General features: G+C 38.9%; 12 protein-coding genes, 1 long non-coding RNA gene and 1 other non-coding gene across 18 annotated transcripts in view; 4 read left to right on the top strand and 10 right to left on the bottom strand.

Moving 5' to 3' along the window:
- Positions 1-5,017, bottom strand: part of Nadk2 (NAD kinase 2, mitochondrial) — a 30,454-nt gene extending 25,437 nt beyond the window's left edge. Inside the window, exon 1 of the mRNA XM_034982741.2 lies at positions 4,698-5,017. Coding sequence (XP_034838632.1) covers positions 4,698-4,746 — 49 coding nt within the window. The 5' untranslated portion in view covers positions 4,747-5,017. The remainder of the gene's footprint in view (positions 1-4,697) is intronic.
- A 1,004-nt stretch (positions 5,018-6,021) lies between these two features.
- On the bottom strand, positions 6,022-13,343 carry LOC138404349 (uncharacterized). The gene is made up of 2 exons (XR_011238336.1): positions 12,492-13,343; positions 6,022-6,264 (listed from the first exon to the last, which is right to left on the bottom strand). It is a non-coding gene; the product is annotated as an uncharacterized lncRNA (long non-coding RNA).
- A 4,862-nt stretch (positions 13,344-18,205) lies between these two features.
- Positions 18,206-33,671, bottom strand: Lnpk (zinc-ribbon metal-binding protein lunapark). 4 transcript variants are annotated; one of them, XM_034982744.2, is made up of 9 exons: positions 33,331-33,671; positions 28,276-28,511; positions 25,957-26,089; positions 24,187-24,292; positions 23,579-23,700; positions 22,747-22,876; positions 21,455-21,601; positions 20,988-21,068; positions 18,206-18,995 (listed from the first exon to the last, which is right to left on the bottom strand). In XM_034982744.2, the coding sequence occupies exons 1-9, from the start codon at positions 33,355-33,357 to the stop codon at positions 18,925-18,927; spliced, it is 1,053 nt and encodes a 350-aa protein (XP_034838635.1). In that variant the 5' UTR covers positions 33,358-33,671; the 3' UTR covers positions 18,206-18,924. The 4 variants fall into 4 exon arrangements, with proteins under 4 accessions (XP_034838635.1, XP_069364093.1, XP_069364092.1 ...); XM_069507992.1 differs by lacking the exons at positions 28,276-28,511; positions 33,331-33,671 and adding an exon at positions 26,821-27,144; XM_069507991.1 differs by lacking the exons at positions 28,276-28,511; positions 33,331-33,671 and adding an exon at positions 26,487-26,662.
- Positions 33,672-34,216: 545 nt separating this feature from the next.
- On the bottom strand, positions 34,217-42,867 carry LOC117994542 (thyroglobulin-like). Its single transcript, XM_034982473.2, has 9 exons — positions 42,683-42,867; positions 41,695-41,824; positions 40,486-40,590; positions 39,061-39,196; positions 38,138-38,217; positions 37,459-37,668; positions 36,230-36,443; positions 35,579-35,664; positions 34,217-34,863 (listed from the first exon to the last, which is right to left on the bottom strand). The coding sequence occupies exons 1-9, from the start codon at positions 42,782-42,784 to the stop codon at positions 34,670-34,672; spliced, it is 1,257 nt and encodes a 418-aa protein (XP_034838364.1). The 5' UTR covers positions 42,785-42,867; the 3' UTR covers positions 34,217-34,669.
- A 35,582-nt stretch (positions 42,868-78,449) lies between these two features.
- Positions 78,450-90,903, bottom strand: LOC117994590 (uncharacterized). The gene is made up of 10 exons (XM_069508036.1): positions 90,756-90,903; positions 88,890-88,996; positions 88,059-88,289; positions 87,340-87,516; positions 85,755-85,816; positions 84,230-84,380; positions 82,860-83,007; positions 81,852-82,278; positions 80,931-81,049; positions 78,450-80,049 (listed from the first exon to the last, which is right to left on the bottom strand). Exons 1-10 carry the CDS (start codon positions 90,799-90,801, stop codon positions 79,931-79,933), a joined length of 1,587 nt encoding a protein of 528 aa, XP_069364137.1. The 5' UTR covers positions 90,802-90,903; the 3' UTR covers positions 78,450-79,930.
- Positions 90,904-94,240: 3,337 nt separating this feature from the next.
- Positions 94,241-99,102, top strand: tsu (40S ribosomal protein S12 homolog tsunagi). 2 transcript variants are annotated; one of them, XM_069508003.1, is made up of 6 exons: positions 94,241-94,463; positions 94,818-94,917; positions 95,400-95,517; positions 96,412-96,525; positions 97,878-97,978; positions 98,834-99,102. In XM_069508003.1, exons 1-6 carry the CDS (start codon positions 94,403-94,405, stop codon positions 99,000-99,002), a joined length of 663 nt encoding a protein of 220 aa, XP_069364104.1. In that variant the 5' UTR covers positions 94,241-94,402; the 3' UTR covers positions 99,003-99,102. The 2 variants fall into 2 exon arrangements, with proteins under 2 accessions (XP_069364104.1, XP_034838461.1); XM_034982570.2 differs by having other exon boundaries at positions 94,247-94,463; positions 97,878-98,977.
- Positions 99,103-100,513: 1,411 nt separating this feature from the next.
- On the bottom strand, positions 100,514-106,173 carry RpL23 (ribosomal protein L23). The gene is made up of 4 exons (XM_034982619.2): positions 106,063-106,173; positions 105,788-105,871; positions 105,077-105,204; positions 100,514-100,737 (listed from the first exon to the last, which is right to left on the bottom strand). Exons 1-4 carry the CDS (start codon positions 106,073-106,075, stop codon positions 100,540-100,542), a joined length of 423 nt encoding a protein of 140 aa, XP_034838510.1. The 5' UTR covers positions 106,076-106,173; the 3' UTR covers positions 100,514-100,539.
- A 2,936-nt stretch (positions 106,174-109,109) lies between these two features.
- On the top strand, positions 109,110-112,871 carry Prosbeta7 (proteasome subunit beta type-4). Its single transcript, XM_034982841.2, has 6 exons — positions 109,110-109,125; positions 109,189-109,399; positions 110,234-110,446; positions 110,893-111,028; positions 111,624-111,769; positions 112,662-112,871. Exons 2-6 carry the CDS (start codon positions 109,263-109,265, stop codon positions 112,819-112,821), a joined length of 792 nt encoding a protein of 263 aa, XP_034838732.1. The 5' UTR covers positions 109,110-109,125; positions 109,189-109,262; the 3' UTR covers positions 112,822-112,871.
- A 1,994-nt stretch (positions 112,872-114,865) lies between these two features.
- Positions 114,866-114,972, top strand: LOC117994855 (U6 spliceosomal RNA). Its single transcript, XR_004675423.1, has one exon. It is a non-coding gene; the product is annotated as a U6 spliceosomal RNA (small nuclear RNA).
- A 1,227-nt stretch (positions 114,973-116,199) lies between these two features.
- Np (serine protease notopleural) lies at positions 116,200-154,184 on the bottom strand. Its single transcript, XM_069507881.1, has 10 exons — positions 153,603-154,184; positions 143,460-143,715; positions 134,121-135,818; positions 128,787-129,197; positions 127,176-127,289; positions 121,201-121,378; positions 119,318-119,470; positions 118,537-118,652; positions 118,012-118,167; positions 116,200-117,513 (listed from the first exon to the last, which is right to left on the bottom strand). The coding sequence occupies exons 2-10, from the start codon at positions 143,659-143,661 to the stop codon at positions 117,350-117,352; spliced, it is 3,192 nt and encodes a 1,063-aa protein (XP_069363982.1). The 5' UTR covers positions 143,662-143,715; positions 153,603-154,184; the 3' UTR covers positions 116,200-117,349.
- Positions 154,185-154,633: 449 nt separating this feature from the next.
- LOC117994588 (spermine oxidase-like) lies at positions 154,634-162,635 on the bottom strand. The gene is made up of 8 exons (XM_034982521.2): positions 162,511-162,635; positions 161,082-161,264; positions 160,642-160,851; positions 159,431-159,647; positions 158,486-158,664; positions 157,666-157,930; positions 156,363-156,466; positions 154,634-154,923 (listed from the first exon to the last, which is right to left on the bottom strand). Exons 1-8 carry the CDS (start codon positions 162,579-162,581, stop codon positions 154,686-154,688), a joined length of 1,467 nt encoding a protein of 488 aa, XP_034838412.1. The 5' UTR covers positions 162,582-162,635; the 3' UTR covers positions 154,634-154,685.
- Positions 162,636-163,836: 1,201 nt separating this feature from the next.
- LOC117994772 (uncharacterized protein PF3D7_1120000-like) lies at positions 163,837-168,337 on the top strand. The gene is made up of 7 exons (XM_069507979.1): positions 163,837-163,980; positions 164,181-164,373; positions 165,628-165,736; positions 166,271-166,797; positions 167,093-167,212; positions 167,481-167,579; positions 168,110-168,337. The coding sequence occupies exons 1-7, from the start codon at positions 163,967-163,969 to the stop codon at positions 168,239-168,241; spliced, it is 1,194 nt and encodes a 397-aa protein (XP_069364080.1). The 5' UTR covers positions 163,837-163,966; the 3' UTR covers positions 168,242-168,337.
- A 1,781-nt stretch (positions 168,338-170,118) lies between these two features.
- LOC117994771 (bromodomain adjacent to zinc finger domain protein 2B-like) lies at positions 170,119-281,777 on the bottom strand. The gene is made up of 53 exons (XM_069508028.1): positions 281,563-281,777; positions 260,191-260,366; positions 254,916-255,004; positions 250,224-250,382; positions 249,460-249,637; positions 248,346-248,437; positions 247,377-247,517; positions 246,381-246,493; positions 245,827-245,924; positions 245,018-245,102; positions 244,020-244,121; positions 242,293-242,407; positions 240,274-240,369; positions 235,866-235,979; positions 235,227-235,304; positions 234,411-234,515; positions 233,006-233,163; positions 231,697-232,003; positions 230,834-230,958; positions 229,549-229,688; positions 228,818-228,956; positions 228,045-228,131; positions 225,209-225,895; positions 223,537-223,602; positions 222,820-222,864; positions 221,714-221,731; positions 220,130-220,299; positions 218,781-218,929; positions 217,594-217,710; positions 216,037-216,183; positions 214,974-215,114; positions 214,221-214,398; positions 212,290-212,405; positions 211,234-211,508; positions 210,875-211,008; positions 208,850-208,989; positions 207,999-208,178; positions 206,247-207,004; positions 204,575-204,816; positions 203,846-203,975; positions 202,496-202,648; positions 201,904-202,085; positions 188,672-188,716; positions 185,728-185,822; positions 184,062-184,198; positions 183,693-183,814; positions 183,024-183,174; positions 181,356-181,495; positions 180,393-180,550; positions 180,069-180,185; positions 179,437-179,536; positions 177,775-177,918; positions 170,119-177,332 (listed from the first exon to the last, which is right to left on the bottom strand). The coding sequence occupies exons 3-53, from the start codon at positions 254,995-254,997 to the stop codon at positions 177,191-177,193; spliced, it is 7,893 nt and encodes a 2,630-aa protein (XP_069364129.1). The 5' UTR covers positions 254,998-255,004; positions 260,191-260,366; positions 281,563-281,777; the 3' UTR covers positions 170,119-177,190.
- LOC138404334 (uncharacterized) lies at positions 193,715-199,067 on the bottom strand. Its single transcript, XM_069508040.1, has 3 exons — positions 196,675-199,067; positions 195,885-196,314; positions 193,715-194,312 (listed from the first exon to the last, which is right to left on the bottom strand). Exons 1-3 carry the CDS (start codon positions 198,224-198,226, stop codon positions 193,775-193,777), a joined length of 2,520 nt encoding a protein of 839 aa, XP_069364141.1. The 5' UTR covers positions 198,227-199,067; the 3' UTR covers positions 193,715-193,774.
- Positions 281,778-288,358: the final 6,581 nt, after the last annotated feature.

Below are 288,358 nucleotides of genomic sequence, written 5' to 3'. Positions count from 1 at the left end.
CCCTGTAAAATCTTGTTTCTGTAGATAGCCGTTTTATCTTTGCGACCGTCGATATAGACCCCCAATGGAAAATTACAGCTGGGCGATAACTGACGAGTTATTAGGTCGTTTGTAATCTTATTGTCGTGAAATGCGTCGAAAACAATAATTTTGCTATCGTAATTTTTTTGCGCATATTAGTAACTAGCTTATGCTCGCGACTTCGTCCGCGTGGACTATACAAATTTCAAACCTATTTCACCTCCTTAGAGGTTGAATTCTAAAAAATCCTTTCTTAGCGGATTGCTACGTCATAACAGTTATCTGCATCATGCATGCCACATTTCAGCCCGATCTGTTCAGTAGTTTGAGCTGTGCGTTGATAGATCAGTCAGTCAGTCAGTCACCTTTTCCTTTTATTTAGTTTATTTTATCAATTATGTGTCATTGCTATATCTATCTTTTAAATTCAGTTTTTCAGTGACAGCAACACATTCAACGATTAATTTTTTTTATATATAGAGATTAGCCTAGTTAAATGACTAATATTCCCCTTACCTCTCCAACTAAGCGTCAGGCTTGTGCTAGGAGTAGGTACGACAATAGTGCAACGGGCGGGGTTTGAACCGTCCACCTTTTGGTTTTCAGTCCACTCCTTTACCGGTTGAGCTATTGAGGCTCAACCTAACCCAACCCTCACCCTGTGTGTGCTGTGCCACACATTATCAGTTATACCTAGGGTTAGGTTCTCCCGGCGGCGCCTCTTATACTTGAGCAATAAAGTCAAAAGGACTCGAGCAGAAGAAGCGCCTGTATATTATCTGATATCTAGTTTAAATTATGATTGAAAAGCATCTTTCATATTATACATACGCTTTCAACTGAATCCAGAACAAGTTTCAATTTATCCAATCAACCGCTCGGCCTTGATCTTATTTTTACGAAGTTACTTACGCATGAGCTTTTTAGGGTTCTATAGTAATAAGAAGGAACCCTTGTAATTTCGTCCAATCCGTCTGTCCGTCTGCCTGTATGTCACAGCCAGTTTAAAACTCTGAATATATAAAAGGAAAAGGTGACTGGCTGACTGACTGACTGATCTATCAACGCACAGCTCAAACTACTGAACGGATCGGGCTGGGCATGCTGATAGCTATGATGACGTAGACATCCGCTTAGAACGGTTTTCATATGTATTCCTTTATTTGTGCTATAAGACCTACCTACCTACCTAATTTAATGATTCTAACTCAACGGGAAGTACCCTGTAGGTTTTCTTGACAGACACCATGGACAGACGGACAGACAGACAACGAAGTGATCCTATAAGGGTTTCTTTTTTCCTTTTGAGGTACGGAACCCTAAAAATGTGGTTATAATATGGCCTAAACTGGCCTAAACCAGTCTCATTCTGAAAGGAGAGCCATCCTGAGTAGTGGGCTGGCAATGGGTTGATCATGCTGATGGTGAGTTTTTTAGACAGTTTTTGGGAAAAGCTTTCGTCTACGAAATAATGACCGTCAATATTTTAAGCAACTAGACGGGTTACGGAACCCTCCTTTATGCGTGTGACACACTTGACCAGTTTTTCTTAACGTAACTGCAAAATTATTTACTGCAATGTACTTACCTACTTACTCAATTACTATTTTGTATAAATGTGAAAGTGTGCTTATTTAATGGTTTATTGGTTTGTTGGTTTCACGTCGCAACAGAGCAACGGATAGACGTGATTTTTTGCATGGGTATAGTTTAAGATCTGGAGAGTGACATAGGCCTAGGGACATAGGACTATCCCAGAAAGTCAGAGTTCCCACGGGATTTCAAAAACCTAAATCAACGCGGGCGAAGTCGCGGGCATCAGCTAGTTAGGTATAAGCATCTAAAATTATAGTATAAGCTGTGATAGCCTAGTGGTTAGGACGTCCGCCTCCTAATCGGAGGTCAGGATTTCGATCCCGAGTACGCACCTCTAACTTTTCGGAGTTATGTGCGTTTTTAAGTAATTAAAATATCACTTGCTTTGACGGCGAAGGAAAACATCGTTGGTCGAAAACCTAGTTTGTCCTTGAATTATCAGTTTATCCAAATGTAGAACGTCACAGCTATTAGGGGATAATCAATAACTAATGATTAGATTAGATACCAATGTCCCCTGGTGTTTTCGATGATCGATGTAATGCGTACTCGCTTTGACAAAGTGCGTGGGAAAATTACCTATATATTCTATCTGCGGAAAGCAGGTAATATAGCGCTACTATAGCGCTATCTGTAACGTTTTTTTTTTAATATTATAGACCAAGTTGTGATAGCCTAATGGTTAGGACGTCCGCCTTCTAATCGGAGGTCGGGGGTTCGATCTCGGACACGCACTTTTCGGAGTTATGTGCGTTTTAAGTAATTAAATATCACTTACTTAGCGGTGAAGGAAAACATCGTGAGGAAACCTGCATGCTGAGATTTTTCCATAATGGTGGTGTGAAGTCTACGAATCCACACATGGCCAGTGTGGTAGACTATGGCCAAAACCCTTCTCACTCTGAGAGGAGACCCGTGCTCTGTAGTGAACCGGCGATGGGTTGATCATGATGATGACTACAATTAGGCACCTATCAGGGTTGTTGCAGATGCCAATATTTTGACATCGGATGCGAATTATTAGAAGTTCACATCCGCGGATGCGGATGTCTGAATTGATGCGAATGTTCCGCATTTACGTATACGGATGCGAGTATCCGTAACCCAGTTGGGTACCATTGTACACTGATTGGTCAGTTAGCGAACGAAGATATCAACTAACAAAAACGAGCGAGGCACGCGCCACTCTGGCCCCGCCTACTTTCTTTACAGGTTTTGTTTCTTGTTGCAAATATGAATCCGCATCCGTAATAGCTCCGCATTAATTGATGCGGATGCGAATATCCGTAACACCCCTGGCAATAGGGCATAGGTATGAAAAATAAACAGAACAAGTCAAGTACATAGTGATCTGTGAGAATAATAGAGTGTTTTTGTTTGTTGAACTTCAATTGATGTTAATAGAATACATCCACAATTTCTATTTATAACAATATGTTATTGAACAAAACTGTAATGTTTATCTAGATCATAACAAAGTAATTACCTACCTATCCTTTATCTTCTCTTATTTGTTTTTACTTTAAATAAATAAACTACGTACCTACTTGTACAAATTTATAAAAGGAAAAGGTGACTGACTGACTGACTGATCTATCAAGGCACAGCTCAAACTACTGCATGGATCGGACTGAAATTTGTGATGCAGATAGCTATTATGACGTAGATATCCGCTAAGAAGGGATTTTTGAAAATTACACCCCCTAAGGGAGTAAATGAGGAGTTCAAAATCTGTATAGTCCACGCGGACGAAGTCGTAGGCATTAGCTATTTTATAATAAAACAAAAAAAAGGACCTACAGTCATGTGATTATGATTAGATAGCTTAAAGATTGCTCTAATCTCTACTGAGATATGAACATTCGTAAAAACATCTTTAATCTAACAGAGATATTTTTGTTATTTAAATTCTTTATCCATTTTTCTGTTCCGTGCATATACCTAATTCTTAACTAAGTTTCAACTTTTTAGGTGATGAAAAATCTCCTTCTAAAGATTGATGTAGGTACATTATTTTCTGCGGCATACTGTACTAGTTTAGCATTCACTATGTGAATAGCAGCTATGAAGGATTTTATAAACCTTCCATCTACAAATGCAGATCTAATCAGTATTAGTCAGTATCATAATATTGTTATTGTTAATTATTATTGCCATTCAGGAGTTGTCTATTTGCAATATGATAACATAGATTCAATCATAAACAGGAAGAAATAACTCTTAAGTACTTACATGAAAGTACTTATTTATGCTGACACTAGCTTATGCCCGCAACTTCGTCCACATAGACTACACTAATTTCAAGCCCTTGTTTTACCCCTTTAGGGATCAAATTTTCAAAAAAAAATCATAGCAGATGTTTTCATAATAGCTATCTACATTCTACATGCCAAATTTCAGCATGATCTGTCCAGTAATTTGAGCTGTGTGTTGATATCAGTCAGTCAGTCACCTTTCCCTTTTATATATTTAGATGACAGTCCTATCATATGTTATTAAGTAGATTAGCCTAGTGCCTAATTCACAATTTATGAAATCTAATCTCATATAACACTTGTCCTTTGCAATTACATTACATATTGAAACAAATACTTAAAAGATTTCCTTCCATTTTATTTCATGTTTAAGTAAATGCAAAAGTACCTAGGTAAATGCAATGCATAGGTACATTGTAAGAAGTCACTTAACTACCTAGGTACCTATAAATCTAACATTCACTTGATACAAAACTCAACTTTATCAGACTTATGTACTTACTCAAAAACCTGTCTAGATATTCTCGAAAACCTGTTTTGCACCTATGTAATATGTTGCACATATTACTAAATTGCCTGCTTCATATTCGTACATTTTGAAGATAATAAGTATCCTACCTAAGGTGGTTAGGGTTAATGTTACAAAATAATTATAACGATAAAAATTTACAATCAGACCATATCACGTCAACTGAGTGTGCTAAAATTTAATTGCAAAAGTTTATCTAACGGCAATAAACAGTTATTTCGTGCTGAAAAACTGTTCTGTGACGCCAAACTACTTGATAAGTTTCTAGTGATAAAATGATAAAAAAATATACTTACGTCTTATTCCCTTGGCTATTGACACTGTGAAGTTGTTTAGCACTGACATTTTAAACACTTATCCTTATAGAAATCGTAAATAAATATAAATTCCTTATCAGTTATCACTGTTAACAAAGTAGGTATCGAACGTGCATTCAGTTCAAAGTATATGAATGAACTGAAATTACAGAGGCGTGGCAGTGAAGATAAGTTCGTTTCGAATGTTTATTTATCAATAATCTACTGATAATTTCTTATTTTTAATAGAAATGATTAAATTCGCTTAAATCTTTTAGATATAACCTCGCGTTTTTAAGATATCGATTGTCGAAATTCAAGCAATTGTGCCAATTGTGGTAGGACATGTGACATTCGATTTGTCGCATCCACAGATCACTATACATATACTAATACTCTTTGTGTGAAACTCTTTTGAACTCAGAAAAACCGGCCAAGTGCGAGTTAGGCTCGCGCAACGAGGGTTCCGTAATTCAGTCATTTTTTCGACATTTTGCATGATAACTCAAAAACTATGATGCATAAAAATAAATAAAAATCAGTTTTAGAATGCACAGGTGAAGAACTTTCATAATGATACCCCACTTGATATAGTTATCTTACTTCGAAAATTGAAAATAAGTACTAATTATTAGTTTATGACCACATATTTTTTTTTGTGTGATGTAACCACAAATTCACGGTTTTCAGATTTTTCCCATAATGCTAATAGCTATAAGACCCCACCTTCCTGCCAAATTTCATGATTCTAGGTCAACGGGAAGTACCCTGTAGGTTTCTGGACAGACAGACAACAAAGTGATCCTATAAGGGTTCCGTTTTTCCTTTTGAGGTACGAAACCCTTTTTGAAGCTCTTTTGGCACTTGACATTGACAGGTCGGGCGTAGTTGCAGAACAAAGGCTGCCAGCGAATAAAATCTCCTCAATTTTACGGAATATATTGACGGTGTAGAATATCGAGTAAGTTTTATCTAATTTTAACTCAATGAAAAATTGGGAAAACTCCCTTCCGTACTCCCGTCCCTTTTTAACTCTCTCTCATCTCTGCTCATATTATTTGAAAATTTCAATATTACTAGGAACTTGTAAACTTCAAAGAAGCATCACGATAGAGTTTAAAGTTTCACTGGGCCCCTTTAGATTGGGGGCCTGGCTCGAGGATATCTATGAGAAATCTTAGATGAAGGTTTTTTGACATAAGTAACTATCATTTTTAAATGTAGGTAGGTACTATTGATAAGTATTGTTGGTACCAAGATGAATGAACTATGAATCTACTTTAACTGTTTTGAGATTGGGAAAACTGTAAATAAAACACACATCAACTAGGTTCTTATATATTATAGTTCCATTATAAAACAGCTAATCAACGATACAAGCAATAAATAACTTTAACAACACTTTCCACTTGACTCATTAGTCGTTACTTATAGCTGAGAGAATTCTTGAAAAAAAAGTTTTTTTTTACTCTGTGACAATATTTCGTCCAAATTAAGCTTCACCGCTTTCAAGAATACATTACAAAATCATCACATCACTCATTGTATATTGCAAGTATAGGTATACCTATGTTTACGCCATTTATTATATTTGCAAATAATCTATTATATACACACATACGCACATTCAAACTCACACATAAACATGTACGCAATGACATTTCCTTTCAAATTCCCCTTCAGTCCGATTCCGCATTCTGGCGCTTACGCACGCTGAAAACCGCTCCTGTTTTGCACAACGAATGTGCCACGCAATTAAAAACACCCGCTCCGCTCCAAAAAGTGTGTAAACTCGCGAAATCAAGTGAAAACCGCAACTAATAAATAAACGCTAATTAATCCGCTAAAATAAGTGATCTGAACAAACCGTCAAGCAAAATAGGTACCTATAAAAAGTGCAAAATTAACCTATGACGTGTACATATTATCGCTAAACAATCTTGCTATCGAAACCCCTTAATTAAAATCAGTGCAGCTAAGTGTATCGGAAGGTCATCCCAAAGGTCATCATCAGCAAGGAGCAGATCCCACTCACCAGCGACCGCCTGAAGCTCAGGTAACCCACAATCCTTGTGGTTCCATCGACCGGATTTAATCCTTGTGGTTCCATCGACCGGATTTAATCCTTTTGTTCCATCGACCGGGATCCGATCCTTTTGTTCCCATCGTCCTGGATCCAATCTGTTCCCTAACTATCCCGTTTGACCTTTAAACCTTCCATATTCCCTCAAAAAACACTTACAACAAAACACTGAATACGCTATTTATATATTCCAATACTTATTTCATAGGTAAGAATCGAATCACGCTTCATACATCGAGTACCGAATTTATTAAAAAATATACAATTTTTTTGTATATTTACGCATATTTGTGTTCAGATCATCGCATTATATTATATTAACGCATTATATATAATTATTTACATGTATTTCTCAGTATCTTAGGTTTTAAGTTGTTTTTTTAATTCTACCTGCATTCCGTTCGATAAATTATTCTTTGATCCATAATTATAATCGACCTTATTCGCTTGAAATAACGCTTACTATCGTATATCAAAAGTCAAAATGGCTAAGACAAAGGAATCAACTAATCTAGAAATCGTTAAATTGGAAGCAAAAAGGGAATTTTTATTTCAATCAGTTCAGCAAATTTATGATTTGTCACTTAAGGTGAGTGACCACGCACACAGAACGACTTTCATGTCCCGCATTCAATCTTTGGAGAAATTACGTCTAGATTTTACTACGAATTTAGATGAATTAATTTCAGCCTATTTAAACTCTGACCCTAAGTATGTTCCAAACTACTCCGCTCTTGGTGCGTTTGATACATTATACTGTCAAATACAATATACGTTTAATGAGATTAAGACCGAGTCCACCACTTTGTCTCAGTGTGATAATCAATACAGTTTGTTAAACAAAAAGTTACCTCCGATAGATTTGAAGAGTTTTGATGGCAACCCTTCAAAATGGACTATTTTTTATGAAAATTTTGTGAATCTTATTCATAATAACAACAGACTCTCTGACATACAGAAGGTTCAATACTTGATTAGTTGTTTAACTGATAAGGCGCTCTTAGTCTGTTCAGGAATCCCGCCTACATCTGAAAACTATCTTATTATATGGAACGCATTATTAGAAAAGTATCAAGACACGAGGGTACAGGCAGCTCAATATATTGATACAATATTAAATTGTAAACAAAATCAACCGCTCGAATCTTTTGTTGATCAATTCTGCTCTGCGCAAGCAGCTTTGACACGTTTACCTATTAAGAATTTGTCAGATTTTATGATAACGCATATCGCACTCTCGAAATTAAGTAAGGAAACTGTTTCATTGTTCGAACAGACGCATAAACACGTTGAAATTCCTACTTTTTCTGATTTAAATACATTTTTAAAAGAACAACTAAAGATTCAAACTTTGCGAAGCACTCAAGTTCATCAAACTCCCAATAAAAAACCTATTTCTTACAAACCTAAATTGCAAACTCAAACGTATACAAGTACAGTCGGCAACAACAATTATAATTTAAATTCGCAAAATATTCAACGCACTTGCATTATATGCAAAAATCAAAACGCTCATCCGCTCTATAAGTGTGAGGTTTTTAAAAGCCAAGACGCAAAAACTAGACTAGATATAGTGAGGAAAAATAGATTTTGTGAATTCTGCCTAGGTTTTCACTTAAAATTCCGCTGTAAAAGCCAGGGAAGGTGTGGAAATTGTGCATCTAGCTCACATCACAGCCTTTTATGTAGCTCTTTTTCTAGATCTAGGTACGAACCTGGGACCTCACAGTCGCAAGCCCCCTCTTACTCACAGAACCGCTATGGTGCGAATAATAGCAGCGCTCCGATGCCGCCGCTACCGCAGAACGAGAGATCTAGTGATTTAACAAAAATTACAGCACCGCCCCCCGCGTCTCACACTCAAACAACTAGTCCTACCGAATTAGCACTGTCGGTGACCACGTCTTCGGGCAATTATTTAAAAAATACGACCGTACTTTTACCTACCGCCACAGTGCATGTATATAGTAACAATACGCAATACCCTATCCGCTTATTTTTAGATACAGGTTCAATGACTAATTTCATATCGAAAGAATGTTGCCAACGTTTAAATTTAAAAATTAAATTCGCTCCGTCAGTTGTAAAAGGCATTGGTCAAACAGAAAGTACATCACTGGGATTTGTAACTTTTAAAATTTATTCTCGCTTTGATCCACGCTGTTTTTATACTATTAGCGCTAGGGTAATAGACACAATTACCGACCACTTACCTAACGCTCACATCGATGTCTCCCAGTTGAAATTTTTGCACTCATTACCAATGGCTGACGATAGTTATCACACTCCTGGACCAATCGATTGCCTGATAGGCAACGAATTGTTTCCATTTTTAATTGGATGTGACAAAGTAGTCTCACCTAATTCTTCTGTTGTTGCAATTCAAAGCACGCTAGGTTACATTCTCATGGGGAAAGCGGATTGTGAACCTCGCCACTCAACTCACCACTCTAACGCTGATAAAACATTTTTATGTAATGTAGACGCACCTTCACTCGAAGAAATTACTGAACGCTTTTGGTCATTAGAAAACGTACCTAATAAAATTCACATAAGCCCAGACGATGAGGCATGTGAACGCATCTTTAAAGATACTTACTCACGCGATGAAACAGGTCGATATACTGTTCATTTACCCTTTAAAGATGACCCCGCTAAACTCGGCGACTCGTACTCGATTGCCAAACACCGCCTTCTTCAATTAGAGAAGAAATTAAACGCTAATCCCGCTCTTCGAAAAGATTATAACGCAACTATTCAGTCATACATTGACAAAGGTTATCTCACTAAAGTAGATAATCCTTCACGCGATATAAATTGTTATTATATTCCGCACAGAGCTGTTTATCGCCCTGATAAGCAGACTTCTAAGACTCGCATTGTTCTTAACGCTTCCAGTCGGACTACATCCGGAAAATCGCTTAATGATTTATTATATGTAGGTCCTAACTTACAGAATAATATATTTGAACTCTTAATAAATCTACGATTATTCTCAATTGCACTAACCGCAGATATTGAAAAACATTATTTCCAATTGAATTTAACGCCCGAGCAGCACTCTTTTCAAAGGATTCTTTTTAGATTTGACACTGATCAATCTATTGACACTTATAATTTCACTGTCGTCTCATTTGGAGTATCTAGCTCACCCTATCTCGCCATGAGAGTAGTGCGTCAGCTAGCTGAAGATAGCATTGACAGGTACCCGCTAGCAGCTAATGAAGCCACTAATCACATGTATATGGACGATTACATAAACTCAATCGATGGTTTTGAGAAAGCCAAAGAAACCTATCATGAAATGGTTAATATGTTCAACGCAGGTGGTTTCAATTTAACTAAATGGATCTCCAATGACACCAAACTTCTCAGTGAAATTCCTAGCTCTCATAAAAATCCGCAAGCAATTAATTTTGATTCAGATGCTCAAGATGTTACGAAAATAGTAGGTATGCAGTGGCATCCTAAACTCGATACTTTCACTTTTAAAATCAACGCAAATGAGAGTCCTCGCGATTATACAAAACGCTTAATTCTTTCCATTACCGCTCGCCTATACGATCCTGTTGGTCTAATAGGTCCAGTTACCGCTTTTATGAAACTTCTCGTCCAAGAATGTCGGAAATTAAATCTCGCCTGGGATACACCAGTACCCAGCTCGATCGCTCAACGATTTGAACAATTCTGTAAAGAACTACCGCATTTAGAAAAAATTAAAATTCCTCGCCATGTTGGTATGAACTCTGAATCCCATGTAACGCTTATAGGTTTTTCTGACGCTAGTGAAAAATGCTATGGAGCCACCGTATACATACGTGTGAGCCCAGATGAACATTCGCCTGGAACTGTTCATTTACTCGCTTCAAAATCTAGTGTCGCACCGCTTAAGAAGACATCACTCGCTCGCCTCGAGCTTTGCGCATCTCTTCTATTAGCAAATTTAATCAATTTGGTACGCGAAACTCTTAGTAAACGCTGCATAATAAATAATATTTACGCTTTTTCGGACTCAACAGTAACTCTTACATGGATTCATTCTCCCGCATATAAATTCCACACATTCGTCGCTAATAGAATTACAGAAATAAATTCAAAATTACCTTCTGAACATTGGTTTCACGTCAACGGGTGCGAAAATCCCGCTGACATAATATCTCGTCCAATCACGCCTAAAGAATTATTAGAACGCAAACTCTGGTTTAACTCTCCTCAATAGACGGCGCATCCTATATCAAAATGGCCCGTTACGCCTTTTCAAGTAAACGCTCACAATGAAGATCTTGAAGAATCAAAAACTACTGTTTTAGCAGTTGAAACCTCTGTTTCTAACGCTCAACATCCAATTGAAAATTTAGCCGAACGCTCTTCTAGCTGGTCTAAATTACTGCGCACCATGGTTTACATATTAAGATTCTCTAAACGCAAATTAAATGAAATTTACACTCTCATACAGTCCAATGCTCATAAAAATTTCATAGAGAATCGTCTCGCAGAACATCGTATTCAGTTTAAGCATAGTCCACCTTATGGCCCTCATTTCAATGGCCTCAGCGAAATTAACGTTCGCTGTGTGAAAACTCATTTGTATAAAGTTATAGGGACACAAATCCTTACTTATGAAGAATTGAATACAGTTCTAGTTCAAATTGAAAACTTATTAAATAGTAGACCATTATGTACTCTAAGTTCTGATCCGTCAGATCTTTCCGCGCTAACGCCTAACCATTTTCTCAATCTCACTCCCGCAAAGTATTTACCTGTCGAGGATTTATCAGATATTCCCGACAGCCGCTTATCGCGCTATCAATTACTAACTAAAATCACTTGTTCTTTCTGGAAACGTTGGAGCCAAGAATATTTAACTTCTCTACAACACAGACAGAAATGGAATACTCCCTCCAATCCTGTAGGTCTTGGAGCTGTTGTTGTTATCAAAGATTCTAACGTTCATCCCCTTTGCTGGCCTTTAGGAGTTATAGAAGAACTCTATCCAGGGAAAGACAGTGTAATTCGAGCAGTCAAAGTTAGAACGCGTTCCGGAAACTACATCAGACCAGTAGTACGGATATGCCCTCTACCTTCTCAATAGGCTGCTATTAATTCTACTAACTCTATTAATTAATTTTAATTTTTTAATTTTGTTTTTTTAACGCTTTAATTTTATCACGCTTTTCGTTCTGTTTAGAGGCTTGCCTCTAGGCCGGGGGAGTTGTTTACGCCATTTATTATATTTGCAAATAATCTATTATATACACACATACGCACATTCAAACTCACACATAAACATGTACGCAATGACATTTCCTTTCAAATTCCCCTTCAGTCCGATTCCGCATTCTGGCGCTTACGCACGCTGAAAACCGCTCCTGTTTTGCACAACGAATGTGCCACGCAATTAAAAACACCCGCTCCGCTCCAAAAAGTGTGTAAACTCGCGAAATCAAGTGAAAACCGCAACTAATAAATAAACGCTAATTAATCCGCTAAAATAAGTGATCTGAACAAACCGTCAAGCAAAATAGGTACCTATAAAAAGTGCAAAATTAACCTATGACGTGTACATATTATCGCTAAACAATCTTGCTATCGAAACCCCTTAATTAAAATCAGTGCAGCTAAGTGTATCGGAAGGTCATCCCAAAGGTCATCATCAGCAAGGAGCAGATCCCACTCACCAGCGACCGCCTGAAGCTCAGGTAACCCACAACCTAGCTATAAAATTCTAAGCCATTTCGGAATACTCATCAGGCTACAATTAGGACTTTTCTTATATGTATAGTAGGGGAGCCCAAGAGGCTAAATAGGGATTTACTCGAGCTTCGTAGGGACCTATTGGATTGTGAAGATTAGATGCTCCAGGTCCACTTGCCACCAGGTCTAATTGCAGCCAAGCGCGAATGTATATTTATTGAGCGCGTCAGATATTGAGAAGGGATGTTAAGTGAGCCCTCATGTAGCTCCTATTCAATAGACTGACGATTTGGACGCAACCAAAGTCAGAGCCGATATTTAAAACTTTGTAACTCTCCCATTTCCTCATATCACGCTCAAATTGTCAAATTATTGAAATGTACACTTTTCTGCATCTAATTAACTTACCTTACCTTAATCTGACGCGCTCGAGTAAATCCCAAAATCCCCGTTTGGGCTTTAATTAAACTTTGATAAAATGCGATTCAAATTAATTTCTGCCCGTTATATTTTACGACAAATGGAAGTACATACTTGAAAGTAACGAAATGTACTACGGTTATATATTACTTATGCAGAATTTTAGAACATATAGGCGCAAAAAGGCCGCCAAATATTCTTGTCTAGCCTTTTTTGGGGCCTTAAGTCCCAATTTCTAAGAATGTGCAGTTTTGTCATGAAATACAATTAATGTCAAGACGAAAATAATGAAAATAATATTATTTGGGAATATAAATGTCATTTCATTTATGAAAAATTCTTAACTAGGTACATGATCGTTGCACTAATTTGGAATTTTTGCTGTAAACAATTCATTTTGTAATTGAATACGAGTAAAAGGAATGTAGAAGGAAAAGTTAAAGGGACAATGTGGCTGATTCCGTTGAACACAATCTCTAAACTAAACTAAAATGGCACGTCTAAATCTATTGCTATTCCTTTCATAATGTTGCTTGCGGAAAAGGATAGCACTACATTTAGACCTGCTAATTTAGTTTAGTTTAGAGATTGTGTATAAGAGAATCGGCCCCAATATCTATTGGGTATAAAAAATCACTAGATTAAAATATTTTACTAAAAATTGCGGATTGTCCCTAATTATATTTTTTGCACGATTATTATGTGTACATTAAAGAAATTGACTAGAGGTTTTTTTTTTTGAGTATATCATAAATGGTGATTTTGCAAAAAAATTGGTGTTCAAAAAATACCAAGAATTTGTTACATTGAAATGTAATAACACTTTTTTAATCTAGCAAATAATGTAATATAATATTTTGTTAGATAAAAAAACTATAAAAAGGATGATAACAAAAGACAAAAAAAAAAAAAAAAAAAAAAAAAAATTCCGACGAATTGAGAACCTCCTCCTTTTTTTGAAGTCGGTTAAAAATGTTGTTAATGACATTTTTAATGACTAAAGAGAAACGAAATTCATATAATATAGCTGTTTTGTATCAATATTGCAGAAACTCCATAATGAGTAAATATTAAATTATAAAATGTTGCTAAGTTATTTTTTTAATGTGCAATGTTCAGGGTAACGCTTGAGGACATTTTTGAGCAATTTTGTTACTTGTTTTTATTCACTTTTTGTTTTTAATACCAAAAGTGACCAAACCATGAGTTTGTTTAGGTTATTATAGAAAACAAAATCCTTTTCTGCGATTGTCAAATGATTTGTAGCCGATTTTTCAGAAAAATAAATAATTTGACAGTTATATATTCAAAATATATTTTCCAGATATCGAAAATCGGGACCTTAATAAAGTTTTAGTTTAAACTACCGTGAGTGATTTCTTCACAAACGGGTTCTACGGGCAGCGGCACGCGCGGCCCGCAGTCACAACGGCGGCGCGTGCGCGAACTGACTCCCTTGAAAACGGATGAGTTCAAAACTAGTCGGGCTAACGTCGACTAAACACGTGAGTACAGCCGGGACAGATATTACTTAATAAAGTTACTAAATATAAAATCGCACCAAGAAAGTTATAACTGGGCAGTAATCGACTTCATTGTTTCATTTTTTGAGGTACAGTGTGGCGAGCGAAACAAGCGCATAGTATCGATTTCAGGTTGGTTGTAAAAGCCAACTTGGATGACGCGTTTGCACAATATCAAAAATCGGAAAGCCCTCAAGCGTCTTTTTAGTGTGATTGTAAATAAATAAAAAAAATTAAATTAAGTCGCCGGCCGTGAAACATTGTAAGTAAAATAATTTTCTTTAAATCTAAACTAGACCTAGGGAAGATTCGAAACAACTTATAATAACTTGAATAAATTAGTTTATAGGCTATATTATTATATTATTGAATTAATAAAAAAAATGCAGCGAAGATGCACCGCCCGTTTCGGAGCAATCTTAAGAAACTAAATAATGCCAGAATAAAATTTGTTGAAATTGACAAAGTATGCTTAAAATCCTTATAAAATATTATATTAAGTTCTTATAAAGAGCGAATGATGGTGCAAGTTTCTGCATTTTTTTGTTAATTCTAGTTAAATTATGCATAAATAGTCAGTGCACGATTAAACAAATTAGGTATGTTAAGCTAGTTCCATCAAAACCTTAAACAAACCTCCTCCTTCCCAAAAACAACCATTATTAATACGAGTATCAAAATTGGGTTAGACATTTGTTTCAATAATCCAGTTCCATTGTACAAATACGCCATTAGAGCTTGTCCAGAAGGAGCGTATTCGCCGCGATTCTCTCGTGCGTATCACGCGCGACCGTTTTGCCCAGAAAGAGCGTACCTACGCGCGAGCATTTGGGCGAAATTTTGGCGCTCCATTTTCCTGGATACGTGCATTCGCTCTGGAGTTTGCGCGTTAACTGGGCGCAACAAGGCGTCCCTAGTGTTAAGCGCGCGAGTCGAGTCTGGCGTAGTGCACGCGATTTACGCGCGTATTTTGAATTCGCGCGATGCTTGTGGGCGCGATGTAATGGCGCCTAGTATCTCGCGAAACGTTTCGCGGCGAATTCGCTCCTTCTAGACAAGGTCTTATAGAAATATCCGACCTAGGCTTAAAAGGCCCCCAAGTTATAGGTGCCTTTAATAATGATATGGTTGGAGTTTCACATTATTTTCCATTGTAAAGGGCCTTAAGTTAAGAAACCTTAAGGTCCTCACAAACAATTAGTACTCATTAGGAAGTGACGACTAATTAATGATGTGATTTTCTAAATAGTACTGGCTTTATCTCGCAGCTTCTTCCGCGTATATTTAGGTTTTTTTAATTCTGTGGGAATTCTTTATTTCCCAAATAGGATTTGAGGTTACCCGCCAGATAAGTTTTTAGGGGTAAGCAAGTAACAAACTAAGATTTAAAAATATCATTTTTAAGCTTTAGTACGTCATTAATTTGGGGATTACATCCACAAGATATAGTATCCTAAATTCCTATGGAGGCGATATTTATGTAATCATGCATAAAATTACGTTTCCTATTTAATTAAGTTTGATTATAATTTATTTAACAATCCGAAGTAGTAGGTACTAGGTATGAATAGGAACAAAACACTTTACTAGTAAAATTAAGGCCCCTTTCGTTCGGGGGCCTTGTAAGCCCAGGCCCTGATATTTGCAATGAAAAAAAATAAAGAGTCACTTTATAATATAAAGCAGAAACTCTTATAAAACAATATTAACTAAATTTTAACACCCAATTAAAATTCGTAATAAATGTTTTATTATACAAAAAATCCTATGACCGTCAACCCTAATTACAGTTCTTGCAATTCACGAAGGCGAGTGAACTTTACTTGTGGTAACGTCGTTTACATGGTCATTGCGTAAGAGTGCGTGCATATCGGACCAATCAGTCGCGAGCAAGCGCTCGCAAACGCACACATTTAGTGTACCTTACGTATACCGATACGAGTTAAACACAAGCATGAGTCAGTGGCCTTCGTGAAATGCAAGAACTATACCAATAAACATGTTTCCGTTCGCCATTTTTCTTATAATATGAACACTTTATATTAAAGCGAATGTTTTTAAGCATGGTATCATTGTTCATTTCATTTATCATGCTCCGGCTACATTAACGGGTAATGCCGTTGATAAACGCGTTAATGGCCGTTGACCGTAGGTATAGCCACGATCTAACGCGATAATTTGACAACAGCATTCACATTGTCGTTTGGCGTTAGAGCGGTTACGCACTCATCCGATTCCAGTCCGTGAAAATACGGATACGGTTGTGGGGCATTGTAACGTCAATGTGGCCCGAGCATTAGTTTAAATATTTTTTTTCTTTCCCGCTCCACTGCCGCAGGAGCCTACTCAATTATGCGCTATACATTTCATTATCATCATTATCATGATCAACCCTTCGTCGGCTCACTACAGAGCACGGGTCTACTTTCAGAGTGAGAAGAGTTTTAGCCATAGTTTTAGCTGAGATCTATAGAGTGCACTTTGACTTTGCTAAAACTTAAGATTGAATTAAAACGAGATAGATTTATGTGAGAGATATACTTGTAGCTTAGGTCTAAACAAAGACAGAGTGCGCTTTATAGATCTCACCCTGAGCACCACGCTGGCTAAGTGCGGATTGGCAGGCTTCACACACCTTTGAGAACATTATGGAGAACTCTCAGACATGCATTAATAGTTCATTGTAATGCAAATCCATAATTTTATAGTCATGATTTTTTTTTCATATTCAACCCTGAAATGTTATTGCTCTAATAAATTGGAAAATTACATTATGAAAACAAAATACATCCAAATTGTAATTAAATCTTTTTTTATGTATTTATACATAATTATCTATCCCATATTAAGATGTTCGTCGTAACGTTTTTTTTTTTTAAATAATTTAATTATTATTATTATTTAACTATAGTCTATCCATTGAGAGAAATTGGGTATTTGACTACATCAAAAATAAATTATTTCTCAGTGATTATTAAATAGAGGGTCTTCCAGAATACGTAAAATCCACGTCCTTTGTTAGTTTTAAGTGTAATAACAATTTTAAATTATTATCGACTAGATGATGCCCGCGACTTCGTCCGCGTGGGAACTCTTTCCCTCTAACAAATAAACCTGGAATAGCGGTGGAATAGTTATACTCTGTTTTGTCTTTCTCTGTCATCAGTAATTTGACATTTGAAGGCAAAAGACAAAACAGAGTATAACTATTCCACCGCTATTCCAGGTTTATTTGTTAGAGGGTTTTATTTTCCGCGATAAAAAGCAGCCTATGTCCTTTCCCGGGATGCAAACTATCTCTGTACCAAATTTCGTCAAAATCGGTTGAACGGACGGGCCGTGAAAAGCTAGCAGACAGACAGACGGACACACTTTCGCATTTATAATATTAGCATGGATTAAACTAAAAAGGTACGTTATTATGATGTAACGTCACATTCCAGTATTTCATAGAATATCGCATACTACAGTGCGACAAGGCTATCTTCGCGCGTGGCGAAAATCGGAACTAACGTTGCCGCCAAGTGTCCCCTTTGTTATTGTTTGAACATTCTAAGCCTTTGTTCTCCAACAGCGTCCTCCTGTCAATGTCATTCAAGTGCCAAGAGAGTCTTGTAGCACTGTAAGCGCGCGTTTTGACGTTTGATAAAAAGTTACTGATTTGACTAGTTGTCAAATACCGTATTATTTTCCTGTTACGTAACGCCATAATTAATGACATAGACAAAAATTCGGTTGGCGTTAACCAAATGGTTAACGCCAACCGAATTTTTGTAATTGTTTGTGATTGGTTGCCCACTCGAAATCGAGTGGGCAACCAATCACAAACATGTTTTCAAAAAACATTCGAAATTCAATTCGAAAACAGTTTCGTTTATGATTGGTGCCTCAAAATGTTTAACGCCCAATATGACATTTGTATGGAATTACGTAACAGAGAGCCCTATACTAACTTCTCTCAGTGGATAGAGTATAACTGGTAGGCTCTATAGAGCATTTGTGCACTCATCCGTATTCGGTTCCTATTCGTGTTTTTATGTAAGCAAAAACATGGCCATCCGTTTTTTGCCTACATAAAGAACACAAATTACGAACCGAATACGGATATATTCGTATTCGAATTCAGTTCGTATCCGTGATTCATCGAAGTGGCCGTCATACAAATATGTACATTCGATTCGTATTTTTTTCACAGATCCGTAAAATCATGGATAAGTGCACAAACGCCCTTACGCACTGCATCCGATCCGAATCCGAGAATTGTTTATTCGAACAAACTATGTTTTTGAAGTGAATTACGAATGTTTTTTGCAAACATGTTTGTGATTGGTTGGTGCCTCAAAATAGTTAACGCCTAAGATTTTTGTCTCTATCATTTGTTTGGAATTACGTGACAAAGATAGCGCTATACTAACTTCAAAGCCATTTTCTCTATCCGTATTTTCTAGGATTCGGACGGGACCAGTACACAAGCGCAGTTCTATTGTAATAAATAACAAGTTTCAGGTCAGTCTTCTTTTTTCTCTTCGTCGGTCTTGGGTTCTCCCTCCGGAGGAGTGGGGGGACGATTGGGCTGGACTGAAAAATTAAATTGATTTTGGTAACATACACAAAATTATCAAAATAATAATCATTTTCTCAAAGGAGTCAAATCTCTCTAACGAACAAAATGCGTGTTCTATCGTCTCTATAATGGGGAGTGTTCTGAAATTGAAACCTCCTTTTTCTATAACCGCACCACACGCCACGGCAAACAATTCCACCCTCGCCCCCTGAGTGGCCCTTCGACCGCCCGTTGTGCCAGATCCTTTTTTCCACGCACATGCAAACTATGGAACCAACTCCCATCGGCGGTGTTCCCACTAGATTACAACATGGGGTTATTCAAGGGGTGGACCAACAAATTCCTGAAAGGCCCGCAGCGCATTGGTACTGCAAATTTTCATGGGCGGCGGTTGTCACTTAACATCAGGTGACCCGGCTGCTCGTTTGCTCGCCAGTTTTATTAAAAAACCAAGATGGCGAAATTCAAAATGGCCACCATGCAAATTAAAAAATTTCAACTTGCACTTGATTGGTTTTTAACAACATCCCTGGCACAGTGGAGATAGCTGTGGTCTTATTAGTGGGAAGTCCCGGGTTCGATTCCCGCAGGGATTTGGAATTTTATCATTTCTAAATTTCCGGTCTAGTCTTTTTTTTTTTTTTTTTTTTTTTATTTATTTATTCATAATAATTTTACAAAGTTTCCTACATATCTATCTCGCCAAACTGGTGGGCCAGTTTGTTGGCGAGGTGGCGCTCTTAATACTAAGTACATAACTTACTACTATATTTCCTTAACGCTATTCATACACCTATATCTATTCTTATAATAAAAACTGTACTACATACTAATTTAAACCTACCTACTTCACTAAAAGATAAACTAACACAATTGAGTATTCTAACAACTTACTAATAAATAACCAAAGAAAACACAAAAACACAAATAAATAATTAAGAAGCATGATAGTCAGTTAGAGAGTCCCTAAGTAAGTGTTTCTTTAACCTCTTCTTAAGGACCCCCTCACTGAGCCTATCGATATCCTCCCCAGCCCAACCGATTGCATTAAATATTTTAGGAACTAAATATGCGCTTATTCTTCTACCGTAGTAGTTATACATTTTTGGCTCTACAAATCTCACCTTCCTATTTTTCCTAACATTATCCCTCATTTTAACCTTTTTTTTTAAATTTGTTGAGAAAAAATTATTTTTTACTATTAAGTATTCTACTGGTCTGGTGGGAGGCTTCCCCCGTGGCTACCGGCAAAACCATGCCGCCATGCGATTTAGCGTTCCGGTACGATGCCATGTAGAACCAAAGGGGTGGGTTTAGTAAAAACCTGGTTAGCCCGCTTCCATCTTAGATTGCATCATCATTTACCACCAGGTGAGATTGCAATCAAGGGCTAACGTGTACCTCAATAAAAAAACCGGCCAAGTGCGAATCAGACTCGCGCACTGAGGGTTCCGTAGTACAATCGTATTTTATCGACATTTTGCACGATAAATCAAAAACTACTAACTAGATCTCGTTCAAACCAATTTTCGGTGGAAGTTTTCATGGTAATGTACATCATATATTTTTTTTAGTTTTATCATTCTCTTATTTTAGAAGTTAGGTACCTACAGGGGGGGACACACATTTTACCACTTTGAAAGTGTCTCTCGCGCCAACTATTCAGTTTAGAAAAAAATGAAATAAGAAACCTCAATATCATTTTTGAAGACCTATCCATAGATAACCCCACACATATGGGTTTGATGAGAAGTATGGGGAACCCCAAAATGTATTGTATTTTTTTTCAATTTTATGTAAAAATCTTAACGCGGTTCACAGAATACATCTACTTACCAAGTTTCAACAGTATAGCTCTTATAGTTTCGGAAAAAAGTGGCTGTGACATACATCCAGACAGACAGACAGACAGACATGACGAATCTATAAGGGTTCCGTTTTTTGCCATTCGGCTACGGAACCCTAAAAAGGGCATTAAGGAAAGGTCCTAGGCTGAGCACACTTACCGCCATTTTCAATGATGTCATCATTTTTCTCTCCTTCACTATCACTACCAGAGCTGGGTGATAGAGAGTCGTCACCGGCACCTATAACAAAATAAGACGAGTTTTTAGGGTTCCGTACCTCACAAGGCTCTTTTGGTGCGTGACGAAAATCGGAACTAACGCCGCCATCTTGTGAAGTGTCATACTGTCCTTTGTGGTGTTGCTAAGTAAATTAAAAAATAAAACAAAAAAACGAAAAACCGACTTCAATAACCACAAACACTAAAAAGTAAAAAATAATTTAATTCATTACCCAATATATTATGTATACAAGACTTATTGTAGTTCTATAGTAATATTTTTTGAAGCAGGTGCCAATTAGCCGCACGAACCGTCTATCTACTCTTCATATTGTTTTGTGACTCCATATTGGCACCTCATTGGCACCGACTCCAAAAAATACGATATCATGTTATTCAGATAGTTACCTGCTAGAGGCCGACGTGGCGCGGGCGGCAACGCGCGTACGGGCGTGAGTGGCGGCGCGGTGGGTCTTTGTTTCCTGGCCGCGTTCATATGGCCACAGTATGCGCATATGTATGATACGAAGTCGAATTCTTCCGCCATTGCCATACCTGGAAAATAAAATTGATATAACAGCTGTTGCCTTCACAAACTTACATAACTATAATAAAATCTGATGATGGTAAGTTATTACCAGTGTTTCCATATGTAAATCGAGAATTACCGTGTTCAAGGGTTAAAATTACGGTGTTTCTAGATTAAATTACGGTGGATTAGCTAAAAGAATACCGTGTAAATTACCGTGTCATTATTAAAAGAAAAAACGTCACGAATTTGCTTTTTAATCAACTATTAATATTATTCTAAATCTGACTCTCCTAGCATAGCAATATCTTTTTCATATACGGATTTATTCATATTATAATATTTTGTTAAATCTCATTAGTTTTACATTTTACTCCTTCCTAATAGCTTGAATAAGGACGAAAATAGATTGCTGAGATTTGATGCTTAAACCGAGAGCAAGAGAAATGTTGCCATTACGAAATATGCTTAGATGACTGAGATTCGTCCTCGTATTACGCAGTATATTATGAATTTTTAACGTGATTTTGTATAACGGTGACACGGTCAAGGTAATGGCATATTACCTTGACGGTAGATAAGGGCTGAATTACGGTGCATCTACGGTAATTACCGTGTACATGGAAACACTGGTTATTACATACCAAAGACCACCACCTACAGACGCCTGTACGCTTAGTATAAGATTTTACGTCTTACCAACGTTGCTAGAATTCGAGAGTCGAAACACAATAACGTCAAAGTAAAATTGATCTAAAGAGCCTTGAATTGAAGTCAAAAATTCAATGCCACTGATATTAATTTCGCAACGTTTCCGCTTGGAGCGCTGGCTGTAGATGTGTAGACAAACTTGAGCTTTAAAACAAGGCAGCTAACGTACTCTTGAGGTTAGAGGCGGATTAAATGTCGAGAGCGCCCCTAGCCCGCCCCCCCCCCCCCCCAAGGGCGCTAGGTTACGAAGGGGCGCGCGCGATCATGTAGAATTCCGTTATAAGTCCCGCAAATTGGTAATTCGCATGGCCGCCATTTTAGTGACGTCAGCACTAGACTGAAGTTTCGAGCTAATGGTATAATTTTATTCCGGCTGACGTCAAAATGACGTCATTTCGATGTTAATGAGACATGGTTCCAGCGCAATAGCAATTTGCGGGTCTCACATTAGGTAACTCACCATTATGCGCATGGCATGCGGAACAAATAAGCGCCATGCGATGGTTGGGGCCGTCTTTGAGTAAGTAGTCCACTACTTTGTCTAAAGCCGACCGGTTCCTGTCGGGCAAAGGCCGGGGGAGGTGCGCCGACTGAAAATAGTCAAAGTCAAAGTCAAGTCAAAGTCAAATGATTTATTCAAAATCACTACATAGTATCAAATAAAGTCGCCTCCCGCTGTCTGTATGTATGTATGTATGTATGTACGTATGAACGCGTAGATCTTTTAAACTACGCAACGAATTTAAATGCGGTTTTCACCAATAGATAGAGTGATTCAAGAGGAAGGTTTATAGATATAGTTTAATTCTCAAAAAATTAGAGATCCCTAGAGAAATTTAAATAATGTGGAGGTCGCAAAAAAACCTCTCATTTGAGAGTTTCCAAAGCGTGCGCTGCATAAATGGTCAAAGTTACACAAAAACAATGTATGGTGAAATTGTTTCTCTTAAAAAGTTCTACAAAAAACTCCGCGATAGACTACTAGTGGCAAATGGACAAGGGGGCATGTATCTTTTAAGGTTGGCTCACAATAATCGATTTTATGGTTTTCAAATGTGATCTGAAACAAAGCCTTACTTTCCTTAGCCTCCTATGCTTGTATGCTCCCCTGGTACTTTAATCATGTAAGCAACAGTACGTCAAAGGGTCTTTGACCTTGAACTTGCGCAGTGGCTGGTATATCGGTCAACATAATTGGCGTCTCGTTAAAAGGCCTCTGACCTTATACCTGCGCAATGGGTGATTTATCAATGTACGGTTTGAAGTCTGTTAAAAAAGAGAAACGTTCTTACAGTTAACCTAGGCCCTTTGTAAACGGTGACAGCTGAGTTGACAGGCACTATCATGTTGTTGCTGGACAACGGAGTGGAAGAGTTCTGGATGGCCAGCCTTTGTCGGAGTTGCGGAGGTGGCCCTGGGGACAAGAGAGAACTGTTTCAATACCGGCCAGGTTCCGTACCATCGGACAAGATTTACCACTAACAGATGCCCTTAACTTCGTCCGCGTGGATTAAGGTTTTCAAAATCCCGTGGGAACTCTTTGATTTCTGGTATAAAAAGTAGCCTATGTCACTCTCCAGGTCTTTAACTATACCCATTACCCATGCAAAAAATCACGCCAATCCGTTGCTCCGATGCAACGTGATTGAAGGACAAACCAGCAAACAAACACACTATGACATTTCATAATAAAAAAACAGTGATTTAATTTTTTTAAATTGACATGGCAGTCATTTTAAAATGGATATTCACAAACTTGTGGAATTAATTTTCTAAAATCCTTTCTTATGTACATAATAGCTATCTGCATGCCAAATTTCAGCTTGATCCGTCCAGCATGCAGTTTGAGCTGTGTTGATAGATCAGTCAGTCAGCTTTCAGTATGGATTAGTATGGATACCTGTAGAGCTAGATGAGTTTCCCTGGACGGTGCGTGGTGCCAATGGTTTGATTGCCATAGATTGCTCATCGGGGCTGCCATATTTGTCCAAAATTTCTTTCGCCACCTGAAATGAAAAGCAAAACAAATAAACTTTAGATACCTAAAATCTTCACAAGAACTATAATATTACTAGCTGATGCCCGCGACTACGTCCGCGTGGATTAGGGTTTCCAAAATCCCGTGAGAACTCTATGACTTTTCAGGATAAAAAGCAGCCAAGTGCGAGTCAGGCTCGCGCAATTAGGGTTCCGTACTACAGTCGTATTTTTTCGACAATTTGCAGGATAATTCAAAAACTATGATACATAAAAATAAATAAAAATCTGTTTTAGAATTCACAGGTGAAGACCTTTCATATGATACCCCACTTGATATAGTCATCTTACTTAGAAAATTGAAAATACTAATTATTAGTTCATGACAATTTAATTTTTTTTCAGATTTTCGGTTTTCAGATTTTTCCCCAAATGTCTGCTATAAGATCTAGCTACCTGCCAAATTTCATGATTCTAGGTCAACGGGAAGTACCCTGTAGGTTTCTTGACAGAACGACAGACAGACAGACAGACAACAAAGGTTCCGTTTTTCCTTTTGAGGTACGGAACCCTAAAAAGTAGCCTGTGTTAATCCAGGGTATAATCTATCTCCATTCCAAATTTCATCCAAATCCCGTTCAGCCGTTTTTGCATGATTGAGTAACAAACATCCAAACATCCACACTTTCACATTTAAAATATTAGTAGGCTTTGTTGTTATAGCGGCAACAGAAATACACGCTCCGTGAAAATTTCAACTCGCTACCTATTATGGTTCATTAGATACAGCCCACCGACTGACGGACAGACAGACAGACAGACAGACAGACAGCAGAGGTTTAGAGGAAAGGTCCCGTTGGCATCCTTCGGGTACGGAACCATAAAAAGGAGAATCGTTAAATATGAATCCTTGTGTTGTTTCGGATTGACTATGCTGCGTAGGCCCTACTGGCCGCTACAGCGTCACCGGGAGGGGTGGCGAGCGCGAGGCTCCGGCGGCGGTGAGCCCTAGGGCTCTGAGAGGTCAGGGGGCAACATCCTCCTAAGGGCGCCTCCTGTGAGGCTCGGACCACGGTTATGAATCCTTACAGCCCGGAGGTCCAATTCCCCGAATTTCCAGTATGTCTGTTACAACCAATTCCCGGAATGTCTAGTCTACTTGCTTGGTTTAATTCCCCTAGTATCTATTTAATTCCTCCAATGTCCAATTCCCGGAATGTCTAGTCTACTTGCTTGGTTTAATTCCCCTAGTATCTATTTAATTCCTCCAATGTCCAATTCCCGGAATGTCTAGTCTACTTGCTTGGTTTAATTCCCCTAGTATCTATTTAATTCCTCCAATGTCCAATTCCCGGAATGTCTAGTCTACTTTCTTGGTGCAATCTAATTCGTCAAAGTTCCAATTCCCGGGATTTGGAACTCTGTCTAGTCTGCTAGCTAGGTCCGGTTCAATATTTTGTTTTAGGATTGGACCCACTAAGTCTAGGCTAGGTGGACAGATGACATCACGGCCGTGCAAGGTCATGGCTTGCGGAAATCCTTACAAGAGACCCATGTCCAGCAGTGGATGTCTATTGGTTGACGATTGGTTGATGATGCTTCGAGTGGTTGACGATGATGTCATCATCATCGTCAACCACTCGAAGCATCATCGAAGAATCATGGCGAAGTCGGCCAGGGCAACTTGTCTCACCTTGTAAGTCTCAGTGTTCATGACATCTTCTAGAATCTTCTTCTTCTCTTCTCTCATCTTCCTAAGTTTCGCTCTGTTCTTGTTCAGTGACCAGTTGTAGTACCACGATATTGCAGACCGGAGGAATATGACACTGGAACAAATCCATACTAATATTATAAATGCGAAAGTGTAAGTCAATGATCTGTGTCTGATAGCTTTTCACGGCCCATCCGTTTAAGCGATTTTGACGTTTGAAAGAGATAGCTTACATCCTGGAGAAGGATGTAGGCTACTTTTTATCCCGGAAACTCAAAGATTTCCCGCGGGATTTTTATATATAATAAATCCATGCGGACGAAGCAGCAGGCATCATGAGATGTTAGAGACATACTCACAGCACTGGCAGGATGAGCAGCGGCGAGGCGTTCAGCACCGAATGCAGCCAGTTCTGACTCCTGCCTGCGTACAATACAGCGAACAGCAGGTACAGGACCACACTGTACGCCATGACGTAGCCGATGACGCGTCTAGATGTTAGACATACTCACAGCACTGGCAGGATGAGCAGCGGCGAGGCGTGCAGCACCGAATGCAGCCAGTTCTGACTCCTGCCTGCGTACATGAAGTAGTACAATACAGCGAACAGCAGGTACAGGGCCACACTGTACGCCATGACGTAGCCGATGACGCGTCTAGATGTTAGAGACATACTCACAGCACTGGCAGGATGAGCAGCGGCGAGGCGTGCAGCACCGAATGCAGCCAGTTCTGACTCCTGCCTGCGTACATGAAGTAGTACAATACAGCGAACAGCAGGTACAGGGCCACACTGTACGCCATGACGTAGCCGATGACGCGTCTAGATGTTAGAGACATACTCACAGCACTGGCAGGATGAGCAGCGGCGAGGCGTGCAGCACCGAATGCAGCCAGTTCTGACTCCTGCCCGCGTACATGAAGTAGTACAATACAGCGAACAGCAGGTACAGGGCCACACTGTACGCCATGACGTAGCCGATGACGCGTCTAGATGTTAGAGACATACTCACAGCACTGGCAGGATGAGCAGCGGCGAGGCGTGCAGCACCGAATGCAGCCAGTTCTGACTCCTGCCCGCGTACATGAAGTAGTACAATACAGCGAACAGCAGGTACAGGGCCACACTGTACGCCATGACGTAGCCGATGACGCGTCTAGATGTTAGAGACATACTCACAGCACTGGCAGGATGAGCAGCGGCGAGGCGTGCAGCACCGAATGCAGCCAGTTCTGACTCCTGCCTGCGTACAATACAGCGAACAGCAGGTACAGGGCCACACTGTACGCCATGACGTAGCCAATGACGCGTCTAGATGTTAGAGACATACTCACAGCACTGGCAGGATGAGCAGCGGCGAGGCGTGCAGCACCGAATGCAGCCAATTCTGACTCCTGCCCGCGTACATGAAGTAGTACAATACAGCGAACAGCAGGTACAGGGCCACACTGTACGCCATGACGTAGCCGATGACGCGTCTAGATGTTAGAGACATACTCACAGCACTGGCAGGATGAGCAGCGGCGAGGCGTGCAGCACCGAATGCAGCCAGTTCTGACTCCTGCCTGCGTACAATACAGCGAACAGCAGGTACAGGGCCACACTGTACGCCATGACGTAGCCAATGACGCGTCTAGATGTTAGAGACATACTCACAGCACTGGCAGGATGAGCAGCGGCGAGGCGTGCAGCACCGAATGCAGCCAGTTCTGACTCCTGCCTGCGTACAATACAGCGAACAGCAGGTACAGGGCCACACTGTACGCCATGACGTAGCCAATGACGCGTCTAGATGTTAGAGACATACTCACAGCACTGGCAGGATGAGCAGCGGCGAGGCGTGCAGCACCGAATGCAGCCAGTTCTGACTCCTGCCTGCGTACAATACAGCGAACAGCAGGTACAGGGCCACACTGTACGCCATGACGTAGCCGATGACGCGTCTAGATGTTAGAGACATACTCACAGCACTGGCAGGATGAGCAGCGGCGAGGCGTGCAGCACCGAATGCAGCCAGTTCTGACTCCTGCCCGCGTACATGAAGTAGTACAATACAGCGAACAGCAGGTACAGGGCCACACTGTACGCCATGACGTAGCCGATGACGCGTCTAGATGTTAGAGACATACTCACAGCACTGGCAGGATGAGCAGCGGCGAGGCGTGCAGCACCGAATGCAGCCAGTTCTGACTCCTGCCCGCGTACATGAAGTAGTACAATACAGCGAACAGCAGGTACAGGGCCACACTGTACGCCATGACGTAGCTGATGACGCGTCTAGATGTTAGAGACATACTCACAGCACTGGCAGGATGAGCAGCGGCGAGGCGTGCAGCACCGAATGCAGCCAGTTCTGACTCCTGCCCGCGTACATGAAGTAGTACAATACAGCGAACAGCAGGTACAGGGCCACACTGTACGCCATGACGTAGCCAATGACGCGTTTATGTGTCGCCTCCTTGTACTGGCCATCCTGCTCGATGCTCTTTATCTGAGTTTCAAGGTTTTCGAGTATGTCTGTAGTTGATTTCTTGCGCTGAAATTAAACATTTGTACTGGTTAGATGTCGCTCACTATGGGCATACGGCATATACGGTCTCTTCTCGAAATAAGAAGAGTTTTCAGACCCTCGATAGCTCAACTGTTAAAGGAGCGGACTGAAAACCAAAAGGTCGCCGGTTCAAATCCCGCCCGTTGCACTACTCCTATCACAAGTTTTACGCTTAGTTGGAGAGGAAAAGGGGAATATTAGTCACCAATTAACTTGGCTAATATTATTTTTTTTTAAAATACACCATCAAGCTGACCAAGTTCGAATTGGCAGACTTCACGCACCTTTTAGAAAATTATAGAGAACTTTCAGGCGTGCAGGTTTCCTCACGATATTTTCCTTCACCGTTAAAGCAAGATTGCTTAAAACGCCATTAACTCCTAAAAGTTAGAGGTGCGTGTTCGGGATCGAACCCCCCGACCCCCGAATAGGAGGTAGACATCTTAATCACTCAGCTATCATCGCTTGGAATAGGTATATTAAATCTATATCTATGTAAAAGGAAATGCTGACTGACTGATCTATCAACGCACAGCTCTTACCACTGGACGGACCGACTTAAAATTTGGCATGCAGATAGCTATTATGACGTAGGCATCCGCTAAGAAAGGATTATTGAAAATTCAACCCCTAAGGGTGTGAAATAGGGGTTTGAAATTTGTGCAGTCCACGTGGACAAACTCGCGAGCATAAGCTAGTTATGTAATATAATAATCTCTTTAAAATCATTAAACCAAAAAAGTATCTCAAAATGTACACGTAGATATTATTGTTTTCTTGATATGAAAGTGAAGGCATTAGACTGTGACTTTGTATATAACTTGCGGTTATCTCTTATTACGTGGCGATAGAGTTCAAATTACCGCGGTCATGTAGACTTTCATGCGCTATAGTAGGTCGCGTCTCAATTTGGAGTTGAAAGTAAGCTGTCTGTAAGTTGTAAGCTATATTACAGTACGCGGCAGAAAGTAATGTACATCGACCTTTAGAATGATATTTCGGCTTTGTAGAGCGTTGTCTCTGTCACTCATACCTATAATGACGTTTTGTCGGTGTCAATGACAGGGACAACGCTCTACAAATCCGCTATCTCCTTCTAAAGGTCGATGTACATTACTTTCTGCCGCGTACTGTACATACTGGCCCGCCCGCGACTTCGTCCGCATGGACTACACAATTTTCACTGTTTTACTCCTTTAGGGATTTAATTTTCAAAAATCCTTTCTTAGCGGATGTCTACGTCGTAATAGCTATCTGCATGCCAAATTTCAGCCCGATCCGTCCAGTAGTTTGAGCTGTGCGTTGATAGATCAGTCAGTCAGTCAGTCAGCTTTTACTTTTATGAGGGGATGAAATAGGGGTTTGAAATTCGGACGAAGTCGCGAGCATAAGCTAGTTATAAATAATAATGTTTGATAAGTATAAAATATCAATCTCATGTTTCCTAAATCCACGCTACTGTATGGCTTAGTGTCTATTCAGACGGACCACACCACAGTGCCACAACCACAGATTACTCATTAAGTACCTACCTACTAGAACAAAAGAAAGAAAGAAAAATCTTTATTCGAGGATTATATTATAGTACTGTACTACTTACATTAATCAATTTATACACGTCGTCGTTGAACGGATGGGCCGTGAAAGGCTAGCAGACAGACAGACACACTTTCGCATTTATTATATTAGTATGGACTAGGAATTAGAACTAGGAAAAGGTGGCTAGCTGACTGACTGACTGATCTATCAACGCACAGCTCAAACTACTGGACGGATCGGGCTGTAATTTGGCATGCAGTTAGCTATTATGACGTAGACATCCGCTGAGAAAGGGGTTTTGAAAATAGTCCACGCGGACGAAGTCGCGAACATAAGCTAGTTTTCATACAAAATTTCATGTAGTCCCGTTGAACGTATCCCCGTTAACGGGGCATCAGGATTTGATTAAAATTATTAAAAACTTATCCCGTTGTCCCCGTTGTCGTTTCCGTTTAACGGGGACATCGGGTTCACCCGGCGTTAATTTTATTATACCCGCTGTCTGTGGTGTGATTGTCCGTCGTGGTACGTCTGCAAGAACCCTTAGTATATTATATGATATCACCCACAATTCGATAGGCTATTTCCGATATATCTAACGTCACAAATGAGCTCATATCGACTTGAATTAAAAATAACTATATCAATGACCTTCCCCACCGCGCTGTAGTGATTGGTCACCGCTGTGTAAGGTATTTCTTAGTCTCTTTCAAAGTCTTATAGGTATACGGGTTTTTTTTTTTTTAATGTGTTCCTCCCTTTTTTTCCTCCGACATGGCGGTCGGAGACTGTTTTAGGTCGGTACTAAGATTGGCTTTTTTTTCCGTTTGCCTTTCTTATTGCTTTGTTGAAATTGGTGCTACTACACACTAAGTGCAGTGCGTTAGGGATACTACGTTACACTAGGCTTTACTTAGACTATGCTTGTTTTTTTTTTTAATAATAATATTCTTATTTTTCTTTTTTTTGTCTTTTTTTGCATCTTTCATAGCATTTTTTTTTTTTAACGTACATTTTTTCCTCTTGTTTTTTTGCCTTTGTATTTATCTTTTTTTTTTTTTTTTTTTTTTTTTTTTTTCTTTTTCTTTTCCATACATACACATCTTATATATATAGGTATACGGGTGGTTCAGAGTTTGATGCCCGCGACTTCGTACCAGTGGACTTAGGTTTCCAAAAATCCCGTGGGAACTCTTTGATTTTCCGGGATAAAAAGTAGCCTATGTCTATGTAGCAAAAAATCACGTCAATGCTTTGCTTCCACTCCGTTGCGACGTGATTGAAGGACAAACCAACAAACAAACACACTTTCGCATTTATAATAAGGGTACTGATTTCGATTCATCTAATAAACTACAATGCGTCAACTATAGTCTGCTACAGGTTGAGATGGCAATCGGGGTATGAGGCGGGGCATGCCCCGCACACTCATGCACCGGGTTAGTGCGGGGGCTGTGCTGGTGTGCGGGACGTTCCCTCCCCGATTGTCACGTACCTACTACAGGTATGATGCATTGTTGATATTCAGTGTATATTGAATTGTGTATTTATGTACATTCCATTGATCGTTCATGAAAAGTGGCATGCCTGGCTGGAACAATGGCCTTACTTAGTAGTCTAGAATAAACATTAATGTATTATTTTAAAGATGTAGGGTGACAATCAAATAAGTAATATTATTCTAGCGCAACGCAAGAGTACAGTGTCACCTATTTGCACAAGAATTTGTGGTTATATTATCGAAATAACTAGCGTAGCGTAAGTTTCCTCACGATGTTTTCCTTCATCGTTAAAGCAAGTGACATTTAATTACTTAAACCGCACATAACTCCGAAAAGTTAGAGGTGCGTGGATCGACCCCCGACCTCTAACTAGAAGGCGGACGTCCTAACCACTAGGCTATCATAACTTACTGTGCTAATGCAATAAACATAGATAGTGCAACTGGAGGCAAATATGCCGGTCAAGAAGCTGTTGCTGTACCTGGTGGCAATTATAGTCGACGCATTTTAAACTGAGTTGTCAAGTTACCTGTCTGTTTCGCTCGCACTTACCTACGACCTGTAAGTGAGAGCAAAATAGACAGATAACTCGACGACCCAGTTTAAAATGCGTCGACTATAGTATTGGACGGGAGCTGTAGATGGTAGCGATTACAATAGATCGCCAACGGGCAATGTGATACAGTCTACAAGAGACCAGCTCAGCCGCTTGAAAAGAAAGTATACAATAACTAGCTACAGTATGCGGCAGAAAGTAATGTACATCGACCTTTAGGAGGAGATAGCGCTGATTTGTAGAGCGTTGTCCCTGTCGTTGAGACCGACAAAACGTCATATAGGTATGAGTGACAGAGACAACGCTCTACAAAACCAAAGCCGAAATGTTATTCTGTAGACCGATGTACATTACTTTCTGCCGCGTATTGTAACTAGCTATATGACATTGTAGCATGATAGAAGATAACATAAGATGGGATTGTATCTATGACATTTTAAACACTTTTCGCAATATTTTTATCTATTCGTTCGCGTGGACTACACAAATTTCAAACCCCTATTTCACCCCCTTAGGGGTTGAATTTTCCTTTCTTAGTGGATGCCTACGTCATAATAGCTATCTGCATGCTAAATTTCAGCACGATCCGTCCGATTAGTTTGAGCTGTGTGTTGATAGATTAGTCAGTCAGTCAGTCAGTCAGTCAGTCACCTTTTCCTTTTATATATTTAGATTAATGAATGCTTGAAATATGGTGACCCTACTTTAAATTATTTTATATGCAAATTGAATCCAGGCACATTGCAATATCAATGGAATAAATACTTTTACTTAATATGTAATTTAGTAATTTCAAAATTAATTAATTTTAGAATTAGGTTTTTTTAAAAATTCCGTGGGAACTCTTGATTTTCCGGGATAGACGTGATTGAAAGACAAACCAACAAACAAACACATTTTCGCATTTATAATAGGGGTAGTGATCATCAATAATTATTCTGTTGGTAGTTCAGTAAAGTTCTAACAAATATGTAAGCAAAAAACAAAAGTTCCTACAGGCTCAAGTCTCAGGCTGTTATAAAACATTTTATAATTAATGTGAATAATAACAGATGTACCACAAATAAGATGGTTACTTAATTAAACAATGCTCCAGGTCATGGGCAACGATTTGAATTCGCGCCAGCACGATTTATACATCTGCTATTGAAATAGTTTTGGCTACGTTACAAAAGAAGATTAATCGAATATATCAAAATATACTCACTCGAAATCTAGATATGATCAGACCCATTTTACTTTCCAGACGAGTATTGTTGTATTACGTGCTAAATTAACACTTTGAACACTTAAAAAACAGTCTTATTTTCAATACAACTGTCCATACGTTTGGTTTAACAAACTATTCTTTTAACCTAACACGCCGACTTATGGAAGCATTTGTTCACTATGCCTATGCTAGTAAACGTAATTTAATCCAATAAATTGTTCTAAATCAGATCACATGTCCGTAAAAATTATTGGAGTGCTAAGTTAATCGAGAGAAATAAATATTATGAGAAAAACAATTTGACTCAATCCGACCAAATCCGACGGGCGACATTTGCGTTGACGAAATTTGAAGTGCCAAACTCAAATCAAACGTCAAAATTGAATGTCATTTGACATTTCGTCATTTCATTTTATGATCTGTTACAGTGTTTCCACTTTAGGGATTTCTCCCTATTTATGTGTGAAAACTTAAAAAGTGAAACAGTAACATACGACTTTGCCTTAAATACTTGTAATTTCGTATTTCTCGGGTCCACCATTCGACCCACGGCATCTATATCTAAATCTAAGCAAATTTCGTAGACCTCTAGCGTCAGTCAGATGTTTTATTTGCACGTCGCGAACTTTTGAAATAAATAGGAACTTGCTTTAACGGTGAACATCGTGAGGAAACCTGCATGCCTCTCCAATCCAATCCAGAGTTCTCCAATCCCTCCTTAGACTATGGCCAAAACCCTTCTCACTCTGAGAGGAAACCCGTGCTCTGATAACACTATAGTGTATAATAGCACTAAATTTTTGTAGGTATAGAATATAGATAGCCTAGGTAGATAGCCCTCTTAGTGACACGTGACACTGGAGAAAAATTTAATAAAAATCGGTTAGATTGTCAATTTATATATTTACATATAACAGTATGGACTAAGAGCCAGCGCGTGGCAGACCTTCGTTATTTTATAAAAGCTGAAAGTTTCTCTGCGTATTGTCCCCAACACTGCAACTGGGAGACGAACGTTTGTTTGGATGTTTGTTTGGATCATGGTGGCATTGGGAGATAATAGGTAATAAAGGTGTAAAAAACCTTACGTCAAAGTATATAAAGTCTATTTTTTTTCATTTTCTTCAGAATTACGTCTTGCATTGTCAGATACTTAGTATCATGGCTACTCCCTGTTAGACACCCTTAAAATTTAAAAGTTCAAGGATGTCTAACAGGGGCCACGACACTAAGTTCCACAAACGTCCCTCCCAGTGTTGGGGACAATACGCAGAGAAACTTTCAGCTTTTATAAAATAACGAAGGTCTGGCACGTGCTGGCTCTCTCTCTAATATATCAGCAGTTCCTCCAATCATCAGTATAGCAATGTAATGTCGTGACGTCTCTGGACTCGGCGCCGACTTGCCGTCCGTCGGAATCAACGCAACGGCACAACCCGCGACGGCACTGCACAGCCCTGAAGTTGCCGTTGCTGCAGCAACGCGGCCGTTCCGTTGACGCAGACATGAGACTCGCTGTTTTTGCACATTCTGAAACCAGACAGATTTTGGCTTCAATATACAACTCCCGATCCGAGACATGGTCGCTAACTATGAGCCTCATAAGAAAGCTCAGAGTCACTCACACACAGCGGGCGAAAGAGAGAGATATGTGCGGAGTTTCTCTACGTGATCAAATCAGAAATGAGGCGATCCGTAGGAGAACCAGAATAACCGACATAGCTCAACGGGTTGCGAAGCTGAAGTGGCAATGGGCAGGGCACTTCGTTCAACCGATAGACGTGGGGTTAAAAGGTGCTAGAATGGCGACCTCGCACCGGAAGACGCAGTGTTGGCAGACCCCCCCACTAGGTGGACGGACAACATCAGACGAGTCGCACGGAGCCGCTGGATTCAGGCGGCGCAAGACCGTGGCGTGTGGAAGTCCCTACAAGAGACCTATGTCCAGTAGTGGACGTCTATCGGTTGATGATGATACAAATCCCAATGCAATCGCAAAAACCAAAAATAGGTGGTCCCGGTCGATTTTTACCACGATGATTACCAGTATTTATGTTTGTACAAAAACACACAAAAGTCATGCAGCAATGCCTTTAGTTAGTTACTCAAAACTAAAGCTACGAGGGTTCCAAACGCGCCCAGGTCTGAGAAGAGTCCCCAAACAAACTCAGCCGGGTATTCTTTTTATTATCACTATTACTTAACAAAATCACTTAAACTTATTAGAAGAAGTTTGTCAACTTACTACAGTCCATGGTATTAAATTCAGGAGTATTAGGTCTTGCCTCGAAATCCCCTATTTGATCGCCACGCTTGTCTATGCATATTTTCCTGAAATAAAATAAAAAAACTATTTTTAATGCCCAACGGCTAAAGGGCAGCATTTTCGACTGCGGGTGACGAGGTGTGTGTGTGTTAACCCCGTGCGGACCAGTGAGACCATAAATACCTATTCTCACACCTGAGAGGCACTCAGGATTCATTCAAGTCCAACCGAAAGTGTAGAAAAAAACATTGAAAATATCTTTAATGTTCTGCTGTATTAGGTCCTCCTTTCTTGTTCAAGTAGATAAGTGTGAGGTAAATATGAGGTAATTATGAGGTACTCACGATCCATAAGAGCTGTTGATAGTCGTCCTGCCGAAAGTGAAGAGAACCACATTGAAACCGTCTTTAAAGTTCTGCTCTATTAGCTCCACCTTTCTTCTTCCAGTAGATAAGCGTGAGGTAGGTTTAAAATAGAAAAGTATGAGGTACTCACGATCCGTTAGAGTTAATTGTCGTCCTCCCGAAAGTGACATATGAAATGTAACTGACCACATTAAACTAGTGCTCTTCCTTCTTTCTTCAAGTAGATAAGTGTGAGGTAAATATGAGGTAAATATGAGGTACTCACGATCCGTTAGAATTGATAGTCGTCCGCCCGAAAGTGCCATCCGGCATACAAGTGATAGCGTTGAAAGTGGTAAAGAAGTCTACATTGAAGCCATCTTTAATACTCTGCTGTATCAGTTGTTCCTTCTCTTTGATGCTGTCGTAGCAGGGACTCGTGTAGTTGTAGGGGGGTTCCGTGTCGTTTCTTATCGGGAATAGGTCCAGTTCTTCTACGTCTGAAAAATATTCAAAAATCGAATAATGCCGACAAAAAGTAGGAGTAGTAGAATAGGTCCAGTGCGAGTCGGACTCGCACACCGAGGGTTCCGTACCTTGGTACCACGTGTCCAAGATGTATCTAATAATTATTTTATATGTGGTATTTTTTATAAATGGAACCCTTATATATAGGATCACTTTGTTGTCTGTCTGTCTGTCTGTCTGTCTGTCAAGAAACCTACAGGGTACTTCCCGTTGACCTAGAATCATGAAATTTGTCAGGAAGGTGGGTCTTATAGCTGGTATTAGGGGAAAAATCTGAAAACCGTGAATTTGTGGTCACATCACATAAAAAAAATTAAATTGTGGGTTCGCGAGCCTGACTCGCACTTGGCCGGTTTTTTTTAAAAAGAATATTAGCCAAGTTTATTACTTATACTGACTAATATTCCCCTTTCCCCTCCAACTAAGCGTAAAGCTTGTGCTAGGAGTAGCTAGGTACGACAATAGTGCAACGGGTGGGATTTGAACCGGCGACCTTTCGGACTTCAGTCCGCTCCTTTAACCGTTGAGCTGTCGAGGCTCTAAGTATACTTCTACAAGAGCACCGTTGATCAAAAAGATCAGCGAATAGGTACTAGGGTCTCAGCACAACAAAAGGTCTCACTGCCGTACTCAGAGTCGCTAATCGTTACTTAAGATTGAGTTAAAACGAGACAGATTTATGTGAGAGATGATAGCTCTGTCTCGTTTTAACTAAACTTAAGTAACGATTAAACGACTGAGTACGGTCAATAGCTCAACGGATAAAGGAGTGGACTGAAAACCGAAAAGTTGACGGTTCAAACCCCGCCCGTTGCACTATATTGTCGTACCTACTCCTAGCACAAGCTTGACGCTTAGTTGGAGAGGAAAGGGGAATATATTTTATACTTAGTCACTATGGCTAATATTCTTTTAAAAAAAATAGGTACTAGGGTCTCAGAACAAGAATGGAGGTCTCAGACAAGACTTAGAAAAAGAAATACGTACAGCATGGCAGTTCAGAAGGGCGTTGCTCATCCAAGTCGATGGTATCAGTTCCCACCACCTCTCCAGTGATGGTGTCGACGCAATAACAGACCCTATCTATACACTGCACAGGGTTGAAATTGCCGTCTGATGTGCATCGCAACCCCGCCACTGGGTAGGCTAACCCTGATGCTATGTACCTCTCCACTTTTTGTATCATGCGAGAACACCCTGAAAAATACAAATACCATCGCTAAGATAAATTAAAATATCTAGTAGGTAAGTATATTTTTATGATAGTTTTTTTATCTTTAAAACTAGCTGATCCCCGCGACTAAGTTAGGTTTTCTAAAAATCCCGTGGGAACTCTTTGATTTTCCGAGGTAAAAAGTAGCCTATGTCACTCTCCAGGTCCTTATCTATACCCATGCAAAAAATCACGTCAATCCGTTGCGCCCGCCGCCGCCGCGCCGTTACGACGTGATAGAAGGACAAACCAACAAACGCACGCATTTATAATATTAGTATGGACTATGGATGTGCCTCAGCCGAAGCCACCTATTCAGACTAAAGGCAAATTGAAACTAAAAGTTCCCAAACAGGCCAGTAATCGAACTAGGGGCCGATGAGCCAGGGAGGTTGAAATAGAATAGAATAGAATAGAAAGATTGAAATAAATTTAGGATTTAGATTTGCTTACCGCAGGGCATTTCCTGATTTTTGCCCGTAAACAAAACCTCTCCGAACAGTCTTTCGCCTTCTTCTGATTGGCAGAAGCAACTGAAAGGCAGTCAGATTGTAGTTAGAAGGTATTCAAGTTATACTTGAAAGACACCTTAGCGGTTCGTATCAGAAACGTTGAACAAAAACGCTTAGTACTGTGGCGGTTGCCACAATTACAACTAGATGGCGCTATTCCATCGCTAACATTCCATGACGTATTCCCGAACAAATGTACCGCCGGCAGTACTCGCACTAACGGAGTTTTCTGCAATCTGGACTATATTAAGACCACATAAGGATGCCAGCGCGCACGCACTGCGCACGAAGGTTGCCTGGTAGAGATCGCTAATTAGCGATAAGGCCGCCTTTTGTATCTTCCTTCTGTCAGTGTTTTTTCGTTCTTTTATTGTAATCCTTCTTTTGGTGGTACAAATAAAGTGTATACCTAATAATCTAAAATCTAAATATCTAAAACGAAAAGGTGACTGACTCACTGACTGATCTATCAACGGACAGCTCAAACTACTGGACGGATCGGGCTGAAATTTGACATGCAGCTATTATGACATAAACATCCGCTAAGAAAGGATTTTTGAAAATTCAACCCCTTAGGGGGTAAAATAGGGGTTCAAAATTTGTGTAGTCCACGCGGATGAAGTCGCGGGCATAAGCTATAGTAATAATAACCCTCGGTGTGCGAGCCCGACTCGCACTTGGCCGGTTTTTTTGACTCGGGGGTTAAAAGAGATGTTATAAGCCCCGCAAATTGCTGTTGCGCATCGTCTACATTTTGACGTCAGCCGAAATAAAAATATGCCATCAGCTCGAAACTTCAGTCTAGTGCTGACGTCACTAAAATGGCGGCCACGCGTATTAGCAATTTGCGGGACTTATACTCACGTTTGGGACGGCACACAGTCGTAGGTGGCGAAGTCCCCTCTGACGTCACACTCTGGTCGTCTCTCCAACACCCCGGTTTCGCCTAGAGCATGCCGTGCGTCGAAGTCGTCTTGGGCGTCATGACACTTTGTGCTCACTGAAAATGTTAAGCAATCCATCCATACTATCTATAGCTGATGCCCGCGGCTTCACCCGCGTGGATTTAGGTTTTTTAAAAACCCGTGGCAACTTTTGACTTTCCAGGACAAAAAGCAGCCTATCCTCTATTGATTAAAACAAAAAATACTCAAATCGGTTCAGAAATCTCGGAGATTTCGGTGTTTAAAGGTAGAAAAACACAACTCCTTTTTTGAAAGTTGGTTAAAAAGTAGCCTATGTAAACTGCTTGGTTAATCCTCTACTTGTCTGTAAAAGTCCCGACAAACAGACAAAAATTTTAAAAACGTTTGTATCAGTTATGGTAGGTACAGGTCAAATAATGGTGAGCTTAAATGGCGTAGTTATTTCGAAATTACAGACAGACACTTCAATTTTATTTATTAGTATAGATTTATATTTGTACTAGCTTATACTACACAAACAAACTCCTAATTCACCCTCTTAGGGGTTGAATTTTCAAAAATCCTTTCTTAGCGGATGCCTACGTCATAATAGCTATCTACATGCCAAATTTCAAGCCAACCCGTCCAGTAGTTTGACTGTGGGTTGATAGATCAGTCAGTCAGTCAGTCAGTCACCTGTTCCTTTTTAACCGACTTCAAAAAAAGGAGGAGGTTCTCAATTCGTCGGAATCTTTTTTTTTTTATATGTATGTTCCCCGATTACTCGAAGACGCCTGGACCGATTTTGAAAATTCTTTTTTTGTTTGAAGGGTATACTTCAAAGTTGGTCCCATTTAAATTTGGTGAAGATCTGATGAACATCTTCGAAGATAGATACTGGAACTCCTCAACGGATAAGAGTAAATTGCTCGCGATCAGTGTAATAGCTTAGTAAACAGTAGATTTTTAACCAGTCATAGCATAATTCCATGGGGCCACTAAAAATTGTGAAATAATTTTTTTTTACAAAAAAAAAAAAACCGACTTCGATACACAAACACTAAAAATTGAAAAATAATTTAATTTATTACCGAATATATTATGTATACAAGAGTTAATATAGTTCCATAATAATATTTTTTGGGGTCGGTGCCAATGAGGTGCCATTGTGGAGTCTCATAAAAATATGAAGTCTAGACGATTCGCGCAGCTAAAGCTAATTGGCACCGGCAACAAAAAGTATTATTATGGAACTATATTAACTCTTGTATACATAATATATTCGGTAATAAATTAAATTATTTTTCAATTTTTAGTGTTTGTGTATCGAAGTCGGTTTTTATTTTTTTTGTAAAAAATTTATAGATTTAGAATAATTACTTACTCCTAACACACGTCCTCGTCTCATTGTGACAAGTCAGTCCGTGGCCGCATCTGCCTACCGTGATCCCATCTCCGGGCCCACCAAGACTACAGGGCATGCCTGCGTCTGAAAAATACAATATGAAGTATATTTTAATGTATAAACGGGTACATACCACGATTTAATTTTGTTTTTATTTGTCGATATTTCAACCCAATTGCACGGGTCGTAGTCACGACGGGACTGCGGTGCTGCGAGAGAAAGTTAATAGTGACGTTGCAAGTGTATTTTGCGGGACAACTCGTCAAGTTCCAGCGAAAAGAACAAGAAAGAGGGTAGTTCGCTACTGCCCTTGACAGCTCGAACTTCATCTCTCGCAGCACCGCAGTCCCGTCGTGACAACGACCCGTGCAATTGGGTTGAAATATCGACAAATTAAAACAAAAATAAATCGTGGTATGTACCCGTTTATACATTAAAATATTTATTTTTATTTATTAATTTTGACACTTTATTGCACACAACACAAAGTAAACATTGAAAAAGCAATACAGGATCTTAATCTAATAGCTGTAGCATGCAAAGGCAGCCTTATCGCTAAAGCGATGCGAAAATATGTCGTTAAACCACGAAATAAGCTTAAAATCATTAATAGTATTTTGAACTATTTACTACTCCTCACTGAGGGTGCGCCCTGCCTTCATCAGTTTTTCCCTCCACTTTTATTATGGGTACCTTCAAGTCAAGAGTGAATAATAATTTCAAGGTTTCAAGAAGGCGCCCCGGGCAAACGCCAAGAGCAAGTACCGAATGGGCGCCCTCCTGCGATTTGGCCCATATAACCGAGAGGTTGATGGTGGGGCCATGGGAGGCCAACCTTCTGAACCTTCTGAGCAACCTTCTAGGATAAAGCAGAAGTATGGGTCTTACCTTACCTTATAAGCTGTGATAGCCTAGCGGTTAGGACGTCCGCCTTCTAATCGGAAGTTGGGGGTTCGATCCCGGGCACGCACCTCTTACTTTTCGGCGTTATGCTATAACGGTGAAGGAAAACATCGTGAGGAATCCTGCATGCCTGAAAGTTCTCCATAATGTTCTCAAAGGTGAAGTCTACCAATTCGCAAATGGTCAGCGTGGTAGACTATGACCAAAACCCTTCTCACTCTGAGAGGAGACCCGTGCTCTGTGAACCGGCGATGGGTTGATGATGATGATGATGATAGTTCTTACTAAACAGAGGCAGGCAATACTCGCAGCAGTTGCAGATGGTAGCTGATGGTAGTAACATTCCGGAGTGGGTGGCATTGTTGATTGAGCACTCCACCGCTGGCGTCGCGCATCTGGTGTCTTGTCTGAATTTCTGCCAACATAAATACAGCGTTTGATAAATCAGAATATAACATGACAAAATGAGGTATATTTAGTACCAACTAGCTTATGCTCGCGGCTTTGTTCGCGTGGACTACACAAATTTCAAACCCCTATTTCACCCCCTTAGGGGTTGAATTTTCAAAAATCCTTTCTTAGCGCATGCCTACGTCATAATAGCTATCTGCATGCCAAATTTCAGCCCGATCCGTGCAGTAGTTTGAGCTGTGCGTTGATAGATCAGTCAGTCAGTCACCTTTTCCTTTTATATTTATTAAGATAATTATTAGTGCCATAGAATTCTTTCGTTGTTTGTCTACTTACACCTATTTGAGTAACGTTCAAACCACCGAGTAGTAAACTATCTGTGGTTCAAACGGATCTTTTAGGGTTTCGTACCTCAAAAGACAAAAGAAACCCTTATAGGATCACTTTGTTGTCTGTCTGTCTGTATGGCATGTCTATCAAGAAACCTATAGGATAGGGTAAGTACTTCCCGTTGCTCTAGAATCATGAAATTTAGCAGGTAGGTAGCAGTGGCGTGCATAGGGTTTAAAGCCAGGGTAAGCAGTAGTTAGGTAAGCAAGTCAAAGAATAATGAGCATTGAGCAATTTCAACCGAGTTAACTATTTCTTGGGTAAGCAGCGCTTTTATGCCTCTATAAGTTGCACGCCACTGGTAGGTAGGTCTTATAGCACACGTAAGGGGAATGTGTATGTAGTCTCCCAATCCGCACTTGGCCAGCGTGGCACACTATGGCAAACCCTTAAATCTGAGAGGAGGCTCGTGCTCACTAATGGACAAGTGATAGGTTGATCATGACGATGATGATGATGATGAAATATTTACCGTACAAAACCCCTCCTCACACAACACAGTCCCTTCCACAGTTAACTGTAAAGTCTGTAAAACACAAACAAACACCAATAATAACAATATCCTAGCAGCCATTTTGTTTCACTGATACTGACTGACTCAATAACTAATCATTCGTGCTTTAGGTATCTAATCATTTGCAATTAAGTAGGTATTATCGAATGATGATATTATTGTTTTATTATCGATGGTAGTTCCTAGATTTTTTTTATTGTCCGATTTGATTTTTTTGTAGAGAAACTTAAATTCTAGTGATTGGATCAAGAAACCATCCATGGTCTATTCTCATCATCATCATCATCATCTATCATGGATGGATGGATCATGGTGGATCATGGAAGTCTATTCTCGGCATTTACAATATTATTTCACCAGGAACAATTCCTGAATCTCTATAGTTTAGGAGTGCTGTACCATGCATCATCAGGTTTGAGGAGTTCGGACTTGGAGTGTAATCATAAAACCGTTGCTTGATACCTAAAATATCAATTCACTACCAGAAATTCCCGAATCCCCACGGCTTAGGAGTTCAGTACCTTGCAGCATCAGCATTGAGGAGTTGGGATCCCAAGTTCTAGGTGTAGTCTATGCTTGGCACCAAAAATAATATTGCGTCATCCGCAGTTCCTGAATCACTATAGTTTAGGAGTACTGTACCCTACATCATCAGGGTTGAGGAGTTGGGACTTGGAATTCAAGCATAAAGTCGTTGCTTGGTACCTACAACATAAATTCACTATGAACACTTTCTGAATCTTGATAGATTAGGTGGGCAGTAACCCTGCAGCATCAGGATTGAGGAGTTGGATCCAGAAATTTTTATGGGACCACCATCGAAACGTCCTCTGTTGATTAAAAACAAATCGGTCCAGAAACCTGGAAAAAATCGATGAACCTACATACCTACATTTAAAAAATCTTAAAAAAACGGGCCGAATTGAGAACCACCTCCTTTTTGGAAGTCGGTTAAAAAGCAGGTCAGTTAAGTACAGTACGCGGCCGAAAGTAATGTACATCGGCCTTTAGAATTACATTTCGCCTTTGTAGAGCGTTGTCTCTGTCACTCATACCTATATTATGACGTTTTGTCGGTCTCAACGACAGGGACAACGCTCTACAAATCTGCTATCTCCTTCTAAAGTTCGATGTACATTACTTTTGGCCGCGTACTGTGCAGAGGTTGATCAAAAGTCATGCCGTACAAATATGATGACTTGGATACGAAATCATGAAATCGAGTCAATATGAATACTGATAACAGGTGACTGATATCAAATACCAATGTGCTTTGATGACCTAACGTGATAAATTTTTGTGATCTTTTTAGGAGGTTCCGTAGTAATTATTTATTCGATTGCTAGCTCTTCATAGCGATCTCACGTGGGGAAATGAAATTACTTAAACGAAAATGTACTTTAATAAAACATGCTTAAAAATAATTTTATAGAACAATTAAGAATTACAATTATTGACATGTGTGGCGGTTGCCACGGTAGAAACTAGATGGCGCTGTTCAATCGATAACATTACATGACGTAGTCCTGTACAAATGTACCGCCGACAGTACTCGCACTAACGGAGTTTTCTGCAATCTGGACTATATAGGTATAGAAGTATCAAGATACAACCGTCGGCCCAGCTGGCGCTACCGAGCACAACCAACCGCTCGGTGGGAGATCTCCCTTTGGTACGGTCGAGCCTGCACATCGCTTCCGTACAAATGTAAAAAAATTAACATTAAACGCCTTATCATTAAGGAAATAATTATCTTTGAAGTTCCAGGAAACCCAGGAAATTATTGGTCAGCGGGTTCGGGATTTGATGATAGGCCTGCATGCACCTCTAATTTTTCGGTTTTGTATATCACTTCTTGCTTTAACGGTAAAAGAAAACAACGTGAGGAAACCTGCATGGGCTACTCCATAATGTTCTCAAAGGTGTGTGAAGTCTGCCAATCCGTACTTGGCCATCGTGGTAGACTATGGCCAAACCCATTTAATTCTGATAGGAGGCCAGGTCTTATAGCAGACATTAGGAGAAAAAAATGAGAACCGTGAATTTGTGGTTACGTCACAAGAAAAAAATTAAAACGTGTTCATGAACAAATATTGCTATTTTCAACTTACCATACCAAGTGGGGTATCATATGAAAGGGCTTTACTTGTACATTCTAAAACAGATTTTTATTTATTTTTAGGCATAATACTTTTTGATTTATCGTGCAAAATGTCGATAAAATACGATTGTAGTACGAAACCCTCAATGCGCGAGTCTGACTAATACTTGGCCGGTTTTTTAAAAATTAACTGCATGACCTATTTTCGGCAGTTTACTTAATTTACAGTTATTTACCTGGTGGCTGGTTATCTCCGTGCACACCGTTATCAACATTATCAACTAGCTCTCAGTGTTTCTTATCAGTTACTTATCACGCTATCACTGATAACTGATAAGACGTGTAAACTGTTAATCTATTTCCACGCAGTTAAGTAACTATGTCTACAGAACTGAGATAGTGGTAAGATTGTTGAGATGGAAATTTTACTTTGGGAAAATATTTTGTTTAATTTGAGGCCAGCTAGCCCTTGATTAATTCACGTATTGTGCTGAAAACTCAAATCCACGCAGACGACGTCACGGGCATCATCTAGTATATTATATTATAGTTTTGGTATACAGGAATATATAACTACTGCGGCAAAAGCCGACATCATTATAATCTCTACATAGTATAGAATAAAGTCGCTTCCCGCGTCTGTATGTATGTATGAACGCGTAGATCTTTTAAACTACGCAACGGATTTTAATGCGCTTTTCACCAATACACAGAGTGATTCAAGAGGAAGGTTTATAGGTATAGTTACATTCTCAAAAATTAGAGATCCCTAGAGAAATTGAAATAATGTGAATTATAATGTAAAAATCCTCTCATTTGAGATTTTCCGAGGCAATGACACCTCAATGACACGGGACACCACATTATAGTATCTACATTGCACCCATGCGAAGCCGGGGCGGGTCGCTTGTCATATAGATAAGAATAAGAGCATACAAAATCTGATAGACATTATCAGTTATGCACAAGTGTACAAATAAATCTTTATAATTATTTAAACAGTTATATGATATGAAAAGCTCAGCATACTATGTTAATCAACTGTAAAAATTTAAACGCATACAATTGCGTAATCAAAATTCTACTTTATAATCTTAAAAAATATATGAATTAAATATATATAAATACTAAAGGTAATAAATGTTATTACATACATTGTAAAAAAAATGTTTGTACCTACCTATATTTTGGTACACTGTAAGCAAAAATACGGTACGAATACGATCCCAATAATAATTTAGCAAAATAAAGATTTTATTTGTTTTTTAGGGTTCCGTACCTCAAAAGGAAAAACGGAACCGTTATAGGATCACTTTGTTGTCTGTCTGTCTGTCTGTTTGTCTGTCTGTCAGTTGGTCTGTCAAGAAACCTACAGGGTACTTCCCTAGAATCATGAAATTTGGCAGGTAGGTAGATCTTATAGCTGACATTTGGGGAAAAATCTGAAAATCGTGAATTTGTGGTTACATCACACAAAAAAAATTGTGGTCATGAACTAATAATTAGTATTTTTAATTTTCTAAGTAAGATAACTATATCAAGTGGGGTATCATATAAAAGGTCTTCACCTGTGCATTCTAAAACAGATTTTTATTTTATTTTTATGTATCATAGTTAGTTTTTGAATTATTCTGCAAAACGTCGAAAAAATCCGACTGTAGTACGGAACCCTCATTGCGCGAGCCTGACTCGCACTTGGCCGGTTTTTTTAACAGTAAGTATGTAAAAAATACATAAATTTTGATATTATCTAACAAAACTAACGTACCTAATATCAATGTGTGTAGGTACTTAATATATATTTTTTTAAAGAATATTAGCCATGTTAAATGACAAATATTCCCCTTTCCTCTCCAACTAAGCGTCAAGTTTGTGCTAGGAGTAGGTACGACAATAGTGTAACGGGCGGGGTTTGAACCGTCGACCTTTCGGTTTTCAGTCCACTCCTTTACCTGTTGAGCTATTGAGGCTCTCAATTTAGAAAACAAATAGGTACAATATGAAATATCATGTAGGTACTTAACTATCTATCTTTTAAGCTTATCTTTTCTATCTTTTAATAGCTGAATTTAGGTATATATCAACGCCAGAGTGTCTCTAGAAATCTAATGGTTTCTGAAATATTTGAATGGTCGGAGAATCTAACATACTTTTTAATTTTTTGAATTTTCAAAAATATATTGATTATGGACCGTCATAATTTTAACTTCTCTAAATTTAGTTCTCAGAGTTTTCTGTTTAAATTTTCTCTTCTGTTATCTTGTTGTCTTTCTTCTTCATGGTCTTTTTAGTCCGCCATATTGGTTTTCGGTTGGTTCCCCGTTGAACCACATCCGTTCATAAAGAGAGCAACTCCATGACAGTGTTTAATGTCAATACTGTCGACGGATAGCTCTCTTCATTAACAGATTATAGGCTTTTCTTTATTCTCTATTCGATCCATCTTCGATCCCTGAAATATAATAATATTCATCAGACAGGTATCTCAACGTTATCTACGTGATCAAATCAGAAATGAGGAGATCCGTAGGAGAACTAGAGTAACCGACATAGCTCAACGGGTTGCGAAGCTGAAGTGGCAATAGGCAGTGAACATAGTTCGTACAACCGATAGACGTTGGGGTCCCATGGTGCTGGAATGGCGACCTCGCACCGGAAGACGCAGCGTTGGAAGACCCCCCACTAGGTGGACGGATGACACCAGACGAGTCGCAGGGAGCCGCTGGATCCAGGCGGCGCAAGACCGTGGCATCTGGAAGTCCCTACAAGAGACCTAGGTCCAGCAGTGGACGTCTATTGGTTGATGATGATGATGATGAGGTATCTTAACCTGTCGCGTACTAAGATAAACTGTTGTTACATGCCCTGTGTGGGCTGTGAGTACATGTGCAGTACACGGTCAAATGTGATGAACATCGACCTTTAGAAGCAGATAGCAGATTTGTAGAGCACTGTCTCGGTCGTTGAGACCGACAAAACGTCATATGGGTATGACTGACTGAACGCTCTACAAACCTGAAATGTCATCCTAAAGGCCGATGTTTACCTTTGGACTTTCGGCCACGTGAGCTGAGAAGCTGTGGTAACCTAGTGAAGCTGTGGTAGCCTAGTGGTTAGGACGTCCGCCTTCCAATCGGAGGTCGGGGGTTCGATCCCGGGCACGCACCTCTAACTTTTCGGTGTTATGTGCGTTTTTAAGTAATTAAAATATCACTTGCTTTAACGGTGAAGGAAAACATCGTGAGGAAACCTGCATGCCTGAGGTCTCCATAATGTTCTCAATGGTGTGTGAAGTCTACCAATCCGCACTTGGCCAGCGTGGTAGACTATGGCCAAAACCCTTCTCACTCTGAGAGGAGACCCGTGCTCTGTAGTGAGCCGGCGATGGGTTGATCATGATGACTGTACCTTAGTGAGCTGGCAACAAATGTACCTGATGTAGGTACCTATAGTCCGCGATAGGTTGAGATGTCAATCGGGGTATGAGGCGGGGGGACGCCCCGCACATCCGCACGTCACCCGCATATGCCCGCACCGGCTTAGCGCGGGGAATGTGCGGTGTGCGCCGTGCGGGGCGTTCCTCCCTCGACTGCCATCTCGACCTGTCTATAAAATGAAAAGGTGACTGACTGACTGACTGAAATTTGGCATGCAGATAGCTATTATGACGTAGGCATCCGCTAAGAAAGGATTTTTGAAAATTCAACCCCTAAGGGAGTGAAATATGGGTTTGACATTTGTGTAGTCCACGCGGACGAAGTCGCGAGCATAAACTTATCTTAAATGTATAAAAGGAAAAGGTGACTGACTGCCTGACTGACTGACTGACTGATCTATCAACGCACAGCTCAAACTATTGGACGGATCGGGCTGAAATTTGGAATGCAGATAGCTATTATGACGTAGGCATCCGCTAAGAAAGGGTTTTTGAAAATTCAACCCCAACGGAGTGAAATATGTGTTTGAAATTTGTGTAGTCCACGCGGACGAAGTCGCGAGCATAAGCTAGTACACTATAAGTACTTACAGTACACGGCCAAAAGTGATGAACATCGATCTAGAAGGAGACAGCAGATTAATTGTAGAGCACTGTCTCGGTCGTTGAGACCGACAAAGCGTCATATGAGAGACAGAGACAACGCTCTACAAAGATGAAATGTCATTCTTGAGTCCGATGTTCATCACTTTCGGCCGCGTACTGTAGTTCTTCTACTTTAGGTATTCGTTCCGTAAAATGTAAAGTGCGACGTGCAATATTTAAAAATGTAGGTACTAGCTCGGTTAGCGCCATACATTAAAACTGTTCAAACAAATATACGTGTTCTACCAATTTACACATTACAACTAGGACATACCTATTCGATATGCACCTGTAGTCTTTATGTCGCGAGCTAAAAGGGTCATTATTCATTTTGAAATTTTGTCGCTTACGCTGTTTTTACTTGTAACAGCGTGTGGGTTACAATGTATTCTTTTCAAATCTGTACTCAATATTACAAAGATGTAAGTATTAGGCCAGTCTGTTTGAATTCATAAGCCTTATTTCTTGAAGACAGTAAAACTTTTATTTGGTTTTTTCTTTAATTTTTTTTTTGTATTGGGGTTATGTCGTTAGGATTAAGATTTTGTTAATTTGATTTTATGTATTAGATTATAATGGGGCTGACATGTATTTAAATATAAAAGCCCCTAAATAAATAAAGAAAAAAAAAAAAAAGTATTAGGCCTCGTTTACAGAGACGCGGGGCGTCGCGCGTTGCGATGGGCGGCGCGGCCCGCACTGAATTTAATTAAACATATGGCGTTGTATGAGTGCGTTTACGGAGAAGCAATTTTACACGCGTTTGTTTGAATTGGAGCGTTTTTTGCGGCCGAGCCCGCGGATGGCATCGACGCGTCTCACGCGGCGGCAATTCTCAATGAAGCGATGCCCGCAGTGGAACCTTCTGCCAGTCTTTATTTGGAAATCGCACATGCCCGCCGCTATCGGGCACAGTGGCGGGCTCCGCCACTCTTCCCACCTCGCATCTCTATGAACAACATCGTATATTGCCATATGTTTGTGATTACGCGTGCGATGATAAGTGCCGCTTCACGCGCTGCCGCACCGTAAACATAAAAAACGTACGACGCGCCGCGAGACGCCACGACACACGCGACGCGCGACGCCCCGCGTCTCCGTAAATGAGGCCTCAGTTTGTATGTATAGGAGTAATCCACAAAACTAATGATCTAATAGGTCTTGTTGATCTAGTTCCCCTTCACCTTTCTACCACCTAGGTATCCTAAGGCATCGTCAAAGTCTGCGCCCGTACATACAACACCTACGAAGCGATTTGCTTCCTCGTTTCTGATTCGAGCTTGATAATATTGAACGCCCGACCTAGATTCGCATGACTCGTTTTGTGTAGTCCACGCGGACGAAGTCGCGAAGAGTCGAATAATAAATTCGTAAAAAATTACTTCCTTCGCGCCATTTTACCTAACTTATGTGCCAAATTTCATGTCAAAAGTAAGATTTTATAATTCGTCTTTACTTTATACTAGTAGCTGAACGATACGTCATGTCAGTTGACATATAGTTAAAATGGCGCGTGATAAGTCATTTTGTTGTTTTTTTTTTTTTTTTTTATTCAGATACAAGTTAGCCCTTGACAGCAATCTCACCTGATGGTAAGTGATGATGCAGTCTAAGATGATAGCGGGCTAACCTGGAAGGGGTATGGCAGTTTTTATTAAACCCATACCCCTTTGGTTTCTACACGGCATCGTACTGGAACGCTAAATCGCTTGGCGGCACGGCTTTGCCGGTAGGGTGGTAACTAGCCACGGCCGAAGCCTCCCACCAGACAGTACGGACTATACTCAGATAATATAAGTAAATGCCGTAAATATTGCATAGCCAATATTATGAATTATTGTGAAAGGACAATCGCGTATAAATTGTTCAAGTTAGTGCCCATTTGTTTAAAACGTCTTTTGTTTCTACAAGTACATACTTTGCTTACTTTGAGTATTAAAGAAAATATACGTACACTAGGTACGCGGCAGAAAGTAATGTACATCGACCTTTAGAATGACATTTCGGCTTTGTGGAGCGTTGTCTCTGTCACTCATACATATATGACGTTTTGTCGGTCTCAACGACAGAGACAATGCTCTACATATCCGGTATCTCTTTCTAAAGGTCGATGTACATTACTTTCTGCCGCGTACTGTAGTTATAAGGGTTCCGTACCCGAAATGATCCTATTACCAAGCTATTAATGTAAATACTTTATTAATTTAATACGTTATAGACTTTAAAATAAACAAATTTGTCTTCCTATTTTTCATTTTTTTTTCCGCAAAATTTCTGCAAAATAAATGGTGCTCACCTCTGTAAATAAAAGTATTCCAAAAATTCCACAAAATTAAATTAAATTAAATTAATTTTTTTTTAATTAAATTAAATTTATTGGATATACTTGTAGAAATAAAACTATACTAAGCATATTGACGTCAAGAGATATCGGCACTTGTCACACATAGCATCATTGTCACCCGTGCTTAACAAATTGCGCACACACCAAACGTATACACGCTGTAAAGTAACGGGCCGAAGTGGGAGCCTTGTGTAACACCGACAATCAAATTAGTGGGCGCTCGTGAGAGCACAGTTTACACTGTTAGATCTGTACCGATAATTGGTGTGCGCTAACCTCGGTGTGTATTGACATTGGCCGATTTTATTTTTGATGCTAGAGCGTGTAAAACGCTTGTGCTAAATCTGTTACAGCAGTGTTAAGATGTTAGCTTCCTATTGTAGGGTTTGGGGTTCGATATCTCTATCTTTTCGGTGTTCAATGTAGAAATCCGTCAAGAAATAAACAAAACTAAACTATTGTATAGAAGCAGGCGTTACTTTGCGGAAGTCCATGATATACAATGAACCAAAAGCTTAATTTGCTGTAATCCGCTAAAACAACGAACGGAAAGGCTGTTTCAGCGGATTACAGCAAATTAAGCTTTTGGTTCATTGTATAACTAAACTAAATAACACCACAATTCAACATAAAAACGGCATGCATACTAACATAACTAAAACAACAAAATTATAAAATGGGTCAAAAGTTGCATCACGACATGTAATGTCCAAGACAAGACAAATAGTTCGAAGAACAATGGTGACAAAGCAGATGCTAATTGGCGTCTAGAACAATCTGCGAGACGGTACGGATTTCTATGGCATTTGCGTTTGAATGCCGCTAAAAAGTCGCCTACTGTTGTGAGATGAAACCTAGTTACAACGGTATTTTGTCATGTCTCTGTATAGTTTATCAAACAGCCTTGGAGGCGTCACGATTTTGTTAAGAACTAGTTTATGCTCGCGACTTTATCCGCGTGGTCAACACCAAACCCTTACGCCTTTAAAGGTTGAATTTTCAAAAAGTTTATTTCACACTATGGGATATAAATCAGTACCATTAGTTATTAAAAATGCGAAAGTGTGTTTGTTTGTTGGTTTGTCCTTCAATCACGTCGCAACGGTGCAACGGATCGCCGTGATTTGCACGGGTATAGTTAAAGACCTCGAGAGTGACATAGGCTACTTTTTATCCCGGAAAATCAAAAACTCCCACGGGATTTTATTATAATATAGTCCAGTCAATATTAGCGTTCCCAACATTCAAACCAATTTTTAGATTAACAGTCAGGCAGTCAGACAGGCAACGAAGTGAGGTACGAAACCCTAAAAATTAAGTAAAAATAAGCTAAAATGTCTACGTCACAGTAGTAATCTGCATGCCAAATTTCAGCCCGATCCGTCCAGTAGTTTGAGCTGTGCGTTGATATATCAGTCAGTCAGCTTTTCCCTTTATTTATAAGTTTTACCCATTTTAAATCAGAATTTCTGGAAAAAAAAGCTTTTAGAATGAAAGCTGTTAAAACTTTGCTGTTATTATACCGTTTTGATCGAAATCACGAACTTTGAACTCGATTTTGGCACAGGAAAAAAAAACCGGCCAAGTGCGAGTCAGGCTCGCGCACCGAGGGTTCCGTAGTACAATCGTATTTTTTCGACATTTTGCACGATAAATCAAAAACTATGATTCATAAAAATAAATAAAAATCTGTTTTAGTGTCCACAGGTGAAGCCCTTTCATATGATACCCCATTTGATATAGTTATCTTACTTTGATAATTGAAAATACTAATTATTAGTTCATGACCACAATTTTTTTTTGTGTGATGTGACCACAAATTCACGGTTTTCAGATTTTTCCCCTAAAGCCAGCTATAAGACCTACCTACCTGCCAAATTTCATGATTCTAGGTTAACGGGAAGTACCCTGTAGGTTTCTTGACAGACAGACAGACAGACAACAAAGTGATCCTATAAGGGTTCCGTTTTTCCTTTTGAGGTACAGAACCCTAAAAATGTGTTACTCAAAACGAGGTACTTAGTGTTTTACTTGTAAATTGTTTATCATCCTATATACATTGTATTGTACATAAAAGACCACTATAACTACCTTACCTAGTATTTCAGATTGTGACATTGTCATTCAGTCTCCCATATCTATGTAGTTCTAGATACCTTGGCCTATTTACACCTATCCATAAAACTAAAGGTCCCAAGGTGCTGGAATGGCGACCTAACACCGCCACTGGCAAGCGCAGTGTTAGATTACTCCTACACTAGGTGAAGAGACGACATCAACAGCTCAGTCCCAGGGAGCCACTAGGTGAAGGCGTGTGGAAGTGCCTACAATACAAGAGACCTAAGTCCAGCAGTGGATGTCTATCGGTTAGCGATGATGATGATGATGAATAAACTAAGGGTCTCATAAGTAAGCTTAAAAGTCACTCCAAATTCAACCCCTAAGAGGATAAAATAATGGGGTTGAAATTTGTGTAGTTGCGGGGATAAGCTATTTTTTAGGGTTCCGTACCTCAAAAGGTAAAACGGAACCCTTATAGGATCACTTTGTTGTCTGTCTGTCCGTCTGTCTGTCAAGAAACCTACAGGGTACTTCCCGTTGACCTAGAATCATGAAATTTGGCAGGTAGGTAGATCTTATAGCTGACATTTGGGGGAAAATCTGAAAACCGTGAATTTACGGTTAGATCACAAAAAAAAATTAAATTGTGGTCATGAACTAATAATTAGTATTTTCAACTTTCGAAGTGAGTGACTATATCAAGTGGGGTATCCTATGAAAGGTCTTCACCTGTACATTCTAAAACAGATTTTTATTTATTTATATGCATCATAGTTTTTGAATTATCGTGCAAAATGTCGAAAAAATACGGAACCCTCATTGCGCGAGCCTGACTCGCACTTGGCCGGTTTTTAATTTTTTTAAACGGAAATAATTTGATCAGGGATGTTCGCCGAGGCTGTTTTTATACTACTATGCGAAAGTGGTGCACATCCCTGTTGCGTAGAGTCCGGTCCAGCCCCAACGGCCTCCTGAAGGTATTTTCTGACAGGATCGACTGCCAGTACTTGAATCACTGTTGTATGATTCACGTGCTGGCAAATCGATCCTGACTTAATTTAAATAGTTATAAATATTATAGTTATAGATTTTTTACTAACAATTAATAGGTTTAAGTTTCGTGTAATTACTAACACCAATATGATCCTTGTTGGTCGAAATAAAAACATATTTTTTTTCCCTTTGTTAGTGCGGAGTTTCGTATGCATATTATTACAGGAATAGGCAGCGGCGTGCAGGTCATAGAGGCATAAATGCACTGCTTACCCCAGTTGTAATGGCTCAATGCATATTTTTCATTATGACCTGCCAGTAAATAGGTTCCTACCTAACTAATGCTTACCCTGGCTTCAAACACTGTGCACGCCACTGGGAATAGGTTGGTTGACCCGGAACAAATACAAATGACACAATATGAGCGCAAATGTGACAGTAGTAGTCAGAATTCCTTACTGATTCATAGCTACTTCAAAATCACCTGTACCCGTAGTATAACATTTTACGTCTCACCAAACGTTGCTAGAATTCGAGAATCGAAACACAATAACATCAAAGTAAAATGGACCTAAAGAGCCTTGTATTGAAGTCAAAAGTTCAATGCCACTGATTTTAATTTCGCAATGTTTCCGCTTGGAGCGCTGGCTGTAGATGTGTAGACAAACTTGAGCTTTAAAACAAGGCGTTTAAGATCCAGTTTACTATAACGCAGAAGTGTTTCGACTCTCGAATTCTAGCAACGTTTGGTGTGACGTAAAATCTTATACTACGGGTACTGTACGCACACAGGCTGCCTTCAACTAATACTACAATACTCAGTAGGTGCACTTAATTTTGGACCTTATTTTAGAAAAAATAGGACAGAGTTTTTAATGACTACTAAAATCAGCTGTGTAAATAAAAATTGTGGTAGCTAGGACAAAATGATAAAGCATAATACTTTTGTATGATGAATCCTTTCTAGGATTACTCTTATGTATCTCTGAATTACCAAGTAATTAATAACAGTGCTGAAACGTGGACACTACGGCTAGTCCAGGGGCCAGAGTACAGACGAGGGTTCCGTACTACAGTCGTATTTTTTCGACATTTTGCACGATATATATATATATTTTTTTAAAGAATATTAGCCATGTTAAATGACTAATATTCCCCTTTCCTCTCCAACTAAGCGTAAAACTTGTGCTAGGAGTAGGTACGACAATAGTGCAACGGGCGGGGTTTGAACCGTCGACCTTTCGGTTTTCAGTCCACTCCTTTACCGGCTGAGCTACTGAGGCTCTAAACCACTCTAAGCACTCTAAATTCAAAAACTATGATGCATACAAATAAATAAAAATTTGTTTTTGAAAGCACAGGTGAAGCCCTTTCATATGATACCCCATTTGGTATAGTAATCTTACTTTGAAAGTTGAAAATACTCATTTTTACTTCATGACCACAACAAATTTTTTTTGTGTGATGTAACCACAAATTCACGGTTTTCAGATGTTTCCCCTAATGTCTGCTATGAGACCTATCTATCTGCCAATTTTCGTGATTCTATTTCAACGGGAAGTACCCTGTTGGTGGTGGACAGACAGACAGACAACGAAGTGATCCTGGGTTTCGTTTGTTGTGGGCTCTTCTCAGACCTGGGCGCGTTTGGAACCCTCGTAGCTTTAGTTTTAAGTTTGCGTTATAATTATCACCACTATATCTTACAAATCTAACACCATACCAGACCATCAATAAGCGTAATTTATTACCTATTTTGAATAAATCATTTGACTTTGACTTTGACTTTGTTTTTCCTTTTGAGGTACGGAACCCTAAAAACTAAAATTCACGCCGATGAAATCGCAAGAAAAAGCTAGTCAAGCCCCATAAAAATTAGTCGAGAGTCGAGACCAAGTAAACAGGTGGGTAAGCCCCAGTTCTGTTATCAGTGCAGCCCATAATCTCTCATATCGTGACTGTATTTGCTCAAGCCCCGCTATAAGATATTCCTTGTACAAATATTTGTTCATTACACGTACGGGTAATTAGATTTTTGAGGTTGAGATAAAAATGGTTGCCTCCTGACACAACGAAAAATTTACTTCAGTGTAAACTCAAAATCTGAAATTGAAGCTGTGGTACCCTAGTGGTGGTCCGCCTTCCAATCGGAGGTCGGGGGTTCGATCCCGGGCACGCACCTCTAACTTTTCGGAGTTATATGCGTTTTTAAATAATTAAAATATCACTTGCTTTAACGGTGAAGGAAAACATCGTGAGGAAACCTGCATGCCTGAGAGTTCTCCATAATGTTCTCAAAGGTGTGTGAAGTCTGCCAATCCGCACTTGGCCAGCGTGGTAGACTATGGCCAAAACCCTTCTCACTCTGAGAGGAGACCCGTGCTCTGTAGTGAGCCGGCGATGGGTTGAACATGATGATGATGATGATGAAATTCAAAATCTTTTTCGGGTTCCGTACCCTAACGGTGCTAACGCGACCATACCTCCGCTGTCAGTCACGTCCGTTCGTACTTCTATCCGTCCATCGTTTAACCGTCTCTTCGTCTAGCGGACTGTATTTCATGAACCGTAACAGCTAGAGTTGAAGTTTTTACAGAACGTCTATTTCTATTGCCGCTTAACACCAAATATTGAAAATTTCGAAATGGTCACCATAAATATTTTTTTTTAGGGTTCCGTACCTCAAAAGGAAAAACGGAACCCTTATAGGATCACTTTGTTGTCTGTCTGTCAAGAAACCTACAGGGTACTTCCCGTTGACCTAGAATCATGAAATTTGGCAGGTAGGTGGGCCTTATAGCTGGCTTTAGGGGAAAAATCTGAAAACCGTGAATTTAGGGTTAGATCACACAAAAAAAATTAAATTGTGGTCATGAACTAATAATTAGTATTTTCAATTTTCGAAGTAAGTAACTATATCAAGTGGGGTATCATATGAAAGGTCTTCACCTGTACATTCTAAAACAGATTTTTGTTTATTTTTATGCATCATAGTTTTTGAATTATCCTGCAAAATGTCGAAAAAATACGACTGTAGTACGGAACCCTCATTGCGCGAGCCTGACTCGCACTTGGCCGGTTTTCCTACTGGCTATAATTACCTAACAGTTAAATTCGATAAATAGGTAATAAAATAAGTAGTAACCTATTTAAACAGTAGATTAAAATGTATAATCTATATCCATACTAATATTACTAATATACTTATACTAATTACTAATTACTAATATACTAATATATATATTATAAATGCGAAAGTGTGTATGTCTGTCTGTCCGTCTCTGTCTGTCTGCAAGCCTTTCACGGCCCATCCGTTCAACCGATTTTGACGAAATTTGGTACAGCGATAGCTTGCATCCCGGGGAAGGACATAGACTTTTTATCCCGGAAAATCAAAGAGATTTTTAAAAACCTAAATCCACGCGGACGAAGCCGCGGGGATCAGCTAGTAAATAAATATAAAAAACTAAGTTAAAAAAAATGTCTCTATCTACATTTTCAAAATTAGCAGTAAGATTTTCCGTAAGGAAAAATATAAATTCTACTTAGTCGATGGAAAACTATCGAACTGTATTTTTTAAAAGTTCGAATTTATTTTTTCGTGTTAAAAACATCGTTACAATCTTATGACTAACGCAAAAATTAGAAACTCAAAACAACGATTTTAAATAAATTAAAAAGCACAAGGCAAAAATTTCAAATTTAGAACTAGTTAACATAAATAAAATAGATACCTACTGTACTTACCTACTAACTGTCAATCAACTATTTAGGTAGGTACAAGTGGTACAAGTTATTCAAGTCAAGGTACAATAAGTAATTAAAACGAAAGAATACCTACTTAACTAAAAGATAAGACGATTAAAAAAAATAGTTTAAAAAAAACTAATTTTATTCTCACCGATAAGACATCTTCCACTCAGAATTTTCCTATGAAACTGCGCTGCCATCTTGGAAACTTGAATCACATGTTTATCTCATTATTTCATTAGGACGACCTGCTGTGTCATGTGACCAATCAGAGAGACGGATGACTAAAGCCGTCTATAGCCATAGATAGTATACCGTCCAATCAGATTCATCTAAATGTCAGCTAATTTTCCGATAAAAAAGTCATTTTCTGCTAAAATTTTATTAGCACTAGTCAATATACTAAACTTATTACTATGCCAGGACGAATACTTAAGTATACAATTTTTATCACCCCTAGCACCATATATTATTATTTATAATCCTTCCGATTGTCGGATGCTTTTGGCTAAAATACGCTCTAAAAATATTAGCGACCAGCGAGAACAACTTTTCATTAATTTTTCCTCCCTCTAATAGAGGGAGTGAGGGAGAGGGGAGGGGTGTAGAGGTTTTGTTAGGATGGTTATGTGATAATCTAATAGATCCTTCCGCATATACACAGGATTTCAACTCGAGTTTTAACGATTAACATAGGTACCTAATGAATCTGAAAATTGGTGATGAAAACTGGATATTTCAGCCAATAATAATCTAATAAGTCACAGATTTGGTGTTAAGGGAGTACGATTAACTAATTTTCCGACAAGACAAAGAAATTCCCGGTTCCCGCCTTAAATCTGACATTTGCACTAGTCAATTGGGTCACTAAACTAAAATCGACTGTCAACTAAACCATGCATTTTCTAATTTAGTTTGAAAATGGTCATATTTAATTTGAAAAGGAACTTTCTTTCAAACACTAACTTTTTCGATAAAAACTAGGTATTAATTACCCGTATAAACACAAATTTTCCGATAGAACAAACATTTCCCGCCTAACTCCGACATTATTCACTAGGCAATCGAGATTCGAGACACGAAACTTTGAAAATGAACAATTTAAACCACGTTTAAAGCATGACTAAAATACGTATTGTGTTCGAAAGGAATTTTCGTTCAAACGAATGCACTAATGAGTGATAATTATGTAAAAAAATTCGAAAACAGACACGTTTTGGTGTGAGGTTAACTTGGAAATGGCGCCACTGCATACAGGTGAACTGTTTTATAGTATGCCTGTTACGTCAGGTGTATGGGACGCATTTTTATATACAGGGTGTTCTGTGCTTTTATAATAAACAAGTTTAAAAAATCTGTCAAAACCTAATTTCTAAAAAAGATATTTGGAGCAAGATTGTACCTAAATAATAAAAGACCGTGGATTTGACTCGCAGCCAGCAATGTGCTGTCGGGCGATTGTCTAAAACCTGCATCAATCATTATTACAATCTCAATTGTTCTGATTGGCTGAGTTTGTGCGATTCTTGTTGCAACAATGCATTTTAGCCAATAGTAAGCGAGCGTTAACCAATCAGAGATGATTGCGATCGCGACATTGTAGCTGTCATTCTCCCGCAATCGCGCTGCAGGACTGCTACTTATTACTTTTATACCTACTAGCGCATAGCGAAACCTTATGTGATAGCCTAGTGGTTAGGACGTCCGCCTCATATACGTGAGGTCGGGGATTCGATCCCGGGCACGCACCTCTACCTTTTCGAAGTCATGTGCGTTTTAATAAATTAAATATGACTTGCTTTAACGGTGGAAAACATCCTGAGTAAAACTTGCATCTCCTGAGAGTTCTCTTCATTTTCTCAAAGGTGTGTTAATCATGATGATGATGATGAACCTTATGTACCTATATCCTGTCCTGATGAACCTTATGTATCCATGCCTGTCATGGGTAAAAGCTTTAATACCCCTTCAAAGTTCACACGCTTATCCATACTTCCATACTAATATTATAAATGCGAAAGTGTTTCTGTCTGTCTGTCTGCTAGCTTTTCACGGCCAAACAGATCAACCGATTTTGATGGAATTTGGTACAGAGTTAGCTCACATCCCGGGGAAGGACATAGGCTACTTTTTATCCCGGAAAATTAAAGAGTTCCAACGGGATTTTTAATAAACCTAAATCCACGCGGACGAAGTAGCGGGCATCATCTAGTAATATCTAAATGCATCGTATTACTGACCTGTAACAAAACGAAATACCATCCTGTTCGTAAGTACCTACTATTTAGCGTAATTTAACAAACATCCTGTATAAATTTTCTTATCGTTTTCAAGCTAGTATGCGGGAAAATCGATCTTGTAGGCAGGAAGGCTGACGCTTTCGATTTTCGACTATTGTTTAAGTTTTACTCGGAGCTTACCTGAATCGTATGTGGTTACGATAACTTAAGTAGGTACCTACCTAAACGTTTTATTGTTTTAGAAACTTTGAATAATTTTGTTAAGTTATTGCTGACTAGGTTTTAAGTACCAAATCCTACCAAAGTACCAATGGCTAAAAGCTATGTGGTAGCCGGCAAGAAATATTGTACATCGACCTTTAGAAAGAGGTTTCGGCTTCGTAGAGCGTTGTCTCTGTCACTCATACCTACGTGACGTTTTGTCGGCCTCTACGACAGAGACGACGCTCTACGAAACCGCTGTCTCTTTCTATATTTCCAGCTGGGTACTGTACGCCTGATGTAATTACATAATGGTTCCGAGACATGGTCGCTAACTTATGAGGCCCACCTCATAAAAAAGCTCAGAGTCACTCAGCGGGCGATGGAGAGAGCTATGCTTGGAGTTTCTCTACGATATCGAATCGACACACGACAGCGGGTGGCGAAGCTGAAGTGGCAATGGGCAGGGCACATAGTTCGAAAAACCGATAGACGTTGGGGTCCCAAGGTGCTGGAATGGTGACCTCGCACCTAAAAACTGCAGCGTTGGAAGACCCCCACTAGGTGGACGGACGACATCAGGCGAGACGCAGGGAGCCGCTGAATTCAGGCGGTGCAAAACCGTGTATGGAAGTCCCTACAAGAGACCTTCGTCCAGCAGTGGACGTCTATCGGTTATTGATGATAATGGTGATTATGATGGCTGTTTAGGTACGTAGTACTATTATATATTCTGTGGTTTAGGCTTTAGTACCAACTAGCTAGTACCCATGACTTGGTTCGCGTGGATTTAAGTGTTTAAAACCCCGTGGGAACTCGTTGAGTTTTCCGAGGGGTATGAAAAGTACCCAATTTCACTCTCCAGGTCTTTAACTACATCCATACAAAAAATCAGGCTGATCCGTTACTTCGTGATTGAAGGAAAACCAATAAACCAACAAGCACACTTTCACATTTATATTAGTGTGTATGAATAGTGAATAGTGATTATGCCAGAGAGCTATATGTGGCTAAGCTATGGAAATTTCATCATCATCATCATCAACCGATATACCTACATCCACTGCTTTGTAGGGTCTAAATCTCTTGTAGGGACTTCAACACTTCACGGTCTTCTGCCACCTGAATCCAGCCCGCGCCCTGCTCTATTTTGATAATATTTTTGTCTGTCGAAAAATACCCGGGTACGGAACCCTTAGTTTTTTTTTTTATTAAACTCAAAAATTTAATTAAGCTTAACTCCTTATTGGTTTCGTATCGTACCAGAACGCTAAATCGCTTTGCAGCACGGCTTTGCTGGTAGGATTGTAAGTAACTAGCCAAGGCCGTAGCCTCGCACCAGACAAAAAAATAAAAAAATACCAGCTATTGTATCTAGATTCTAGTTGAATATGATAAAGTGATTATAAGTCACAGCTGTGATAGCCTAGTGGTTAGACGTCCGCCTTCTAATCAGAGGTCGGTGGGTCGATCCCCGGCACGCACCTCTAACTTTCCGGAGTTATGTGCGTTTTAACTAATAAAATATCACTTGCTTTAACGGTGAAGGAAAACATCGTGAGGAAACCTGCATACCTGAGAGTTCTTCATGTTTTCAAAGGTGTGTGAAGTCTACCAATCCGCATATGGCCAGCGTGGTAGACTATGGCCAAAACCCTTCTCACTCTGAGAGGAGACCCGTGCTTTGTAGTGAGCCCGTGATGGGTTGATCATGATGGTATCTAGATTCTAGTTGAATATGATAAAGTGATTACAACTCCCGCAAATTGCTAATGCGCGTGGCAGCCATTTTAGTGACGTCAGCACTAGACTGAAGTTTCGAGCTGATGGTACCTATATTTTTATTTCGGCTGACGTTGTTGACTTCATTTCGATGTTGATGAGACATGGTTCCGGTGCAATAGCAATTTGCGGGACTTATACAATGTATCATTTTGAGTTTCATCTCACCTAAGTACGTATCTTTCTGTCCTCGTTTAGAGATACGGCAGAGATAGCCTGAGCAAACTGCGAGAACATACAAGCCGTGTTTGATATCGGATGACGAAATTTATTATATTACGGGTTATTTATATAATACTTAACTTAATAAACATCACTGTTTTACCTACTTCATCATGATCAACCCATCACCGACTCACTACAGAGCACAGGTCTCCTCTCAGAGTGAGAGGGGTTTTGGCCATAGTCTACCACGCTGGCCAAGTGCGGATTGGCAGACTTCACACACCTTTGAGAACATTATGGAGAACTCTCAGGCACGCAGGTTTCCTCACGATGTTTTCCTTCACCGTTAAAGCAAGTGATATTTTAATTACTTAAAAACGCACATAACTCCGAAAAGTTAGAGGTGCGTGCCCGGGATCGAACCCCCGACCTCCGATTGGAAGGCGGACGTCCTAACCACTAGGCTACCACAGCTTCAAGCTTACCTACTTACAAGAATTTAAATACAGAGTAGGTTTTCCCTTCTCATGCTCGTAAAGGTCTTATATATGGCCCGTGTAAACGGACTAAAACTGCTACAGTTCTTGCAATTCAGGAAGGCGAGTGGACTTTACTTGTAGTTACGTCGGACACGCGGGCATTGCTTAAGTGTGCGTGCATGTCGGACCAATCAGTCGCGAGCTATAAAGCTAAGCCAAGCCTCCTATGCGCCTATGCTCACCTGGTACTTTATTCATATCATAAGCTATAGTTTAGTAGTGTTAGTACGCGACAGGTTCATATGGCAATCGGCACAGTAATCTGGGGAAGGGAACGCCCTGCACACCCGCACAGCCCCTGCGCTAACTCGATACGGGCGAGCACAGGTGACGTGCGGGTGTGCGGGGCGTGCCCCTTGCCTCATACTCCGATTGCCATCTCAACCTGTCGCGGACTTATAGATTGTTCAAAAAGGCACTAAATTACTACTAAACTAAGGGAGTTCCCTCCCCGACTGCCATCTTGACCTGTCACGTAAGTTTATACTATTTATTCATCATCATTATCAACTATAGCGGATAGTAATTTCGGTCGCAAATCGCAATGCAAATAATCGTTGCTCAAATATTTCACGTTCCAAAAGTTAATTTATAATCTCAAAATGCTGGAACCTGGAACCCAAAGTCACAAAGCCAGTTAAAATAAAAAATCTATGAATTATCTGTGGTACATAGAAATCCATAAATCTGCTTACAGCGCCATCTACAATACTTTGTAGCTAGGTAGGTACCTACCTAGAGAAAACCCAAGGTACATTGCTAGGGTTGCTAGCATGTTGCTAATCCTGTCCCGTAACTGTCATAAAATAAAGTTGCTGGAACATCTACGACTACTAAACTTGGAATAAACTTACAGTGCGACAAGGCTCTCTTGGCACTGGAATGACATTGACAGGGGGGCGCTGTTGGAGAGCAAAGGTTTAGAATATTCAAACAAAAGAAAGGGGACACTTGTCGGCAACGTTAGTTCCGATTTTCGCCACACGCGATAGCCTTGTCGCACTGTAGGTAGGTATTTCATATAATACTTTAATTATAGCAAGGAATAACAAGACACTATAAAGCAAAATATTCTATCAAAGTTTATTTCTTGTTAATCCAGGTATACATGACCAGTGACCTAGTTAGTTAGTTAGCTAATTTAATTGGACTACATTAAAAGTTTAGGTGGAAGGACCTGGGATTCCAAGAAAACCTCTACTTATAGTATTAATAAATAGGGATCACGACCGTCAGCAATGAAAAAAAAAAGCAGTAAAATCAAACACCCGAAAATCTAAATTCCCATATAAGGAATATGGGGAGATCATATTACCATATTATGCGAGCAACATAATATTCAGGTTGTCCAACATTACCAATGTGAAGAGAAGGCAAACCATAGGCAAACTCGGCAAACTCTTAAAATAGACAAAAGACAGCGACATCCTATATGTTATTGGTCTGTGGCGACAGCGCCGACAGCAGCGGTCAGCGAGTGATTTTTCTTTCATTCGCAAATAACAGCGAGTGTAATGTACGTAAAATTTTAAATATTTTATTTTTAATTAATTAGCCAAAAGATTAGTTTGTTTAAAAGATATTCCTTTATATTTAAATGTTCCTCTGTTTTATAAAAAGAATTTGAATTAGTGTCAGTCAAAAATCAAAATTCGCGAGTGACTTGATTTTGATAAGTTGTCATAGGTTATGTAAAAGTAAAAAAAGTGACTTTGACCGTGAATTTTGTAAGAATTTAGTGCATTTTAGATTGTTTTACGTGTTTTTGAGTCTATTATTTCTTTTGCAGCGCATATAGCTTCTAGCATAATGCGATCGACGCAAATTCTCCATTACGCTCTGAGACTCACATATTCGCAGGTGAGAAAGTTTTCTCTTTTTTTTTATAAGTGTTAGCGGCTTTGCCTTTGCCTAGAGTTGATTTTTTTTTTAAAGAAAAGATAATTAGGGCCGATGTAAATTGTAAAATAGCGGCAAGAAAAGCAGGGGTTATTGATTCGAAGCAAAAAAGATTGGAATTTATAATTGTGTTTTAAAGACGTAGGTGATCTAAAGGTGAAGTTTATTTAAGTATTGTATAGACAGATGGAATAAAACCAGTTCTTGTAAGTTGAGGCTATTTTTAGGGTTCCGTAGCCAAATGGCAAAAAACGGAACCCTTATAAATTCGTCATGTCTGTCTGTCTGTCAGTCTGTATGTCACAGCCACTTTTTTCCGAAACTATAAGAGCTATACTGTTGAAACTTGGTAAGTAGATTTATTCTGTGAACCGCATTAAGATTTTCACACAAAAATAGAAAAACAAAACAATAAATTTTACCCATACCCTCAAAGAACTGAAACTCAAAAAAATTTTTTTCATCAAACCCATACGTGTGGGGGGTATCTATGGATAGGTCTTCAAAAATGATATAGTTTGCGCGAGAGACACTTCCAAAGTGGTAAAATGTGTCCCCCTGCCCTGTTACTTCTAAAATAAGAGAATGATACAACTAAATATATGATTTAAATTACCATGCAAACTTCCACCGAAAATTGGTTTGGACGAGATCTAGTAAGTAGTTTTTAGTAAGTATTATTAAGTGATATTTGCTTAAAACACATAACTCAAAAATAGCCTGAGCCTCAATAGCTCAACCGGTATAGGAGCGGACTGAAAACCGAAAGGTCGACGGTTTAAACCGCGCCCATTGCACTATTGTCGTACCTACTCCTAGCACAAGCCTGACGCTTAATTGGAGAGGAAACGGGAATTTAGTCATGTAACATGGCTAATATTCTTTTAAGAAAAAAAAAAAAAGTTAGAGTTTGTAAATTGTCTACCTACTTACTCCAGAACGCTGGCAAAGAAAAAGACAGTATGAATGATTACTGATATGATACCACAAAAACAATGTAAAAAAATCCTATAATTTTTTGTAAAAGTTTACGATACATTGCAAATAAAACATCTTGCTGACGCTAGAGTTCACCAAACGTTGTGTAAGTAGGCGAGGCATTGACACGAGTTTTGCATGCTATACATTGCAGGTTTTAAAAATACTAAATCACTAAAACTAACAAAATGAGGCAAATGGTTATATTGGTATTGGATTGTGTTTAGGTAGTATAACAATAACGCTAAGTTTCTGCCACATACTGTACTGTATATTTCAAACCATTTATTCAGTGAATCGGTGAATTGGTGAATTCTCTTCAGTTAATACCAGTTCAGGCCAGTTCAATATATTCACAATAACCTGATAGTATAGAAATCGTGCATAACTTCGGACAGACAGTAGGCTATCGTATTAGTTTGTATCGGCGTGATAATTTCGTGACTAAACAATGTTATTCGAATTATATGCATAAGTAAATCTATACTATCTACACTAATATTATTCAGAGGTAAAGTTTGTAAGTATGTTTGTAGGGGGTAATCTCTGGAACTACTGAACCGATTTTGAAAATTCTTTCACCAGTAGAAAGCTACATTATTCCTGACTGACATACACTGTATTTTATTTTCAAAAAATTAGAGATCCCTACGGAAATTGTAACAAGCTACCCGTGCGAAGCCGGGGCGGGTCGCTTTCCATACTAATATTATAAATGCGAAAGTGTGTGTCTGTCTGTCTGTCTGTCTGCTAGCTTTTCACGCCTCAACCGTTCAACCGATTTTGATGAAATTTAGTGTAGAGATAGTCTGCATCCCGGGGAAGGACATAGGCTACTTTTTATCCCGGAAAATTGAAGAGTTCCCACAGGACTTTTAAAAATCTAAATCCACGCGGACGAAGTCGCGGGCGTAATCTAGTACTGTATAAACTAATATAATACCTACTCAGTAAAATTATTACATTATGCTGTAGTAATTGCCTTATAGTACGCGACAAGTCGAAGTGGCAATCGGGGAGGGAAGGCCGGTGCGTGATAGCGTGGGTGACGTGCGTGTGTACGGGACGTCCCCCCGCCTCATACCCCGATTGCCATTTCGACCTTTCGCAGACTAAGATGGTTAGGGTAAATAATAATAATAAATAAATAAATTCTTTATTAAGGCAACAGAGACCCATATTTTGTTAGTATAGATTATGCTTAAACAAGTGCGAGTCAGGCTCATGTAATGAGGGTTCCGTACTACAGTCGTATTTTTTCGACATTTTGCACGATAATTCAAAAACTATGATGCATAAAAATAAATAAAAATCTGTTTTAGAATGTACAGGTGAAGACCTTTCATATGATACCCCACTTGATATAGTCACTCACTTCGAAAGTTGAAAATACTAATTATTAGTTCATGACCACAATTTAATTGTGGTCACAATTTTGTGTGATCTAACCCTAAATTCGGGGTTTTCAGATTTTTCCCCAAATGTCAGCTTTAAGATCTACCTCCCTGCCAAAATTCATGATTCTAGGTCAACGGGAAGTACCCTGTAGGTTTCTTGACATACGGACGGACAGACAGAGACACGGACAGACAACAAAGTGATCCTATAAGGGTTCCGTTTTTCCTTTTGAGGTACGGAACCCTAAAAATCCTGCAGAACCATCCAGAACTCTTTTTTTCCGGGACAAAAGTAGTCTATGTCATCTCGGTCTTTAACTATATCCATGCAAAAAAATCACGTCTATGCGTTGACCCATTTCGACGTGATTGAAGGACAAACCAACATACCAAGAACAACCAACAAATAAACACACTTCCGCATTTATATATAACTAGCTTATTCCCGCGACTTCTTCCGCGTGGACTACACTATTTCAAACCCCTACATTACCCCCTTAGGGGTTGTTTCCGGTTTTATCAGTAATTGGTCTACTTCGAAGGCGATTACGAATGAAACCTACAATACTTCAGGCTGAAATTTTAACTGAGCCGTTATCTTGTTGTGTGTTTATTAATAGTAATTACCTACTTAATTTATCTGTCAAGGCTGAACTTTCTCACATACGTAGGTATTATGAATTGTTCCGATTAATATAAATCCGAAATCCGAAAATAAAAAATCTGTTGTTTTTTTGAGGTACGGAACCCTAAAAATAAAAATGGCGGAGTACTAGGTAGGCCAAAATCTTCAAAGCCCTTTCAGGAAACACTGAAATAAAGATTTTGATAACATCGCCTGGCAGTGAATGAACCGTTAAAAGTTAGTGCTAATTTTGTTTTAGCAAATACGCTAAAGGTCGCCTAAGATGGCGGGGTGCCAAAGTACGGAGATTATATTTTACGCATAAATAATCATATAAGTACTTATTCATGTAGTAAATATAATTATAATCTTGTAATAACGTATAATTAACTAAGTAGCTATTATTTATAACTAGCTGATGCCCACGAATTCGTACGCGTGGCTTTAGGGTTTTAAAATCCCTTGGGAGCTCTTTGATATTTCGGGATAAAAAGTAGCCTATGTCACTCTCCAGGTCTTAAACTATGTCTATGAAAAAAATCACGTCAATCCGTTGCTCCACTGCGACGTAATTGAAGGACAAACTAACAAACAAACACACTTTCGCATTTATAATAAGGGTACTGATTAGCACGCCAATGATCCTGAAACTTGGCGCCCAACAAAGGCCTCTATATAAAACCGCGCAAAATAAACACGCTACCGCGGCGTAGAACAAGTAAACTATTCTAGACAAGCTATTTATATCCCGACACGCAATGCAAACTGCGATATGCGTTGTCACATTACAGATTACACCAAGTTCTGCCTCGTTCTTTGACTGATTGCAATGTAATCAATTTTATTCAGATTGTCTTGTCGTTACGTAATAGGCGAGGAATTTGTTATTACGTTTTTAGGGTGGCAACGGGACTCTATTACTATGACTCGGCTGGCTGTCTGTCAGCGGGCTATATTTCGTGAACCGCAATAGATATAGAGCTGAAATTTTCACATAATGTGTATTTCTATTGCCGCTATAACAGCAATTAGCTGGTTGAATATCTAAACAAATGACATATTATTCGTAAGTCGTAATTACTTTTAAAAACTGGCCAAGTGCGAGTCAGGCTCGCGCAATGAGGGTTCCGTACTACAGTCGTATTTTTTCGACATTTTGCACGATAATTCAAAAACTATGATGCATAAAAATAAATAAAAATCTGTTTTAGAATGTACAGGTAGACCTTTCATATGATACCCCACTTGATATAGTCACTCACTTCGAAAGTTGAAAATACTAATTATTAGTTCATGACCACAATTTAATTTTTTTTGTGTGATCTAACCCTAAATTCACGGTTTTCAGATTTTTCCCCAAATGTCAGCTATAAGATCTACCTACCTGCCAAATTTCATGATTCTAGGTCAACGGGAAGTACCCTGTAGGTTTCTTGACAGACAGACAGACAACAAAGTGATCCTATAAGGGTTCCGTTTTTCCTTTTGAGGTACGGAACCCTAAAAATTAAAAAAATATGACTGCTCATCAAAAAACATCAAAAAAGAAAAAAAAAATCACATTTAAAAACGGCTCCATACAGCCAAAATATTGGATTGTTGTAAACTATGCTATTTATTACTTAACATCGGCCAATTATTAGTCTGCAGAATATTTTCGGACAGTTGCCAATATTTACTTTTCATCTAGTTTTAATGAACCCGCCCCGGATTCTCTCATTTATAAATCACTAGATGATGCCCGCGACTTCGTCCGCGTGGATTTAGGTTTTTAAAAATCCCGTGGGAACCCTTTTATTTTCCGGGATAAAAAGTAGCCTATGTCCTTCCCCGGGATGTAAGCTAACTCTACCAAATTTCATCAAAATCTTATTTGATGAAAATTATTTGGTTAAACTGTTGGGCCGTGAAAAGCTAGCAGACAGAAAGACATACACATTTATAATATTAGTATGCTTATTAACCGACTTCCAAAAAGAGGTGGTTCTCAATTCGTCCCGTTTTTTTTTTACAGAAAAGTAAAGATATAACCTTGTCACAATAATAAATTAATTAGAACAATATCTGTCCCGGCTTTACTCACGTGTTTAGTCGACGTTAGCCATCCGGGGTCCTTTTTCAAGGGAGTCAGTTCGCGCACGCGTCACGATTGTGACTGCTAACGTCGACTAAACACGTGAGTAAAGCCGGGATAGATATTATATACATATAAGGGAAATCACTCACGATAGTTTAAACGCTAAAATAATTAGAACAAGCAAGCGATTTTTTGCTTGTTTACTGCAAAGTCGGGTTAGGTATTAACATACTTGATAGCCAGCCAGAGTGGCGTTAGGAATCGTAGACTATAAATAGTCACTAACTAACAACAAATGACACATCACATGACTACTGTACACTAACTGACGTACTCAGAGTCGCTTAATCGTTACTTAAATTGAGTTTAAACGAGACAGAGCTATATCTCTCACATAAATCTGTCTCGTTTTAACTCAATCTTAAGTAACGATTAGCGACTCCTGAGTGCGGCTGTTAGTATAGTTGCTAGAATTTGAGAGTCGAAACACAATAACGTCAAAGTAAAATGGACCTAAAGCGCCTTGAATTGAAGTCAAAAATTCAATGCTACTGATTTTAATTTTGACACGTTTCCGCTTGGAGCGCTGGCTGTGGATGTGTAGACAAACTTGAACTTTAAAACCAGGTAGTTAAGATCTAGTTCACTATAACGCGGAAGTGTTTTCGACACTCTGAATACTATCAACGTTGGTGAGACATTAACAGCCGTACTCAGAGTCGCTAATCGTTACTTAATATTGAGTTAAAACGTGACAGATTTAGGTATGTGAGAGATATAGCTGTCTCGTTTTAACTTAAGTAACGATTAAGCGACTCTGAGTACGGCTGTAAATCTCGTACTGCGTACTGAGTAGGTACTGAGCCACGTGAACGCTAAACTATTTATATGTCAAGATATTTTTGGGTAAATCGGCGCCAGAATTTTGCGTCACTTCGAAAGTTTATGCGAATTTTGTTGTCAAGGCTATCCTTTTCGAAGACAAACAAAATTGGGTATTTAACTACATCAGTACCCTTATTATAAATGCGAAAGTGTGTTTGTTTGTCGGTTTATTGGTTTGTCCTTCAATCACGTCGCAACGGTGCAATGGATTGACGTGATTTTTTGCATGAGAATAGATAAAGACCTGGAGAGTGACATGGGCTACTTTTTATCCCGGAAAATCACAGAGTTTGAATAATAATCCGTTTTCTATTGTAAACTATAAATCTTGTTCTCTCTTGTCCACAGCCTGCGAATCGTGAAAAGATGATGACCAGATCTGCGTTCGCGCTCGCGGCCATCGGCCTAGGTCTGTCCACCTTCAGCGTCCGTCAAATGATCCTCAGCCATACCAGAAGAATCTAAACTTCATAAAATACCATTTAGTAGGTTCTAGAAGCCCACCTACTACATAGAACCATGCAAGACGCCATGTTTGTTTAACTGTCAAAAACGTCAAAATGGCGGCAATTTTGAATGCACATAAATTAAAAAATAAGCTAAACCTAATAAATGCGTGTTCATTTTTGTGCAATATTTTGTGTCGTGTGACGATAAAAAAAGTTGTAAAAGAGAATTAAGTATGTAAAAAGGTAGTTAATTTTTTTTTATCAGTGTATAGGATTGTGTGGATTTTAAATTTTTAGTGATTTAAGGTTTTTTCTTTGAGTAACTGATTAATATTATTGTTAATAATGGGTGGTATAGACTGTGTACGAATGATTGGCTACTGCCTTGCGGTGTATTGTGTTGCAAACCAAATAAATATAGACACTAAGTAGTTGTGGTTTTTGTTGATCCCAACCGTTGAACCTAAATTAGGAACTAGATGAAACGAAGCATCTAGGTAGTATTCTAGTCCGTTTGAATTTTTAGGGTTCCGTACCTCAAAAGGAAAAACGGAACCCTTATAGGATCACTTTGTTGTCTGTCTGTCTGTCAAGAAACCTACAGGGTACTTCCCGTTGACCTAGAATCATGAAATTTGGCAGGTAGGTAGATCTTATAGCTGACATTTGGGGAAAAATCTGAAAACCGTGAATTTAGGGTTAGATCACACAAAAAAAATTAAATTGTGGTCATGAACTAATAATTAGTATTTTCAACTTTCGAAGTGAGTGACTATATCAAGTGGGGTATCATATGAAAGGTCTTCACCTGTACATTCTAAAACAGATTTTTATTTATTTTTAGTTTTTGAATTATCGTGCAAAATGTCGAAAAAATACGACTGTAGTACGGAACCCTCATTGCGCGAGCCTGACTCGCACTTGGCCGGTTTATTTTTCGCTCTCCATCTTAGGCAGCATCATCACTTGCCACCAGGTCTGATTGCAGCCAAGCGCTAGGCTATAAATTTAAAAAAAATATCTCCCCAACCAAATTTCGTCTAAATCTGTTGTTAAGTAGGTAGTTAACAAGTAAATTCTAAATTTTATAATCTAACGATTAATTAAACACCCGGCTGATATCTGTTTTTCTACAATGCGCAGTCATACGCCTTGTTTTAGACTACTTGTTTTACGCGCACTAGATAATAGGTAGGACAGTACGCGGCCGAAAGTTATGAACATCGACCTTAGCAGATTTGTAGAGCACCGTCTGTCGTTGAAACCGCCAAAAAGTCTTATAGGTATGAGTGATAGAGACAAAGCCGAAATGTCATTCTAAATGCCGATGTCAAAGGTGTATGCCTATGTCGATGGCCGATGTACATTACTTTCGGCCGCGTACTAGGGTGTATCTCAAATCAAACTACATGTATTCCAATTTGTTTTTTATTAAAATTATTATGCTAAGAAGTATGTAGGCTAAGAACATAAAAATTAGACGTCTTCACAACAAAATGCTAACAAATACACCAGCTTGTACAAGTAAATGCTTAACAAGGTAAATTCAAAATACAACCAACAATATTTTAACTAGACATATTTATAACCACGGACCTGGAATAGCTAGACAACGCAAACTGTCCCCACCCAGGCGTGCCCGAAATAGCATCTATTTTAAGGGTCGATATATACTAGCAGCGAATCAAAGCGAATAGGGTATTTTACCCTTTTTTGAAAAGTGTCTTAATTTGATCCTAAAGTGATAATAAACTACCAACATTTACAAAAAATTTATTCGATAAATGCAATAAAAATGCATTTTAAATTTCGCCGCGAAACGCTGCCCGTCATTTCTAGGTTCATGAGCTGTCATGACGTCACACAGATTAGTAAGCAATAGACATGTGTCCGCTATAGCTTAACTTAACTGAAAACCGCTGCCGTGCCTATAGCGTACCGTAGCGTTATTGTCGTAGCTAGCAACGGTTATCAGCTAACATCTATGACGAACCACCTGACAACGCAACGCTGCCAACTGGCAACTGACAATGCATTGTTTGGTTTTTTGGTAACTAGAAACGCAATAATTATGCCTTCTCTTTCTTTTTTTCACTGAAAGCTGAGAAGGAGCGGTTATTGGCTACCGGCTTAGTAACTAAGAACTTGATAAACCAAAGCCGACCTTATCTCTATTAAGCTAAGGCTTAACTGTACAAGTACTTGTCCATTACACTTTGATCTATCAATTTTAAAACAGTTAGCCTTAGAGTAATAGAGATAAGGTCCTCTTTGGTTTATCAATCTTCGTGAAATGTTTTTGGTTAACTGGATTGTGTCAAACTATTCGTGCAGGCGTCCACTATAGTTTGACCTATGTCAATGATCATTATAATTAAACTTTGCTGCTATGAACTTAAGGTTGTGATTACTTCACGATATTCATGAAAGTAAAATTGGTTTTATTTTAGTGAATATGCGCGCGCTAGCTATACAGACGGTATTGATACGGCAGCTAGCTTAGTTACTACTACGGAAACCGCTGCGCGTTGCGCATATTAAATTAGTTGAAACACAACTCTGATACCGATATTCGGCAACGGTTACCAATATTGGTATTGAAACTAAATAACTGTTGATTAACCGTTGCCAGAAATAGCCAATAACGCCCATCTTTAGTAAGCAACGGTGTCTTTTACAATTTCAATCCATGTGACGTCACAGACGGAATCAACATGGCGGCTACTACGGTATCATGCGTTTTGGAAATTTGTAAAACAGATAAAAAGTGAAATTTTTCAAATGAATAATAAAATTCATTATATAAACTTAAATTAACATTTTCGATTCATCATCATCATGATCAACCCATCACCGGCTCACTACAGAGCGCAGGTCTCCTCTCAGAGTGAGAAGGGTTTTGGCCATAGTCTACCACGCTGGCCATGTGCGGATTGGTAGACTTCACACACCTTTGAGAACATTATGGAGAACTGTCAGGCATGCAGGTTTCCTCACAATGTTTTCCTTCACCGTTAAAGCAAGTGATATTTAATTAATTAAAACGCACATAATTCCGAAAAGTTAGAGGTGCGTGCCCGGGATCGAACCCGATTAGAAGGCGGACGTCCTAACCACTAGACTATCACTGCTTACCATTTTCGATTGCTTATTACTAATACTATCTTGTTTATACATTTTTAGATTTTTCTCGCTTAGTGTGAAATACCGTATTGACCTCTATTCTATATCCACATGTAAAGCACCAATTTCAAACGAGAAATAAATTGAAATAAAACTCGCAGGTATTCCTGCGAATTTTTCATCTGTTAAGGGGTTTGTTTTACGTGGTGGAGATAGAAGAATTATGCTGTGTTAAATTTCAGGAATTCGCTTGGATTCGCTACCTACTAGTTTATACTAGTTAAAAAATAAGGATCGATTTATATCGATCCTTATTTTCATTGCTCTGTCAATACCTACTATCATAACATCTTTATTGCTAGCCATCAGTACCCTTATTATAAATGCGAAAGTGTGTTTGTCTGTTGGTTTGTCCTTCAATCACGTCGCAACGGTGCAACGGATTGACGTGATTTTTTGCATGGGCATAGATAAAGACCTGGGGAGTAACATAGGGGGTTATTCCCGTTGAGTCAAACCCCCGTGTTTAACACTGTGTCACAAGGTGCCAACAATTTCAAAACATTCCCGTTGAGTAACACTGTTACACAACGGGAATTTTTTGAACTTGTTGGCACCTTGTGTCATACCTACATAAATACATATTATTGCGCGTGTATCAAGTATTAACTGATTGTGCACTTTTCCGGGCTACTTTTATCCCGGAAAATCAAAGAGTGCCCACGGGATTTTTAAAAACCTAAATCCACGCGGACGAAGTCGCGGGCATCAGCTAGTAAAGATTAAAAATACAGGAGACAACGACACAGTGCGACTCTCTTCAGTGATCTCCTCCATTCCAGGCAACGCATACAAGAACTTCATCTAGCTATTAAAAGTCCGTGCGTATAACTCTATATAGAGGTAGGTATATCAAATATTAAGTAACAAGGCGCTTTAGTTAAAAAATAGGCAGATACATAAAGTATCTCTATGCACCAAAGCCGACAGCTTTAATATTGTTACTAATTCTTATACTTATTATGCTGCGTCCCGCAAATTGCTATTGCGCTGGTACCATGTCTCATTAACATCGAAATGACGTCATTTGACATATATTTAAGTAAAATATACCATAAGTTCGAAACTTCAGTCTAGTGCTGACGTCACTAAAATGGCGGCCACGCTTATTAACAATTTGTGGGACTTATATCAACAACAATTTTATAATTTGTATTTCTTCTTATCTTCATACACCTCTAAATTTCCCTCTAGAGTACTGTTTTTACGATAACGCGTGCTGATGTTTCACTAGACACCAGCGCGGCAACAAGTTCACGATCGTTTACCACTTCTCTATCTATTCCGAATTTTGTGGTCCTACTCAAAAAAATTAAACACATACCCTATGACCCTGTTCACACGGCATTAACAACGCACGTTTTTTTTGCAGGATAAATCTTATCAAATACGTAGTGGCGCATACAGTGCGACAAGGCTATCTTGGCGCGTGGCGAAAATCGGAACTAACGTTGCCGTCAAGTGTCCTCTTTGTTCTTGTTTGAATATTCTAAGCCTAACAGCGCCCCGCTGTCAATGTCATTTAAGTGCCAAGAGAGCCTTGTCGCACTGTACGAACCATTCACACGGCTAAAACCGTGTGCTTTTTGACAAAACTTATGAATGCACCATTCTGAAAATATGCGACTACGCATTTGGTAAGATTAATTAGTATCCTACAAAAAAGTGCGGTGTTGATGACGTGTGAACGGGGTTTAACTACTGAAAACTTACTTTATAGCTCTAAGTTTCTTATAAGAATGCGGCTTTAAATGTCTTCTTCAAAAATCTAACATTAATAATGGGACTAATTCTGTTGTATACAATCACTAAACTAATTTGACATGTAACAATCTATTTCTAACTTGGTATCCTTATCCGCAGGGAGCATTATGAAAGGGATTTTAATTTTATTTATTTACTTATAGACTTAATCAAAAGTGAACATTTTACACCACACTTGGCAGACCAAAGCACTAGTGAAAAACCAGTCGAGAGCGAGTATGACTCGCACACTAAGGGTTCCGTGCCATTGTAAAAAATAATGTTAATATTTTTTTTTAAATTTTGGCACAAATTTACAGTTTTCGGATTTATTTTAGTTGTGCTATAAGACCTACGTAACTACCTGCCAAATTTCATGATTCTAGGTCAATGGGAACTATAAGGCTGGTTGATTTATGCTTGCTTGCTTGTTTGGTGTTTGTTTGAAAGTGATAGCAACACAGATCGTTTAGTTTAGAGATTTAATTAATTTAATTGTGTACAACTGTATTAGCCCCAATGTCTTCTAAAATATAAATGCTCAATGATCATTCTAACGTTTCACTATCTAAATATATAAGAGGAAAAGGTGACTGACTGATCTATCAACACACAGTTCAAACTGCTGGACGGATCAGGCTGTTTGGCATGCAGATAGCTATTATGACATAGGCATCCGCTAAGAAAGGATTTTTGAAAATTCAACCCCTAAGGGGGTGAAATAGGGGTTTGAAATTTGTGTAGTCCACGCGGACGAAGTCGCGAGCATAAGCTAGTACCATATATACAGCCGATACATAAAGCAAATAACGGATATGTGCCTCATTCTGATAATAACACGTCGAATCAAAACTACCATTATGCTGTAAAGCCTCCGCATTACGGCAGCGCGATACAAAGCGTCAAAATATTATTTCAAACATTTCGTATGGTAATGATTTTAAGCTTATTTCGTGGTTTAACGACATGTTTTAATGTATAAACGGGTACATACCACGATTAATTTTTGTTTTTATTTGTCGATATTTTAACCCAATTGCACGGGTCGTGGTCACGACGGGATTGCGGTGCTGCGAGAGATGAAGTTCGAGCTGTCAAGGGCAGTAGCGAACTACCCTCTTTCTTGTTCTTTTCGCTGGAACTTCACAGCTTCAAGCTGTCCGGCAAAATACACTCACAACGTCACTATTAACTTTCGATGTCGTACGATGCTGTCCTGGTTTGCATAATTCTACCACTGAATTTCACATACTTGCCAGTTTAAAATATGGTATGTACCCGTTTTATACATTAAAATATTTCGTATGGTGATTGTCGTACTAGAGCGGCGCTGCACAGCGCGACAGTGCACGTCGCGGGATACAGACCGTTTCACTATAACTTGTCACCTGCCGTCATGTTGGCACCATTTATTTTTTTGCTTTATTCCTTAGAAGTTAGGGTGTATTATTGTGTGATTTGCAATGGTGCCAACATAAAGTCAGGGGGTCAAGTTATAGTGAACGTTTGTAGAGAATATTTTGACGCGAAGTGTAATGCGGTCCGGCTTTAAGGGTCACTAGTATTCAAAATGGCTTTTAAAGGGGAAAAATTCAAGGACTCTGAAACACAGTGGAGATGTCCTTGAAAACCTCACGCTATGGCCGCTTGAAGTATTGCTCGTCGATCCGTTTGGCCAACGCGACTAATGTGTCGTACCGCCGGACCGTCTCGGCCAGCTTGCGACAGGGCAGTCGCGTCGTGATGATTGTGAACACGTGCCCGAAAACCAGGGCATCCAGTTCTGTTGGGCTGTGAATGGGAATAAGCAATTTTGAAAAAAAAATGAAAAAACAAATCTAGTTTCACACAGTCATAATACTCAATACTGCACGTTTTTTTGGCAAAATAAATGTTATCAAATACCTTGGATGAATGATCTCTATGTCAAATACACAGTAGCGAATAGAGTACCTTAAGAACCATTCACACGTTGACATCCCAAAAATTGAACACAGTTTTCACTGTGTAAACGGTTCTATACTCACTATATTTGCCACTACGTGTCTGGTAAGATTTAGTCTGAGTTTCATACGGTGTTAACACAGTAGTTTTTTGCAGGATAAACCTTACCGAATACGCAATGGCGCATACAAACTATAGAACCGTTCACACGTTGACATGCAAAAAATACGTACAGTTTTAATCGTGTGAACTGTTCTATACTCAATGTTTGTGCCACTACGTGTGACTGACTACGTATTTGGTAAGATTTATCGTGCAAAAAAACCTGCCGTGTTAATGCCGTGTGAAACCAAACTAAGACCCCGTTCACACGGTATTAACTACGCGCGTTTTTTTTTCAGAATGTATCTTACCGGACACGTAGTGTGATTATAGTGAAAGTTACACTATATTTCTTGTCAAATAAAATATTTTATAAAAGTAAACTACCATTCTGCATAAATAAAACTTACAACGACAAAAATTAACCATTAATTTATTATTTTTCAATACATACCTAATAAGTATTGTAATTTTTACCAACATTTTTTTAACTTTAGGTACGATTATAACATAGGTACACAATCTATGAAACTAAAATTAGGTACGGATCTAAATCTAATACTGTCCTTCTCCGCAAGAAGCGTTGTAAAAGGGATACCAATGCATTACAACCTGTCAGTTTATAGTCTGATTTTTAATTCCGTGGAATTCTGACGTTTCTTAATGTTAACAGAGATAAAACAGTTCCCACAAAGAAGAAAACTTTAAATAGGTAAATTTAAGTGCATAAATCGCATGTATGTAAGATCATCACTTGAGAACAAATCAACCGATTTGGCCGATTTTTTGTTGTTTTCGTAAAGAACAAAGTTTTTGTGAAAGAATTTCTTTAAAAAATCCTGAATCATAATCAAAGCGTGTACTTTTAGGCACATCAAGATCATTAAAATTAAAAGGAACTAAAAATAAACTTCGAAATGTTCAACATATAAGTCAAGATTACATCCTCAAATCAACCGGTCCCATTGCTGTCAGTTTTCACTTTCCACTGTTAAAGATTGCACCCTATTTTAGTGCGAAGTTTTATATTGATAGGGATTTAATGTAATTTGGGGTAAAATCGAACTTCAGGTGGTGGTCACACTGTTTTTCATACAAATAACTCCCCTGATGTATAAAAATGACAACGTCAGAATTCCACCGAATTAAAAATCAGTTTAATTTAATGTATAACGCGTAAGATTTGACTTTTCATGCACCGTTTTAATTTTTTGTTTCTTGCAGGTCATAATGAAAAATATGCATTGAGCTATTACAACTGGGGTAAGCAGTGCATTTATTCCTCTATGACCTGCACGCCACTCGTATTTGGCAAACAACGTGAAGTGTAGAAGGAATGACATTTCACAAGTAAGAAAATCTGACTGAGGGGGCCACGCTAGTTACAAACCTGTGGGTCAACCGTACTATTGACATGACAGTTGACCCATAGAGTTAAAATGGCGCGTGAGATGTCATTTTGTACGGACTAAACAACTGATTTGGCCACATTAAGTGTAACCCAATTAGTACGGATTTACTGTAAGATACTATTTAAAAAGATTTTTAACATTCCTTATGAAAGAATTCAAGATCTGTTAAGGTAAATCGCGCTCAATTTTTATGTTGGTAAGATAGTAAGTTAAAAAAATTAAACAGTGTTGCCATATGTTCAAAATCTCCTGTATTTAATCCACATCAGCCACTTGTATGTTATAAACGGCGTTATAACGACGTAATTGTTTCAAAAGATTTTCAACGCTTATTTCTTCGTTTTCGAATTGCATTTTTACCGTCGAATTCGAACCTGTAACCGTTATTTAATGTAAACTATAGAACGACTCTGGCTGAAATCTATAGAGCGCACTTTGACTTTGCTCAGACTTAAGATTGAGTTAAAACGAGACAGACTTATGTGAGAAATCTCGTATCGTCTCTGTCTCGTTTTAACTCTGTCTTAAGTCTAAGCAAAGTCAGAGTGCTCTCTATTATAGATCTCACCCTCTGAGTCTGACGACCTCCCTGACGCAGTGGTGAGCGCTATGGTCTTATAAGTCGGAGGTTTCGGGTTCGATTCCCCGCAAGAGCAATTTGGGAATTTATAATTTCTTAATTGTCTCTGGTCTGATCTGGTGGGAGGCTACATCCGTGACTAGTTACCACCAAACCGGCAACACTGTGCCGCCAAGCGATTCAGCGTTCCGGTACGATGGCGTATAAAAACCGAAAAGGGGTATGGGTTTAATAAAAATCGGTCAAGTGCAAATACAGCCTGTCGGAAATATCTGCAAACCTGGGTTAATGACGTCATGCAACGAGCTTGCGTTGGCAACGGTATTGGCACTGGTACTGGCAACGGTACTGGTAGAACGTAGTGTTTATATACTCTTTGGGTACTCATCATCATCATCATCAACCGATACACGTCCACTGCTGGACATAGGTCTCTTGTAGGGACTTCCACACGCCACGGTCTTGCGCCGCTTGAATCCAGCGGTACTTTGGGTACTGGTTAGGCGAAAATGGGCGAGCTGCGGGGAAGCGCATTCCAGCGAGGTGCGCAGATATTTTCGACGGGTTGTAATTACTTTACATCGAAAAATACGCACCTAGGTACGAATGAAACTTGAATCCATCTTCATCGGATTAAAAACAAGTTAAAAAATTAAATAAAAAAAAGAATAAAACCTGAAGGCAACCCAAGGAAGGGTTTCGATTGAGACTTTCCCTGTGAAGATCCTTTACCATCGTAGATAACTATGGAGTTTTTCTCGGATAGATCATGGTATTTATCTTCATTAACTTCACTAAAAATTAAATTAAATCTAAATATATAAAAGGAAAAGGTGACTGACTGACTGACTGACTGATCTATCAACGCACAGCTCAAACTACTCGACGGATAGGGCTGAAATTTGGCATGCAGATAGCTATTATGATGTAGGTATGCGCTAAGAAAGGATTTTTGAAAACTTAACCCCTAAGGGGGTGAAATAGGGGTTTGAAATTTGTGTAGTCCACGCGGACAAAGTCGCGAGCATAAGCTAGTACTACCTAAACACAATTCAATACCAATAACCATTTGCCTTATACTTGTAGTTTAACACTGGACCTTAGGCTGAGGTCTATAGAGCGCACTTTGACTTTGCTCAGACTTAAGATTGAGTTAAAACGAGACAGGTTTATGTGAGAGATATAGCTTTGTCTCGTTTTAACTCTGTCTTAAGTCTAAGCTAAGTCAGAGTGCACTCTATAGATATCACCCTCAAAGTCAAGATAGGGGCTTCTTTAGAGGACAATTCAAACGACATATTATGTCCTATTCAACATAATGTGCAATGTATTAAGATTGTGTTTGACACATGTCGTCTGAATCGTTCTCTAAAGAAGCCCCTATATCGTGCAAAACTCGGGGCCAATGCTCCACCTACGACGCAGCATTGACTCCGCGGCACCTATCTACGCAACGTTTGTTGACCTTTAGCGTCAGTCAGATATTCTTTCATCATCAGATGGCTCTTTTAACAGTTCTGGATTCTCTCTTTTTTTGATCCTACATTCCTACAGAAATCTCCTAAGTTGCCAGTACATAAGTAGTTTTAAAATTACCTAGTTTCAACGAAAATGTCCTTCTCGCATTCCGTATCTGTAGCACCCGATTCCATAAAATCATCTGTCATTGTCGCATCACTATCGAGATCCCCATCGATCATAGTATCGATTAAACCATCGATAACTTGTATCTCTTCTTCACCAATATCCAAACCAGTCACATCTGTTCTCTCATCGATTGTATCCAAATAATCGTTTATTTTCTTCTCGAAATTGTCATTCGGATACGCGATGACCTCAAAATCGTGTTTGTAACAATGCTCGATTATTTCATCAACTTTATCGATTATTTCAATGACTATATCGATTATGAAATTGTTCTCTTCGTTGATGACGCATTTCTTTGGACCGTCATATTGACATGTGATGTTGCCCTTTTCAGAAGTCATTATTATTATTTTCTTGGATGCAAACGGTTTGAAACCTGTGTTTTTATTACATCTGTGTTATTAACCGACTTCAAAAAAGGAGGAGGTTCTCAATTCGTCTTTCTTCTTCGAATCTTTTTTTTAACTACAGTATTGCAAAGCTGTGATAGCCTAGCGGTTAGGGTGTCCGCCTTCTAATGGGAGGTCGTGGGTTCGATCCCGGGCACGCACCTCTAAATTTTTCAGGTTTATGTGCGTTTTAAGTATTTAATTAACTTACCATTATATATTATTATCATTATATATTTTATATCACTTGCTTTAACGGTGAAGGAAAACATCGTAAGGAAAATACGGCATATATAATACGACCTACAGGATCAAACCGAGAGTTCCCTCACTCTAGTTCACCCTGCCCGTGATCGTGTGTTGATGATGATGTATAGATTAGAAATATTAACCGAAAACCTCCTTGTTAAACGCAACGGTCTCCCGACTGATACTCGTAACAACCCTGCGACACTAGGTACTCTTCTTGAGGCTAGCAAAAGGGTCCCTTAACTCTAGTTCACCCTGCCCGTGATGGTGGGATGATGATGATGATGATGATGATGATGTACAGATAAGAAATATTAACCAAAAACCTCCTTGTTAAACGCAACGGTCTCCCGACTGATACTTGTGACGCACAGCTTAGACCGCTTCTGTCGCGAGACGCTGCGGTCCGGGGACACTCGGCGACAGCATATTTGACAACCCTGCGATACTAGGTACTCTTCTTGGGGCTAGCAAATGCGATAAACATTATGATAGAACAGTACCCGTAGTATAAGATTTTACGTCTCACCAAACGTTGTTAGAATTCGAGAATCGAAACACAATAACATTAAAGTAAAATGGACCTAAAGAGCCTTGAATTGAAGTCAAAAATTCAATGCCACTGATTTTAATTTCGCAATGTTTCCGCTTGGAGCACTGGCTGTAGATGTGTAGACAAACTTGAGCTTTAAAACAAGGCACTTAAGATCCAGTTTACTATAACGCAGAAGTGTTTCGACTCGAATTCTAGCAACGTTTGGTGTGACGTAAAATCTTATACTACGGGTACTGTTTGAACTGAGCGAAGTGCGAGTCACCGAAGTTCTAACACGTCATTCAACCGCTTCAAAAACAACAAGACAACTTGCAACTAGACCTTAGTGTATGTGGCGGTTGCCACAGATGCAACTAGATGGCGCTATTCAATAGATAACATTTCATGACGTATCCCCGAACAAATGTACCGCAGACAGTACTCGCACTAACGGATTTTTCTGCTATCTGGACTATATTAAGAAATTTCAAGATACAACCGTCCGCGTCGGCCCAGCTGGCGCTACCGAGCACACCAACAGCTTGGTGGGAGATCTCCCTTTGTGTACAATCGAGCCTACACACCGCTCCCATACATGTATTAATGAATGAGCTAAATACCACCAAATAAATCACAACTACAGTCCTATTTCTAAATGTTGGTTAACTACTAAAAGTAGTTTTTGGGTTATCGCCATAAACGTGGGAATTTTCAATAACTAATGTTCCTATAAAATAATGCTACTTAGGATAAAGGTTACAGTGGCACCGATTCCGTTGGCTTTCTCTAAATCTAAAAGTCTAAATTTAGAGTATCTGCATCCTTTTCTTTTTAACAATGCTAAAAAGGGACAGAACATGAACTTTACATTTAAAGACTCTAAATTTTAGTGCACGCTACAAATTTAAACAGTAGGCTCGCGACTGTGCGCTAAAATCACGGGTTTTACCATTTAAAAATTAAATTTGAAACTGTCAAACTGCGTCTGTCCTTTTCATATTACATTAGTAAGAAGAGGATGCGAATACTCTAAAATTAGGTTGTGCTCAGAATCAGTACCAGTAAGGTTTTAGTTTACAATACTTTAACTAGCATTAACCTATAACTATATTACGTGATACCGTGATATTATATTTGAGATAGAATAAACGTACAGTCAGCTTCATTTGCGTCAAATTAGAGATCCGTAGCAAGTGTCGCAGAAGCGAACTAGTGAGCGGTTTGATCATCAGAGCCGCCTTGGGTCCCGTAGCTGATAGCAACGCTCTGACGTGGCCATAGATTAACGCATCCAACGGGGTTGGCCTAGATAAAGTGAGGTTATTAAGCAACAGCACTTATACCTTGGTCAGGGAGTCGAGCTAGCATCATATCTCTCCGTCTCTCTTACACAATTGCATAGAAGTGAAAAGGACGCATTGTGATCGTGATGAGTCAGTGGGAGTGGTTACTGGGTGGTCGCAGTGGCGCTAGTGACGGGTTTAATCATCAGTGGGGTGATTGGCTAATTTAGTGTCTATCAGCGGGGTGATTGACTAACTTTCCTTGGTCAGGGAGTCGAGGTAACATCACATCTCTCTGTCTCTCTTACACAATTGCATAGAAGTGAAAAGGACGCATTATGATCGTGATTGGTCAGTGTGAGTGGTTAGTGGGTGATCGCAGTGGCGCTAGTGAGGGGTTTAATCATCAGTGGGCCGCTAACTTAGTGTCTAACTGAATGATAGCCACCGAACTCTTTTGACATTGGTTGGTTCGACATTGCTGTTTTATTGAGTGATATGAAAATAAAAATAAATGTCAAATGAGCTCAGTGGCTTTCATTCAGTGTCTGACAGTATTTAGAGCCGCATTGGGTCCTGTAGCTGATAGCAACGCTCTGACATGGCCATAGATTAACGCATCCATTGGGGTTGGCCTAGATAAAGTGAGGTTATAAAGCAACTGGACTTAGGCCTTGTTCAGGAAGTCGAGCTAACATAGTACGCTCTCTCTCACACAATTAAGAAGAGAAAAGGACGCACTACGATCGTGATTTTTGGTTGTGATTTTTTAAGCAGAATGGTAGTTAAATTTATTGTAATGTGTGACATTTTGGTTTTTGACGAAGTATCATTTTCATCATACCTATTCGAAAAACGAAAATTGGCACTAATTGGGATCAAAGAATCCCAAAAGAACAAAATTCTATTTTGTTAAACGCAGTATAGTAACATGGGAGTTTGAACTTTCTCTCTTCTGATTGGTCCGCGTTCGTGCTTTAGTGTATGTTTTGTTTTTTCTCATAGGTATGAAAAATGTTGTGTGTATCACTCGGTGTCAAAATATTTTGTTCCCGGGCGGCATAAATTGAACTCCTCGCTGCGCTCAGGATTCTACTTTAGAATTTTCGCTCTGAATTCAATATAACGCCCTCGAGGAACAAAAAATCAATCACTTTATCCTAAAGTGACGTGAATGAAGTGAGTTTTTTTTTATAACTATTTCTTAACAATGTTTTTTGAATTAGTAGATAATCCATGAAAGTATATGTTAGAGAGTGCCAGCGCGTGCTTGCATGCATAGTCGCTGATCATTCTTCCCTGTGTTGGGCAATACGCAGAGAAACTTTCAGCTTTTATAAAATAACGAAGGTCCGGCACGCGCTGGCTCTTAGTCCATGTGTTCAAAGTAACTTACGTGCCAAAGAAGTAGTCCCTATCGCCAAGCCTTTGACTCAACGAGTTACAGCACTGCTCCACCTGTAAATATAAATAACCTGCAAACTGCTACAATCAATTTAAATTGATGGAAAATGAAAAAGACATGTAAGTATAATTCCCGCAAATTGCTATTGCGCTGGAACCATGTCTCATTAGCATCGAAATGACGTCATTATGACGTCAGCCGAAATAAGAATATACCATCAGCTCGAAACTTCAGTCTAGTGCTGACGTCACTAAATTGGCGGCCACGCGATTAGCAATTTGCGGGACTTACCTATACATTATTGAAGAATTCATACTAATAATATAAATGCGAAAGTGTGTGTGTCTGTCTGTCTGCTTTTAAAGGCCCAAAAGTTTAACCAATTTTGATGAAATTTGGTACAGAGTTAGCTTACATCCCGGAAAATCAGAGTGCCCACGGGATTTTTAAAAACCTAAATCCACGCTGACGAAGTCGCATTCATCATCTAGTCTAATATATATGTCCGTCTTAGACTTTGAAACCATCCAACTTCCAAGCCATGTGTCCCAAACCAGTTTCATTAGAAAGGCAGTAATACGAAGATGATTAAAGACCACTAAAACAATGTGTTAGGCACATGAAATTTTCACAAAATGTTTATTTCTATTGCATTTATAACAATAAAAAATTGGCCAAGTTCGAGTCAGGCTCGCGCAATGAGGGTTCCGTACTACAGTCGTATTTTTTCGACATTTTGCACGATAATTCAAAAAATAAAAATCTGTTTTAGAATGTACAGGTGAAGACCTTTCATATGATACCCCACTTGATATAGTCACTCACTTCGAAAGTTGAAAATACTAATTATTAGTTCATGACCACAATTTAAATTTTTTTGTGTGATCTAACCCTAAGTTCACGGTTTTCAGATTTTTCTCCAAATGTCAGCTATAAGATCTACCTACCTGCCAAATTTCATGATTCTAGGTCAACGGGAAGTACCCTGTAGGTTTCTTGACAGACAGACAGACAACAAAATGATCCTATAAGGGTTCCGTTTTTCCTTTTGAGGTACGGAACCCTAAAAATAATGAAAATGGCCATTAAAATTAAAAAAAAGTGGTATTTTCTCATACGATGGTACGGTACCCTTCGTGTGCGAGTCCAACTCGCACTTGTTCTTACACGATCGGGGGGGGGGCTGTTCCGAAACCATCCTTTTTTTTTTTTTTTTTTTTTGATCACGTAAATTTCACTAATACATTTTAAAATAAACAGTTCGCCATCCTCTGGAAACTGTTAAAGTTTATGTGAGGATGGCGAGTTCGCGTTATACAAATTTAACAAAATCTAGGTAAAAAACTGTTGTAAAAATTAAAAGCTGTTAATTAGTGCATATTTGTACATATAAAATATCGTTACATGAAACACTTCCTAGACCTAGACTAGGCATCCATAGAGGCACCTAGATCCAGGAAGTGCCTCTTACAATTTCTTATAAAAATCGCTCTTTTACTGTAGGTATTTTGCAAAGTTAAAGCTACTTATTCATTATATTTGCTAAGATATAAAAGTAGGAATGAAGAATACTTACATCAGCCAATACCTGGTCCAGTGTCTTGTCGTGCCAATGCAGCGCTTTCAGCCGCTTGATAACGCTGGAGCGCTTAGACCTGGTCTGCAGCCATCCTAGGGGCCAAGGGTACACTGAGGAGTTGCGGACCCGGGTGACCGCGTTGAACGTGTCTTGATCTACCCATGATATGTACAGCTGGAAAAGAATGCACGATTTTTTAAACTGCTATATTATTTTTCACTCAGCGGGCGATGGAGAGAGCTATGCTTGGAGTTTCTCTACGTGATCAAATCAGAAATGAGGAGATCTGTAGGAGAACTAGAGTAAACGACATAGCTCAACGGGTTGCGAAGCTGAAGTGACAATGGGCAGGGCACATAGTTCGTACAACCAATAGACATTGAGGTCCCAAGGTGCTGGAATGGCGACCTCGCACCGGAAGACACAGCGTTGGAAAACCGCCACTAGGTGGATGGACGAGATCAGACGAGTCGCAGGGAGCCGCTGGATCCAAGCGGCGCAAGACCGTGGCGTGTGGAAGTCCCTACAAGAGACCTATGTCCAGCAGTTGATATTATTTTTATTCCAGCGCTTCTTCTGCTTCAGGCATGAATAGAATAGAATAAAATAAAATTACAATTACATAATACGAAACATATGTAATAGTTTGGTACTTAATAGCGTACGCGACTGACGTACGCGACCGATATCAGCCTCATTACTAAAGGAAGACATACCTCAGCATTAACCAAAACGTTGGTGATCAAGCTCATATAAGCTCTCATCTCGGCTCGTTCCTCTGTGCTCAGTCTGGCACATAGAGACACATTCTTGTTGGCTGCGAACTGTACTATCGGCTCTAGCTCTGACACTACGAAGGCTCCACACTTGATGAAGGGAACTCTGCCAGAGGGGGACATGAATTCTGCATTCCAACGCATCTCTACTTCGAAGGGTAGGTTGCACATCTGTGGACAATACTGAACTATAGTTATACCATTTGACTGAGATGGCTAGTGGGGTAGTGTGTGCGTTGCGGGAGGGTGACAGTGGCGTTAAATTCTTTTTTTTTTTTATTAGGAACACACAATACATTAATTTAACACAAACTACGACACTTATAGATACTTTTTTTTTTCAACTGACATATAAGCTACTTTTTCTCCTGGTAAATCACAGGATTATAAAAGTCGTAGCCAATACCGCAGCAGTTCGATCCTGGGCGCGCAGTGCTCACAACTTACTTTTCGGAGTTGTTTATTTATTTTTTATTTGTACCAAAAATATTTAGAATAAAGAGAAAAAAATACTAAAAAAACCGACTTCCAAAACCATAACGTTTGTTCCTACACGTGGTTTCGACTTTTTTTATGTATGTACATCGATTTTTTTCAGGTTTCTGGACCTATTTGCAAAATATTGTTTTTTAATCAACAGAGGATGTTTCGGTGGTGGCCCCGTAAAAATTTCTGGATCCAAATCCTCAATCCTGACGCTGCCAGGTTACTGCAGGTTACTGACAAGCGATGAACAAATATTAATAATAGTATAGATTTAAGATTATCAACCTTCAAGAAAGCCTGTACAGCCAAACAGCTGGCGTTATCCGGCAGCAGGATCTGCTCCACTTCGTACGGCTGGAACAGCTTGACATTCTCCGGCCATGGCTCTTGTGCTGTATATAAACATTTCTTTTTAAAAGCTTTTCTTTACTTTGACTTCTTCATATCGTCATTTAAGTTCTAACCACAAAATTAGTGCATAAAGAAGAAGGGTTTAGAGCCTCAATAGCTCAACCGGTATAGGAGTGGACTGAAAACCGAAAGGTCGACGGTTCAAACCCCGCCCGTTGCACTATTGTCGTACCTACTCCTAGCACAAGCCTGACGCTTAATTGGAGAGGAAAGGGGAATATTAGTCATTTAACATCATTTAACATATTAGTCATTTTAAAAAAAAATGAGATATGTCTTGTTTCTGTCGGGTCTGGGTTTTTTTCCTATGGGGCGTGACCCTTCTCCTTTTAAGAAAGGACTCACCGTATCTGCTCTATGGCTGAAATCTATAGAGCGCACTTTGACTTTGCTCAGACTTAAGATTGAGTTAAAACGAGACAGACTTATGTGAGAGACATGGCTCTGTCTCGTTTTAACTCTGTCTTAAGTTTGAGCAAAGTCAGATTGCGCTCTATAGATCTCACCCTATGTGTCAACTGTCATGTCAAAAGTATGGATTAAGAACTAAAATCTAACTATTGACATGACAGTTGACACATAGAGCTAAAATGGCGAGTGAGATCTCAAAATGTATGCACCATACTGCTATTTTGCATTTAGCTTGCAAGTTGCAGGCAATTAAGTAGTGAGTATTTTTTTAAATATACAAATAAGTCACATAAAATTACAGGTATATTTTATAATCAAACACATGCGATAAATCATTTTAAAATTCTATTCTATGTAGTATAAATTAAATAATAACACTAATTTTGCTGTACACAAATGTCTAAATTAAAGTTACAGGTCCAAAAGGAATATTGTGAAAATTATTTAAGTAAAAAGAAGTACAAGTACCCTGCAGAAAATATTGTACATCAACCTTTAGAAAGAGATAGCGGTTTTGTAGAGCTTTGACTCTGTTGTTGAGACCGACAAAACGTCTCATAGGTATGTGTGACAGAGACAACGCTCTACATAACTTCTTTCTAATAGTTGATGTACAATATTTCCTGCCAGTAGATATTATGTTACACAAAAATATCTAAAGTGAAGACTTAAACATAGGACACTTAGTTCACATTTGTAGAGCACTATCTCATCTACTCTTATGAGTTTTTATCTTCTGTCTTACTCATCACTGCGCATGAATTATACTTAAAACACCAAGTAATATGAACGTAACATGTCTATGGTATAAAATATATCATTACTTCCAAGTCAGATCAGACCATAAATTTATTTACTTTAGAAACTTGTGTACAACATATTTCAAAGTTAAAACCATTGTATTAATTACAAATATCAAAAAAAAGGCAAACCTAACCTCCATTCCATCATTTACAGATTTTCAAACATCTAAAAACTGCTTTGTATTTTAGCGAGTGTTGTAAGTAATATAATGTTAGACACATTGTTATTATTACATTGTTACACAAATAAAAACTTTAAAGTTCTAAACCTATGCACGCCAAAACTAAAAAAAAAACTTTATACCAAATATGAAATCATCTTCCTTCATTTTAAAAATATTAAAAAGACTACAAAGTGATGTAAGTTGTAACTATGGACAGTCACTTCGAAGATTTAGGGCACCCGGTATCTATAATTAAATAATCGTGTCAACCATTTAAATATAACTAAAAACAAAAATTATGTAATGTGTGACATCATGTAAATAAAGATTGATTTTAGATTTTAACGATATAACGCACTCACCATTAAGCGATGTGATTATAGTGTCTTTAAGGGATATCTCCGGCATGATTTTGTTACGGGCAAGTTTCAGGTTTTATGAAATATCGGGTATTTTCATGAATTCAAAAAAATGGAAAGACACAAATCGAAAACACGACCATTTTTTGTTGACAACCACAGAGTACATTATATATACAGGTAACAACCCAACCACAGACCTATAGGCTTAGAAAGTACTCTGTGGGCAACATATAGGCTTAACCGACAAGACACAGACAAAATCATATGTAATAAACCTTGTTTCACATACAAAGTACCTACTCTGTGGGCAACATATAGGCTTAACCGACAAGACACAGACAAAATCATATGTAATAAACCTTGTTTCACTTGGTTGTTTCACATACATAGAGTAAAGGAAAGTTGCCCTAATCCATACTAACATTATAAATGCGAAAGTGTGTCTGTCTGTCTGTCTGTTTTCAAGCTTTTCACGGCTCAACCATTCAACCGATTTTGACGAAATTTAGTACAGAGATAGCTTGCATCCCGGGGAAGGACATAGGCTACTTTTTATCCCGGAAAATTGAAGAGTTCCCACAGGATTTTTAAAAACCTAAATCCACGTGGACAAAGTCGCGGACAAATAAAATAGTCGATTGTATCATACTCGCGTAGCCGTAATCCACCTGCATGCCACACTCGGTGGCATGCAGACAGATTACGCTCCTCATTTGCCGGCTTTCATCGAGTGACCTATATCACTAACTGCATGACACATGAGCGACAGTTGACACAGTCATGGTACAGATGTCCGCCAGAACTTTAGAAGATCCGCCAGGTTGGGCTCGCCGTCGGGCCGCTTTGTTCATAGGCATTTTTGCAAAGCCCATCTTATGTAGTTACATCATTCAAGTTACACTTCATACCTTGGGTGGCTCCACAGAGTAGGTACATTGGTAAGGTGGCTCTATTTAAAATTTAAAAAAATATACATAGCCCAATCATAACCACTTAGAAGAAATATTGAAAACAGAAAAAGAGGCGGTAGGTAGCAAAGTTTAGGTCAAGCGAGGTACTGTTGAGTGTTGAGTGAGTAGTACTGATGGGCGATTGTTACTAGTTCCAACAATCGAATGGTTTGATACTACTAATAATAACAATCGAATGAAGAAACAATCGACCGCTAGTTCGCAAATTCGAATTAAACCGCTAGTTTCATTTATTTACTTTGTCATACTAAATTGAGCTGTATTCTCGTACAATAAAGTCGACCTTTATTTGATTCGCAAATTCGATTAAAACCGCCAGTTTCATTCATAAAACTTGTCATACAAAATTGGGCTATTTTTTCTCAGAACATAGAGTTCAGTTTTGAATTAGATGAGGTTATATACGAATACAAAATAGTAAGTCCCTAAGTTCGATGGTTGAATGATACAATTTGCCACACAAAATTGGGTATTTTTTCTTAGCACATAGAGTTTACTTTTAGATGAGGTTATGTATATTCGAATTTGTAAACTAGTAGTAATCAAATTCGAATCGGAGGGAATGAGACGGCGCAGTACATTCTTATATATTTTTCTTTTTTCTTCAAACTCGAATGGTTTGGTAGGTTATTCGAATAATTTGAATGACTTCTACAATCGAGTTATTCGAATAATATCATTCACAATAGCCCATCAGAAGTGAGTAGTTAGTCACAACAAGATGTAGCTTAGCTTGTTAAAAAACGTGCGAGTCAGATTCGCGCACCTAGGATTCCGAACTCGGATATTTTTTTTGTCATTTTGCACGATAAATCAAAAACTGTTATAACTACATAGGTACAAATAAATAAAAATCTGTTTTAGAATATACAGATAAAGCCCTTTCATAAATGATACCCCACTTGGTATAGTTATCTTACTTCGAAAATTTTAATTTTTTTGTGGGATGTAACCACAAATCCACGATTTTCGGATTTATTCCTTTACTTGTGCTATAAGACCTACCTACCTGCCAAATTTCATGTTTCTAGGTCAACGGGAAATACCCTATAGGTTTTTTTGACAAACACGACAGACAGGCAGACAACAAAGTGATCCTATAAAGGTGGGTCTACGCTAGGCGAACCAAGCACGAGCCGAACACAATTATTCGTTTAGCGTGGACCGACTTACAAGCCTCGAACGAGCGCGCTGCGAGCATTTCATTCGTGCTCGGCTGCGTTCCATCTGTTGTCGGATTTTTGACGAACACAAAGGGATTTGCTAGCAGTGCGCTCGTGGACGTGAGTGACAGACGTCGGTCGCTCGAGCCGAGCATCATGGAACGTGAAATTTAATTGCGGAAAACTACGTTCGAGGACAGTGATCGTTGTACGTCCACACTTGACGCCGCGACCGACGAAGCCGAGAACGGCTCCGCTTGTGCTTCGCTCGTGCTCGGTTCGTCTAGCGTAGACCCACCTTTAGGGGTCCTTTTTTCTTTTTGAGGTACGGAACCCTAAAAAATACGATATATATCGTCATCGGCAGTGAAGGGGTCGTGACATACACGGACTAAAGGCACTCCAAGGCCGCGATAGCCAGAGGTATTGCACCATGCAGGTTCATTATCTGCTGGTTTCGCAATTTTTGTTAAAAAATATTTTAGTAAGAGGTTTACTCACACATTTGTATGAGCTTCGTTATATTATCGCCCACACAAGCTACATTATTCTTTAAAAGATTAATTCCAAACGCAAATTCTTCATCATCAAAGAAGTCAAAAGGCTTTTCCAACGGCTCTATTAATTCCTTAGCATCCTTCATGTTTGTTCTGGAATTTATAAGTTCATTATATTTATGGAATATGGCTTCACCAGCTCTACTTGAGGGAGGGGGTGATGATGATTTGGGACTCGATCGCGGGGATTTGAAGGGCCATTCGGAGGATAATGAGGTTTTAATATTTGGATTTTTTAAGTTATCTTTATTCCACATATTATCGTAAACACTCATGTTGAATTTTGAAGAATATCCTGAAAAATTGAAAAATTAAGGTTAAGATTTTTTGACAGGAATTTTTAAAATGATTGGCAGTTTATTTTGATTGACACTAAACGAGACTAAACCAGAATGAAGACTGCAGAACACAGAATAGAAGAGAACCACAAGAGAACCAAGAGTATGAACAGTGTAACTGGGTCTAGAAGAATTATTACTTTCTAAATCCTTACTAATATTATGCGAAAGTGTGTCTGTCTGTTTCTCTATCTGTCTGCTAGCCATTCACGGCCCATCCGTTCAACTGATTTCAACGAAATTTGATACAGAGATAGCTTGCATCCCGGGAAAGGAAATAGGCTACTTTTGATCCCAGAAAATCAAAGAGTTTCCACGGGATTTTTAAAAACCTAAATCCACGCGGACGAAGTCGCGGGCATCATCTAGTCCATGAATATTCATTCATCAAAGTTATCCACAGAGTAAACACTTTTTACATATCATGCTATTATCTGTTTTTCGACTGTTGGCTGTCACGGCTCTGTCAAGTCAATAAAAATCATAAAAATTAAAAAAATAAGATTTCTCATACAAGCGTTGCTTCTTGAAAATTGAAAAAACATTATTTTCTTAATATTTAATCAAGCTTTTGTAACATTTTTAAGACCTAGTTAATAATTTAAAAGCACAACAACAATGGCGGATGTTCTAGATATTGAGAATTCAGAGGAATTCGAGGTCGACGAAGACGGGGAACGTAAGTTCATTAAATTCCTATTTGCATTTGATTTAACTGATTAAAAATTCTCTAATGATATGGAATGTTTATCATTTTCGTTGAAAAATAAGGTTAGCTGTCGATAAATGCGTGAATTAACTTTATTTTTAATAATGAAAGTAAAGTAGGTTATGTTGTCAGTTTTACATACAAAAATACCGTTTCGCTTTCGAATTTCTTTCCTTTTGAGACTGATCATGGTATTTAAAATGTATTAAATTGTGTTTCCAATATTTGTACTAGCTCTGATACCTATTTTAATGCTAAGTTTTCTTTTATCTTCCTCAACTTTTATGTAAGATTTTTTTTAAAATTTATGGTTATGTTCTTCAGAGGGCATTGCACGGTTGAAGGAGAAGGCACGTAAACGGAAGGGTCGTGGATTCGGCAATGAAACAGGAGTTGGCGGCTCAGAGAGAGGCAACAGAGGGAGGTATAAACATTTATGCTAAGTATTGTTTCATACTGTACTGTGTGTTCATGTGTTGTTGTAATACTAAATGAAATGTATAGAGTAGGGCAACTTGTGCCTTTACTTGCTAAATAGCCTGCATCCCAGGGAAGAACATAGGCTATACTTTTATCCTGGACTAGCTTATGCCCGTGACTTCGTCAGTGTGGACTACACAAATTTCAAACCCCCATTTTACTCCCTTAGGGGTTGCATTTTCAAAAATCCTTTCTTAGCGGATTTCTACGTCATGATAACTATAAACATGCCAAATTTCAGCCCGATCCGTCCAGTAGTTTGAGCTGTGCGTTGATAGATCTGTCAGTCACCTTTTCCTTTTTTATATTTAGAAAATCAAAGATTCCCCACGGAACCTTTAAAAGCTAATCCATGCAGACAAAGTCTCAGACAATATCATCTAGTATTTTATGTACTAAATACTTCAAAAACATAAAATGTTACAGATATGACAGTCTGGCACCAGAAGGTGACGGCAACACACCAGGGCCGCAGAGGTCTGTGGAAGGCTGGATCCTGTTTGTGAGCAATGTCCATGAAGAAGCACAGGAGGAAGATATACAGGTATTTTCTCTCCAACACACTCTCCATCTCCCTCTCTCGTTTTCCAGTATAAAAAGTACATAGTGTATGTAAATATAGTTTTAAATTAACATTGTGGCTAATTCCATTGTACACTATCTCTAAACTAAACTAACATGACACGTCTAAATCTATTGCTATCCCTTTCATAATGTTGCTTGCGGTAAAGGATAGCACTAGATTTAGACCTGTTAATTTAGTTTAGTTTAGAGATTGTGTACAAGAGAATCGGCCCCATTGTGGCTAATTTAGTTGTACACAATCTCTAAACTAAACTAAATTAAACATGTCTAAATCTATTGCTATCCCTTTCATAATGTTGTGTAATGTTGCTTGTGGAAAAGGATAGCACTAAATTTAGACCTGTTAATTTAGTTTAGTTTAGAGATTGTGTACAAGAGAATGGGCCCCAGTATTATTGTTAGTAGTTGATAGTTAATGATTCCGTGACGTCACCCGGTTCAGGGTACCAGCTGAAAATCGGCGCTGTATGTCCTTGTGCAACAAGGCATACAGCATAATGCTGAGCTGGGACCCTTTGTGGCACACATGACAGTTTGTTCCGATGCTTCTTTTGCTTGAAGCACGTTGGGCTTAATGCTCAGGTGGAAGAAGCGCCGAAATAACCAGCTCTTACTTCTTAATTGTTCTTGAGGCAGCCTTCTTGTTGAAGGCTCTGACCAGCGCTCTGGAGTGGTTCATTCCTGGAAGATTCCTCCATCTAATGAGTGTGCCCTTCCCCAGGATATTAGCTAACTCTCCAAAAGTACCAAATTTCATAAAAATCGGTTGAACGGTTGGGCCGTGAAAAGCTAGCAGACAGACACACTTACGCATTTATAATATGGGTTCTGATGTATTGATGATATTTTCCAGAACCAGTTCTCAGAGTTTGGTGAGATCAAGAACATACATCTCAACCTGGACCGGCGCACCGGATTCCTGAAGGGATACGCTCTGGTGGAGTACGAGACTTATAAGCAAGCAGCTGTAAGTATGAACATCTATTCCAAATGATAGGGTCAAGCAGAGGCAGATTAAATGTCGAGAGCGCCCTAGGCAAGCACCTCACAGGCGCCCCTCTAGCAGCCATATTAAAAAAGCTACTAACTTCGAAATAACCGGCCAAGTGCGAGTCAGGTTCGCGCAATGAGGGTTCCGTACTACAGTCGTATTTTTCCGACATTTTGCACGATAATTCAAAAACTATGATGCATAAAAATAAATAAAAATCTGTTTTAGAATGTACAGATGAAGACCTTTCATATGATACCCCCACTTGATATAGTTATCTCACTTCGAAAGTTGAAAATGCTAATTATTAGTTCATGACCACAATTTAATTTTTTTTGTGTGATCTAATGTAACCCTAAACTCACGGTTTTCAGATTTTTCCCCAAATGTCAGCTATAAGATCTACCTACATGCCAAATTTCATGATTCTAGGTCAAGGGGAAGTACCCTGTAGGTTTCTTGATAGACAGACAGACAGAAAACAAAGTGATCCTATAAGGGTTCCGTTTTTCCTTTTGAGGTACGGAACCCTAATTATTTTTATTTATTTTTGAATTATCCTGCAAAATGTCGAAAAAATACGACTGTAGTACGGAACCCTCATTGCGCGAGCCCGACTCGCACTTGGCCAGTTTTTTTTTAATGAATGACATTTTTACCTGCAGGGTTAGCATGGGCGAGGATATAATTTTCTCCCCGGGGAAAGGATAAAATCTTTATCCCCTCCGACAGCTTTATCCACTCTCCGAGCATGGGCTCACGGGTGGATATAATTATCTACAGTGAATAAAACGGGGGACTTTTTGGTTTTTGGATCTTTTCCTTTACCTTTATTGGGTTAATGGTAATTGGTATTTGGGACCTATGTTGGGTTTATGTTGGGGTTCCCAACCATATTCCAAACATAACCCAAACACAACCCAAACATAACACAAACACAACCCAAACATAACCCAAACACAACCCAAACATAACCTAAACCCAACAGGTACCGCGAGACATGTTTTGATTTTTTAAGTTCTATGAGAATAAACTTAAACCCACGTCTAATGTCGAGGATAAAATTGTCCCCGATTTAGGGATAAACTTCTCCTCTCCCCTGTTGCCGTGCTTTGAGAGGTGGACAAGTAAATTTTATCCCTCGTCAGTGGATATAATTGGGGGATAAAATTTTTGTCTCCTGCCCATGCTAGGGGGGCTGTAGCTATACATAGAGATGATCTCTAACTCTAATGTATGAATAATCTAATCTAACCTTAACTTACATCTAGTTTTTTTTGTCACACATTAATAAAGCGTTTGATTGAGCTGAAATTTTGATTCCTCAGAGCGCTAGAGAAGCCCTAGACGGCACAGACATCCTGGGGCAGGCCATCTCAGTGGACTGGTGCTTCGTCAAAGGCCCCACCAAGACGCACAAGAAAAGACGATAACCACTTGTACTGTAGTTAATGTAGATAAATGTATTGCACTTACTTTTTACTTATAGTTCTTGCATTTCACGAAGGCCACTGACTCATGCTTGTGTTTAAGTCGTATCGGTATACGTAAGGTACACGTGTGTGCGTTTGACAGCGCTTGCTCGCGACTGATTGGTCCGACATGCACGCACACTTACGCAATGACCATGTAAACGACGTTACCACAAGTAAAGTTCACTAGCCTTCGTGAATTGCAAGAACTGTACCTCGAAAGAAATACTGTTCCAAGAGAATGTCAACTTGGTGAATATGTTATTGTGAAAATCTGAACTACGGTAAATCCTAAGGTATAGTACGCGACACGTCGAGATGGCAATCGGGGAGGAAACGGCAAGCACACCGGCAAAGCCCGCGCGCTAATGCGGAGCGTCCCCCAGCCTCATACCCCGATTGCTTATCCCTTCTTCTATATTGTTCTTTGATACTAGCATTCACCAAGTAATTAGGTTTTACCTCGGAATCCAGGGACATCTATATATATAAAAGGAAAAGGTGACTGACTGACTGACTGACTGACTGAATGACTGAATGACTGACTGACTGACTGATCTATCAACGCACAGCTCAAACTACTAGACGGATCGGGCTGAAATTTGGCATGCAGATAGCTATTATGACGTAGGCATCCGCTAAGAAAGGATTTTTGAAAATTCAACTCCTAAAGGGATGAAATAGGGTTTTGAAATTTTGTAGTCCACGTGGACGAAGTCGCGAGCATAAGCTAGTGCAAAATATAAGAAAAATAACTAAACTTTTGCATGTCTCTGAGGTATAAACATTTACAGAATCAATTCATATTTCAGTTATCGTATAACAGTTCAGACTTATTACAATCTTTCGTCAACTGCATATTATGAAAGAATAGTATCCATGGGCAGACACATCCTGTCCAGAAGTCGCTTCCATCTTAGACTGCATCACTTACCACCAGGTGAGATTGCAGGCAAGAGCCAACTTGTATCTGAATCTTGACCCCAACTGTACCAACTAGAAAGTGCACCGCTAAATACATTATCTAAGTTAAGACTAATGTATAATATTACTTTAATATAAGAATTTGAGATAAATACTACATATTTGTTTTATTTATTATCGTTGTCATCAACCAATTGCCATCTACAGCGAGATTGGACATAGGTCTCTTGTAAATTGTAGGTATGACTTCTATACACCATGGTCTGGTCTTCATGGTCCTAGGATTCAATTATAAACCGGCCCATCCTAGGTTACGACGACGGTTTTTTTGACGACCTCCCTGGCACAGTGGTAAGCGCTGTGGTCTTCTTAGTGGGAGGTCCCGGGTTCGATTCCTGACATTTGGAATTTTATAATTTCTAAATTTCTGGTCTGGTCTGGTTACCAGGCTACCAGCAAAACCGTGCTGCCAAGCGATTTAGAAATCAGGTAGGCATGGGTTTATTAAAAACTGCCATACCCTTTCCAGGTTAGCCCGCTTCCATCTTAGACTCAATCGTCACTTACCACCAGGCGGGATTGCAGTCAAGGGCTGAATAAAAATACAAAACGCTCCAGAAATCCGCTTCTTACACTCAGTGCAGCCTCTCAACCAGTCCGCTGAAATGACGCGTCTTGCTATGTGGAGGTCACGGCTGCTAAGTACCTCAAACCCGAACAGCGTGAAGGAGAGACTAGCCGAAGGATGCAACCTCAGCAGGTCTATCTGGAAGTCGCTCAACCGCTTCAGAGCAGGGGTGGGAAGTCTAGGGCAAACTTAGCGAGGTGGGGCTTCATCTCTGGACATGATACGGAGTGCATTTGCGGTCATCCGAGACAGACCATTGCGCACATGACTGGGTGCCCGACAACCTGCACGAGGCTACCAAGGTATCGCGGTTGCGGCTTTTTGGGCTGCCCGTCGACTCGAGAAGATCATGGTCTTGCGCCGCCGCCTAATTCTGGAATTAGGCGGCTCACTGCGACCTTTGTCCACTCACTTACACTCACTTTGTTACAGGTCGTAGGTAAGTGCGAAACAGACAAGATAACTCGACGACTCAGTTTAGAATGCGTAGACTATAGTGGGGGTCTATCAATGCTGCGCTTTCCAGTGAGATCGCCATTCTAGCACTTTGGGATAATGACCTCACATAGTGCAAGTCCGACCTTACCTCGTGAAGCTAGGACAAGACTATCATAAATCTATGGTTTAGTTAGTCACTTATGTATAACAATCTCAATTCTACATATAGGCTGGGCGACGCTCAGGTAAATTCGAGAGTCGACATAGGTAATTAGGGAGCCTTATGTTCACAGTTCAACAGTAAGTAGACTATAAGTCCCGCAAATTGCTAATGCGCGTGGCCGCCATTTTAGTGACGTCAGCACTAGACTGAAGTTTCGAGCTGATGGTAATTTTTACTTATACACGTCAAATTGACGTCATTTCGGTGTTAATGAGACATAGTTCCAGCGCAATAGCAATTTGCGGGACTTATGGGGGTAGTAGCAAAATAAAACACTAGTATTTCCTTAGCCATATATATTAGTTTCAAGCTATAGAGCTCGCGTTGGAAGCAATACGCGGCCACAGGTCGGCGCACTCCTTAGCGACAGGCCCCGTGATGGCGGACCCCTTCATTTCCCCCTTGTTGTTGACTATGACCCCTGCATTGTCCTCAAAGTATATAAACACCCCGTCCCGCCTCCTGAACGGTTTCCGCTGCCTGATCACCACTGCTGGCATTACCTGGAAAGACAAGATTATGTCTTGTAGGCCTAAGTATATGTAAAGTATGGCAGAGTGGACTAGAATGGGAAAATTCTGGGTTAGATCCTGAATCGAATTCGATCGAAATCAAAGATAGTCCGCAACAGGTCGAGATAGCAATCGGGGTATAAAGCGGGGGGCACCCCGCACGTCACTCTTGATATCCCGCACCAGGTTAGCGCGGAGGCCGTACGGGAGTGGGGGCGTCCCCACCCCGATTGCCATCTCAACCTGTCGCGTACTATATACAATTTTTTAGTTTTGTACATTTAAGAAATTAAACGGCACTTGCTTTGACTGTGAAGGAAAACATCGCGAGGAAAGCTGAAGTCTGCCAATCTGCACTTGAACAGTACCGTGCGCTATGGCCTAATACAGCGGTTCCCAAAAGGTGTTCCGCGGAACCCTGAGGTTCCGTGAAAGACCCTCAGGGGTTCCGCGAAAATTCAAGATTTCCATATTGTAAATCGTTTCACTTGTGATAATATTAAATTGACGTAATTTATTATTCATTTTCAATCAACTTGTTTTAAAATATTGCATTCCAAAATTCCATTTAGGCGCCATGTAGGTAGGTAGGTACGCTGTGCGTGTCACGTGTCGCGTCGCCCGGTCGCGCCGCTCGTCGTCCTCCCACCGCCCGCGCCGCTCGTCGTCCTCCCACCGCCCGCGCCGTTCGTCGCTCTCCCGCCGCCCGCGGCATACCGCGGCAGCTTGCGACCATTCAGTTGAGTCAATACTACTACAATACTACTACAATATTACTAGGACTGCACGTGATCAAGTTTTTGATACCAAATTTTAAAACTCGAAAATAAGCTAAGAATAAATTCCGTACCTAGATAGTGATTGTTTATAGTTTTACGAGCACTGTTTTAAGCAGGTATGTTTTTATTATTTTTACGTATTATAATGATAAATCAAATGCTACTTATAATAGTTCCACAAAAACAGGTCGTTTTTGCCTAAAATATTGCTGTGTTTTACTTACAGTTCACGATGGATAAATGGCTAAAACCTGGGATTGCTAAGGGGAAACGTGGTGCTAGCTTTGTGGACAGTAATGTTAATACTTATCAATCTAATCAAGCTTTTGACCAAGTCTCATCTTCACCAGAAGGAGAGACAATTGAAAAAAAAAACGGAAATTACCAGTGGTGCTAGTTGTTCAGTAAGAACTTAATTCTATTTTTTATAATTTATTTCAATTTGTTAAAGTTACACGTATGTGTCCGCGCTTATACGAACTGTTTTTTATTGCATTTTTTTTTCAGGGTATTGGTACGGAAGACACTTTTGTTGAACAAAATCAGCAAAACACAGTGATACCATCTACTACCGACCATACTGAACGTCAAGCGGGAATATCTTCAAAAAAGAGAAAATATGATGAGTCCTATCTGTCCTATGGATTTATACCGATAGGGAATGCTGAAAATCCTGATGGAAAATGTGTTGTTTGCAGCAAGATTTTGTTGAATAGCTCCCTGGCACCTGCAAAGCTTAAGCGTCACCTTGATACTAATCATCCTCACCTCAAAAATAAAAACATTAGTTTTTTTGAAAGACAAAGAGATGTACATCAAGCAGGTGTGACCGCTTTACAAAAATATGCAAAAACTGATAATGAAAACGCCACGAAAGCCTCATTCATGCTAAGTTATAAGATTGCACGAGCTGGAAAACCTCACACAATAGCCGAGGATTTTTTGAAACCATGCATGACTGAAGTTGTTGCCTGCTTGCTTGGAGAGGATTCAGCTAAGAAAGTGGCAACGGTACAGTGTTCGAACAACATCGTATCTGACCGTATTCATAAGATTTCAGACCACATTGAAGATGAATTGATTGATAGATTGAAAGAGAGCAATGCATTTGCAATGCAACTGGACGAAAGTACGGATGTTGCCGGACTAGCAATACTGCTAGTTTTTGTCAGATATCCATACAGAGAATCTATCGAAGAAGATTTGTTTCTCTGTGCTCCTTTGGAGGCCAATACAACTGGAGAAGAAATTTTTAAAGTTATTGATGAATACATGAAAAAAAACAAAATTGATTGGAATAAATGTATTGATGTATGCAGCGATGGAGCTGCAGCCATGATTGGTAAAGTAAAAGGAACAGTGTCAAGAATTAAAACTGTTGCGCAAAATTGTACTAGCAGTCATTGTATTTTACATCGTCATGCTCTTGCCGTGAAAAGAGTGCCATCTGATTTAAAACAAGTCCTTGATCAAGCCGTACAAATCGTCAATTTTGTGAAAACACGTCCACTGCAGTCAAGGCTATTCAAAAAAACGTGTGAAGACATGAAAAGTCAGCATCAATCACTCCTTCTACACACGGAAGTGAGGTGGCTTTCCAGAGGAAGGGTTTTAAACAGATTATATGAATTGCGCGATGAACTGAAAGTTTTCTTACAGACCCTTCCTTCGCCTGCAAGTGCTAGCTATCTTGAACTGTTACGAGACGAGCGATGGTTGATGAGATTGGCTTATTTGGCTGACATATTTGATAAACTGAACACAGTGAGCAGCTCTTTGCAGGGAAGAATGATAACCATATTTACAGTGAGTGACAAAGTATCTTCATTGAAAGAGAAAATCGCCTTGTGGATTGAATGTCTTGGACAAAAAAGGTATGAGTGTTTTCCACTACTTGAGCAATTTCTCAAAAAATATAATCATCTTCAAATCGCTACAGACGTAGAGATAAGTATACGTGAACATTTGACAAACCTAAAAACATCTTTGGAGGAATATTTTCCAGAAGAAAAGCTTCGGTTACGGGAAATCGAATGGGTCCGAAATCCATTTAGGATTAGTACCAAACCTTTAACACTGACTGTATTGGAATATGAAAATTTAATTGATATTAAAAATTCATCCACACTCCAACAACTTTTCGAATCTGAAGCTATCATGAACCCGAGTCAATTTTGGATTGGCCTGAAAAACGAATACCCGGGCATTGCTGAAAAAGCTATCATAGCATTACTCCCATTTGTGACAACTTACAGATGCGAGGCTGGGTTTTCAGCGTACGCCTACACGAAAAATAAGTTTAGGAGTAGGTTGAATGCTGCACCAGACCTCCGCATCCAATTGTCGGACATAAAACCTGACTTCGATGTAATTTTAAGGAAAACTATGAAGAGATTTCATTCATCACATTAAAATTTTTGTAATTACCTTTTCTTCTAACTAAGTAAATATTTTTATCTTAAAAAGTCTTTCTCTTAACATCAAACATTGCGGACACCAATCCAAAAAGCCTCAGATGGTGTGATTTCACGAAAAAAAATGTTGCTGTTAAGGCGGAAATATACTTACGTGGCGTGGCATGTCGTGGCGCGCCAGGATCATACGTTTTCATACATTTGACAGGACGTGACACGACAAGGCATTCAAGTATGTCTTTAACCATATTAAATGTATGAAACCGATATGCTTCTGGCGCGCTACCACACGCCACGAGATGTAAGTGTATTTCCGTCTTTAGTTTACTTCTTACTAAAAGCTAGGGTTCCGCCGAAAAATGGTGAAACAAAAAGGGTTCCGAAGCCAAAAGAATTCGGGAACCGCTGGCCTAATATCTCATTCTGAGTGGAGACCCGTGCTCTGTAGCAGGCCAGTGATGTGTTGTTAATTAAGAAATAAAGTTGCTCAGTCAGCCAAGGCATAACATCACACTGTTTTCAATTCAGACAATATTTAGCGAAACCATGGCATATCATCATTGCAACTTAAAATGGACCCCATTCATGGAGATTTGAGAAGTCTTTCACCAATCTCCATTAGGAGCCCTAGGAGAAGTTAATGGGGGTTTGAAGAAGAAAATTTCACAAATCCTTATTGATGGGTATTGTCAATAGGGATTTGGAAACCTAGAGGGTACCTACTTCCCATTGATTTAGAATTATGATATTTGGCAGGTAGGTCTTATAGCACACGTAAGGGGAAAAATCCGAAACTAGCAATTTGTGGTTACATCACGAAAAAAAAAAATTAATGTGTTCATGAACAAATAATTTTCAACTTTCAAAGTAAGATTACTATACCAAGTGGGGTATCATATGAAAGGGCTTTACCTGTACTTTCTAAGACAGATTTTTATTTATTTTTATGCTAAATACTTTTTATAAATCAAAAACTATTAACAAAAATTATTTTTTCGACAATTACATACAATTTTGAAAAAATACGACTAGTATGGAACCCTTGGTGTGCGAGTCTGACTCACACTTGGCCGGTTTTTAACCGAACATTTACTAATTTCTACAGAGAACAACAGAACATAATGATTGAAAGCATACCTTTTTCCTAAGTTCTGGTTTGCCTTTCTTTACTGTGGCTACGATCATGTCTCCGGATCCCGCGGCGGGTAATCTGTTCAGGCGACCTTTGATACCTTGCACAGCTATCACGTACAAATTCTTTGCACCTTGAAATTGAGAAATAGTCTAGAGCACCACAAACATACAAAAAGACATCATATGTATATCGACTGATGAAAACATAACACTCCTTTGTGTACACGGCCAAAAGTGATGAACATCGATCTTTATTAGGAGACAGCAGATTTGTAGAGCACTGTATTGGTCGTTGAGACCGACCGTCATATGTGTATGAGTGACAGAGACAACGCTCTACAAAGGTGAAATGTCATTCTAAAGGCCGATGTTCATCACTTTCGGCCGCGTACTGTACGCAATTTTGTGAAAAATAAAAATATTTTAAAATGAAGTTTTAACATTGCTTTAACATCACAATCAAGTCATAAGCTTTTGAAGCTTGGTTATTCAGCATCCCGAAATATGGTGCTTTAATCAAACATTAAAAACATGAAACATGTTTGAGGTTATGGTATAGTAATAACAATGAACTGGAAATCTTCAGACACAGCCAAGGAAAACATCATCATAAATCACAACAACTTTAAAGTTGCGAATAGAAAAATCATCACTAGAAATCCAGTTCACATCGCAAAAGTAAGGTTATGAGTAACAAAACAATGTCTTATTTACCTGTGTTGTCTGCGCAGTTTATTACGGCTCCCACTGGGAGACCCAGCGAGATGCGGAACTTCGCTCCCGCGGAACCACCACGTCCTTAAAAACATTAAAAATGCACTTTTTATTCATCTTTCACAAATCATAACACATGATAACTACGTCAACCTTTCAGGGAAATAAACATGCATTCACATTGAAAACTGTACAGAATTAAGATTACACTTCGTTGGTACACGATTTAGTCTAATTTTAACGTGATTCAAATGGATATTTTATAATTCACGAACCTCTTTTCGACATTTTCTTGTGTCAATTTTTTGATGAGGAAATTGAAAGAACCTCAACGTGAACTTAGCAGCGGATTGCGGTTTGTTTTCGTTCGGAAACGATGACACTTTCTGTTTGACATTTACATACATTGTTAAAATGGGTAACATTGTATCGTTGTAGGTGTTTTTCATTATCATCATCATCTTCATCAACCATATCTAGGTATCTTGTAGGGACTTCCACACGCCACGGTCTAGCGCCACCTAAATCCAGCGGCTCCCTGCGACTTGTTTTTGCGAGGTGTTTTTAGGATGGCATTTATAAAAGTTTTGCGTTTTGATTTTAACTACCTATATAATATTTTGTAGAAAAAAATGTTCCTAGAGGCAGAGGTTGCCAAATAATTAGGTAGGTACAATCATGGTGCAATACAAAGTAAAAGATAAAATGCCCTACATGTTTTTATCATAACTCATTTATAAAAGTTTTGCGTTTTGATTTTAACTACCTATATATTTTGTCCAAGAGAAGTACAATAAACTTGAAAAATTTTTAACCAATTTAGGAACTGAACTAAAACACATGAGCAAGTTAAACAAAATGGACAAAATAGGACAAAACGCCAGAACTCTAATAAAAGAAAGAGGAAAATTGTTTGTAGACAGGAAAAAGAACATTAAAAAGATAGAAGCACTAAGTAAAAAGATCACATCAAGTATAAGAGGTCATAAGAAAGAAATACGTTTCAACAGAATTCAATCGGAGATCGAAAAAACAGGAGGAATCAAAAGAACGCTGAAAAAACTCAAGGATCATTCATCTTGGATACCGAAAATGAAGGGAAAAAATAAAGAGAACAAGGAATATACAACATCTAAAAGAACAACGATCAGAAAAATCGCTACGAATTTCTACAAAAACCTATACAGTTCACCCGATTTACCAGTAGTAATCGAAACCCCAAACAAGGAGGAAATTCCTTACATACTAGAAAATGAAACAAAACAAGCCATACTGACACAAAAAAACCATAAAGCCCCGGGCGAAGATAGAATAACCAATGAATTGCTAAAGGGGTCACTAGATGCAATACTAAAACCACTAACTAGTCTATTTAACGAAATCTTAGACAGCGAGGTTGTACCGGAACAATGGACAAAGACAACCATAATACTGATTCACAAAAAGGGGGATAAAGATAAAATAGACAACTATAGACCAATAAGTCTTATGACAAATATATACAAAGTTTTTTCAAAAATTGTATTAGGCAGGCTCACTAAACAACTAGATGCAGAACAACCAAGAGAACAGGCGGGTTTCAGAGCTGATTTCTCAACAGCAGACCACATGCATGTAGTGAAACAAATAGTAGAGAAATATAATGAGTATGGAAAACCATACTATATTTCTTTCGTAGACTATAATAAGGCATTTGATTCTCTCTCTCATAACTACATATATAAAGCCTTGGTCAACCAGGGAATAGAAAGGAAATACATCAGACTTATAAATAATATATACAGCAGCAGTACTGCAAAAGTACAATTAGAAAAACTTGGAGAGGAATTTAAGATCCAAAAAGGAGTCAGACAAGGTGATCCCCTGTCTCCAAAGCTTTTTTTGGCTGTGTTAGAGGAAATTTTTAGAAATCTAGATTGGGAAGGGTGGGGAATAAATATTAATGGATGTAAACTGTCACACCTGCGGTTTGCAGACGACCTGGTACTATTTGCCGAGGACCCAGTCACTCTACAAGAAATGCTTGAACAACTAGCAACAGAGAGTCAAAAAGCAGGTTTGACAATGAACACCACCAAAACAAAGGTTATGACCAATAGGCATCAACAAAAAGTTAACATAAATAATCAGGACATAGAGTATGTGAATGAATACGTCTATCTAGGTCAAGTAATTGCACCAAACTTACAGATGGACAGAGAATTGCAAAGACGAATTAATAACACCTGGGCTCGCTACTGGTCGCTGAAAGAAATACTTAAAAACAAAGATATTCCAATGCCAACTAAACGTAAAGTATTTAACATGTGCATCCTACCAATACTTACTTACGGCTGTCAAACATGGGGTCTGACAAAAGCTCACAATCAGAAAATAAAGGTATGCCAACAAGGGATAGAGAGAAGCATGCAGCACATCAAACTGAAAGACAAGTGGAGACTGACTAAAATTAGAAAGATCACAGGTGTGACAGATGTCTCAAAAATAATCAAGAAACTTAAATGGCGTTGGGCGGGCCATGTGATCAGATCTCCAAGGGATAAATGGACCAAAGAGGTCACTTACTGGTACCCTAGAGATGGGAAGAGAGCGAGAGGACGGCCACAGAGGAGATGGGAGGATGACCTGCCAAAGGGTTGGCGCAGATTGGCGTTAGATAGGAAAAAATGGAGAAGTCTAGAGGAGGCCTATGTCCAAAGAGGACAACCTGATCTGTAAATTGCTGGTGTTACCAATTTTTAGAATAAATTATATAGGATAGGATAATTAAATAATAGGAAATAAGAAATTAGTAATACGGTTAGTTAGTAATATAAGATGTATAATTATTGTATCAGAGAATAAAGGCTATTTTATTTATTTTATTTTATTTTATATATTTTGTAGAAAAAAATGTTCCTAGAGGCAGAGGTTGCCAAATAATTAGGTAGATACAATCATGGTGCAATACAAAGTAAAAGATAAAATGCCCTACATGTTTTTATCATAACTCTATGCATGGAAATGACTATGGTTTGCTTACAAGTTTTCTTATTATCAAAAAAATTTCTGCACAAAACTTTACATTCCGTTTCTCACTTGAATTTAAACAAACTATTTTTAGTAAAAATGTGTTTTTCGTAAATATTTCTACTATTCATATATTAGCTGTTTTACCTACTATTTAATTTGCTGTTAATTTATTTAATATTTTATCGTGCCGTTTTTAATTTATAAAATATAAATTATTTGAATTCCTAATGTAGAGGAATCTCAGACTAAGAATCAAGAGTGGAATGGAAACAAAATGACAAGTCAAAAAGTGTGTTTGTCAATTTTGTCAACTGTCAAATTCGTTGGTCGCTAAAAAAACAAAAAATCTCAAAAAGCGGACAACAAAACCGCAGTACATAGAGCCATAGACAAGAAAAGAAGAAAAAATCTCAACAATTTTGTATTTTCTAATAAATTTATTTGATATTTGATAATAGTAAAAATGTCGTTTATGGGTGATCTGATGAATCCGGCACCGCTGTGGCACAACGGTCCATCACCAGGCTCGTTTTACAGCTTCCCAGCAAATGCAACCTCATTGAAACCTGCAAGTCACACTGTCCAAAATTTTAGAGCACAGTAAGTAAAAACCCAGTTTCTGAAAGTTTTTCACTATGTTATCAAAAGTATACACTTCCTCTTTTCGAGGCGACGGTCACCTCAAACATGGGCAGCCCAAAAAGCCGCAACTGCGATAGCTTGGTCTTAAAGCTAGCCGTGAAAAGATTAGTCAGCCTACTGTTTTTGTTCATGTAGTAGCTGCTTCCAGGGACGCCGGGTGTTTGCACCACGCGGGGAGGCTCTTTTCATGTCTCCTGTATACACTGTTAAGACGTGAAATTACTTTAAATTTCGACGCTAACCATAATGATTGTATAATGACAACTTTTTTTCTAGAATGTAATAGAAAATTATAAAGTTCCCACGGGATTTTTAAAAACCTAAATCCATACAGATGAAGTCGCGGCCATCATCTAGTAATATCATCATCATCAACCACCACGCCACGGTCTTGCGCCGCCTGGATCCAGCGGCTCCCTGTGACTCGTCTGATGTCGTCCGTCCACCTAGTGGGGGGTCTTCCAACGCTGTGTCTTCTGGTGCGAAGTCGCCATTCCAGCACCTTGGGGCCCCAACGTCTATCAGTTGTATGAACTATGTGCCCTGCCCATTGCCACTTCAGCTTCGCAACCTGTTGAGCTATGTCGGTTACTCTAGTTCTCCTACGGATTCCTCATTTCTGATTTGATCATGTAGAGAAACTCCGCACATAGCTCTCTCCATCGCCCGCTGAGTGACTCTGAGCTTTCTTATGAGGCCTATAGTTAGCGACCATGTTTCAGATCCATATGTCATTACTGGCAACACACACTGTTCGAAGATCTAGTAATATATATTTGTTTTATTCTGCAGCTCGGCAACACCGATCACCACTACAACAACAGTTATAGGCCTCAAGTTCGACAAGGGGTGTGTGATCGCAGCAGACACGCTCGGTTCATACGGATCTCTCGCCCGATTCCGTGACTGCCCTCGCGTGTTGAAGGTCAACGACCTAACACTGCTGGGCTCTGGCGGTGACTATGCAGATTATCAGTACTTGAAGGATATTATTGAGCAGAAAATGTAAGTTCACATGCATATTAAAACTTCTTTATGTGATTCAGAGTTACTTTAATATTTTTCAGATATAAGTAATACTTCCATATTTAAAACGGCTGCCAAACAGAACAGCTGTTTTGAGGCCACTATTGAGGTGTCTTAAAAGGAAGGAGGTTATGTATTTGATCCACAACCTAAATATATATAAAAGGAAAAGGTGACTGACTGACTGACTGACTGGCTGACTGATTTACATAGCTCAAACTACTGGACGGACCGGGCTGAAATTTGGCATGCAGATAGCTATTATGATGTAGGCATCCGCTAAGAAAGGATTTTTGAAAATTCAACCCCTAAAGGGGTGAAATAGGGGTTTGAACTTTGTGTAGTCAACACAGTCTCTAGCATAAGCTAGTTTTTGATATGTATACTGATTTCTCCAGGATTTATAAAGCAATATTTTTTTTTAGTATTGATGAACAATGCATCGGTGACGGTCTGCAGCTGAAGCCAAAATCCCTTCACTGCTGGCTCACCAGGGTGCTCTACAACAAGAGGAGCAAGATGGACCCCCTGTGGAACAACTATGTTGTTGCTGGGATTCAGGTAACTTTAGATAGATATACGGTAGACAGGGAAAATTGCACATCAAACTATAGAAAAAGATAACTGTTTTGTACAGCTCTGTCTCTGTCGTTGAGACTGACGAAACGTCACATAGGTATGTGACAGAACCCTCCCTCCCTCTATGCTCGCTCTACGAAGCTAAAATCTCTTTCTAAAGTTTGGTGTACCTTTCCTTCCTGTACTTTATATGTGTATGTCACATAAAATGTGAGGTAAAAAAAAAGTCAAGATTTGAATAGAAATCGTGTGGCATCAATAAAATTTTTGAGCCAAATTGTGCCAATCGTGTTTTGGCTCTTGTATTTCACAAAAAAATATCTTTATTAATATAAAAAATCTTTATTAATATATAATATTAAAAAATGAATACACAAATTTGTAGTTTTTGAGGCCAAAACTTGGTTCTTTGAACATCCAAAATGTGTTTCAACACCGCTTTTGGGATACATTTCGCCTTAAGATGACCTTCTGTTTGGGGATCGGAGGTTCGATCATGATGATGATGATGATGATGATGAATATGTAAAAAAACTTTTTTGCTCAGTAAAGATTTTTATTATTTTCTGTGATTCAGGATGGAGAGCCGTTCCTAGGAGCGGTAGACAAGCTTGGCACAGCATACGAAGACGACACCATTGCGACCGGCCTGGGGGCTTACATGGCCACTCCGCTGCTACGTCAGGCCACTGAGAAGGGACTTCTGGACGAGGAGGCTGCTAAGTATGTGATATGTCACAGTTAAAACCTGTTTTACTTAGGTGAAAATCTAGATGAATATCTAGAATCTAGCTGTTTAGCGATAATATTATAAATGTGATAGTGTGGATGTTTGGATGTTTGTTACTCAATCACGCAAAAACGGTTGAACGGATTTGGAATGGAGATAGATTATAAGAACACATAGGCTACTTTTTATCCCGGAAAATCAAAGATTTCGGGCGGTATTTTGAAAAACGTAAATCCACGCGGACGAAGTCGCGGGCATCAGCTAGTATTATATAAATGTAAATATGTGTCTATCTGCTAGCTTATCACGGTCTTTCTATTCAACCGATTTTGATGAAATTTGGCAGAGACAGTTTGCATCATTGAGAGAAAAATCAAAGAGTTTTCACAGGATTTTTAAAAAACTAAATCCATTTGAATGAAGTCACGGGTATCAGCTAAGTATTATTATATATATTTTAATAGACAAAATATTATATAGTGCAAAAGGTGTGCTAAGTGTAAGTCCCGCAAATTGCTATTGCGCTGGAACCATGTCTCATTTACTTCGAAATGACATAAAAATATACCATCAGGTCGAAACTTCAGTCTAGTGCTGACGTCACTAAAATGGCGGCTACGTGCATTAGCAATTAGCGGGACTTATAGTATATAAAATTACAGCTGTTATTTTTGTGCCGATTCTTTGACACTTTATGTCAAATCGTCTTCGTGTTGACAGATTTCTCATCACTAACATTTAGTTCCGAGTACGCTCACTGCTATCAGCGCCAAAATGGCGAAAATCAAGTTGCTTCAAGAAGAAGAATCGAAGATCCAGCGTACTTGTAATATTAGAGGTCAGTGATTTTTAAGGAAGGTATTGAATTTTTTTTTCTAATTTCAGGGCCCTAGTTCGCAAATGCATGGAGGTTCTTTTCTACCGCGACGCGCGTTCGTTTCCGCGCTATCAGCTAGGCATAGTGACCTCTGCCGGCGTTACTGTTGAAGAGCCAGTGGAGCTCAAACATGACTGGTCGCTAGCGCACATGATTCATATGAAGTGAACGAAGCAAAAATACTAACTTTCTTTTAATAAAAAATTGTTAAAATGTCACTTTTTTTTCTTTATGACCTGCATGACCTTTTTTTTGTAGATTAAAAGGGCTTAGAATCTAGAAAATCGTGAAACCAGTTAAACAAAATGTAAAACTTTTAAAACTAGTTTTAAAACTCATAGCCCTTAAAAAGGAGCAGAAGAAAGGAGTTACAGAAAAAGAAAATATTATTTTCATCTGGTGACTTCCTCGGCGCAGTGGTAAGCAGTGGTCTTATTAGTGGGAGATCGCGGGTTCGGGGCAATTTGAAAATTTATAATTTATTTTTTTGTCGCTGGTCTGGTCTGGTAAAAGGCTTCGGTCGTGGCTGGTTACCACCCTACCAGCAAAGCCATATCAAGCGATTTAGCGATAATATGATGTCGCGTAGAGACCGATCAAGGGTATGGTTTAATGATTAATGAAACTGTCATACATGGTATCACCTTGCATCAGGTGTGATTGTGGTCAATCGTGTGCCTATAATGAAATTAAAAAAGGTGAGATAGCAGTCAAGGGCTAACTTGTTTATGAATTACTAGCTGATCCCCGCGGCTTCGCCCGCGTAGATTTAGGTTTTTAAAGATCCCGTATAGCCTATGTCACTCAGGAATAATGTAGCTTTCTACTGGTGAAAGAATTTTTAAAATCGGTTCAGTAGTTCTAAAGATTACCCCCTACAAACAAACTTAACGACATTGGGGCCGATTCTCTTGTACACAATCTCTAAACTAAACTAAATTAACAGGTCTAAAACTGGTACTATCCTTTTCCGCAAGCAACATTATGAAAGGGATAGCAATAGATTTAGACGTGTCATTTTAGTTAAGTTTAGAAATTGTGTACAACGGAATTAGCCACAATACCTCTTTATATAATACTAGCTGATCCCCGCGGCTTCGCCCGCGTAGATTTAGGTTTTTAAAGATCCCGTATAGCCTATGTCACTCAGGAATAATGTAGCTTTCTACTGGTGAAAGAATTTTTAAAATCGGTTCAGTAGTTCTAAAGATTACCCCCTACAAACAAACTTAACGACATCGGGCCGTGCAGCAGAAATCGTAATATTTTAATTTCGCCATAACTTCAAAACCAAACGTCCAATTTTAATCATTCAAAGACCAAATATTATCTCCATAAACTGTTCTTAGTGATGAAATCATTTATTTTGATAAGGATTAATAGCATGAGTAAAATAAACGCGTTTAAATGTAGTCCAAAAAAAATTCAAGATTTTTAAATAAAAAAATGGTTGCTGTGCCTCACTCGACATAGATGGGTATAGTGTGTCGCGGACTTTTTTGTAGATATTTATAAGATCTACAATTAATTAGAACATTTTATGGTTCTATCTTTTATAGTTTAGGCAGCGTACGCAAAATAAGTAACTTTTCTGGTTGATTTTTTACACCTTGTGTCCGAAAAACCCAAATATCTTACGGAACCCTATTTTTTTCCAAAATAAAATATAGCCTATGTTACTCGTGGATAATGTAGCTTTCGAATGGTGAAAGAATTTTTAAAATCGGTCCAGTAGTTTTTGAGCCTATTCAGTACAAACAAACAAACAAACAAAGTTTTCCTCTTTATAATATTAGTGTAGAAAAATAAAGTACAAAGAACCGAATTTGAGATCAAAATAAAAATAAATCATTCAATGACATCAAAAAGTTTACAAGAAATCTATAAAGTATAAAGTTTAAAAAATATATTTGCGAAGCTTGATGAACTTTTCAACAAAAACATTTTCGCTTGATTTTATCTTTCACAATCTCTGTAAATAAATACGACATCTACACAAAAATATCGGAATTTCATGAACTTACGTTCTCATATGTTTAAAGCGCCATCTGTAACTAATGCCGCAAATTACTGTACCATTGGCGTTATGGTTTCTTCGTACCTGTATAGATGGCGTTGTCAATTGCAAATTAATTTGTACGGAATCTTCATCGCGATATTTAAGTTTTTTGAAATTTAGACTATAAGTAGAATGTGTTTTACCATAGTAAATGTACTCGCTTCGGCAGTACATATACTAAAATTGGAACGATACAGAGAAGATTAGCATGGCCCCTGCGCAAGGATGACACGCAAAATCGTGAAGCGTTCCACATTTTTTGACCATTATTGTTTTTCGGGTGTTTTTCTTAACACTTTGTCGTTGTGGTATTATTTTTGCTCACAAATCTTCTAAATATATAAAAGGAAAAGGTGACTAACTGACTGACTGACTGACTGACGATCAGTCAGTGATCTATCAACGCACAGCTCAAACTACTCGACGGATCGGGCTGAAATTTGGCATGCATTATGACGTAGGCATCCGCTAAGAAAGGACTTTTGAAAATTCAACCCCTAAGGGGGTGAAATAGGGGTTTGAAATTTGTGTAGCCCACGCGGACGAAGTCGCGAGCATAAGCCAGTATAAAATATAGAAGAATCGTTCTACTGATTTGTCCCAAGTCCCTAGCTGCCATAAAAGTTTTTAGATAGTATACCTAGGCCATTTTTAGGTTTCCGTACCTCAAAAGGAAAAACGGAACCCTTATAGGATCACTTTGTTGTCTGTCTGTCGGTCTGTCAAGAAACCCATAAGGAAGGTAGGGACTTCCCGTTGACCTAGGAGCATTAAATTTGGCAGGTAGGTAGGTATTATAGCACATGTAAAGGGGAAAATCCGAAAACCTTGAATTTGCGGTTAGGTATATCACAAAAAAATGTGTTCATGAACAAATATAACTACCTACTATTTTCAAGTTACAAAGTAAGATTTATACCAAGTGGGGTATCATATGAAAGGGCCTTACCTGTAAGAAAGAAAGAAACTGCAAGAAGTAAAACCTTACCTGTAAGAAGTACCTAAATAAAGTACCTATGTATAGCAATAAGTGTCACATTTGGATTTCATAATCAGGATTTTGAAAAATAAAATAAAACGAGTGCATAGTGGAAAATAAGTTTTATCCAATGTATTCGTTAAAAAACAATCAGCTAGCATTTATGGCTAATTCATATATAAATAAAATTAATAAATGCTTGATATAAAATATGTATACCTATTTACAATGATTTATTTATTACAATTAAATAAAAACTGGGACGGATAATATTTTATTAACATTTAATTTTAAAAAATACTTATTAAATTCGGCAGTTTTGTTCAAACTATAATTATTATTTTAACTATTAATAGGTAAAACTTATTATTAATATTATATACTTACCTACCTACTTATAATCTAAAAATATTTTGTTTCTATTTTAGTATCAAAAATAAATATTATTATTTAACAAGAATATAGAATTAACTAAATTATAAATTCGAAGAATTATCCTATCATTATAATATATTTATTAATTATTATTTTGGCCGTCAAAATATCAAAAGTTGCTCAAATTAACTAGTTTTTTTTTCGATGTAGGATTAATTAATTAATTAATTAATATTTTTAGTTATTAAATCATCTATTAAATTATTTAATTCTTATGTTTTCGACGTTTTATATCTTAAATACCTATTTTAAATTATCACATAAAAAATCATCCTCGAAATAAAGTGAAACTTTAAGTAAATCGCAGATATTCTTACTTATTTTTTTAATTAGTAGGTACCTAGGTATATTTTAAAATATCAATTTATTAACATAACTACCTACTTAAATAGTAAATAGCGCAAAGCAATTCCATTTATTAATTATTGTAGGTTTTACTAATTTTTGTAATAATTTACGGCTAAAATTATCAACTGTGATTATCAGTAAGTAACTCTATATATCTGTAATCTGTCGATAAGTTACTTAGCAACGTTGTTATTTGTCAGAAAAGAAGACCATACAATTTTTGACAAATGACGTTGTTTAGTTACTTATCGTTGATTATATAACTTCAACCATTAGTCACATGGAAAATTATAGTAATTTCGCGGCTCATATATACGAAATAGGTATATTTATTTGTAAAAACAATAGTTACAATAATCAACATAATTGCAATTTTCCATTATTTTGACAAATTGCATCATAATATCCAACTTTTTGACATTTCTGGACTACACTAGGTACCTAATTAATATTTTTTATAACTGTAAAAACAAGTATGTTTTTAATAAACGTTAATTTTTGACATTTGCTTCACTAATGCTGTTTCAAGTCCCGCAAATTGCTAATGCGCGTGGCCGCCACTTTAGTGACGTCAGCACTAGACTGAAGTTTCGAGCAGATGGTATATTTTTATTTCGGCTGACGTCAAAATGACGTCATTTCGATATTAATGAGACATGCTTCTAGCGCGATCGCAATTTGCGGGACTTATACACTAGGTGATTAATGTTTTTTATATCTGTGAAAACAAGAATGTTTTTTTTTGTGGAAAAAATTCGCCACTTTTTTCCAGTGAAAAAGATTCACTAAACTTTAATTTTTGACATTTGCTTCACAAATGCTGTTATTTTTGTCATTTTTTTCACTAAGGCTCTAATTTTAACTAGTCGATTCCACTAAAACTGCAATATCTGGTTGATCCAGTCTCTAAACTCCGAGATGCGCGTGTAGACGCCGGGCTGGTTGGGTTCCGCACAGCCGATGCCCCAAGAGATGATTCCACTCAGAACAAAGCGGCTGTCCTTCTCCCTCTGGACCACCATGGGGCCGCCGCTGTCACCTGACGAAACATAATATTTATGTTAATATTTATGTTATTATTTATGGCCATACACGTCTTATTGTATGGTATAGTCTGGCATAGTGTGGAAATATCTATCATGACACAGTTTGTCTGGCATGACATAATATTACCTTCACAACTGTCGAAGTCGCCCTGCTTCCAGCCGCCGCATATATAATGATGTTAGGGATATGATTGTTGTAGCCAGCAGCCAGGTACATGGCCTCACACGCCGTATTGTTGACGATATGGTTTGTCATGATAAAATCTCGCATAGCATGGAACTGTCTGTCATGACATGATACTTTCTGGCATGGCATTACCTCCAAAGTTGTCTAAACCGCTATGTTTTAGCCGGTCCACATAAAACTCTTGCTCATTGTAGCCAGCAGCTTGGTCTATGGCTTTACATGTCATATTGTTAATGATAATATTATGGTATAGGATGGTACAGTCTGGCATAGCACGGACTTGTCTGGCATGACATAATATTACCTTCGCAACTGTCGAAGCCGCCCTGCTTCCAGCCGGCGCATATGAAGATGTTGGGGATATGCTCGTTGTAGCCAGCAGCCAGGTACATGGACTCACAGGCCGTGTTGTTGATGACGGGAACTTCTACCTCTTGCAGTACGCTTGGCAGGGGACCCTCTGTAAAACGAGTTATTAACCGTACGGGATTAAACCGTTATTCCAATATTGCTTACTTAAGATCCCAACAGATAACTAGGTAGATAGATAGAAAACTTTATTGCACACAAAAGAAAAAATAAAACACAAAGAAACTATGTTTAACTAAATAAAATTGTATGCGAATGGCCTCATTGCTTAAAAAGCAATCTCCACAAGGAAACCTTTGGTAGGTGCTGTAGGGAGAAACCAACATTGTAATTTTTTGTTTTTTTGTAAAAAAATATTTCAAAATGGATGCCATGCGAATTAAAAAAAACATATTTTGAAATATTGTTTGTATGACCGACTCGCATTTAATCGATTTTTAAAATAATTTTGCAAACCTACCGTCGTACAGTCGTCCCCAGCCGGTGACGTAGGCGGTTCTGCCCACGTAATTGTCGTCGTTATCGGGCACGCATACTGGTAGAATGTTCGGCTGGAATGTTACTGGCTCGTAGAATCTGAAATTAACCATGAAGATACATAATCAAGAGAAATTTTTAGAGCCTCAATAGCTCAACCGGTATAGGAGTGGACTGAAAACCACTCCTATACCGGTGGTCGACGGTACAAACCCCGCCCGTTGCACTATTGTCGTACCTACTCCTAGCACAAGCCTGACGCTTAATTGGAGAGAAAAGGGGAATATTAGTCATTTAACATGGCTAATATTCTTTAAAAAAAATAAAAAAATATATATATATATACATAATAATAATAAATTTATCTGTTAACTCTCGATAAGTTACTCTTTTTATTCAGGTACCACCAAACAAACGCAGATTGATTAGAGGCAAACGCTTGACCACAATCACACCTGATGGACAGTGATGATGTGGCCTAAGATGGGACGCGTTTACCTAGAAGATTTACGTTTATGTACGGGTAAAGAATCTATTGTTTGCGGGAAATATAATAGATCTTTAGCTTTAAAGCAAGTGGTCCTTTACCTGGACTGTTCAAAATATAAAACACTATAGTTTAAAAGTTTTATTGCTTTTAGCGTGTTTTAGCTCTTAGCCGGCCGTTTTGACTATAATTGCGATCGCGACTCTGTAGCTGTCAATTTACGGTGTTCGAGCGCCTAGGAGCGCCTAAAAACCTAAAATGGGGGTAAACTTCTTACCTGAGCAATGCCAAGTCGTATTCAAAGGTAGCAGGGTCGAAGTGCGGATGGCTGGCGACAATCTGGACCCTCCTCTCAGCGAACCCGTAAGGTTCATCCTCGTTCGCCAGGTCGTACTCGCCGAGACGCACCAACAGCTCTGATGGTGGCACCCTGGAATAAGAAAATGTTCGTACAGTGAGACAAGGCTCTTTTGTCGTATGGCGAAAATCGGAACTAACGTTGTCGTCAAGTGTCACCTTTGTTCTTGTTTGAATATTCTAAGCCTTTGTTCTCCAATATCATTCAAGTGCCAAAAGAGCCTTGTCGCACAGTATCATATGCATCGCGTTAAATTCCCGCTAGTCGATCTGTCTCTGCCTCTCTGGCCTTGTTGGATACCGTCAAGTAAGAAAAGAACAAATCGAAAACCATAACAATTGGTCAAGTGCGAGCAAACTCGCACACGAATGGTTCCGTATCAGCGTACAATAAATAACACTTTTTTGTGATGTGTAACCACAAATTTACCGATTTTTCCCCCTTTACTGGTGCTATACAATGTAGACAATGCTACCTGCCAAATCCGGTATACGACAACTAGTCAAATCAGTACCTATCTTTTTATCAAACGTCAAAACACGCACTTAGGTATGCGAGTTTCTATGAAATACCTACAGGTGACGTAACAATGACTTGACGTGCTTATTTAGTTCAATCAACAATTTAAAATGGTTATTAGTTACACTTAAAACTAACAAAGGATATGGATTTTACTTATTTTGGAAGACCCTCTATTTAATAATCACTGAGCAATAATTTATTTTTGACATAGGCAAATACTTAATTAATTCATGATTCTAGGTCAATGGGACAGAAAGCTTTTAATTCCCTTGACGGTCAAGTCCCCGAAGAAGAAACACAGAGAAGTATCGCGTGTAAAGACAAGTGTGAAGTGATCCTATAAGAGTTTCCTTTTGAGGCTGAGTTTGTTGTGGGCTCTTCTCAGACCTGGGCGCGTTTGGAACCCTCGTATAGCTTTAGTTTTAAGTACATGTAAAAATTATCACCACTATATTATCATCATCTTACAAATGCAACAACCAATTTGATAGTCAAAAAGTGTAATTTATTACCTACTAGCTGATGCCCGCGATTTCGTTCGCGTGGATTTAGGTTTTTAAAAATCCCGTGGGAATTCTTTGATTTTCCGGGATAAAAGTAGCCTATGTCCTTCCCCCGGATGCAAGCTATATCTGTACCAAATATTGTCAAAATCAGTTGAACGGATGGGCCGTGAAAGGCTAGCAGACAGACAGACAGACACACTTTCGCATTTATAATATTAGTATGGAAGTATGGATTTTGAATAAGCTTTTTTGACTTTTCGACTTTTGAGGTACGGAACCCTAAAAATCGAGGTTAACTTTTCCGCTCGATCCATACGACCGTGTCATCAGGTTTCGTTCGTTCTTGAGTAAGGTCAATGTTGCATCGAGATGAACCAACGAGCACAATAATTATAGGCAAGGGTTTTCCTTAATAATTAAGATGTATTACAAATTTTCCTTATTCTCGGTTTAAAATCCCAATAGCTCAACGGTTAAACATTTTAAGCCAAAAGGCCGTAGATTTCCACCACGCACCCAATGAGCCTCAATAGCTCAACGGTTGAGGAGCGGACTGAATTCTGAAAGGTCAGCGGTTCAAACCGCATCCGTTGCAAACCCAAGGTTTGAGGGACTAAACGCTGTCATGCCAAACACCATTGCCATGGGTCAAAAATTGTTTTTGACATTATTATTGCTAAGGTAAGCAGAGCATTTCTGCCTTTATGAAGTGCAGGCCACTGTTTGCTCGAGGACCTAAAGTGTTATCTATATTCTATGTCATGCCAGACTTACCTTTCAACGCAATGTGCAGCAGTGATGGCCCAGTTTTCATTCAGCAAGGCGGCCCCGCACTTATGGAGGTAGGTGGAAGTCCGATACTGCCTCAAGGAGATCTGCCAAGGCCACTGTCCAAAGCCAGACTTCGCTCCGCCCACAATTCTGGCTTGGGGCCACATACGTCGGCCACACACTGCCAGCAACATGAGCGTAGAGTTTATAATCATTTTTGTTAACCAAAAAGGTTTTTATCACTAAAAAGTTCGATGACACAAAACTTGTAAAACATCTGAGTGGTGATACAATCTTAAAAGTTTGTTTTAGTTTTAAATTAGACACATTTTAGTAAGTGTTTTTTTATTCACTGAAAGTTCTTTTCTCAAAAAATTTGTTACATTTTTATTTATTCAGTCGTTTCCATAGAGATAGTATCAAAAAAGTGCGATAGAGTAAATTATACTTAAATTTATTATACCTACTTAAATTAGTTTTCTTCACTGATAAATAATTTAAAAAGAAGTAAGTAAATACTTAATTTAAATCAAAATATTTTTATTTCGACAGTAGGTACAAATATCTAGACGCTATCTATAAAAATAGATCGCGTCTACGTTTGCGTGGATTAAGGTTTGTAAAATTTCCGTGGGATATCTATAATTTTTCGCAATAAAAAGTAGCCTATGTCACTCTCCAGATCTTTAACTATAACCAGGTAAAAAATCACGTTGATCCGTTATTCCGTTATAATTTGATTGAAGGTCGAACCAACAAACAAACACACTTTCGCATAATAGGTACGTAGGTAGTAATTCTAAAACTGTAAAAGGTGCTAAAATTATCACTGATTCATAATGTGGTCATTAACACTAAAAATCTAAAACCATGTAAGTATGTATGTCTTGAAAAAATTTATTCACACTAAAATATGAATAAGCCTTTGCGCAATTTTATTTATTTTAATAAAAAAAAAAAATTACATTTTGATGAAGAATTTATGACAAATCAGACAAAATTTCGAGGATCGGAAAAGATCTGTATACGACTTTAGATTTAAAAAATATTTTTATAATAAATTAAAGCTCCATTAATGGATAGATAAATACTTGGATAATAAATTTGTCACAAACAAATGTCAAAAGGTATGGCATTTTATTTTAAATATACTTAAGGGCAATGTCCCTTTTATGGATCACTTTTAATAAAAGCCAAAGTGACACGTATTTAATTCACAATTTAGAGTTCCTAAACACTTGTATAAACACAAAACTGGGTTTCCGCTTAGAAGAAGTAAGTATTATTAATGTACTCATTTTACAGTAATTAATTAACGAATTAGGTACAAATTGCACACGTTTTTGTCGCTTTTGTTCACTTTGTTACTTTTAAATTTTGTTATTACTGTTAAAAACCTAATTTAAGTTATAAGTTAACCACTTTATTGCTTACATCGGGTTACAATTTTCAATCTATCCGTAGTAATGTGTCGATAAATTACCTAGCAATGCTGTTATTTTTGTCAAAAAAGATCATTTAATTTTTGACAAATAACAACGTTTTTAAAAAGACACAATTTTAAAAAGACCTTTTAAAACAAATAAATCATTTCATTTCATTTCATTTCAACGTTGTTTCAACTCAACAACTTATCGACACATTACAGATAGATCGAATATTGAAATCGGATGTCAATCAATCACACGATATTATTTCACATAGAGTTTTATACCGAAAAAAAATATATATCTAACTCTTTGCAGCAACGCTAATTTATCACTATCACTGGCAACAAATAAAATTTTAAACTTCGAACGCGGAACGCTTCACTTGCTTTTTAAATAAAAATCATTTTAATATTAAACGTTCAGGAACACGTCCTTGCGCATTGGCCGTGTGATAGCATCGCGAGAAACTCTTTGTTTGTACATTGTTGGACGAGCGAGGTTATTTTTTATTGTTGTTTATACAAAAAGCCTGGCGGTTATACAATTATACATATCAGGTGCTAGTTCTTTGACCTGAATGCGAGGCGATTGTGAGACGACAGTCGAGATCGGCATGACATTTTTCAGTACTTTTGAGTAAGTATATTCGATCGCGATTTGAGTTTACAATTATTGAAGATATTCATTCTGGTTTTTCGATATCACATTTCGGTTTTATCATCAGATGGTATTTAATGGTGGTGATACACGCGATTTAAATGAATTTAAGCCCGTTCATTAATTAAGTAGCGTGTTTCGTTTTACCCAGCCGAAAATTGAACCCGTACAAGTTACAGCCTGTATCGTTATCAGATAGGGGCCGAAGAGTCTCAGGTTTGATTTTAGCAAAAACATTTTGGTGCTGTTTTTACACGTGGCGTTACTTATGTATGTTTTTCTCTAATCTAGTTTATTGGGAGGCTTCGGCCGTGGCTTGTTACCATCCTACAGGCAAAAGACGTGCCGCCAAGCGCTTTAGCGCTTCCGGTACGATGGCGTCTAGAAACCAAAGGCATGTTGGTTTTAAAAAAACTGCTATACCCCTTCCAGGGTAGCCAGCTTCCATCTTAGCTGCATCATCACTTACCACCAAGTGAGATTGCAGTCAAAGGCTAACTTGTGTATGAATTAAAAACCAGCCAAGTGCGCGTTAGACTCGCGCACCGAGAGTTCCGTACTTGAGTATTTTTTTCGACATTTTGCACGATAAATCAAAAACTTTTGTGCATAAAAATAATTAAAAACAGTTTTAGAATTTACAGGTAAGTAAATACCCCACTTGGTATTTTTTTGTGATGTAACCACAAATTCACGGTTTTTGGATTTTTTCCTTTACTTGTGCTATAAGACCTACCTACCTGCCAAATTTCATGATTCCAGGTCAACGGGAAATACCCTACCTATAGGTTTTCTTGACAGACACGACAGACAGATAAACAGACAGACAGGCAACGAAGTGATCCCATAAGGGTTTCTTTTATCTTTTTGAGGTACGGAACCCTAAGGTACAATATTAATTTTCGTTTCATAAACTAAAGTAGGTACCTACAAGGTACCTACCTACAAAAATAAATTAGCTATTTTATATAATAAACTAGCTGCCCTGGCGAACTTCGTTCCACCTAACAGTCGATTCAAATTTTTTAAATTTTTCTCTCCGTAAAGCGAGGTTTAGACTAGCAAGAACTTCTTGCAAGTTATTCCGCAAGTACTTGCAGAACTGTTTACACTACGAGCAATATATGTATGTACACATGTACATACATATTTTGTGAATTGCGGCAAGTCCAGCAAGTTACAAAACTTGCGGAAGTGAGCTTGACGTGATTGTTGACACGGTAGAAATAGCTGGCGGAATTCAACTTCTGCAAGTTTTGTTGCTAATCAGCCTCGCTTGAACCATCCTCGTACTTCAAGGAATATTATAAAAAAATAATTAGCGAAATCGGGGTTCAGCTGTTCTCGAGATTTGCGATGACCAACACATTTAGTGATTTATTTTTATATTATAGAGATGTATACGAGTAAGTATATAAAATAGTAATGATTGCGAATTACTGCTAATTTTAAACGTGTTGCGGCATAAAAACAATTATAAATATTTGTGTAATTATATCCTATACATATATTATATTATTATGTATGTATATCTTATAACAATTATAAGATAATGGGTGGTTAACCACACGCCGAAAAACATTAGGTATAGGTATGTATTATATTTATTTGTTTAAAAAAATTATATATATATTATATATATATTTATTTATTAAATATTCTATGTAAAGTAGTACCTATAAATTATCTTTAAAAGTTATCCAAATTAATTAAAAAATGTAGGTAACTAATAAGTTTTTTGCAGACTACTTATAACTTCTAAGTAGGTACCTAGTTAGATACTTTTTGTAAATGAACAAAAAACCGATAAAAGGAAAATGACAGGCTTAAATAAAATATTAGCAAAAAAAACTCATCTCATGACATCTTATAATGATCACTGCTAACTATATCATTACAAGTTTATAGAATAAAGGTGATCACACATTATTTCGCGTTGAACGCGTACCTAGTACCCCGCATGTAGTACATACTTAACTACCTGACCTGCTCCGGCTTCGCTCGGGTCATCATCAATCATCATCATCATCATCAACCAATAGACGTCCACAGCTGGACATAGGTCTCTTGTAGGGACTTCCGGCTCCCTGCGACTCGTCTGATGTCGCTTGGGTGGAATTTAGAAAATCGAGATGGGGTTGAATTTCCAAAATTCCTGAAACACTTCATTTGTGACCGAAAACCCAAATACCAATTATCATGCAAATAACTTGATAAATGACGGAGTTTCGTACAAACTTTCATCCCCTATTTAACCCCCTTGGTAGTAGAATATTCAAAAATCGTTAAATAAGTACGTATTTTATTATTTTTAACCGAAAGCTTAAATACCAATTGTTATTGGTATAAATGAGAACCTACTTAGGGCGAGGCCACAACACTGCAGTGCGACATGCCGATGCGTTGACGCAACGCAAAATTTCATCGCTTACGGCATCGTACGAGAAAACTTTTACCATCAATTTAGTGAGCCATGGACCTCACGACACGGATGCTACTTCTACACACACAGCACAGAATGGCACACAGAGAGGTGTGGACTATTTTAACTATGAACACTAGATGGAGCTGCTTTCTAAGAAATAAATTTGACGTGAGATGTAGGCACATCTATTTCAGGTTAATAATCTATGACACCGACTGAACAGGAATACGTCGTCGCATCGCAATTCGCAAGTTTGTACGGTGCGGCACCGCATCGAAAATCTCGTAGTCTTAGTCGAAAAGAGTCGTAGATTTTTACGAACACGCGACGTCGCATCGCAGTATTGTGGTCTCAGCCTAACGCTTGTATGGTGCGCGTATGGAGTGAGGTACGAGTCCCAGTGTCTCATTTTGAAAGATAAAAATCTTGTTTCTTAGAACAAGTAATTAGATTTTATCACTTAACTTTTTATCTTGGAATGTAAGTATCTCTCGTGTAAAAAATAGTAAATTGATTTTTAATGACTAGCATGAAAGTAAAAAAGAATTATCACCACTCAAATATTTACTGTAACAAGTTAGGTAAGGTTAAGATCAAGACACATTGCAGCAGAGTCGAAGCGAAGTGACGCGTATTTTCTAAAATGTTACAAAGTAAACTGAACTGTATTTTCACTACAACTCTATCTCATTATTTAAAAAAAACGCACATACTCATAAGTCTGCGGCCCAGCTAAGAGCGGATGCATGCTGGGGGCGGCCAGCGGGCGCGATACCATATTCTCCGACCCGCTCTCGATTAGGACGCGTCCGCGTGTCTTCCTACCAATTTCTTGTAAATATAAGAGTTTGTTTTACATGCTGGCTGCCTCGCAGGACGCACCCGCTCCCACCTGGACCGCAGACTTAGTTGTGATTATTATCTATCAGTGTTACAATGGCCATTTTTGTAACTGACTGAATTTATGGTATTCTTGCTGAAATTCCGCATTTTAGCTTATAGTCATACATATTCAAACATATTTATCAACATTTTGCATCTTCTCCACTTTAAGTATATTTTTCATAGTTAATTTTCTTGTATTTCTTTTTTCTGTGTTTTTATAAATTGTATCTTATCAGTTAGTTAGTGCATATATTTATTTAAGAATTGTTGTGTACACATATTATTAAGGGTTACCGCTTAGATCTTAATCTATTGTTTTTTATTTTTATTTGGACCATTTATAGTTGAAACCTGTTTTGTGTGCCTTTATAATAAAAATAAAATAAAATATAGTGAAACTCTCACTGTGAGATTGACAGAAAATTAAATTAGAATCGTCGCACTGCTGTAACTGTCAAAACACGGCGGTAGGCTTTCAATTTATTTTGTAGCGTAAAACGCGTCGCTTTGACTCTCCAGTCTCCGGCAATGTGTCTTAAGCCTAAGTTTCCTAATCAGAATAAAGTATACTTTCTACATACCTTCTTTGTAATTGGACATATTGTAGGACTCGGTGGTGGTAGAGACGGTCGAGGTAGAAGCAGGTGTGGTAGGATCTTCTGACGTTACATTGGCAGATTGAGTAGCTTGGTCTTCTGAAAAAATTCAATAAACTATCATTTTAATCCATCGTGAAACTACTGAGCATGGGTTTCTTCTCAGAATGAGACTTGAATGAGAATGAGTTTAGGTCCTAGTCCACTACGCTGAACATTATGAACATTTGAATGAACATTATACCTATCATGATTCTTCTTCGCCGTTAAAGCAAATAATATTTAATTGCTTAGAACGCACATAACTCCAAAAGGTTAGAGGTAGGTACTGACCTCTAACGGTACTTCTATATACAGATAACGCTTGCGTTGTTGTTGAAATTGTTGTTGGTTGTTCCGTCAATACTGGTGTCGTAATCTTAATAACAAGGTTGCCATACTATACCTTTTTTTCGCTGGAGAAAATGCACTTACGCATCCCGTATGGAATGGGGGACTCTCATTGGCGCTGCCACAGGATACCCACTAAAAAATCCAGCGGCACAATCCGGGTCAGGAATGATCCCGGGTATTGGACGCAACTGAGACATTTTAACTTATCGACAGATTATAGATAGATTGATTATAAACTGCAGTAAATAGACTTACCGGTTCCAGTAGCAGAGACGGATGAACTCTCAGTCTTGTTAGAAGGCTCAGTTACATTTGAAATAGGATTAGATGTTGTAAATCCAACACTAGAACTTGTAGTAGGAACTGGCAACGTTATAGGCAACACTTGCATTGTTGAATTATTGCTGTTAGTTGTTCCGTTAATACTGGTATCGTATCTAATCTTAATAAAAGCGTTGCTAAGTAACTCATTGATACGTTACAGATAGATTGATTATAAACCTCAATAATCAAACTTACCGGTTCCAGTAGTAGACACGGATGAACTCTCAGTCTTGTTAGAAGGCTCAGTTACATTTGAAATCGGACTAGATGTTGTCAATCCAACTCTAGAAGTTGCAGTAGGAACTATTGGTGACAATGTTACGTTACCATAAAGTCTGGTACCGGTGCTTCCCTCATCGATACGTTACAGATAGATTGATTATAAATCTCAATAATCAAACTTACCGGTTCCAGTAGTAGACACGGATGAACTCTCAGTCTTGTTAGAAGGCTCAGTTACATTTGAAATAGGATTAAATGTTGTAAATCCAACACTAGAAGTTGTAGTAGGAACTGGCAACGTTATAGGCAACACTTGCGTTGTTGAATTATTGCTGTTAGTTGTTCCGTTAATACTGGTATCGTATCTAATCTTAATAAAAGCGTTGCTAAGTAACTCATCGATACGTTACAGATAGATTGATTATAAACCTCAATAATCAAACTTACCGGTTCCAGTAGTAGACACGGATGAACTCTCAGTCTTGTTAGAAGGCTCAGTTACATTTGAAATCGGACTAGATGTTGTCAATCCAACTCTAGAAGTTGCAGTTGGAACTATTGGTGACAATGTTACGTTACCATGAAGTCTGGTACCGGTGCTTCCCTCATCGATACGTTACAGATAGATTGATTATAAATCTCAATAATCAAACTTACCGGTTCCAGTAGTAGACACGGATGAACTCTCAGTCTTGTTAGAAGGCTCAGTTACATTTGAAATCGGACTAGATGTCAGTCCAATACTAGAAGTTGTAGTAGGAACTGTTGGTGACAATGTTACGTTAACCGTGAACTCTAGTATGGGAGCTTCTGTTACAGGCAACGCTTGTGTTGTCGTTGTTGAAATTGTTGTTGGTTCCGTCAATACTGGTGTTGTAATCTTTGTTGTTTCAACTGATGATGTTTCAACGATTGTTGTCGGTTGCTCCGTGGTCGTGGTTGTTGTAGATTGTGTCGTTGTTGTTGGGGTTTCTGTTGTTGTTGTTGTTGTTGATGTTGTTTCCGGTTTCGGTTGTATCGTAGATATTAAGATCCATCCTTCTGGTGGCGTTATTGGTGACCATACGTCTGCAAAGTTTTTAAGTTAAAGTTAAGTAATTTTATTCAATGATTCATTCAATTCCTACTCACTTTTTCTCTGAAATTACTGTTAAGTTATTTTAATAATTTCTTCATCATTAGAAAGCTACTTTATCCAGAATAACTTAAAAGCTATAAATATTATGTAGACCGTAGGTGTATATTATGTACCTACCTAGGTATGGAATTAGCTAGTAGGTACCTACATCTCTATATATTAAAATGAATCGCTAAATGTGTTGCTGATCGCAAATCTCGAGAACAGCTGAACCGATTTCTCTAATTATTTTTTATAATATTCCTTGAAGTACGAGGATGGTTCTTACGGAGAGAAAAATTTAAAAAATTTTAATCGACTCTTAGGCGGAACGAAGTTCGCCAGGGCAGCTAGTATTTTATAAAATAAACTACCGATTTCTAGTCCGTACAAATTGAGAACTCACTCGCCATTTTAACTTTATGTGTCAACTGTCATGTCAAAAGTACGATTCACCTTTAAAATGAGTACCTAGTAAAATCGTACTTTTGACATGACAGTTGACACAAAGTTAAAATGGCGAGTGAAATCTCATTTTGCACGCGTTATAATATTTCGAAAACTTTGTGTAAAAAAATTTGTAAAAAAAACTTTTATACGCCTACGCAGTACGCACGTCTGTCTGACCAAAATTAAATGGAAAAAATACGTATCGAATTGAGAAACTTTCTTTTTGAAGTCGGTTAAAAATAAAAGGTCTACTCCAATAGAGAAAGACGAAAGTAGTCTTGCGTGCTAAACTAAAAATCGTTTTGTCTACGCATCCCTGTCACGTATCTAGGTCGAAGACGAGCAGAGCCGGGTCAACGGAGTATCTGTATTTATTGTTGAGGTGAAATTCTGTTCACTTTCGACAGCAGTACCTAATGGTTAGACGCCACTATCGGGATTCAGACCTTTTGGGAGCGTCCATAAATTACGTGTGCTGTTTTTTTTTGGATTTTCTGACCCTCCCTCCCCCCCTGGTGAGATGTCGTGAGATTTTATTCAACCCCCCTCCCCCATCCCTCAATCTCACGTGAGATTTTTCAAAATGTGGGTTTCTTACGTAAACGCGTTGGAGTGTTATTGTAAAAAGAAAAAAAAATTGCTTCGTGCTTTTATTTAGACTAGTCAAGACTAGTAATCAATATTGCTGAGAGTTATAAGTGTAAGAAAAATGTAACAATAGAATATCATCTTAATCGTATTACGATTAAGCTTAAGATTAAATCTTAAGCATGTACAATCTGGATTAAATGGACCAAAATGGTATAATTTTTTTTGTTTCAATCAGAAAAAAAATTGCGTGATATTTGCCGAGACCCCCACTCTCCAACGTAAGATTAGATGAGATTTGACTCGACCCCCTCACCCCCTTAAACATCTCACGTAATTTATGGACGCCCCCTTTGGAGTTAAGTATTAATTGATACCTCCACGCATTCCTGAGAAAGAGGGTCTTGCTTGACAGACATACGGACAAACAGAGTGAGTACAGACAGGCGGAAAACATATTGTGACCCTACTAGTGTTCCTTTTTGCCTTTTAAGGTACGGAACCCTAAAAATGGATCAAGCAATTGGGTATAACTTTTAAGAACTTCAATTAAGAACATACCTATCAATTATTATTTATTACCTACATACAGATTGTAGACAATTACAGTTTGACCGCCTTTTATTTTTTTTAATTTCACCCACGCAAAGATCAATGGCCATTCACTGGTAGGTATAAGGTGTTGAAATGTATTCATTATCTACACACGGCAATGGACATGGATAATATACCTATCTACAAAGTACGCTGGAAGAGATGTGCCATACAAAATTACAGTTATTTATGTGCCGATTCGAAGCGCCCCACCGATCGTACCGGGAATTTAAATTGACGCTGTATCAAAATGGTCTTCGTGTTGACACCATGTTGATAACATTTAGTTCCGAGTACGCTCACATGACGCTCCCCTCATATATTATACTAGCTTATGCTCGCGACTTCATCCGCGTGGACTACACAAATTTCAAACCCCTATTTCACCCCCTTAGGGGTTGAGTTTTTAAAAATCCTTTCTTAGCGGTTGCCTACGTCATAATAGCTATCTGCGTGCCAAATTTTAGCCCGATACGTCCAGTAGTTTGAGCTGTCTGTTGATAGATTAGATCAGTCAGTCAATCAGTCACCTTTTTCTTTTATATATTTAGAGTACCTACGCGACAGGTCGAGTAGTCAGTGACCCGGTGCGGGCAAACGCAGGTGACGTGCGGGTGTGCTGGGTGTCCCAGCGCCTCATACCCCGATTGCCATCTCAACCTGTCGCGGACTATACATCCTACCCTACTCTATGCTCACTGCTGCTATCAGCGCCAAAATGACGCAAATCAAGTTGCTTTAAAAACAAATCGGCATTTGCAGGTCCAGCGTACATGTAATAGAACTTAGAAAAGGTCAGTGTCTACACTGTATACTTATTTATCTAACACAAAGTCATCTTAGTCATCTGTTCCGAATTCTTGGAAAGTTTTGACTCATTCGTAATTATTGGAAGTATTTTATCGAATGCTTTCGATTGATTCATAGATTTCTTTCCTGCCTTAGCGTTTCGTGCGGCAATGTGCCATGACCCTAAGGCACTGTGTACTTGAAATAAACCTATTATCTACTTAAGTACGGTCATTATAAAGTCGCTAAACGCAGCAAATCATGATTCATGATCAACCCAGAGCACTCTCTCAATATGAGAAGGGTCATAGTCCACTACGCTGGCCAAGTGCGTATTGGCAGACTTCACACACCTTTGAGAACACTATGGAGAACTCTCAGGCATGCAGGTTTCCTCACAATGTTTTCCTTCACCGTTAAAGAAATTGATATTTAATTAGTTAAATATGGTTAAAACGCACATAACTCCGAAAAGTTAGAAGTGTCTGACCGAGATCGAACCCCCGACCCTTTTAGGAGGCGTCGTTCTAACCTAAGGCCACAGCCTAAGGCTAAGGCTATCACAGCTATAAAACGTAGCACTTAACAATTCGAGATGTTATCTTTATTTCTGGTATATAAGTTGATATAATTAGCAGTTTTTTGACCCGTTTCTTATAGAGAGAGAGCCAGCGCGAGCCAGACCTGTGTGATTTTATAAAAGCTTTGTGATTTTATACCTGTATTGTAACACTGGGAGGAAAGTTTGTTTGGATCATGATGGCTTTGGGAGATAACAGGTAATAAAGGTGTAAAAAATCTTACCTCAAAGTATAAAGTCAATTTTTTTTATATTTTCCTCGTGGCAATCCCCTGCCAGACGCCCTTAAAGTTTAATAAATTGTTAAACTTTAAGGGTTTTTGGCAGGGGGTTGCCACGATACTGTGTCTGGCAATGCATGACGTGATTTCTAATAATATTCCGAAAAAATAAATGAAAAAATAGACTTTATTCGTTGGCAAAAGATTTTATACGTCTTTGTTACCTATTATTTGCCAAAGTCACCATGATACAAACTTCATAGTCGCTGATTCTGTGTTGGCGACAATACGTAGGGAAAATTTCAGCTTTTATAAAATAACGAAGGTCTGGCACACGCTGGCTCTTAGTCCATCGAGTAATGCAATGAATTTAAATGTGCAATAATATCGTATTCACTTGCAAATCTAAACTTTTCGGGTATACCAAATACGTTTGGGTACTTTACTGTGTAAACTCTTGTGGGTACACTAAACTCTTGTAAAATATCTGCGTGTAGTTACCTAAATTAAATTTTGCTCCCCATTCCTGCATTATTTAATTATTAACCGACTTCAAAAAAAGGAGGAGGTTCTCAATTCGTCGGAATCTTTTTTTTTTTTTTTTTTTTTTTTTTTTTTTTTTTAATGTATGTTCCCCGATTACTCAAAAACGCCTGGACCGATTTTGAAAATTCTATTTTGTTTGAAAGGGTATACTTCAAAATTGGTCCCATTTCAATTTGGTGAAGATCTGATGAACATCTTCGAAGATAGATACTGGAACTCCTCAACGGATAAGAGTAAATTGCTCGCGATCAGTGTAATAGCTTAGTAAACAGTAGATTTTAACCAGTCATAGCATAATTCCATGGGGCCACAAAAAATTGTGAAATAAAATTTTTTTACAAAAAAAAAAAAAACCGACTTCGTTACATAAACACTAAAAATTGAAAAATAATTTAATTTATTACCGAATATATTATGTATACAAGAGTTAATATAGTTCCATAATAATACTTTTTGGTGCCGGTGCCAATTAGCTTTAGCTGCGCGAATCGTCTAGACTTCATATTTTTATGGGACTCCACAATGGCACCTCATTTACAATAAAGACTAGCTGACACGCCCCGGCTTCGCTCGGGTGGAGTTTAGAAAATTGAAGGGGAGGTTGAATTAAATCTTTCTCTCCGTAAGAACCATCCTCGTACTTCAAGGAATATTATAAAAAAAGAATTAGCGAAATCGGTTCAGCGGTTCTCGAGATTTGCGAGATCACATTTAGTGATTCATTTTTATATTATTCAAAATAAATTATTCTTATTCTTATTCTTATTATAGAAGATTACTGATATGATACCACAAAAAAAATATCGTGAAAAATAAATAAAAAAATCCTATATTTTGTAAAAGTTCACGATATATTGCAAATAAAACATCTGACTGACGCTAGGGGTCAACGAACGTTGTGTATGTAGGCCACTCGAAGTCAATGCTACGCCGTAGGTGGGTCATTGACCCGAGATTTGCACGCTATATATTGCGGGTTTGTAAAATACTAAACCACTAAAACTACAAAATAGGCAAATGGTTATTGGTATTGGATTGTGTTTAGGTCAATAACGCTAAGTTTTTGCTAGCGTTCTGGTTACACCCTGTATAAGACAAAAACTTACCTTCTGGTGTAGGCGTAGTAGTAGGCGTAGTAGTAGGCGTAGTAGTAGGCGTAGTAGTAGGCGTAGTAGTAGGCGTAGTAGTAGGCGTAGTAGTAGGCGTAGTAGTAGGCTTAGAAGTAGGCGTAGTAGCGGCAGGAACTTTGGAGTCTTCCACAGCGTTCGTCCAAGTCATAAAAGGCGGAAAATCTGTAGACGACGAAGGTTTTGTTGTTTTAGGAATTTCAACTTCAGTCACTGGTCTTAAGGTCTCTTTTTCCGTAACCTCCTCTTGTAAAGTAACGTTGTCTGTAATTGGTTCTTGTGGTATATCTTTCTCTGTTACAATTTCTTTAGACGGTTCTACAGTTGGTTCTGTTTCTGTGAGTTCTGTTGTTGTTGTTATTTTATCTTTAACTGTTGTCGTAGTTGTTACTTTATCTTGTAATGTTGTTGTTAATGTATCTTTTACTGTTGTTGATGAAGTTCTATCCATCACTGTCGTTGTTGTCGCTTTTTCAGTTATGATTTCTGTTGAAGGTGAAGATATTGGTAAAGCTGTTTCTGTAGCAATACTTTCTGTTGTTTCTATCATTTTTTCTGTTGTTGTTGTTGGCATTTGTGTGGTTGTTGTTGTAGTCGATACTGTTGTTGTCGGACTAGGTGGTAATGTTGTTACTGTCGTAGATACAGTAGTTGGTGGTGTTTCCTCTGGTTTTGATGATGTTGTGTTAATATAAGTGATTGTTGACACAGACGGTCGTGTAAAAAGTGGTCCGTTGCTAGTGGATGGTGGTAAAATTGTAATATTTAATCTTGGTGGTATAGGTAGAGGTTTTTTCGTAGACGGTCTTTTTGGAGGTAGTCTGTATGGAGGTTTTCTGGTAGTGTTGAACGGTAAGATCGGTTTCGTAGGTCTAGGTTTGATACTTATATGCGTAGGTCTCGTGAAATTATTTGGTCTGTACGTTGGTCTTGGTTTATAAGTAGGCTTGATTGGTTTTCTCGTAGGTTTTATTGGTTTTTCTGAGGTTGCCTGTTCAGTGGTGATTACAGATTCTGTTGTAGGTTTTGAAGCTTCTGGTTTTCCGGTTCCAACATCGTTAGATACAGTTTGAAAAGTAAAAAGTTTGACTGGTATTTCTGTAGCATCATTAAGTTTAGTTGGTTGGGTCGTTAAAGTTTCTTTTGTTATGGTTGTGTCTGTTTGTATTTTAGGATCATCATTTTCATTTACTACTTTATTGCTAAGCGTGGTCGGTTCTTCTGATTTAGTTTCTATAACATTTGGTTCTGTACGTTCTTCAACTGTTGTTGTCTTATCTGTTGATATTGCTTCAGTGACAGGTTTGTTACCATATTTACTAGTTACTTTATTATTATTTGTTACTGTCACTTTATTTATCCCAGTGTCATGTTTATTTGGGTACACAGCGTCGGGAATTTTACTGACGGTGCTGTGAACTTTGTCTTCTGTTAGAGGATGAACAAAATTGGCACTGTCTATTGAGTTATCTTCTATATTATTACCGACAATCTGTGGTAAGGTTGTTTTATCGGCTATCTGGCAGCAGGAGCCGAAGTAAAATCTGTCTATACACGTTCCTAGATGTGTCCCGTTGGTTTTGAGGCAGTCTATCGCGAACATACATAGCCCTTCTTGGCCTGTACTTCTTGATATGCACGGCAAGTGTCTTATATTCCTAGCTAGGGGCACTGGACCTGTAACAAAAGACAAAAATATGTTAATAACATTGAAAGCATTCTTGCTGATTCTTCTCGGTAGGAAAGGCATTCCGATCCAGTGATAGATGCATTTGACGATTCAAAAGTGTGTGAATTTTAATTGAACAAAAATATTTAAATTTTTTGAAATAATTTTTTTTTTTGGAAACGATGAGTTTCACAAGATTCGGGGTATGTCGTATCATAATATGGCATTTGTTCGAGCGGCGACCACGAAGCGACTAGCTCGAAACGTACAATCAAATCGATCGTATGATTCCGTGTCACTAAAAAAGATAAATGTATTAATAGTTGATCGCTGACTCTATACAAATACCGACGAGAACTCTCTCTTCATTAGTTTGTCGCAGCTACTAAAGAAAAAAACTCGCTAAGCGATGCTCGATTGACGGTCAAAACGCTCGCGCAGTTTGCGCAGAAATTAAATATACTTACCTACCTATATTAAATCAGTAAATCTTTTTACTAATTAAATATCTTTTTGTATTATTATATTATCCCCTCATTTTAAAAAGAATCGCAATTCAATTTATAAAAAACTAACATTCGTATGAGATGTAAAAAATCCGCATGTTTGTAAATATTAATCATAAGTCAACGATGGATCTATACTAAGTATAATATTATAATAATTCTCGAACTGTGAAAAAAAATCATTACTATTCCAAGATCAAGAATTCCTACGAAATAAGTATTCTGAAATAGCATTTGGCTTTATTGTAATGTAGCGACATCTATTTTGTTATTGATGAAACAGGTTATACAAATCAATTGATTTGAGATAGATGGCGTTAGACGATCAAATCAAACATCAAACAATGAAATTCCAATTACTCACATACTATCACAGACTGATTATTTACCTCAATGCATACTATATTATAAGTTCAGAAACATATTTTTCTAAAGATATAAGACGCCGAAAAGTCAGAGCTATAAGTAATATACAATATTTTATGTAATAAATACGTAAGAAAGAAATAAATAGAACTGAATAAAAAGCAATAAATTAAAAAAACTAAAATCAATATTTATTATCATGACGCGCGTTGAAGTCTTTAATATGGCACCCAAAAACTTATATTTAAAAGAATTCAACGCGTTTTAGTTTTGATGAATGAATATTGCAACGCCCCACTACTATATTATTACAGTTCTTGCAATTCACGAAGGCTAGTGAACTTTACTGGTGGTGACGTCGTTTACATGGTCATTGCGTAAGTGTGCGTGCATGTCGGACCAATCAGTCGCGGGAAAGCGCTGTCAAACGCACACATTTATAGTGTACCTTACGTATACCGATACGACTTTATTTTTATTTATTTTTTATTCAGATACAAGTTAGACCTTGACTGCAATCTCACCTGATGGTAAGTGATGATGCAGTCTAAGATGATAGCAGGCTAACCCGGAAGGGGTATGGCAGTTTTTATTAAACCCATACACCTTTGGTTTCTACACGGCATCGTACCGGAACGCTAAATCGCTTGGCGGCACGGCTTTGCCGGTAGGGTGGTAACTAGCCACGGCCGAAGCCTCCCACCAGACCAGACCAGAAATTTAGAAATTATAAAATTCCAAACCCCTGCCAGGAATCGAACTTAAACACAAGCATGAGTCAGTGGCCTTCGTGAAATGCAAGAACTAAGTATACTAGCTGAAATGTCCCGGCTTCGATCGAGTAGTATTTTTGAAAATCAGTGAGAGGGCGAAATTCCCCAAAATATTAAAACGTCATACTTCCTTAACTTTTTCATTTTTAGGGTTCCGTGTCTCAAAAGGAAAAACGGAACTCTTATAGGATCACTGTGTTAACTGAACAAAGTGATCCTATCTAATCCGCACTTAGGCAGCCTGGCGGACTACGGCCGAACTCTTCCCATACCAAGAAGAGACCAGTACTCTGTGCACGTGAGGCTGCTAGGATTTCAAACTCAAACTCAAACTCAAATTATTTATTCAGAATAGGTAAAATTTTACGCTTCCTGATTGTCATAGTTTTTATTTGTAAGATGACATAGTGGTGATAATTAATACGTACCTACTTAAAACTAAAGCTATGAGGGTTCCAAACGCGCCCAGGTCTGAGAAGAGCCCACAACAAACTGATTGATCACGATGATGATGATGATGATACCTACATTTGATAGAAGTAAAAATTCTAATCATGAAAGCATCAAGTTTGTTAATTAAAAACCCATTTGCATAATTTCTGGTTGTTTTGACCTTTCTAAACTAGATTGCAGGATTATCATTGCCTAGAATCTAGATGATGCCTGAAGCTGTGCTAGCCTAGTGGTTAGGACGTCCGCCTCCTAATCGGAGGTTGGGGGTGCGATTCCGGGCACGCACCTCTAACTTTTCGGAGTTATATGTGCGTCTTATGTGTGTAATTACTTACTTACTTAATTATCAAACAATATCCCCTCGCAATCCGCATATGACCAGCGTGGTAGACTATGGCCAAAACCCTTCTCACTCTGAGAGGAGACCCGTGGTCTGTAGTGAGCCGGTGATGGGTTGATCGTGATGATGATGATGATCCCCTCGCACACGATATAGCCACGCGCGATGCGCCCAATGTCGCCATGTGCAAGGGTCAATAGCCTGATTATAATTGTCTAAATTTTATCATAATAGGTGTAGCCAACATCATAACATCATATGTAATAATCCGTGAATCCACGGACTCTCTTGCCAAAGGAGCTCTGGTAGGCTGTTTAGGCATGGCTCTCTTAACGATACAATTAAAAGAGCTCTTGCCACCATAAATATTCCTGCGCTCATTGAGCCGGCAGGGATTAGTCGGGATGATGGCAAGAGACCTGATGGATTGACGCTGGTTCCCTGGGAACGGGGACGGGCGCTAATGTGGGACGCAACTTGCGTTGACACATTGGCCCCGTGTCATATCAGGAAGACAGCATCAAGACCGGGAGCCGCAGCAGAAACAGCTGAAAACGGCAAGCGGCGCAAGTATGCCTCTCTTATAGAGAGTTACATTTTTGTGCCGTTTGCCGTGGAGACCCTGGGGCCATGGAGTCTTAGTGCTAAAATTTTTTTACGAGACATTTCACCGCGATTAATAGCCTCATCTGGTGACAGAAGGGCTGGCTCATTTTTTGCGCAACGGATCAGCCTGGCTGTCCAGCGCGGAAATGCAGCCAGTATTCTTGGCACCATTCCACGCGGTCATGATTTATATAGTAATTAGATAAGGCTAGCTTTAAGTTTTATAGTTTTATTGTAATAATCCGTGAAATAAATTTTGTTACAATGTCATCGTTTTGACGACCTCCCTGGCGCAATGGTAAGCACTGTGGTCTTATTAGTGGGAGGTCCCGATTCCTGGCAGGGATTTGGAATTTTATCATTTCTATATTTGTGGTCTGGTCTGGTCGGCTTCGGCCGTGGCTAGTTACCACCCTACCGGCAAAGCTGTGCCGCCAAGCGATTAAGCGTTCCGGTACGATGCCGTGTAGAAACCAAAGGGGCAGGCCGCAGGAGCTTTAATAAAAACTGCCATACCTGTTCCAGGTTAGCCCGCTTCCATCTAAGACTGCATCATCACTTACCACCAGGTGAGATTGCAGTCAAGGGCTAACATGTATCTGAATAAAAAATATTATTTATTCTAGACTAGATTACACCCGCGGCTTCGCCCGCGTGGATAGGTTTTAAAAATCCCGTGGGTACGTTTGATTTTCTAGGACAAAAAGTATCCTATCCGTAGTAGCCCGTCCCCGGGATGCAAGGTAACTAGTAAAACATTTAAACTTATTTTATTTAAGATTCTTAAAAATCCCATGGGATCAGCACGATTTAGGAATTCAATTCCTTACAGCATCAGGGATGAGGGGTTGTGTCCTCTAGTTCAACGATAAAATCTTGAGTATTTTAGAGTCTCAACCGCGACGCGTGCGCGAACTGACTTCTTGAAAAAGGAACCCGGATGAGTTCGAAACTAGTCGGACTAACATCGACTAAACACGTGAGTATAATAGCCGTCCGTGAGATATACATATAAATCTTATATAAATCTCTCATATAAATCTTACGTACTTTACGTTATTGTTTTGTTACTTTAGTCCATAAATTACGTGAGGTGTTTTTTTGAATCTTCTGTCCCTCCCTCCCCCCCTGGTAAGATGTCGTGAGATTTTATTCAACTCCCTCCCCCATCCCCCAATCTCACGTGAGATTTTTGGTAATGTGGGTTTCTTACGTAAACGCGTTGGATTGTTATTGTAAAAAGAAAAAAAAATTGCTTCGTGCTTTTATCTACGACTAGCTGTTAAGACTAGTATATTGACTAGACAATAATATTACTGAGAGTTATAAGTGTAATAAAAATTTAACAATAGAAGACTTAAATCGTATTACGATTACACTTAAGATTAAATCTTAAGCATGTACAATCTGGATTAAATGGACCAAAATAGTATAATTTTTTTTTTGTTTCAAACAGAAAAAAAATTGCGTGATATTTGCCGAGACCCCCCTGTCTCCAACGTAAGTTTAGATGAGATTTGACTCGACCCCCTCCCCCCCTTAAACATCTCACGTAATTTATGGACGCCCCCTTATTGGTTTGTCCTTCAATCACGTCGCAACGGAGCGACGTGATTTTTTGCTTGGGTACCTATAGTTAAAAGCCTAGAGAGTGACAAAGGCTATTTTTAAAATCAAAGAGTTCTCACAGGAATTTTAAAAACCTAAATTCACGCGAACGAAGTCTTAGACATCAGCTAGTTTTACATAACGTAGGTGAAAACCGTTCTGCGTCAGCTTAGGACATTGGCATACTTAACCAAATGACTCATACGCCATTAGTTTTGGAGATCAATCATTTCCATTTGTGATTAATCAATAATAGAGATTAAAGAATTTTAATTTCATCATCATCATCATGATCAACTCATCGTTGTCGGCTACAGAGCATGGGCATTATAATATATTCTGTGGCATGGGTCTCCTCCCAGAGTGAGAATACCTTTCTAATACAATGTCAAGTGAAAAGCAAACAGGTTACCCACGTGCGCTGCTAATTTCGGTCGGGCGTACCTACTGCGTCACCTTAAAGCACAAGTAAAGGAAAAAGTCCGAATTAAAATATGAATAAGCTAAAAGCATACTGTGTTCTGTTCCGACAACTGTGTTCTCAAAGATGACACACGCGACCTCGTTCCTCTGCGGAAAGGAAGTGAAAGTGGGGAAATACGGGCGCCGATAAACTAACTAAAAGCCTCAATAGCTCAACCGGTATAGGAGTGGACTGAAAACCGAAAGGTCGACGGTTCAAAACCCGCCCGTTGCACTATTGTCGTACCTACTCCTAGCACAAGCCTGACGCTTAATTGGAGAGGAAAGGGGATTATTAGTCATTTAACATGGCTAATATTCTTTAAAAAAAAAAAACTTAAGCGACACAGGTAGGTAAATTATGATTATTGACTAGCTGATGCCCGCGACTTCGTCCGCGTGAATTTAGGTTTTTAAAAATCCCGCGGGAACTTTGATTTTCCGGGATAAAAGTAGCCTATGTCCTTCCCCGGTACATATATCTGTACCAAATTTCGTCAAAATCGGTTGAACAGATGGGCCGTTAAAGGCTGACAGACAGACAGACACACTTTCGCATTTATAATATTAGTATGGATCATCATGATCAACCCATCGCCGGCTTGGCACGGATCTTCTCTCAGAGTGAGAAGGGTTTTGGCCATAGTCTACCACGCTGACCATTTGCGGATTGGGAGACTTCACACACCGTTGAGAACATTATGGGGAGAACTCTATGAATGCAGGTTTCCTCACGATGTTTTCCTTCACTGTTAAGGCAAGTGATATTTAATTGTTGTTTAAAAACCCGGCCCAGTGCGAGTCAGACTCGCGCGCCGAGGGTTCCGTATTCCGGGTTACGTATTTTTTTCGACATTTTGTACGATAAATACATCTGATACTCTCTCATAAAAACAAAATAACTATATGTAGATACTAGCTGATGCCCGCGACTTCGTACGCGTGAATTGAGGTTTTTTAAATATCCCGTGGGAACTCTTTAATTTCACGGGATAAAAAGTAGCCTATGCCACTCTCCAGGTCTTTGACTATACCCATGCAAAAAATCACGTCAATACGTTGCTCCGTTGCGACGTGATTGAAGGACTAACCAACAAACCAATAAACCAACAAACAAACACACTTTCACATTTATAATAGGGGTACTGCTAAGTCCAAAAACGTATGCCATTAGATTGTTCCAGTGTCCGAATCGCAGTTGACCGGTTTTTCAAATTGATCGGATCAGACTCGAACCCTGGACTTTTACACCGCTGACTCAGTTAGTCAACTTGAAGAAGTGTAAGTGATTCCCGATATGGTAACAACCAAAAAGATGAATCGAATCGACTCACTATCGCGCATAACCGGTAAAAATGGAAAAAGTGAAAATATTTGACACTAGCTGATGCCTGCGACTTCGTCCGCGTGGATTTACGTTTTCAAAATCCCGTGGGAACTCTTTGATTTTCCGGGATAAAAACTAGCCTATGCGTTAATCCAGTGTATAATGTATCTCCATTCCAAATTTCAGCCAAATCCGTGCAGTAGTTTTTGCGTGAAGGAGTAACAAACATACACACACACGCATACAAACTTTCGCCTTTATAATATTAGTCGGGATTTTGTGTAGGTATTAGTTAAGCATGTACCTAACTAAGTTTTTTAAATTATTTTTCTGGTACTTTTAACTATAGTGATTCGTTTGGAGCTAGATTCTAGAAGAAAGTTAGTAATAGTATTAAGTGTTGGTTGGTTGGTTAAGGGTTGGTTTGTCCTTCAATCACGTCACAATGGAGCATCGGATCGGCGTGATTTTTTACATGGATATATTTAAAGACTTTGAGAGTTACATAGGCAACTTTTTATCTCGAAAAATCAGAGTTCCCACGGGATTTTTGAAAAACCTAAATCCATGCGTACGAAGTCGCACTAGTACTGTATCAATACTGTATCTAAATATATATAAAACGAAAAGGTGACTGACTGACTGATCTATCAACGCAAAGCTCAAACTACTAGGCGGATCGGGCTGAAAGGCATGCAGATAGCTGTTGACGTAGGCATCCGCTAAGAAAGGGTTTTTGAAAATTCAATTCCTAAGGGGGTGAAATAGGGGTCTGAAATTTGTGCAGTCCACGCGGACTAGTCGCGAGTACTTATAAGCTAGTTATAAATAAATGCGAACGTACGTCTGTCTGCTAGCTTTTCACGGCTCATCCATGATCCAATTAACCGATTTTGATGAAATTTGGTACAGATATATAGCTTGCATATCGTGTCAGACATTGGCTAGTTTTCGTCCCGGAAAATCGAAGAGCTCCCACTAGATTTTCAAAAAACCTAAATCCACGCGTCATCATCATCATGATTAACTCATCACCGGCTCACTACAGAGCACAGGTCTCCTCTCAGAGAGAGAAGGGTTTTGACCATAGTAGACTAATGGTCAAAACCACGCTGGCCAAGTGCGGATTGGCAGGAAATCCACGCGTAATAGTATAAAATGCTGGGCATCGGTAAACAACGAGAAATTGTAAAAAATTATACAATTACCTTGTAAATAATCCAAACCTAATATAACAGGACTGGCGGCCACAGAACTAAGCAGCACTTGTATAAATATAAACAGAAACGTATAATGCAGGCCCACTGCGGCACTGCAGTTGTCTACAATATGAACTACGAAGCACTTTTCACATGACACTTTAGTATCTCTCCGTGGACTGCTCGGCCATGTTGAAATGGGGGGCCCCATTTTTGTGTGTCTGTTTGCGCGTTCGCTATAAGCTCCAGTGCATTTTTTTTGCTTCTGTAACAAAAGAGAAGACAGTTTTAATATCTAAATATATAAAAGAAAAAGTTGACTGACTGACTGAGTGACTGATCTATCAACGCACAGCTCAAACTACTGGACGAATCGGGCTGAAATTTGGCATGCAGATAGCTATTATGATGTAGGCATCCGCTAAGAAAGGGTTTTTGGAAATCCAACCCCTAAGGGGGTGAAAGAGGGGTTTGATATCTGTGTAGTCCACGCGGACTTAGTGGCGAGCATAAGCTAATCTAAATTTACATATAAAAGGAAAAGGTGAAATTCAACCCCTTAAGGGAGTGAAATAAGGGTTTGAAGTAGTCCACACGGATGAAGTCGTGAGCATAACACATGAATTGCTAACTCGTATAGCTATATCTAAGAAAGGGCTATGGAAAGCCGCCCTAAAGTACCGCTAGGGCCTAGGGCAATGAGTCGACCGTTAAGATGTTAGCCGCAGCATTGCGGAAGATGTCCTGGCACAGTTATAATTGTAGGCTCCTCTGTCCCATTATAGCTCGCCAACTCGTGGTTTTTAGCTGTTTATTTTGTTCCCACTAGATTACAACATGGGGTTATTCAAGGGGCGGACCAACAGATTCCTAAAAGGCCGGCAACGCATCGGCGGTTCCTCTGGTGCTGCAAATGTTCATGGGCGGCGGTAGTCACTTAACATCAGGTGACCCGCCTGCTCGTTTGCTCGCTATCTCTATTTAAAAAACAAAAAAAAAATTGTTGATTTTATTTCATGCTTAGGGGGTACCACCCTTTTTATACAGTATTAGCTTATGCTCGTGACTTCGTCCGCGTGGACTACACAAATTCAAACCCCTATTTCACGCCCTTAGGGGTTGAATTTTCAAAAATCCTTTCTTAGCGGATGCCTACGTCATAACAGCTATCTACATGCCAAATTTCAGCTCGATCCGTTGAGTAGTTTGAGCTGTGCATTGATAGATCAGTCAGTCAGTCACCTTTTCCTTTTATATATTTAGATTAGCTTTTGCTCGTGACTTCGTCCTCGTGGACTACACAAATTTCAAACCCCTGTTTTATCCCTTTAGGGGTTGAATTTTCAAAAAATCCTTAATTAAGTTCTCAATGACCACTGCGAACACAAACGCGGCTCGCAGTGTACGTCGGTCTTTATAATGACATTTAGACTTTGTAGAGCGTTGTCTCTGCGACTCATATTATGACGTTTTGGCGGTCTCAACGACCGAGACAGTGCTCTACAAATCTGCTATCTCCTTCTAAAGGTCGATGTACATTACTTTTGTACGCGTATTGTAGCTCGTAGCTGGATACGCGGTGACCGTGGATGAACCATACCCGCATTTGCGGGTTGATACAGTATCAGATTCGTTACATGCTACACGGCTAGTGAGTACCCTGCTTTAAGGCTGAGATCTATAGAGCGCTCTTTGACTTTGCTCAGACTGAAGATTGAGTTAAAACGAGACAGATTTAATAAGATAGAGCCTCAATAGCTCAACGGATAAAGGAGTGGACTGAAAACCGAAAGGTTGACGGTTCAAACCCCGCTCGTTTGCACTATTGTCGTACCTACTCCTAGCACAAGCTTTACGCTTAGTTGGAGAGGAAAAGGGAATATTTGTCATTTAACATGGCTAATGTGAGAGATATAGCTCTCTCTCGTTTTAACTCTGTCTTAAGTCTAAGCTAAGTCAGAGTACGCTCTATAGATCTCACCCTAAGGAAGATGAGGCAGGCAAAGTCGGGATCGTTTCCATAGCAACGGAATGCGATCTTCTCGCCGCAGTATACAAGGCTCCAGTACAACTTTCACACGTCCCGCCGCGCTCTAACGGTAGTCTGGCACACATACGCTGACCAAATTACAAATTATCGCCGATTACGTATTCTAGCATTACTAAATGACGGACCATCTTACATACAATAAATACCTACTTACACTGGAATTCATAGTCAAGACTAGCTCATGCCCGCGACTTCGTCCGCGTGGATTAGGTTTTCAAAAATCCCGTGGGAACTCTTTGATTTTCCAGGATAAAAGTAGCCTATGTCCTTCCCTGGGATGCAAGCTATCGCTGTACCAAATTTCGTCAAAATCGGTTGAACGGATGGGCCGTGAAGGCTAGCACTGTCTGTTAGCCTTTCACGGCCCATCCGTTCAAGATAGACAGACAGACAGACAGACAGACAGACACACTTTCGCATTTATAATTTTAGTATGGAGTATGGATAGATAAGGGCTTCCTTGTGGAACTATTCAAACGACAACTGTGTCATATTCAACCAAGGTTGAATATGACAAATGTCATCTAAATGGTACTCTAAAGAAGCCCCTACCTTGACTATGAATTCCAGTGTTAAATACTACCTATATCTATTATCTTTAACAGAGTGAACTAGAGTGAGAGAACTCTCAGTTTGATCCTGAATCGACGATATCACTACCCATATTATAAATGCGAAAGTGTGTTTGTTTATTGGTTTACTAGTTTGTTGGTTTATTCATTTATCGGTTTGTGGGTTCGTCCTTCAATCACGTCGCAACGGTGCAACGGATTGACGTGATTTTTTGCATGGGTATAGTTAAAGACCTGTAGAATGAGGCTACTTTTTATCCCGGAAAATCAAAGAGTTCCCACGGGATTTTTTTTTAGAAACAAGTCCACGCAGACGAAGTCAGTATCATCAGTAGGCTATATTTTCAAAAAAAATTAGCTTCCTACGAATATTAAAATAAGCTATCCGTGCGAAACCGGGGCGAGTCGCTATTGATGACATTTTACACGCTCGAAGCCGTTACGGCCGGTAATCGGGTTGCTTAGATTTTAACTGTAGTTTTTATCTAATTTAGTTAATTTGAATCGACTGTTAGGCGGTACGAAGTTCGCCGGGGCAGCTAGTAAATAATAAGAAAGAAAAAACGTTTATTTTTTAAAGCTGTGCCACACATTACCAGTTAGACCTAGTTAGGTCATCCCAGCGCCTGTAATACTTGAGCAGTAAAGTCAAAAGACCTCAAGCAGATAAATATCTATGTACTTATTATAGGTACACCTATAAGTACTAGCGCAAAACAATTTCTCTCGGAAGGCGCCCAGAACTGGTCGGTATAGATTCCTCGTGCCATATACGTCCATTACCCTAACGGTACCTCGCTAATGTGGCATTAATTAATTTAATTCAATCTCTCTCATAATGTTATGATGTTCCAACTAGTACTTTTTTATTGGAAATCGCTTTCACTTGTAACAAAAACTTCTATATAAAAAAATGAATCGCTGAATGTGTTGCTGATCGCAAATCTCTAGAAGAGCTGAACCGATTTTGCTAATTCTTTTTTTATAATGTTCCTTGACGTTCGAGGATGGTTCTCACGGAGAGAAAATTTAAAAAAAAAATCCTGAAAAAGAATCGACTGTTAGGCGGTACGAAGTTCGCCGGGGCAGCTAGTAAATAATAATTATCTACTTATGTACTTATTATAGGTACGAATTCCTAAAAGGCTGGCAACGCATCGGCAGTTCCTCTGGTGCTGCAAATGTTCATGGGCGGCGGTAATCACTTAACATCAGGTGACCCGCCTGCTCGTTTGCTCGCTATCTCTATTAAAACCCTATAAAAAATCTATTGGTACGGAACCCTTCGTGTGCGAGTCCGACTCGCACTTGACCGGTTTTTTTTATCTATTCGAAATTAAAAATACAAATTGTACGCCATTTTGTTTCCTAAACACAAACTTCCGCACTTATTGCATCCGATTTTACGCTGTAACGTGATATGAATCTCTTATCAGCACACAAAATATAGTCCCAGAGATGACCTAAGCATATTATTACGATAGCAGAGTGAACTAGAGTGAGGGAACGTATACTGGTGTATCTATCTAAATATATAAAAGGAAAAGGTGACTGACTGACTGACTGATCTATCAACGCACAGCTCAAACTACTGGATGGATCGGGCTGAAATTTGGCATGCAGATAGCTATTATGAATCTGGCATCCGCTAAGAAAGGATTTTTGAAAATTCAACCCCTAAAGGGGTGAAATAGGGGTTTGAAATTTGTGTAGTCCACGCGGACGAAGTCGCGAGCATAAGCTAGTGTCAAATATTAGGCTATGGTAACGTGAAATCATAGAAAAATAGGGCTACCTTATTTAACCCGACTATTCTTGCGAATAAGCCTGACATCGTGGTGGTGGACCGGGCACAGTCGAGGGTGTTTTTGGTGGACATCACCATTCCGTATGACGAGAACCTCGTGAGAGCTGAGACGGAGAAAAAGCGCAAGTATCTCGATCTGGCTCTCGAGGTTTCCGACATGTGGCATGTGGAGTCCACTGAAATCATCCCAATCGTCATATCTGCGAATGGGTTGATCCCAGTCAGCCTCGCTCAACATCTGAGGCGACTGGGTTTCCGTGGCAGTTCGCTCGTAGCCAGGATGCAAAAAGCGGTCTTGCTTGACTCGGCTAGGATAGTCCGCCGGTTTCTTAACCTGTCGCCCTGATCCCCGGCCGTTTGGTCTCCCTTGCCGGGGTGTAATCCTCCGCCCGTTGCAAATATGTATTTATGTAATGTGTATATAAGTTTATTTATTTTTGTGTATGTAAGTATATTATAACTCTTTTGGCTTTTATATGTATCTATTTTGCACACGGGCGTGAGAGCAATTAATAATAGATATGTAATAATAATAATTAAATAAAACTGAATATAATATACCTCCATTATTTTGATGTATTCGACCAATGGCAAGTCTCACGACCGTCTCTCGGCCTACAAAGATTTTTTTGCGCATTGTATGTTAATAATATGGTTTTATATGCGCACTACAGTTATTTTTTCCTGAGGTTATAATTGTGAGACTTTTTGTTAAGTACCTATTGCATTTTGAAAACAATTACCTATTTTTGACGCCCAATTATCTTAAGAGTGGTTGATAGCCTAGTGAGTGAGGCGTCGACCTCCTGTTCCGAGGATCCTGGCTTCGATCCCGGCTAGGTAGGTATGGGTCGGTAAACATCGGTCTTTAGAATGACATTTCAGGTTTGTAGATCGTTGTCTCTGTCACTCATACCCATATGACGTTTTGTCGGTCTCAACGACCGAGACAGTGCTCTACAAATCTGCTATCTCCTTCTAAAGATCGATGTTCATTATATTTGGCCGCGTACTGTAAGTACGAGTAGGTACCTACTTATAGAAAAAACCAAAAATAATTTATCGATAGATACGTCTCATCGGGAAATGAGCCTCAATAGCTCAACCGGTATAGGAGTGGACTGAAAACCGAAAGGTCGACGGTTCAAACCCCGCCCGTTGCACTATTTAATTGTCGTACCCACTCCTAGCACAAGCCTGACGCTTAATTGGAGAGGAAAGGGGAATATTAGTCATTTAACATGGCTAATATTCTTAAAAAAAAATGCATCTACATAATATAGGCAGATTATTATGCAAATGATGATTTTGTAACGCACCCGTATAATGGTTGTAAGGTTGTGAAACCACGCAAAATGGAAATCAATTGATATGATAACGCTTATTTTAAAATTATATAGTGTCTCTAGGGTTTTCTCTTTTTTAGGGTTCTGTACCTCAAAAGGAAAGGGTGGTAAAATAGGGGATGAAAGTTTGTATGGGAAAGTTTTCATTATTGTTATTTTTAACTTGAAGTTTGGAAGGTAGGTTCCCTCTAGAGGGTAGGTGTCAGCTAAGACTTATTTACGAAAATCCAACCCCTAAAAGGGTAAAATGGTGGTAGAAAGGTTATAATATGACAGTCCTATGTTTTTGAAGTTAGAGATATGAATATCGGTGTTTAGGTATTCCGTACTTTAAGGTGAGACTGAGTGAGTAGATAAGTGAGGCCTTATGCAGCTGGAAAATTTCTGATCTCATGAGAAACTAGAAAATTTACGCGGACGATGTTGCGGGCAACTGCTAGTAATTCATATTAGAAAGGACGATTATTATTATCTACGAGCAACGCTTACTTGCTAGGAAGCATGTAATTTGCCTATTACATTAATAGTTTGTTCGTGAGCTGACTTTATATTATATACTTAGTTTTCTACTTATTAATTTTTCATGTCTTCACGAGTATCATCAGTCACCACTATAATTATACGAGAGTGTCTGTTTGTTGGTTCCTCTAAATTTTCGAAGTTATGTGCGCTTTAAGAAATTAAAATAAAACATCTCATTCTCCCTCCCTACTCATTCTGAGAGCAGACCTGTGCTCAGTAGTGGGGCGGCAATGGGTTGATCATGAATTCATGATGAAGTAGGTAGGTCATCTATATTTCCTACAGAATAATATTTTTAGGGTTCCGTACCTCAAAAGGAAAAACGGAACCCTTATACGATCACTTTGTTTTCTGCCTATCTGTCGGTCTGTCAAGAAATCTACAGGGTACTTCCCGTTGACCTAGAAAGAATCATGAAATTTGGCAGGTAGGTAGATCTTATAGCAGACATTAGGGGAAAAATATAAAAAGCGTTAATTTGTGGTTACGTCACACACAAAAAAATTGAGGTCGTGAACTAAAAATTAGTATTTTCAATTTTCGAAGTAAGATAACTATGAAAAGGCTTCACCTGTGCATTCTAACACAGATTTTTATTTATTTTTATGTATCATAGTTTTTGAATGCAAAATGTCGAAAAAATACGACTGTAGTACGGAACTCTCGTTACGCGAGTCTGACTCGCTCTTGGGCGGTTTTTGATATTTTGGTCAGCATCAAATAAAGATTTACCGATTTCATTAAAAAAGAGACGATAAAATTAATGAGTAAAAGATTAGGCCGACAACAAAAAATAAGGACACTATGTCAAAGACAGGCTTTCATCGCTACGTCTATATAACGGCAGGGGCCATACTTTCTGTTTCCCAGCTAAGCTTCGATGTTAACGACCTCAAGAACCTGCTTATCTCAGCTTATCTTAAAAGTAAGTCAAATGAAATGTCAGTGAAATTCTTACGATACAAAGATAATTTAATATTTAATGACATACTTGGCTGTATAAATGTCAACCTTTGCCGATTTTTATGTGTTACTTTTTTTTAAAAGTTAAACGCTGTTTCAAAACGTAAAGCTTACGCCTTTGTTTTAAAAAAACCAGCCAAGTGCGAGCCAGACTCGTGCACCGAGGGTTCCGTACTTCAGTCGTATTTTTTCGACATTTTGCGCGATAAATCAAAAACTATGATGCATAAAAATCAATAAAAATCTGTTTCAGAATGCACAAGTGAAGCCCTTTTATATGATACCCCACTCGCTATAGTTATCTTACTTTGAAAATTGAAAATACTAATTATTAGTTCATGACCATGTACGGGAGCGGTGTGCAGGCTCGACCGTACCAAAGGGGAGATCTCCCACCGAGCGGTTGGTTGTGCTCGGTAGCGCCAGCTGGGCCGACGGTTGTATCTTGAAACTTCTATATATAGTCCAGATTGCAGAACACTCTGTTAGTGCGAGTACTGTCGGCGGTACATTTGTTCGGGACTATGTCATCGATTGAACAGCGCCATCTAGGTTCTATTGTGGCAACCGCCACATCACTCTCCTCCGAGACGACCGCGTAGTGTGAAGCAGTGAAGAGAGGTGGCGTTGTAGCGTGAAGGCGTGTGAAGGGCAATGACTGCTAACCATCCAGAGAAGCGGTAGACCAGGACGCTTGTAGCTGGTGATGGAGTGCAGAGCTATTGTGCCCCGAAGCTGTGGCTACATCCGTCTTACAGGCCTCGATGTGCTTGCAGTTGCTGCTTGTAGACTTGGAGTTGGAGGAGACGTCGGCTTGCGGTGTGTGATCCAAAGGTGTTGCGGTGTATGCGATCACCCTTGATCACGTTGAGTGCGCAGTGCGGAGTGCGGCGGTGTGCGGTTGATCTTCGATGACGTCGGCTGTTCTAGTGTGCGATCACTCTTGTATCAACGTCGGCTGTTGTAGTGTGCGACCACTCTTGATCACGTCGGGGTCACCAATGTACGGGAGCGGTGTGCAGGCTCGACCGTACCAAAGGGGAGATCTCCCACCGAGCGGTTGGTTGTGCTCGGTAGCGCCAGCTGGGCCGACGGTTGTATCTTGAAACTTCTATATATAGTCCAGATTGCAGAACACTCTGTTAGTGCGAGTACTGTCGGCGGTACATTTGTTCGGGACTATGTCATCGATTGAACAGCGCCATCTAGGTTCTATTGTGGCAACCGCCACAACCACAATTTAATTTTTTTTTTTGTGTGATGTAACTACAAATTCACGGTTTCAGATTTTTCCCCGAATGTCTGCTATAAGACCTACCTACCTGCCAAATTTCATGATTCTAGGTCAACCGGAAGTACCTACCCTGTAGGTTTCTTGACAGACAGACAGACATACAACAAAGTGATCCTGTAAGGGTTCCGTTTTTCCTTTTGAGGTACGGAACCCTAAAAATAACTTTTTATGGTTGATTTAAATAAAATTTTCAAGTTTCTTGCAATGCGGTTGAAATAAAAATATTTTGATCAAATTAAAAGCCGTGGCGCCAAGTGATTTAGCGTTCCGGTACGATGCCGTGTGGGCCGAACCGATAAGGGTTATGGGTTTCATTTCATAAACTGCCATACCCCTTCCACGTTAATCTGTTTCCATCTTAGACTGCATCATCACTTATCACCAGGTGAGATCGCAAAAAAAATCGTTTCGATTTCGCTCTCCTTTGATATTTTTTCTTTGTCTCTTTGTCTCAAAAATTGATTTAAAAAAAAAACAAAGAATTCAACTGGTTTCTTAAAAACGGTCGAGTTTAAGACTCGCGAAAAATAAATTTGAATATAGAATAAATAATAAAAGAATGTATGTCATGTCGGTGCGACAAAATCGACCGCGGTCGGTCCGGGTCGGATTCCATACGGGACCGTGTTTCGTTCATTTCACTGACCTACATTTACACAACGGAACGCGACCGACACAAACTCACGACCGGCCGCAGTTTTTTTTTCACAACTTTTTAGTTGCAAATTGGATTAAGACGTTCAGAAACATAGCGTTATTTTTTATCAATTTTTTTTAAATACTACAAACTATCAAAATTATAGATCGTTTTTGCAATAAAAATAATATAATACCCACAATTTTCCCGAACGTTACTTACTTAGATAGAACACGTAATTTACTACGTAGAATAATTTTCTCGAATGTTTTCAATTAGTGATTTTTGCAGTCAAGCCCTTGCCTATTTACTTGAAAAATAATATAATTCCACAGTTAAGACAAATATAATTTGTCTGTAAATTGTACAACCAAGAAAGTTATTTTTTGATTAATGGTTAAAAAAGCTTACGATGTTTTGACTGCTTTTTTAAGCGACTTCCAAAAAGGGGGTTCTCAATTCGGTGCATTTAACAAAGAACTCTACATTTATTTTTTCAGCATAAAAATAAATTAACTCTAATCGCGTTTAGATAATAACTACGTAAATATATACGTAATAGTGATAATAAATTTGCTCGTTAAAGTAACTAAGTAGAAGGTTAAAGGCTGTGGCTTTCCTTTAATAAACATTCTGGTTTTATTTCTGTAGAGCGGCCAGTAGGAAGAGCAACAACCTATGATTGCAGGGCCGTTATTCCCGATGGTCTCGGCTGAGCACTGATAAAGCTATAAAAACGAGCTCTTTCATCCATGTCTTTACTTTTTTGAGCAAATAAATTAAGACAAGATTAAGAATTTTTAAATGACTCTCAATTTATTTAAATTTGAAACTAACTACAACGGTTCCAAAACAAAATCGTTGTCAAATTTAAATTAAAAAAAAATTGTCTATGACCATAAATCGTGACATATAAAATACCCATAATTTTTTTAAATAATTTAAAATTAAAATTATTCACCTGTTAAACGGGCTCCACTACACACAATCACGAACTCATTATCCACGGCCACTATACAGTTATCCGTACTATTTAAATCCAGTTAACGTAGAATCCGAAAGCGGCTTTAAAAAAAAGAAAAGTTTTTTTAATTAGCGGCGAAAAAAAGTAAAATGACATTGACAGTTACGCGCGCGCTTTTATTCAACTTTTTTTAAATTCCGCGCTAGACACTGGGCTGGAGCCTTGACCGCAAGGCGGCTGCGGTCATACTGCGAGCTTGACTTGGCTGTATACAGGCCTTCTCAGGTCATGTATACTTTCCTACAGTTACTTTTCGCTTCGCTGCACTGATTACGGTCGCCTTTTTCAGTTTGCAATGGAAAGGTTTATCGCGAACAAGCTTTTAGAGAGATATGCGATGTTTTTTTAGGCGACTAGGATTAGCTTTTAACATTCTTAGACGTGTGATTTCACCGCGAAGGCAGGCTCCTGAGATAGCGAGGGTTTTAAACAAAGAAACAGGATTTTGTGTCGTTTAACTCAGTGTGTATGACGAATAGGACTATGAATAAAAAGCTTTTTGAAAAGAGCAACTTCTGAGTTTTATGCCGGCTTTTCTCAGTAGGTCTCCTTTCCGAATCGGTGATAGAGTCTTGACTTGGCATAAGGACTGGCATGAATGAAACATTTTTCATTAGATGATGCTAGCGACTTCATCCATGTGAATTCAGGTTTTTACACATCCCGTGGGAACTCTTTGATTTTCCGTCAAAACTGAGCGCCACGCTCACTATGACAATGTGTACAGTACGTGGCAGAAAATAATATATGTACCTCAACATTTAGAAAGAGATAGCGGATATGTAGAGCGCCTTGTCGTTGAGACCGGCAAAACATCACATATAGGTATGAATGACAAAGAATAAGCGCTACAAAGCCGAAATCTCATTTTAAAGGTTGATGTTCATTATTTTCAGCTACGTACTGAACATGTGCACTCACACAAACATAGCCAAACGGTCTTCGTTAAATAAAACATACCTAAAACGTACCTACTTAATAAAAAATATATTGGAAAGGTCGTATTTTGTTTATTATTTTTTAAACTTTGTTAATAGGCAATAATCTGGAAGCTTCTCTGAAACCCGACTCGCTGGCGCCGTGGACGGTAGAGAAATGAACTAAATCCGTCGCCTCGCCCGCGAACAGAACTTTGGGACTTCCTGTTGCGTCGAGTAAGGGCTCCCCTAATATCGCACGTGCGTTGGGATACTCATGCTTCAGGAGGTTGTCATACGTGTAACTGCCCCGTGTGAATGGATTGGTGTACCAGTTCGATCTGAAAATAAAAACTGGTCAAGTGCGAGTCAGGCTCGCGCAACGAGGGTTCCGTACCACAGTCGTATTATTTCGACATTTCGCACGATAATTCAAAAAATATGATGCATAAAAATAAATAAAAATCTGTTTTTCTTTCATATGATACCCCACTTGATATAGTTATCTTACTTTGAAAATTGAAAATACCTACTAATTATTATTAGTTTATGACCACAATTTAATTTTTTTTGGGTGTTGTAACCATAAATTCACGGTTTTCAGATATTTCTCCAAATGCCAGCTATAAGTATCTACCTACCTGCCAAATCTCATGATTCTAAGTCAACGGGAAGTCTGTAGGTTTCTTGACAGACCGACAGACAGACAGACAACAAAGTGATCCTATGAGGGTTCCGTTTTTCCTTTTGAGGTACGGAATCCTAAAAAAACACGAAAAATCAAAAACCCGGCGAAATGCGAGTCGGACTCGCGCACCGAGGATTCCATATTTTGGAAGGATAAGTACGTGTAATTATTTTGTAGCTTAAATTATCTATTTTATTACTACAGTCCAAGACCCTATTGCTTAAAACGCACATCTAACTCCGAAAAGTTAGAGGTGCGTGGCCGGGATCGTACCCCCAAACTCCCGAATAGGATGCGGACGTCCTACCACTAAGTCCGCTATTTTAATAAAATTCCGTCAGAAGTTCAAAGTTTACCAGAAGGGAGGTTTAAACGTTTCATCAAAAAAAACCTGTGTAAGAAAGGCTACTACAAGTTAGACGATTATATATCGGATAAGGACGCTTGGACAACTCCTCTAGGCTCTAATACATTGAAGTAATGTTACATATTAACATTAAGTGTTTTATTATTTATTGTTACTTTTTGTTAATTTTAATTCGAATTTAGTGATTAGATTTACGAATCACTACATAACGTTGAATTTTAACTGAAATTTATGACTTACTATTTGATAATTTAATTACTATTTTTTTTTACAATAATTACTTAAGTAGGTACCTTAAATTTGTAAACTGATTTTATACTATTTTTATTTTATTTTTGTGATTTTACTTTTGTAATGACATTCAAAAAGTGTACTCCGTATGTACTTACTTTGAATAAAATATTTGATTTTGATTTTTTTGATTTTTTAAGTTATCACCGCTATTGACCTGAGACCTGAGTATTTCATTTATATTAATTTGAAATTGATATCTCCACGCATTCCTGAGAACTTGAGAAGCAACAGATAGCTCGCGACGGGTCGACATGACAATCGGGGTATGAGGTGAGTCGTTGAGGAGGGTAACCCTCACACCCGCACTATCCCACACCGGGTGGGCGCGGGCGCTGTGCGGATGTGGGGGTGTTATCACCCCGATTGCCATATCGGCCTGTCGCGAACTTATACTTAGCTCAAACTCAAAATAAACTCAAAAATTACTTCACCTGATCATAGCGGTTGGTTCTGGTACAGTCACATTTTTCCCCATAAACTTTTTGAGAGTTTCCATCATTTTGCTCTTCACAACATCTTCTGGTAATGTTTCAATCTAAACAAAAATTTAAATTAGAAATTAGAAAATAATTTAAATTAAAAATTAGAAATAAAAAAAATTAAAAAACTCCTGACCTCTAAACTAAGAAATTCCGTATCTTAGAGACCAGTGCCTTTTGCCAAATGATTTGTGGATTTAAGTATTATAGTATACTAGCTGTTGCCCGCGACTTCGTCCGCGTCCCGCGGGAACTGCGTTTTCCCGTGGATTTTCCAAAAAAAAAATCTTTTAGACAAACCTTGTCCTGACAATACCACACAAAAAAAAGAATTATACTATTTGCTGCAGTCGTTCGGAAGTTATGCGCGTGCCGCGTACATACATTTCAGCGATTTGTTTCTGTCTATATAAGATTTCATTTTATGTTCATAATGATGTTTTAACGTAGATACCTTTAGCAGCTGATACTTATAAATTGGCCCACGGGCCACGGTACAAGTAAGCAGATAATATGCGCACATTAAAAGCTATAATAGCCTAGTGGTTAGGACATCCGCCTTCTAATCGGAGGTCGGGAGATCGATCCCGGGCACGCATCTCTAACTTTTCGGAGTTATGTGCGTTTTAATTAATTAAATATCACTTGCTTTAACGGTGAAGGAAAACATAGTGAGGAAACCTGCATGTCTAAAAGTTCTCCATAATGTTCTCAAAGGTGTGTGCAGACTGCAGAAGTGTGCTAATCCGCACATTGCCAAAACCCTTCTCTCTGAGACTTCTCTCTCCCTTGATCAATAGTGAACCGGCGATGGGTTGATCATGATGATGATGATGCGTACATTAATATTACACACTAACACTACTCTATCCCACTCATTTTGTTCCTCAGAAAATAAGTACGATCTGGCGGTCCTTGGATTTTGCTCTACTAGTGTGCACATTTTATGACGCATTACTAATAATTTACGACACTCCACAACACTGTAGTTTAGTCAGTGGCGAATTTGCTCTAAGGCCCATTAGGCCCGGGCCTAGGGCGGCCAGGTGTTAGAAGCGGCCAATCGTGACAAAAAAATCACTGATGTTATGATAAAAGTTGGCAATAAAAAAATCGTTATATATGTAGTATATTATCATGAGTGCTGAGAAAGGGACGGCTGGTACCTATTTACTACATGGCCTGGGGCCTAGGGCGGCCAAGACTGCAAATCCGCCACTGAGTTTAGTTTATACTTATAGACTTAGAAACTCACCAATTTAGCCGTATCCCCATTCGACCATACGTACAATGTGTTGCTAGATCCCATTGGCCTGGCCACGTCTTTAATTTGAACTACCCAAGGATCATCTTTGCATTCCTCCTTATCTTTGGGAGACCAAAAGAAAATAAATCCATTGACATCAGGCCACCAGGCTTGCTGGAACGAGAATATGGTTTTCCCAACAACCCCGATTGATAGCTTGTCTATAACTGTTGCTTTGTTATCAGGAATCGGCGGTGAGAACAGAGTTGAATACCTGGAAATATTAATAAACCTAGATGATGCCCACGACTATTAAGGTCCCAACTAAGGTCTACTGTTCAGACCAAATTGCGACACCCAAACTGGGTATCATCCACTATTCATAATCCTACCTTGTACCTACACAGTTTATGGAATTGCAATAAATTGAAATTGAAATTGACTTCACCCGCGTGGATTTAGGTTTTGTTATGTTAAAAAAAAACCCGTGGGAACTCTTTGATTTTCCGGGATACAAAGTTGCCTATGTCAAGTTCCGGGATGCCACCTCTGTACCAAACTTAATATAAATCGGTTAGATGGGTGGGCCTTTAAGATTCCCGTGGGAACTCTTTGATTTTCCGGGATAAAAAGTAGCCTGTAACCTTCCCCGGGATGTAAGCTATTAATAAGATTCTGCTTATAATAGGCACCGGGATATAAGCGCAGGTCAATACGATTTGTACAATACACTGCGTCACTTTTTTTAAATTCACAGTGGCTGCAATCAGAGTTGCTGGCACTTGCCAGATGATGCGACCTAAACTTGTTTTTACCGCCCAAAACTTACCTTTCTTTTAGCACTCCCAATGACACTGTCACAATAACATTATCAGCTGTGTATACGGAACCATCTTTGCACACTACTCCCACTTTGCCGGTAGAATTTTTCGGCCAATTTATTAAAGTTACTTCCTTATTTAGCTTAATTTCTAATGTAGGCCAGCCTGTTCCATTATTGTATGTGTTCTGGTCAAGAATAAATATAATAAATTAATACATTTCAGCAATCCATACTAATATTATATATGCGAAAGTGTGTCTGTCTGTCTGTCTGCTAGCTTTTCACGGCCCGTCCGTTCAACCGATTTTGACGAAATTTTGTACAGAGATAGCTTGCATCCCGGGGAAGGACAGACCTACCTATGCTTTAGACTTTAGGCATTAGACTTTTCATCCCGGAAAATCAAAGAATTCCCACGGGATTTTATAAACCTAAATCTACGCGAACGAAGTCGCGAGCATTATCTAGTTAGCAATAATTAACGAATGAAATATCAAGTAACTTAAATAACAAAATAATCATAGAACTATAGATAGAACGTGTGTTGTGATCAGGGTTGATCTTGTTTCAAACATTATTTTGTTTAAAAAAGGTCAACCTATAAAACATGTTTAAAATACCTAATAAGTACTTGTTATATTTTTTTTTATTTAAAACAAGTACATAATTGTAAACTTGTTTTTTATTTTAAAAAACAGTTTAAAACATGTTTTAATCAGAATGGTTTGTGTTTTTTGTCAATCCTGCCCCCTGATTGTGTAAAAAAACGTTATCGTTATCGTAATCGTCAACAAATTTCTGCCCTTTGATTGGTTGATTCGCTGTTTACATTTTCTCACAGCTAATCAAAGGGCAGAATTTGTTGACGATAACGATAACGATGAAATCGTTATTCTTACACAATTGGGGGGGTTGGTTGTGCACAAGAGTCTAAGCTTGGTCTAAGCTTACCAATAACAGCTCTAAAAAGGTCTTGAAACCATATCGATGCCAGCTCATATTCTGGTTTCCTTCAAGCTGCTCGTAATCGGATTGGGCAGTGACATCGTTCCAGTCGTTGGAAGCCTGGTAACTATTGACAATGAAGTTCGTTAAATCAAGAAACTCGCTGAGGAAATCCTGGTCGATGAGGACTTCTGGGTGCTTCTCTTTTAGGTATTCCATCAATCTGGAATTAAGATATTTTAGTTGTTCAGTTCAGAACACTATTAATTACTCCTACCGTAGTGTGAGTGAGCGTCTTACGCTCGTCATATTGTGTTACTATTCCGCTGTGATATAAATAACGAACTTTTTCTTACCTGCCTACGTTTATCTATAAATTTAATGATTGTGTTTTTACCTACTAAGTATATTTAGTTTAAAATAACCTACATTTAGTTCAATGTCGTTAGTTTTAGTTTATATAAGTAAGTATTGTTATTTAGCTTTAAGTATTATACCATTAAATTAATGTGCTACGTGTACCTATCTACTGTCGACGGCATTGGTGTACCTACGGAAAAACTTATGATTTAAAGTTTATGATTACACCTAAACTTATTGTAAAATGTACATATTCTTCCTAAATAAATTATTTATTTATTTATTATTATTATTATTGAATATAATTTATTCAGAACTAGATGATGCCCGCGACTTCGTCCGCGTGGATTTAGGTTTCTAGAAATCCCGTGGTAACTCTTTGATTTTCCGGGATAAAAAGTAGCCTATGTCCTTCCCCGGGATGCAAGCTATCGCTGTACGGAATTTTCCAAAAAACGGTTGAATGGATAAGCCGTGCAAAAAAGACAGCGCTATACTGCTGGCATAACGAGATAGATGTATGCCAGCAGTATAGCGCTGTCTCTTTTTCACAGGAGTGTTATGATAAAATTCAGTAGGTACAACATTATAACACTCGTTTGGATGCTTTAATGGTTATTAAGATATTGGGTGTTTTAATGTTGGCAATAAGCGAACTGTTTCAGAATCTTTTATAGAGGATTCATAATATTATGGGTGTAGATAAAGTCTTGTATGCAACTGTTGATAATTAGGTATTAAAACACTCAAGTCATACTATTATCACACGAGGCGAACTTTCGTGTTTTAATGCCCCTCTTTATACAACAGTTGCATAAATAACTATAAGAATCGAACACAAAATAAAATAAACTTACTTCTTGGTCAAGAATTTTCCAAGCTGCTCCAGTTTTTCGGGTGGGTGATCTGACGCCTCAAGTAAATACGTCAAAAGTTCTTCAATTAATTCCTTGCTACCCTCAGTGCCATCAGAGTTGTATACTTTAAAAGACGTGTCTTGGGGAAACACAGATATATTGTTTTTTACGGCCGTTTCGTACACCCGACTGTGTTCTGTGCCGTGGATCCTGATAAAGAGGATGCTTATTGTTTAGTAATGGTTCAAGTCTGTGATAGCCTAGTGGTTATGACGTCCGCCTTCTAATCAGAGGTCGGGGGTTCGATCCCGGGAAATTTAGAGTCTTTAAATGTAAAATTAATTCATGTTCCGTCCTTTTTTAGCAATATAAAAAAGAAGAGGATGCAGATACTCTAAATTTAGTTTAGTGAAAAACAACAGAATCAGCGTCTATCTTACCATTCTGCTCCAAGCTCTACAATGCCATCACCAAAAGGCACGGTCCACACCCTTCCACCGATTCTGTCCTGGGCTTCCAACGCAAGAACCGTCTTACCAGCTTTGGCCAAGGTGGAGGCGGCGGTGGTACCAGCAGATCCAAGCCCAACAATTATAGTGTCGTATGACTGACCTGTTTTGGATCTATTAACACGAAAGATTTTTTTTTATTTATTACTAGCTGATGCCCGTGACTTCGTCCGCGTGGAATTAGGTTTTTTAAATATCCCGTGGGAACTCTTTGATTTTCCGGGATAAAAAGTAGCCTATCTCACTCAGGTCTTTATTTATAACCACGCAAAAAATCACGTCAACCCATTGCACCGTTGCGACGTGATTGAAGGACAGACCAACAAACAAATACACTTTCGCATTTATAATAAGGGCACTGATAGGTACACACTTGATGGAAAGTGATGATGTGGCCTCCTAAAATTGGACGAAATATCTAAAAAAAATTTTTTTAAACCTTGTTTTAAAGATACCGCCTAACCTTGTTTTATTGAAAATAATTGTCGTTCACGGATTGTGACGTCATTATTCACCTTCCGTACAGCGTGACGTTGATGGTAAAAACAAATAAAACTCACGATTTATTAAATTATTCTTCTAGTCCCATCAACTACCGCTATACAAAAACGGCAAAAACCACTTCATTTTATTACTACAATCCAAGACCCTATTCGATTGAATTTTAATTTTTAAGAAGTAGGTAGGGTGGAGCTATCTATAGGTAAACAAAGATTGTTTTACATAAGTACCAATTAACTACGTAAGTATTACTAGACGAAAATAAATCGTTATAAAATATACCAAATAGACAATCAATGTTATTTTGACCTTTTAATCTGAATAGAGCAACGTTAGTCGTTATCAATCATCTATGAACTTATTAGTTATTATTATCGCAATGAGGACTGAGGTAATTATTAGATCAGTCGTATCAATTGATTGATACTTATATAACTGTACCTACCAACCTAAATATTTGAATGAAGTGGAACCATTACTGTTTTGAGTCATGTGTCTTTAGACAGGGTAACATGTATATTGTATACGGCTATGTCTGGTCCACCCTCTTGTATGGTTGAGAAACTTGGGCGCTCAAAGAGAAAGCAACTGACCACGTACAAGCTTTTGAAATATGGACTACAGGAAAATGCTCAAGATAATCTGGAACATAAGAAAGCTCATAGCCAGAGAATGGCAACATCGCCCTCTCTCTCCATCGCCCGCTGAGTGACTCTGAGCTTTCTTATGAGGCCCTAATAAGTTATAGTCCTTAATTTATTAGTGATTTTTTTTTAATCCAGTGTGATAATATTATGTTAGCTTACTATAGAAGATTGGTGGAAATGAACACTGCATATTGTTTAATTAATTAACTTACACGTAACAAACAGCATATCCAAAAACAAAAACAGAAACAAGAAAAATCAATTTAAAAAAATGTTTTCTCATGATCGCCAATATTACTTTGTTCTATGATCACAACCGTAATGATTTTCATAACTATACGGATCCGCTCCTATATTATATAGGAAGTTAATAAGTATGAGGCTGGGCGCACACGTGCGGTTAAATTACGCTACACATTACATGCCTTGTTAATGTATGGCACTACTGAATAGATCCCAAGATCCCAAGACCGCCAGACCTTACATATTTTTTCAGTAACAAAATGCGTGGGATAGAGTAATGTCAGTATATAGGTACTTTTAACGTACACTTATCTGCTAGCTTGGGCCAATTTATAGCTATTAGCAGCTGCTTAAGGCAGGTACGTAAAAAAATTACCTACTTTTCTTAAAGTCTGATTTTTAGAGTTCCGTACCTCAAAAGGAAAAAAGGAGCCTCTTATAGGATCACTTTGTTGTCTGTCTGTCTGTCGTGTCTTTCGTGTCTGTCAAGAAACCTATAAGGTACTTCCCGTTGACCTAGAATCATGAAATTTGGCAGGTAGGTAGGTCTTATAGCACACGTAAGGGGAAAAATCCGAAAACTGTGAATTTGTTGTTACATCCTCATTAAAAAAAAAAAAAAAAGATTACCCAACTGCGGCGAAGCCCAAAAGGAGTGTTATGTGTTTGACCCGTATGTTCGCTTGAAACTACTCAATGGCTGAACCGAATAAATGATACCTACGTCATTAGATTCGTCATGATACCACGAATGTCACTGGGTAGGTAGGTACCTACATAAAAAAATCTTAAAATTCTTTAAAAAAAAAAACAATATTTTGCGGACTGAAAAAGATACAGTGCAAAATGTGAGTAAACTGTAAAACCTCAATAGCTCAACGTTTAAAAATGTGGACTGAACTCCTAAGGTCGGCGGTTCAAAAAACCCACCCGTTGCATTATTGTCGTATCGTACCTACCTACTCTTAGCACAAGCTTACGCTTAGTTTCAAAAATCTACGTACTTGACGATGACTTGAGGTCATTCGGCTTGACTGTCTCGGCACCTCTTTAGACTATTCATGCAACCCTTTGTTAAAACCAGACATTTGTATCAAATAAGGCTCAAAATGGCTAGAACCCAGAGCCGTAAAACCACTAAAAAAATTGTATCAAATGTCAATGTCTATCGTCTTAACTCTTAATATTTGAAATTGACAATGACATTCGTTGTGATGTCAATCAATATTCAATGTCAATCTTTTTGTCAATTCAAAACCAAACTGCGAACAAATTCGTGATTATACCTATTTATTTATTTTGTTGAATTTAACTATTAGAAAACCTTTTATTACCGTTTAGTAAATAATGAATTCTTCTTTTTAGTGATTTAAACAACAAACTCCATAAATTAAAATACCTCGTCTCATAACCTAAAAATTTCACATGGCGAAAGTAAGGTAAGAAAACGACCAAGAAATCATTATATTATTGTTTTGAAACAAAGAATGCTAAAAATATATACCTACCTGTACCAAAAACTTAACCATATCAATAATAATACTATACACATATTATAGTATAATATCCATTTTACGAGCACCAGTAAGTAAGAACAAGAAGTATCGAATAATTAAGTTAAATAAAATTATAATTTCAGCGTGGCCAATCCGGTGAAGGCAGCGATTGCAAAGAAACGCAAACGCAAACCTAAACTCAACAGAAATAAGTCCAAAAATAAAATCACTAAAGTCGAACCTTCAGTTACATCAGATGACAAACTGACTTTGGATGTTTCCAAAGTTGAAACTAAAGTCGAAAATGAAATCAAAGCTCCTAGTGAAGATAAAAAGGTAAACCATCACTACCCATATTATAAATGCGAAAGTGTGTTTGTTTGTTCGTTTATTGGTTTGTCCTTCAATCACGTCGCAATGGGGCAACGGATCTACGTGATTTTTAGCCCATGCTAAAAAGGCTGGAGAGGCTACTTTTTGTCGCGGGAAATCAAAGAGTTCCCACAGGATTTTTAAAAACATAAATCCACGCGTACTAAGTCGCGGGCATCAGCTAGTCATTTTATTTTGTCAAAGATAATATGTTATGTCTTATCAACAACACCACTGGATGTTGTACTATTATTTATTGAGTGGTTTATCATGGGAGGTCCCGGGTTCCATTTTGAGTGAAAGAAATTTGGAATTTCATAATTTCTAAATTTTCTCTGGTCTAGTCTGGTTGGAAGCTAGAGCTGTGGCTAGTTACCACCCTACCAGCAAAGCCGTACCTCCAAGCGATTTAGTGTTCCGGTACGATGCCATGTACCAAAGGGGTAGTATGGGTTTAGTAAAACAAAAACTGTCGTACTCCTTCCAGGTTAGTCCGCTAAGACTGTATCATCACTTACCACCAGGTGAGATTGCAGTCAAGAGTTAACTTGAATACAAAATAAATAAATAAATTTTGGTAAGAAGTAGTCTATTCAGTCATTTCTAACAAATTGAAATCAGTTTCACAAAAACCTGCAAAAAATATAGTACATCAACCTTTAGAAAGAAGTTTGGCTTCGTAGAGTATTGTCTTTGTCACTCATACCTATCTGACATTATGTCAATCTCAATGACAGACAATGCTCTACGAAACCGCTATCTCTTTCTAAATGTTGATGCAATATTTTCTGCCAGGTTTTTTTTTTAAGAATATTAGCCAAGTTGCTGACTAATATTCCCTTTGCCCTCTCCCATCCAATTAAGCGTAAAGCTTGTGCTAGGAGTAGGTAGGTATGACAATAGTGCAATGGGTGGGGTTTGATCCGGCGACCTTTCGGTTTTCGGTTTTTAGTCTGCTCCTTTAACTGTTGAGCTATTGAGGATCTATAAATGTATTTCATGTGGGGGGGTGTTATAAATTTTTAATTTACACTTACACTAAGGGCGAGATCTATATAGAGCGCACTCTGACTTTGCTTAGGCTTGAGACAGAGTTTAGATGTATATCACTCACATAAATCTGTCTCGTTTTAACTCAATCTCAAGTCTGAGCAAAGTCAGATACTTGCTCGTATCGTCGCTCTATAGATTTTCCCTCACCCTTTTTTGTCATTCTAGGTTACACCCAGTGTGTCACCGGAGCAGTTTGCTGAAAGATTTCCTATATTTAATGATAAGGGACTAATCCAGAAGTTCCTCAGCGTTAACATGACCAATAATCAGAAAGGTAAATAAATAATTAATCTATTGCCAGCTCTATTATGCCTGTGCATGGGAATTTTAGTACTTAATTTTTCCGAGAGATAAATCCGCTTTTATTTAATGGTATAAGCTTGAATAAAATATGTTCAGTACTTTTGAGATTACCATATTATGTACATGGTATATTTTAGACAGATACTGCTTTACTTTATTTTATGTAGAGATCATTGAAAAGGTGAAGGTGAAAAATTAAGTGATGGTCCAGTCCAATGGTCGGGGGTTCAATCTCAGGCTCAACCTCTAACTTTTCAGAGTTAGTGCGTTTTAATCAATTAAATATCACTTGCTTTAACACTGAAGGAAAACATCGTGAGGAAACCTGCATACCTGAGAGTTCTCCATAATGTTCTCCAAGGTGTAAGTCTGAAAATCCTCATTTGGCCAGCATGGTGAACTATAGCCAAACTCTTCTCATTCTGGGAGGAGACCTGTGCTCGGTAGTAAGCCGGCAATGGGTTGATCATTGTGACGATGATGACATTTAAGATAAAAATTTCAGGCAGAATCCGGCAGACTCTAAGAGACAGCCTCAAAGGTACTTCAGATCAGCTATTACCAGATGTCATCCACAACCGCGTACAAGCCATCGTCAAAGATACTACCGCTCTAACAGATGCAGAGTTACGAAAAATACGAATCCTCTACAACATGCTCAAAACTACAGTCGAAACACAATCCACTGATGAAAAACTGAAGAAAAATAAAAAGGGAAAGAATAAGAAAAAGAAAGACAAAGGAGACAAAAGTGAAAAGGAAGTGAAAAATGAAACGGAAGTGAAAAATGAAACGGAAGTAAAAAGTGAAACAGAAGTAGTAAGTGAAACAGAAGCTAAGAGTGAAATGGAAGTGGAAGATGAAGTAACAGATGATGAAATGAAAGATATTAAAGATATCAAAGAGGAAGAAGAAGAAGATGATAAAAAAGATATAAAGATTGTAAAAGATAAGAAACAAGATAAAACAAAAGGTCCCAAAAGATATGTTGTGTTTCTTGGAAATTTACCTTTAGATATTGACAAAGAGAGAGTGAGTGAGATCATTTATTCTTTTTTCTTTATTTTGCTCTAATCTTTTCTGCAGCATTTACTCCATTTCTGAGGTCTGTTGGTTTGTCCTTCAATCATGTCGCAACGGAGTAACGGATTGACGTGATTTTTGCATGGGTATAGTATGGGTATACACCTGGAGAGTGACATAGGCTACTTTTTATCCCGGAAAATCAAAGAGTTCCCACCGGATTTTTAAAAACCTAATTCCACGCGAACGAAGTCGCGTGCATCAGCTAGTTTATAATAAGGGTGTTATTGTCATTACTTTGCAGATAACACAACATTTTAAGGATTTCAAGGAATACATTGTAGATGTGAGGATCCCTAAACAGGAGCCAAATAAGAAGAGCAGCATTGCTTATGTGGAACTGAAGAATGAACTATGTTATGAGGTATTTATTTTTAGTAATATTTTCTAATAGTTATTTATGCAACTGTTGTATAAAGAGGGGCATTAAAACACGAAAGACGGTTTATCACACGAGGCGAAGCCGAGTACTAATCACTTCATTGTCAATGATGAGTGTACTGGATCACTTCATAGTCTGTCGTGTCTGTCAAACCCATTAAATTAAAAATTATTATTTCTTGTACGATGATACGGAACCCTTCGTGTTCGAATCCGACTCGCACTTGACCTGATTTTTAAATTGTTTTTAGTTGGTGCTATCCAAACACCACACGATGCTGGAAAACAGAAGGATTAACGTACTCTACACCACACTGAAGAACAGCAAAGTTAGCAAAACTGAGGCAAAGGTAAATATGGCATTGTAATAAGCCGTTTTTAGGGTTCCGTTGTAAACAAGGAACCCTTATAGTTTCGCCATGTCCGTCCGTCCTCTAGAGGGCGCTGCATTAGTCATAAATTTCCGCTAGATAGCTCTGCATTTGACCTATTAATTTCCGCTAGACGGCGCTGCCTTTGAATCATTAATTTCCGCTAGATGGCGCTGCCCTTGAGTCATTAATAATTGATTAATAATTGTTCCATGTAAAGTGTGTGAATGTGCATGTAGTGTTTGCTTTCAAATGATTTTACATACAACGTCATGTAATTTAACTTTATGTAATTTAAGATCATTTTTGTAAAAATCGCTAGCGAACCTTTTCAATAAAAAAAAAATTAACTTCCGCTAGACGGCGCAGCATATGAGTTATTAATTTTCGCTAGATGGCGCTGCACTTGGATAGTTAAATTTCCGCTAGATGATTCTGTATTTAAAATTAAAATAAAATTTACTTCAACTACCCACTTTTTTTTATTTAAGTTTGATCTCTTATTAAAGGGCAAAGCGGCGAAACTCGTGGCGTTGCAGAAGTCCGGCCAACTGGCCGGCAGCATACCTCTGAACAAGAAGCGGAGCCAGCGGCGGATGAAGGCGAAGCAGGCCAAGGCGAAGCTCGAAGCGAGCGTGTGAAACTGTATTGTTTAAATAAGAATGTTATAGTCACGATTATTATACTGTATAATTTATACAGTTTTAACTTTATTATTTAAATATAAATAATATTAAAATTTATTGTCTTTGATTTATTGACATATCCAACTACATGGTCTACAGTCTACACAACATTGTCGCCCTACATTGTCCGTGGATATCCATACTAATATTATTAATGCGAAAGTGTGTCTGTCTGTCTGCTAGCTTTTCACGGCCCAACAGTTCAACCGATTTTGATGAAATTTAATACAGAGTTAGCTTACATCCCGGGGAAGGACATAGGCTACTTTTTATCCCGTTAAAGATCCTACGGAATTTTTAAAAACCTAAATCCACGCGGACGAAGTCGCGGGCATAATCTAGTTTTCATATAAGCTTCCTTCCACGCGCGTTTTAACGTACTCTATAAAGAGAGGGTAGGGTTTGAGGTTTACACCGGAATTCGAAGTCAAGATAGGGGCTTCTTTAGAGGACGATTCAGACGACATGTGTCATACATGCATTGCATAAATGTTGAATATGGCGATATGTCGTTTGGATCGTTTTTTTTTTTATTTATTCAGATACAAGTTAGCCCTTGACTGCAATCTCACCTGATGGTAAGTGACGATGCAGTCTAAGATGGGAGCGGGCTAACCTGGAAGGAGTACGGCAGTTTTTATTAAACCCATACACCTTAGGTTTCTACACGGCATCGTACCGGAACGCTAAATCGCTTGACGGCACGCCTTTGCCGGTAGGGTGGTAACTAGCCACCAGACCAGACCAGAAATTTAGAAATTATAAAATTCAAAATCCCTGCCAGGAATCGAACCCGGGACCTAATAAGACCACAGCGCTTACCACTGCGCCAGGGAGGTCGTCAGATCGTCCTCTAAAGAAGCCGCTATCTTGCCTATGAATTCCAGTCTTAATCAGTCGGCAACATTCCTATTCACATAAAAGTAAGGACTTAAATAGCACTATTTCTAAACCATGTCCTAGTAGATATTCGACCACCACATCATCACTTTTAAAAGGTAGAACCCCACGTGTACATTTTTTTTAAGAATATTAGCCATGTCAAACGACTAATATTCCCCTTTCCTCTCCAACTAAGCGTCAGGCTTGTGCTAGGAGTAGGTACGACAATAGTGCAACGGGCGGGGTTTGAACCGTCGACCTTTCGGTTTTTCAGTCCACTCCTTTACCGGTTTACACATTTTTTTCCAGGTCATTCAATTAGTGTCGTACCGTAGCCTACTAGGCGTATCATCATTAACTAGCCTACTACACAGAGGCGTCTTTACCTATGGTGCAGGGTGTGCGGCGCACACAGGCGCCGGGTCTAAGAGGGCGCCGAGCGCCCTCTTAGACCCGGCCTCCAAAGATGCGTTGATGCCGGCGCTTTCAATAGGGATATCTACCTACTCGTGTGCTCAAAGACCCTGCGCTCGTGTTATGGCCGACGCCGTCATCATTTAAAATTGCACCATTTGCATCCGAATTTCCGTTTGAAAATATAACTGTTAGTATTCCATTTTGACCCTGCTCCTACTAGACTAGAGGGCGCCAGGGTACTGGTTGCACACGGGCGCCACAAGGGCTAGAGACGCCTCTGCTACCACAGAGTACGGGCCTTTATGTCCATAGTCCAATTCACATTGTTATAAACAAGCGACAAAGTGCTAACTTCATTTACAAAAATAATGTTGTTTACTCACGGGACTGGTCTGTGACTCAACGAGAACAACCCCTTATGGACTAGCCATACCAATGGTGCTGTTTTTACTTAAATAATTTTTGTTAATGTTTTAATTTTTCTATTGTACCTTACCAAAAGTAAGGTATAAAATGTAAAGAAAACAAAAACGGAGTGCTTCAAAAATTATTTATTTATTCGTATATATATAATTTATATATCCATTTTAAAGTTAAAATCAACCAATTCACACAACATAAACCTATAGTAAGTTCTCATACACACCAAAATATGTTTTGCGTTCAAACATCGACCTTATGTGTGTGGCAGTAGAGTTGAGGTTACAAAAAACATATCTTGGCAAAATTACAGACTAAAAAACTAGATATACAATAATTTAAAGAGTCCTGTCTATTTCGTAGATAGTCTGTGTTCCACAGATTAAAATTAATTAATTATTTTCACCTGTGTCACAGCACAGTCTAATTTTAAAATAGTTTTTATATTATTTTAAAATTATTATTATTAATAGCTGCGTTAATTAAGTAAAAACAATTTTAATACTTTAAAATACTCGAGTAGAAAACACATTGTGCTTAGGAATGACATTATATACTAGTATGTAATATAAAATAATAATAAAACTATATAATATAGTGTCAAATGTGCTGTTTTATACAGACAGACAATCAAACATACACATTAATCAAGGATAGTTGTTATTTAAGAACAATACAAAGACTTTCTATTTAGGAATAATGAAAAAAAGAATTGCATGAAGAATTTTTATTTTTTATCTCGAATCATGCAAAATAAAAAATAAAAAATTCTAAATTAAAAACTTCTAAAATCTGTAAGTATAATTAATTATTATTAAGTCACGATAAAAGACACAATCTATAAAAAAAATTGTAAGAAATTAAAAACTGCGACCAAAAAGTAGAAATAAAAAATAAGTTTCTGAAAACTTGTAAAGTAAACATCATATTTTGGGAAATATCAATAGTATGTTTTTCAAATATTTACAAGAAAAAATCCCTTATATACTCGGTAAATTACACAAAACAATTCAAGGTTTCATGACGTAGATATAACTTAAAATATCACTTCTTTAAACATACACAAGAATTAATTTGTTTTTTAAAAAAACCAAAATTATTTCCATTCCAAAATAACAGCAAAATATTTTGCAAATCTTCTGTCAAATTGAAAAAAGAAAAATGTTTATCTAAAACTTTATTAATTACATCATCAAATCACTGTTAATCAGCAGAACTAACACGGAAGTTATGATTACCACATGGCGATAATCACTATTGCAGTGTTTAGACGAATTTATTCTTTCTGCAACTGGAGACTACTGTCAGTCAATCAAGTGATTGCGATCGTCACCACGCTGCTTGACTACGGTAAAATGACAGCTACAATGTCACGATCGAAATCACTCTGATTGGTTGACGCTCGCTCCCTATTGGCTAAAATGCATTGTTGCAACAAGAAGACTATAAATTCAGCCAATCATAACAATTGACATTGCAATAATGATTGTTGCGGTTTTCCGCCATCGACCAGCTGTAGCTATCAAACTTTGGTGTTAGGCCTACAAGTCCTATAACTGGCCTACACATGTAACTTTACTGAAGGTAGCTTTGTTATCTATTTCATACTGATTTTCCGCCATTTTTAACTTTAGCTGTCAAATTAGTTCTCAAAATTGCCACCAGGAAAGTGAAGGCGCCTTCACATGGTAAGATACTCGTCCATAGAAATAAATGCGTAGCACGTTAGAGCAATTTTCCCACGGATAAGTTAAATATAGTCCTTATCAAATTCTAATAGAGTTGAAAATTCAATGCAAGTAGTACTTTTATCTATATCTAGTATGCCAGATACAAAGTAATTGCGTTTTACAACTCTATCTTAATGCGATAAGGTTGATATTTCATTACCGTAATAAATGCTGCCGAAGTTTTGTTCGGTTTGCGCTGAACTTGAGTTCTTTAAATGTAAAGGAGTCCTTACATTGTGTAGATTATAAAAGAAACTTTTATTTATTATATGTAGAAAATTTTATTTATTAATATCAATTATTTAAGTTATTTAACAAAATCAATGAAGCTTTTTTTATATGAATTCGTCAGAAATACTCAACCTTCTGGGGTTTTTCACGAACATTGTAAGTACTATTTATTTTGATTCCCAATTATAAAAATAAATAAACCTTAAAAGAATATTCAACTAAATTCAATTTGTTAATTATTTATTTATTAGGTAATTAATTACTTATAGTTTTAACATTACAAGCGTATTGCCAGTGTGTTTAGCGATAGACATGGGAAAAATATTAATTACAAAAAAAATGCTACTTATCAACAAATATGCAGCGTTTGGAATAAAACCACAGAAAATGATGCAAGATTAGGTCCATTGGGGATTTGACCACCACAAATATGCAAATTAAGAAGTCCAAAAGAATTTTTTGTAAAGTAGAAAGAAGTACACTCGGTTTAAAAAAAATATGTTTGGGATGGGAACCAATGGAGAAAAAGTTGAAATGCAGCGAAAAGCACAAATTAATGGCTGGGCAGCAATTGTCTGTATGAGTGAGCGAGACAGAGCACAGATTCATTTCTGTCAGGTGTCCCACGACACATCACATGTTTTCCAAACGCAGCATGATTATTAAAGTTTAACACAATATAAAAATTCCAAGCAATTAAAAAAACTGGAAAAAAATAACAAAAAAAACTTTTTTTTACGGAGAAATGTATTTTAGTGACTGACTTTTTTACACTATAAATATTTTGACAAACATTCATATTATTTTACCAACCCTCATTGTATTTCACCAATTTAGGCCTATAATTCTACACTTATCCCTTTTTTTAGTTTACTACGAAGTATAGTCGGTTCCGACCAGGAACTTAGAGTATGGAATATTCTAGAAGTTACCCATATAAGAAAATAAATAACACCTATTGAAAAATCTTCTGCGTACTAAATAAACTATTGCACAGATGGTGAATTTTGTTATTCCGTCGAGTTTAGTCCCCCATCAATTTTATTAGGAGACCCCTTTATGAGACCAACTACAATTTTAAAAGTTCTCACATTGTAGGTACAGCTTATAGAAATTAAAAACATCTTTCTTAAAATACGTTTTTCTATTTATTCCATATTCTAAATTCAACATGCACTTATCAAATCAATGTAGTATTTTTGATCAGAATAAATTCTTACAGTTTTTTACATTAAATTGTGTAACAATAAGCCGTACTCAGAGTAGCTTAATCGTTACTTAAGATTGAGTTAAACGAGACAGAGCTATATCTCTCACATAAATCTGTCTCGTTTTAACTCTGTGTTTTAACTGTTACAATTCTGTGTCAATCTGGTCAGAACCGTTACAGGAAACGACACTACTGGTTCTATACTCCGTCTAGGATTTTTACAATGTTCCAATCCAATTTGTAAAAAAAAATATTACAATTAAAGTATTTTTGTCATTAATTTTACATATTTGAAAAATTATATTTGCATTAAGGCAGGTTTACACTGAGCCAGGAAAGTTCATACAATTTTTGCCTCAAGTATTTTTTTAATTCCAGTAACTGGCGCCTTTTTTTAAATTTACGTTTAATTTTTACTAAAAAGACCTTTCAGAAAGTTATTGGTACTAAAATATTTTTGGTTTTGTGAATCACATATGTATGAAATTATAAAAAATAAAATAAAACAAATTGGATTGAAACTAGACTCACGAACAATTTTGAAGTAATACATATCATTATATTATATTTTTTACGTCCAAATACATTTACAAATCGACTAAACTTACAACTGGCCAATTCAGTTATTCAAAAATGCAGAGAGAGAGAGATTTTCATCATAGTTATCTTAAGCCCCATTTACATGGAGATAGTATCTCGATTATTTTCAAACTTTTACTTGTCCTGAATAATTTTAGACTGCAATATGTCTGGGAACTATCTTAATATAAATGGGCCTTAACAGTTCCATATCGCATTCGTTGCTAAGCAAAAACTTATAGAAAAATAATAATATTCGAAAAAACATGACATCGACGCGAAATTCTCTATACTTAAAAATATATCCACCTAAAGCTGACCGCACACACACAGAACGCTACGCACTCTTCTTGCCAATGCCAAATGAACTCAACAGTAAGAATCGACTGTATAATGCATGAGAACTCACTCGCCATATTTGCATGTGTCAACTGTTTATTCGATTTTAGTCGTAGATAGAATAATAGGTAGATTTAAGTACTGTGTAACCGCGTATGAGATAGCGATAGCACGACGTAACGATGAATAACACGACAATTATTACCATTGTTTAGTAGTCAATATTTGTATTAACCGATCAACAATATTTGTATTAAACGTTTTTTTTTGTCAAAACAAGTAAATAACTCATGAGAAATACAATTACGCCACGAATTTTCAAAGTTTGTTTTGCAACTTCTTGTATGTATTCTTGAAAAAAATCAGTTACACGATAAGGGGCAAAAAATAGGTTAGCTGCGTCTCTGTTTATCACATTAGTAACTTTATCTGTGCTGTCTTTTTGTGAAAGCAAACGTTCCTGTATCTATCTTTATTACTCTATCTACGATTTTAGTCCTTATTTTATAGGTGAACCGTACTTTTGACATGACAGTTGACACAGAGCTAAAATGGCGAGTGAGATCTCAAAACGACCTACATACCGATTTTAATCTAAAATCGGTATGTAGGTCGTCGATTCGTGCGGAGTATGAAAATTGTGTTGCGTTCGGTGTGTGCTTACCTTTATTTAGTATCAGCTTAATACTTTTAGAACTTCATTTTAATTACTAATATGTACAGTTGGCTACATTAAATATAAATTACACTCAACATGTGCGTCCGCCACTTTTAGATAATATCCCAGTCGAATAGAAATGTCCAATCATCTAAACCTGCTATATCCCAAGAAACTTCCCTCACTGTGATTAATGGGAAGGGATGTACCCACAGCAATGAGAAAACCCTCAACCACTGTGAGTAATGACCATCGCTAATGGCAAACGATCAGGGACGCGCAAAAGTATTTTTTTTTTTCAATTTATTTGCTCTTTTCAAACTTTATATGCATAATACGCGGCGGAATCGTACCGGAACGCTAAATCCATGATTGGCAAAAAAAAACTTTTTCCTAAAAAAACATTCTGTTTAAATCAGGATTAAAAAAACATGTACAAAATTATTATTTTTTAATAAAAAAAAATAGCATGTTTAAAACATTATATGCCAACCCTGGCTAAGTCGCTTGGAGGTACGTATTTATCGGTAGGTAGATTTAAATGTAACAGATAAACCTGCCCCTATTCATTGTAAAAGTTCAAATCAAATATTTGTTTACATATTTTGGACATTTCTAAGCGACTAGGTTACATAAAATCACATATATTTTTACATGAGATTCCCCCAATGTACAATCTGTCAAACCATTATTCTTGTGGTCCCAAGAATAATGGTCATTTAAAGTCATTTTTTTTAGGAATGTATCAAGTCATAATGTTATAGTATTCAAATGAGTAGTTTCATGTAACTAAATAGTTGATGACTATATCATTTTTTGGGTCCACTTGATCTTAAAGACTTGGACATACAAAGCACGCGCGTACACGTGTTCTATTTGACACTGTTACACCGCATTTATACCAAGGTCATATATTCTAAATGTATACAAGGTTTAATCAGAACGCTAGCAAAAACCTTAGGGTTATTATTACACTACCTAAACACAATCTAATACCAATAACGATTTGCCTTATCTTGTAGTTTTACTGATTCAGTATTTTTCAAACCCGCAATGTATAGCGTGCAAAACTCGGGTCAATGCTCCGTCTGCGACGCGGCATCATGGCTTATTTACGTAACGTTCGTTGACCTCTATCGTCAGTTAGACGTTTCATTTGCAATATATTGTCAACTTTTAAAAAAACTTTTAAAAATACAGGATGTTTTTTTAAATTTTTTCGCGTTTTTTTTTTTGTGGTATATTTTTGTGGCTTTATCAGTAATCATCAGTACCTGTCTCCGTTTTTGGGAGCGTCGTTCTGGTTACACCTTGTATGTGTGGTTATAAATTATGTTTCACATTTTTGTGGTTGAAAATCACTGGACTGTTGCTTACGTCACTGTACTGTGGTTGTAATATACTTGACACTTATAGTAATTTTATTATAATTCACTCGATTGTTGCCTCGCTGCATCGCTTAAGTAACACCACGTACAGTACGCGGCAGAAAATAATGTATATCGACCTTTAGAAGGAGATAGCGGATTTGTAGAGCATTGTCTCTGTCTTTGAGACCGACAAAACGTCATATGGTATGAGTGACAGAGACAACGCTTTACAAAGCCGAAATGTCATTATAAAGGCCGATGTACTGTAAAAGTAAATTTTTGTCGGTTTTGACATTTCGAGCCATTTGCTAGAGAATCTAGAAACGCGTCATTTCAACCAATCAGAAACAAGAAAACATACAACCCTACCCTTCGTGTGCGAGTGCGACTCGCACTTGGGCGGTTTTTTTCAATCAACCCTAGAAACCCTTTCTCGCTGTCCTATTATAAAGTTGCCAATTTCGGCTTACATGGTGTTAAAACTTAAGCGGCACACTGTTTACTGTAATTTACTTCACAGTTAAAACTATTATTCTACAGTCAGTGTTCTGTTTAATACACTTCTAATATTTTATTCACACTCCATTTTTAAGTCACTTTAATGTATTCATAATTCACTTTTAAGTATGTGGCTGTAATTCACTTTTTGTTTGTGGTCAAAAATCACTTGACTATGGTACAAACTAACTTTTCTCTAGGTGTTTTTTGTGGTTATAAATCACTTTAGGTTCAAAATGACATTTTTTGTGGTTGTAAATCACTTTTTAAGCAGAGAATGTCATTTCTTGTGGTTGTAAATGACTTTTTATACAGAAAATGTCATTTTTGTGGTTGTAAATCACTTTTTAAGCAGATAATGACTTTTTTGTGGTTGTGAATCACTTTGTATGCAGAAAATGTCATCTTTTGTGGTTGTAAATCACTTTTTATGTAGAACATTACACTTCTTGTGGTTGTAAACCACTTTTTTGTGGTTGACAATCACGTAAGCTTCATTTTTTTTCGGGCTTCAGTCTATTTCGTCTCCATATTTTGTTCTGTGTAAGTATTAGAAGTGGTGGTGGTAAATCAGGCAAGAAGCCAGCGCTCCTCAAAGAACTGCCGCATGAAGTGGCCCGCCCGACCCACGGGACTGTCATCTTCATTGAATACTTCACAGTTGCTGAAGATCAGACGGACGTCGGAGGCGAATTCTTCTTTGCATTTATATCTAAAAAAACACAGTCGAATTGAGAACCTCTCCTTGTTTGAAGTCGGTTAAAAATAAATTCATAAACACAGCTGTCTAAAAAAAATTGAATTTTTCGAAAATCATCTATCTGCTAGTTTTTCACATCCCATCCATTTCCGAATTTTTACGAAATCTAGTGCAGAGATAACTTGTATCCCAGGGAAAGGCATAGGCCACTTTTATTCCCGGAAAATCAAAAAGTTCCCACAGGATTTTTGAAAAATCTAAATCCAGAGCGATCAAGCTGTTGACATCATTACCTACCTTGGTGCTGAGAGCTTAAATCCTACAGACAAAGGCTACTTTTTTATCCTGGAAAATAGAAGAGTTCCCAAGGGATTTTAAACCTAAATCCAGTCAGTTTCCAATCGCAGTCGAAGTCGCTGGCATCTTCTAGTAAAATATGAATTGATTGCTGTACCCAGAATCATGCAGTTTCCTCTTGATGGTAGATAGATCCATGGGGCACTTGATGACTTTTCTATACTGCGGGAACTGCTTCGTGTTGACTGGAACCAGAAATGGCCAAGCGTGTTCGTGGCATTCCATTTCACATAAGAGGTTCCTGGGAAAGAGGTACATTATTACCACAAAAAAATTCCGAATCCCCGAATGAAGTGTTCCGTACCATGGTACAGTTCTTGCAATTCACGAAGGCGAGTGGACTTTACTTGTGGTCACGTCCGCGTCGGATACACAGGCATTACGTAAGTGTGCGTGCATGTCGGACCAATCAGTCGCGAGCAAGCGCTCGCAAACGCACACATTCAGTGTACCTTCTTACTTATACCGATACGACTTAAACACAAGCATGAGCCACTCGCCTTCGTGAATTGCAAGAACTGTACAAGATATACCTAAGACTTATGTCACTACAAGTTATGATGACCTGCGCCATCTATATGTGATTTAGTAAATTAATTTTTTCGTGAACACATTCTAATAAGAATAAGCCAAGATTTGGCAAGCCCTAGTTGGTGAAATTCCGACTTAAAGACAGTCACAAAGTTGTCCCGCGCCCTACCCGGGTAAGGAGGCCATATCTCGAGGCCCGTACCCCCTCTTGGCCGATCCGGCCAAACGGAGAAGACCCGCACTACATTCTAATTTTTTTGTGATGCAACCACAAATTCATGGTTTGCGGATTTTTTCCTTTACTTGTGCTATAATTTTAATTTTTCAGGCACGGAAAACCCTATCTTATTGCTAAAAAACACCTGCAAACTAAAGTTTCACATGGGAATTATTAAAATGGTAAACAAAAAGCAATAGGTAAAACTGGTTTTATTGATTAAAGTCTATTTATTAATTAGATTATTAAGAAATATATCTCGCGGCTGGTCAGGCTAGGCCTTTTTTCTCTCATATTTTTAAGGGACTTCCACACGCCGCGGTCTTGCGCCGCCGTCATCCAGTGGCTTTCGCAGATTCGCTTAGTCTGTCCACCGTGGAGGGTCTTCCAACGCTGCGCCTTCCCGTGCGAGGTCGCCATTCCAGCACATTGGAACCCCAACGCAGGTTTTTCGAACTATGTGTCTTAGCCTTTGCTAATTCAGCTTCGCAACCAGCTAAACTATGTTGGTTACTCTGATTCTCCTACGAATATCCTCAGTTCTGATCTGATCACGTAGAGAAACTCCAAGATAGCTCTCTTTCTCCATCGCCCGCTGAGTGACTCTGAGCTTTCTTACGAGCTTTTATTTATGTTATACTAGCTGCCCCGGCGAAGGCGGCGAACTTCGTACCGCCTAACAGTCGATTCTTTTTCAGGCAATTTTTGAAATTTTTCTTTCCCATAGAACCATCCTCGTACTTCAAGGAATATAATAAAAAAAAGAATTAGCGAAATCGGTTCAGCTGCTCTCGAGATTTGCGATCAGCAACACATTCAGCGATTCATTTTTTTTTATATATAGAGAAGATTTAATTTATCATAAGAGAGCCCTCATCATCATCATCAACCGATAGACGTCCACTGCTGGACATAGGTCTCTTGTAGGGACTCCCATACACCACGCTCTTGCGCCACCGTCATCCAGCGGGCTCCCTGCGACTCGTTTGTGACATGAAATTTAAAACTTACTTGCAAAACTGTATGACGTCTTTGAGTTGTTTTTTGGCACTGGTTTTCTCTTTTTTGGCACGGGATAGCAGTGGCAGGTTTTCCGACTCGTGTTCTTCCACTGTGAACAAAAAGCGACTCTAGTTATGACGCTATAAAGTGCAGTGCAGCTTGCACAGCGCTGCAGTATAGATATAAACGCCTCTCTTTAATTATTCCAATATATTTTTTTTTCTCTGTGTATTTCGGATGTTGGCAAACCATAAAAATAAATCAAAATATATAAAACGAAAAAGTGACTGACTGACTGATCTATCAACGCACAGCTCAAACTACGGGACGGATCAGGCTGAAATTTGGTATGCAGATAGCTATTATGACTAAAACATCCGCTAAGAAAGGATTTTTAAAAATTCAACTCAAAGGTGGTGAAATCGGGGTTTTGATTTATTTTTTAATTTTTTTTAATAATGTGACTTATGTGATTTTTGAAATGACCGATTCAATTGTAGAACTGATAAAAATTTAAATGTTTAAAATTAATTAAAAAATTTAACTGAAATGAACATTTTTTGGTTGCTTTATTGCTAATATATTATGTATGCATTTTTAGATTTTTTTCTCGCTTGGTGTAAAATACTCGCATTACTAACCTGGGCCGTCGACTAAGTCACTTTCGTCGTGTTGTAGGGCTCCGTTGCCGGCCACGAACTGTAGGGCTCTGCGTTTTTCGGCGGGTGGGCCGTCATCCGACGGTATTTCTGGCACCACTGGAAATTGAATAGATAAATTATTGTGACGCTAAATCTTTTGGCAGTAGAGTAGGAACTAGCCACGGCCGAAGCCTCCCAGGATTATCGAATAATTTTCCTTCTTGGTTTTAACGTTAAAAACATCAAAGAGAAATCATCCCGAGCGTAGCGAGCGTGATTTCTATTTAGAAAAAGTACATAGATAATCCTTGGCTAATTACTCACCAGTATGATGGTTGATCCCGTTCTCTGGCTCGGTAACCTGCGCGGGTGGAGTCGGCTCGGCGAGCGGCTCGTCGAGCTTATCGTGCTCTTTGTCAGGCGTGGGGGCTCGCGTCGGTTCCTCTGCCGTTGTGGACGTAGATGCATGTGAGGCCGTTGGACTGTAAGGAAAACCTTTATTAAATACTAGCTTATGCTCGCGACTTCGTCCGCGTGGACTACACAATCAAACACCAGGTTGAATTTTTAAAAATCCTTTCTTAGCGGATGCCGAATTTCAGCCCGATCCGTCCAGTAGTTTGAGCTATGCGTTGATAGATCAATTAGTCAGTCAGTCAGTCACCTTTTCCTTTTATATATTTTTAGAAAGCCGGTCAAGTGCGAGTGGTCACTATGAGAGGAGACCCGTGTTCTGTAGTTATCCGACTATGGGTTGATCATCATCACCATCATCGTCATCATCAACTGATAGACGTCCACTACTGGACATAGGTCTCTTGTAGGGACTTCCACACGCCACGGTCTTGCACCGCCTAAATCCAACGGCACCCTACGACTCGTCTGATGTCGTCCGTCCACCTAGTGGGGGGTCTCTGCGTCTTCCGGTGCGAGGTCGCCATTTGAAAGAAAGAAAGAAAAACGTTTATTTTTTAAGGCTGTACCACACATTACCAGCTAGACCTGGTTAGGTTAGGTTATCCCGGCGCCTCTTATACTTGAGTAGTAAAGTCAAAAGACCTCAAGTAGAAGAAGCGCCGGAATAAACCATGTCATGTGTGGCACAACCCGAAAAAAAAGGTCCCTACTCAGCATAAATGCCATATGTCTTGCACAAGTACAAAAACATACAGCGCTGGTTTTCAGTAGGAACCCTGATTTAGGAACCCATTTCAGCACCTTGGGACCCCATGAGTTGATCATGATGATGATATTACGAATACAGTTCTTGCTCGCTTATCAACTTACCTGGGCACCATAGTAGCGTCTATGTCGGTGCTGTCTTTGCTCGTGTCCACAGTCTTTTTCTCTCGCTTGGTGTTCTTCCGAGGTTTCTTGGGAGGCGCTCGGGAGATGCACTGAGAACAGTACCATTTGCCGCGCGGCATCTATGACAAAGACCAAAAAACATAATATTTAAATGAAAGAGTAAGAAATATCATATTTTACTGGACACAGAGACTAGACTAGTTCCAAATCCACTCAAAAAATGATGATTTTCAATTATTCATTGCTAACCATACAAATAACCAGGATCATTGATCGATAGGTCTCATAAGTCTGAGGTCAGAGTCACTGAGACACTCAAACTTACAACGATGTTACTAGATGGCGCCACCGTGAAACCTGAATCGCGCTAACGAAGTGTCAACTTCGAAAGACTATAATATGTACACAAATTCTAGGCCCCGAGTATGCTACCCGCTCGGAGGAAGATTTTACTATTGTACTTAATGGTCAAGCTAATCAGGGATGAGACATACTTGCTAAATTCAATACCAGGGCTTCCAAGTAAGAGTACGTAAAAATACCAGGGTCTAAAACCAGGTTTTAAAATACTTTAAAGTATTAAAAGCATAGAAAATCGGACCGTATTTTCATATGTATTAGGTGCACAATCCTATTTGTGATGAAAGACTTGCAAGTTCGAAGCCCCGGCCCTTCTCATAACCCTTACTTTTGGCTTTGCCGTAGTCAGGTAAAAAATACGTTGAAGGTCGAAGTCTTTTTATGGCATATGAAATCGATCCGTGTTGTCATACATATAAAGTCCACAATCCTATTTGTGAGAAATACTTGCAAGTTCGAAGTTTTTTACTGCATAGAAAATTGGACCGTGTTTACATAAATTTAAGGTGCACAATCCTATTTGTCAAGAAAGACTTGCAAGTTCGAAGCCCCGGCCGTTCTCATAACCCTTACTTTTGGCTTTGCCGTAGTCAGGTAAAAAATACGTTGAAGGTCGAAATCTTTTTATGACATATGAAATCGATCCGTGTCATCATACATATAAAGTCCACATTCCTATTTGTGGAAAATACTTGCAAAAATACTTGCATAGAAATTCGGTCCGTGTTTTCATATGTATAAGGAGCACAATCCTATTTGTGAAGAATTACTTGCAAGTAAATTCCACCCGCACCAGGGCGCCCTACTTCCAAGCAAAGCCCTGGTTTTAAAACCTGGTAGCGTAAATACGTCTCATCCCTAAAGCTAATGACCACAGATAATAGCGACCTCCTTGCCAAATCTTATCGAAGTCTGTTTAGTGTATCTTTTATTTTTAAATTTACTATATTTATAATATTAGTATGGACGGACGCGTGCTATGATAGGCGGAGATATTTTCACGCCATTCAAAAGTTAGACTTCTGCGCAGGTACATCGGTATAACTTATAGAATAGAATAGAATGTTTTTTTATTCATGTAAACTTTTTAAAAGTGCTTATGAATAGTCAAGTAGTTTTAATTTACCACTGGTTCGGAATGCCGTTCCTACCGAAAAGAACCAGCAAGAAACTCGGCGGTTGCTCTTTTTAATTTACAATTTACAATGTTATTATACCGTACTATACAAGCCATTAAATACATTAGGTACATAAAAATGGTAGTACTGTATAGGAGTATTGAAATACCTTATGCAATGGCGGGTAATGGCAGTCCAGATGAAAGGCCCGAACACACAAAGCGCAGGGCAAGGCGCGCCCTCGCGCGGCGCCGCCGCACACTATGCACACTCGCTCCCTCCCGCCGCCTCGCGCTTTGTTCACACACTCCCAACAGTACCTGAAATCAGTACACTTATTATTAATGCGAAAATTGTTTCTTGGTTTGTTGGTTTGTCCTTCAATAACGTCGCAACGGTGCAACGGATTGACGTGATTTTATGCATGCAGTACCCTTATTATAAATGCGAAAGTGTGTTTGTTTATTGGTTTGTTGGTTTGTCCTTCAATCACGTCGCATCAGAGCAACGGATCGACGTGATTTTTTGCATGGATATAGTTAAAGACCTGGGGAGTGACATAGGCCACTCGGGAAATCAAAGAGTTCCAACGGGATTTTTAAAAATCCCGCGAAGTCGTGGGCATCAGCTATAGGCAAACCGCTGTAAGCTTGACCCTTCTCGTCGTCTGCGGGACGCGGGGCGCGGCGCCGCTCAACCAATCAGTTAGTCTGCCGCTGTTCGTAACTGATGTCTGATTGGTTGAGCGCGCTCTCGCCCCGCATCCCGCAGACGTTCAGAAGGGTCAAGTTACAGCGGTTTACCTATAGTTAATAATAGCTAACACAAAAATTCTTACCAATCCCCCTCGGGTATCTTCTCCATCCGTGGCTTGAAGCAGTAGGTATGGTACCCTTTGTCGCATCCGTCACACAGCAACAACTGATCTTCGTTGTCGCCGCATAAACAAAACTGGCAGTTCTGCAACAATTAAACATACTCAAAAACGACCATTTAGCTAAGCAGCAACCATTTACAGTGTGAGTGTTGCGACAAGGCCCTCTTGGCACTTGAATGACATTGACAGGGGGGCGCTGTTGTTTGGACGCTTAGAATATTCAAACAAGAACAAAGGCAACACTTGACAGCAACGTTAGTTCTGATTTTCGCCACGCCCCAAGGTAGCCTTGTCGCACTGTAACTGGTTTGTCAGACTCTATATACGTACAGCTTTCATGATGCTCTTGTCCCAGGCTATGGCGGACTCCAGAGCTTGCAGTAGCATGGCCAACTGTGCTGAGGTGTTGCAGCGGGACACCGCCTCGCGCCACGTCGCTAAGCCGCGGGCTATGCCCTTGTTGTCATCTGAGAACAAAAATAATTGAATTTTGAATTTAAACACCGTAACGAGTTTCCTACGCTTCTGCACTAGGAAAATCCTGTATTTCGGAAGGATAATTACAAGGAAATATGTATTTGACATATGTAAGGAAATATGAAGGCTGGATGAGGAAGGCTAAGGACCGGGTGTGGTGGCGCTCTTTAGGGAAGGCCTATGTCCAACAGTGGACGTCCACAGGCTGATGATGATGTATTTGACGGCAGCGCCGTCATTTGTTGTGAATAGATTGCGCATTGAACATTACGTCATGCTTCCCACCGCCGACTTTGAGACAATAAAATGGCAGGCGCGGTGCGAAGCAGAGGATTATCCGTGTGGCTTTTGCCGAGGGCACTTCTCAGTAGATACTGTGTGTGTCGTACTGTGTTATTGTTATTGGCATATTTTATTGTTGTTGTTACCTGTATGGTTTCTGTTGTTAGAGGTACAAGGAGGTGGTGTGCTAGGTTAGCTGGTTGGTCTGGGACCGGTATGGGGATGGAGGAGCCGGTCTAGGTAGGGACCTAGTTAGCATTGTCTAAGTCATTGACGTTGTTGTCATGACTCATTATTATTGACGGTAGGTATAGTTGAGGGTAGTTGGTGTTATCTCTCGTAGTAGTGCGAGATTATTGTTAGTACGCCCACGAAGGCTCGGTTAATCTAATATGTGATCCTGACTTATCCGTCTTGGTCATTGTCATCATTATCTTCATTTTGGCTTTCAGTCTTTCCTACATATTTTTGAATATAATTTGGATTTTCCATTATGTTTTACTTGCCGATACACGCAAGTTACTACTACCACTTTAATAAGTCACTAGTTTATGCTCGCGACTCCATCCGCGTGGACCACACAAAATTCAAACCCCTATTTCACTCCCTTATTGGTTAAAGTTTCAAAATCCTTTCTTAGCGGATGCTTACGTCATAACAGCTATCTGCATGCCAAATTTCAGCTCGATCCGTCCAGTAGTTTGAGCTGTGCGTTGATAGATCAGTCAGTCACCTTTTCCTTTCATATATTTAGATACAGACCTTATTGCTTGACGTTAAGATTTTTAACACAAGAATAACAGAGGCTTGTGCTATCTCGCTCCTAAGACCTAATTCGATCTTACAAAACATGGCGTGTAGGCAACAACCAATAGCAGACGGACACGCGCCATGATTGGCTGAGATAACTTCGCGCCATTCAAAAATAAGATTTCTGCTCAGGTACAATATGAGCCATTATGAACGTGCGAACTGAGTCATGAATCTTTTTTTTTAACAGAACTCTGACTCGCCCTTACAAGCCTTATGGAACTGGAACCTGTTCTGTGAAACAGTTAAAAAAAAAAAGGAATTGTCATTAGTCGATAACAGGTTATAAAGAGCAAGGGAGAGGTTAGCTACCTGCATCCGATCGTCACCCCTTTATCGATGACCATTTGTGCGGCATTCTCACATGATCGTTATGATTTGTGATACAGTTCGCACGTTCATACTGGCTCAACTATAATATTATTACTTTTGGTTTCACTGGGAGTGTCATGATGAGGTGACGTGGAGGGCGCGTTGCCGTGCTCGCCTTGCAGCACGGCGCCCAGGGTAGCCTCTGTCGTGCTGTGAAACAATACTTTATTAACAAGATGGCGGTAATAGAGACCTACCCAGTGCTTCGCTAACTCAGTGTCTAACACTGAATGATAGCCACCGAGCTCATTTGACATTTATTTTTAATCCATTGAAGGTTTTCTACGAAAAATATTTTGATATTTTTCAATGAAGTAGCACTGTAGAACCAAACAATGTCAAAAAAGCTCGGTGGCTATCATTCAGTGTTGGACACAGAGTTAGTGAATCAGTCCGCGGAATCGCGCTTGTCTTTCATACCTAATATAACATTTTCATTCAGTATTCACCACAAACCAACTAGCTACCATAAATCAAAATAACATATAAAAGGAACAATCCTAATCCTAATAATCCATACTAATATTATAAATGTGAAAGTGTGTCTGTCTGTCTGTTAGCTTTTTACGGCTCAACCGTTCAACCGATTTTGACGAAATTTGGTACAGCGATAGCTTGCATCCCGGGGAAGGACATTTGAAAACCTAATTTCACGCGGACGAAGTCGCGGGCATCAGCTAGTCTATATATATAAAAGGAGAAGGTGACTGACTGACTGATCTATCAACGCACAGCACAAACTACTGGACGGTTTGGGCTGAAATTTGGCATGCAGATAGCTATTATGACGTAGGCATCCGCTAAGAAAGGGTTTTTGAAAATTCAGCTCCTAAGGGGGTTAAATAGGGGTTTGAAATTTTGTAGTCCACGCGGACGAAGTCGCGAGCATAACCTAGTCGTCTTATATTACACTAGCTTATTCCCGCGACTACGTCCGCGCGGACTACACAAATTTCAGACCCCTATTCTACCCCCTTAGAGGTTGAATTTTAAAAATCCTTTAGCGGATGCCTACGTCATAATAGCTATCTGCATGCCAAATTTCAGCCAGATTCGTCCAGTAGTTTGAGCTGTGCGCTGATAGATCAGTCAGTCAGTCAGTCACCTTTTCCTTTTATATAGTTAAGATGTTTCGTCAGTGCAAACCTCACACTATGGATCAAGGACAAAATCTAAACTTATTGTTCCTTTGTAAGTCAATAAAATAAAATAACTATAAACATAAATAGGTATATCACACCACCCTTTACTAATACTTTTATTCTATTCTATATATAAAACCGTCGACCGAAATAATTCGTGCAAATAAATTATCATTCTTAAAATTTCCTAATAATATTATATACTTATAAATAAATATTTTCCTCAAAAACACAAACACAATATATTGCCTAAGCTTTGCCTACATCTGAGCGACCAAATGCAACATAAAGTAAAAAATAATCCAAAAAAATAAAACCAATGAAATGAAAATACAATATAACTTAAAACATATGTACATATAAAAAAAACTTGCAAATACTTTTTATTACGTTTTCGGTTATATAATTTACATAATGGTTTTCAAAAATTACCAAATTTTTAATCAAATTATAATAAACTTGAAATCGATATTTTTTTTTGTAATTAGCTTGCGGCACGCCTTTCTCAGGGTTCCGTACCCCGAGGGTCCCATTGGGACCCTATTACTAAGCCTCCGCTGTCCACCCGTCCGTCCGTCCGTCTGTTAGAGTGCTGTATCTCGAGAATCGTAATAGATAGAGTTGAAATTTTCACAGAATGTGCATTTCTATTGCCGCTATAACTATCATCAATCAATACTTATAATAAAACTGTAACAGGTCAAATTCTGTACATTGAAGATATTTTGAAAATTTTTTTTCGAGGGCACTCTATAATCGATACTGAACCCAAAACTGTAATTTTTTCATTTTTGTCTGTCTGTCTGTCTGTCTGTCTGTCTGTCTGTCTGTCTGTCTGTCTGTCTGTCTGTCTGTCTGTCTGTATCACGGCCGCGCATCACGCTGAAACTACTGAATGGATTCCAATGAAACTTGGTACGATTTGAGGTCATACTATGAGGAAGAATATAGGATACTTTTTATCCCGAAATTCGGCATGGTTCCCGTAGGAGAGGGGACGAAAGTTAAAATGTATACTGAGTTGTAATTCATTAACGCGTAGTCCGATTTCATTCATTCTTTTTTTGTTAGAAAGGGGATATTTTAAAGATTGTTCCGTAAATATTTCAAGGTCATCGGTTTTTAACCGACTGTCAAAAAGGAGGTGGTTCTTTTTTCTACATCGATTTTTTCGAGGTTTCTGGCCCGATTTGCAAATTTTTTTTTAAATCAACAAAAAAAGTTTACGTCGTGGTCACATAAAAAATTCTGGATTCAACTCCTTAATCCTGATGCTGCAGGGTTACTGCCCGCCTGGGTTATCAAGATTCAGGAAGTGTTCATAGTGAATTCATATTGTAGGTACCAAGCAACGACTTTATTCTCAGACTTCAAGTCTCAACTCCTCAACCCTGATGATGTAGGGTACAGCACTCCTAAACTATAATGTTTCAGGAACTGCGGATGATGCAAAATTATTTTAGGTACCAAGCATAGGCTACATCACTGAACTTCGGATCCTAACTCCTCAATCCTGATGCTGCAAAGTACTGAAGTCCTAAATCGTGGGGATTTTAGAATTTCTGATAGTGAATTGATATTTTAAAAAAAATTAAAAAATTTGAATCGACTGTTAGGCGAAACGAAGTTCGCAGGGTCAGCTAGTAAAAAAATAAAAGCGTTATTTCTTGTACAATAGTACGGAACCCTTAGTGTACGAGTCGGACTTTTTTTGTTCTAAAGTTGTTTTTCCGTAAAAAGAAAGCATTCGAAACTACGAGTTATAAAAAATTAAAATATCCCAACACCCTGTATTATATTTATCGTTTCTAAAAAAAAAAACACACTTTGGTCACGCAGTCGTACGCTAAGCTTTACCTCTGTGTTATAGGGTCTTCCAAAATGGGTGTCCTACTATTGAATCTGAAAACAAATATACCAATATCAATCATAGCATAAAGTTTCTTTCATAAATTCTTAACATACACATTCAGTATATCACGACACGATTTTTTTATGAAACACATACAAAAAAAACATATAAAATAACAATTTCGAAAAAAGGACATCCTCATGGAAGACCCTTTCCGTGTTTGTTCCAAAAGTTTGTGTCAATGGGGATCCACAGGCAAAACAGATCTTAGAGGGCGCCACAAGAGGTCCGGTTTAATGTCAAAATCAACATTTGTTTTATTGTTTGCTAGCTTTGCTAATATTTGTATCGATACAATGTATTATTTCGTGAATTATTTAAAGATGCATGATACCTGGAAGCTCGTACAATTAAAATTATGGTGTTTGACAGATCAGAGGTGCGATTGCGTAAAAAAGAACCATGAAAATGGTAATCATTTCATGACTTAAACGGACGATTTCAGCTGTCAAACGACAATTTCGAATTGTGTAAGGTGTTCATATTTGTTTAGCCATTACATGGTTCTCATCAAAGCCATGATGGTTATATTAGACCATTGAGTGAATGATTTGATAAGATTTGACAGCTAAGTCCGATTGCGTAACTTTTTTGAGGCCATTGCTTATGTCAAATAATAACTGTGACTCGATACCTATGACAATGGTCTTAATATAGGTTTTAAATATAATTATCTAACTTTTTTAAGCCAATTCCTACTCCACCGCGGTAAATTTTGTACCTTTTTAATCGACTACGGCAAAGCCGAAGGCTCAACAGTGCACTGACTGATTAACACAGCTCTTTATCAAAAAGTGTTTTAAAACAAAAATTTACGTTATTATTGCAATAAAAGGTACTTAATAATTCATTGCATACCTAAGTACCTAGCTAAACTACAACTAGTGATAATAATTTAGTGATGCTCCATGCTAGAAAACCACCAGGTATCGACGCCTCTCAATCCGGCTGGTCACCCTGAGAGGTTAGACCAATAACCTTCAGTGTAAATACAGTTCATAGGTGTTTTGATTGACTAGGTAGGTACCGTATGTTAAATGGACACAGAAAACACCTAAAGGAGGCCTCACACCCTAGGGCCTAGGGTGTACTGCACAGCTAAACGGTATCTACCTAGGTATCTACTCGATACAAATTAGCATTTAAGTAATTTGTTCACTGATTACCTTAGAAAAGAACTCGACTGATTACAGACAGATTGTTTTAAGTTTAAATTGGCTTAGGTATAATTATGTTGTAGGTACTTATGTATGTACCTACCTACTCAAATCTAATAGGTACCTGAGTTTTGTAGGTAATTAAATTTTTGTTTGTTTATTTAATGTAGTATTTTATGTTATGTAAAATAGCTTACTTTATTATAAACATTAAATGGTTTAATGGTATAAAATTTAACTCCTTACGCGCCATTTTAACTTTATGTGTCAAATTTCATGTCCACACTTTGAGGTGAAAGTTGACTCATAGAGTTAAAATGGTGCGTGAGGAGTCATTTTGTATAGACTATACCTAACTACCTACTTAAAACATCATCATGATCAACTCATAGCCGGCTCACCACGGAGCACAGGTTTCCTCTCAGTATGAGAAGAGTCTGGCCATAGTCCACTACGCTGGCCAACTGCGGATTGGCAGACACAACCTTACATACCTACATTTTTATTATTAAAAGAACCTACTTCCTTGGATACAATATCAATAATATAAGTTAGTAAAAATGAATTGTTTATTTGCATTCTACACTACACTAGACAAGTACCTACATAAGAATGAATATTATTTACAACTTTTAATTTGATCATTTATTCAACAATTTAATTTACCTTGGTTTCCATATTCCAGTCAAAAAGAATGAAAATAGCTACTTACATCTTTTATTATTTAATAGAATGTTATAAGGACCTACCCAACTATCTACTATCATTTAAGAAAAAACATTGTCAAAGACTAAAATTCTAGAATGTTATACTTAAAGGAAAGTAGCTACCTAATAGGTACTTATATTTTTTATATAGAAATACTGAAGATAAAATAAACGAGAAAGAGAAGTATGCATTATTACTACATATTATAGCAAAAATATACTTACTAATAAGTAAAAGTAGGTAGGTACATTTATGTTAAAATATTTAGGAAATAGTAATGTAACAGGTTTCAAGGGCAATGTTATTAAGTACCTACCAATAATAATGATAAAGCATTTTTTATTTATGTTATTAATGAATGTACTGTACTAGTTATACCTATCTACTACCTAGGTAGGTAGGAACGATACCTAGGTACTTATTAAAACTTTATTAAGTATTTTTAAGTTCAGTAAATAAAGGGCTTTAATATTATTATTATTACGGCAAAGCAAAAAGGTAAGGATATGATTTTAGCAGTCTTTGTACCTAGATGTTTGTATTTAAGTACTTATGTTCCTAAACTACTGAGCCGATTTTGATAAATGTGGTCTCAATCGATTCGTTAGTACAATATTAAGTAGGTACCTATGCAATTAATTCTGTTTATTTGGCCATGCCAGTTTAATTAGTTAGGTAGGAACCTAGTTACAGTTTTATTTAATTAATTGCTATGTTTTAGTAAGTAAGTTTTCTGTTTCATCATAGGTTTAAACCGTGTAAATATTTGGTGAGTGTTTTTTGCAATTAAATCTATTCATTTCATACATTGGAGAGAGTTTTACTTAGTTGATTAGACCCCAGGGTAGCTATATTTAGGTACCTATCTACTTACCTATTTCTTAAGAGTAGGTACCTAGCTGTTTAACTTTTTACTTTATCTTGTTAAGTACCTACCTAATTGTAATTGTGAAATTAGCTCACCCATACATGCTGAGAATGGGAATGAGGAGTTCCCAGCTGCCGAAAGCCCCTGCCACATCCCAGAAGGGGAATTTGTGGACAATTACAGGCTATCTTTGCCACTGTTCCAGCAACTTGTCGACGAACTCACACCCATACTTGCAGTCAAGGCAGAGATCTACACGTATCTCTACAGAGTTCAAAGTATTGGTCTTATTATAAATACTATCTGTCCCGGCTGTACTAACTAAACGCTAAAATATTGGTCTTATATTATAGTAGGTAGGTACGTATTGATGAAAATAAGAAAAATTAGGATAGAATAGTCATGTCTGCCAAGAAAACCTAAGTATAGGGTACTTCCCGTTGACCTAAAATCATGAAATTTGGCAGGTAGGTAGGTCTTATACTACAAGTAAAGGAAAAAATCCAGAAACCATGAAATTTGTGGTTATGATTCTAGGTCAACGGGAAGTACCCTGTAGGTTTTGATTCCCTTTTCTTGATAGACACAACAGACATACAATGAAGTGATCCTGTAAGGGTTCCTTTTTAAGGTTCTGTACCTCAAAAGGAAAAACAGAATCCTTATAGGATTACTTTGTTGTCTGTCTGTCAAGAAACTTACAGGGTACTTCCCGTTGACCTAGAATCATAAAATTTGGCAGGTAGATAGGTCTTATAGCAAACATAAGGGGAACAATCTGAAAACCGTGAATTTGTGGTTACATCACACAAAAAATTGTGGTCATGAACAAATAGGTAATTAGTGTTAACAATTTTCAAAGTTCTTACTTTATCAAGTGGGGTAGCGGAGCCAAGTGCCCTACACGTATTCTTGAGGGATATCTCGGCGTCCAAAATAATAATGCACTGTATTCCACGTTATAAGTAATTTATTAGTGAAGAGAACAATTATTAGTTACACAGTCTTTATTTTATTTTATTTAATAGGAAGCCAACGGTATACAAAGAAAACTAATTATGACGACTTATATAAACTTAGGACTATCAATGTATACTCACTTACAGGCTAACTCAACATGCTTAACTAGAACTTCTAAATAGTAAAACTTAAACTAAGACATTCTTTACGTACCTAAAATCTATAACAATTAAATTAATTACTAAATAAGTTAAAACTACGATGATTCTTACAACTAACAATAAAAACTACAATTAAGACTAACAATAGTACCTACCCTACAATTTCAAAATGAATCTTTAAATATTCTATAGCAGACTTACTATAGAATATTTAAAGATTCATTAGGTGGTTTTTAATTTTGCTTTTAAATAATGAAGCGGAGTGTTGAAAAATATCCAGGTTAGCTTTTCTGAACACATTGTTATAGGATATGACAATTCTATTAAGAGGAGCAGCACTACCAAGGTTACTTTTACATATTCTGGCCCTAAATGTTTGCTTGCTCTTTATAAGCGATCTTGCGTTTTGCTTTGGTATTGACAGTCGTATTCTATTTAATAAATTTGGACAATCAATATCCCCATTTATAATCTTGTGCAAAAAACAAAGATCCATCATTTCTCTGCGATTGGATAGTGAAAGGGTTTTATAGCGTTTTAAAAGATCATTATAATTATTAATTTCCTTCAAAATATTTTCTTTGTAAGCTACGTGCCGTAAAAATTTCTTTTGCACCCTCTCTATCCTATCCTTATGCACTTGGTAGTACGGATTCCAGGCCACAGAGCAATACTCGAGTCTACTTCGGATCAATGAGTTAAAAAGCGTTAGTTTCGTTGATGACTTTTTAAATTCTCTGGTATTTCGAATAATAAAACCTAATAATTTAAGTGCCTTTTTGATAACGTAATCCGTATGTGGTATAAAGCTGAGTTTATGATCGATTATGATCCCAAGGTCACTTATTTGTCTAACGTTTTCTAAATTCTTGCCATCTATGCTGTAGTCAAAGTGAATATTGTTTACTTTCCTACTAAACGTTATACTATAACATTTTAAGCAATTCAATTTTAAATTATTATTATCACACCACACTGAAAGTCTATTTATATCCTGTTGCATATTAATGGCATCACAGACATTATTAATTGTGTTATACAATTTGAGGTCGTCCGCATAAAGATCGCAGTCGTCTGACATGGTCACTTTAAATCGCGTGTATGAAAGTGTGTGGCCCGCTAGTTGTGCGCGGTCGCGTAACACGCGAGCCGTTGCCGACGCGCGACCTTCTCATCGCGGCCGGATAACCGCGGCTATCCTGAACATACTCCCGGCGTTGAAGTATCTTCAAGACTGGTTGGCAAGGGGCAAATGTTGTTGAACGCTCGTCGAATGATCCCCTTTTTAGTTTTTATATCGGCGACCCTCGCAACACCGTCTCCGCCTGGCAGCACGTGGACAATTCTTCCTAGTAGCCACATTAACGGGGGGCTTGTCTTTTCTTTTATGACAACAAGATCTCCTTCTTTAAGGTGTCTTTGTGACTGCAACCACTTGGTCTTTTGCTGCAGCAATGTAATATATTCATTTGAAAACCGGCCCCAGAAGTGTTGCTTTAACAACTCGATGCGATGAAACCTCGCCAGGGATGAAATTCTGCTGCATGAGATTTGAGTTTGTGGTGCAAAAAGCAGAGATCGCCCAATTAGAAAGTGTGCTGGAGTGAGTGGGTAAAGATCAGAAGGATCGTCGGATAATGGAGTAATTGGACGGGAGTTTAAAATTGCTTCTATCTGTATCAACAAGGTGTTCATTTCTTCATAGTCCAAATAAGTTAAACCGAGAACTCGTCTTAAATGGCGTTTAACGGACTTTACCGCGCTTTCCCAAATGTCCCCAAAATATAGGATATACGCAGGAATAAAAGAGAAATGAATACCCTCTTCGATCGTGTCTGCCGGTGAATGCTGGCTACGGACGTTAGACTCAATCGTTGTTATATTGCCGATAACCCTTTTAAATCTGTTGCGACAAATGTTGATGAATCTAAAAATAAGTGCAGTAACGCGTTGTACTTTTGACAATGACGAACAATTACTAATCAATTTAGAAAATAAGTTTATTTCATCAGTAGTATGAAAACATTTGACTACAGTTTCTGGCAAGTCAGAAACTTGTATTTCCTGCTTAGGTTTTTCTGGCCAATTAATTTGATCAGACTTTAAAAAAGACGGTCCTGACCACCACAACGACGATTTACCAAGAGCGTCAGCCTTTAAACCTCGAGAAGCGAGATCTGCCGGGTTTTCTTTGGAAGGAACGTAACGCCACTCATGATCTGCGAAACTTTCCTGTATTTCAGACACTCGATGCCGAACGAAGGGCTTCAAGTGAGTTGGAGAAGAGCCCAGCCAGCCCAAGACAATGGTGGAGTCAGACCACAAAATGCACTTACTAAATTGAAGTGTCAATGAATTTAATACTTTTATGCCTAATCTCGTTCCAAGTAGTGCACTCGAAAGCTCCAATCGGGGAATAGAAATGGTTTTTATTGGAGCTACCTTACTTTTGGATGCTAACAAATGAGTTGTTACTGTACCATCATTGTCTAAACATCTTATATAAATGCATGCGCCGTAAGCCTTCTCCGATGCGTCTGTAAATATATGAAGCTGCATATCAATGGGTGAATTTGAGGTAACGCATCTGGGAATATGTATTGTATTTAATTGTGGTAATGAATTAGCAAATTCAAACCAGGCCTGTCTTATGTGTGTAGGAACTGAGTCATCCCAACCACACTTATTTATCCACAATTGCTGCATTATGATTTTTGCTTCCACAATACAGGGTGAAACTAGACCGAGCGGGTCAAAAACTTGTGCAATTGTTGATAAAATATGCCGTTTATTAACAGTGACATTTGAAGGAATGTCAATGGAAAACAATAAAGCATCCATCGAACATTTCCAATTTAACCCAAATGTTTTAGAGAGGTTGTCACTGCTGAGATCTACTGATCCCGATATCTTTGCCTCACCAGAAATTGCTTGCAGAATATCTTGATGGTTAGAGTACCACTTACGCAGATTTAATTGAGCGGATGACAAAGCGCTCATTACTCCACGACATAAAGATACAGTGTCTTCTATAGTTGTATGACCAGACAGAAAGTCATCAACGTAAAAATCATGACGAATCGCACGTTTAACATTTGGATCCTTTGCCTCATGACTTAATTGAAGAAGACATCTTGTGGCTAAATAAGGCGCTGAAGCTGTGCCATAAGTAACAGTATTAAGCTGGTAGCTTTTAAGAGGATGAGAGGGATCGAATCTCCACAAAATTTGTTGAAGTGCGCGTTGATGTTCGAAAATTTCCGTTTGGCGGTACATCTTCTCTACATCCGCAGTAACGACGTACTTATGTTGTCTGAAACGCAGCAGTATAGACAGTAAATCGTCTTGTACTGTTGGCCCAACTCTTAGAATGTCGTTTAGCGCCTTTCCAGACTTGGTAGCTGCGGACGCATCGTAAACGACGCGGAGCTTTGTGGTTGTGCGGGATTCTTTTAAGACACCATGATGAGGTAAATAACAAGCTTTATTGTTAAGAGTTTTTTGTTCTGTCATGTGATCGAGGGTCAGATATTCTTTCATGAATTCCACATAAAGTTGTCTCATGTTGGAATCTCTCGCCAACTTGCGTTCCAAAGATAGAAATCTGCTCTTAGCCATTTGATACGAATCTCCTAAAACTTCGGGAGATTCCTTCAGAGGCAATGAGATAATAAAACGTCCATCAGGTTTGCGTTTAGTGGTCTTCATGAAATGTTCCTCACACGCTCGTTCTTCTGGGGTTGAATTATGCTTAGAAGATATGGAATCTAACTCCCAGAAGCGTGACAGATCAAAATCTAAGGAACTGCTTAACATACATATGTTATCGTTCTTACTATTAGTTCGCACTGTACCAGAGACAATCCATCCTAACTGTGTTTCAAAAAGAGTAGGTTTATTTTTACCGAGACAGATGCGATTGGTGCCGATTACACTCCAAAATATATCAGCTCCTACTAAAATATCTATAGTGGATGGAATATGGAATGACGGATCTGCTAAGCAAATTCCTGAGGGTATTTGTAAATCTTGCAATTTAATGTTTGTCGATGGTTGTGGAGTGGTAATGATTGGCAGAACAATACAATCAATACCTGTCCTAAAACAACCAATATAAGACTCGAATGTAACTGAACAAGACTCTGTACCACACAGAGCTTGATTATTTATACCAGTTACTTTATATTTGGCTGAAACCGTATTGAGATTCAGCTTTCTGCAAAAGTCTTTCGTTACAAAATTGGTAGTACTCCCATTGTCTAGCAAGATTCTGGCAGCATGCGACTGCCCGTTGCTATCAAGTACCTTAACCAAGGCTGTGGAAAGTAAAACAGTTGAAGTTGTAAACGAGGAGTCATGTGATTGATTATTGGCTGATAAGGCTACGTTTTCAGTGACAGCAGGAGGAGTAATGGATTCTGAATGTAATAATGTGCTGTGCTTTTTTGAACAGTATTTGCAATTAGAAAATCTACATTTATTTTTTGAATGGCCAAATCGAAGGCATTTCATGCAAACTTTAAATTCTAGAGCTTTCTGAATTCGACATTCTACTGGTAGGAGTCTAAAAGATTCGCACTTATATAGACAATGCTCTTGATTGCATAGTGGACACGAATTTGATTTAGTTTTACTCGTAGAAGCAAGAAGACTTTTAGGTTTATTATTCACCACAATATGTTTAATATTATCCTGCTTTATGGTATCCTGTTTAGTAGTGTCAAGAGTCTCCAAAACATTAGCCCTATTGGAAATAAATTTTAAAAAAATATCTAAGGTTGGAGAATCCTTTAATTTGTTCCTATGAGTTTCCCATTCTCTGTTGGTAACACTGTCTAATTTACAAGACATAATGTGAATAATTAAAATGTCCCAATGTTGAACTGAATGACCTAAATTGGCTAAAGCTCTCAGATTTTTATTTATTGCATCTACTAAATTACGCAAGTCTGCACTTGACTCTTTTTGTAGAGAATTTATCTTTAAAAGCGAATTCAAATGATGATTTTCAAGAAGTCGCTTATTATCATATCGATCGCATAAGATTTTCCATGCTGATTGATAATTGTCTGCACAAAAATCCAATCCTGATATAGTTGACGCAGCATTTCCTTTAAGTGAAGCGCGCAGATAATGAAATTTACTAATCGGGTCAATACTTTCGTCAGAATGAATTAAAGAATTGAATGTATCCCTGAAACCGAGCCAGTGATGATAGTCGCCATTAAAATGTGGCAAATCTATTTTAGGTAGCTTAACAACCTTACGTTTGTTTATATCTGAAGAATCCTCGGCGTCTGTCGCAACCATGGAGTCATGGGACGGCATCGATAGTTTACGATGGCTCGCGATCAAAGCTCGACCGGAAGACACGAGCGAATAGTATAGCGTCTCAAATGTTTGACGCTCTTTGCATTCATCCTCGATCGCTTCAGATATCTCCTCTATCTCGTTCTGAAAACTATCAAATTCATCGTATAAAGCTTCTAACTTTTCTAACCGCAATTGAAGTTCGATTTGAATTTGAATAGGATCTGTTTCCTCACATTGTTTAAGATATTTTAAATAAGTACTGAAGTTTGTAAGCTTCCCTTTAATAAAAGCTCGTTTTTTAATTAACTGTTTTAATTGTTTTTGTTCACTCATTTTGAATTTGAAAAAAAAATTCTAATCAGAGTATGAAAAAATTCGACGCCTGTCAGAATTATGATGGCAATGTTATTTTTTCTCACTTACGAAATTTTGTAAAACGTTGAAATTTAAAATTGCTATCAAATTATGTAAGGCGTTGAACCTACCTAACCAAAGTATGAAAAAATTCGACGCCTGTCAGAAGTACAATAGCAATAATATTCTAGTCACTTTTGTAAATTTTTTACAAAAGTGAAAATTAATTTATTAAAAATTGCTATAAAATTATGTAAGGCGTTGATTTTTGCTACTATAGGCACGTATGATTTTCAAATTACCCACTTTATAAAAATAAATTCACTGAAAATAAAATACAACAGTCTTTATAAATTTTATTATTTGATGTAAAATAATGACTTGTTGTGAACTTTAATGAATTATTATGCGTGATATACTTGAAATATGAAGATGAATCACTAATTTATGATTCTAATGATACGATTATGCGAAAAATGTTTAACTATTTACGCAATTGATGATATGAATTCTTTTACTTATTATTAAAAAATGGTATAAGTAAATGTAACTAATGGCAATGAAGGACGATAAGGATGAATAAGAAGGATAATAATGGAACGATCTCACGTTTCTGTGCTATCCTCTTGACAATTCCTTTTTGGTTGGCTTTGTTTGAAGTCCAAGTATGTCAGCTATGTCCAACAATGACTCAGCAATGTTCACACCGGAGAACCAAATCTGAGCACAACACAATTAATATCTTCACTGTCTTGTTGATGAATTCTTGACCAATATTGCGTTTTCAAACTGGATTGTCGACGTCTTAAGACCAGTAGGTACACAATAATTATTATAATTATTAATCCACTATCCTGTTGTATGAGATGTATGGCCGAGAATTTATGCTGGTGTTCTAAAATATAACTCAGCACTATTCACTCCGAAAGCCACAAAAAATCCAGGAGTCGCGGGAATGATGTACGTGGCGATGAACTTCTGCGTCCAGGTATTGTTCTCTTCACAAACGTCGTTGATTCATTTTGGTGATGAAGGACCATATAGCGGAGCCAAGTGCCCTACACGTATTCTTGAGGGATATCTCGGCGTCCAAAATAATAATGCACTGTATTCCACGTTATAAGTAATTTATTAGTGAAGAGAACAATTATTAGTTACACAGTCGTCTGACATGGTCACTTTAAATCGCGTGTATGAAAGTGTGTGGCCCGCTAGTTGTGCGCGGTCGCGTAACACGCGAGCCGTTGCCGACGCGCGACCTTCTCATCGCGGCCGGATAACCGCGGCTATCCTGAACAGGGGTATCATATGAAAGGTCTTCACTGGTGCATTCTAAAACAGATTTTTATGCATCAGTTTTTCATTTATCGTGCAAAATGTCGAAAAAATACTAGTACAAAACCCTCGGTGCGCGAGCCTGACTCGAACTTGGCCGGTTTTTTTCTTTTGGAACCCTAAATAGTAGGTCTCTGAAAATTTTTTTGCTATGGTAATGAGTAGGTAAGTAGGATATCAAATGAAAGAGGAGAAAATTCTGTTCATAAAATAAAAAGTATGTAAATTACGATATTAAACATCTTTATTGTCTACAACTATTACAAATAATAAAAATATAGGATAAGCGACGGATGATTAGGAACCTACTAGCTACTCAGCCCCACCCGTTTGGTATTATTAGGTATTTCTTTGGGTTTTAGTTGGGTTTATCTGTTTACTTATGATAAACATAGGAAAATTTTACCTACTTATAATATGCTAAAATGTTGAATGTGAATCACAGTCAATTTTAACACGGCACACAACTCATCATCATCAACTCATCACTGGTTTATCACATTGGAGGCAGACATCTTAACCACTACACTATCACCGCTCTTGATCAAAGATTACTAATTATGAACACATAGTAAATAATAAATTATTTGCCTACTTATATGCTATAAATAACTCAAAAAGTCTTAATGTGAGAAAACTTAACATTTGATTTTTGATTTATTTTTATAAAGAATGTTAGCAAGTTTATTATGGTGACTAATAATCCCCTTTTCTTTCCAACTAAGCTTGTGCTAGGAGTAGGTACGACAATAGTGCAATGGGTGGGGTTTGAACCGGCGACCTTTCGGATTTCAGTCCGCTCCTCGAACCGTTGAGCTATTGAGGCTCCGATAACACTCTGGGCTGTTCATAGTAAACCAAGTAGGGTTCTAGGGTTAAGGATAATGCCTTTACAACTTCTTCAATGCCTGTTCTGCAATCTCCATTTGATATCCAAGCAATTTCAAGGCGTTGCTTCTCATAACTTTGTGCCCCCACGTTCCCCTCGTTGGCTTCTAGTAGGCCAGAGTGCTTATAGGCATTTCTCTGCCGGAGACTTCTTAATTTTATTAACGTATGGAAATTATGGAATAGATATCGAACTGAGAATTTTGTCTAATTTGTTATTGTAATTTGTTCTCGTAAAATTCGTAATTTGTCATTACTGACATTGACACCACTGTCACTTGTCACTTAATTGACACTTGAAACGTAGACTTACAGGAAAAAGCATAATCTAAGAGGAAAAACATAGGAAAAAATAAGTCCACTAACGCCACCTATTGTCGAATAGCAGTAAACTCGACTATTCATTCGTTCAAAGCGTTTAGTTATTGCAAATGCATTATATAATAATAACGTTAGAATTCAATGTTTTAAGTATGAAAGGTAATTTTTATGATGAAATTAATAAGTTAGCCTAAAAGTTGCATTGTTTTTGTATGGGATATAATTATTAAAAACAAAAAAATTGACTTTCACTAATGCTATTTGTATAATAAAACGCGATTTTAATGGTACATTTTAAAGCCACCGGTCATCATTAGGTCACAATTACATGGCCAACCTTAGGCAATACGAATTGGTTTGGGCGATCAATGATCAATTGTTAAAAATGGTCATGATGGTCTTATCCTTAGGCAATCGCACTTCAGTATAGCTGGTTCCACAGAGTACAGTGCGACAAGGCTATCTTGGCGTGTGGCGAAAATCGGAACTAACGTTGCCGTCAAGTGTCCCCTTTGATCTTGTTTGAATATTCTAAGCCTCTGTTCTCCAACAGCGCCCCCCTGTCAATGTCATTCAAGTGCCAAGAGAGCCTTGTCGCATTGTGTATACTACCTGTATGGCCGGTTCGCTTATGCGCCACCTTTCGGGATAAATTGGCAGTGTAGATCCCCATTGCTATGTTAGCAGACGACCATTCAGTCGAATAAGAATACATACCTTTGGCTTATTGCTAACTATTACTGGACGAGGATGATACTAAACGATTTTACTCCTGGACTATTCAAACAAAAAAGTTGGACTATTCACAATACCTCTGGCTCATTGCTTACTATTTTCGCATGTGGTAGAGATGGATTGAACTCTGCCGCTAGAATAATACCATACCAATGTTTTCAGTTGGACTATTCAAAAAACATACTTACAGATGTAGATATTGCTAGACGATTTTCATTCTGGACTATTCAAAGACAGTTGGACTATTCGCCAAAAATGCTGCGTAGATATGTGCTTCTATTTTCGCTTCTCAATTTGTCAGACTAAAGGAATAATTCTGGTCCATTTTTCACATGGACTATTTAAAAAAATGGACTATTCGGTAAAATAATACGCACCTTTGCACTAGTGGCGGTTTGAGGTACCTCCTCTCGATATGCGCCTCGAGGTAAGCCAGTTTGTGCCTCGCTCGAGCCACAATCTCAGCGCCAGTCGCGGATGAGGGCAGCACTAGACGCGTCGCTCGCCAACCTTTCACTTGTATGGACGCTGCAGCTACTCTCTCTTCTAGCGCTTCCACCTTAAACAAGATAATTAAATTAACACTGACACAGTATCACAGAATACATAATAGTACCTTGCAATGGTTGGATGATATTATAAGGGGGTGGATAGGATATTTTTTTAATTGCTTGTTAGGCTTGCTCTTGAGGACAATCTTGCCTAAAAAAGTGTGGCAGTTGCAACTAGATGGCGCTATTCAATCGATAACATTTCATGACGTAGTCCTGAACAAATGTACCGCCGACAGTACTCACACTAACGGAGTTTTCTGCAATCTGGACTACATATAGAAGTTTCAAGACACAACCGTCGGCCCAGCTGGCGCTACCGAGCACAACCAACCGCTCGGTGGGAGATCTCCCTTTGGTACGGTCGAGCCTGCACACCGCTCCCGTACAAATGCAATGATGAGGTCTAAATATTCACCATAGCTAGAAGTTGCATGTCCACCCGTCTGGCGGTGACAGCGCAGAATGTATTGGGCTCGTCTGGCGTTGGACACCCGCCATTCTGCGCCAACACTCGCTCCGCTGGCGTGGCTGGCAACTGACTGGCACTGTCTCCGTGGTCTATGTACAGCTGTGGAAAACGTTAATGTTAATCGAAGAGTGTCATCCTCATCATGTCATGTCATCATCATCATGATCAACCCATCGCCGGCTCACTACAGAGCACGGGTCTCCTCTCAGAGTAAGCAGGGTTTAGGCCATAGTCTACCACGCTGGCCAAGTGCGGATTGGCAGACTTCACACACCTTTGAGAACATTATGGAGAACTCCCAGGCATGCAAGTTTCCTCGAGATGTTTTCCTTCACCGTTAAAGCAAGTGATATTTAAATTACTTAAAAACGCACAAAACTCTGAAAAGTTAAAGGTGCGTACCCGGGATCGAACCCCCGACCTCCGATTGGAAGGCGGACGTCCTAACCACTAGGCTACCACAGCTTCACAATAAAAGTTTATTACAGTCAAAATACAGTATACCACTTTTGTAAGTCGCATCGGCAACTTAGTTTGCGCAGAAAAGCGCAACTTAACGGCAAATAAACTCAAATGTACACCAATGAAATACAAACCATATTGCTTTACAACAGAGCTCGTGCTATCTCGCTAATGATTCGCGCGCACAAAACATGGCACGTAGGCAACAAATAATAGCGGATGGACGCGTGTTATATATTCCGATAACCTAAGTCAAATCGCTTGCGCAGTAAACCATTCTCGAAGGCTAAGGCACTAGGTCATGAGTCCAGCGCACTGTCAGCAAGATATTACCTCGTTGCCACACGTGACTCCAACGAATTGGGATTTATGTACATTTTAGTATTAAGGTATTTAAAGTTAGAGATGTGAAGAGGTGCATCCTGTCGTCATCTTACGCAGTCTCTTAGTTAGGTTAGATTAGATTAGATTTAGGTCGTATGCCTCAATAGCTCAACCGGTATAGGAGTGGACTGAAAACCGAAAGGTCGACGGTTCAAATCCCGCCCGTTGCACTATTGTCGTACCTACTCCTAGCACAAGTCTGACGCTTAATTGGAGAGGAAAGGGGAATATTAGTCATTTAATATGGCTAATATTCTTTAAAAAAAAAAAAAAATGAAATTTTGCATCTAACCTTTTCGCAGAGTACGGACGTTAATTTAGGTTAAAATATTAAGATTTAAGAATAAATGTAGTAAAATTCTATTTTCGTTTCCTTCAAGAATCCTTCTGGCTGCCGCCTACGTAACTCGCGCGCTATGGTTGGCTTTACAGTTCTAACTCCAAACGTACCTTATTGTTCAGTGTAGGAAGGTGGTGTATGAACGAAGCGTGCAGCTCGCGCTCTCGGACGCCGCGCGGATGGAGCGCGTCTAGCAAGTGCTTTAGCTGCTCCTCTTCCGTGATACGCCACCAGCCGAATCTGCGGACACAAATGGGCGGTGAAGAAAATCCCAATAGACCTTTTATAAGGAGGTCAGAAAACTTCAAGAGTTGTTGAACAGTCTCAATAAACCTCTTAGTAGGAGATCAAAAAACTTCAAGAGTTGTTGAACAGTCTCAATAGATCTCTTAGTAAGAGGTCAGAAAACTTCAAGAGTTGTTGAACAGTCTCAATGGATCTCTTACTAGACGGTCAGAAAACTTCAAGAGTTATTGAACAGTCTCAATAGACCTCTTACTAGGTGGTCAGAAAACTTCAAGACTTGTTGAACAGTCTCAACAGATCTCTTACTTGTTGGACAGAAAACTTCAAGAGTTATTGAACAGTCTCAATAGACCTCTTACTAGGTGGTCAGAAAACTTCAAGACTTGTTGAAAAGTCTCAATAGACTTCTTACTAGGTGGTCAGAAAACTTCAAGAGTCGCTGAACAGCCTCAATGTGCTGGAGTGGCAACCCCATATCGAAAAACGCAGTTTTAGACACTAGTACGACAAACGATATCAAATAGATCACAGAAACCGTAGCGTGTAGAAATATCTACAAGAATGAAGAGACATGTCCAGCAGTGGACTCTTACCTCAAGTCCTTGGGCACAAAGTTCCCCTCAATCTTCACCGGCATGCCGTGAGTCTTGCAGTGTTCCAGCTGCTCTACTTCTTCTGGTGACATCTGTATGGGTGGAGGACTGTCGCACGTCACGTAAGTTGATAAAGCGTTGAAGTTGAGAAGGCCTAGACTGGATAGGTTGGATGCTTTGGCCTTCTGTAAGGCTAGTTCTTTGGCTGCGTCGGCTTGGAGCTCCTTTTCTAGGTCGTTTTCCTACAAAAAAAAAAAAAGTGTGTGTATCTTTTAGGGGCGCTTGAAGGACCTACCATTAACCTATAGTACTACCCACAAGCAATTCTTTCTGGCGGACATGTCGACACTTGGATAAGAGCTAATACATATTATTTTTTTACTTTTTAGAGGGGTTTTTTTTTGTTGGGAGTATTTTAATTTTTTTTTCATTTCATGCTTTTTAAACTTAAAAAATTACTAGTATTAGTACACGCTTATACTCTTCCTAACTAATTAAGTCTAAGACTGAATTGTTTGTTTTTATTTTGGTTTATCATTAAATAAAGGATTTTTCTAATAATTTTTAGGGTTCCGTACCTCAAAAGGAAAAACGGAACCCTTATAGGATCACTTTGTTGTCTGTCTGTCTGTCTATCAAGAAACCTACAGGGTACTTCCCGTTGACCTAGAATCATGAAATTTGGCAGGTAGGTAGATCTTATAGCTGGCATTTGGGGAAAAATCTGAAAACCGTGAATTTAGGGTTAGATCACACAAAAAAAAATTGTGGTCATGAACTAATAATTAGTATTTTCAACTTTCGAAGTGAGTGACTACATCAAGTGGGGTATCATATGAAAGGTCTTCATCTGTACATTCTAAAACAGATTTTTATTTATTTTTATGCATATTATTTTTGAATTATCGTGCAAAATGTCGATAAAATACGACTGTAGTACGGAACCCTCATTGCGCGAGCCTGACTCGCACGTGGCCGGTTTTTTTGTGGTTAAAGAATTTTATTCTCAAAAGATATCAGATATACAAATTTCACTTAATGAGAAATTATAGTAACAAAACTTAAACTAATTTTATCTTTCGGCACAGCGCGGTGGCAAGCAACAACACGATCGTAAAAATAGCGGGTAGTATAATGTATGGCAATGCTCATACACTTTGCCGGCAGGGCCGGACTCAGATATTTATAATAACAAAATTTTTCAGTTTCTTTTTGAAAATGTTTATCTTACTAATATTTTTAATTTCTGTAGGTATTTTATTAAACATTTGTGCTCCTTCAAAAGTTATATTCTTTTTACCGTAATTAGTGCGTGAACCTTTTAGAGAGATGTTATCAACGTTACGTAAAAGTCGGCCTCCCAGTTCCCTTTTAGTTTTAAATGATAATTTTGAATGTATTGTCTTTGATACAATTTTTTTAATTAATATGCATGTATTATAGTAATACATTTGTAGGATATTCATTAATTTAGTTTCCGCATAAATAATTTTTGTAGGGGTAAGGAAGTCATAATTATAAAGAATTTTTATTATTTTATTTTGGATTATTTGTAGACAATTTAAATTAGTTTTTTTCCTGTAACAAGACTGTGCCCAAGACTGGGCCCAAAACTGCTCGGTTTCGAATCGATCTGTTAAAAACGTCTCGGGGGTTAAAAACATAAACATACCTGTTCTTTACATTCCTCTTCAGCCTCAGCCTCTGGCGCCACCTCCTTACTCAGACTAGTGTCCATAAAATCCTGATCCAAACCCGACATAGTCAGACTAGAATCCGCGTACACATTATTAGACGGCACCTGCACACTAGTCACCATAGAATTCAAAGTGAACAAACTCGGGTCATTCAACAAGTGCAAATTATTCGACACATCCCACTTATGGCCTTGACAATTTATAACTTCCGTACATGTCTGTTCGTTGTCACAATAAACGGGTATATCAGTTTTCTTCTCTTCATTAATGCTTGTAAGAAAGGAATTTTCATGGCGTAGAATAGAAAACCATTTGCCTTCCAACATTTTCGTGTATAAATTGGAATGAGCGGAATCCGTGTCCGTTATTTCGTTTTTGATTTCTGTTTCGATTTTGACGTTTTTCGCTTCGTTTTCCAACTTTTCTGTTTCGGCTTTTTTGGCTGCGTCTAATTGTGAGGATACAGCTTCCGCCATTTTGCGTAGTTCCTCTAGATTGTTTACTAGATTGTCTTTATTTTCCTCTGTTTCTTGTTCTTCTGTTTTGACAACGTTTTCGACTTTGATGATCTCCTGCGGTTTGTCCATTGGCTCGGCCTGCGTGGCAAACATTGGCTTGTGCGTTGGCTTTTGGACCAAAAACGCCGTTGGTATGGAGTCTTCGATGTCCAACATGTCTTCCTCTTCGTTGCTCTGTTGCTGTTGGATGTATTTCTCTTCCATTTTTATTGAACCTGTGAGGAAATAAATTGTTTTGTTATATGTCCAACTAGCCTATGCCCGAGCCTACGTCCGCGTGGACTAGACAAATTTCAAACCCCTATTTCACCCCCTTAGGGGTTGCATTTTCAAAAATCCTTTCTTAGCGAATGCCTAAGTCATAATAACTATCTACATGCCGAATTTAAGCCCGATCCGTCCAGTAGTTTGAGCTGTGCGTTGATAGATCAGTCAGTCAGTCAGTCACCTTTTCCTTTTATATATTTAGATTAGCTTATGCCCGAGTCTTCGTCAGCGTGGACTAGACAAATTTGAAACCCCTATTTAACCCCCTTAGCGGTTGAATTTTCTTAAATCTTTTTTTAACGGATGGCATACAACAGATTTTTAACGGAGTTTACAGTACGCGGCAGAAAACTTTAGAACTTCCTTAAACCACTTCTTGTGAACTCTCAATAGGATTTTTATAGACTTAGGCGGTAGCTAAATATATAAAAGGAAAAGGTGACTGACTGACTGATCTATCAACGCACAGCTCAAACTGCTGGACGGATCAGGCTTAAAGGCATTCAGATACAGTAGCCGGCAATAACAATTGTACATCGACCTTTAGAATGAAATTTTGGCTTTGTAGAGCGTTGTCTCTTGTCACTAATTTCAGAACCTTGAATGGGAAGCTGGAAGAAATCTCTGTTTAGAGATAAGCATTTCCAATGTAACTTAATTTATTATTACTTTGTAACTACAATTTTGGTACATGAAAAATAAAAAATAAAATAACGTTTTGTCGATTTCAACGACAGAGACAATGCTCTACAAAACCGCTATCTCTTCCTAAATGTCGAATGTACATTACTTTCTGCCGCGTACGTCATGTATTTCTGTCACTCAGGTTTAGCTAGTTCTTGATACTTCTTAGTTCTTTCTAGAGCTTAAAGTCTGCCAAAAGAAAAAGTACTAGGGTCGCAGAACAACGACGGAGCATATAATTAAGAGATTTACACAAACCTTCAACCTTGCACGCGCCGTGGGTGACATTGGGCTCGTACTTGATAATCTGTGTTCTGTCACTCAGGTTCAACTCGTTCTTGATACTTCTTAGTTCTAGAGCTTGAGCTTCTTCATCTACTTCTTCTCGACTTGGTGATGGTTCTTCTGGTTCCGGTTCTGGTTCAGTTTTTTCTTTCACTGCTGAAGTTAAAGAGACAATGGTATAGTAATAGTATATAAGCATAATAAAAGAAGCTAGATATCAAAGCACAATACTTGCCCGACTTCAATATACATACATACATGTGTAGAAACAAAAGTTATTTTTTACTTTGTAGTGGTTTTGGAAGTTGCCTTTTTTAGTATATATTTTTAAACTATCACTGCCCATATTACAAATGCAAAAGTGTATTTGCTTGTTCGTTTATTAGTTTGTCCTTCAATCACGTCGCAACGGAGCAACGTGATTTTTCGCATGGATATAGTCCAAGATTTGTAGAGTGACTTAAGTTAGTATTTATTTCGGAAAATCGAAGAGTTCCAACAGGATATTTGAAAACCTAAACCAACCGAAACCTAACCTAACCGACTTAAACACAAGCATGAGCCACTCGCCTTCGTGAATTCAAAGAATTGTAACCAGTTAGTATGTTATATGAGTTATATTTACTTTTATAGCCTCAATAGCTCAACCGGTACAGGAGTGGACTGAAAACCGAAAGGTCGACGGTTCAAACCCCACCCGTTGCACTATTGTCGTACCTACTCCTAGCACAAGCTTGACGCTTAGTTGGAGAGGAAAGGGGAATATTAGTCATTTAACATGGCTAATATTCTTTTAAAAAAAAAAAAAAAAAAAAATTACTGACCTTTCTTAACCTTAGGCGCGGGGTCATTGGCGGCTTCCTCCAATTTGGCCTGGTAGTCCAGAATCTCCGGCTGAGCCGATTCCATCGCCTCCACAAATACTCCTCCACACTTCCCCAGCGACCAGTATCGTCTCCAGTACCTAACGATACAATCGGGTGTAATATGACTACATCCAACGCACAACAGACGGAAACGTTTAAGTGCGGAAACCAGCCCAGAGCGAAGAAGAAGAAGAATATGACTACATCAAAAATAAATTATTTCTCAGTGGTTATTATATAAAGGGTCTGACTGATCTATCAACGCACAGCTTAAACTACTGGACGGATCGGGCTGAAATTTGGCATGCAGATAGCTATTATGACGTAGGCATCCGCTAAAAAAGGATTTTTGAAAATTCAACCACCAAGGGGGTAAAATAGGGGTATGAAATTTGTGTAGTCCACGCGGACAAAGTCGCGAGCATAAGCTAGTTATAGAATAAACTAAAAAAGCACGCCATTAATAAAAGGAGAAGGTGACTGACTGACTGACTGACTGATCTATCAACGCACAGCTTAAACTACTGGACGGATCGGGCTGAAATTTGGCATGCAGATAGCTATTATGACGTAGGCATCCGCTAAAAAAGGATTTTTGAAAATTCAACCACCAAGGGGGTAAAATAGGGGTATGAAATTTGTGTAGTCCACGCGGACAAAGTCGCGAGCATAAGCTAGTTATAGAATAAACTAAAAAAGCACGCCATTAATAAAAGGAGAAGGTGACTGACTGACTGACTGACTGATCTATCAACGCACAGCTTAAACTACTGGACGGATCAGGCTGAAATTTGGCATGCAGATAGCTATTATGACGTAGGCATCCGCTAAGAAAGGATTTTTGAAAATTCAACCCCTAAGGGGGTAAAATAGGGGTATGAAATTTGTGTAGTCCACGCGGACAAAGTCGCGAGCATAAGCTAGTTATAGAATAAACTAAAAAAGCACGCCATTATGATGTGACGTCACATTCCATTATTTCATAGAATCTAGCATACATACTAAGTGAGCGTTTTGACGTTTGATAAAAAGTTACTCATTTGTCTAGTTGTCAAATACCGTATTCTTCATTATACATTCGTTTTTTCTCTGGGCCAATCACATAGTAATTATCAGTCTGACAGAAAAAAAAATTTGAAATGAAATGAAATCATTTAATTTTTGCTACATGTGAGTACTTAAATGATCGTACATATATAGATGGTCCTTTCACATTTTGCCATTTATGTATGGCGTGCAAAATATGTGGTACTTACAATAAAAATAAATTTAAGAAAAGAACAAATAGAAATGACCACGACAGAAAAACTTTAAAAACTCATAGTTACATTATCAAAACGTCATAATTCAAAGTAATAATAATTTATGTCAAATCCCACAGTCATCCAAAAATTTGCCGTAAGGGATTCTATTCATACATTTTGTAATAAACCCTGTAGACAAAATTTTGGTACTGATATTATATTTTCACTAGCTTATGCTCGCGATTTCGTCCGCGTGGACTCTATAAATTTCAAACCCCTATTTTAAACCCCCCTTAAGGATTGAATTTTCAAAAATCCTTAGCGGATTTCTAAGTCACAAAAGCTATATGTGTATGCAAATTGCAGCCCGATCCGTCCAGTAGTTTGAGCTGTGCGTTGATAGATCAGTCGATTAGTCAGTCAGTCACCTTTTCCTTTTATATATTTAGACTAGCTTATGCTCGCGACTTCGTCCGCGTGGACTACAAAATTTCAAAACCCTATTTCACCCCCTTAGGAGTTGAATTTTCAAAAATCCTTTCTTAGCGGATGCCTACGTCATAATAGCTATCTGCATGCCAAATTTCAGCCCGATCCGTCCAGTAGTTTGAGCTGTGCGTTGATAGATCAGTCAGTCAGTCAGTCAGTCAGTCAGTCAGTCAGTCAGTCAGTCAGTCAGTCACCTTTCCCTTTTATATATATATATAAGATATAAGATATAAGATAAGATGACAAGTACCTGTCTTGGCCATAGCAAGTGGCTCTGAGCGCGTGCGAGCCGGCCGCCAGCGCTATGAGCTGCTGTTCCGACTGGCGGACCAGTTTCTCCAGCTTCCTCGATAACTCCTCGGACGACAAGTTCTTGTCTTCATCCTAGGGGAAAGAGTATAAGTATATTAATTCTTTATTTTCTTCCAACAAAACGTGAAGATGATGCTACCTATGAGCATTATAATTTCCTGGATTCAATTAGAATATAATCTCAAAACTGAGTAAAGGACTTCCTTCGATTTATCCACAACTCTGTAACCCTCGTAAAAAAACAAGCATCCCTCCTAAACATTTAAAAAAAACCTATAAGTTTAAAAAAACATTAACCTCTTCTGGCTGAGTTCCCTCACTCTCAGGTTCGCTGAGACCAGCATCACAGTCACCCATCACGCTATCCGTCTTCGCGTGCGGGGAACAAGCGTCCTTATTGTTATTCAGGATCTCCTTATCCGCCATACTGCTCGGCAGATCCTTTAAGGGCGAGAGTTCCTTATCGCTTTCATCTGGGGTGTCTTTGTATGGGGACGGGGTGTTTGGTTTGTCGTCGGAGTGCGGTGATGATTCTTTGTCTCTTTTCTTCGGTGTCTCACTCTTTTCAGTATCTGGAAACAAAAATTACAAATCTATAATGTACTAAGGACATTACGAACGGGCGAACTGAGTCATAAATCATTTTTATCTGACCTCTCGTTCGCACTTACAGATGTAAGACTAGCTTATCCCCACGGCTTTATCCGCTTGGACTACACAACCCTCCCCCCCTATTACTCCCTTAGGGGTTGCATTTTCAAAAGTCCTTTCTACGTCATAACATCCATCTGCATGCCGAATTTCAGCCCGATCGGTCCAGTAATTTGAGCTGTGCGTTGATAAATCAGTCAGTCAGTGAGTCAGTTTTTCCTTTTATATGTTTAGATGAGATTCATTATTTGAACACATTATAATATATTACGTTAAATGTGAAGTGGATAATACGTTGACGAATGACAGGAATGAGTGGAAGAAGAAGACATGTTGTGCCGACCCCACGTAGCGTGGGATAAGGTAAGGAAGAAGAAGAAGATTATATATTACGTTAAATACTTTAGATAATAAAATTAGAACCGAACTAACCAGATTTAATTTAAAATATAAGCTAAATATTATTATATTAACAAATCGTAAATTACAAAAATGTAAATTGTTTATAGAAGCACTATTATTATGTATGTAAATGTAATGTAATACAAAAATGTAAATTGTTTATAGAAGCACTATTATTATGTATTTATAAGTAGACGGAACGACACACTTTTTAAACCTTCGTGGTTTTTGCTGTGTCTAAATTGGATTTTTTAAACATTCTCTATGTTGGTAATTTCAAAAAAAAAAAAGTTCAGTTACCTGTACTCGCGTGGTGTGAGGAGTCGTCCACGAGTCTGTGCATGCGCTCCAGAGCAAGCGCCTGCTGCTTCTCCGTGGCCTCCGCGCGCGTCTTGCGCTGCACCAGCACGCGGACTCTGATAATGAAATAATGTGTGGTTGACACACGAATAGATAACGTCCGACAATTACGCCGGATGCCGCGCGTCGTGTACAATGCGAATGCAGTACGGGGCGCGGTGCGGGACGCGAGGGCGGACAGATCCCGTTATGCGCCCGCGCCGGCACCGACTGTTACGCGAGGTGCGGGCCAGTCACGACCAGCGCGCTGGTGCATCGATGTTATTTTAAGAGCATCTACTCGGTCTTTGAGACTTTCACGATCATTTAACGAGCGTGTTATTAATACAACATATGTAACGACATTAATAGTAACTTTTTGCGTCTTGCTGCCCATTTACAGTTATAAACTATGTAATTAACTAGTTACTTAGTTAATAAACGTTATTGTGTTAATTTCGTAGTTTGTGTTATTTCCAATCATTGAGAAAGCAAAGAACTACAAGTGGTGACCCCGACGTGATTTCAGATAAAAGTAGTTGGTCAGAGTCGTTGCCATTCATACTTCTTGGCATACGAAGCTCTTTTAAAGAAGACCTTCACTCTTCCTCAGCCGAACTACTTTACGGGGAACCGTTGCGGCTCCCAGGTGAATTTTTCGGTCATAAGCTTGACAATCATACGACTGATATAACGGACTTCTCAGCTCGTATCAGAGCATTTGCCAACAACCTACGCCCAGTACCAACTAGCAATCACGCGAAGGACAAAGTTTTTATATATAAAGATCTTTCATCTTGCTCGCATGTTTTCCTGCGAGATGACTCCTTAAGAGGTGCACTACAACCGGCATACACTGGTCCTCATAAAGTGATCGAGAGAGGTGCCAAGGTCTTTAAAATTCGGGTTAAAGACAAATCTGTCACAGTATCAGTAGACCGACTGAAACCAGCCTACATACTATCAGATACAAATAATACACCGGAACCACCTCAAACGAACTCAACACCTACCCCTCCCGCGAATATTAAAACCACACGCTCGGGACGACAGGTCACATTTCCTGATTACTTTCGCCCGTAGCACGGTCTCTGGGGAGGAGTGATGTGGTTGACACACGAATAGATAACGTCCGACAATTACGCCGGATGCCGCGCGTCGTGTACAATGCGAATGCAGTACGGGGCGCGGTGCGGGACGCGAGGGCGGACAGATCCCGTTATGCGCCCGCGCCGGCACCGACTGTTACGCGAGGTGCGGGCCAGTCACGACCAGCGCGCTGGTGCATCGATGTTATTTTAAGAGCATCTACTCGGTCTTTGAGACTTTCACGATCATTTAACGAGCGTGTTATTAATACAACTTATGTAACGACATTAATAGTAACTTTTTGCGTCTTGCTGCCCATTTACAGTTATAAACTATGTAATTAACTAGTTACTTAGTTAATAAACGTTATTGTGTTAATTTCGTAGTTTGTGTTATTTCCAATCATTGAGAAAGCAAAGAACTACAAATGTATATAAATGTATAAAAATGTTTTTTTTTTTAATTCAGATACAAGTTAGCCCTTGACTGCAATCTCACCTGATGGTAAGTGATGATGCAGTCTAAGATGATAGCGGGCTAACCTGGAAGGGGTATGGCAGTTATTATTAAACCCATACCCCTTTGGTTTCTACACGGCATCGTACCGGAACGCTAAATCGCTTGGCGGCACGGCTTTGCCGGTAGGGTGGTAACTAGCCACGGCCGAAGCCTGACCAGGCCAGACCAGAAATTTAGAAATTATAAAATTCCAAACCCCTGCCAGGAATCGAACCCGGGACCTCCCACTATTAAGACCACAGCGCTTACCACTGCGCCAGGGAGGTCGTCAAATCTCTACTCACTTGCGTATCTTGGTGTCCAGCAGGAATCTATCTCTCCGCAGCTGCGCGAGGTGGTCGAGCGACGCGTCCAGTTGTCGCAGCACGGCGCGACTTTGTAGCAGCTCGTCGCACACTCGCGCGAGAATCCGCGCTTTACTTGAAGGGTTTAGCGCGACGAACGGTTTGTCGCGTAGTAATTCTGTGAACAAGTTTTATGATGTAAGTAAATAGTTGCGTGAAGTGAAACTTCTGTGGCTTTTTGTGGTAAAGATAATATAACTATTTTATTTAAAAAACTAGCTTTTGCTCGCGACTTCGTCCGCGTGGACTACACAAATTTCAAACCCCTATTTCAACCCCTTAGGGATTGAATTTTCAAAAATCCTTTCTTAGCGGATGCCTAAGTCATAATAGCTGTCTGCATGCCAAATTTCAGCCCGATTCGTCCAGTAGTTTGAGCTGTGCGTTGATAGATCAGTCAGTCAGTCAGTCAGTCAATGTCACCTTTTCCTTTTATATAATATTTGGATAAATAGTTGCGTGAAGTGAAAAATCTTTGGCTTTTTGTGGTAAAGTTAATATAACTATTTTATTTAAAAAATATTGGATTTGAAAATGTCATTTCCATAATCAGCACTCTGAAAATGACATCCATTTAAAATTTTAGATTTAAAAATCCGTCGGCCGTCGTCTTAACTTTAAAGGGCTTGTCTGATAGTTCATAAGTCTTATCTGATAGTTTATAAGTATCAATTGATAGTTTATGGGTCTTACCTGATAGTTTATAGGTAGCGTTGTTGTGCAAATGCTCATAGTAGTTGCCATTTTTAGTGGTAGAGCAAGTCAGTAGCATCTCTGCGTCGCTCTGATGGTGGTCGGCCACTTTCCGATCCCGCTCTCGTTCCACTGTTAAACCTGAACAACCAAATAGAACATCACTGTCCAGGCCAGAAATAAAGCAAATTACGGCCTTGCAATATTGGAAGGACGAGGCGAAGTCGAGGACTTCGCATGTGATTTTAAAGGGAAGAGACGTTTACTTTCGAGTTGCGCCTAAAGAAGTTTCACTTCATAAAATGTTACATACCCAAGAGACAAAAGGGCTTAGGCGTAGAGAGAAAGATATTTTGAATATGGTTTAAAAAAATAAAATGTTTTTATTTCGACCAACAAGGATCATATTGGTGTTAGTAATTACACGAAACTTAAACATATTTGTTAAAATATCTATAACTATTTAAATTAGGACAGGATCGATTTGCCAGCACGTGAATCATACAACAGTGATTCTAGTACTGGCAGTCGATCCTGTCAGAAAATACCTTCAGGAGGCCGTTCAGGGTTTAGTTTCTACAGGGGTAACATGTTCACTTTGTGACCAAACCCGTATAAATAAATTTGATTAAAAAAAAACCGGCCAAGTGCGAGTCAGGCTCGCGCATTGAGGGATCCGTACTACAGTCGTATTTTTTCGACATTTTGCACGATAATTTAAAAACTATGATGCATAAAAATAAATAAAAATCTGTTTTAGAATGCACAAGTGAAGACCTTTCACGTGATACCCCACTTGATATAGTTAATTACTTCGAAAATTGAAAATACTAATTATTAGTTCATGACTACAATTTTTTTTTGTGTGATCTAACCCTAAATTCACGGTTTCCAGATTTTTCCCCAAATGTCAGCTATAAGATCTACCTACCTGCCAAATTTCATGATTCTAGGTCAACGGGAAGTACCCTGTAGGTTTCTTGACAGACAGACAGACAACAAAGTGATCCTATAAGGGTTCCGTTTTTCCTTTTGAGGTACGGAACCCTAAAAAGATACGTACCCGTCAAAGCCTTGATCTCAGCCGTGGCGTTCGCATATAGATATATGCGTAGAACTTCACTCAATGTACCCGGAGTAAGCTCGGCCAGTCGTAGCGCGTGTCCTAGTAACGTGGTGTGTCGCCCCGGATGGGGGATTCCTGGCTCTTCTGTAGACAACAATCAAATGCTCATAATCATCATCTCAATACATAGCCTGCCCACTACATGATATCAACCCATCGCTTGCCCACTATACATCATATCAACCCATCACCCTACTACATGATATCAACCCATCGCTTACCCACTAGATCATATGAACCCATCGCGCATCGCCTTCCCACTATACATCATATCAACCCATGGCCCCGCTACATCATATCAACCCATCGCGCATCGCCTACATATCAACCCATACTACATGATATCAACCCCTCCCTTGCCCACCATATCATATCAGCCTATCGCCCATCGCTTGCCCACTATACATCATATCAACCCATCGCCCTACTACATGATATCAACCCATCGCTTACCCACTAGATCATATGAACCCATCGCGCATCGCCTTCCCACTACACATCATATCAACCCATGGCCCCACTACATCATATCAACCCATCGCGCATCGCCTACATATCAACCCATACTACATGATATCAACCCCTCCCTTGCCCACCATATCATATCAGCCTATCGCCCATCGCTTGCCCACTATACATCATATCAACCCATCGCCCTACTACATGATATCAACCCATCGCTTACCCACTAGATCATATGAACCCATCGCGCATCCCCTTCCCACTATACATCATATCAACCCATGGCCCTACTACATGATATCAACCCATCGCTTACCCACTAGATCATATGAACCCATCGCGCATCCCCTTCCCACTATACATCATATCAACCCATGGCCCCACTACATCATATCAACCCATCGCGCATCGCCTACATATCAACCCATACTACATCATATCAACCCATCGCTTTCCCACTAGATCATATCAACCTATCGCACATCGCCTGCCCACTATACATCATATCAACCCATCGCGCATCGCCTACATATCAACCCATACTACATCATATCAACCCATCGCTTTCCCACTAGATCATATCAACCTATCGCACATCGCCTGCCCACTATACATCATATCAACCCATCGCCCTACTACATGATATCAACCCATCGCTTACCCACTAGATCATATGAACCCATCGCGCATCGCCTTCCCACTATACATCATATTAACCCATGGCCCCATTACATCATATCAACCCATCGCGCATCGCCTACATATCAAACCATACTACATGATATCAACCCATCGCTTACCCACTAGATCATATCAACCTATCGCACATCGCCTGCCCCCTATACATCATATCAACCCATCGCCCCGCTACATCATATCAACCCATCGCTCCACTACATGATATAAACCCATCGCCCCCTACATCATATCAACCCATCGCGTATTGCCTTCCCACTATACATCATATCAACCCATCGCCCCACTACATAATATCAACCCATCACTTTCATTTTTCATCTGCCTTAAACTCACCAATAGCGATGGACAGTAGCCTGGACAGTACACTGAGCAGTTCAATCTCTGCCTCCTGGCTGCAGTTGGGTATTAGGCCCATTTGCAGCGAATTCAAGGTCGGCAGCGTCTCCACTTCTGAAAACAAAACCAACAATCTAAATATATAAAAGGAAAAGGTGACTGACTGACTGATCTATCAACGCACCGCTCAAACTACTGGACGGATCGGGCTGAAATTTGGCATACAGATTAAGACGTAGGCATCCGCTAAGAAAAGATTTTTGAAAATTCAGCCCCCAAGTCTCGAACTCAAAGACTTTGCAACAAGTCCGTCATGGTTTGTCCAGGTAGTTTCAGTCCGGGTATCCTGTCCAAAGCCGGTAGTGACATCTGGTCAGACAGCGACGAGCCTTGTAAATAACGTTCTTACCGAAACCCAGTGCCTGTCCGAAGTTGTGCAGGAACTCGAAGACTTGCAACAAGTCCGCCATGGCTTGTCCGGGTAGTTTCAGTCCGGGTATCCTGTCCAAGGCCGGTAGTGACTTCTGGTCAGACAGCGACGAGCCTTGTAAATAACGTTCTTACCGAAACCCAGTGCCTGTCCGAAGTTGTGCAGGAACTCGAAGACTTGCAACAAGTCCGCCATGGCTGGTCCGGGTAGTTTCAGTCCGGGTATCCTGTCCAAGGCCGGTAGTGACTTCTGGTCAGACAGCGACGAGCCTTGTAAATACCGTTCTTACCGAAACCCAGTGCCTGTCCGAAGTTGTGCAGGAACTCGAAGACTTGCAACAAGTCCGCCATGGCTGGTCCGGGTAGTTTCAGTCCGGGTATCCTGTCCAAGGCCGGTAGTGACTTCTGGTCAGACAGCGACGAGCCTTGTAAATACCGTTCTTACCGAAACCCAGTGCCTGTCCGAAGTTGTGCAGGAACTCGAAGACTTGCAACAAGTCCGCCATGGCTGGTCCGGGTAGTTTCAGTCCGGGTATCCTGTCCAAGGCCGGTAGTGACTTCTGGTCAGACAGCGACGAGCCTTGTAAATACCGTTCTTACCGAAACCCAGTGCCTGTCCGAAGTTGTGCAGGAACTCGAAGACTTGCAACAAGTCCGCCATGGCTGGTCCGGGTAGTTTCAGTCCGGGTATCCTGTCCAAGGCCGGTAGTGACTTCTGGTCAGACAGCGACGAGCCTTGTAAATAACGTTCTTACCGAAACCCAGTGCCTGTCCGAAGTTGTGCAGGAACTCGAAGACTTGCAACAAGTCCGCCATGGCTTGTCCGGGTAGTTTCAGTCCGGGTATCCTGTCCAAGGCCGGTAGTGACTTCTGGTCAGACAGCGACGAGTCTTCTTGAGGTCGTCTGTAAATAAACAGGGAGTTTTATCATAATCTCAACACATCCCCAGCCCACTATTGACTATAACGAAAATTCTCCGCAATTCGATCGTGACATTGTAGCTATCATTCTACCGCAATCGAATTGCAGGAGCTGGCGCATCGGTGCAGCCAAATGCGCGATGCGTAATAACTTGGACGCTGGCCGTAGTCGTGGTTAGTAGTAGTTAGACTGAAAACCGAAAGGTCGACGGTTCAAACCCCGCCCGTTGCACTATTGTCGTACCTACTCCTAGCACAAGCCTGACGCTTAGTTCCAACTAAGCGTCAGGCTTAAAGGGAAATATTAGTCATTTAACATGGCTAATCTCAAATTTATTTTATATTTATATATATATAAAAGGAAAAGGTGACTGACTGACTGACTGATCTATCAACGCACAGCTCAAACTACTGGACGGATCGGGCTGAAATTTGGCATGCAGATAGCTATTATGACGTAGGCATCCGCTAAAAAAGGATTTTTGAAAATTCAACTCCTAAGGGGGTGAAATAGGGTTTTGAAATTTTGTAGTCCACACGGAATTTTGTAGTCGCGAGCATAAGCTAGTATTCTTTAAATAAATAAAAAAAGTTAGTACGCGACGTCCCTTACTGTGTTTTTCTAATATCTAATTAGCATACTACCATCGGGCTCGGACACCTGCAGACTGCCACAAGTCTACCGAGACTCCGATGCACATTATCTGCTTCTGCCCTGCTCTGATGCACAAACGTAGCGTCCACTTAGGGAGACATATCATTTACCCTGAGGATGTTACTTCAATTCCAGTCAAGAAGGTGCTGCTGTATTTCGCGGCCACAGGAATTGACAAGGAAGTGTGGAGTGGAGGCAAACACAATAGATCGGAGACGGTCGCAGTGATACAGGGATATCAAGCCGAGGCTTCGGCCGTGGCTAGTTACCACCCTACCGACAAAGCCGTGCCGCCAAGCGATTTAGCGTTCCGGTACGATGCCAAATGGTGTAGAAACCAAAGGGGTATGGGTTTAATAAAAACGGCCATACCCCTTCCAGGTTAGCCCGCTATCATCTTAGACTGCATCATCACTTACCACCAGGTGAGATTGCAGTCAAGGGCTAACTTGTATCTGAATAAAAAAAAAGGACCTGCATAGCCCCAAAGAAGAAGAAGATACTACCATCGCTATTTTAATTGCTCACCTAAGTTCAGACAGTAATTCCATCTCTTTCCGTCTTTGCTGTAACTTCTTCTCTTTCACCAGCAATCGGTCGAGAAGGTTCTGGTGTTTTCTTCTCTCTCTTTCTTCCCATCTCCTTCTAGAGTCTAGTTGGCGGATAAACGTGGTGTGCTGCCTTCTCCTTTCGCGTTCCTGTTAAAAAATAATATAGTCTTTTTTATTGTTTTTCTTTGTTTCATGCATTTGTTTTGGTATAAGAAAGCTTGGATCAATTTTAGATATTCAAGTGCAACTTTCCAAGAATAGAATAGAATAGAATAATTCTTTATTTGCATAATGTGGTACATAAGATGTTAAATCTAAGAAACAGTCCAGCACATTGGCCATGGCGGCGTACAAATATAGTTAACAGTTGAGATTATTGAGTGTGACTAGATAAGTTAGAAGATAAGATAAGCTAGACCAAGTTAGAAGTGTATAGTTCGCGACAGGTCGACATGGCGATCAGGCTATGAGGCGGGGTACATCCCACACACTCGCACTATCCCGCCACGGGTTACCGCGGGGGCTGTGCGGGTGAGCGAGGCGTCCTATGTAACTATATCTTCCCTTACTAAGGCAGAAAATATCCAATGTCACATTTTAACTTGAAAAGTTACACTAAGATTTAAGACCCTAAATCTGTGATAATTGAAATCGTAAAGTCCTCTTAGGCTGAGATCTATAGAGCGCACTTTGACTTTGCTCAGACTTAAGATTGAGTTAAAACGAGACTGATTTATGTGAGATATAGCTCCGTCTCGTTTTAACTCTGTCTTTAGTCTAAGCTAAGTCAGAGCTAAGTCTTAGATTTTAAAATACTTTTCAGTATTCGGGAGTTAGTTTAAAAGCATATTTTCCCAACGAGCTACCTAAGACTTACAATCACTTTAATGGTATTAAAGCATAAATAAAAATGAGCATTTTAGAATTTTTAGACCCAAATTCAGACGTCAGTTTAACGAAAAAGTTAATAAAGAGAACAAGCAAGGAAGAATAAAATGTTTTAAGGAAAAAGGAGAGACAAAAAGATTTTGTACAATACCCAAATATGCAGCGAAAAATTAAGAAGAAAAGACAATAATGAGAAAGAGTTATGGGGGATCTCAGACATTTAGAAGAAAAACCGGTCAAGTGCGAGTCGGACTCGCACACGAAAGGTTCCGTACCATTGTATTTTTTTTATTCTCATGGCGGCCATTTTGAAATCTTTGAAATTATTGTTGTTACAGCGGCAATAGAAATACACATTCTGTGAAAATTTCGACTCTCTCCCTGTTACGGTACACTAGATACAGCCTGCTGACTGACAGACAGACGGACATGTAGACAACGGAGGCTTAGTAATAGGGTCCCGTTGCCACCCTTTGGGTACGGAACCCTGAAAAGAGCGGAGGACTGTGAGAGGTGGCGTGGTCTTGGGAAGGCCTAGATACAGCAGTAGATGCAAGAAGAAATGAGAAGAAAATTAAGAGATGCTAAGATAAATAGGTACATAAGAACGCGAAAAATGCTATGCGTAGTAGAAGCAGGGGAACAACTAGTGGAGTCAGAATGTTTTGATTACCTCTGTTATATACTTTTGCTGTAGGAGCGGCGATGGATCCCGATTGAAAGAAAAAATATAAGTTTATTAGACATGGGACAAATATAACGGAAACATAGAATGTTAATGACATAAGAAAAAGTGATTTATGTTATGTTGCTATCTATAGAAGGTGTACTCAGAACGCTAGGAAAAACTTAAGGTAATTATTATACTACCTAAACACAATCCAATGCCAATAACCATTTGCCTTATCTTCTAATTTTAATGACTAAGTATTTTTTAAATCCGCAATGTATAGCGTGCAAAACTCGGGTCAATGCCCTGCCTACGACGTGGCATTGACTCCGAGTAGCCTATTTACGTAACGTTCGTTGGCCTCTAGCATAAATATAGGTTTTTTTTTTTTTTTTTTTTTGCGGTATCATATCAGTAATCATCAGTACTATTCACCAGTCTTCGTTTTTGCCAGCGTTCTGGTTACACTCATTCTGTATAAATTCTGTATAAATTCATTTTATTTTGATTGTAATAAATAATATATTACTTTTAAAAAAGGTGACCTATTACTTTTACAGTACGCGGCCGAACGAAAGTGATGAACATCGGACTTTAGAATGACATTTCAGGCTTGTAGAGCGTTGTCTCTGTCACTCATACCCATATGACATTTTGTCGGTCTCAACGACCGAGACAATGCTCTACAAATCTGCTATCTCCTTCGTAAGCTCGATGTACCAAAAAAATTATCGGGTATGTGAATATCATCTGACTAAAAATTGCCATCTCAATCTTTCGCAACTCGCGAACATAGCTCATCCCTAAGAAAGGATTTTGAGAACTTCTCATGGGAACTTTAAATGAACTAAACCCAAGCGGGCATAATTTCAGGGAAAAAGTTAGCTATGCTGTAAAATCCATACTAATATTATAAATGTGAAAGTGTGTATGTCTGTCTGTCTGCTAGCTTTTCACGGCCCGACAGTTTAACCAATTTTGATGAAATTTGGTACAGAGTTAGGCTACTTTTTATCCCGGAAAATTAAAGAGTTCCCACGGGAATTTCAAAAACCTACATCCACGCAGACGAAGTCGCGGGCATTGGCTAGTATTATAATATTGCTTACCTGCTCTTTAAGAAGCATAGATTGTTGTCGTTTTATTTCTCTCTCCTGTAACAAACGATTTCAAATTATTAAGGCTCTAAAAGATCAAACATTTTCAGGCTCAAAAGGGCTAGAACCCAGAGCCGTAAATCCAGTTAAAAAACATTTTATTTTTTTATGAACAATGGTGCTTTTTAGGGTTCCGTATCAAACGAGGAACGCTAGTTTCGCCATGACCGGTCCGTCTGTTCGTCCGCGGCTTCTCTCACAGACAGTATTCATCATGATCATGATCAACCCATCGCCGGCTCACTACAAAGCACGGGTTACCACGCTGGCCATGTGCGGATTGGTATACTTCACACACCTTTGAGAACATTATGGAGAACTCTCAAGCATGCAGGTTTCCTCACGACGTTTTCCTTCACCGTTTAAGCAAGTGATATTTAATTAATTAAAACTCACATAACTCCGAAAAGTTAGAGGTGCGTGCCCGGGATTGAACCCCCGACCTCCGATTAGAAGGCGGACGTCCTAACCACTAGCCTATCACAGCTTTTTAACTAAGCATAATCATGACTAATGTTTCCCTTTCCTCTGCAACTAAGCGTGAAGGTTGTGCTATGGCTAGGTACGACAATAGTTCAACGGGTGGGGTTTGAACCGCAGACCTTTCGGAATTCAGTCCTTAACCGTTGAGCTATTGAGGCGTTGCGACGTGTGTTCCTCTCTACAAACCTGTTGCCTCTTCGTCTGCTCTTCTATTCTCTGCTTCTCTAACTCCTCCTGTTTCCTCTTTTTAGCCTTCACATAGCCAAAAACAACATCGAAAGCGGCAGAGCAAATAATATTACAGCAAACATGAAACAAAAATGAAAAAGAAACAAAATCAGTGACTAAATTCACGCGTGCTAGTTTAAATTTTTTAACGTTGTTAATTTAAGCATTAATTAATGGTACAAATTCTGAGCACAACTAAATTTTAGAGTATTCGCATCCTCTTCTTACTAATGTAATATGAAAAGGACAGACACAGTTTGACAGTTTTAAATTTAATTTAATGCTTGTTTAAATTTGTAGCGTGCACTAAAATTTAGAGTCTTTAAGTGTAAAATTCATGTTCCATCCCGTTTTAGCAATATTAGAAAGAAAAAGAGGCAGACACTCTAAATTTAGTTTAGAGAAAGACAACAGAATCGGCGCCAATGTTTTCTTTAATATACTTACCTACTTACTTAAAATGAACTACTATTGGTCAACAAAAAATTATTAAAATAAAAATCGGCCAATTGCGAGTCAGGCTCGCGCAATGAGGGTTCTGTACTACAGTCGTATTTTTTCGACATTTTGCAGGATAATTCAAAAACTATGATGAATAAAATTAAATAAAAATCTGTTTTAGAATGCACAGGTGAAGCCCTTTCATATGATACCCCACTTGATATAGTTATCTTACTTCGAAAATTGAAAATACTAATTATTAGTTTACGACCACAATTTAATTTTTTTTGTGTGATGTGACCACAAATTCACGGTTTTCAGATTTTTCCCCTAAAGCCAGCTATAAGATCCACCTACCTGCAAAATTTCATGATTCTAGGTCAACGGGAAGTACCCTGTAGGTTTCTTGACAGACAGACGGACAGACAGACAGACAGACAACAAAGTGATCCTATAAGGGTTCCGTTTTTCCTTTTGAGGTACGGAACCCTAAAAATTACACTGACGTGAGATGAATGCTAAAATGCTTTATCGCCAATGTACAAAATGTATAAAAACCTTAATAAGGTTCTATATAACTTGAGAATAGAAAATGATTATAAATTTAGGGAAAGTTCGAATAACAAAAATGAAAGTCATAAGTAAATTGTGCAAAGCGTGCAAAGTAACTACGAAGAAATATGAATGTTAGGCTCAAGATATACTGGCGCATAGGCGTGACAACGCGTAGTTTCTAAAATGTTTTTAATCATACCAAACTTTCCCTTGTACACGTCAAAAGGACAAAACTGATGCGTTCGCGGGGAATTTCTTCTCATCGAATATGAACATTACGTGGTCACTTTGAAATATTACAAAAAAGACACTGCCGCAATGTGTCTCGAACCTTAAACTAGAACTGTTACTAAAAAAAGTGAACCTCCAATCATGGGTCGCCTAGTAGTTGATTTTGAAAATTCAAAGTGCACATAAAGTGATACCAAAACAGATAGGGACAGCTAGAAAAGTGTCGAAAAAAGTTCTGCAATTTTTAGCTCTTAGATACGCCTTTATAATGTTGTGGTTAAAGTGTTAATTTGCAACATATAACACCAAAGTATAGTACAGTAATTGTTAGTGAAAATCCCACAGACATAGGCAAGAATGTGTTAGTTCAACCCGAAAAGTTAGTCTTAACTCCAAAACGTACCGGACTCATGTCCTTCCCCATCGGTTGGACGGATATGGACAAAGCTCCGTCCTTCCCAACATTAAATGTTCCTTGACTAATCTTTTTCGCTATTATATCAGTCAGTATATCGTCATCCCCGCTCAAGTCTATGACGTCTTTTAGGACGGATTTTTGGGTATCTTTAGGTATCAACATTAAATTTTGGGTCATAAATTCATTTTTTGCATCCAAATACTTCTGTTCCAAGCTTTTTGGGTCGTCCTTTTTGGCGTCTTCGCTTTTCGACCAATTGCAACCGTTTATAAATTCGGATATTCTGGAGTAGGATTCTATAAGTTTTTCTAGATTGTTTTCTTTTTCTGGTTTTCTTTTGTCCGGCGTTTTTATTAATGAGAAGTCGAAGTATTTTTCGCTTTGTCGTTTCGGAAGGTCGAAGGCGGCTTTTTCGGCGAAATCTTTCATTTTATCTAACGCGTTGTATTCCTCCGTTTCTTTCCAGTTTTGGTCTAAGTTCATCGTTTTTATTGGGGTGTTCTCTTTTAGACCACTGACTGGGATGAGGGATAGACTGATCTGTGGCATTGTCCGGTCTTTGTTCGGTTTAGTGGCTGGTCCCATAACTATTTCGGGCATTTTCCATTCGTCACAACCTTTCGGGGTAGGCAACGCCTCGATCGTGAGCTGCGACCGGCTTTTGTTGATTTGCTGTGTCGAATTTTCTCTTGTTAGTTTTCGTATGTCACTTGTTTTATTATCAATTGGATTTATGACAACATTGTCAAGTTTTTTTTTAGTTAGAACATAAAATATCCCCCAGATAGAAGTATATAATAAATTTACATATATACGACAGTTATATTTTGGCATCTACTTTATAGTTTATAAATCATAACACACAAACTACTAGAAAAAAAGCTGAGAGTTCGAATGCTATAGTACTATCTACGTAAAAGCAAAAAGTGACCATTCAATTTTCAACTTTAACACCAAACCTATGTAGTCCGTTTTTGCTTTTGAAGATTTTCTACTTGTGAGCACAATGTTGCCAAGCGAATCAAATTGATAATAAAATAAAACAAACACAAGCACATGTATGGAGAAAAAAAAACACATAAATATAAAAACAGATAGTTTAGTTCCCATATTATAGACAAAATATATTTATAGTTGTAAAACATAAAGTATAGGAAATAATGGTTCTGATTCTGAGCACAACTAAATTTTAGAGTATTCGCATCCTCTTCTTACTAATGTAATATGCAAAGGACAGACACAGTTTGACTGTTTTAAATTTAATTTAGTTGACAGCTCTAAACCTCGTCTTTAGCTGCCAGTCGCGAGCCTAGTGTTTAAATTTTTAGCGTGCACTAAAATTTAGAGTATTTAAATGTAAAATTCATGTTCCGTCCTTTTTTTAGCAATATTAAAAAGAAAAGGATGCAGACACTCTTAATTTAGTTTAGAGAAAGACAACAGAATCGACGCCAATGTTAGGTCAAAGATACGATTACATAAACATAGACGAAGTTATATTGACTATATATTTTACTAAAAATATAATAATAATATTTAAACATGCAAATTATAGCATGTAGTGTAATGCATCTCACTTTAGGTTCAACACAAATTGGCGGAGTAGCGACGAAGCGTCAATTCCATAAAAAATAAAAGTAATTTTTTTTTTTTTTAGTTCAAAATTACAAGTTTTATGTGTCACTCTTCCTGTTTCTTCGTTAACTATTTTCCAGGTAGTAATATTTAGCTACATTTGTAACTATCTGAAATTGCTGGAATTTTATCGAGAATTGCAAAAAACGCTTATAAAACAGACTTAAGAATGTTTTTGGATGCTTAAGGCTCCTCAAAAAACTCTTATGAGATAGACTTACGAATGTTTTTGGATGCTTAAGGCTCTTCAAAAAACTCTTATGAGATAGACTTACGAATGTTTTTGGATGCTTAAGCCTCCTCAAAAAACTCTTATGAGATAGACTTACGAATGTTTTTGGATGCTTAAGCCTCCTCAAAAAACTCTTATGAGATAGACTTACGAATGTTTTTGGAAGCTTAAGGGCCTTCAAAGAATTTTCAACTATGTACCTATAAATAAGGGTGAGTTTCTATTGATATCTATTTAAGTACTTTGCCGCCACTCCGTCTGTAGACCATTAAATTTGATCATAGACCTTAGAAACCCATTCCCATGGTAAAAATATATTACTTAATATTTTTTTCATAATATTTTAGTAACAGAATAGAATACACAAATAAATTATATTGAATCGTATTTATATTTTAAACCTTCAACCGAGACACCAGAAAACATTAGACGAAAAACTGATTGGATCTTTATTTCATTTTTTCTTCATACAAAGTTGTACATTACAATTAAAAGTTGTGTAGTAAAGTGGAATAATGGCTATACTTATTGGTTACTTTCAAGAGCAGACCCGTCACTTCGCTTTAGCCGCAATGTGCTTGGAGTCTTAGGCTGAGTTGTATAGAGCGTACTTTGACTTTGCTCAGACTTAAGATTGAGTTAAAACGAGACAGATTTATGTGAGAGATATAGCTTTGTCTCGTTTTAACTCTGTCTTAAGTCTAAGCAAAGTCAGAATGCGTTCTATAGATCTCACACTTACACTGGAATTCATAGTTATAGATGATAATAGTCATAGTCATAATCATAGATAGGGGCTTAAAAAGGGGCAAAGGGGCAAAAAATATAATGTAGTACAGTCAAATCTATTATTTTCTGGCATCCTATAATATGGGTACAGTATACTACGGGCAAACAACTAAGGTATAGTTAATAACTAACAATCCCTACAATACTGCTAAAATCTAGACATACCTCTAGCAACTGTTGATTTCTCGCCTCCTTCTCGCGCTTGACGTATTCGGCCTTTTCGGTTCTTTCGAGATCGCGGACTAGTCGAGCCTGGAATCAAGTGACAAAAAATGAATAAATATACACACGGTGTCATCGTGATCAACCCATGCCGGCTCACTACAGAGAATGGGTCCACTCTCAGTATGAGAAGGGTTTGGCCATAGTCCACTGTCCACCACGCGAGTGACACAAGGGTAACGAATTAGTGAATTGTACTTAGCAAAAACCAAGCAAGAAACATCTAAAAATGTGTAACTCCGCGGCACTTATCTACGCAACGTTCGTTGACCTCAATGCGTTAAATTCGTATTATTACGGCGCTCCGGTCCGCCCACGTCTGACATTGGGTGACTGATTTTTTATAAAAATGTGTAACTCCGCGGCACTTATCTACGCAACGTTCGTTGACCTCAATGCGTTAAATTCGTATTATTACGGCGCTCCGGTCCGCCCACGTCTGACATTGGGTGACTGATTTTTTATAAAAATGTGTAACTCCGCGGCACTTATCTACGCAACGTTCGTTGACCTCAATGCGTTAAATTCGTATTATTACGGCGCTCCGGTCCGCCCACGTCTGACATTGGGTGACTGATTTTTTATAAAAATGTGTAACTCCGCGGCACTTATCTACGCAACGTTCGTTGACCTCAATGCGTTAAATTCGTATTATTACGGCGCTCCGGTCCGCCCACGTCTGACATTGGGTGACTGATTTTTTAATGTATTCTTACCTGGTCTCTCCCCCGCACTCCGGAGTCTTTTCTAGCATCTCTGGCTGCTTGCTGCCTTCTTGCTAGCTCCATGCGATGTTCTAAAGGGGGTGGCGTCGGTCGGCCGCTGAGCGCCGCTAACGCTCTAGCTTCTTCTAACCTAAAGACAATACAACTCTTTTAAATAGTAGGTACTGATAGAACCACTACACAGTGTAGAATAGAACAGAAAAGTTTTATCCATACTAATATTATAAAGTGTAAAGTGTCTGTCTGTCTGCTAGCTTTTCACGGCCCAGCAGTTTAACCGATTTTGATGAACTTTTGGTACAGAGTTAGCTTAAAACCCGGGGACGGACATAGGCTATTTTTATCCCGCAAAATCAAAGAGTTCCCACGGGATTCTTAAAGGCCCATTTGATTGTAGAACTTTCGAGTCAAAAGTCAACTAAAATTGGGTATTTGACTACATTAAAAATAAATTATTTCTCAGTGATTATTAAATAGAGGTTCTTCCAAAGTACGTGAAATCCACTTCCTTTGTTAGTTTTAAGTGTAATAGTAATAGTAACCATTTTAAATTATCGATTAAACTAAAAAATTACGTCATTATGATGTGACGTCACATTCCAGTATTTCATAGAATATCGCATACTAAGTGCGCGTATTGACGTTTGATAAAAAGTAACTGATTTGACTAGTTGTTGAATACCGTATTGTCTCAGATAAGGGTTCAGTAATGTGTCACTCACCGTTTGGTGATCTCGGCCTCGTTGAACACGAGTGGTTCCGTGTTGTCCGGGGACGGCTGTATGTACTCTCCGAGGACCGTACGTGCACTCAAACTGAAGTTATCCCGGCATAAGGGCGGACTGGGGTTCGCTTCTAGGAACTGCAAGAGAAAACGATATTATAACAACAGCTGCGAAAAAAGAGACAAAACATCATATAATAGGCTACTTGACAATTTTTTTAAGTTGGTCTTAAATGGTTAATATTTGTCCTATTATATCAAAAAAATTAACACTATATTTTTTTGCGCCCTAAAAACCGTAAAACTTTAATTTAAAAAAATATTTTTCTTAGACAGGTGAAAACACTGTCGGCCATGTTTGGCCGATAGATTATCTGTGCTCTGACGTCATGCATTTGTAAACAACAGTATAACCACAGGGTTATACTGTTGTTTACAAATGCATGACGTCAGAGCACAGATAATCTATCGGCCAAACATGGCCGACAGTGTTTTCACCTGTCTAAGAAAAATATTTTTTTAAATTAAAGTTTTACGGTTTTTAGGGCGCAAAAAAATATAGTGTTAATTTTTTTGATATAATAGGACAAATATTAACCATTTAAGACCAACTTAAAAAAATTGTCAAGTAGCCTATTATTCATATTACAACAGCTCTTCTTTTTTATAGTCATATACCATGAAAAATAAAAAATACATATTAATAAAAAAATAAAAACCGGCATCAATACCTAACCGTGTTAGTACACTAAAAATTTAAAAACAATTTAATTTATTAACGAATATATAATGTATACAAGAGTTATTATAGTTCTACATATTATAATAATTAAATATATTATTTTTAGTGGCCCCATGTATTAAAATATGTTATGCCTGGTCAAAAATCTACTGTTTACTAAGCTATTACACTGATCGCGAGCAATCTACTCGTATCCGTTGAGGAGTTCCATTATCTATCTTCAAAGATGTTCATCAGATCTTCACCAAATGTATATAGGACCACCTCGGTAAATGGTAAATTAAAACTACCTGACTATTCATAAGCACTTGTAAAAAGTTTACATGAATAAAAAAAACATTCTATTCTATTCGCAATTATACCCTTTCAAATAAAAAATGAATTTTCAAAATCGGTTCAGTAATCATAAATATAAAAAAAAAAAACAATCCGACGAATTGAGAACCTCCTCCTTTTTTTGAAGTCTGTTAAAGAGTATTATTTTATTGCGATAACGACCTGTCGCGAAGAATATGTGTATGTGTGTGTGTAAATGACTTACTTTATGCAACTCGTGCGCAGATTTGATCTGCACGGTGGCATGGGGTTCGGGCGGCGTATACGTCACGTCGCCCTTGATATTGCAGTTTCGCGACAGCCCCTTGATGATTGTCACTCGTTTCCAACCTGAAAACAGACAACATTTATGTCTTATGTAAGCTGTGGTAGCCTAGCGGTTAGGACGTCCGCCTTCTAATCGGAGGTCGGGGGTTCGATCCCGGGCACGCGCACCTCCAACTTTTCGGAGTAATGTGCGTTTTAAGTAATTAAATATCACTTGTTTTAACGGTGAAGGAAAACATCGTGAGGAAACCTGAGAGTTCTCCATAATGTTCTCAAAGGTGTGTGAAGTCTACCAATTCGCAAATGGCCAGCGTGGTAGACGTGTTGGAGCGTCCTCTGTAGTGAGCCGGCGATGGGTTGATCATGATGATGATGTATGACTTCAAGTAGGCTACCTATATACATTAGGCTAAATTTCAAAGCCCTATTTTACCCCCTTAGGAGTTGAATTTTCAAAAATCCTTTGTTAGCGGATGTCTACGTCATAATAGCTATCTGTAATCTGTATGCCAAACTTCAGACCGATCCATTCAGTAGTTTGAGCTGTGCGTTGATAGATCAGTCATTCAGTCAGTTAGCTTTTCCTTATATATATATATATATATATATTTTATTTTATTTTAATATTACAATAAAACTTAAAGCTAGCCTTATCTAATTACTATATAAATCATGACCGCGTGGAATGGTGCCAAGAATACTGGCTGCATTTCCGCGCTGGACAGCCAGGCTGATCCGTTGCGCAAAAAATGAGTATATAGTTATATATAGTTTTATATATAGTTTTCATTGTATATTTACCCAGCGCTAGCGGCAACCGCAGCTGCGAGTCGTTGTGCCGCCTCCCACCATCGCTGGCGTCGGAGTCTGAGGGGTTGCTGTCGGAAGGACATTCCGAATCCGTACTCGCGCTCTCGCCGAGTAGCGCGCGTAGTTTGTCCTGTAGGAGAGATTTCATTGTATATTTACCCAGCGCTAGCGGCAACCGCAGCTGCGAGTCGTTGTGCCGCCTCCCACCATCGCTGGCGTCGGAGTCTGAGGGGTTGCTGTCGGAAGGACATTCCGAATCCGTACTCGCGCTCTCGCCGAGTAGCGCGCGTAGTTTGTCCTGTAGGAGAGAAATAACTTCAATCGTGATAATGCATAGGCGCTATATAGGGGCGCTGTTGGAGAACAAAGGTCACAAAGGCTTAGAATATTCAAACAAGAACAAAGGGGATACGTGACGGCAACGTTAGTTCCGATTTTCGCCACGCCCCAACATAGCTTTTTCGCCGTAGATAGAATAATAGGTAGATTTAAGTACTGTGTAACCGCGTATGAGATAGCGATAGCACGACGTAACGATGAATAACACGACAATTATTACCATTGTTTAGTAGTCAATATTTGTATTAACCGATCAACAATATTTGTATTAAACGTTTTTTATGTGAAAAAGAAAGATGGGTTGATGATATCCGAGAAACAGCAGGCGCCACATGGTCTAGAACTGCTGGCGACAGAAATATATGGAGGCAATTGGAGGAGGCCTTTGCCAAAAAGTGGCAAACAGACGATTTGTAGGCTATCGAGGCAGTACAAGACTTAATAAATAAGAAATATAATATATTATAAGTGTTAGAAATAAGTTACTTTAGAAATAATAGTTATGTAAAATCGTGTAGTTTAATATTTTGTAATCTTGTACCTATTATTAGCGACTAACAATATTACTGTAAAAATGAAACATGTCTGAATAAAGGCTTATTTATTATTTATTATTATGTGAAAACAAGTAAATAACTCATGAGAAATACAATTACGCTACGAATTCTCAAAGTTTGTTTTGCAACTTCTTGTATGTATTCTTGAAAAAAACCAGTTACACGATAAGGTACAAAAAATAGGTCAGCTGCGTCTCTGTTTATCACATTAGTAACTTCATCTGTGCTCTCTTTTTAGTGCGAATGAGAAAGCAAACGTTCCTGCATCTACCTTTATTACTCTATCTACGCTTTTCGCACTGTACCATCAGCTTGAAATTTCAGTCTAGTGCTGACGTCACTAAAATGGCGGCCACGCGCATTAGCAATTTGCCCGACTTGTAATCTAGCATCACTACACTCACCAGGTCAGTCTCAGCGAGTAGCTGCTGAGCCAGCGCGGGGCGGAGGCCTAGGGCTCTGCTCTGCGCTAACAGCGACGCTACGGTGTTCTTCTTAGGTTTGCTGACGCCGCGTCCCAAGTTGCGAGGCCGGCCTTCTCTCGAGGGCCAGGTGGAAACTGCTGTTCAAATATATCTGTCAAGTCTGAATTAAAGCCTGACCAGAAAATAAAATACCTCACCATAATGCGGAAAGCCCGTGGAGCTAATTTAAACACTTATAGACCATAGATAATATACTAGTGGCGCCCCCAGAGCAAGTTTTTTCAAAGTAAGATTACTATATCAAGTGGGGTATCATATGAAAGGGTTTAACCTGTGGATTCTAATTTTTATTTATGTTTATGAATCATAGTTTTTATTTATATTATCTAAATATACTACGGAACCCTCGGTGCGCGAGCCTGACTCGCACTTAGCCGGGGTTTTTTCCTGGTCAGTCTATAAATGCTAAGTTTTTATTTATTCCAATGAACCTATAATTACGGTTCTAATAAATAGGTAGTTTTGTTACACCGCGCGCATCAGATAGATAAACCAAGATTTTAACAGTACATTAATTACGGCGGCGGCGGCGGTAATTACTTAACATCAGGTGACCCGCCTGCTCGTTTGCTGGCCATTTTTATTTAAAAAAAAAAGTATGAGTGTTTGAAACTTTAAGTGCAGATTCAAATAAGAGGTAGAAAATAAAATGGAATTAACTCCAGCCGATATTTTCAATGAGGCGGAAACGCCGTACAGTACGCGGCAAAAAGTAATGTGCATCGGCCTTTAGCATGACATTTCGGCTTTGTAGAGCGTTGTCTCTGTCACTCATACCTATATGACGTTTTGTCGGTCTCAACAAAAGAGACAATAGTCTAAAGGTCGATGTACATTATTTCCTATTGCGTACTGTATGATAATCAGCGTTAAGATTATTACAAACTCGTGACGTTTGTAAACCCTCGCCAACGGCTCGCGCTTACGTTACCGCCTTCGTATTACATAGAGCTATACTTGGAGTTTCCCTACGTGATCAAATCAGAAATGAGGAGATCCGTTGAAGAACCGATATAGCTCAACGGGTTGCGAAGCTGAAGTGGCAATGGGCAGGGTAGGGTACATAGTTCATAAAACCGATAGACGTTGGGGTCCAAAGGTGCTGGAATGGCGACCTCGCACCGGAAGACGCAGTGTTAAAAGACTCCCCACTAGGTGGACGGACGACATCAGACGAGTCGCAGGGAGCCGCTGGATTCAGGCGGCAAGACCTTGGAGTGTGGAAGTCCTTACAGGAGACCTTTGTCCAGAGGTGGACGTCTATCGGATGATGATGATGATGATGATTACATAGAGTTGTCAGTTTGCAGGCTTCGTTACTTACATTCGCTGTCCTCGCTCCCACTGGACTTGGGTCGCGGGGAGTCGGCGACTTGCGTGTTTATCTCCGGCGCCACGCGACGGGGCTTCGCGCCCGGCTTGCGTCGCGCTGTAGCAAAACAAGAAAGTGAATCAATGTGGTAAACCAGCCACCAGCCGGTACAGACGAGGAACAGTCCTCAGAGTTGTCCGCCAAAATAGATCGCTTACCCCCCTCCCCCGGCCACACACTGCCCGTGTGGTATGGAAAGTAGCGAGGAAAGGAGGCAGAAACGTAGTGTAGCTGCGTTACTCGCATGCCGCAAGCTATGTTCGTCTATACAGGAAGATTTTTTGGTTTTGCACAAATTTTTTTTGGTGGTTCTGTATCGTTAATAGAACACATTTCCATTCATAATTTTGTACCTTTTTTGAAATATTTTTTTTACCTTAAAATAAGCAAATCATGGTCATACTATTCGTAAACAAAGCACGCTATAGCTGACTCTGACGTTTTCGCTTTAAAAAAAGTACTAAGTTCGCATCTTAGACGATATTAAAGCGCGCAGAGGTCAACGGCCGCCGCGCGCGTCATCGGGTGTGAGTGCGTGTATTTTAATCAACAGCTGAAGATAACGTTTGTACGGTGACCCTGATCATCCGTTCAAAAGTGGATATCTTTGGTAAACGACAACTTTGGTATTCTTAAGTAAAATGAAAAAATAAAAAATACGTGTTATTTAAATTTCGTTTCTATACAACATAAAAAAAAATGTGCAAAACCAAAAAAAACCTTCCTGAACTCACAAGAAAGCGAGTTGATTGAAGTCAAAATACTCACATATCCTATCATTGGAGGCGCTGAGAGAACTGCTAAGCGACGTGAGACGCGACAGCGCGTCTGACGCTTGCGTGCTCGCTGCAATAAAGATTCATACTTAATAATATGCATTATCACTACCCTCATTATCAGTACCCTTATTATAAATGCGAAAGTGTGTTTGTTTGTTGGTTTGTAGGTTTGTTGGATTGTTCTTCAATCAAGTCGCAACGGAGCAACGGATTGACGTGATTTTTCGCATGAGTATAGTTTAAGACCTGAAGAATGACATACGCTACTTTACCTAGGATATATCTTTAGAACTATTGTTGGACTTTGTGCTCAGGTTTAGACCTGAATCTCTGACCAATAAACTACACTTACGTGGCGTGGGTTTTAAGGAGAGGTTGAGAGGCGCATCGTCGTCCTTCAACCCGAGATCCATCGGAGTATCTTCAGAACTATTGTTGGACTTGGTGCTCAGGTTTAGACCTGAATCTCTGACCAATAAACTATACTTACGTGGCGTGGGTTTTAAGGAGAGGTTGAGAGGCGCATCGTCGTCCTTCAACCCGAGATCCATCGGAGTATCTTCAGAACTATTGTTGGACTTGGTGCTCAGGTTTAGACCTGAATCTGCGACCAATAAACTATACTTACGTGGCGTGGGTTTTAAGGAGAGGTTGAGAGGCGCATCATCGTCCTTCAACCCGAGATCCATCGGAGTATCTTCAGAACTATTGTTGGACTTGGTGCTCAGGTTTAGACCTGAATCTGTGACCAATAAAACACAAATTATCGCTTTTTACTATACAAAATATTGGATATGCATTGTAGGCGTAAATTTGAAAACATACCTACCTTACTGCAATTATTATCGATTGTCGCCAGTAAACATACTTATTACCTTGTATTTATACTTTATTGCTGGTATAGCGTTTTTTGTATGACAACGTTAGTAAAAACATGTTCATTTTCTTATTTTTTAGCTAATATAATGTATTCTAATCTCATTCTCCGTAAAATAAACCATACTATTTGTAAATGTTATTTTTATGTTACTTATAATTATAAAATATCAACTATTAATAAACAATTGCATTGTAGTTACCATGAAATTATTCTTAATATGCGTGTCACTTGGTGTCTAAAAATAATAAAATTGTTTAGTAAGTTAATGCGATTCAAAAGTCTAGTTATTTTTATTTTATTAGCATACAGTAGGTAGTTTTAATGGATAAAGTTCTTTCAGTGTATTATCAGAACTGTCGTGGATTACGGACTAAGCTCCACACGCTTTATATGAATATACTTATGTATGACTACGATTTAATACTCCTGACTGAAACATGGCTAACTGATGACATATTTGACAATGAACTCATTGACTCGAGATATCACGTATACCGTTGTGATAGGAACCGAAAGGCGACAGGGCGGCGGGATGGCGGTGGAGTTATGATCGCGGTGCGTCGCTCGCTGGCTGCCACGCTTCTTACGCTGCCAATATCACAGTCGGCCGCTATGCTTGCTGTGCCACCAATTATTGATTATTTGCTAGTCGAGTTACTCACTACAGCTGGCCGCCACATATTTGGTGTAACATATATTCCGCCGAATCAGACCCATGATGTATACCTATCTTATTATAATTACTTACAAGAAATTTTGCTGCTTGGCGATAATATACACCTTGCTGGCGACTATAACATGCCGACAATAAATTGGATTCGACACGGCGCGCATATGGAACCGCATTTAACTAATAGTAATTGTTTAACTAGTCAATATCTTTGTCAATTCATGACTACATTGAATCTATCACAATATAATTGTTTTGAAAATTATAATAATCATATTTTAGATCTATTTCTATCCAGTAACAATGATTGTAATGTATCAAAAGCACTTACTGCCTTGGTGCCACCTGATGGTCATCATCCACCTTTCTATGCACTATTGCCCTTTGCTAATAGACCACATATTCCTTTAAATACACATACATACTTCTGTTTTAAACAAGCTGAGTACTCAATTATTAATGAAGAGATACTTAACACCAACTGGGAAATACATTTTAAAAACAAATCTGCTGATCAAGCCGTCAGTTCATTCTATGAAATAATCTATGGATTCATACGTAAGTATATCCCATCTAAAATTATAAAGGCAAAGAGCTTCCCAGTATGGTTTAATTCATCCTTAATACATATATTTAAAGATAAAAAAAGGGCTTGGATTAAATGGAAAAAATATAATAATGTGTCAGACTATGAGGTGTTCTGTATACTTAGACTTCGTTTTAAAAAAGAATCAAAACGTCGTTACAGTGAATACATGAACATAGTAGAAGATAGTATTAAAGTCAATACACGCTATTTTTGGACATACTTTTCTAATGTAAAAAACAATTCCCGCATACCTTATAATGTATTTTATAAAAATAATATAGCTAATAACCCGATCGATGCATGTAATTTATTTTCTGACTTTTTTTACTCGGTTTTTGTTCCATCTACTCTTACGAATGACTTCGACATAGATAATATTGAATGCACTGGTAAAGATGAAATAGTATGTGACATTATCAGTCAAACTGTTATCACGGCTGAAAATGTAATGAAGGCTCTAAACAAGTTGGATGTAACGAAGGGATCTGGGTTGGATGATATACCTCCAATATTTTTCAAAGCCACTGCTACTACAATTTACAAGCCACTGCATATCTTATTCAGTATGTGTCTTAAGCAAGGCATATTTCCAGAAAAATGGAAAATGGCTCGCATAGTACCTGTACATAAAGGCGGATCCAAAAAGAATGTAGAAAATTACCGACCCATCTCTATCTTGCCTGTACTTTCAAAGCTCTTTGAGCGGCTTGTACACGATTCCATTTATCCATTGCTACATAATATTATAATTCCACAACAACATGGATTCGTGCAGAAACGCTCAACAGTAACCAATCTTCTTGTTTTTGCTTCACAGTTATTTGAAAATTTAGATAACAATAGGCAAACAGACTGCATTTATACAGACTTTCAAAAAGCTTTTGATAGAGTAGATCATAAACGCTTATTAGAAAAATTAGCTTATAACGGTATACGTGGTGATCTTTGGCGATGGTTTAAATCGTACATATCAAATCGTACTCAAAGAGTTATTATCAGTGGCCATCAATCAAAATTGGTTATGATTACTTCTGGAGTTCCACAAGGGTCAATTCTTGGACCTCTTTTATTTATTATATTCATAAACGATATTCATAAATGCTTTAAGCATAGTAATTTTCTACTATATGCAGATGATCTTAAAATATTTAAAACAATTGAATTACGAGATAATCATGACCATCTTCAGGCTGATTTAAATAGATTTACTAAATATTGTACAGAAAATAAACTTAATCTTAGCCTAAATAAATGTAAGCATATTACTTTTACTAAAAAGAGATCCGCTAGCGACTATACATATTCGCTCTGTGGAGAAAGTCTAGAGAAGGTTAGTAATATTAAAGATCTAGGAATAATATTGGATAGTAAGTTACACTTAGACACGCATATACAAACCATTGTAAATAAAGCTTTTAAAATGTATGGATTTATAATGCGGACCGGTACTAATTTCAGGAGAGTTGATACATATCTACATTTGTATAAATCACTGGTTCGCTCACAACTTGAATATGCTGTTTGTATCTGGAATCCCTATTATAATAAATATGTTAAGAGATTAGAAAATGTACAGAGAAAATTTCTACGGAGGATGCATTATAAATGTACGAGAAGCTACCTTCCTTATGACCAGCTTCTTGAAAAATACAATATACTTGACTTGCAGTCGAGGCGCAAACAACTTGAAGCTATGCTATTGTATGATCTGTGTCATAATAAATATGATTGTATTCCTTTGACTCGTAAACTTTGTTATAGAATTCCTGCCAGAAGTCATGTACGCAGCACTCTAACACACAAACTTTTTGCTACTTCAAGATGCCGTACAAATTCTGGTGAGAGATCACCACTATACAGAATGACACAGTCATACAATGCATGCTTCGGAAATATTGACATTTTTTCCTCTCGAGTGGGCTCTTTCAAGAAGCTGGTCATGAATTATCTTAGGAATAATATTGCTATATTACACTAAGCCTGTAGGATAATTAGAATTTAGATAGATGGTATGGTACTAATATATTCTTTATTTATATTTTATACTACATTTATATATTTTTACACATGTAAGTATATTAATTAATAATAATAATTATGTGGTTGACGTAGTGGGTAGCACGTATATTTTTACTAAGTTATTTTATTACTGTTTTTTATCCAAGCACTGCGTGCTACTGTTTGTTGATCCGAATAAATAAAATAAAATAAAATAAAATAAGATATAAATTTTGGTGACTCAAATTGGTTTTTGTCTTTATTATTTGTATGGGATTATGTAATAGAGTGAGCATACTATATCGTATGACTTGTATAGATTAGATTTTATAGACCATTTTTTTACCAAAGCCAACATCAGTTATATTGGTCAAAAACCTAAATATTGGATATAAAATTAGGTGGCTCAAAATGGTTACCACCCACTGAGATTGTTGTCCCCATAATTTGTATGGCATTACATAACAAATAGAGCGTTTCGCGGATAAGCCTTTTTACGTAACGACTTGTGTGTATTTGGTTATTTTGACCATTTTTTGGCCAAAGCCAAAGTCAGAGAGTTATATTGGTCAAAAAAACCTACATCTAGCTTTCCTAGCCATAATCAGAATAGAAGATGAAATATAAGTTACAAAATATTGGATATATAAAATTTGGTGACTCAAAATGGTTAGCAACCACTGAGATTTTTGTCTCTATCATTTGTATGGGATTACGTAATAGAGTGATCACTATAATACTTACTTCTTTTTACATAACTACTTGTGTAGATTAGGTTTTTTGACCTATTTTGACTATTTTTTTTTGGCCAAAGCCAACGTCAGAGAGTTATATTGGCCAAAACAACCTACACCTAGCTTTCCTAGCCATAATCAGAATAGAAGATGAAATGTATGTACCCGCCACCGCAGTGGAGCCGGCCAGCTGTCGTTCCAGCGCCGCCAAGCTGACTCCACTTTGACTGGCGATTGTTTGTAGCAGCTCCCGCGATATACCTGCAACAACAGTGTCATCAGTACGTTGTACAACACAGGCCACCACCTATAGACGGCTAATAGCCGAACACCCCAGCTCGCCAAGCTTAGGCAGTTGCTTAGCATAAAAGCCGCACCGCGCGCCACCGTAAGGAATTTCACCCTCACCACTTGGGTGTCTGGTGCACTTCGACCGTCCGCTGCGCCAGATCCTTCTTTCCACGCACGTGCAAACTGTGGAACCAACTCCCATCGGCGGTGTTCCCACTAGATTACAACATGGGGTTATTCAAGGGGCGGACCAACAAATTCCTAAAAGGCCGGCAACGCATCGGCCTAGATTACAACATGGGGTTATTCAAGGGGCGGACCAATAAATTCCTAAAAGGCCGGCAACGCATCGGCCTAGATTACAACATGGGGTTATTCAAGGGGCGGACCAATAAATTCCTAAAAGGCCGGCAACGCATCGGCCTAGATTACAACATGGGGTTATTCAAGGGGCGGACCAATAAATTCCTAAAAGGCCGGCAACGCATCGGCCTAGATTACAACATGGGGTTATTCAAGGGGCGGACCAATAAATTCCTAAAAGGCCGGCAACGCATCGGCCTAGATTACAACATGGGGTTATTCAAGGGGCGGACCAATAAATTCCTAAAAGGCCGGCAACGCATCGGCCTAGATTACAACATGGGGTTATTCAAGGGGCGGACCAACAAATTCCTAAAAGGCCGGCAACGCATCGGCGGTTCCGTTGGTGCTGCAAATGATCATATGCGGCGGTAATCACTTAACATCAGGTGACCCGCCTGCTGCCGGTACCCTCATTTCGCACATTGTTTTAATTGACTTTTAAGTCCACCAATCACAACAAAGCATTCTCCCCTGTCCCCGCCAACATTTTACGATTTTGTTTTCATGCAAAACCTTTGTAATATGCGTACTCTATGAGTTGAATTCTCTGTGTTGTACAAGGACATACCATTTTAACAAGCCATTTTATCCAACACATTTATCTACCAGAGCCGAAGGCGAGGGCAGATATTTAAGTCGAGGGTAAAATGGGTTTTGTGACGAGTTATATGTACACGATGTAACCAGAACGCTAGCAAAAATGAAGACAGATGAACTACTACTGATGTTATATATGATAACACCAAAAACACTATATTTTGTATATAAAATATAAATCTTATACTCATATAAAAACCTTTACTTGAAAGTGTCCAGTTTAAGAAATTAGTCAAAATAATGACTAATTTGTAAGTAGCTCACGTCAAACACAAGTAAAGATTTTTATATAAACCTGTGAAGATGATATTGCTAGGGGCGTAATTTGAATGCCATAAGTCTACTTTGTCGCATTAGTTTATAAATTGTGAAAAACCAAATTAAATTTGAATTTCGCGGCCAGACCCCATGTCTTGGGACTTAAGTAGAAAAGTTGATATTAAGTGGAAAGAACAGAGAAAGGAAAAAAAACCGGCCAAGTGCGAGTCAGGCTCGCGCAATGAGGGTTCCGTACTACAGTCGTATTTTTTCGACATTTTGCACGATAATTCTAAAACTATGATGCATAAAAATAAATAAAAATCTGTTTTAGAATGTACAGATGAAGACCTCTCATATGATACCCCACTTGATATAGTCACTCACTTCGAAAGTTGAAAATACTAATTATTAGTTCATGGCCACAATTTAATTTTTTTTGTGTGATCCAACCCTAAATTCACGGTTTTCAGATGTTTTCCCCAAATGTCAGCTATAAGATCTACCTACCTGCCAAAATTTCATGGTTCTAGGTCAACGGGAAGTACCTTGTAGGTTTCTTGACAGACAACAAAGTAATCCTATAAGGGTTCCGTTTTTCCTCTTGAGGTACGGAACCCTAAAAAGAGAAGAAGAGAGAGAGGAGAGAACGAGAGAGGTACACAAACTTACCCGCGTAATCGGAAAGGTTGGGAGGAGGTGTACCGGAGACGGAGTTGGCGCCCCGCTCAGGTTTGTTCGGCAAGCGGATCACTTCCACTGACGACCGCGAGTTGCCGTACTCGTCCTGTAGCGATCGTGACATAACATTCAATTAAGTTTTTTTTTTTTTATTTATTTATTCATAATAATTTTACAAAGTTTCCTACATATCTATCTCGCCAAACTGGTGGGCCAGTTTGTTGGCGAGGTGGCGCTCTTAATACTAAGTACATAACTTACTACTATATTTCCTTAACGCTATTCATACACCTATGTCTATTCTTATAATAAAAACTGTACTACATACTAATTTAAACCTACCTACTTCACTAAAAGATAAACTAACACAATTGAGTATTCTAACAACTTACTAATAAATAACCAAAGAAAACACAAAAACACAAATAAATAATTAAGAAGCATGATAGTCAGTTAGAGAGTCCCTAAGTAAGTGTTTCTTTAACCTCTTCTTAAGGACTCCCTCACTGAGCCTATCGATATCCTCCCCAGCCCAACCGATTGCATTAAATATTTTAGGAACTAAATATGCGCTTATTCTTCTACCGTAGTAGTTATACATTTTTGGCTCTACAAATCTCACCTTCCTATTTTTCCTAACATTATCCCTCATTTTAACCTTTTTTTAAAAATTTGTTGAGAAAAAATTATTTTTTACTATTAAGTATTCTACTTTCCTGTTAACAGGTAAAATTTTCAAGTCTTTAAAAACATTGTCATACTGCCCTTTGTATTTTTTCTTCTCTTTTTTTCCTAAAATATGTTTTAATAGTCTAATTTGTATTTTTTTAATTTCTGTGTGATAGGTACTAAATGTTCTGCCATAAATACTCAAGCCATAACTAATTACTGAGTCTGCTAACGCATAGTATACTACTAGTTTTGTCTGTTTACTTAAGACTCGGTCTAGGTGGTAAAATTTGCCTAATATCGATCTTAGATTATTGCACACAGCCCCTATGTGAGATTTCCAATTAAAATTTCGATCAATGATCAAACCTAAGTACTTATAACTATCTACATATTGTAGCTGTGGACATACACACGAGTCCTTAGCATCATGCAAGCAATCATAGCTGTGGCCAACTATACCAATATCTATATACTGAACCATTTTAGCCCGTCTGTTGTATTTCATAGTCTCCTTCTTAATAATTTTAAATACATATCAAAAATTGCGAACCGGCAGGAATCGAACCCGCGTCTCCTGGGATCGCGCCCGTCGCGTCGCTCTGACTACTAAGCTACAGCCCGCTTACTGGGGTCGGTGCCAATGAGGTGCCATTGTAGTCTCATAAAAATATGATGTCTAGACGATTCGCGCAGCTAAAGCTAATTGGCACCGGCACCAAAAAGTATTAGTATGGAACTATATTAACTCTTGTATAAATAATATATTCGGTAATAAATTAAATTATTTTTTAATTTTTAGTGTTTGTGTATTGAAGTCGGTTTTTATTTTTTTTGTAAAAAAAAATTTTAATTTATTAAATATCACTTGCTTTACCGGTGAAGGAAAACATCGTGAGTAATGTTCTCAAAGGTGTGTGAAGTCTACCAATCCGCACATGGCCAGCGTGGTAGACTATGGCCAAAAGCCTTCTCAGACTGAGAGGTGACCCGTGCTCTGTAGTGAGCCGGCGATGGGTTGATCATGATGATGATGAATGATTACTCACCACTTTCTGCCTTTTGGTGGGTGCGGGCGGATGCACGGACACGTGCGGGGGGTCTAAGGATATCGTCTTTTTGCGACCGCGATTCGTGCTCCCGGGCGCGGACTGAAACAAATGATGCAACTATTGGGTATTTGACTACAATTTTTTTATTACTTTATTATAAACTAGGATAAAAATAATGACGTAAACTGAAAAAAAACTAATTAAATCGATCAAATAACAAAAAAGTTATAAGCATTTAAATATTTCTGATTAGACAGACAGCGATATAGCATTTTGACGTCACACCTTACTAATGCGATAGTGGCTTTGTGCGCTTTCATACAAATTTTCGTTTTGCGAGAAAGGGATAGAAGACCCTCCCATTCCAAAATTAAAATGCCTGTAACTTTGTTGGATTTTAATATTTTTTTCAGCGTACGTCATTATTTTTATCCTAGTTTATAATAAAGTAATAATATTTATCAAATTCAAAAGTAAGAAAACACCCAATTGGTTACACTGAATTAACAAAATATTTACATCAATAAATTGTATGCGTAAAATTGCCGGTCTGTCTACCTTTTCACTTTTCGATTGCTGAACTGATCTTGATAAAATTTAAATTAAACTTACACTCAGGAGATAAACTTACGACTGAAATTTATATTTATACTTCTGATCAATTTATCTTTGAACTATCGCCAAATTACACAGCATATTTTTTATTTTTTTCAAAGAATAAAATATAAATTAAATGACTTATATTCCCCTTTCCTCTCCAATTAAGCGTCAGGCTTGTGCTAGGAGTAGGTACGACAATAGTGCAACGGGCGGGATTTGAACCGTCGACCTTTCGGTTTTCAGTCCACTCCTATACCGGTTGAGCTATTGAGCCTCATTCAATTGTTATTTGTCAATTTTTTTTTTTTAACAAAAAAAGAGAAAAATTAAAAGAGATTTTTTGTTAAATAACTTCACAACAGGTTAGATTGAATATTAAATTCAGTCATTATTACCTTAGGCCCAGCTAATGAGGAGGTATACTTGATGATCTCAGTGTCCGGAGGCAGTCTCACCCCTCCCAACACTGATGCTGGATCACTGGAAACGTAACAATAATATAAAGTTAGCATCAAAAAAAAAACCGGCCAAGTGCGAGTCAGGCTCGCGCAATGAGGGTTCCGTACTACAGTCGTATTTTTTCGACATTTTGCACGATAATTCAAAAACTATGATGCATAAAATTAAAAAAACCTGTACATTCTAAAACAGATTTTTAGTTATTTTTATGCATCATAGTTTTTGAGTTATCGTCCAAAATGTCGAAAAAATACGACTCTAGTACGGAACCCTCGTTGTGTGAGCCTGATTCGCACTTGGCCGGTTTTTATTAGAAGTATCAAAGCTGTTAAGCAACTCATTCCCGAGCTTTCTTATCACTCAAAGTAATTAATATTTAATTTTGGTAACTTACCCTCCCTCTAATGCAGCACTAACAAAAAGAAATGATGTTGTAGTTTTTTTTTAAAACTAATATTATAAATGCGAAAATGTGTTTGTCTGTCTGTCTGCTAGCCTTTCACGTCCCATATGTTCAACCAATTTGGACAAAATTTGGCAGAGAAGTGCATTGCTTGCATCCCAGGGAAGGACATAGACTACTTATTATTCTGGAAAATCTAAGAGATAGCTATTATGATGACTTATATATACATCTGTAATAAAGGATTTTTGAAAATTCAACCCCTAAGGGGGTGAAATAGGGGTATGAAATTTGTGTAGTCCACGCGAAGTCGCGAGCATAAGCTAGTTAAATATAAATTACCTAAGTATAGTGTGCGGCAACCCTGTAAGCGAGTCTATCCCACTCCGCCGGTCCTTCTCCGACCCTCCCATGCCGAATGGATACAAGGATGACATGTTCTGAAACAGAAAACATTTTATTAGATCTTTTGTTGCGGCTTTTTGGTCCTGCATCCGCGATTCTCAGGCTGACATCTATAAAGCGCACTTTGACTTTGCTCAGACTTAAGATTGATCTTGGATTAGACAGATTTATGTGCGAGATATAACTCTGTCTCGTTTTAACTCTGTCTAAGCAAAGTCAGAGTGCGCTCTATAGATCTCACCCCAAGTGCCCTGATTACTGAAGTACTGGCTTGCCGTACATCGTGACAGTGGCCGTAAATAAATAATTAGTAATTTAAATTAGAAATTGCCTCCAAAAGGAGGTTCCTTTTGGAGGCAATTTCTAATTTAAATTTCATTTGTCATTTTATTATTTTCATTTTATTGTTTTAAACAATTGTACATTTGTATTTAGATTTATGTTCAAATGGGTTCAAATCAATCAGAAGAAGAGATAAAAAGAAGAGATACCTTCCCCTTAGCGGCAGCTAACGCGGCGTGATACGCCGAATGAGCCGCGTGCAGCATGAGATCTCCTCGAGATACGTCCCGCTCCTTCTCCTTCGATAGAGACGAACTCTTTCCTGTAACAGAACACTCGGTTTTACTACCATTCCATACCTTACAAAGAAAGAAAAACCGGCCAAATGCGAGTTAGGCTCGCGCACCGAGGGTTCCGTAGTACAGTCGCATTTTTTCGACATCTTGCACGATAAATCAAAAACTATGATTCATAAAAATAAGTAAAAATCTGTTTTAGAATGCACAGGTGAAGACCTTTCATATGATACCCCACTTGATATAGTTATCTTACTTAGAAAATGGAAAATACTAATTATTAGTTTATGACCACAATTTCAGTTTTCAGATTTTTCCCCTAAAGCCAGCTATAAGATCTACCTACCTGCCAAATTTCATAATTAGGTCAACGCGAAGTACCCTGTAGGTTTCTTGACAGACAGACAGACAGACAGACAGACAGACAACAAAGTGATCTTAGAAGGGTTCCGTTTTTCCTTTTAAGGTATGGAACCCTAAAAACGTATATTTTAAACAAAATGATGCCTGCAACTTCGTCCGCGTGGATTTAGGTTTTTAAAAATCCCGTGGGAACTCTTTGATTTTCCAGGATAAAAGATATCCTTTCCCAGGATGCAAGCTATCTCTGTACCAAATTTCGTCAAAATCGGTTGAACGGATGGGCCGCGAAAGGCTAGAAGACAGACGAAAAGACACACTTTCACATTTATAATATTAGTATGGATTGTGCCACACATCACATCTTATAACTAAGAGTTAGTTATCCTCCCAAAACAAGTAGTCCAATCTGAAGTTGTAACATGGCGATTTGCGCAGGTCATAGACTCGGATAAATATTTATTTTTTCAGATAAGCTGCGATTTGTTTTGCTACACTAGATGGCGCTAAACTTAATTTAATCACGCTATAGAAGTTCGTAGAACGTACTAGGTGGGGGAGGTTGCGGCTGCTTGCTAGATTTGGAGTGGAGAGGCTGCTGAGCGAGGTTGTTCAAGGACGCCAAGCTTGACATTGATTGCGAGGACATCGTTGATGGAGAAGAGGTTTTTGGGAACCCATATGTAGATCCTGAAAATAAAAAGAAACAAAAATTGGTCTTATTGAGGCTATGTCAAATGATTGAGCCCGTTAGGCAGGACGCGTGAGGACAGCAGCTTGTAGCTGGGGTGGAGTATAAGAGGCAGAGCAGGAGGTAGAAACTATAGCAATGAATTATGATAAGCGTATGCTGACACGCAGGCGATGTAGCTCAGAGCAGTGCAGGGCAGAGCAGATTTTTATTATTTACTAGATGATGCCCGCGACTACATCCGCGTAGATTTAGTTTTTTTCAAACCCCGTGGGAACTCTTCGATTTTCGGGGATAAAAAATAGCCTATGTCCTATCCCGGGATGCAAGCAATCGCTGTTCCAAATTTCGCAAAAATCGGTTGAACGGATGGGCCGTGAAAGGCTAGCAGGCAGGCAGACAGACATATAGCCGGACGGACGGACAGACAGACAGACAGCTACGGTGCAGGCACGTGCGAGGCAGCCATGTGTGTGCTGCTCTGCATAGCGTTGTGCCGGCACAGATTTCTGCACGACGCGTGCACTTCACCTCAGAAACTTATATTATTTGTACTAACTAGAACTAATCTAATCTGGCCCTCAACAAACTCAGCTGGGTATTCTTAAGATAAGATCTTCACTCTCTTACCCCAGTCCGCCATGTTGGGTTGTGAACTGGACGTGCCTGTTAAAACGAGACAGCGTTATTTCACTGACATAAATCTGTCTCCTTTTAACGGAAACTTAAATATGAGCAAAGTCAAAGAACGACCTATAGATCTCAGCCTAAGAGGCCCTCAACAAACTCAGCTGGGTATTCTTAAGCCGTGATCTTCACTCTCTTACCCCAGTCCGCCATGTTGGGTTGTGAACTGGACGTGCTGGTGGACGGGTTCTTCTCCTTCGCGGACACGCTCGAGGTACTACTGCGACTCGACCTGCTGGAAGATACGTTATCTGATAAGTAATATATAATCGCGACGCGTTGCGAGCTGAGTCCCTGTGAAAAAGGACCCCGGATGGGTTTCTAACTAGTTGCGCTTACGTCGACTAACCACGTTAGTACAGCCGGGTACAGCAGTATTTATCTAAATATGTAAAAGGAAAAGGTGACTGACAGGCTGACTGACTGATCTATAAACGCACAGCTCAAACCACTGGACGGATCGGGCTGCAATTTCGCATGCAGTTAACTATTACGAGGTAGGCATATCTTACAAATTAACAATTTTGACCATCAGTAAGCGTAACATGTTACCTATTTTGAATAAATAATTTGAATATTTTGAAAAAAATTGCATCCGATAAGGATTTTTAAAAATTCAACCCTTGAGGGGGTTAACATAAGGGTTCGAAATTTGTGTAGTCCACGCGAAGTCGCGGGAATAAGCTAGTAAAGTCATATATTCGATCAAAATTCGCAAAGCGTATAATGTGGCGGGCAATAGAAATAGAACTACAATGCAAAATGGGTGGCAGAAAATAGCTAGAATAAACAGCCTCTTTCGTCTAATAGAGGTCTCCCAGGTGATTGGAAGTTGAGGCTGTCATAAGAGCGTTATGACGACCTCCCTGGCGCAGTGGTGAGCGCTGTGGGTGGTCTCGGATTCGATTCGCAACAGGGGAAATTTCGGAATTTTATAATTTATAAACTTCCTCTGATGGGATGTCTGGTGGGAGGCTTCGAGCGTGGCTAGTTTCCACCCTAGCCGTGTCGCCAAGCGATTTAGCGTTCTGGTACGATGACTTGTAGAAACCAAAGGGATAAAGGGATATGGGTTTATACATATATCACACACCGGCTTTACTCACGTGTTCAGTCGACGTTAGGGTATCTGCCATACCCCTTCCAGGTTAGCCCGCTTCTATCTTAGACTGCATCATCACTTACCACCAGGTGCGATTGCAGTCAAGCGCTACCTTGTATCTTAATTTAAAAAAACATAGTCTGGACAGGTACCTGTCATTTCTACTGGACTGCTTGACAGGTTTGGAGGGTTGCTTCATGCTGGAGCCTGACAGGGCTGACAGGGCCGCGTAGGGGTCCCCCAGATGAGGGAAGTTGAGCCCCGAAGCCTGCAGCCGCGCGAGGTAGTCCTGAGCCGCCAGATGGGATGCCATGGACCACCATGCTGCACCTGTCAAACATAGGTTAGTTATTAGTCATCATGCTGAAGAAGTAGCCCCTTCAGCTCAAACATAATTTTCGTTTTTAGTACTTTCTAGGGGCGGTTGTCTAAAACCTACATCAATCATTATTACAATCTCAATTGTTCTGATTGGCTGAATTTGTGCGATTCTTGTTGCAACAATGCATTGTGGCCAATAGTGAGCGAGCATTAACCAATCAGAGATGATTGCGATCGTGACATTGTAGCTGTACAAACAACCGCGGTAGGGCCACAGGTCTCTTAAGTTTACCTAGTTTTAATTTTGTAGTTTTTAACATTTGGTTATTAATTATTATAATTAGGGTTCCGTACCTCACTTTGTTGTCTGTCTGTCTGTCTGTTAAAAAACCTACAGGGTACTTCCCGTTGACCTAGATTCATGAAATTTGGCAGGTACAATAGGTAGATCTTATAGCTGGCTTTAGGGGAAAAGTCTGAAAACTGGGCTACTTTTTATCCCGGAAAATCAAAGAGTTCGCACGGGATTTTCAAAAACATAAATCCACGCGGACGAAGTCGCGGGCATCATCTAGTATAATATATAGGTAGTTACTCGCGGCAGGGTGGAGACCGAGGGAGGCGGCCTGGTTGGCGGCCACGCCGAGCGTGGTGGGCGGCGGGTAGCGCGAGCCGAAGCCGAACAGCGCCGCCTGCGCCTGCGCTTGCGCCTGAGCTGCCGCGCCGCCGCCGCCGCCATCGCGCCCCCAGTACGCTGGAAATGAGACGTCAAAGTCAGGCCCGGTATCCACCTAAGAGGAGCGGAGAGGAGATGTGCACAGTAAACCAATAAGATTTCTAAAAGATGACGTGATAATTTTTTCACGTCATCTATTTTGAATCTGGTTGGTTGATTTAACGCATCTCCTCTCCTCTCCGCTTAGGTGGATACCGGGTTATAGTTATAATCAGTACCCTTATTATAAATGCCAAAGTGTGTTTCTTTGTTGGTTTGTTGGTTTGTCCTTCAATCACGTCGCAACGTTGCAACGACGTGAATTTTTGTTTGAGTGTAGATAAAGACCTGGAGTGTGACCAGTGGCTCATAGAGGCATAAACGCACTGCTTACCCTCATTGTAATAAATCAATGCTTATTTTTCATTTTACCTGCCGTAAAATAGGTTCATACCTAAATGCATACCCTGGCTTGAACTCCTGCGCACGCCACTGATTGTGACATAGGCTACTTTTTATCCCGGAAAATCAAAGAGTTCCCACGGGACTTTTAAAAACATAATTCCACGCGGACGAAGTCGCGGGCATCAGCTAGCCTAAATATATAAAAGGAAAAGGTGACTGACCGACTGACTGACTGATCTATCAACGCACAGCTCAAACTAACTGGACGGATCGGGCTGAAATTTGGCATGCAGATAGCTATTATGACGTAGGCATCCGCTAAGAGAGGATTTTTGAAAATTCAAACCCCTAAGGGGGTGAAATAGGGGTTTGAAATTTGTGTAGTCCACGCGGACGAAGTCGTGGGCATCAGCTAGTCTAACTAAACGAAATATCGACAAACTCAAATAAAAAAACCCATTTACGACATAATGATAATAAAACCCATATTTTATAACAGACGTTGTTGGCAGACGGCGACCAATCAAAGCAGCAGCGCAAACAAAAAAACTAACCAGTAATTTTAAAAAAAAACTAGTTTTAAAATCGTGACGTCACAACTCACAATACCCCAGACCTTGCCCGTAGTAGGTACTCGTCCCCCAATAAACTTGACCTAGATATTGACCCAGACCGAAACCAAAATGGAACCGGGCCATGAACGTTAACTATAACTGGGTTACCGTGCTTTACTCGTACCACACGAGTAGATATTATAGACCAGAGGGGAAGCTTCACACTAGCTCACGCACACCACGACGTGCCACGGACGCTCCGTGCGCCCAGTTTGGCGGCAAACGGAGCGTCCGTAACACGTCGTGGTGTGCGAGAGCTGCGCTAGAGTGAGTGAACCTACAGCCAGCCGCTAGTATGAAGCTTCCCCTCTGGTCTATATATCTACTCGTGTGCTCGTACTACACCGGTTTTATGCCCCTAAGCTTGGTGGAGTGAAGTCGGATAGGTCGTAGGTTCGAATCCCATTCCATGAAATACCTACCAACTAGCTGATGCCCGCGACTTAGACCGCGTCGATTTAGGTTTCTATTAATCCCCTGGGAACTTAGAAGGCTACTTTTTATCCCGGAAAATCCGGGATTTTTAAAAACCTAAATCCACGCGGACGAATTCGTGGGCATCATCTAGTCTAAAATCTAAATATATAAAAGGAAAAGGTGACTGACTGACTGATCTATCAACGCACAGCTCCAACTACTGGACGGATCGGGCTGAAAGGCATGCAGATAGCTATTATGACGTAGGCATCTGTTAAGAACGGATTTATGAAAATTCAACCCCTAAGGGGGTAAAAAATAGGGGTTGAAATTGTATGTAGTTCACGTGGACGAAGTCGTGAGCATAAGCTATCTCTACATAGTATAAAATAAAGTCGCTTCCCGCTGTCCGTATGTATGAACGCGTAGATCTTGTAAACTACGCAACGGATTTAAATGCGATTTTCACCAATAGATAGTGATTCAAGAGGAAGGTTTATAGCTATAGTTTAATTCTCAAAAAATTAGAGATCCCTAGAGAAATCGAAATAATGTGAATTAGGTCGGAAAAAAATCTCTCATTTGAGAGTTTCCGAAGCAATGACACCTCAATGGCACCACATTAGTATCTACATTGCCCCCATGCGAAGCTGGGGCGGGTCGCTAGTTATTATTATATATTAAAACGCAAGATATCTGACTTGGCTAGACTTATCCTCTACTTAACATCTAGGTACCTACGTGGCTAGGTTGATCTATTTCCGAACTAAACTATAAAACATTGTATTATATTACGCGCCAGAAAGTAATGTACATCGGCCTTTAGAATGACGCGTCGGCTTTGTAGAGCGTTGTCTGACATTCATACCACAGATATTTCCAGATATGTAACTAGCGTGGCCCCCTCAGTCCCTCGCGCTCAAGCAGAGGTACTTACTTGTGAAATGTTATTCCGTCTATTTTACGTTCGCTTCGGCTATTGTAGACTCAATCAATCAATCAGCCTATTTGCGTCCACTGCTGGACATAGGCCTTCCCAAGAGCACGCCACCACACACGATCCTCCGCCTTCCTCATCCACCCACTTCCCGCTATCTTCTTAAGGTCGTCAGTCCAGCGGGTTGGAGGTCGTCCCACACTGCGCTTGCCGATACGCGGTCTCCACTCCAGAACACGTCTGCCCCATCGGCCATCGGTTCTGCGGCAGACGTGGGCCTGCCCACTGCCACTTCAGCTGGCCAATTCGTTGGGCTATGTCGGTCACTTTGGTTCTTTTACGGATTTCCTCGTTACGGATTTTGTCCCTTAGAGAGATACCCAACATAGCCCGCTCCATGGCCCGCTCCATAGCTCCATAGCGCGACTTTGAACTTGTGGACAAGGCCAACTGTCAGTGTCCACGTCTCAGCGCCATACGTCATTGTAGCCTAGTATACTGCAATCCACCATTGCACAATTACTTCAAAAACAACAAAACCGGCCAAGTGCGAGTCAGGCTCGCGCAATGAGGGTTCCGTACTACAGTCGTATTTTTTCGACATTTTGCACGATAATTCAAAAACTATGATGCATAAAAATAAATAAAAATCTGTTTTAGAATGTACAGGTGAAGACCTTTCATATGATACCCCATTTGGTATAGTTATATTACTTAGAAAATTGAAAATACTAATTATTAGTTCATGACCACAATTTAATTTGTTTTGTGTGATCTAACCCTAAATTCACGGTTTTCAGATTTTTCCCCAAATGTCAGCTATAAGATCTACCTACCTGCCAAATTTCATGATTCTAGGTCAACGGGAAGTACCCTGTAGGTTTCTTGACAGACAGACAGACAGACAGACAGACAACAAAGTGATCCTATAAGGGTTCCGTTTTTCCTTTTGAGGCACGGAACCCTAAAAACAACAAAACAAATTAATTATTTCTTTAAAATACCTACTTGAGTCAACATAACCTCACTTCACGTTGTTTGCCAAATACTCACGTACAAATACATTTTGGCAAACAAAAAAAAGTGGCCGCGGTGATAAGGACAAAACATAATCATTTTGTCACGTTCTAATAAGAGCTTAAATGCATTTAGCTATCTCGCTCTAACAGTAAGTGTCACAATAGGGCTACCTACTTCTAAGTCCTTGTTCTGAGATTCATACCTATGTGACGTTTTGTCGTTCTCAACGACAGATACAATGCTCTACAAAACCGCTACCTCTTTCTAAAGGTCGATGTACATTACTTCCGCGTACTGTAATATGCTTATATACCTACCTTAGTTCCAACTCCATATTATTAGATTCCCTAATAATTCATGTATTAGTTTACAATCTCTTGTCTAAGCTAAGTCAAACAATAATCAACCATAACGCTTATGTGATAAGAATCTTATGTAACGCAAATATTAATTTGTTCGCGATACGAGTACGGCGGACGCGAGTTCAATAACCTCTAGTTTCATGGTAGTAACCCATACTTGTACATTTGTACCTTATTCCCTTGGATTAAAGTTGATATTTCAATAACTGCACGTTTTCAGGGTTCCGTATCGGAAGGGTTCCAACAAGACCCTACAGCCTCCGCTGTCCGTCCGTCTGTCTCTACCTAAAACCTAAATCTACGCATACGAAGTCGCGAGCATCAGCTAGTACTTAAATAATAGAAAGTTAAAATGGCCGCCATGAAAATTAAAAAAAGTGTTATTTCTTGTATGATGGTACGGGTAGGTACAAGTCCATTGTAAAATATATATTGAGAAGCTAAGTAATGTAAGAATATCTGTTTTCTTAAATTTCTCTCGTAGGGAATCGCGCGGTTTTAAAGTATAAATTGCACGTATTTGAGGGATTGTAGAAGAAATAAGAAGATAATGATAGAGCCTCAATAGCCTGTGTCTGTCCTTTTCATATTACATTAGTAAGAAAAGGAAGCGAGTACCTACTCTAAAATTTAGTTGTGCTCAGAATCAGTACCATTGGAGAATGGAGATGTTACAAAACAAAATGGTACCAGGGAAAACGCTAAGAGCTAGTACCGAACGGGCGCCCTGCCACGATTCGGCCCATATAACCGAGAGGTTGGTGGGGCCATGGGAGGTGGAGGGCTGGAGGGTTGTCCCTATTCACAAAACACCTACCTCCGAACAGTCCAGCCGGGTCGAGCAGTCCATCGGGCGGCTGCTTGGATGCGGCGTCGCCCTCTCCGTTCTCCTTGTCCATACCACGCCTGGAACATAAGACAATCAAAGTCAACTAACAATCCTCATCGCCATCATGATCAATGCATCGCCACCGTGATGAGGCTTCTTATGTCGTATATATGTTGGGTAATGCTGGAAGATATAGTAAACCTAGGTTTTCTTTAACGGGTTTCCTTAGTATTGCCCAAACATTTTGGGTAAAGTTCGAATAATAAGTAAAATAAATTTAATATCGGTATTTACCCATACTCACCTAGGTCTACCCAACTCTGACTGGATAATGTTAGGTTGGACAAAGTTTACGCTCTTAGAGCTATTGTGTGCTTACTCTTTTTCGGGTTGGAAGAAATGCATGGCTCCATTGTACTCTTTCCTCTTTCCTCCCCCCGCTTCCACTATCAAGAGCGAGCGAAGCGAGCTCAGGACTTAGGGCACTCCGACACGGATGGGTTAGGTTAGAAGGTGGAACCCTTCGTCGTTATTTCTTTTTAAACCACCCACGTCGACGGGGCCGACGGAAGAGACCGTTCACTATACTGAGGGGTCTCTAATTAATTAATCTAACATTACCTAGTAAGCATTGGATACACCTAGGTGAGTTAATAAATGAGTGGGTAAACTCCGAATTAAAACTTATTTTTCATTATTATTTGGACATTACCCAAGAACCCTGGGTAATACTAAGTAAACCCGGGTAAACCTAAGTTTATTCCAACTTCCAATTCCAACCTTACCCGTAACATATACATAGTATAATATAGTCTCCATACAGCTGAATGTTTTATGTTTCTTACTAGAATATATTTTTATATAGATTAGCTTGGGCGTGCGTGGGATGTTATATTAACTGAGTTGGTGTAGGTCATGGTTCAGGATGACGTCATTTTTCAGTGTAATACAAGTAGGGTTGGTAGGTTCTAAAATACAAATTCGGGCTCGGCGTAGTATTCGTTCGGATATTTATTTTTGCCCTAAAAGCATAAATATATTTTACTAGCTCAAGCTCGCGACTTCGTTCGCGTGGATTACATAAATTTTAAACCACTATTAAGCAGTGATAGCCTAGTGGATCGCCTTCTAATCGGAGGTCGGCGCGTTCGATCCCGGGCAAGCACCTCTAACTTTTCGGAATTATGTGCGTTTTAATTAATTAAATATCACTTGCTTTAACGGTGAAGGAAAACATCGTGAGGAAACCGGCATGCCCGAGAGTTCTCCATAATGTTCTCAAAGGTGTGTGAAGTCTACCAATCTGCACATGGCCAGCGTGGTAGACTATGGCCAAAACCCTTCTCACTCTGAGAGGAGACCCGCGTTCTGTAGTGAGCCGGTGATGGGTTGATCATGATGATGATGATGATTAAGCAGACAACCCGCACACCCGCACAGCCCCCGCGCTATCCCGCACCGGGTTAGCGCGGGGGCTGTGCGGGTGTGTGGGGGGCGTCCCCACACCGATTGCCATCTCGACCAGTCGGGTACTATAGGTAGGTACTTATTAACTCGTAATAAGTGATCGACGACTGCACTCAAGCCGTCAAACGGAAAGCATGTCTCCAATAAAAAAGGTAATAACTTAAACGCAAATAGTCGTTTCCAGCAGTCGCACCGCGGTGACCGGCGCGGGGTCGTCGACCCCACATTGTCTACAGCTCGACGGAGAAATCGAGCTAATACGCGCCCCACCGTGAGAACTGCCGTTGATTTACCTAAACAACAACGAAAACTGTACCTAACTCGACCACTCAACTGTTTTATAAACACCTTCTTTTTTTTTTTTTAAATATTAGCCATTTTTTTAAATGACTAATATTCCCCTTTCCTCTCCAACTAAGCGTCAGGCTTGTGCTAGGAGTAGGTACGACAATAGTGCAACGGGCGGGGTTTGAACCGTCGACCTTTCGGTTTTCAGTCCACTCCTATACCGGTTGAGCTATTGAGGCTTATTATTATATATTCGCCGGCTCACTACAGAGCACGGGTCTCCTCTCAGAGTGAGAAGGCTTTTGGCCATAATCTACCACGCTGGCCATGTGCGGATTGGTAGACTTCACACACCTTTGAAAATATTATGGAGAACTCTCAGGCATGCAGGTTTCCTCACGATGTTTTCCTTCACCGTTAGAGCAAGTGATATTCAATTACTTAAAACGCACATAACTCCGAAAAGTTAGAGGTACGCGCCCGGGATCGAACCCTCGACCTCCGATTAGAAGGCGGACGTCCTAACCACTAGGCTATCTCAGCTTACTATTTAACACCTTAGAATATTAGAATAGATGATGCCCGCAACTTCTTAGGTTAGGTTTTTAAAAATCCCATGGGAACTCTTTGATTTTCTGGGATAATAAATAGCCTATGTCCTTCCCCGGGATCCAAGCTATATCTGTTTTTTTTTTTTTTATTCAGATACAAGTTAGCCCTTGACTGCAATCTCACATGGTGGTAAGTGATGATGCAGATTGCAGTCTAAGATGATAGCGGGCTAACCTGGAAGGGGTATGGCAGTTTTTATTAAACCCATACCCCTTTGGTTTCTACACGGCATCGTACCGGAACGCTAAATCGCTTGGCGGCACGGCTTTGCCGGTAGGGTGGCTGTACCAAATTTCGTCAAAATCGGTTGAACGGATGGGCTGCGAAAGGCTAGCAGACAAACAGACACACTTTCGCATTTATAATAATAGTATGGATAACCTACTCAAATGCTAATAGCAGTGGCGTGCAACTCATAGAGGCATAAAAGCGCTGCTTACCCAAGAAATAGTTAACTCGGTTGAAATTGCTCAATGCTCATTATCTTTTGACTTGCTTACCTAACTACTGCTTACCTTGGCTTTAAACCCTATGCACGCCACTGGCTAATAGGTACTTACTTACACCTCTCGTTAACTTCACTCGTTCGTTATCATCAACCAGTCTATAATAAAACTAGCTTATTCCCGCGACTTCGTCCGCGTGGACTACACAAATTTCAAACCCCTATTTCACCCCCTTAGGGGTTAAATTTTCAAAAATCGTTTCTTAGCGGATGTCTACGTCATAACAGCTATCTGCATGCCAAAGTTCAGCCCGATCTGTCCAGTAATTTGAGCTGTGTGTTAATTGATCAGTCAGTCAAACCTTGTACGTTATATATGGTACCTTTTATATATTTATATATTAGCAGATGCCCGCGACTTCGTCTGCGCGGAATAAGGTTTTTCAAAAATCCCGTGGGAACTCTTCGATTTTCCGGGACAAAAGTAGCCTATGTAGGTAATCTAAAAGGGTATCCTATAAGGGTTTCGTTTTCCTTTTGAGGTACGGAACCCTTAAAACTGTGCCCATTGTGAGTTAAATATTTTATAGTAATAACTAGCTTATGCCCGCGACTTCGTCCGCGTGGAGTAAACGAAATTTAAACCCCTATTTTACACCCTTTGAGATTTTAACATAAAATATGTCATACTGCTAATTGCAAAAATATTAACTACAAAACTTCAAACTTCTAACTTAAAAAATGACTGACTTTCATACAAACTTCAAAACCCTATTTTACCCCTTTAGGGGTTGAATTTTGAAAAATTCTTTCTTAGCGGATGCCTACGTCATAATAGCTATCTGCATGCCGAATTTCAGCGCGATCCGTCCAGTAGTTTGAGCTGTGCGTTGATAGATCAGTCAGTCAGTCAGTCACCTTTTCCTTTTATATATATAGATAACAGTAGGTAATAACTTATAGTGGTTGTGTAAGATTATTACTTTGTTGCATTTTGCGCGAAAACCTTCCATCCGTGTAATTAGTAATTACATTAATTGGTAACTAGTTTGCACTTACCTACCCAGTTGAAGTGATGTACTGAAAAATCAGTACCCTTTTTTTTTTTTTTTTTATTCATTATAGGTGTACGCTTGACCACAATCACACCTGATGGGAAGTGATGATGTGGCCTAAGATGGGACGCGTTTACCTAGAAGATGCCTATTCACTCTTGTTTTAAAGATACCCGGGTTGTAATTGGTAGGAAACACATATCGCGGAAGAGTATTCCAAACCTTAGCCATACGTATGAGGAATGATGACGCAAAACGTTTCATGCGTGTAGACTGTAGATGGAATGTCGACGACATAAGGATGGAAACTCGCCCGACGTCTTGCGGTTCGGTGGTAAAATGGTGAAGGGGGGACAAGATCGAAAAGTTCCTGAGCACACTCTCCGAAATATATCCTATAAAACACTGATAAGCCGGCGACCTTGCGGCGGTGATCGAGACTTTGTAGTTTCGCCAGTAAAGGGGAGTCTTTGCCTATGAGTCTCCTAGCTCGACGATCAACAGCATCCAGAGCCGCTAGTTGGTACTTAGCGGAGCCATCGAAGAGGTGACTGCAGTACTCCATGCACGACCTGACCTGAGCTTGGTATAAAGTAACCAGTTGGCGCGGCGTGAAGTACTGCTTGACCTTGTTAAGAATGCCAAGTTTTTTTGCGGCAGTCTTGGCTTTGGCTTCGACGGACCTTCCGAAGTTGATGTTAGCTGAGATGTCGAGACCTAGGAGATCAATGTGATCAGTGATATTAATGGATATATTCCGGAAAGCAGGAGTCAAAGTAAAAGGACTCCGCTTTGCTGTGAGTAGACACGCCTGCGTTTTGGTAGCGTTAAACTCTACCAAATTGGCATCACCCCAATCTGAAACGTATTTCAGAGTAGAGTTTAATCGCAGTACCATCGCCTCTCTGAGTTCATTGATCTCAGAACTGCTAGCGCGTGGATTGGATATGTATCTCTCTATTACTGTGCTGTCGTCTGCGTACCCAAGGATTCCGGGTCGCAGCAGATCGTTAATATGTAGCAAAAAGAGAGTTACCACCCTTATTATAAACTAGCTGATGCCCCCGACTTCGTACGCGTGGATTTAGGTTAAAATTCTGTGGGAACTCTTTCATTTTCCGGGAAAAATTAGCAGCCTATGTCCTTCCCCGAATTGTGGCAATCCACAATTTAATTTTTTTTTGTGTGATGTAACCACAATTTCACGGTTTTCAGATTTTTCCCCGAATGTCTGCTATAAGTCCTACCTACCTGCCAAAATTTATGATTCTAGGTCAACGGGAAGTACCCTGTAGGTTTCTTGACAGACCGACAGACGGACAACAAAGTGATCCTATAAGGGTGCCGTTTTTCCTTTTGAGGTACGGAATCCTAAAAAAAAAAAAAATCTCCTCACCTTCAGTGGCAGTTATCATTCAGAACCCGGTCTCCCAGTCTCGGATGCTGCCATGCCGACCACTGCACTTCATGCCACTTCACTTCACTGCACCACACTCCACACACGACACATCGTCACTTCGCGCACATCTCCCTCACTTGGCCGTCACTTGGCCGTCACTTGGCCGACGAAATCTGGAACAAGAGAAAAAAAAAAATTACATGGTGCCAAAATGAGCCAAACTACGTCACAAATTACAATAAATAAAATAAATAATATCTTTATTTGCAAAAAGATTTGGCACATAAGACTTTGACCACTGGCTCCCAAAGAAGTATAAACTGTGTCATGGGAGCCAATTACAATTAGAATAAAAATTTACAGTACCGAAAGTGATGTGAACATCGGCCTTTAGAATGACATTTCAGCTTTGTAGAGCGTTGCCCTGTTGTTTGTAGAGGGTTGTGGTCGGGGTGCCAGTCAGGTAACCTCCCTGCTGGTCCCTTTTGGATGCATCGGGCATCCGAGAGGAAGAGCAGTATTCGGGCCGGTGCACCCCGGTAACATGGCTAATAATCTCTCTTCGGGGATATTGTTGGCCATGGCTAATAACCTGGCAGGGGGGAGGTTTCTCCGCGTGTCCCTCTGACTAGCAGAGGGCACAGAGGACGAGGCGGAGGTTGAGACGCGGGCGACGTGCGCGGGATTGCGTTGTCGCCCGTTGCGTCTCCGGGGGAGGTGAGGTGCACATAGTTGGTGCACCTCGGACATGCGTGGAGGAAGTGGAGGGTCCGCTTCGGCGGACGTCGCTGGCTGGGTCGCGGTGGTTTGCTTCGGCGTTCCCGTGACCCAGTCGCCAGGCGACGTGCAGGAGTGCCGCTGGGTTTTAGTGGGTATTCTGGTCGCTTCTCGGCCGGCGAGTCCCACATACCTTCCCTCCAGTTGGTTGGCTGGCTGGCTACCAGGAGGGGGGATGCGTAAACGCATATCCCAGCGTTAACGCATTTCCCAGCGTTAAAAAAAAAAGAGGGTTGTGGTCAGTCATACCCATAAGACGTTTTGTCGGTCTCGACGACCGAGACAGTGCTCTACAAATCTGCTATCTCCTTCTAAAGAACGATGTTCATCACTTTTGGCCGCGTACTGTATATAAAATTCAAAGTCCTGACTGACTGACTTATATATATCAACGCACAGCCTAAACCGCTGGTCCTAGAGATATGTAATTTGGAGGGTGTGTTCTTTGTAAAGAGTAAGTATCCACTAAGAAAGGATTTTTCGAAATTCCACCCCTAAGTAAGATAAATGGGGGTTTGAAATTTATGTAGTCCACGCGGACGAAGTTGCGGCCATCAGCTAGTAAATTATAATAAATTATGTAGAGACATCGCCAGATCGAAGCATTAATGTGAAATCACGTAGTTTAAATCATTCAAGGGGCACATTTGCTATAATTTGCCCTTTCCCCTACAAATTCACGGAGCCCCAAATTTCCGGTTCTGGGGTGGGAAACGATTTTGTTCGTGCGATCACGGTTTTATCACTCAATAGTTTTGAGTTACGAAGGGTTGCTAGAGTTCGGTAGTGATTGTATATGTTTGTTTTTGCCTAGCCGTTTTCACTAAACCTAGAAGTCGCCTACATGGGATGCCTATGTATTTAGGAGATGCCTAGAGAAACAAAAGGTTTCATCAACCCTTAGGCGATGACTAACGACGCTAGGTGCCACCTAAAGTTACGACACCGATTCGCCGGTGCTTAACGCTAGGCAACTTCTAAATTAACATAATGGTTTATTGGTTTGTCCTTCAATCACGTCGCAACGGAGCAACGGATTGACATGATTTTTTGCATGGGTATAGTCAAAGACCTGGAGAGTGACATAGACTACTTTTTATCCCGGAAAATCAAAGAGTTCCTACGGAATTTTTAAAAGCCTAATTCCACGCGGACGAAGTCGCGGGCATCAGCTAGTTACCTAATAAAATTAAATAAAACACTCCCCTAAAACAAAGTACTTAACTCAAAAATAAATATGTAACTCAATTCAATCCCGGTCCGGTTTTGAATCACCCGAGATGTCCCGCAAAATAAAATGGGCCGCCATCATGTATTGATTCCCGTCACCTGTCCCTCTCCCTCGTCCTCCAGGTGTGTGGGTGCGAGGGAGAGGACCGATCCGACGTCTTGGCGCGTTTGATTTAGTGTTTACATGTGTGTATATTGTATTAATACGCCCTGCGCTTATGGATAACTAGCCGATGCCCGCGACTTCGTCTGCGTGGATTTAGGTTTTTAAAAATCCCGTGGGAACTCTTTGATTTTCCGGGATAAAAAGTAGCCTATGTCACTCTCCAGGTCTTTATCTATACCCATACAAAAAATCACGTCAATCTGTTACACCGTTGCGACGTGATTGAAGGACAAACCAACAAACCAACCTACCTAATCTTTGTGCACTTAGAACAAAAGTTATGATTTCAATGTGGTTGAACTAGTGGAAAGAATTTCTTTCTGAGAGCAAGTAGGATTCACTAGAAACAAAACTTGCAGAAGTTACTTGCACTTGAGATTGTAAAAATGTACCTACTTGCACTGTGTAAACGCAGCAAGTCAATTTCTGCAAGTTCTAATTGCTGAAACTTGCAAAAACCAGAAACTGACGATAGACATTGATGTATTAATGTATTGTGTGTGTTTCTAATAAATAAAATAAAATAAATAAAATATTGAAACCAGTGAAAATAAATAAGGTTATTGCTAGTGAAACTAAACAAAGTTATTGCTAGTGAAAATAAATAAGGTTATTGCTAGTGAAAATACTTAAATAAGGTTTTGAGTTTTGAACTTTTGCAATGGTTGCCTGTAAAATATAAACTCGAAAGTAAACTACAAAGTGAACTTGTGTGAGCAAGTTGTGGTCATTCAAACAAAATGGCGTCGGGGGTCGTTATTCATCGCGGCATTGTGCAGTCTGATTGATCAGCATTGTGAGGGGTCCCCTCGCGCGGGGGGTACTTGTTTTTGTCACGTTTCAATCACTGGGGGATCAAATAGGTATAGACTACACTGTACACAGCAACATTCTAGCCCTTTTTAGGGTTCCGTACTCGAAGAGTGCCAACGGGACCCTATTACGGAACCATACTGAACATCCGTCTGTCTGTCAACGTGCTGTACCTCGTAAACCGTAAAATTTGACCATAGGTTGAAATTTTCAGAGAATATGTACATATTTATATTGCGGCTATAATAACAAAAATTATACATTTAAAAATGGCTACCATAAAAATTTAAAAGTACGAATTAAAAAGTGTTATTTCTTCTGACGGAACGGTACGGAACCCTTCGTGTGCGAGTCTGACTCGCAGTTGGCCGATTTTTGCTTAAATAACGTAAGGAAACGGTTGGGGTTATATCCAGTGAACGACAAAGCATAGAAATATTCCGTACGTTTAATTTACTAGATGATGCCCGTTCGTCTGCGTGGATATAGATTGTTTTAATCCCGCGGAAACTCTTAGTTTTCCGGGATAGAAAGTAACCTATGTCACTCTCTATGTCTTTAACTATACGAGTATCCTGCTAAAATTCACATCGATCCGTTGCTGCGTGATTGAAGGACAAATCAACAAACTTTCGCATTTATAATATGGGTAGTGATTTACCGTCCAAAGTCCCCCATTCACATTAACGTAGTAATCAATTATAAACCTTATTTCAATAACAATAAAATCCCATGTTTACGAACGACCACAAATAACAATAAAACGTCCAATGGGGTTCATAATCTGTGAGATTAGAAATAAAAAAAATACCCTCATTGTCTCCGGAATCCGGAGCGTGCGAACAGCTGTCCCTTACGCACGTGCTAGTTAGAGAGAGAGATGGACAGAAGCAAAAAATCCTTTGCCCCATCTATGGAAAAGCGGTTTGAAATTGGAAGCAAACGGTAGTAGGTAATTTTTAGGGTTCCGTACCTCAAAAGGAAAAACGGAACCCTTATAGGATCACTTTGTTGTCTGTCTGTCTCTGTCGTCAAGAAACCTACAGGGTACTTCCCGTTGACCTGGAATCATGAAATTTTACAGGTAGGTAGGTAGGACAGACAGACAGACAGACAGACAGACAGACAGACAGACAGACAGAGATAAGGGTTCCGTTTTTCCTTTTGAGGTACGGAACCCTAACAGTAAGATACAAAATGACAAAAGTAGGTAACCCGCATTTGGCTCACCTAAGCCATGGAGATTTGGCTTGGGAGGCTGATTGGAGAGACGCCAAACTCGGATGATATGATATTTCACTATTCCTTGCGACAATGCGCAGGCATTGACTTATATATTACTTCGTAAGGACAGGGCTTACCGTTGGCACCGATTCAGTGGTGCTTTAGCACCAATGCGACCTCAGTAATGTCTGGATTTCAAACGAATCGTTCAATAGTATCTAAGAGGTGGCGTTGATTTATTTGGATCCAAAACCGTGAAAAATTTTGTTCGCTTGACCATATCTTGTCATTTATATCGATGTGCGCAGGATATTGCCCTTCCACACTGCACTAATACAATTTCTAGTGTATTTCAAAACTTCGTAGGAGAATCAGAGTAACCGACGTAAATCAGTGGGCTGCGAAGCTGAAGTGGTAATGCAGTGGTAATGGCGCAGGGCACTTAATCTGATAGACGTTGGGGTCCCAAGGTGCTGGAATGCCGGAAGCTAAGTAGGTTATTCCTTCTTCCTTACCACCGCTGATACCCCCATCAAAAATAAGTTAATTTTTCTAAGCAGCGTTAGACATCATCATCAACCGATAGACGTCCACTGCTGGACATAGGTCTCTTGTAGGGACCTCCACACGCCACGGTCTTGCGCCGCCTGAATCCAGCGGCTCCCTGCGACTCATCTGATGTCGTCGGTCCACCTAGTGGCGGGTCTTCCAACACTGCGTCTTCTGGTGCGAGGTCGCCATTCCAGCACCTTGAGACCCCAACGTCTATCGGTTGTACGAACTATGTGCCCTGCCCATTGCCACTTCAGCTTCGCAACCTTCCTTCTACGGATCTCCTCATTTCTGATTTGTTCACGTAGAGAAACTCTCTCCATCGCCCATCAGTTAGACATCTTTACCTTCAAAATCCTGACCTCTCGAAAGAGAAGAGGGTGTTTGTTGTTTGAAATTTTCAGATCCTGTGTCGTAACAGGGCTTGACGTAGGTTTTGAAGCAAGGTTATTTATTCATCTTCTGGTTTAAAATTTTAGAATGTATATACCTAGCCTTTTCCCATGTTAGTGGGGGTCGGCTCTAAAGTGTGTCTTGCTCTCTTTAAATTTTTAGAATGTATAAATGGTAAAGCAGTGTTTAACATAGGATCGGATTCGCTCACAACAATGCCGATTGCCGGCTTCTGACAACATGGCGCAACAATGCATCTGCGATGCGGTGAGCTAACCCACTTACTGAATGCGTTCATAAACACTTTCTATATAAACTTAACGCCACGTTCTATGGAGTAGGTAGAATAGACAGCGAGTTTGTTCTTTAGTCGTAGGGTAAATTGGAGGGAGGAGAACCAGAAGACGAGGAAGATCGCCCATGCGGTCGCTCCCTCCCCCCGATAAAAGGCTACCTAAGCACGTCCTTAACGATCCCGACGATCAAATCATGACCGACAATGCTCCCTACCTCGTAGGGCTGTACAACTCAACCTTATTACAAGACGAAGTCCCCGATTTTTAACGTCACCCGGACGTGGACTCACGCCAAGGCCTCGGGGGCGTACGGAACCAATAAATTGTAAAATCCCAAAACGAGCAACTCGCACTTACAACGTATTTCCAACTAAGCCCTGCCGCACTGATTTTGCGACGCACTCTTTCCTCAATCGCATCTGTCATCAATTTAATAAGCTTCATCAAAAAGATCGACAGCTAAATATTTTTAATTCTACGACAACCTGCTTTCGTCGTAACGTCATTATCTCCCTACGAAAGGGAGCTAATTAATCAGTTTGTAATGAGACTTAACCGATTTAACGTGCTAATTCCGTATTACATTTTGCTTTACTTTACTGCCTTTTAAAGTCATAACATCATTGTACCTAAATCTTTTGTACTAGCCAGTTGTTAACGTTTATGCTATGTGTCCTTTAGTTATAAATCCTTTTGTATGTAAATACTTGTGTATGTGTAAATGTTGTTGGTTAGTCAAAAAAAAAAAAAAAAACCACCCATCCCAACGTCACCCTAAGCCGTAGTCCGAGCCTCACAGTCACAGGAGGCGTACAGAGATAGCTTTCATTCCGGGGATGGATATTTCTTGTCCCCTCGGGATTAAAAAAAACGTAATTCCACGAGGACTAAGTCGCGGGCATCAGATAGTATAGTAATAAGTATAATACCTAGAACCTACATAAATTATAGGTACCAGAATCGCACAAATGGCAGTGACACAATGCGAGCCTAGATCTAGTATTCAACTTGTGACCTAGATTGCAGTTAGCCGTTTCACTTCTTAGGAAAGTCAGTATTTAGACTGATTTACACTGAATTAAATATATTTAACTCAACTATAACTGGTTTTTACATGACGTTTCAATGGAGTTTGTAACCATAGTTACCACATAAAGCTTGTATTGAATAAAATTACATAATGTAAAACAAGTCTACTATATCTACAATCAAATCATACGTATTGGGCCAGTGTGGTAGACTATGGCCTAAACCCTTCTCATTCTGAAGGAGACCCGTACTCAGTAGTGGGCCGGTAATGGGCTGATCATGATGATGATGATTCACTCGGAGGCAATTTTTGAAAATCATTTCTTGGTGAGAGAATAGGATTTTATCTTCTAAATATATATAAAAGGAAAAGGTGACTGACTCTGACTGACTGATTTATTAACGCACAGCTCAAACTACTGGACGGATCGGGCTGAAATTTGGCATGCAGATAGCTATTATGACGTAGGCATCCGCTAAGAAAGGATTATTGAAAACTAAGGAGGTGAAATAGGGGTTTGTTGTGTAGTCCACGCGAGTGAATTCGCGAGCATAAGCTAGTTCCGATCTAAAGGTACGTTGTAGGTGTAGACTGTAGGTTCTTTAAATGTACAAAGGTTCTCTAGATGCACAATCTAAAGATTCAAGCCCCAGTGGGTTGATCTGTAGGTTGATAAGTCAGTCAGTCAGTTTCTTAGCTTGTAACGAATTCCACCAAAGGTATAATCCAATTGTCACGGTCCAATTAATATGTACAAGGATTTCGAATACATCACAAAAAATGTCTTAAGTGTGCATAATTTGTATGAGTCACTAGGCAATATGAATCATGGACCAGCTTTCTTAGGTGCCTACTGCCTACCTGTGTAAGATCCGAGAACTGAGAACTGAGAAACTAGGTAGGTATTATACCTAAAATCTATATATTATATAAAATTCAAAGTCCTGACTGACTGACAGACTGACATATATATCAACGCACAGCCTAAACCACTGGTCCTAGAGACATGAAATTTTGAGGGTGTGTTCTTTGTAAAGAGTAGGTATCCACTAAGAAAGGATTTTTCGAAATTTCACCCCTAAGTGGGTTAAATAGGGGATGTGCATTCTAAAACAGATTTTTATTTAATTTTTATGCTAAATGGTTTTTGAATTATCGTGCAAAATGTCGAAAAAATACGACTTTAGTACGGAACCCTCTGTGCGCGAGCCTGACTTGCACTTGGCCGGTTTTTAACATAAAAAAATACTTTCTCGCAGAAATTACTCTATTTTTGTTAAAAAAAATATTATTAGGGTAAAGTTTAGGACTCCGCTAGGTTTAGTTTGAGCTAGCAGTAATTATGGAGAGCTAGCGAGTCAACTGAGTAAAAATCGCTGGAGTAGAGTAGGTAGGTACTCGTATTATCCCAAAGCTACACTTGTTCTAAAAACAAAATACTTGAAATAAATACAAAATACAAATACAAAAATACAAATACACTGTGACCTATATTTGCATTTCACCTACCATGTCGTCTAGTTTCTAGTTCTTTGAGGTAGAATCTTAATCTTTTACGGTCTGATAAATAGACTAGACTTAGATTAAAGTCTACTGCATTTGTTAAACCGACTACGAAATGGTTATGATTTTAGTCAGCTGATGATGCAATCTAAGATGGAAGCGGACTTACCTGGAAGGAATATGGCAGTTTTTATTAAACCCCCTTTGGTTTCTACACGGCATCGTACCGGAACGTTAAATCGCTTGGCGGCACTGCTTTGCCGGTAGGGTGGTAACGCCACGGTCGAAGCCCCCACCAGACCAGACCAGAAATTTAAAAATTATAAAATTCCAAACCCCTGCCGGTAATCGAACCCGGGACCTCCCATTAATAAGACCACAGCCGCTTACCACTGCGCCAGGGAGGTCGTCAACTGCAGGTATCCACACACTGCCGCAAAACTTCGGTAGAGTCAGACGTTCATTGTGATATCCTACCATACCTACTGCTGCCATCACACGTTGTCTGAACAAGCCCTAAGGCCCTTCATACATTGCGATACTCGCAAGAGACGATACCAGTAAAATACCACGCACAACAGACGGAAACGTTTAAGTGCGGAAACCAGCCGACAGCGAAGCGAAGACCAGTAAAATACATGTTCGCTACTCGAGTTTCGTACATTATGCTACTAAAAACAAAGAATTGTTCTTGAACTTTTATGTCAAATTGCTGATCCGTCGCCATTTTGCCGAGATTCGTAGGAGACGCGACGCGCGGGCGACAAGGTGGGTATCGCGAGACTAGTAGCAGACGCGTAGGATACCGGTAGCGAAGTGTGCCAATCACCATACAAATGTATGTGAGATACTCCTCAGCGACTAATCTTCGAGACTCGCGTAGTATAGTCGTTTGTAAGTATCGTAATGTAAGAAGAGCCTAAGCATCTCCTAAAAGTTAAGAGCTCCTTACATGGAACATCCCTCCCAAAAGTTATGCGTTCGAGAACAAAAACTAATTCTGCCAGTTCCGAAGAAACAGTGTCACAAAAGATTTTCGAGACGAGGATGTCAAATCGCAAAAATATTTCACGCAGTTCTGTGCCGAATATGAACAAGAATAAAGGTGAAAATTGTGTGTATTGAATCAGCTTGTGGCTGCTGTGTATGTTGATTAGGGTTGTCAGCTATACCTACTTTTAACCAGAATTTTATTTTTGGTAGATATTCTGCCGAATTTGTTACCGATCACGATTACAATGAATACGTTTTTCAACTTTTTTTTTTTAATAATGAAAGTATGGTTTAAAATTTTTTTTTTTCAATAAATTTAACTTTTACAAGTATTTTTGAATCTGGCAAATACAATATAAATCCACTTTCTGGGTAGTATTTACTTCAAAACATAGCTTTCACACATTTTTTTCTGAGCTATAGCTATCTAATAAAATATAATGCATATCGGTCTAGTTTTTGTAATAGAGAGAGAGAGAGCCACCGCGTGCCAGACCTTCGTTATTTTATAAAAGCTGAAAGTTTCTCTGCGTATTGCCCCCAACACAGGGAGGAATCACCTCAGATTGGTTGAAGCTCGCTCACTATTGGCTACAATGCATTGTTGCAACAAGAATAGCACAAATTCAGCCAATCATAACAGTTCAGATTGAAATAATGATTGATCACAGCTCTACAAAATAGAGGTGTCAAAAAATAATGTACCTAATAAATTTATTAAATATATAAATGTATTCAAGATATTCGTTTTTAGATTAAAACAAAATTGAATACAATATATAATAAGTAGTGAAAATTTGAGAAAATCCTTCCTAAAAAATAACTCAGGCGTTCGATCTTTGATACGCCGCGCGCGGCGCGACCGAGCGACGATATTAGAATAAAATATATTAGGTAGGTACAGCTGAATACAAATATCGTCGCGATTCGACGGTGAATAATTATTACATCGAATTTTCGTATTGGCCTGTTACATGTTGACTGTGATGATACGAGTATGCGGCTAGTATTTTTATCATTTTGTTTGTTTCGTAATAAATTTTGAATGCAGTTTTATTTATTTGTGAACTTGAGTGTCGATAAATATTTAATGCGAATAATTGTAATGTAGATTAGGCAAAATAATGTAGATTAGGTACATTTTTGTGTTGTGATAGATTTGTGTCGCGCGTTAATAATACCTATTATAGTAGATTTGTTCTTTTTGGAAATACTTGCGTCATTTTATAAATCGTATGAGAAAATGTTTTTCAAAGTGTAGGTATTATCATACATTTAAGTATTATAGGTAATAGGTTAGGTACGTGAAGTGGTATTGTTCTTTTTAGAAATCATCATCATCATTTTATAATTCGTATGATAATAAATATGTAGAAATGTATGATAATAAATATAGTAGTTACCTACTAAAAAGATTTTTTTATAGGTAACTAGGTAAACTTACCTACCTACCTATTGTATTGTAGGTATCTACTTGACATTGCTTTATCGTTCTACTTGTTTTTATTTTTACATACATAGGTAGGTACTAGGTACTGTATTCCGCGACAGGTTGAGATGGCAATCGGGGTATGAGGCGGGGGTGACACCCCGCACACCCGCACGTCACCCTCGCTCGCCCGCACTGGGTTAGCACAGGGGCCGTGCGGGTGTGCGGGGCATTCCCTCCCCGATTGCCATTTCGACCTGTCGCGAAGGTATGGATTGGGTACCTATTAAGAGTAAAATTTAAAATTTAAATCAATCGAGTTAAATACAAGCTATACCCTAGTTCTCGACCTTATTGACGGTTATGAGAAAGTTGTTTTTGTCATATTCTTGTTCAGTAGGTATCATTCATAGATTGTTAAAATGTTGTTCCCTATGTCAATAAGGCCGGAAATCGCTTGCACCTATTTATCTGCTTGCGCCTCATGGTGAAATCGGTGCAAACAAATCTTGATCTTATTGACGGTTATGAGAAAGTTGTTTTTTGTCATATTCTTGCTCAGTATAATTCATAGATTGCTAAAATGCTGTTTTCTGACGTATGTCAATAAGGTCGAAAATCGATTGCACCCATTTTTCTGCTTGCGCCTCACGGTTCAAGCAATTTTTTTTTTGTAACAAAATAATGTAACGTTAATAATTATTAAATATTTGTCTGTAACACGTGATAATATTGTGATACACACATGAACCTGTATTTGACACCTCTACTACAAAACCGCTATCTCTTTCTAAAGGTCGATGTACATTATTTTCTGCCGCATACTGTATATTGCTAGCAAGTGTCAACCCTAACGTAGATGTACATTCTTCGGTTCGAGGGTTTACTATAAAGAGGCTCATAAAAAGTTCAGCGGTTCTGTTCAATACTTTGGAGTTTAGGGCTTCTTATATGGTTTGACGATGGAATTCGTCCTTTATCACGGACAAGCTTATCAACGCGACTTCGTCCGTGTGGACTACACAAATTTCAAACCCCTATTTTACCCACAGGGGTTGAATCCATACTTACATAATAAATGCGAAAGTGTGTCTGTCTGTCTGCTAGCTTTTCACGGCCCAACAGTTCAACCGATTTTGATGAAATTTGGTACAGAGTTAGCTTACATCCCGGGGAAGGACATAGGCTACTTTTTATTCCAGAAAATCAGAGTTCACACGGGATTTTTAGAAACCTAAATCCACGCGGACGAAGTCGCGGGCATCATCTAGTCTAAATATATAAAAGCAAAAGGTGCCTGACTGACTTATCTATCAACGCACAGCTCAAACTACTGGACGGATCGGGTTGAAATTTGGCATGCGGATAGCTATTATGACGTAGGTATCCGCTAAGAAAGGATTTTTGAAAATTCAACCACTAAAGGGGTAAAATAGGGGTTTGAAATTTGTGTGGTCCACGCGGACAAAGTCGCTAGCATAAGCTAGTTGTCTAAAATTGCAAAGTAAGAATGCGCCTACCACGACTCAGTTAGATTAAAGTTTAAACATAAGCATTAACTGTAATGTAGGACAAGGCTGCAGATTTCCACTTCACCAGCAAGTTATTAGTTTGTATTATAATAATTTTCAGTTATTCATGTTATATAATAATTACCTAAACTCTCTGTCTGGTGGGAGGCTTCGGCCGTGGCTAGTTACCACCCTACCGGCAAAGCCGTGCCGCCAAGCGATTTAGCGTTCCGGTACGATGCCGTGTAGAAACCAAAGGGGTATGGGTTTAATAGAAACTGCCATACCCCTTCAAGGTTAGCCCGCTATCATCTTAGACTGCATCATCACTTACCACCAGGTGAGATTGCAGTCAAGGACTAACTTGTATCTGAATAAAAAAATAAAAAAAACTAGCTTCGACTTCGTACGCGTGGATTGAGGTTTTTAAAAATCCCGTGGGAACTCTATGATTTCCCGTGATAAAAAGTAGTATATGTCACTCTCCACTCTCCGTCTTTAACTATACCCATGCAAAAAATCACGTCGATATGTTGCGACGTGATTGAAGGACAAACCAACAAACCAACAAACACACACTTTCACATTTAAAATATGGGTATCTAAATATATAAAAGGAAAACCTGACTGACTGACTGATCTATCAACGCACAGCTCAAACTACTGGACGGATCGGGTTGAAATTTGGCATGCAGATAACTATTATGACGTAGGCATCCGCTTAGAAAGGATTTTTGAAAATTCAACCCCTAGGAGGTGAAATAGGGGTTTGAAATTTGTGTAGTCCACGCGGACGAAGTCGCGGGCATAAGCTAGTAATAATATTTATGAAACATCTGTGGAAAGACACGCTACCACTTCTAAACCGATTTTGAATTCTATGACTAAAACCTTGCTATTATGGCTACTTCTATACACAATCTCTGAACGAAACTAAAGCGACAGGTCTAAATGTATTGCTATCCCTTTCATAATGATCCCTGCGGAAAAGGATAGCACTAGGTTTAGACTTTAGACCTTCGAGATTGCGTACAAGGTGTTGCATTATTTTTTGATGATGCGAAGGCTTGTCCGTTTGAGCTAAAAAAGCCGGCCAAGTGCGAGACAGGCTCGCGCAACGAGGGTTCCGTACTACAGTCGTATTTTTTCGACATTTTGCACGATAAATCAAAAACTATTATGGCTAAAAATAAATAAAAGTCTGTTTTAGAGTGTACAAATAAAGCCCTTTCATATGATACCCCACTTGGTATAGTAATCTTACTTTGAAAGTTGAAAATAGCAATATTTGTTCATGAACACATTTTAATTTATTTTTCTTGTGATGTAACCACAAATTCACGGTTTTTAGATTTTTCCCCTCATGTCTACTATAACACCTACCTACCTGCCTTTCATGATTCTAGGTCAACGGGAAGTACCCTGTAGGTTTCTTGACAGACAGACAGACAACAAAGTGATTCTATAAGGGTTCCATTTTTCCTTTTGAGGTACGGAACCCTAAAAATATTAACATTAAATTTTTTTCACTAGCAAAATAAACTCTATGGCTATAGAAATAAGAGTGAACATTTTATTGGTTTATTCAATGGACAGGATAAAATGTGCCTATTTACATGAGAGGCATACAAATGACTCAAATTAACATTACGCAATAGGTCTGTGACATGTACAGCCGTACTCAGAGTCGCTTAACCGTTACTTAAGTTCAGTTAAAACGAGACAGCTATATCTCTCACATAAATCTGTCTCGTTTTAACTCAATCTTAAGTAACGATTAGCGACTCTGAGTAGGGCAGGTAGACACACATAAATTATACGGGGCAAAAGAATCAAAGTAAATATTATGTACCTTTTTTAGGGTTCCGTACCTCAAAAGGAAAAACGGAACACATATAGGATCACTTTGTTGTCTGTCTGTCTGTCCGTCTGTCTGTCAAGAAACCTACAGGGTACTTCCCGTTGACCTAGAATCATGAAATTTGGCAGGTAGGTAGATCTTATAGCTGACATTTGGGAAAAAATCTGAAAACCGTGAATTTAGGGTTAGATGACCCAAAAAAAATTAAATTGTGGTCATGAACTAATAATTAGTATTTTCAACTTTGGAAGTGAGTGACTATATCAAGTGGGGTATCATATGAAAGGTCTTCACCTGTACATTCTAAAACAGATTTTTATTTATTTTTATGCATCATAGTTTTTAAATTATTGTGCAAAATGACGAAAAAATACGACTGTAGTACGGAACCCTCATTGCGCGAGCCTGACTCGCACTTGGCCGGTTTTTATACATCAGGGGAGTTATTCGTATGAAAACAGTGTAACCACCACCTGAAGTTCGATTTTACCTCAAATTACATTAAATCCCTATCAATATAAAAAGCCCTAAGACATAACTTCGCACTAAAATAGGGTGCAATCTTTAACAGTGGTAAGTGGAAACTGGCAGCAATGGGATCGGTTGATTTGAGGATGTAATCTATGTTGAACATTTCTAAGTTTATTTTTAGTTCCTCTTAATTTTAATCATCTTGATGTGCCTAAAAGTACACGCTTAGATTATGATTCAGGATTCTTTAAGAAATTCTTTCACAAAAACCTTGTTCTTTACGAAAACAACAAAAAATCAGCCAAATCAGTCGATTTGTTCTCAAGTGATGATCTTACATACATGCGGCAATTGATTTATGTACTTAAACTAACCTTTGTACAATATTCAAAGTTTTCTTCTTTGTGGGAATTGTTTTATCTCTGGTAACATTAAGAAACGTCAGAATTCCACGGAATTAAAAATCAGACTATAATTTAAATTGATAGCCACCAGGCGGTGACTATAGCTGCCTTTTGGAATGGAGTTTTATAACATGACATAAATTGCGCAAAGGCGGCCTTATCACCGAACTATTAAAATGGTCCCTACGAATATAAGTAGAACTAATGTGTGGGCACAACTCACAAGTTCGTTAGATGTAATAAACTGCTTTCTTTTCCTCAAACCAATCTTATTGGCCGAGCCACGAGCGTATCTAATTTACATTTTCAAAATCCGAACAGACCTGACTTAATCCGGTAAACAAATGTTCGAAATTCGAATCGTTTGTCCAAAAAAAGAACGCCAATTACCATCCTCTTACTTATAACTACCGATGAATCAGCATTTAAACGACAACCCGCATTATTTATGGAGGCATCAGATATCAACTTGCATGGAACACGGCGTACAACATTCCACACCGGTCGGATAATAGCACCTCAGCCAATGTCGGAAAGTAGTAAAAAATGATGAACCCAACTCGTCTGCGGTAACGCGACACATTTCAAAAGGTCGCTGAATTACACTGGTAGAGAGGTGGCGTTTAGACAATTTTACGTGATCGGGTAATAACTATAGGCTTGTTAAATATACCTAGATATAACTGAAGAACCATGAGGCCGTTCACAAGGCGCGGTCGCGAATGCAATTATTTCATGCTCGATGTGCCTGCGTATCCGCCATGATAGATGCCGCGTTCACTTTTTTTTTTGTTTCAAACGCAAGGAAAGGTTTATCATTTTTAATCTTTAACAAGGTTCTTTTAATGTAATTTTTTTTACCACTTTTTAAGGTTCCTTACTTCAAAAGGAAATCGTTGGAAAATGGAATCGTTATAATTTGCGCACTAACATACATCTTCATACTGATTAAGAAACCGACCAAACTATCGGCCTATAAAAAGTTTGTGGTCTGCGGGGACTCTTATAGCCATAGGATCACTTTGTTGTCTGTCTGTCCGTCGTGTCTGTCCGTCGTGTCTGTCAAGAAAACCTATAGGGCACTTCCCGTTAATCTAGAATCATGAATTTTGTTAGGTAGGTAGGTCTTATAGCACAAGTAAAGGAATAAATCCGAAAACCGTAAATTAATGGTTACATCACAGAAAAAAAAGTTTAAATGTTCATGAACAAATATTAGTATTTTCAATTTTCAAAGTTAGATATACCAAGTGGGATATCATATGAAAGGGCTTTACTTGTACGTTCTAAAACAGACTTTTATTTATTTTTATGCATAATAGTTTTTGATTTATCATGCAAAATGTCGGACAAATACGACTGCAACACGGAACCCTCGGTGCGCGAATCCGCCTCGCACTTGGCTAGTTTTTCTAAACTCGGAAAACAGGTTTTAAAAAATTGCTTAATTAAGTAGGTAAGATGTATCATGTAGCCGTTAACCTCGTAAGTTGAAAAGTAAAAATTACATATTTAATATTTCGTATTATATTTCGTTGAATAGGTCTTCTACCTGTTCCTATCCCACGCCATGTGGGGTGGGCCAACATGTCTCCTTCCACTCGTTTAAGTCATCCGTCAACGCATTTTCCAATATTGATTGTTGATTACTAAATTCTAATCTCTACAGTATAAAATTGAGTCACTTTCCGCTGTGTCTGTTACATACAGACACAGCATACTGAACGCGTAGATCTTTTAAACTACGCAACGGATTTTAATACGGTTTTCACCAATAGATAGAGTGATTCAAGAGGAAGGTTTATAGGTATAGTTTAATTCTAAAAAAAATAGAGATCCCTCGAGAAATTGATTTAGTGAATCAATTTCTCGAGGGATTAGGTCGGAAAAAAATCCTCTCATTTGAGAGTTTCCGAGGCAATGACAACCAAACTAAACTAAAACTAAATGACACCACATTAATATCTACATTGCACCCATGCGAAGCCGGGCCGGGTCGCTAGTTTAAATATTATATAAAAGGGAAAGGTGACTGACTGACTGATCTATCAACGCACAGCTCAAACTACTGGACGGATCAGGCTGAAATTTGGCATGCAGATAGCTCCTATGACGTAGGCATCAGTTTAGAAAGGATTTTTGAAAATTCAAACCCTAAGGGGGTGAAATAGGGGTTTGAAATTTATGTAGTCCACGAAAACATCAGGAAGAGGAATCTTCTTCTTCCTTACCTTATCCCACGCTACGTGTGGTCAGCACAACATGTCTTCTTCTTGCACTCACTTCTGTCGTCCCTCAACGTATTATCCACCCCTTTTTCACGCATATCCTCTTTCACGCAATCCATCCACCTTTTCTTTGGTCGTCCTCTCCTCTTTTTTCCTTCCACATGCATATTTAACATTCTTCTAGTGATATGTATGTCTTTCTTCCCTCCGCATTACATCTTAGATACTAGAATATTATAAAAAGAGGTATGTTTGTAAGTTTGTTTGTAGGAAGTAATCTCTGGAATTAATGAACCGATTTTGAAAATTATATCACCAGTAGAAAGGTACATTATTCCTGAGTAACATCAGTACCCTTATAAATGCGAAAGTGTGTTTGTTTGTTGGTTTGTCTTTCACTCACGTCGCAACGGTGCAACGGATTGACGTGATTTTTTGCATGGGTATAGATAAAGACCTGGAGAGTGACATAGGTTACTTTTTATCCCGGAAAATCAAAGAGTTCCCACGGGAGTTTTAAAAAACCTAATTCCACGCGGACGAAGTCACGGGCGTCAGCTAGTAGGCTATATTCAAATAAACAAAAAAAAAATGAAAACAGATGCTACTCGTGTGAAGTCTTCACGGGCCGCTAGAACATGAAATGTAAATAAATGAAAGATAATAATTTTTTGACCTTCTTTCTAACTAGGTTCATCGCTAAGGAGAAAACCGCCTATGCAGATACTGGATAAGGTATTGTTTGTAAAATTATTTACTTTAATACCTACGTAAAACGAATTGGTTATGTCATCAGATATAAATCTTTAGGTGTATGTAGGTAGGTACATAAGTAATATTATGCATAATCGTTTTCAACGAGTTTCGTAACCTCTTTTGTGATTTGTGTAACTTTCGTGAGTCGTGGTATCTTTGCCTTTCAATGTTTGTTTGTACTTTGTAACTTTGCACAGTCAACAAAAAATATGAATTATTGCCTTATTATTATTGTACCTACTAGCTGATGCCGGTGACTTCGTTCGCGTGGATAGTACCTATTATATCTGAAGACGGTACGGAATTCTTCCTGTGCGAATCCGACTGGCGAAACCAGGTTTTTAGGGTTCCTACCTCAAAACGAAAAACGTAACGATCACTTTGTTGTCTGTCTATCAAGAAACCTACAGGGTACTTCCCGTTGACCTAGAATCATGAAATTTGGCAGATAGGTACGTCTTATAGCAAACATTAGAGGAAAAATATAAAAACCGTGAATTTGGTCAAAATTAAAAAGTGTTTTGAACAAATAATTAGTATTTTCAACTTATAAAGTAAGATTACTATACCAATGGAGGTGTCATATGAAAGGGTCTTTTACCTGTACATTCTAAAACAGATTTTTATTTATTTTTAAGCAAAATAGTTTTTGATTTGCACTATTATCGTACCTACTCCTAGCACAAGCTTGACGCTTAGTTGGAGAGGAAAGGGGAATATTAGTCATTTAACATAGCTAATATTCTTTTTAAAAAACAACATGCAAAATGACGATAAACCACGATTGCAGTACGAAACCCTCGGTGCGCGAGCCTGGCTCGTACTTGTACTAACAGATAAATATTTGAAACATTTAGGGTTCGTTTTCAACAATAAAATTAAACTAGGTACCTAACCTATGTATTAACGTGGTATTAGTTAGTAGGCAGATTTGCATAACTAACTAGCTGCCCCGGCGAACTTCGTACCGCCAAACAGTCGATTCTTTTTCAGGATGACAAAAGAATTAGCAAAATCGGTTCAGCTGTTCTTGAGATTTGCGATCAGCAACACATTTAATCATTCATTTTTAGGGTTCCGTACCTCAAAAGGAAAAACGGAACCCTTATAGGATCACTTTGTTGTCTGTCTGTCAAGAAACCTACAGGGTACTACCCGTTGACCTAGAATCATGAAATTTGGCAGGTAGGTAGATCTTATAGCTGACATTTGGGGAAAAATCTGAAAACCGTGAATTTAGGGTTAGATCACACAAAAAAAATTGAATTGTGGTCATGAACTAATAATTAGTATTTTCAACTTTCGAAGTGAGTGACTATATCAAGTAGGATATCATATGAAAGGTCTTCACCTGTACATTCTATTACAAAAAAAATAAAAACCGACTTCGTTACATAAACACTAAAAATTGAAAAATAATTTAATTTATTACCGAATATATTATGTATACAAGAGTTAATATAGTTCCCTAATAATACTTTTTGGTGCCGGTGCCAATTAACTTTAGCTGCGCGAATCGTCTAGACTTCATATTTTTATGGGACTCCACAATGGCACCTCATTGGCACCGACCCCAAAAAATATTATTATGGAACTATATTAACTCTTGTATACATAATATATTCGGTAATAAATTAAATTATTTTTCAATTTTTAGTGTTTATGTAACGAAGTCGGTTTTTATTTTTTTTGTAAAAATTTTTTATTTCACAATTTTTAGTGGCCCCATGAAATTATGCTATGACTGGTTAAAAATCTACTGTTTACTAAGCTATTACACTGATCGCGAGCAATTTACTCTTATCCGTTGAGGAGTTCCAGTATCTATCTTCGAAGATGTTCATCAGATCTTCACCAAATTGAAATGGGACCAACTTTGAAGTATACCCTTTCAAACAAAAAAAGAATTTTCAAAATCGGTCCAGGCGTTTTCGAGTAATCGGGGAACATACATAAAAAATAAAAAAAAAAAAAAAAAAAAAAGATTCCGACGAATTGAGAACCTCCTCCTTTTTTTGAAGTCGGTTAAAAACAGATTTTTATTTATTTTTATACATAATAGTTTTTGAATTATCGTGCAAAATGTCGAAAAAATACGATTGTAGTACGGAACCCTCATTACGCGAGCCTGACTCGCACTTGGCCGGTTTTTATTTATATGGTAGCCATTTTGAAATTTTTATTACTTGTTATAGCGGCTATAGATATACATACACACACTCAGCGAAACTTTGATCTGAGCTATTAGGTACGGTTCATAAGATACAGCTCGCTGACATACAGATAGACGGACAGACGGATAGCAAAGGTAGGACGGATAGTAATAGGGTTTCATTGGCACCCTTCGGACACGGAACCCTAAAAACTAAAGTACCTAGGTAGGTAAAGAATACAGATTATTAATTTATAGTTTATACGTCACATTAACAAGGTCAATCACCGTAAGTGACAAGTGAATGTATAGATATGGATTACACACACCAATACCTTATCTTATCACTAGTAAATAAAAAACCGACCAAGTGCGAGTCAGGCTCGCGCAATGAGGGTTCCGTACTACAGTCGTATTTTTTCGACATTTTGCAATTCAAAAACTATGATGCATAAAAATAAATAGAAATCTGTTTTAGAATCTACAGGTGAAGCCCTTTCATATGATACCCCACTTGATATAGTCACTCACTTCGAAAGTTGAAAATACTAATTTATTTATTTTATTCGTTATAGGCGCACGCTTGACCACGATCACACCTGATGGAAAGTGATGATGTGGCCTAAGATGGGACGCGTTTGCCTAGGAGGTGCCTATTCACTCTTGTTTTAAAGATACCCGGATTATAATTGACAGGAAACAAATTATTAGTTCATGACCACAATTTAATTTTTTTTGTGTGATTAACCCTAAATTCACGGTTTTCAGATTTTTCCCCGAATGTCTGCTACCTGCCAAATTTCACAATTCTAGGTCAACGGGAAGTACCGTGTAGGTTTCTTGACAGACAGACAGACAGACAAGAATGTGATCCTATAAGGGTTCCGTTTTTCCTTTTGAGGTACGGAACCCTAAAAAGTAAGTACCTACTTAAATAGGTAGGTACATACATGCATAAATAAACAATAGGTTGTTTGAATCCCTCTAATGTGTGACATAATGCAAACTGCATTATAAGTAACATTAATAACTGCATTACGCACTTAATTTTACATTACCTACAATTTGTACGTGTTTAGCACCTGGCCATTCTATTTTGAGGTATGGGGAAAGCGAATCGCTCTTTCCATACACAAAGTGCTAAACGAATCAAGCATTCATGCATAAAGATAAATAAAATACAGATTAGTTACCTTTAGATGGTGTTAGTTAGCTAATGAACACACTTATCGCGAACTTTATCTGTAGAATGTCGATTACAGCTTACTAAATAGGTAATACACACTCCGCGAAATAACTTTCGCACGCCTATTTGCGATTCAAAGACGTTACATACAAAGAACCTCGTTAAAGTAACTGTACTGCACCCGATAAAACACCTCGAAGCTTGCGGAGCATTCGAAACGTCAAAGTGTTTGAATTAAGAACGCGATGGCCGCTAGCCGAGTAGCCGCCACTAAAATTATTGATTTAGCAGCGTTACAAAACAACAAAAGATATAAAACGGGCCGGCTCACCCCCGCGCGGACCGAATCGATCAGAATGATAATTGTCGCGCACAAAGACTGGTGACTACTCACCTAGACAGACGGTATGCACACACCTAAAACAACACAACACACACACAATTTGCGTCGACAACTGTACTAATCACTGTTTTTAACACTTTTGTCTTTATTTGGGCACTGTATTGATTGTTTTTATTATTGTTAATGGTTAATTAGTGCGAATTAAGGGCGATTCGAGCCGCGGAGACACGAGCGTTTCGACGACCGCTAGCAAGATGGCTCCGCGTATGCCGCGCGGCGAGCGGCCCCCCGCGCCTCGCGCGTACGTGCAATGAAAGATAGGTGTCCGGTACACGCGCGCTACAGAACCGCGATCCGTCCGGGGATATGTCAATCCCGAGATCCCAAAATCCATGCTACCCGCATCGAAAACAGTTACATCAACATGATCAATCCATCGCCAGCCTTCCACTGAGCACAGGTTTCCTCTTGGAATGAGAAGGTTTTAGGCCGTAGTTCGCCACGCTCGCGTAGTGCAGATTGGCAGACTTGACATACCTTTGAAAAAACTCTCAGGCATGCAGGTTTCCTCACGCTATTTCCCTTCACCGTTACAGACAGTAATATTTAATTGCTTAGAACGCACATAGCTCGGAAAAGGTGGACGTGTGTAACCGGGATTGAACTCCTGACCTCTCGAGTAGAAGGTCAATGTCTTCTTAACCACCTAAGCTAGCACCGCTCCATGCACCGATCTTTAGAAGGCTAGCATGACACTTGCATCCGCAAATACAGGCAACACAATATTTTAATGTAAGCCACTGTTAATAAAGAAATGATGTATAATAGAGTCAGGTGGCACAGGCATGATTCTCCCATAGACCAAATACAGGCACCGCCAAATTGTAAGTATACATATATTGTGTGGTTAGGACTTCATGCACGTGGACTACACAAATTTCAAATCCCTATTTTACCCTTTACGGGTTGAATTTTCACAAATCCTTTCTTGGCGGATGTCTGCATCTTAATAGCTATCTGCATGGCACAGCTCGAACCGTCTTGTAGTTTGAGCTGTGCGTTGATAGATCAGTCAGCTTTTCCTTTTCTAAATATAGACTAGATGATAATAATTATGCAAATTAAGTAGTAATCTCAGTTTAATCAGAAGTGAAAATTGAGAGATAGAGTTATAATAATAGTACACAATTTTTAATAAATCATTTAAAATACGTTAGCTAATAACATTCCTAGCCTCTTTTTCCGTTCATCACTTTTGTGGTAGGCATACAAAAACATAGTTAAAAATACATACACAAAATAACTAATAAGGAATATCTCAATATGAATCTAATCGAGTGAAAATTCAGCAACTTCACAATAAATAATGTTAACATTAGAATAACACAAAAAAATTAGAGGCCCAAAAATATTTATAAACGATATCTCGAGATGCATCTAGCGACGCTACTACCTTGTGAACCACTTCTATCCCTTCACATATTGCATCCAACACAAAATATATTGAGTACCACAAATAGCGGCACATAAGAATACCAAAAAATAATAATTGAGTCCCAAAAATATTTATAAACGATATCTCGAGATGCATCTCGCGACGCTACTACCTTGTGAACCACTTCTAGCCCTTCACATATTATGCATCCAATATAAATAGAATTACAAAATATATTGAGCACCACAAATGGCGGCCGATCGTACGCCAATAGTTACAAATATTCATCAATCAATTAACATTACACTAATCCTTTTATAAATCTCGTTAAATACTAATAAAAACACTAAAATAAGAGTAAAAACCATAAAAACATGTTACAAAAGATATCTCGAGACGAGTCTCGCGATGCTATTATCTTGTGCACCACATCTTTCCCTTCACACCGAGCCCGTGCAGAGATCGCCCCCGCCCCGCTACCTCTTATATACTGCTCTCTTTACAACAAAAAAAAACACCAATTTCCCAAATTCCCGAGCGGACCGAGCGCTCTCTCGCTCGTGGCGAACCTAAGATGGCGGACGGCTTCCATTTTGATGGCAGATTACGGTCGTAGCGTCCCTCGCCTCGGCTGTTCAAAGGTTCAAAGCCTAAACGGTATCGCGACTGCACGTTTATGCTTTCTATATAAACATGCGGCACATGATTTTAGGCTAATTTTTTCCGTTCTACACGCCGGTGACGTTGTTTAGTACGATTTCTGCTATATTTTTCGTGTTTTCTAGCATATCAAAATAATAAAGAATAACCTCTTTGCTACCAATACATGTGCTTAATTCTTAGTGAGTTATATGCTCCTAGTACAACTTAATATCCTATAGGGGTAAAGTTACTTCAGAAAGTTGAGCTAATAAAATAACTGACTGGTTGGTTACGACTTACGAACCATTCAGTTCTCAATCAGTATTTCAGCTATAAGATACGAATCCTGTAAGTTCCATCTAATTCTAAGTGGAAATTCCTTTATGGAACAATAAATGTCTTCTATAACAAGGGGACGTATAAGTCCCGCAAATTGCTAACGCGTGGCCGCCATTGTAGTGACGTCATCAGCACTAGACTGAAGTTTCGAGCTGATGGGATATCTTTATTTCGGCTGACGTCAAAATGACGTCATTTCGATGTTAATGAGACATGGTTCCAGCGCAATAGCAATTTGCGGGACTTATTCAAAACTCAAAGCGATATTAACCTAACAGGCCCGTTTAATAATTATATCGATAAAACACGCGAGGTAAACGTTAGGTAACACACACATGCATCGTGTCTGTGTAGGTTTACCCATTCCGAGAGATAGGACTGCCGGCTAGCGCCGTACTTGTTTTATTACTTATGTCGCAGGAAGGTTTGCCATGCGTCCAAGATTCCCAGGATTTTTTTTTGAAATTTTTTTAGGGTCGGATGGGCTACTTTTGGTCCTGGAAAATCAAAAAGTTCCCATTCCAAGTAAGAAATGCTATACCGATATTGAAAATTCTTTCACATTTTCCTTGTCCCTTCCTTGCTTTTCCAATTCCTGGAGGTCAATTCCGTAAAACCTGCATCAATCATTATTACAATAGCAATTGTTGTGATTGGCTGAATTTATGGTTTTCTTGTTGCAACCATGGATTGTAGCCAATGTATGTATGTAGTGAGCAAACATCGACCAATCAGAGGTGATTGCGATCGTGACATTTTAGCTGTCGTTCTGTCCGCAATCGAGCCGCTGAGTAACATAGGCTATATTTTATTATCAAAAAAAATTAGAGATCCCTACGAAAATTGTAATAAGCTACCCGGGCGGGTAGTTGTATGTAATATAAAAATTTCATCGTCACGAACCGAAACCCCGGGGTTTTCGAGCTTTGTCCTAGTTTATTGATTTCACCGATGGCAACCTTAGTCGCAGGTAGGAGTCAAACGGCGAGAGAGACAAAACATCGGGACATTTTATAAAACAGCCCCGGTTATATCGACTGTTTCTATCTGTAACCTCTAGCTGAATGCATCAGGCTCGCCCCGACATCTTACATCTCACGGTCCCGGTCAGGCTAACCTACCTTAGTCGAAATCAAATGTTGTACCTATAGAGGCAGGCGTTACTTTGCGGAAGTACTCACTACAGAGCACGGGTCTCCTCTCAGTATGAGAAGGGTTTATAGTCCACCACGCTGGCCAAGTGCGGATTGGCAGACTACACACACCTTTGAAAACATTATGGAGAACTCTCAGGCATGCAGTTTTCCTCACGATGTTTCCACGTGTTAATCTAAATATGCATTTTTTTTCAACACTTGAAAAAAAAATTAATAAATGGCACTAATGGCATCTAAGTATTTTCAAAAACTTTTATGAAGTTTTTTTCACTACTACGCTCGAACAATAATTTTGAACTTTCGACAAAATTTTAGTCATGTTCCATAATGCCTAGGTAAACCGTAATTTTTAGACAACAGTTGAGTTCATGCTTACTTACTAATTACCATGAAAAAAATTTCCAAAAACATTCTACAGAAAGAGAAAAAAAATAAAAACCACTGATGGATGAAAATTATGAAAAAATCATTAAAAAAATCATATCTCCTAAACTACTAAAAATCGCTGAACATACATAGAGGCAGTGGCGTGCACAGTGTTTGAAGCCAGGGTAAGCATTAGTTAGGCAGGAACCTATTTACTGGCAGGTCATAATGAAAAATATGCAGTGAGCCATTACAACTGGGGTAAGCAGTGCATTTATGCCTTTATGACCTGCACGCCACTGCATAGGGGTGATTTGGATACCCCTTAACATAAAGTATTTAAATTTTTCTTCACATCCCCGGCCAGCCTGTATAAAAGGAAAAGGTGACTGACTGACTAATTTATCAACGCACAGCTCAAACTACTGGACGGATCGGGCTGAAATTTGGCATGCAGACAGCCATTATGACGTAGGCATCCGCTAAGAAAGGATTTTTGAAAATTCAACCCCTAAGGGGGTAAAAGACGGGTATAAAATTTGTGTAGTCCACGCGGACGAAGTCGCGGACATAAGCTAGTCTAAATATATAAAAGGAAAAGGTGACTGACTGACTGATCTTTCAATGCACAGCTCAAACTACTGGACTAATCGGGGGGGATATCTGACATGCAGATAGCAATTGGGTTTTTTTTAAAATTAATAGATATAGCGAGCAAACGAGCAGGCGGGTCCCCTGATGTTAAGTGATTACCGCCGCCCATGAACATTTGCAGCACCAGAGGAACCGCCGATGACTTAGAAATCCGCTAAGAAACTCCTAAAGGGGGTTAAATAGGAGTTTGAAATTTGTGTAGTCCACGTGGACGAAATAGCGGGCATAAGCTAGTAACACATCAGTCGGATGTTAATTGCCATTAAGAAGCAGATGTTTGACTCACGAGTAAAATGTGTTCTGATCAGTTAAAAAAATTTCACAACAACTTATTAAATGTCAGAGTAGGTTCTAGGCAAGCTGGTATGTTGATTACGCGTATAAAACTTTAAACTATAATGTTAAGTTTTGTGTTTTACGTGCGTTCCATGTCCACGGGAATAGGGTTTTTTACTGTAGTCATAAAAAAAATTTATTAAAAAAACCGACTTCCAAAACCACTACAAAGTAAAAAATTACTTTTGTTTTTAGTTTCTACACGTGGAGGTATATGAAGTCGGGCGAGCTACACGCTTTGATTTCTATAGTTTCTTTTTTTTTGATTTTTATTTATTTTTATGCATCATAGTTTTTCGAATTATGGTGCAAAATGTCGAAAAATACGACTGTAGTACGGAACCCTCGTTGCGCGAGCCTGACTCGCACTTGGTCGGTTTTTTCTTTTGAGGTACGGAACCCTAAAAATTACGTGATTTCATTAGGCGCCGGTAATACTGTTCTAACGTAGCTACTCGTCGGTACCATCTTAAGGCAGTGGTTTGACTGCCGGCGAGAAAGCGACTAACTATCGGCGATTTTCTCTCTCAAGAAACGCACGATAAATGTAGATACATTCCGTGTAAACGAAAGAGATGCATATATATCAAAAGTTGCTCTCTGACTGTTCACACTGCTGGCGACGACTCGCTTTACTAGTTTTGTCGCTGAGTGACGAGCTTTCACAAATAAACTCGCTTAGCGATATTCGTTCAGCGATGCTCGCTCGCTTGAACACGCGCGCAGGTTTGCACAGGACTGAGCGACTGCGGGCGAATGGCGCGTCGCACTTGCACACTCGCTTATAGCCCGGCGACAAAACTATTGAAACTACACACCCGCTTTCCGCTGATCTCCAACTCGTTTATAGTTTCTAGTTCTACTCGTTTCTCGTTCATCGTCGGCGGTCGGACCACTGACTGCCGTACACGAGCTCTATACCCGTACCACACGAGTAGATATCCCTACAGAGGGGAAGCTTCCTAAAGTTCAAAATTTTTATACCTATTCTTATAGGGTTGTCACTTGTTGCAAGTGAAAAATTTAAAGAAAAAAAAGCTATATATAAGTCCCGCAAATTGCTAATGCGCGCGGCCGCAATTTTAGTGACGTCATCACTAGCTTTCGCCATCGAACTAGGCGCACACGGAACGTCCGTGACACGTCGCGGTGCGTGAGCAGCGCTATGAGTGAGTGTATCTACAGCCAGCCGCTTGTATGAAGCTTCCTCTCTGGTCCTACTCTGTGCCCGTACACTAGTACACACACAAATCAGACAGCCATGTTCTATATAAACCTGAAGATTCGCCATCGCTTGTTGGTAACGGCCTAGGTCGTTGATCTTTGTACTCGACCACTTTACACGACCCGTTCTGCTTCAGAGGTTGGCCCGCGTGGGAGGTCGTTACACCTGGTTTCGTCATCGTTTGGAGTTGACAGGTAAAGGGTCGGAAGAGGACCGCTTTATTGATCTTTTATTAAGCGTTAAAGATAAATATGTAACTACTAACTGATGCCCGCGACTTCGTCCACGTGGATTTAGGTTTTTAAAAAATCCCGTGGGAACACTTTGATTTTCCGGGATAAAAAGTAGCCTATGTCCTTTTCCAGGTCTTAAACTATACCCATGCAGAAAATCACGTCGATCCGTTGCTCCGTTGCGTCGTGATTGAAAGACAAACCAACAAACAAAGGCATTTATAATATCGGTTAATTTTGGAGACAAAAACGTTTTATAGGTACAAGGTCTGGCAAATCTAGATATTTGAAGCAGTTTTCAGATTTTTAGGATTCTGTATCTCCAGAAAAACAAGGAACCCTTATAGGCTTATATGATTACTTTGTTGTCAGTCGTCTGTCGTGTTTGTCAATTCGGGGGAAACAAAACCTATAGGGTACTTCCCGTTGACCTAGAATCATGAAATAAGCAGGTAGCAAT

This window comes from Maniola hyperantus, chromosome 27 (assembly GCF_902806685.2).
Source record: "Maniola hyperantus chromosome 27, iAphHyp1.2, whole genome shotgun sequence".
Lineage (NCBI taxonomy): Eukaryota > Metazoa > Arthropoda > Insecta > Lepidoptera > Nymphalidae > Maniola > Maniola hyperantus.
The sequence above is the reverse complement of the archived record's forward strand: the minus strand, read 5'-3'. Positions and strand labels throughout refer to the sequence as shown.

Excerpts from the sequence above, each read along its gene's own strand:
- tsu (XM_069508003.1), top strand. The coding sequence starts at position 94,403 with ATGGCGGATGTTCTAGATATTGAGAATTCAGAGGAATTCGAGGTCGAC. Across the intron at positions 94,918-95,399 it reads GAGAGAGGCAACAGAGGGAG|ATATGACAGTCTGGCACCAG; the intron begins GTATAAACATTT and ends AAAATGTTACAG. Across the intron at positions 96,526-97,877 it reads AGACTTATAAGCAAGCAGCT|AGCGCTAGAGAAGCCCTAGA; the intron begins GTAAGTATGAAC and ends TTGATTCCTCAG.
- LOC117994542 (XM_034982473.2), bottom strand. The coding sequence starts at position 42,784 with ATGGCTGCTAGGATATTGTTATTATTGGTGTTTGTTTGTGTTTTACAG. Across the intron at positions 37,669-38,137 it reads AAATCAGGAAATGCCCTGCG|GGTGTTCTCGCATGATACAA; the intron begins GTAAGCAAATCT and ends TGTATTTTTCAG. Across the intron at positions 36,444-37,458 it reads CCCTTCTGAACTGCCATGCT|ACGTAGAAGAACTGGACCTA; the intron begins GTACGTATTTCT and ends AATATTTTTCAG.
- Np (XM_069507881.1), bottom strand. The coding sequence starts at position 143,661 with ATGGGGCCCCCCATTTCAACATGGCCGAGCAGTCCACGGAGAGATACT. Across the intron at positions 118,168-118,536 it reads CTGGGGACGACTGTACGACG|AGGGTCCCCTGCCAAGCGTA; the intron begins GTAGGTTTGCAA and ends CTCGTTTTACAG. Across the intron at positions 117,514-118,011 it reads CGGCTTCGACAGTTGCGAAG|GTGACAGCGGCGGCCCCATG; the intron begins GTAATATTATGT and ends ATGTTTCGTCAG.
- LOC117994588 (XM_034982521.2), bottom strand. The coding sequence starts at position 162,581 with ATGAGAAAACATTTTTTTAAATTGATTTTTCTTGTTTCTGTTTTTGTT. Across the intron at positions 157,931-158,485 it reads TTGGGAGTGCTAAAAGAAAG|GTATTCAACTCTGTTCTCAC; the intron begins GTAAGTTTTGGG and ends TAATATTTCCAG. Across the intron at positions 156,467-157,665 it reads ATGGGGATACGGCTAAATTG|ATTGAAACATTACCAGAAGA; the intron begins GTGAGTTTCTAA and ends ATTTTTGTTTAG.
- LOC117994771 (XM_069508028.1), bottom strand. The coding sequence starts at position 254,997 with ATGGACAAGGAGAACGGAGAGGGCGACGCCGCATCCAAGCAGCCGCCC. Across the intron at positions 242,408-244,019 it reads CCACCAAAAGGCAGAAAGTG|GACGAGTACGGCAACTCGCG; the intron begins GTGAGTAATCAT and ends CGATCGCTACAG. Across the intron at positions 202,086-202,495 it reads ACATGCAACTTCTAGCTATG|GTGGAAGCGCTAGAAGAGAG; the intron begins GTGAATATTTAG and ends ATCTTGTTTAAG.
- LOC117994772 (XM_069507979.1), top strand. Across the intron at positions 165,737-166,270 it reads CATGACCAATAATCAGAAAG|GCAGAATCCGGCAGACTCTA; the intron begins GTAAATAAATAA and ends TAAAAATTTCAG. Across the intron at positions 166,798-167,092 it reads TAGATATTGACAAAGAGAGA|ATAACACAACATTTTAAGGA; the intron begins GTGAGTGAGATC and ends ATTACTTTGCAG.
- RpL23 (XM_034982619.2), bottom strand. Across the intron at positions 105,205-105,787 it reads AAACTGCGCAGACAACACAG|GTGCAAAGAATTTGTACGTG; the intron begins GTAAATAAGACA and ends CTCAATTTCAAG. Across the intron at positions 100,738-105,076 it reads AACCAGAACTTAGGAAAAAG|GTAATGCCAGCAGTGGTGAT; the intron begins GTATGCTTTCAA and ends TTGTCTTTCCAG.
- Lnpk (XM_034982744.2), bottom strand. The coding sequence starts at position 33,357 with ATGGGTCTGATCATATCTAGATTTCGA. Across the intron at positions 23,701-24,186 it reads AAACTCATCTAGCTCTACAG|GGCCACCTCCGCAACTCCGA; the intron begins GTATCCATACTA and ends TCTTGTCCCCAG. Across the intron at positions 22,877-23,578 it reads ACAAAGGGCCTAGGTTAACT|TCGGCGCACCTCCCCCGGCC; the intron begins GTAAGAACGTTT and ends GACTATTTTCAG.
- Prosbeta7 (XM_034982841.2), top strand. The coding sequence starts at position 109,263 with ATGTCGTTTATGGGTGATCTGATGAATCCGGCACCGCTGTGGCACAAC. Across the intron at positions 109,400-110,233 it reads GTCCAAAATTTTAGAGCACA|CTCGGCAACACCGATCACCA; the intron begins GTAAGTAAAAAC and ends TTTATTCTGCAG. Across the intron at positions 110,447-110,892 it reads GATATTATTGAGCAGAAAAT|TATTGATGAACAATGCATCG; the intron begins GTAAGTTCACAT and ends ATTTTTTTTTAG.
- LOC138404334 (XM_069508040.1), bottom strand. The coding sequence starts at position 198,226 with ATGAGTGAACAAAAACAATTAAAACAGTTAATTAAAAAACGAGCTTTT. Across the intron at positions 196,315-196,674 it reads TATTGGTTGTTTTAGGACAG|AAGAACGAGCGTGTGAGGAA; the intron begins GTATTGATTGTA and ends ATTCAACCCCAG. Across the intron at positions 194,313-195,884 it reads CTGCGTTTCAGACAACATAA|ACGAGTTCTCGGTTTAACTT; the intron begins GTACGTCGTTAC and ends ACGCCATTTAAG.
- LOC117994590 (XM_069508036.1), bottom strand. The coding sequence starts at position 90,801 with ATGCCGGAGATATCCCTTAAAGACACTATAATCACATCGCTTAATG. Across the intron at positions 88,997-90,755 it reads TATAATCACATCGCTTAATG|CACAAGAGCCATGGCCGGAG; the intron begins GTGAGTGCGTTA and ends GTTTATATACAG. Across the intron at positions 87,517-88,058 it reads ACGTTTTGGTTAATGCTGAG|CTGTACATATCATGGGTAGA; the intron begins GTATGTCTTCCT and ends ATTCTTTTCCAG.